General features: G+C 37.7%; 2 protein-coding genes and 1 pseudogene across 2 annotated transcripts; 1 reads left to right on the top strand and 2 right to left on the bottom strand.

The window, feature by feature from the left end:
- Nucleotides 1-123,019: 123,019 nt before the first annotated feature.
- RSPO2 (R-spondin 2) lies at nt 123,020-270,261 on the bottom strand. Its single transcript, XM_012786320.3, has 6 exons — nt 270,173-270,261; nt 269,531-269,792; nt 199,389-199,577; nt 181,275-181,418; nt 179,540-179,728; nt 123,020-127,055 (listed from the first exon to the last, which is right to left on the bottom strand). Exons 2-6 carry the CDS (start codon nt 269,622-269,624, stop codon nt 126,940-126,942), a joined length of 732 nt encoding a protein of 243 aa, XP_012641774.1. The 5' UTR covers nt 269,625-269,792; nt 270,173-270,261; the 3' UTR covers nt 123,020-126,939.
- LOC142871981 (uncharacterized) lies at nt 141,528-141,735 on the bottom strand (annotated as a pseudogene).
- Nucleotides 189,239-189,960, top strand: LOC105883272 (large ribosomal subunit protein eL19-like). Its single transcript, XM_076005077.1, has one exon. It carries the CDS (start codon nt 189,262-189,264, stop codon nt 189,850-189,852), a length of 591 nt encoding a protein of 196 aa, XP_075861192.1. The 5' UTR covers nt 189,239-189,261; the 3' UTR covers nt 189,853-189,960.
- Nucleotides 270,262-274,285: the final 4,024 nt, after the last annotated feature.

The raw sequence follows: 274,285 nt of genomic DNA, 5'->3' as shown, positions 1-274,285 counted from the left end.
TTCTGACTTATGAAAATTCCAGTATTTATAAAAATGATAATTGAATATTACACTCAATAAAAAGCAATTAATGAACAGATTCTCCTCTGAAGGTAGCAAGCAGAACTTAGCCTACTGAAAGTCTTGTCTAGCCCAAATGTTTCCCAATGCCAGCTTTCCCTGGGCTGGAAAACTCTACCCGCTATCTCCCCATCCCACACCCCACAGCCTGAGCAGCCACTGAGTTGATTAATCACCTTATGTCTCAAGAAAGCTCTGTTAAAATGCATGTGATGCTATAGTTAGGAGGTTTCTGCACCTGAGAGAAACTTTATTTAGTAACCTATATTAACTTGAATATGGTTCTAGTTTGAATTCAGTCTGAGACTTTACTCCTTTCTAGCTAGAACAAAACAAAAAATTCTGGGCAAAATTATTGTCCCCTATATGTTGCAAAATAATAGATTTTTCAATGTGCATGCTAAAGATTCAGAGCAGGAAACTGGCAGCAGTTATTTATTTGCTCAGTTTCTAGTATTTTGTTCATTCGTTGTCTTTATTTTCTCCCAATGAAGAAAAGATACTTGTAAGTTGGAATCCTCAAAAACCTAAGTAACTTATTTTTAGCAAGTTGAGATTTTCTCCTGATCGGGGACAGCAGCTTCTAGCCACTTCTTAGCCCAGGGGACTCTGGCACTGACTCTTCCAGGATCCTGAGTAAGCTCCTCACAGTAATGCACAAGTGAAGTGAATCACATTTTGCTCCTTCAGGGCCTTTTGAAGATCTTTCCCTAAAACCCTGGGGACAGGCAGGAAAATTTTTCCAAGGACCCAGAAGCACTAAGTTGATTTGGGGACAAGAACCAAGTTTGCAAGGGCACATCTATTGTAGTCCATTTAGAGGTATAAACCAGCAAGTACTTAAGAACAGCAGAGGACAAGAGAAGAAATTGAGACAACTCTTGTTATTTCTTTTTTTTCTTTCTTCCTTTCTTCCTTCCTTCTTTCTTTCTTTCTTTCTTTCTTTCTTTCTTTCTTTCTTTCTTTCTTTCTTTCTTTCTTTCTTTCTTTCTTTCCTTCCTTCCTTCCTTCCTTCCTTCCTTCCTTCCTTCCTTCCTTCCTTCCTTCCTTCCTTCCTTCCTTCCTTCCTTCCTTCCTTCCTTCCTTCCTTCCTTCCTCTCTCTCTCTCTCTCTCTCTCTCTCTCTCTCTCTCTCTCTCTCTCTCTCTCTCTCTCTCTCTCTCTTTCTTTCTATTTCAATGACTACAAACAACTCTTGTTATTTCAACTCCTGGAGTTTGTAGACTTTCCCTCTAGAACTCTGCCATTAACATGATTCAGTAACCACTTTCCCCGTTTCTATGTCTTGCTCAGTTTGAATTCTTGAAAGAGAAAACATTTTTGTGCCATCAGAGCAGGTATCCATAGCTAGACCACTCAGCTACAGCCAGGGAGCTAGGCCAGCTTCCAGGAGGCTGTGAGGATTTAGGCAGACAGCACTCTGTAAAAACTGGAGAAACACTTTAATATGAGCCCACTGCACCAACTAGCACTTCTCAGATTTCCTGTGAATGCAAATACACAGGTATCTTGTTACAGCTCAGTTTCTGATTCAGTTCATCTGGGGTAGGGCTGGAGATTCTTCATTGCTAACAAGTTTTCAGGTGATGTCAATGCTATTTGTCCACAGACCAACCACACATTCATGGAGTAGCAGGCGTTACAGTACTATGTGCTAAAAGTTTTTGCTTTAATGACAACGGTAATAACTTTCATAGAACATTTAACATATATTAGGTACCAATTGAAGTACAAGTTTATCTCATTTTAAGGTATAGAACCACCATAGAAAGCTGATACTCTGATCTCTGATTTACAAATGAGGGAACTGAGACAGAAATGTTAAGTAACCTGTCCAAGATTTGAGCAATTTATGTAAATATCTCATTACTCTGACCAAACGATTGAAGCAGCCTCTGTTGTTTCTCTCTAAACTCCAAAGACTTGTGTAGTATCTGAATATGGATCACCACGTAAGAGTTATGTCTAGCCAAATAGCATCAAAACTTTTCCACATGGGATCAGTTTAGTAATAGTACTTCACAGTTCTCAGAATCACAATGCTTACATATGTCAAGCTCAACAGTATATAGGAAAATCCAAACTGTAAAAAAAACAAACTCACTTTTCAGAATCTTCTATTCTGCTGCCCTAACACTATCTCTCACCATAAAACAAATACACTATGATTCGAATTGATTTAACTCTAGATTATTTTATTTTTTCAGCACCTTACAAATGTAACAGTGAGCAAAGGAATGTAAAATAATCATGAACTGTTTCTACCATCCATAAGCTATATGAAGTAGCAGTTCAATTTGGTTAGGACCTGATTCTAGTAAATGAATTCCTCCTTTGCTCTTAAAACTGCTTCTCATTAATATAATTTCCTACAAATGCCTCATGGAGAAAACTCCAGCTACAACTTTCACATACTCTATTCTCTCAGGTGGATGAGTAATTTTATACAAACCCTGTATACTGCTGGTTTAGGTTTCATTACTTTTTAGGGTTTCTATTATTTATTCTTCTTAAGAGTTCAATTGTAGAGTAAATTGTTGATGATCTTTTGAATTAAAATACAAATTAGCAGTACGAATTTTATGCTTCACTAATAAAGGAAGTAATTTGGGGGGATCTTTTTTGTTTGGGATGTTTTTTGGTGGTTCCATTTAATTAAACTGAATTTTTTTTCCTTCCATCTCATAATCAGTGACTTACAGAAACTAATTGTATGTACATAAGGAGCTGTCATATTGTTTTCCAGAATGGCTGTACCATTTTATATTCCCATAGGCAATGTATGAGGATCTACTTTTTCCACATCCTCATCAGGATCTAGTGTTATCACATTTTTTATTTTTTATTTTAGCTATTCTGATAGGCGTGTTTTGATATCACATTGTAGTTTCAATTTGCATTTTTTTCATGGCTAATGATGTTGAACAGTTTTTCATGTGCGTTTATATTTAGATAGATGAACTCTACAAAAAGCCCCTTAAAGATGAATTTAAATCATGGCCAGTGCCTTCAGATTGAAACTTAACTTGCATTGTCTGAAAAAAAATGTTGTTAGGCATGATCAACAAGTTCTGTGCTTATTAAATTATTGGTAAACTAGGATTTGGGGTCTGTATCAGTCACTGTGTGTAGCATGTATCAGATTCCCAACCATTTTGCAACCGAAATTTATTTACTAATTCCTTTTTTTAATCTGGCAGCAAACAACTCAAATCTGCATATTAGGAATTGCCTATATGTTTGTTTGCTCAATTCTAAGTATTATTAAAATTTATTCAATCATTCAATGAGTATGATTACTAGATAGTGATACTTTCTATTTGCTAGGACACAGGATAAAAAGCCAAGTAAGGTTAACAAAATTTTGCCCTCTAAGAGTTTATAGTCAGTAAAGATTTTAAATAGATAATGGTAATCATGTAATATGTTTCATAAGGAATATTTGCTTTCTCTGTTTACAGTTTAAGTTTAGGCTTTTCATATTAAATCTGTGATTAGCTTAAAAAATCAAATTTGGGTGCTCATGGATTTCATGACACCCCTTTTTTGACACCTTTCTAGTTTCCTTCCTTTCTCTCCACTTTTGCAGTGGACCATGGAGAGGAGAAGGTAAGACCACAGGGCTCCTGTCTTCTGCCTGCAGACTTGCCTTCCCCTTCTGACTTCTGTCCAAGCTAGCAGAGTGCAATGAGCAAGAGAGGGCTCTTTCCTAGATGGTCCCCTTCAAACCTGTCACAGAGAACTTTATTAAAGTCTAGACCTCCAAAAACTTTTGAAATTGGCAGAAGAAATGCTACTCCTGAAGAATAAGTTTTAAAAAAATAGAAATAACCAAATTATTTTATAGATTGAGTTGTCAGGAAAAGCACCTTTTCATCATAAAGAAATCTCGTTCACTATATGGTACAATGTGAAGCAAGCTACAGAATGGGTTTAGTTCTCTTTTAATCATTCAGTGAATGTGTGTGTGTGTGTGTGTGTGTGTGTCCTTCTATTTTGTTCTGCATACTGTTTAAGGGAGTAGAGACATAAAGTCAATCATACACTACCCTATTTTGCCAAGAGCTCACTCTCTAGTGGGAAGCAGAAATGTAAATGGAGGCTTCAAGTAAAATGCCCTAAGAGCTTCTGACTTGTCATGGGGACAGAGAAAGAAGAAAATAACTCTTCAGCTGGTGACAGAGTGAAAAATTGGTGAGGAGAGATTTCCATCATGCCACATTTTAAGCTATAAATATTTAGAATATGGATCAAACTTCAAGTACGGTTATTTTTCTGATACTATCCTTCATAGGCATTTTGGTGTGTGTTTGGTTGGTTGGTTGGTGTTTCAGTAAATTCCCTTCACGTTAACTCCATTTGCCTTTATCATATCCCATAAGAGACATTTGAGGTGCATATCTACATATAGGCATTCCTTATCTCTAACATTGATTCACATCTTTTAGCCAATTCTACATTTAAAGCAAACATTTCCTGAAATCCAATGTCATCTTGATTTTGTTTTGTTTTTACCAATCTTTGATGTGGTGATCTTGTCAAAAGACTTGTAAAAATCTAAATAAATTAGATACATTGATTTCTGTAGTCCAAATGTATATTTACCTCCTCAAAGAACTTTGGTTGGAAAATATTGGCAAGGGTTATGTTTCATTGCATAGTATATTCCATCACTGGTCTTTCTCCTTTCTATTCTTAGACTGAGAATGGATAAAGGTCCCAAAGCTTTTCTTGGTCCATTTGTATCTTTCCTAACAGCGCATTATTTTAATGAGATAAAATCAAAAGTATAAGTATTTTTAACATCTCAATTTTTTACAGCAAAGCGTGTAATAGAATTTTGATAATGGTCTGAAGTTACTATGTTCCTTCCAAAACATGTTAATCCAACTATACAAAAATGCCAAATCCGAGAGTACAATTAGGCATGTGTATGTAGGCTTTTACATTTGATAATCAACATGCAGATTATCTGAAGCATGCTGAAGTACTTAATTTAACATAATGTTTAACTCTAGATTTTAATCCAAAATTGTGAGCATAGATAAGTCATTTAAGAGACAATATGTTTAATTTTAAAAATAAAATTAATTTAAATAGAAATCATTTTATCATCCACATGTCAATGTTTATTTTCTTAAAAGTTTGCCTGAGAACTATAGATATAAACTATGAGATTCTGTTTCTTTTTTTCTTTAAAGCAAATTACATTCATGTTTATGAGTGACTCCTTATTTTTGTTGTACTATTTTTAATGCTGCATTTTTATTATGGTAGGAAAAAGGCATGCCTTAGGAGTTTTTTTGAGCAATATGTTTGTGATTACTTATGAAGAAAGTTTTATGTCTTGCACTTTGGCTGTATTCTGCTTTCTGAGCATAAGCAAGTTTATGAAAATATTACATGTTCAACTCTTTTGTATTTCCTTTAATGAAACATTCTTTCCTATCCATGTTCTTCAATGTTTATCTGAAGTCACATCCCATTATGTAAAACAGGGAAGTATTTGGCTTATTTTCACAGAATTGTTTGACACTTAAAGGATTAGAGAAAATTTGATTTATGATCTGTAACATGACCCCAAAGTAAAGAAACGAACAACATTCTGAGATCTAAATTCAACTACTGATATAAAGATTCAGTTGATTTCCTTTGGTTATTTGAAATTCTTCCTCATCAAAACCAATTCAAAACTATTCTTGTTTGTGTGATTTATAGCTTATGACATCAATATTTAAAAGGTAAATAATATGTGATATCATTGGACAAATATGTATCATATGCCTATTGTGTCCTATTTCCATGTTTACATTATTAGTTTCATGTTTTGCGTAGGAAAAGGGTAGTATTTCTAACATAAAGAAATTAATGAAGACCCAAAGAGTTAGAAATGCATTTTTCTTTTGAAGAAAAAAAAGCATATGGATGAAATAGATTGAATATTTTCTTTAAAATAAATATAGAAATGCCTGATGCCAAAAAACTGATAGTAAAGATTATATATCTTCTTAATTGATGCATTTATAATGATGGTATAATGATATTTGGGAATAATTCCACAACTAAATTATAAAATACTAGTTGAGAGGAGGCACTTAAATGATAGTGTTATTAGACTTTTCCTAAGAATAAGCTCTCTTATCCTCACTAAATCATGTCTGAGCACACGATGAGGCTTGCAGTTTGTCATTTACTCTAGACAATACGTTAATATGATTCTGTTAAAAAGAAGGCTAAGGAAACATCTATGTAAAATTAAAATAGCAAGATAGTAAGTATGAGTATCCATATTCCTAACACTCAACTGCCATACCCTCAGATACTCTTCTCAGCTTTCTGTAATTTTTAAGAAAGACAATTAATGAGTTTCTATTTTGCTATCTCTTGGTGATGATATGTTTACACCATTCAGGAAAAAAATATACCCCTTTATTTTCTCTTAAAAATATACTAATTCTCTCTTGAGTCAATAAAAAATTCAGTACACTAATATGTATTGCTTACTTTGTGTCAAGTTTAAACATCCCAAGATGAAATGTTAGCCTAAATGAAACCAACCCAGGCAGTCAGACTCTAGGGACAAGGTTCCAAATCCCATTATATTCACCAGAAAGATAAAGATTAACAGATTACCAGAAAAACTGTCTATTCTGTGAGGGATTCTCAGGGGAGAAAGAGAGACAGAAAGGCAAATAATTGCAACAGCCTTAGAAATGGTAGAGTAGAGGTGGTAGAAGTCTCTAGGGGAAAGAGGAAAAGGCATCTATGGTGTCTGGGAAGGTACATTTGAACAAAGTCAGATGGGTAGGAGTTTACTAAATCAGCATTATTGGAAGAGGAAGAACCAGGGGAGAAAAGGTCACTTCAGGACGAGATAAGAGCACAGCCAGAGCTAAGAAGTAAACATGACATATGCAGGGAACATGTTCTATCTGGAGTTGATGTGTGCTTGCGGGTCAGGATAGAGAGAGGTTTGCAGGGATAAACAGAGGCCTTGTGGACCTCCTTAGTAGGGCTGAACTTCTGCATTTGGAACCATTGAAGAATTAAAGAAAAAAATTAAATGGGCAGTCTTACATTTTAGGGAGAAATTCTGATGGTCGTGTACAGAGGATGGAGTGGATAGGTTGGAAGTCAAAGGGAGGTTATTGCAGCAATCAAGACAAGATAAGGGGCCAAAGTAAAACAATGAAATGATAATGGACAGAAGAGAGATTTGAAAGAGATTATGGAGGCAAAGTCAATGAAATTTATGATAAGGAAAGAAGTGATGAAGAAAAAATAATCACTAGGATAAGATCCTGCCTTAGGTGAATAGATAGATGATGGCTTCAAGAAAATACAGAAAGAGAGGAAAAGGTGCAAATTTGGGGGAGTCATTAAAAAGTCAAGGTGAGAGCATGCTGAGTTGGAAGTATCCTATCTTAAAGGAGAAAATGGACGTTCTAGAGTGTGACTTCAAGGAAATTTGACCAATCTAATTTATCCTAATTAAAAAGGAAAATCAATTTATAAAGATGAGGTCATTTGTAAGCATGAAATCAAGCAGGTTTGTGTATATGAATGACATTGTTATAGGTTGAAGTGTATCCCCTCAGAACTCATATATTGAAGTCCTAACTCTGGGTATCTCAGAATGTGGCTGTATTTAGAGACAGGGACTTTAAAAAGAGGTGTAAAATGAGGATGTTAGGGTGGGTTCTAATCCAATCTGAATAGTGCATTAGAAGGGGAAATTTGGATACACAGACACCAGGATGCACACAAAGTAAGATCACGTGAAGACACAGTGAGAGAGCAGCTGTCTGCAACCCAGCAAGACAGGCTTCAGGGGAAACCTGCTGAAACCTTGATCTTGGACTTCTAGGCTCCAGAACTGTGAAAAAATAAAGTGGTATTTTGTTAGGCAGCCCTAGCAAACTAATACAGACATTATTCTAGCCTAATGCACCACCTTTACCATATGGCTATGTTTGCCAAGAGACAAACTCATTTTTCTGGAGCATGCTGAAAACAAATGTCAACATCTCATTCTTTCAGTTTCATTTTTTCTAGCTCCTTTCTGTCCACCCTATTATTTCTACAGACAACATCAATTAAAAATTAGCTTTCCTAGTAATATTCGATTTCTTCCTGAAGACTATACTCAAGACACTTTTACTGAACTTGGGTGCTCATAAAGTGACCAACATTTCAATTTATGTTATCTAAGGATGTGTTGTTGTTCCTACACCTTACTAATTCCATTGCTATTTCCTAACTTTCTTGTCAAACGATTACCTTATCTTCACAGAATTCTATAAAATTGCCCACATTACCAACCACAGTTACATCTATAATTCCACAATGAGCTGAAAACATTTATTTCCACTCAGAAAATTCATGTAGTTGCTCATGACATCAGTAGGAAGAATTTTGGAGGCACAATTTACCAGCATTGAAATAAATCTAACCAAAATTAATCACTTTTTAATTTCTATAGATTTAAACTACATATCAGTTGATATCATCTAAACAGGAATACTATATGGATAAGCTCTTAAAAAACCTGCTACAATAGACCATATTTGTAATAGCTTATTGGCCATTTTTGAAGAGGATTCTATTCTCCTTTTAAGATGTATAATTACACATTATTAGAAAAATCATTAATTTATCTGTTCAATAAATAAATGCTAATTACCTGCTCTGTATCTGGCACTGTGCTAGGTACTGAGAATACAGGTAAACTTGAATCCTTGAGTCCTCACAGACTAACTGGGGAGAAAAGGTGTAATAGAAGATTCTCAGGAGATAACTGGCCTGATTTGCCTGAGTTCTATTTGTTACCTTAGCAAAAAATTATTCCTACTCCCAATATCATTAATCCAACTTCAAATACACACTGCAGAAAAAGTAGCTATCTGCAGGTAAAACTACTCTTACTTGCTAAGATTATGATAAAATTATGCTGGTGATTACATTTGGAAAATCTATGAGATTCGAAATGTCAGTATTGGGAAATAAACACCTCAGTGTCATCGGCTAAATTTTGTCTTTCCAATATTCCTTCATAATTTCGAGCTCTATCCCCCAGTAGCTCAGATTGCGACTGTACCTGGAGATAAGGACTTTAAAGAGGTGATTCAGTTAAATGAGCCCATTAGGGCAGGTCCTAATCCAATCTAACTGGTGTCCTTATCAGAAGAGGAAATTTGGACACACAGAGCGGAGCCAGGGGCACACAAGCACAGAGGGACAAGCATGTGAAGAGGCAGCAAGAAAGCATCCATCTGAAAGCCGGGAAGAGAGGCCTCTGGATAAACCAATGCTGCCAGCACCTTGGTCTTGGACTTCCAGCCTCCAGATCTGTGGGAAAATAAGTTTCTGCCATTCAAGTTATCCAGTCTATGGTATTTTGTTATGGCAGCCCAAGCTGACTAGGACAGCAGCTATCAGAAAACCAAGATCTGTAAGTGAAAACCCATTGGATGGCCCAGCCATTATGTACTTAACTTGAGCATTGCCATAGGTGAGATATCCAGATAATTCGAAGCAATCTGTGGGGTTTTTTTTTACACTATTAAATACAATGAGCACAGCGCACTTTCTTATAATTATGTCCTGCTGCTTAAACAAATAATAAATTGCAAAGAGTGTGAAACTGTTTTTGCTAGGTGCTTTTATTGGTACAAAATCTGTAACATTTAATGTATCAGTTCCTATCACTGTGGCCCTTCATTTCAATACTTAATAAAGGTTTATTCAGCAATCTTCCCTTCAGTCTTCTCAATGAACCATGATCATTTCTGGCATATATGGAAAACAGAGCAAACTTTTCTTGAATTAATAAAATTAAGTCTGTCAGATTTAGGCCAGCTGGGTATTAAATTCAAACTAGACCAAATACTGGCTGAACATTCTTGCAGCTTGTATAGATCAGATTTGGCATAAAATTCAGTTTGTGATGTAATGTAAATTGTCAAAGTGATACTGCTTCAAATTTCACGTGGTTTATTTTTAAAATGATATACATCATGCAGAAAAATAAAGCTTAACTTAATGTGAAAATAACTACTTATAAGAACAATAGAATGAGAATGTAAGTTGAGCATTCGTTAAGAACTGGCACATGGTTCTACATAGTAATCCAGGACTTCATTGTTTCCATTTGGATTGAACAGAAAATGAAAGAATACCCAGTAAAATGCTACTTTCATTTTTCTTTTATGTGAAAATTTAATATATATATATGTCGCACTTTAGGAATAAGCATCTTTTATTATACTGTCTTAAGTGTAAAATTTTCTTTGCATTTTTTATGAAAAAAAACCTGTTTGATATGACCACCACAACTATGACTATGTCAAAATAAACTCAATTAACTTAACATCATTAAAATGTATATGCCTTCTTGTGACACATTCAATATGAGTTTGACATATCAATTTCACATCACAACCACCATTTCAATGAATTAAGATTCTTGTCAAAGTACCTTTTTCCAAACAAAAACAACAAAATTCCAAATGTTCTATTGGATAATTTAAAAATATATATTGTAAAGGGACAACTGAATAATATATTTTTGTCATAAACCTCTAAACTAAAAAGGTATAGAGAAAATCTAGACTAACATTCAGCACAAACAACTACTTTTCTAATTGCATCAGAAAGCTAGCTATTCACATTTTTGCCATTTTTAATTAATGTGCATTTTCAAAGAATATTTATCTTCATAGTTTCATAAGGTTTCTTTAAACATGACAGCAGATAATAAAATGCATGAATTTTAGGCCTAATTAAAATAATAAAAATGCTTATGTAGTCAAACATATTAAGCTCTTTCAAATGGCCACACTGTTATTATAGTTCATTCATTCAACAAATGATTTCAGCCTGCCTATTATCAGCTGAACACAATGATTTTCACAGGCACATGGAGCTTATAGTCTAATGAAAAGCATAAACATTCAATAGTTAAACACAAATATAAAATAGATATAAATGTGTTCATTATATGTCGGAGCACTTTGCTAAGTACTTAAATATCTTTTCTCATTCAATCCTCATAATACCATGAGGTCATTATTATCTTTAGTACCATTTCACTCAAGAAGAAGCTGAGGAACAAAGAAGTTAATTAATAGCCCAAGGTCATATAGCTTATAAGTAGCAGAGCTGGAATTTGAACCCAGGCACTCTGGCTCTAGAGCTTATATTTTTTAACGACTATACTGCATCCACCTCTCAAATATATCATTATAAATTATGATGAATGATATAAGGAAAAATACCATCTATAAAAAATGTGTACACACAGCCAAATATAACATGAAGCCGTCGAGGAAAGCGTTTCAAGAGTACTGATTTTTAAGCCAAGAATTGAACAATAACTGAGGTAGGGAGAAGATGTGGGTGGAGGTGGGGTAGTAGGGTTGTGTTTCTAGCAGAATAAATAACATGTCCCAAAGTCGTGATATTAAAAAAAAAAGGTTACTTGGTTGAGCACTTTTTCCCAAACTTTGCATTACAAAGAGCCAAGATGCATTTTATATATATATATATATTTTTTTTTGAGACAGAGTCTCACTTTTGTTGCCCAGGCTAGAGTGAGTGCCATGGCGTCAGCCTAGCTCACAGCAACCTCAAACTCCTGGGCTCAAGCGATCCTCCTGCCTCAGCCTCCCAAGTAGCTGGGACTACAGGCACGCACCACCATGCCTGGCTAATTTTTTTGTATATATACTTTAGTTGGTCAATTAATTTCTTTCTATTTTTAGTAGAAACGGGGTCTCGCTCAGGCTGGTTTCGAACTCCCGACCTTGAGCAATCCGCCCGCCTCAGCCTCCCAGAGTGCTAGGATTACAGGCGTGAGCCACCACGCCCGGCCGCATTTTATATTTTGTATTTCATTCAAAAATGAATTTAAATTTTTTATGCAGAAGAAAAAAGCTGAAAAATTTTAACAAACAACAATCAAAAACTGCTTAAAGACACAGAAGATTGCAAATTTCTTTGAGGGGTACTAAGAGTGCTGGTACAATAAAAAGCTAGTGGCAAAGAATATTGTTTTCAAGGAGTGAGAGAGCCAAGATGGCCTACTAGAGACATTGCTCATTGGAACAGCCTAGCTGGAAGGTAGAATGTTGGACTGAGGAGAGTGGAGAAGAGTCACAGTACAGATGTGGTTCACAAAGAGAGACAACTGAGACAATCAGGGACCCCACAAAGAAAAACTGTGAAGCTGAGAAAGAAGGTAAATAGGAAAAGATGGTGTAGATCAAACCAGAGAGATTCAGAGTCCAGTGAAAGGATATTTAAATATCCAGGTACAGGAAGCTCAATGGAAACATGGAAGATTCATTGCAAAGAGGCAGTCACCACAACACATAATCATCAGACTGGCCAAAGTCGATAAGAAGAAGGAACACCTATGAGCTGTAAGATGAAAACATCAGGTAACTTACAAAGGAAAACCCATCAGACTAACTGCAGTCTTCTCAACTGAGACTTTACAAGCCAGAAGGGATTGGGGCCCTATTCTTAGTCTTCTCAAACAAAATCACAGCCAGCCTAGAATTTTGTATCCTGCAAAACTGAGTCTCTTCTGTGAGGAAGAAATACAGACTTTCTCAAACAAGCAAACTCTGAGGGAATTGGTCAAGACCAGACTTGCCCTACCGAAAGAGCTCAGAACTGCATTATACACGGATCAGCACAATAGACACTCAGCAGTGTAAAATCACCCCAAAACTAAAACTCATAGCCCATATATCATAATGGGTCAAGAGGTAAAACAAAGCAACAAGGTTCTACCCAACAGGTGAACTGAAATCACCCTACATATCAATTCTTTCAATAAATGTGAATGGCTTGAATTCCCCACTCAAGAGACACAGACTGGCTAAATGAGTGAAAAAATACAAGCTAAGTATTTCCTGTCTCCAAGAAACACATCTAACCCAAAAGGACACATTCACACTGAGAGTGAAGGGATGGAAAAAATATTCCATGCAAATGGAAACCAAAAGAAAGCTGATGTAGCCATTCTCATATCAGATAACATAGACTTCAAATCAACAATAGTAAAGAAAGATAACAATGGTCATTATATAATGGTAAAGGGAGAAATTCAATAAGAAGACATAATAATCATAAATATTCATGTGCCTAACACAGGTGCAACGAGATAAAGCAAACCCTGCTAGATCCAAACAAAGCGATAAACAGCAGCATCATAATATGCAGGGAATTCAACACCCCACTGACAGAACTGGATAGATCTTCAAAGCAGAAAATCAAAAAAGAAACACTGAACTTAAATGGAACTCTAGAACAAATTGACTTAACAGAAATTTGCAAAACATTCTACCCCAAAACTATTGAATATGCGTTCTTCTCATCAGCACATGGAACAATCTCTAAGGTAGATCAGATCTTAGGCCACAAAACATGTCTCAGTAAATTTAAAAAAATAGAAATTATACTATGTATCTACTCAGACCACAGTGTAATAAAATTAGAAATCAATTCTAACAGAAACACTCAACACTACACAAAGTCATGGAAATTTAACAACCTACTGCTGATTGATTATTGGGTCAATGAAGAAATTAAGGTAAAAATCAAAAGATTCCTCAAACTAAACAAAAAAGGGTATACAAGTTATCAAAATCTGTGGGATTCAACAAAAGCAATCCTAAGAGGAAACTTCATAGACTTAAATGCCTACATCAAAAACACGGAAATAACAAATCAATAATCTAATGAATCATCTCAAGGAAATTAAAAAGGAATATGAATGCTAACCTCAGAAGAAGAAAAGAAATAAATAAGATCAGAGCAGAACTAAATGAAATAGATAACAAAAGAATTTACAGAAGATTAATGAAGCAAGAAGTTGGTTCTTTGAAAAGGTAAACAAAATTGATAGAACTTTCACTAGCTTAACTAGAAACAGAAAAGAAAAGCCCTAATAAGCTCAATCAGAAATGGAAAAGGAGATATTAAAATTCATACCACAGGAATATAAAATATCATCTGTGAATACTATAAAAATCTCTATGCACATGAACATGAACATGTTGAGGAAATGGACAAATTCCTGGAAATACACAACATCTCTAGGCTAAATGAGGAAGAAACAGAACTCCTGTACAGACCGATATCGAGCAACAAAATTGAAGCAGTAATAAAAAGCCTTCCAAGCAAAAAAGTCATGAACCAGATGGTTGCACAGCCAAATTGGACCATACCTATGAAGAAGAATTGGTATCCATACTGCAGAAATGATTTCATAATATCAGGAAGGAAGGAATCCTCCCAGACTCATTCTATAAAGCCAGTATCACCTTGATACCAAAGTCAGTAAAGGACACAACAGAAAAATAAAACTATAGACCAATATTCCTAATGAATATAGATGTAAAAATTCTCAATAAAATTCTAGCAAACTTGGCCAGGAGTGGTGGCTCACACCTATAATCCTAGCACACTGGGAGGTCGAGGCAGGAAGATCACTCAAGGTCAGGAGTTCAAAACCAGCCTGAGCAAGAGTGAGACCCTGTCTCTACTAAAAATAGAAACAAATTAATTGGCTAACTAAAAATATATAGAAAAAATTAGCCTGGCAGGGTGGCACATGCTTGTAGTCCCAGCTACTGGGGAAGCTGAGGCAGGATTGCTTGAGCCCAGGAGTTTGAGGTTGCTGTGAGCTAGGCTGATGCCACAGCACTCTAGCCAGGGCAGCAGAGTGGACTCTGTCTGTAAAAAAAAAAAAAAAAAAAATTCTAGCAAACCAAATTCAGTGGCACATCAAAAAAATAAGCCATCATGACCAAGTGGGCTTCATCCCAGGGATGCAAGGATGGTTCAACAAACATATATCCATAAATGTGATTCACCACATAAACAGAAGCAAAAACAAAGACTATATGATCATCTCAATAGATGCAGAGAAAACATTCAACAAAATTCAGCACCAATTCATGATAAGAACCCTCAACAAACTATGCATAGAAGGAATATATCTCAAAAGTTCAAAAGCCATATATGACAAACCCACAGCTGACATCAGAGTGAAGGGATAAAAGTTGAAATCATTCCCACTAAGAACGGGAACAAAGTAAGGATGCCCATTGTCACCACTTCTTTCAACATAGTGCTGGTAGTCCTAGCCAGAGCAATCAGGCAAGAGAAAGAAATAAAGGTATCCAGATCAGATAAGAGGAGGTCAAACTATTGCTTTCTGCTGACCACATGATCTTGTATCTAGAAAACCCCAAAGACTCCACCAAGAGACTCTGGAATTGATAAACAAATTCAGCAAAGTCTCAGCTTACAAAATCAATGTACACATATCAGTAGCATTTCTATACACCAATAACAACCAAGCTGAGGATCAAATCAAAGACTCAATACTATTCAAAATAGCTACAAAGAAAATAAAATACCTAGGAATATACTTAACCAAGGAGGTGAAAGATCTCTACAAAGAGAACCATGAAACCCTGAGGAAAGAAATTGCATATGATACAAACCAATGGAAAAAGACATCATGCTTATAGATCAGTAGCATCAACATTGTCAAAATGTCTGTACTACCCAATGTAATTTACAGATTCAATGCAATCCCCATAAACATACCAATGTCATATTTCACAGATCTAGAAAAAATAATTCTATATTTTGGAACCAGAAAAGAGCCTGAATAGCCAAAGCAATATTAAGCAAAAAAAAAAAAAAAAAAAAAAAAAAAAATCTGGAGGCATCATGTTACCAGACTTCAAACTCTACTGCAAGACTACAGTATCCAAAACAGTATAATATTGGCTCAAAAATAGAGACACAGACCAGTGGAACAGAACAGAGAACCCAGATATTAAACCTATCTATTAATATATACTGCTAACCAATTTTTGAAAAGGCACTGATTATTTGTGTGTTTAGTGAAAACAGGTCAAGAGTTACCATTTAAAGCCATCTCTTAACCATTTCTTCTCTTCTGACTTATTGCCAATCTTTTAAGACCCTGTTATACCTCAAAATACCTGTTTATATCTGTTGTATATCTCAAAATAAATAATCAGTATCATTCTGGAAAAAACATTCCAACCATAGCCTTTTCTAAACTGAACTCCTATGTCTAAAAAATTAACTTCAGGACCCACCTAAAAGAAGTTGGAGTAGGAGGTAAAGTCAACATATGCTGTGTGCCAGGCATTGTAACAAGCATTTAATGCCCCTCATCTCACTCTACCAACATCCCTAGGATTTAGCCTTGTTTATGTCCATGGGGAAACTAACACTCAAAAAGATTGTGTGCCACACTTCCCTCTGGAAGCAGGTGGAGTGAAAGAATTTAGGCCTTGAAATGAGACACACATAGGCTTTAATCATATCACATCCTCTATCTGTACCATGTTTCCAGGAGAAGAGCTTATCTTAGTCATCTTTTTCTCTCCAGCATTTAGCAGGTCAAAGGCTTCAGAAAAGAATGTTAATCACTACTGAAAGAAAGAGGGACGCAAACTTCACAATATAGAAAACCTGAAGTCATTTCTGGGAAAAAAATTCAGTACACAATCACTTATGAATTCCACACACAATCATGAATTCATTTCTTGATTTGACCTGGGGATAACTTTAAAGAGCAACTATTATTGATTTAAATGATCCAGAAAAAGACTAAAGACAAATGAACAGTGAAGATCACCCTATACTTCTCGAATTATCAAAAAATAAAAGAGGAGAAAAAATAAAAGCGGAGAAAAAGATGGTGTGACAGAAACTGCTTGTTTTTCCTCAATGTCTGTTTTCCCATTTTTTATTCTACAATAGAAATTTCCAATTTTAGCTATATGTCTACCTGGAATAGCAATCACACTTCCCTGTTTTCCTTTCATCTAGGTGTAGACATAGGACTAAGTTCTGGTGAATGGAACACGTGAAAGAAAGTAAAGTGTGCAACTTCCAGGATATGTCCTTAAAGGGAAGGACTGTGACCCTTATCCCACTTTCTCCATCCTGCTTCCTGGAAGATAGATGTGCTGGGGCGCCATCCTAAACCATAAAGTGAGGGCAACAGCACCTGTGCTGAAGATGGTAGAGCAACAAGAGAGAAGCAGCCTAGGTCAGTGTCTGGTTCTAGACACCAGACATGAGCAGCCATACCAGCCCTGTACCATTTACCTTTATACCATTAGGTGAGAGTAAAAGCATCCAACTTACATAAGCCACAGTTATTTGGTGTCCGTGTTACATACCACTGAACTCACGAGCTCAATAACACCGACAGAACCCATGATGTTAGGGTTCTTGTGAACCAGCCTATCTTTTCTTCAAATCTCAGGATATCCTTCCTTCTAATAAAATGAAAGTCAGAAAACCATTCACTGGGAATCAGAAATCAGCTTATGTCTTTAACTGGGCAAGATGACTATTGGAAGCAATTGTAAGTTCACTGAGACATTTCCCTTCAAAAACTAGAACATACTTTTAGCCAAATGGCTTTTTTCTTCTTAGTGTGACCAAAGGAAAAAAAAAACCATCAAAATATACATCACAAAAGATTTTTTTAAAACAATGGGATCAAAAGATCTGTATGCTGCCTTTTTCTCTCTCGCTCTGTATGTGTATACATGTCTCTGTCTGTCTCTCCTTTGTTTCTGATTTTACATCTATAGAAGACTCAAGGATTTGTAAATTAAGATAGCTAATGCAAAACAAATTTTAAACCAGATTTTTTTTTTTTTTTTGAGGCAGAGTTTCACTGTGTTGCCCGGGCTAGAGTGCTCTGGCATCATCCTTGCTCACAGCAACCTTAAACTCCTGGGCTCAAGCAATCCTCCTGCTTCAGCCTCCAAAGTAGCTTGGACTACAGGCATGTGCTACCATGCCCGGCTAATTTTTTCTATATATTTTTAGTTGGCCAATTAATTTGTTTCTATTTTTAGTAGAGACGGGGTCTCGCTCTTGCTCAGGCTGGTTTCAAACTCCTGATCTTGAGCGATTCTCACGTCTCAGCCTCCCAAAATGCTAGGATTAGAGGCGTGAGCCATCACTCCCGGCACAGAAAAAAAATTTTTTAAACTAACCACTTTGCAAATGACTAGAGGGTAGGGTTCACATCCAAAGTCTCAGACCATATAAAATCGTTGTTACATATTCTTCAAATTCTACTCTGGCTTCTATTCTAGGCCTTGTGTATATTAAACTTTATAGTAAAAATAAAACTTTGATGCTTGCTGAAATTTCTCATTTTGAGCATTTTGTCTACTATTAAAGGGGTATGAATTTTGAATAGTTCAATAAAATACCCCCCAGTGCTCTTTATTATAATATTGAAGCAGCCTGTACACTGTAACCTACAAGCTATGTGACTTGAGCAAGTCACTCAACCTCACTAAACCTTGTTTTTTTCCCCCATAAAGTAGAGATAGTAACCATATTTGACTCATAGGATTGTGACATCAAGCACTGATCAAGCAAAGCACTTAGCAGAGTTCCTGATGCGTTACAGGAACTAAGTGAACTAGCTGTTATCTGCATTATGATTGTGATTACTATTTGTCAACGACGTGCAGTTTCTACACATTAAAAATTGGTCTCCTTCCTATGGGGGATGATATTCTTTGACTATTATCTGCACACTATCTACTCTAGTTATTAGTAAAAATGAGTTTATTCTCAGCAATCCATATATTCGCAAAGTGGCCACATAGTTGGAAAATTAGTTCATCTATGAAGTAGAATACACTAATGGTGTAAAGTAAACTTAATTAGATCTTTAATTTTAGCCACTTGAAAATCACATCAAATCCATGTAGGTCTTTTTGTCCAATAATAGTCAAATCAAAACTCATGGGATTGCTATTTATATGTTTTGGTCATTAACAAAGTACCTTTCATTATTAATTCAGTATAATTATTACTCCACTTACTTTGCACAATTTTAAAAGACCATACAGAGAATATTTTAAGTCCTAATGGTTTTCATAATAAAGATAGGGTAAATGTATATAAAATGTGTGTGTGTGTACCAAGTTGCAAAATAAAAATTATTAGTAAATATGAGAAGAAAAACAAGAATATTCCTCCTTTGTACCCCTGACAAGCTATGAGCCCAAAATAAAATTAAGAAAGAGATTACATAATGGTTAAATTTACTAAAACTGTACTTTTTAAAGGAGTGTGTCAAATAATTATGAGAATATAGTATAAAGCAGAAATACACATTTGTGAAATAGACATTGTTGCACAACACATTTAATAATTGCACACTCTTAAATTGACTCTGGAGTCAAGAAGCTCTCGAATATAATTCAAAGATTAGAAAATGCTTCCAAGTAGATGATAATGCTTCCTTCATCTTCATTTAGTGCAGTAAAAAATGTATATCGCATCGTATTTACTCTGCAAATGATCAACATCTCCAACTCCCTCCCACACCCTTACAGCCCTTCTACCCCACTCAAGGCAAATCAAGAAAAGAGTAAGTTCCCATAATTGGAAAAAAAATAAAACTTAACCTTATGTCCTGATTGTTTCTTTTAAAGCACTGAACTAGGGCCATTTTGCTTAATTTCTTTTCAAATCGTTTGGATTTAAGTGTGGCTAACACATGATACTTACAATATAAAAAGACTTAAAATATCAGATTTTAATAATCCTTAGGTGGCTGTATGCAAAGCAGATGTTCTATTATACTTTCCAGATGCTAGCTGTAAGCACAATTAATTAAAGACAGTGCTTACATATCATTTTAGTACATTTCAGTATATAGTTAAAACTATGTTAGAGAAAGGGAAGAAATAAGCAAAATCCAGGACCACTCAACTACAAAGAGAATTGCCAAGAAAGATTAAGTTCGCATATGCTATACCAATAATAGGCAGAACTAAAAAGCAACTATAGCCAAACTATGAAGTGCTTGCTTGGTGGATTGTGATAGCAGTAAGAATCAGTAAGAATTATAAAATACAAATTTTGCTCGCAGCTTTGTGCACGACGTGCTATTGGTGAGGTTTCAACACAGTCTTTAGGTATTCTAGAAGCTTCAGACAAACTAAGATGTCAATTAACACTTTAGGAATGCACTACCCTGATAAAACCCAAATAGAATTTTTTTATTCAATTTTCTAGAAAAGACAATTTTTACATTTCAAACAATATTAATTTTTTCTATGTTCATTTTACTTTTCCAGTATATCACATGCACTCTTTTATTAAGCGCTGCCTTGTATTTTGTGTGCTTTATAAATTATCTCTCTTTTAATACTTAGCTCAACTCAATCAGCACTGAGCACCCAGTATGTTCAAAGGTCTGTACTGGGAAAGGCAGCGACAAATCAGCCAGAGTTCCCTGCTCAGAGACAGAGTCTTCATTCAGAGACCATCAAAGCTTCATCATCAAATTCAGCACCTAATTTACTAACAACTCCAGTTGTATGACCTAAACAAACTCTAGCTTGAGTTCATTATACTGAGTTTACATTAGTTATCACAACTTCTACCACACTACGCATCATTTTCTCAAGGCTGAGAACACAAGTAAGCTGTTATTAATGCCTAAATAAAAAATAACAACTACTTGAGATCAACCAACTGTATATATGTGTAAATCACCCATTGTTTGCAAAGCACAGTGCTACTTCCTTACAAACAAAACTGAGGCAATCACAAATGAAAAAATTAATATGAAATAATTCACTAATCACCTATTCTATAAAGTTTGACCTTTGGATTTGCTAGGAATATGCTATCCTTACTTTCTAAACTGTAACTAGGAGAGAAGCCTATTCATTTTTCCTCTAAACACAACTTACAGAGATTTCCATTTATTTTTCTTTAAGGGGTCAATTTCACATGTGCCTGTCTTTACAAAAATTGAAAAACTTACCTTGGTTTATCTGATTAATTTAAATCATATAAAATTGTTAATGTTCTACATTTTTCAACTTACAAAATGAAAATTCCTTACAGGTCAACATGTAAAACTCTCTAACTTGAACATACCAATTCATGAAATTGGTAACATGGACACTTTTACATTTAATGCAGTGGGATCTGACTATTTGTACAAATGACTAAATGACTTTAAAATGACTTTTTTTAAAAAGCAAGATATGGAAAGATGGAAAATAACACATAAATAGTAAAAAGTGTACACTTTCTTCTAAAGTGAAAGTAAACCCATGTCATAAATTCAAGAAAGCAACCTTTTTCAAAGCTACAAGCTAATGTTCCTAGAGATTTGTTTGTTAACAACCTACTGACTTTCAGAACAGTTTCCTTTTTATCCTCATGCAAGGTGGGGAGGAGGGGATCCAATAGACATAAAGTGTGCTGACCTCTCACCCCTGGGGACCAAATTTTAAATGAGTCCATAGATTCATGCCCTCTTAACTCAATTACTACTGAGAAGTCACTACATAAAATCACACACAAAAAAATAGTCACTTGAAATTAACCAAAACCTCAGGACCACACTGGCAGAAGAATGAGTTCACCTTTTAAGTTCAGAAGACATCATTCTCCTGCTGAGTTCCAAAAGTGCATCCTACTAAAAGATCACATTACGCCCACCCTGGCTGTACCTGCAGCTAGAAGATTAACAGATAAACACATGAATACTTGGAAGAACAATAAAAATTCTCTTCAGAAAAGACAGGAGGGAAAAAATGAGGATATTTTTACCCAGCAAGAAGAGAGAGATGAGTATGTGGTTGAATTGGGCTTTCTAAACTGATTAGGTTTCCCTTGGAGGTGGTAGGGGCTGCTCAGCTGGTACACTTGAAGTACTGCTGTGGTCAGCACCTTCCCCCTTACAAAAACAAAAGCCAAGTCCATCTGTTAGTCACATACCATAGGGTGCTGTCCACCCTGTAAAGCACTATGCAAAAATTAATTATCATCATTATATATTCATCTGATTATAACAACCTTACTCTATTCAAGATCCTCTATAGCAGCAGTCCCCAACCTTTTTGGCACAAGAACCGGTTTCTTGGAAAACAATTATTCCACGGACGTGGAATACCCTGCACGTGCGGTGCAGGGTATGAGGCAGAATTCGGGCAGTGATGTGCGGTTCCTAACAGGCCACTACCAGTACCAGGCTGCAGGCTGGGGTGGGGTTGGGGACCACAGCCCTGCAGCAATAAGGGTGACACTTTGTTGCAAGATCAATAGTTTCTAAGTGTCAAGTTGTCCTTTAGGATCAGCAGAGTGAACCTTGAGGGTTGGTTTTAATCCCATTCTAAACTAAATCCTTTTAGCTAACCCATTAGCACTCATCACTACCAGGCTTTCTCTAGTTCCTCTGTTTATTTTACTTGTTTATTGGCTTTCTTTCTCCCCTTCTCCTAAAAGGTAAACTCCAGGATGGACCTGATTGATATGCCTCACCCATGGCTCGCTCTATCTTTAGTGCCATCTTTAGTACATCACATCAAACACTGAGGAAATCATATAGTAACTGTTGTCAGATTAATTAATTGAGTAATTAAAACTGTAGTATTACCACTAGTAATACCATCTATCCACAGGAAAACACAAAAATGAGGATGATTTCTTCTTTCTAGTAATACTTATTTTTTTGACCTTTCTCAACACTGTTTCCTCCAACCTTACAAACTTTACAGATAGGTATTTATCAAGACTTTGCAGGTGGATTATGAGGAATAAGAAAACATTCACAAAGCACTTTGAATTTCTGCCATAAACAAAATAGGACATGCATGATTGGCAAAATATGCACCTTATATTCAATCAATAGATTAAACATTTACTGGGGCTATAGTGGATGATAGATACTTTCACATAAATTATTATTATTAATCTAGATCTTGTAGGTGGAGAGTATGCTTCTGTGCTTATCAGTTTGAAACAGTTCTCATATTGGTTGAACCTGTTAAGTAGCTAGAATTTGCACTTACTCTATTCCAGTATTTTGTAATAACTTTGTTTTTTTAAAATTATTTTTACGTCCTTGCAGACTCTTCAGTGCTGTGTTATTTTCCTATCTGTACAGGGACCGTGCCTTATCAATGGGGAAGAAGGCCCCTTCACGTAAAGATCTGCTCATCAGAGGCAGTAAAGCCTGATGTTTAAGAGCTCAACGCTCTAGATGTTGACTCTTCACAACTGGCTTTGTTCCTCACAGGAAAGGTGACCTTGGGCTCAATCTGACTGTGCCTCAGTTGCCTCATCTGTAAGACAAGGGTAATAAACAGTAAATTTTAACCATTGTTAATAAAGGAGTAGACCATTGTGGTTGTTAGTAACACACTATGCTATTTCTCCTTTTCCTTGCAGGCTTTTTTTTTTTTTTTTGACAGAGTCTCACTCTGTTGCCTGCGCTAGAGTGCCGTGGCATCAGCCTAGCTCACAGCAACCTCAAACTCCTGGGCTTAAGTGATCCTCCTGCCTCAGCCTCCCAAGTAACTGGGACTACAGGCATGTGCCACCATGCCCGGCTAATTTTTTCTATATATTTTTAGTTGGCCAATTAATTTGTTTCTATTTTTAGTAGAGATGGGGTCTTGCTCTTACTCAGGCTGGTCTCCAGCTCCTGACCTTGAGCGATCCACCCACCTCACCCTCCCAGAGTGCTAGGATTACAGGTGTGAGCCACGGCGCCCGGCCTCCTTGGCAGGCTTTAAAACATGTCGCCAAGGCTTCCACTTCAAGTGAGAAATTCATTTGTGAGGAATTCCCTTTCCTGGAAATGAAATTGGGTTAGAATGTAGAGATAAAATCTGCCCAGAAATAGAGAAATATTCAGCATACTTTATGTATCTCTATGGAAAAGAGAAATCAAGGAGAAAAGATTATGAGTTTTTCATGAAGATTTTCAGGGCTTTAATTTTCTTTTCTGTTCTATAAATTTTCATAGATTATGGAGAAACCTACTAGCATCACAGTTAAAATACTGAAACTAACTCACCTCCTTTTCTGACAGCTCTGTTACGCTAGCCTGGCCTTTATCATGTGAGTTTTTTTTAATATCAACTTTGCTAAAATATATTTCATATATCCTACCACTCACTCATTTAAAATGTACAATTCAATAGTTTTTGCTAGATTCACACAGTTTATGCAACCATCATCACAATTTTAGAATATTTTTATCATCTCCCCCGCAAAACCTCATACCCGTTTTCCCTCAACCTCCCCAGCCCTAGGCAACCACTGATTTACTTTCTGTTCCTATAAGACATTTTTGAATTACAGATTCCAAGGTTAAATCAATAAACAAATTAAAAATCATATAATTAGAGTATGTCAAATCTTTGTAACTAAAATTTGAATCATTTCTTGAATGCTCATAAATAAAAAATGTTAGAGATGTATAAGAAATGTTATAATCAACACATATATATGTATCATCTACTGTGGTGCTGAGAATATAAAGGAGACTACAACACTATCTATTCACAATGGATTTGACAAAATAGGGCATGGATAATTAAGAAGCGTGTGTCGAGTGTCAAGCAAGAAGATCAGGCTACAAGTTCTGGGGCACTTGGAGGCAGGGGTCTCTGGTGACTGACGAAGACAAGAAAAAGAAATTCCAATCGGGCAGTCAAGGATGGGCAAGGCTGAGATAAGCAAAGAGAAGTGGGGCAGGAATTTTAGTTTTCAACTACAGGTAAAGCTTGTGCCTTCTTCAGAATGCAAAGTTTCCAAAAGAAGTGACCCCAAACATTTTGAGGTATCAATTCACAATGTATTTAAGTGAATACTAAATAGATTCTTCCTGTAAGTTTTGTTAAAATACTCTGAGAAATACATTTTTAAAGAAAAGGATGTATGACCAGCTTGCTTTTTCTCATTATAAAATGTCTGCTTTTGCTATATGGATCAGGTGGCTATTTCTGAGTACAAGAAAAGTAAAATTTAAAAAAAGCTGCAGAAAGAAATGAGAAAAGATAACTTTTTATATTGTAAAGAGACAGACAAGCTCTTTAGAGATGGTAGTTATGTGACGACTATGAGATTTACGCTTTTAAAACTTACTTCTATGTAAAACTATCTCCTCTGCTAGATCTTAAACTTCATTGGAGTCTTCCAAGGGGTTCACTAAACACAATCCCTCATCCCTGCTTGCATTCTGGATCAACAAAAAAATAATGCAAGGAATAGGGTTGACATAAGCCAAAATATTACTTTTATTACTGACAGAGCTAGGCTGGAAGATGTGACTTACATCTGCAGGCAAATGTTAGAATCAGAATCCCCGATGGGTGGAAAGAGCCTGTTTTTAGAGAAATAGCTGAGAAGTCGTGCTTCCTCTACAGCTCACTCAGTAGGAAGAGGAGAGCTGCTGAGCTACACATGCCCAGTTATTTCTTCAAACATATCAGGTAAATGAGTCTACCTGCCTGGGGCAAGTGACTTGGTTGTCAAACTTGAGTGCCCAACAGAATCACCTGGAGGGGCTTGTTAAAACACAAATCTATGTTTCTGACAAGTGCCCAAGTGGTCCTGATGTTGTTTGTCTGGGAGGTTGGGGTGGTGGCAGGTCACACGTTGAGAACCACAGCACAGAAAATGGCCAAGAGCATCACATTCCATCAGGACAGGGAAGAAGTATCCCTCACAACAACTTCCACAATGGCAGTTGCTTAGCTTGGTCATACTCTTTTCCCTTCGTCCATCCATAATGGGTATAGGGGCTGGTGCACGGTGGCCATAAGGTGTTTGCTGGGTTACATTGGATACTCATGCTGCTTGATTTATGTTCCAACTAGACTATGAAAACAACTTTTGAAAAAATTTTAAAATGTCACTTGACTAAATTTCATGTCATCTTCATGTGAGGTTCTCAACTCTGATACTTTACTGATTCACCACTCTCTGGGGGCAGGCTGGATATGAATTAGGAATAACAAGGCTACAGTAATGCACACATGCCTATTTCTGTACAATTTTCCTCTGAAAGTACCAGAAATTCTCCCCCAAAAGGGTATTTCCATCCCACTGTTTCTCAGGGGGATTTAGTAGTTTTGAGTAACTGGGAAATTAAAACCAAGAGTTTGACTTTTCTGATATGACTCTAAACATTAGAAGATTTACTTATCTTTACTTATCTGGCAATTCCCTCATACTGTAGGATAACTCCTTCATTGAACATTTCTAAATTATATTCAGACTTTTCACAGATACAGGGAAAATTTTTACTCTCCATTTTGCAGTGAGTTTTTTTAGAATCAATTTAGGCTACATTAAATTAAAGATGATCCAATTAATAATACTTCACAAATTTCCAATCCTGAATAATGAAAGCTAACACTTTGTAAGGGGAAATATTTTTATAACTTTAACATTAATCCATAACCTAGAAGTGATATAATAAATGCACCGGGTTTTATAGTTAGAGAAGCTTACTTGAAGGAATTCTTCAAGAAAATATGTAAATAGCTTGGATCCATTTAACTCTATCAACCACTCTTTGACTGCCCTCTACTGGCTAAATTTCAGAGTGCCAATCAAAATACGGTACTAGGTCTTAAGATTTTATCAAAAACATTTGCAGTGGGTATTTGGAAGGCTTGTGTGATCCATATCTCCTATATTGCTAAACAACCAAAGGTGATTTATTTAATCTATCTTTAACCCTCACTGATACATATCTTGATTTTTAGTTTGTACTAGTCACTTTGTCTAAGGGGTTTTCAATAATGATAATAAAAACCTTGCACTCAATAATTACCCAAAACAAGGAATTCAAAATATTGCATCTGCAGTGAGAGAGACTTCTTTACTTCTTGTAATTTAGTGAAAGACATGAGTTGATGAATGTAGGGGCTGTCACAAGGGCCGTAGAGTTGACTTTTGTAATGAATGCTTTGCATGTCATTTTATCATTTTATACTTCAGTTTATTTATACTTATTGATAGCAACCAAACACAGACAGATGTATGACAATTTTTTATTGGAAAGTGATGAGTTATTTTGTAAGGTTTCAAGGGATATCAGTGAAATGACTCCAGTCTTAAAAATTTGGAGGGCAGCTGTGGGAGTTAAGTTTAGATAACCAATATGGGTTTAGTTTTTAAATGTCTTAAGAGGAAAACTATAATCCTCGTATCTTGACTTTCTTGGCTGTGAACTGAGATTGTAAATGGGGACAGTTTAGATATAAATAACGTCTTATAAGCCAGACCCATTTGTCTCCCTTTTTCACTTGTTACAAGGACTAAAATAGAAGGACTATGCTTCAAGGGTACTCAATAGCTGGTAGGGGAACCTATTCATTCATTGGCCACCTCAAGGAAGTGAGCTCCTGTCACATAATGGAGTGCTGGAAAACATTTCCACTTTTTATTAAGAAAAGAGGTTGCTAGAACGAAGTTGCAATCCTATCCATTATAGGACAAGCTGTTTCTGTAGAATAAAACTCCAAGATTGTGCAAAAGACAAAAATTACACTAGAAATTTAAGAGTCTAAAATGTCATTTAACTTTATTTTTTCTGAATCTAAATAAATTAAGACTGAATGCCCATCACAGTGAGTTATTAAGACACTTAGTTTTAGTTATTATTATTATAGTTCTTCTCTTACCTTAGCTTCAGATGAAGATTCCAGTAATCTTGTGCAGGACAAAATATTTGGAATAGCCCCTCCAGTTATATATTCTCCCCTGATAGCCCCAGCACTATGCAACACCCAAGTCCATGTGCTCTTTCTTCCTTCAGCCTGCCACACCATGGGGAGGAGGAGACTGCAGGTACCCACTGTTCCCAGAACCTGCAACCCCCCTCCCCCTGTTCCTGGGGAATTGCCACTCTCTACACCTCCCAAATGCCCCTGTCTCCTATCTCTTCTGAGTTACCCACAATAACCTCCTTACTGAATTCAGATTTTCATTACAGCCAAAGACGAGGGATTGTCTTGAGCTTCTGCTGGAAGGCTTGCCAAAGACTTCCTTGGAGGCAGATAAGCACCAGGGCAGGAAAAGCAATGCAATGAATAAATAAAACTGGGTGTCCATGTTTTCTGATTTTTCCACGTCAGTGAAATTAAAACTTGTATTGCTACATCAAAAATTATTCTGCCATATTTTCAAAATCAAAAAGAATAGATTGAAATAAGAAAGATAGGTGGTTGAGAAACTGGAAGAAGATTTAAATAAAGGGCATTGTTTCTCCAGGTCTTTATAATTCACTATTTAGCTTATTTATTTATTTTTGCTGCCACCTGCTGGTGTGCAGGGATTACTAGTACGCTGAGTTAGTGAGAGACAAAATTCATGCTTTAATTCATTGCAGCCTGCATGCATCTATAAGATTCAAAGATGAGACCCTTCAGAAAATCATAGTCTTAAAAGATTAACAGTATAATACTGACAATGCTTTAAATATAAATTAAGTTGCAATATACCAGAGAGAGGTCTATAGAAAGAGATGAGGAATACAATACCAGAGGTCAATAGTTTGAAGCTGGAATGAGGCTAACAGTCCAGAGGTTTTAAAGATAAAGGCCTGTGGCTGCAGTGCCTCAATATTTGTAATAGGGCATTCCAGGCTCCTGTAGTTATCCATGCAGTGACAGAATATAAAATAATCACAGAGTACATTGGAACTACTAAATACATGTTCTATGGAAAGCTTGGTCATCTCTTGCCCATTTTACTGTTTATCTAAAATAGTATCATCTAGAGTTGATGGAATCTTATTTAAAAACAAAAAAAGATAGACAACAGTATGCAGTATAAAATCACTCTTAAATGTCATCAGGAGACAAATTAATACATTCCACAATTCATAAATGATGCAGACTCCATGCCACACATAATAACCTTGATGTACAAGGATTGACTTGAGGTCAATCAGTGTATATTCTGAAATTAATACGCTGAGAGGTTTGCACCCAAAATCAAAACAAACAAAGGATCCTATGCAGAAATATGTCGTATATGTTCTTGACCATATATAGAGTCAAAACCTAGGCTATAAAAAGATTTCTCAGGATCCTAGATTCAGCAAGGGCTAAAATATTTACTGACTTGTTGGCATTATGGAAGGCCAACTTCCCAAGAGCATCATTGGTCACTCCCTGGAGACTTCAATCCCACAAAAGGAATCAGCTACTGCTAAAGACATTGCTGCTTACAGGGTAGGTTTAGGCCACTGTCTCAACATTACAAATTGAGAAATTTCTCAGGTCATGATGAAGCCATGAATGTAGAGTTCATGATAAACTCATTCAACATTGCTAATGGAGCGAACTGCGTGTAGCATTTAAATAATATATCCAATGGACTATGTATTAGCAGCACTTTTATTCACAGATGATTCCCAACTTGAACTAGCTTAGAAAAATGGGAATTTTATGGTTAATAGAACTCAACTGCAGTTTACACAGCCAAGCCACAGGAAGATCAGAGATGTGATCTTTAGCTGCCCTTAGAAACTGCTAAAATAAGGTGTTGTATGCTCCCAGTGTTCATGAGCTATGCTTCTGAGTTCATAACAGCGTCATCTCTAGTGCATAACATCTTCTTTCACCAGGAGGCATTGTGCCCTCCAACTCCCCATCCGTACCGTGCCTGCCCCTTACGATCCAAGGGAAGAACACTGACTGGCTCAAGTCAGGGGTCCATGCCTGGACCAGCCATGTGTGGCCAGGGGTAACATGGAGTAACAGGTAAGAGCAGGAACTTTGAATCCTAACTTCCCCAGGTATATGTTAGTTTCCTCACCTGTTAAGGAGGGATATAAACTAGGTATTTTAGAAGTTTGTTGTGGAATTAAAAGATTATATATGTAAAGTACTTAAAACTATGCCAAATGTCCATTGATAGATAATTGATTTTTAAAATAGGGCATATACACACAACAGAATATTATTCATCCTTAAAAAAGGAAGACAATCCTACCATTTGTGGCAGCATAGATGAACCTGGAGGACCTTATGCTAAGTGAAATGAGCCAGTCAAAAAGTGACAAATAATGTATGATGGCACTTACATGAGGCACCTAAAATAGTAAAACTCATCGATCAGAAAGTAGAATGATTGTTGCCAGGGGCTGGGGGAAGAGAGAAATGGGGAATTGTTGCTCAATGGGAATAAAGTCTCAGTTATGAAAGATGAATATCTTCTAGAGTTCTACTATATATTTAACAGTATGGTATTGTGTACTTAACAATTTGTTAAGAGAGTAGATCTCATGTTAAGTGTTTTTACCACAATAAAAAGAAAAGAAAAAAAAAACCAAAGAGGAAGGAAGGAAACACAAAGGGACACAAAGAAACTTGGAGGTGAGAGATGTATTTATTATTTAATATCTTTATTGTGGTGATGGTATCAAGGGTGTATGTATATGTCCAAGCTCATCAAACTGTTTACATTGAACATGTGTGGTGTTTTTTGTGTATCAATTATACGTCAGCAAAGCTGTTAAAAACAACTATGCTTGACACAGAATCAGCACCATTTAAGTGGTTGTTAGTCCACCAGAACAGCTGTTCTCAATTTTGGTCATACATTGGAATCATTTGGGGAACTTTAAACAAAATACTTGCTGCCTTGGTCTCATCCCCAGATAACTGGCCTAGGGATGTAGCTCCAGCATCAGGATTTTCACTGTGCTTCTCACAAAATTCTAATGTGCACCCAGGATTGAGCACTACTACACTGGGTTGTATACTCCATAGATAGAGGCACTTTCTTTATGTCCACTCTTCAATCCTCCAGTACTTAAAACTATGCCTGGCATACAAAAGGTGTTCAAAAATATTTGTTGAATGAAATAATGATGCAGCCATAGGAGCTGCTATATCCAGCTAAATGAGGGCGGGGATGTATATGTGTACATGTGTGCAGAAACTGGCCAGTATTATTTATGGGGCCAGGGTAGTACTAAAAATGAAGGCCCCCATAGAATATATTATTTGTAAATATTTATTATAAATCAAGCTAATAAGTAACTAAATAAAATATCTTTTCCTACCATGAAAAAATAAATCTCTACGGCGACTTAGAGGCTCAAATGTAAATTTGTAATTTGGGGACCCGCTGAGTTCCTCTCTAGAACATAGCAGGCTGGGGAAAGCCATTTACTAGCTCCTGGCCCCTGCCCATGACTGCTCATCTTGTTTTCCAATCCAAGCTCTCTCACTGCAGGGTCCCTTGGGCACACAAATGTCTACATCCTGTTCTCACAATGAACCTCTGCCCTTACCACCCACAAATATCCAGGCTTGGTATACACACACCTTCAGTACTGCCAGCATCCAGGTGGAAAGACCAGGTGAAGAAGTGGGCTTGGGTCCATTTGGACAGGGAAATCTAGGTGATCTCTTACCTGAGAGCACCTCCAGGAAGAGTTGGGTGGGGCAATTGCATGAGATCCAGATGGATACACCCCCTTGACCCACTGCTAAGCCTAAGCGGCATGGCTGGAAGAGGGCCAAACTGCGGTCCTGTAAAGCATGGGGCCCTGGGTAGGACCCCCAGGCTTAAGGTGAGCAGTGCTCTGTGTATATGAGTGTGTGTGCATGTTTGTATGCACACCTGTGCTGCAATTAGGAATGCTAGGCCTGCTATAGATTGTAATACTCTATATAACCAAACTTTAAGGAGCATCTCTTGATCTAAATTCTGTTCAAAATATGCAGGCAGATATTTCCTGCCTCATATCATTCAAATGTGCACAGACATGCATGTGCACGCTATATGGCATGCCTTCTACTTTAAATCTGTCAGTGACTCCCAGTGTATTTAAAAAAAAGAAAAGTTACAGGAAATTCTTATTAGTCATTAGGCAGTTATTTTCTACAAAATCACCAGGTATATTGAATTAGTGAATTATGACTGAATTAGCCATTCTTCCTAGGTGAAATACAAGGTTACATTCCTGTGAGCCTCTGGTTACAACATTTTCTTCAATTGATCAATACATAACATCGTGTGTGTGTGTTTCTTTTCAAATATATGTTATTTAATACATATTGTTAATTCATTAACATTGAATTCACAGTCAACAGCTCTATAACTCATGCTTGAACACAACTTATCTAACACATGTTATTTTCTCCATGAGGCCCATCACAACTTTCTTGCACATAGGATCATTAGACAGCACTCAGCACTGCTCTTAGGCATCATTTTAAACAGAGAAATCACCAACAAAAAGCACAAAAAATATGGTTTTAAATACATCTCGAAAAGTATCCTAGTTTACAGTGTGAAGCTGAAACAAGGAAGAAGTACATTGCCTTGTTCAACCTTAGCTAGGAACATGCACATCAGGTGACTCAAATTTTTCAACATTCACGTGTCCCTAGATGATGGTGGAAGCACTGGGAGTATTGATTTTGGCGTTACAAATAAACTTCAGCTAGTGGACAAATTTGCAACTACAGAATCCATGAATAATGAAGATCAACCATATTTAACATAATAAAGTCTAAAGTCCTTCCCCTGGAATTCAAGTGTCTCCATGAGTTGGCTGCACTTTGTTTTTCCAACCTTAATCCCAATCCTCACCAATTCTCCCCTCTTCACTCTCCACTCTTGTCAGACTGAAATAACCTTTCCTCCTGCACAGCTATACAGTCTCCCCTCTCCCGTTTCTGTTGACTTAAGCCGACATTTACTGGAAAAGTGAATGTCCCCGAAGCTGCATGGGGCAGAAGAGAAAGGTTCTTCTGGGTAAGTGTGTACATTGGGATATAACATGATCCCAGACATTTTTATATCAGCTACCTGCATTTAAAGCACCCTACTGTGATGAGTTCGGTGACAACCCAATCAAACTAACAGGGTCTTCATGGGTGGAGGCAGTAGGGTGAATGTTATTACATGACAAAGTAGCTAGAGAGCATCAAATGCCATGACCAGGCCAAGTATGCTGTGAATAAATTGACCATGGCTTTGGAAAGTTCACAGTCAAATATTTCTTTACCTCCCATGAGATAAGCTCATAGCTGAGAATAACAATTTTGAATTATTCCTTTTCTCTATGAAATAAACTGTGGGCTAGAATTACATAGAAGTTGCATGATAAAATTCACTTCCAAGGACTTATTTCCAACTTTTTGAAAAAGCAAAACATAGAATCTGCTTCAAATGACAACATTATTGCCATCTGATGACTTGTTATGCTTCACGTAACTTGTCCATACACATCTGATATATATACACAAGTCTCTATCTGTGTATATATAAGTGTATATACATTATATTTATGAGATGTGTGTATATAAATATGAATAAATATACATGTAAATATATATCTTATATTTTAAGGCTAATTATAATTCCCCATTGTGTGAATCATTTTACAATTGATTGAAGAAGTTGAAGTTGAAGAAAGCCAAAGCCTAAAAATCCAAGGACCTGTAGTCCATATATGTGTGTCTTTACAGTTTTAAGAAGAAATGGGAACAAGGAATCCAGCCTTTACTTTGTTCAGCCAACTATTTGGAATATAGAAGTACATGCTTTCCTCATTTAGTCCTTATTATCTTTAGCTTCTATTTTGGTATCTGCTGCCAGGAAGTGGATTTCTAATTACCTTTGTGACCAATAAAAAAAGTTTAGAAAACCAGATGTTAAGCTAGGAATTAATTTCAGCACATAAAACATATATAGAAATGGATTTTCCAAGTTTTTCATGTAGTTTTTATTCAAATAAAATAATTCATATGTGTCTTCAATAAATGTGTACTTTACATTTTGGGTTGGTGAGAAAAATACTACATTAATTAGTCAATCCTGCTCTGAGATGACATACAAATTGCCCATATTATAAAAGTTCTTAGTTGTTCCCAAATACACATTTCATGGTCTACCTTTACCTTATGTTCTCCTTAATTTAATCTCTACCATTAGGGAATACAAAGGGGATAATATCATCAGGAAGTATGTACCAACATGTTCCTATGGTATCTAAGTCAATCTAGTTTCCTCTTCTAGGTCTCAAAGAGAGCCTAAGATCAAGAGCTCATAAGAAGCAGGAGCTTGACCTCACTCCCTCTCAGTAGGACCGAACAAAAAAGATGCCAAGACAGAGGCTGGAGGGATGTGAAGAGGCGGGGACATATCTCTGTTTTCATTCATGATTTGGATTTGGGCCACCCAACCTTACACATGAGAAATAAATTTATTCCTAAATCCTCATTAGACCAAGTACCTTGGTCCAGTAGCTGGGCTCACTGTCCAGTGAGGTAGTCTAAAAGCAATTAATTAGAAGCCTTGCTTTTCATTGGCAAAAGAATTAACTAGAGGTCAAACCAGGAGATACAGGCCCAAGCAGTGTCTGATCAGCTGCTTTCTGATAATATTTCATCTCTTCAGTCAGGTGTGCTTTGTCTATCCTGAGTACTTAAAGGAGAACAGACAGCAGATCCAGAATTATATGCCATCCTGGGTAAAAGTCTGGGAGTGGAGCAAATGCTGATGAAATAAAAGTAAAACAAAGAAATAGAAGATTAAAATTTTAAAAATTAGAAAATAGGAGACCCAACTCCTGAGCAATAAAACCAAACACTAGTTTTTTGAGGGAATTAGTAAATAAATAATGGCTTGGCAATTATGGTCAAGAAAAGAGAGAGAGAAGAGCATACAAGAACACACAAAAGAACCTTGGGAACAAGAAAGAGGCATAATTAAAAATATGAGAGAGAAATTTAATAATCATAGTTCAGTCATCAAAAAATGCTTCTTCAGCCGGGCGAGGTGGCTCACGCCTGTAATCCTAGCACTCTGGGAGGCTGAGGCGGGCGGATTGCTCGAGGTCAGGAGTTCGAAAACAGCCTGAGCAAGAGCAAGACCCCGTCTCTACTATAAATAGAAAGAAATTAATTGGCCAACTAATATATATATATAAAATTAGCTGGGCATGGTGGCGCATGCCTGTAGTCCCAGCTACTCGGGAGGCTGAGGCAGAAGGATTGCTTGAGCCCAGGAGTTTGAGGTTGCTGTGAGCTAGGCTGATGCCACGGCACTCACTCTAGCCTGGGCAACAAGTGAGACTCTGTCTCAAAAAAAAAAAAAAAAAATGCTTCTTGGACAGCTTCTTTATGCCAAGACTTATGCTATGCACTGGGGAAAGAGGAGAGAGTATGACAGAGCCCCTGCATTTGTGGGTCCTAGGTTCAAGAGAGGGGAGTCAGATGAGCCCAAAGATAATAATTAATTGCAGCTAGTGGTAAGTGTATGCAGATGATAAAATAGAGTAATGTGAGAGAGAGGGTCCTCATGGTTGCTTTAGTTAAGATGGGCAGTGAAGGCCTTTCTGAGAGGTGACACTTGAATCGAGACCAGAATAATGGGAAGAGCCACACAGACAACAACCTGTGGGAAGAGCCTTCCAAGAAGAGCAAGGACAAAGTCACCAAGCTTGCAACATGCCTGGCATGTGTAAAGGACAGAGGAGGCCAGTGTGTCTAGAGTCTGTGAACAAGGTTGTGGGATGGAAGGAGATGCCATAAGAGGGGAAAGCAGTGCCAAGTCAGACAGGGATTCTCTAGACAGCAGTAGTCTGATGTCACTAGTGGAGAACCACTGGAATTATGATTTGACTTACTCTTCTGAGGAACTGTTCTCTGGAGGTCAGCCTGGGGCGGGGCACAAGAGAGAAATCAGAAGACCTCTTAGGACTGTGGAATGGTAGTGCTTGCAAGAGAGGGTGGTAGCTACTCCAGGGTTTTATCAGTGGACCAGAAGAGAGGAATATGCACAAACTCGGAGCAATTGAAGAACTACATAAATTGGATAGTTTCATATATATATTTAAATGCATTCAGCACTTAACATGTGCCCAGTTCTATATTAGGTTCTGAGAAAGATATTTGAAAAATTAGTGGAAGGGCAAGTTCTTGCCCTCCAACTACACCGTCTTGGGATAAAACCATAAAATGTCTGCGTAACTAAGCTGATATATGAAGGTGCATAGGCAACCAGAACCACAAATAAGAAAAGAAGGATGGAAGGAGGAAAAGAGTAAAGGTTGGAAGGAAGAAAAAGTACAAAAGGAATGAAGAAAAGAGAGGAAGGAAGGAGGGGAAGAAGGAAGGGAAAGAGGGAAAGAAAAATTGAGTAATTAAATACCCCACATTGCCCAGCTACAGAAATACAGAATCTGACATTTCTCCAGAAGGAACCATCTCTAAAACCTCCATCTGCGCTTCCACTGCCACCCAGTTGATATAAAAGTGGGTTGAGAGGTGTCACTACCTGGATTCTCCAGAAGCAAATGCTCAGCTAGAACTTGAGGAATATGATGTTTCTTAGGAGAGAGCACCTGTGTTAAGATTGGGTTGGCAGCAGGCTTAGACCCAATTCAGGGAGACCTGAATTGGGAGGCAGGACAGGCAAAGCCTTGGCAGCCTAGCAGGGAGCCCTGGAGTGAGCAGAGCTCACCAGAGTTCTCCCCATGGAGCAGAAGTGGCCAGGCCCACCCTCCCATCCCTTCGTCACCCGAACAAATATCTGTTGTCCTGAGAAGGCTGTCACCCCAGAAGGGGCAGCTCTCTGCAGCTGAGGCAGTCCCTGAAGGTGCCAACTGCTAGAGCAGAAAATACCGGATCTGGGCCACATGTCCCATTTCCTCATGTCTACTATGGGGGGCCGTGAGTGGGGGTGTGGACAAGAAGTTCTGTTTTGGAGAAACAGTTTCTGAAGAGGGAATCATCCTTTCTCCTTACTTTCCCTACCTCAATATTTCCACTCTTCCTAAAGGAATGGGAGTTGCCAAGGTTGTCTTCCTTCAACTAAGTTAGGAACTGGTGATTTTCTGTTTTCTAAAAATTGCTGAGCTCTGAATTGGCCTGATGCTGCTGTGAAGAGAGATGTCAGAGCTGAGAAAGGAAATGTGGCAGGGTTCCCACTATATGTCTTTCCTACATGGGCCAAGAAGTAGGGACTTGGAATGGTGCCTGTGTCTTAAGCATTCTAGTTGGCCCATAACTGGGTGAAGGGTCTAGACAACAGAAATGGGAGGTGGCCCACTACCCCACAGAGTCATTGCTGAGGTAAGGAGAAACTTTTAGCTGGAGTGCCTGCCATGAAATGTTGTAGGACCTGTAGGGCCCTCCAAAGAACTGACAAATATGCCCACATGAGTAACACTGTGTCTTCATGAGTGCCACCATGAAGAAGTCACATTCTAGGAGTGTAGTGCCTGTGGTCTGGACAAATTCAGGAGAAGATAAGAAAGGAAGATGCATCCTCCAGTGTATAGACTATAAAATTTCAAATTATATATTTAACATGAGCAGAAAACAAATTATTTTCAATTGCCCTACATACTCTGGATAAAACTAGCATATACGGTCATCAATAACAAAGCAAAGTAACAATCTTTGAAAAAGTCATTGGAAGCCACTATTCACAGGATAATGCAGCCTCATGAATAAGGCTATGACCAGCATTAAGTAAATGGTATTAGAGAACTGCTCAGGCAAGCAGGTCAACAGTGTTTCAATATAAAGAAGTTCTAAAAAGCCAAGGCATTATGAAAAACAACAGCATTGCTACCTTTATTTCACAGTGGGAGATAGGAAATTAGCTGGGAACATTTGACAATAAAGAGCACAAAGAGATGGACCCTGGACATCAACAGAAAAGGATGGGACATGGACACTATGAAGACTCTTCAATTGCACTGATTGGAAAATAAGCAAATGTTTAATTATATCTTCTCTATCCATTATTCTAAATTGTTATGAATAAATTGCTCTAGCTTATATGGTTCCATGAATTTTACAGTACATTTTTAATTAAATTGTTTGTTAATCAGGAGCCCACAAAAATGTATTTGCTCAGGATTGTATGTACCCTAGGAGCAGCCCCTTAATGTGATTTTTTGACCAACAAATGAAAGGGGTTCCCACTTCACCCCAGCAGTCATATAAGGAAATATCATTTATTCTTGACCTTCACTCCAGTGCAACAGCAGAGGAATAAGCACACAGGTAGAAAAGGATGGCAGAGAGCAGACAGTAACAAACCAGACCTCCATATACACCCTTTAAGCCCTGGAGCTACAGAGCTAACATAAAACCAAATGACCAAGAAGTGGTAGAATTTGCCTGGGATGAAGCTAAAGGAGATTGTTACCTAAGGGGAGAAAAGTGTTCTTCCAAAACACTAGCAATTGCTGGAAAATTAAATCACATAGTTAGACCTCAACTCTAGCATCTATAATCTCAAAGGAGATTCCTTGAGACTGTAGATTCCTTTCTTTTTATTCCACAAATAAAGTACCTAAAAGAAGAGCCAATATCATTTTGGATGATTGATCCAAATGAAATATAAAGCTTATTCTGAACCTCTGAAGATAATCAACTTTAAGTCCTCACAAAAATATTAAGTAAAACAGGTGTGTAGCTAGAGAGGTGAGACACATGAGAGCTAAAAACACATGTTTGACAGACTTAAACTGTAAAGAACAACTGAAATCCTAAGGCAATTACAAAATATAATATTAATGTAATTTTTGCTAGATTTATCTTTGTATTTCTCACTTATACTTGGCATAACTAAGGAAATGCTAAGGACTATTGTACTCAATGGCTTACGAACATGAATATTTAAAAGTGTTTGATACCAATAGTCCTCAAAACTCATTACATCATTCTTTTAATGTGCAGAGTGCTGGTGATTCAGAATAAAATGGCAATTATAATAGACTTAAGTACTGCAGGTCTAGAAAATATTTTTATACAAATATTTATTCCATTCCATTAGTTCTATAAGTGCACTTATAAGAAATAATTCAGAGAAGCCACTAAAGTATAAATAGTTTTCTTCTGTAGGAAAGTGTCCAAATTTTGATTAATGATGACATGTAAACCAACCCAGTTCTAAATATGATGATTTTACTATTGAAATCAAGGACTGATAAAATGTGAGTCTAACTAAAAGCAGATATAAATGCTGAATATGAATGTCTATCTACCTATCTGTATATTTCTATTAAATATTCTTTTAAATGTTCTTTTAAACATTCTATTAAATGTTCTTATTTTTTTATAATGTAATATATGCATTCTACATTCTCTAAGAAATCTGTAAACTCTTTGATATCTAACATACTTTTAACTCTCCTTTTCCAGTGCATGCTAAGGAAATCAGCTAATTAATTTCTCCTTTCACTAAACACCCACCAACATGAGCACAGGCATGTGCTGTATTAGGCATGGTAAATAAGACAGTATCATAGAGCGGATATTCTAAGAGAAAACAGACATCAAACAAGTACTTACAAACACTTGTAAGCATTTGAGCATTTAGAATACTCACTTAGAAATCCCACTGCCATGGTCAAATTCCAGTACTCTATGAGAATTAACTCTGTCATTAAAAAAAAAAAAATGTGTGTAATAATGGTAAGTCCTAGAGTTGTTGCAGGGATTGAGTGAGCTGTACTCACAAGAGTGCCTGGTGCATGGTAAGATTCAATATATGTTGGCTGTTATTATTAACAAGCATGATAACTACCATGAAAGGAAAAACAGATGTAATTTCAACATCAACTCCCATAAAGCCTGAAAAAAATCCAATTTATAAAATAGCATTCTCTAATCAAAATTGGGTGTGTCTGTACTACTTTCATTCACCAGAACCACTGCTCAGACTTTATTCACCTATTCATTCATTCATTCATTCATTCAGCAAGTATTTATTGAAGTTCTGCCATGTGACCAACCTGCACTAGGCAGGAGAACAGAGTAAGAATGGCCCTGCATTCATGGGCCTTACAGTCTATCCTGGGGAATAATCAAAAGTGACTCACTCACCCTTGGACCCCAGTGGGCACTGGATTATACATGGTAAATCTGAGGGAAACTCAGAAACTTTATGGGAAAATAAAACTTAAGTATTTTAGGATGTATGAACTCCCATCAAATTCATGTGACACTTGGAGCTAGTCTGATGGCTTACCTGAGAATGCAACCCCTCACCTTACTTCTCCCATTTACTGGCTACTTATGAATTCACTTTTAAATTCTAGGTACCATAGTAGCACCATTAAATATTCATAAATCTTGCACAAAATATGTCATAATTAGTTTGCTTACCATCTTACAGAACTAACAACATCATTTTAGGGTGGCCAAATTCCAACCTCTTGTTCAGTAAAGGGTGTTAGTGGATAAACTATGGGAAAAAGATGCAGGCAATGTAGTGTGGTTACAACAGTCCTGGTCTAAGGGTTTTGAAGACCTGTTTCTTTCACTCATTTAAGCAAATATTTATTAGATACTTACGTGATGGATCTCCGTTATTTCGACCTATTCAAAATCTTTTCACCTTCTTGGCAAAATCACCCTCACTTTCCCTTGGGAAATGGAGATTGAGTGACCTCTTACCCCAATTTCAATGTAGTTGTGTGACTCAAGCCAGTCCAATTAGCTTATTCTATCTCACCATCCACAGTGATTGGTTTACGGACATGGTGCAAAATGTCCGAGAGCCAGCCATGATGTATTTGGGGGAGCTATTGGCAAAGAAGTACTTTTCTTTCATTTGAGTTGCCAGTGGTTGCAGCCACCACCTTCTTGGATCATGCCTGGCAGCAAAGCCAGCCTGGCCAGAAGAGAAGCATGACTACAAAGGAAAGGAGGGGGAGAGAGAAAGTCTGAGTGCCCATGATTTTTTATGGAGTGGGTACAAGCCCAGTGGGATAAAAAATGTACTCTATTTTTCATGAGTAAATGCAATTTCTGTCTTAATCTCCCTTTTCACCTGGTGACAAAACAATTAGTAAAAGACAACTCCAAGTATCAGTCAACTCAGGACCTGTTCTCCCTCCCCTTCCTTGGGGTTGATTCAAAGGAGACATTTGCTGCTCATTCTCCCTGGGCGGGTGCCCTCTGACAAGCCCGCTTCTCCACTGGGTCCCTCTTCTCTGTCTTTGTCTCCACTGTGAGGTCCCTCCAGATCCTCCAGCTTTCTCTTGACAGCCTCTAAGTCCTCAAAAAAAACTGCATTTCTGAACTGACACGTCAAATAAACATTCCCACACTACTCTTTGCACACCATGGTGTCACAGAGCACCTCTTGGGCTTTAGATGAACATCATGTCACCAGTATCCTTTCTTCTTAAGTCCATTCACTCCCAAATACAGAGTTTTGTCTAACATGTGCCCACCCCAGGACTTGCTGGGGGCAGCAGCCACCATTCTTGGGATTTCACAGCATCTAGCTTCTCTCTTCTCCTCCACAGCTGCCTCTCTGTTCCGATGCCCGCCTTGGGTTAGGATAACTAATTTTTACTCTGTGATCTATTGCTTAGCAAATGTCTTTTGAAACTAAAAAAATCTTATCTCTGGTGGGAGTTTTTTTTTTTTAATTCCAGTTTTTGATATTTCAAAATACTAAGGGGGTACAAATCTGTTTGTTATGTGGGAGTGCTTTTGTAATGCTTGAGTCTGGCGGGAATTTTAAAAGCCTCCTTTGAAGTTTGAAACCTAACAATTGACTCTATTGGTCTCTGAATCCTCTGAATGCATCTAAGGCAGTGAGTCTGGGCTCCCCATGCCTAATATCAAGGAGGAGTGAAAAAATGGCTGTTAAAAAACCAACCAACCAAACAAACAAATGCCCTGATATTTCCTTTAAATTAACCCAGCAAAGGGTGCTGGAGCAAGGGGTGTGGAGGAATATCCATGAAACAAGATTGGCCATACATTGCTCACTGCTGAAGCTCAGTGGTAGCCCACGAGGATCATCATACTATTCATTCCACTGTTTCCTCTATCTTTCCATTGTTTTAGCCCATTTATATTGCAAAGTTTTTCTTAAAATGAAATAACAAGAAAAAATATCAGTGAATATCAAAATATTACCTCATGAAATGATGTTCAGAAATTAGGTAATAGAGAATTATTAAGGGAAATTACACTAAAAAAAAACGTGACCAGATTTGTAATTTTGAAAGAGTACTACTGTAGCTCCTGTATGGTGGAGAGGGCCTTTGGGCAGAAAATCTGGAGAGGAGATTGGCCCAGATAAATCTCCAGATTTATCTCACTGGCCCAGATAAATTAAAATAAGAGGTGGCAGCGCTGAGAAGAGGGTGCCTCTTGAGCAGGGAAGGTCTTGGAGAAGGAAATATCCAGTGTTTCTTCCAGATTTTTTGCTTGGGTGACTAGGAGAATGGCAGGGCTGTTTATCAATATGGGGAGTTCGGTAGTAGAATCTGAGTTAGGAAGCAAGATATTTGGCTCAAGTCTTGACTTTGCTATGAAATTTTTGAGGGGCCTTAGGAAAGTCAGCTAATTCTATGTCTGGTTTTTGTACATGTGAAATTGTGGAGAATAATATAAAATAATGTGAAACAGTTTAAACTATAAAACATTATTAAATATAATTATTGTTCTCCAAACAATGTACAATATGTAATATGGCCCCAATAAATAATCCACTATGAAACAAAGGATATTAAACAGTCTTAGACTCTGACTCCTGTTCTTGAGAATTCCTCAAGTAAGTTTAGAAGGACAAGTATTTAAGAGAAAAATATAGTAAATACTAATTTTCCTTTACATCAACAAATTCAAGAGAAATAATATATACAGATGGAGATCATAGTAATACATTGTAATGAACATTTTTGAGAGAGAACAATTCAAAATGTAATCAGTAGAAACTCTGACTTAGATTATCAAAGAACACATATGAATTTATTTCAGCAGTGTGTCAAGTTCAAACAGCTAGAAAGAAACAAGATGAGTGCTGAAATGTGAATGGACACAGGGTTATTCATTTCAGTCTAGTACGATAGAAAGTAAAAAGCCTTCACTCAAGATATACCAGTATTCACACAGATACCAGCAAATGAAGCAAATTATTTGTCCATCTCCTTCCAAAGGAAAGGATGGAAACAAAGAAAATAATTTCCCAGCCATGAAGCATTTATTACATGATAGTGAAAGCTGAGTTTAACACCTATATATATACATACATATATATATATATGTATTTTTTTTTACTTCTACTTTAGTGTTAGATCGTAAAATCATTCCAATTCCTTCTGATAATCCTTTTAAGTATCAGACTTCAAAACTTTTCTCAAGGTAAGAGTCCTGTGGCCCAACTTGCACAAGTTTTATTATAAAATCTCCTTGTATCTTCCCTTTAGATAATGGCTATTTTTCATAAGGAAATATTGATAATTTATTCCTAGAAGGACAAAGCATTTTCCAGCACTGGAAAGAAGAAAGATTCATTTTGTTATACTGCGATGTGCTTACATTGATTTAAATTCCCAGCATTCTATTTAAGTCTGACCTCTGTCCGATGTGGCCTTTATTTCTCTCATCTAAGGGGTTCCTGCAGGGGTCTGGAATGCCACCACTGAGAGAGCGTGTCAGCAGCATTTCTTAGCAAAACACTGCCAGAAATACAGAAAATAAACATCTTTGAAAAATAGCTGAGTTGAAGTGCTTCCAGATTCAACTCGGAATAGCTGAACTCCCTTAAAGCTTGCTACATATTATAAAAAATAAGGTCATTAACTCTACTTTAGCTTGCAGATTGCAACATGACTTACAACCACTGAGAACTAAAAGGCAAGTTTTATAGCAGCACTATTGGTCCTCACCGAGAACCATCTCCTACTGACTTTGGGGGTGGGAAAAAGCTAAGAAGCTGAGAACTCAGTACAAAGAGGGGATATAATGTTGAATTTGGGCTGCTAAGAACTGATAAAGAGCTCAGCACTTAATTAAAGCTGCTTTACAAACAGCTCCCAAAGCGGAATAAACAACTCTATCTGGAATCCGTGATTGCTGTCTGGGGACTCATCATAAGCCAAAGACTAAACTTGGCCTTTTGGAAAATCTTTAGCCTAAAAGATAGTATAACCCAAAGTGATGAAAATCGCAAGTTCCATATTGGAGCCCCGGAACAAGGTCACATTTGTCTTATCGGAACAAGCATATCTTGCTCAACTATCAAGCTATAAATAAATAAAGCCTGGAAAATGCTCAAGCTCTAGGGACAAAGTAATCAGCCTTTCGCACGGTGGATAAGAGCAGCTCATCCATGAAAACATGCATCCTAAGCACTAACTATGCTCCATCAACACAGGCTCTGCTCAAAGTTCTTCCAAGGAACCTCCCCAGTGCCAACAGGGAGAATATCCCATGTCCCTCTATTGGGTGTGAATTTTCTATCACCATATGAGAATACAAGGAATGTCTCATTGCTTTACTACCTTTAAATCATATTCAGACATCCAGCTCTAAGATTTGTGTAGCCTGGATGGCAGAGAATTAATTCTCCATCCTTATTTACCATCTCACAGGTTTACCTGCCTCCATATGATACAAAAGTGAGGAATTTCTTTAGCAGAGCAAAGGATACAGAGAGGGTCGCATTGGTTACAGCTGTGATGCCCAATGGGATCCTGAAAAATCAGTGGATTCTGGGCAGCTCTCTGCAGAGGTGGGAGTCCTCTGCAGAAGCTTTCCAGGTACACACAAACCACCTCCCCGGTTGGCTTCTTCCAAGGTGTGTGTACCAGTTCCCACACCTTTTCCTGCCTGGGGTTCCCCTGCTGCCTGCGCTCCCCTCTCTCCTTGGAGACATTTAGAGTCATCTCTCAATAAGCTGAGGCTTCCAGGAAAGACTGAAGGAGAGGTTGTCTTCCAGAAACTCCAGGCTTGGGCTTCCTAAGGATAGGGAATACTGTGGCCCTTACTACTTTTTCCAAACACAGCTGAAGAAGAGGGAAAGAAAAACATGGCAAGAACAAAATACAAATCTTTCTCTCTTTCTCTCTCTCTTTCTCTCTGTCTCTCTCTCACACACACACACAATATACACTTCATTTAAAAAAATGTTAACATCGGTACTATTATTCCATTTATTAAAATAAAAAAAGCTATGATTCTAAGATGTTTAGTAACTTTCCCAGGTGACAATGGTGTGTGGCAGGTGAAGGGGCAGGACCCAGGACTACCTAAACCCAAAGCCCATGCTTTTCAGACTGCCTCTGTCAGAAGCTTAAAAACAGTCAATATTTCAGAAGGAAATTAAGATTCGATAAAAAACAAATAGGTGCTTAGGAGTGTAACGTTATCAACAGGCAGAGGCTAATGATGACAGTAAGATTAAACTTGCTGCAGAGCTTTTGTTTTTTGTCATTCTTCTTTCTCCAAAGTAGGATATAGAGCACTTTAGGCCAAGGGAGAAAGCAAGAGACTAGAATCTGTTTGTGGACTTGTGTTTTATTAATTACCTATTCCCAGGTATCAAATTATTCCCAAACTTAGTGGCTTAACACAACACATATTATGGTCTCCCCATTTCTGTGGGTCAGGAATCTGAGTGTGGTTGTGCCAGGGGCCTCTTGCTCAGCATCTCTCAGGAGGTTGCAGCCGGGCCCTCAGCCGGGGCTGCCATAGTCTCGGGACTCAACTGAGGCTGAGGGATCCACTTCCGTGTCACTCCCGGGCTGCTGGCCAGAGTCGGTTCCTCGAGGTTGTTGAACTGAAGGCCTCAGTTGCGCAGGCCTCCATTGCGCAGCTCACAACAAGGTATCTGGCTTGGTTTTGTTTTATGTTTTGTTTTGTTTAAATAAGTATAAGGAAGAAGAGAAAGAGGGAGGGAGAAAGCAGGATGGAAGGCACTGTCTTCTTGTAACATACTCTTGCAAGTAATGTCTCAATATTTTTGCTATTTTCTGTTCCTAGAAGCAAATTTTAAAGCCTATATGCCAGAGGAGGGAATTACACACAGGCATGAATAATACCAAAAGGAGGGAATCGTTGGTGGCATCTCTGAGGTTGCCTGCCACACGTGTCTATGTGATGGGGTTGACCACTGGGCTGAGCAGCCAGCATTCTTGCGTCTAAAGCTTAGCTTTCTTATTTTCTATGAGACCTCCCATAAGTTACTTAATTACCACTTTGTTTCTCAGTTCCCTCATCTGGAAAATAGTACTATTCATGGTACCTCTTGTGCTTGAAGAGTTAATGTGGATAAATTAGTAACAAGCAATAAAAAGGCCCTACATGGTAGATATTCAATGAATATTCGCTAGAATTATATTAATGATTATATCAGGTATAAAGTATCTTGTCTGACTCATAATGTACATTCAAAAGAGAAGGCTTTTATTTTTAGCTTATTAAAATAATGTGACATAAATGAAATAGTCACAATGGAAGTTAAAACCACAACCATTCTTAGAAAAAAACTGGAAAACTTTACTTATGTTGGCACTGAGCAATTTTCCCAACGTAGTAGGACTGCAAACAACTAAAACAGAATTTAAGGAAGTAGAGTACTTCGTTTCTGTATCACTCTCATAAGTCTGCCTTGTATCCTGATTTTATCCCTTACTGCCCAAAGGAGAATATCTGCTGCCCACTGAGGAACGAGGTGGACTTATTTGGCTAATGTCATTCTGTCAATTGACTCCCAGGTGTCAAGCTTCCCTCACCCTTCCTCCTTTCCAGATCTTCCCAGCCCTACACACACGGATCCACACGCAGTCAGACACACAGAGATATAGAGCAGACACACTTCTTGGATATAAATACTAGTTACAGTTCAAAACTAACTGGAATGTTATAGAAATGCATTTTTGAATAATGAGATTTTACCTAAAACTCCTCCTATAGTCCCCAGCTTAGTAAATGTTATTCATCATCTCCATCCACCCAGACACTTGAATCAAAACTGGGAAGCCACCTGCTCCTCCCTCTTCCTCACTTTTCCCACCTGATTCCTCACTCTTCTTTATCCAGCCTGCCTTGGGCACTTCATTCTTCCCCAAGTGCAGCTGCCTTAACTTAAGTTCCCGTCAATGTTTATCATCGGGGTGAGGCATTGAAACTAATTTGGGCCTTTACGAATGAGCCTACATTTGAATAATCGGTTGAGCAAAGGACTTGTGGCTGTATCTCCATTAGAAAAAAGCCTAAACCCTATGCCTCTCAATAGCAAGAAGAGGGCCTAAGTGCACCTTGTCTGTCCCTTTACTATCTCAACTCTCAATCTCTTATCAGAAACAAACATAAATAGCAAATCAACTCATGTGCACCATTGCTCCAAATTGAAACTTTCTTAAAAGCTGAAACAATGCCCTTGCATGCTACCGGTATAGAAAACACATCACAATTCTGACAGTGCCCCAAAGCCAAGCTGAATCCCTTTTGGAAATGAGGAATGCCCCTCACTCTAACAACTCATCTAACTTTATCATCTGTGCTCAATAATGCCACAGATAAAATACAACTCACTAAGTTCTTCATGAGAATCACCTGTCACCCTCATCTTGGCCAGGTCAGATCCGATCCCTGGAGCCTGGCTGGGCCAGAGTCCATGAAGCTCTCTCCATCTCTGTTTCTTCTGATCTGTCTCTCCTGAGACTAACCCAAAACTTCTTTGTCAAAAGCAGCTAATAGCTTCATGCAAAGCGATTCCTGGTTTGTAGGGTGAGAGAGGGGCCATCCATTCAAAATTTTACCATTTGTAGCTAAAATATGAATTCTAGTTCAGATTCAGCTGGAACACCTTCTGGCAAAGAGACAGCTTAAAATACAAAGGTATTAACCTGAGAAGGATAATGTATCAAAACACTTTCATCTGTCTAACACCGAGAGTATCTGGAAGAGAACAAGGCCCTCACAGACTGGGACTTGGATCCACGTTTTATAGGAGTAGAGGGTCCATAAACCCCTAATCAGGTAGCAGCGTTCAAAGAAGGCATTGAAAGATTTAGCTTCAGTAAGAGATTCTAGGTTGCCAAAGAGTAACATGAGGACTCTGGATGTTTGATTCCAATTATTTCTGGAATTATGTTGAAGAGGATAGTGTTTTCTCATTGGCCCACACAGTGGTACCTCCAAACTAGGCTGTGGGGCTGGGCCAAGTCCCACAATTCATACTCATTCTGGGCTCAGGTCATTTCCAACTATCTCTCCCCTTCTCTAATACCTGTTCTGCACTTGCCAGGAGCACATTATTTTGCCTTCATCTCAAGCTGTCAGATAGGACCAGGTCTTCCTAAGACATAGACCAGAGCAGGTGAAGACAAAGGAACAACTCTTTCTATCATAGAACATTGAGAATCAGACATATTCTTAGAAGTCATGTAATCTAACTTTTTTGCCAATTATAAAAACCTTGAACATATTTATTGAATATCATTTACAACAGGAATCTCATGTTTTTGTCTTTCGAGCATCCCTTTCTTGTCTTTTGTTAGCTACTCCCTTATTTTATTTTTGGGAACCATCCCTCCCACCATTTCATTTCATGTTGTTCTGGTGAGGCTGATTCAACTTCTGGCTGTAGTGAGAAGTGCAATTTTTTTTCACCAGTCGTAGAAGTGGCGTGATTCAGAGCATCTCATCTCCAGGCCCCAGTGATTGGCTCAGGTTAGACATGGGGCCAAAGCCAGACCAAACATAGTTAATCCTGAGACCATTGCTGGAATTTTTAGGGAATAGCAACTCTTTTTTTCTGGGGTTGCTAATCAGGCAGAATAGAATCCTGGAACTTCTGGAAGCCACATTGCTTCCTCTTGGAGACAGCCTGCCTGTGAGTGAGGCCAACACGGAGAGAAGCAGAAGCTGTGCTTGGAATAAATAATGTTCCTGCAGATATTGTTTGATTACCTGGATTTAGCCATACTGGGACTTTTCAGTTAAATAACTTTTCAGTTAAATTGCCTTCCCCTTTCGGCCGAAGGCAATTTGTGACGAGTTTCTGTCTGGTAAAACCCAAAGCGACCAATTCACCTTCTACAACATCACTGGCAGGAAGTTATTAGCCCTCACGTTAATCATTCCAGATGGACAAACCTCCATTTTCTACCAGGGCTTTGGATTTGGGGCTTTGATGCTCAGTTCTTCCTTGTATTGAGCAAAATCTGCTGTCTTAAACCTGTGCTCACTACTAATGCTTCATTTATTGTCCGTTTAGTTCCTTGCTTAGTTAGGGAACAGTAAGTGTAAGAGTCTTGAGGAGGGTTTGAATTTGGTGTGTTGAAGGAACACAAGCAAAAAGCAAAAAAATCAGTGGGGTCTAGACTCTGCATAATGATACCTGCAATGGCAGATGGGGTGAGGGCCAGGTATAGGAAAACTGGATTTTGTTGTAAGAATAATGAGAAGTCATAGGAGTGTTTTTAACACCTGGGAATGGTGTGCTTTGAGTTACAATGTTTCGAAGATCCCAAATTCTTTCCCTTGGAACACTAGATGAAGCCAAATCTCTGTGCTAATGACAGTCCTTCAGAAGATGCAAATCTCTGGTGTTTCCCATGATTTTCCTATTTTCTAGCATAAATATCTATAGCTTATTCAACCACGTTTCATGTGACAGGGTTCCTAGACTGTATACCAGTGTGGTGTCCTCTTCTGGACTCATTCTAGTTTGTCAACGTGCCCCCTAAAATACTATGCTCAGACTGAAGGCTGTAACTCCAAATATTGCCCAAGCAATGAATAATACTATGAGATCATTATCTTTTTTATTCTATCCCTCTACCCATATTGATGCTGTCACATTTTAGGCTACCACATCATCCTGTTAAGTCTTAATTAATTAAATCAATCAACACCAGTTGAGGGCATATTACTTTTAATTAAGTCAATTTCTAATTAAATGCTATTTAGTGAGAGAAATGTACAGACACTTCTTTCCTGAGTAGGTTAAAGACATCTTTACACTACAGGCAAAGGGGCACATAAAGATTTATCTCATCCAATTTTTGTATATGTAAAATGAGATAAGAAAAACAGGGATTTAGCTTGAACAAATGACCAGATTGTATCTGGAATTATCAGCCCATTAGGGGATTAGTCAGTTTGTAGCCTTGTTAAAGAGAAGCCTTTAAGGAATTCATATTTAAATCCAACTGCAACCACTTTTGAACAGTTTGTATAGATGTTGCCCTATATAAACCCTTAAAAAAAGTTTGATTTTTTAAAATTCCTGACTTTTAAAAATCAGAATGAGATTTAAGTGACATGCCGCTTATAGTTGAGCAGAAAACAGGATTCGTTTAAGCAGATCAATAGCAGTTAAAGATTTATTTGGAAAGTTACCAAATTGTCCCTGGGTATTTGCTTCCCGTAATAATGAGATCATCAGAACTATCTACTTCATTCTTCAATGAATATGTTAAACTGTTTCAGTAAAGACTATGCTAATATTTTTAGAATCATCAATAAGTGAAAATGTATGCTAATTTCTCCTATGAGAACCGTACCCACTGCATGTACCAAGATACCACAGCTCCCCTGGCAGAAGGTACCCTGACTATAGACAAAGTGGCTAGTGAGAAGCTTTTGTATAATAGCTTTGCAAATCCTTGTTTCATAATGTAACATTAAACTTCACAGCTGGTTGGTGAAAATAAAATGTTATTTTTGTAAAATCAGTAACTAGTTATTCTGATCAAAATTTCAGAGGCCTCATTTCATGGGAAATTATGTTCCCTATTCCAACAGCCACAGTCAGGGCTACCTCTAGCTAAAATGCAAGTCAGAAAAAAGACATGCTTTCTTGTTAGCAGATACAAATCCACACTAAGATTCCTAGCTTAACAGGATGATCATGGGCTGGACTTGAGCCCCTTTTCACCTTTTATCAGTTATCTATTGCCAGAATTATACTGTGCAACAAACCACTCCAAAACTTACTAGCTTAAAGTAACTATTTATTTCCCATGAATCTCTGAGTTGGCCAACCTGTTCTGTTGATACAGGCCAGTCCTGCTTCATCTCAACTGGGCTTTCCATTCATCTGCAGTCAGCTCCAAACTGGCTGAGGGCTGGCTGGTCTAGGATAATTTTAGCTGGAACAACTTATTTTTGCTCCATATGGTCTCTCAACCTTCAGCAGACCAGCCCAGGCTTGTCATGGAGAGTCTGCGAGTCCTTTTGAGGCCACTTCTGTCACACTCTATTAGCCAAAGCAAGTTACAGCCCCAAGGGATAAGGAATAGACTCCACCTCTTGATGGCGGAGTTTCAAAGTCACATTACAGGGGGGAAGGATGTGAAGTGGAGAACTGCAATCAACCGACAGCATTACCCCTTCAATCAGGCACCTGTGCAACTGTACACAGTAACCCTCACTACAGTCCACAAACATTTCCTTTGTTAGATAATCGGCTGGCAGAAATAATCTCTAATATTTTATTTTCCTTGCTTGATTCAACATATATTTTTGGAACAACTGTTCTGTGCTCTGGGATTACAATAGGGAGCAAAAATAAGATATGATCCCTGTTTTAGAGAGTCTTTAGTCCACTGCTTTCTTGTTTCCTCATTACCATATTGCTGGTATATGAATAAACATAATATTTTCAACTGAGATTTCAAAGATTGTCCATAAAATCAGTTTATCTCTTTCAAAACTATGAGCATAAAATGGCCAGAAGTTTCATGAATAGAACAGCTCACTTATCAACTCAAAGCTCTCCAAATTTGAAATAAGGTTGAAGAATAATGAAAGTTGAATCATGGTAAAAGCAATTGTGTCCATCTGAGTCCTGAATCCTTTTTAATTTGGCCACTGCTCGAAGCCTGCAGATTTCAAAAATGGGGATATCTGACTCAACTCTTTTATTAAAATCAATTTTGAAGCACTGTAAAAGGCATTTGCTCCAGAATTAGAAACATCTTTAACAAAATCATTGAATTTTAAAGTTTGAAGTATCTTTAGAAATCATCTGATCCAAAGTCTTTATTTTATAGATGAAAAAGCCAATAGCCAGAGAGGCAGGGAGATGCCCCGATCCACTTACCCAGGCAGTAATAGAACCAGAACTAGAACTGGGATCCCTTCTCTTCCAACCCAACACTCTGCCCACCATAACACAGGCCTCCTTTCTTCAGCTTTGACTGTATGCTTGAATGTTTTCATTTCCCAGTGGTCTATCAGTTCTCATGAATGGATTGGAGGAGAAGAGTAGACGTGGGAAAAGCAAACTGAAAGGTTTTTGTAGTGATCCAGGCAAGTTCAGAGTTCGGAAATGAAGGAGTGGTAGTGGAGGTAGAGAGAACTGCACATGCTCCAAATACAGCTAGGAGTTAGAGGAAAAGAGAAGAAACAAGGCTGAAAATAGGGTTTCTGACACGAACAACAAGATTAATAGTGCCATTCACAGAAGAATTGGGCTATAGTGATGGAAACCAAAGGATTAGTTTTTTACCTGCTGGTTTTGTGATTTTTTTGTGCCTGCTGATTTTTGTACAATTGGGAAACTCCTTTGTGCAGTTGTAGATACATGTCTGGAGTTCATGGTGGAGAAATGCAATGAGTGCACTTGGCTCACTCCACCAACAAGTAATTTGTGAACACCAACGTACAGAACATTGTGCTATGCACACAGACACCCAAGTGACAGGCAGGACAGGCTGGTACCTGCTGTCATGGTTTCCACTTTCGCAGGATGGTGCAATCCAATGAGCATTCCTGGATGGGTTGCACTATTCCTTGTAGATGTCAAAGATACAGACTCCATGGTATATTGTGATTGGCTCCAAATACCCCATTATTTCCTGTGGATGTCAAAGGAACAGACTCCACAGGGCTCAGTGGTTTGCTACAAATTAAGTTCGCTGGGAAATGGTAGAACAAGAGCTCTAATCGGCCTTGCAATGGCTCATTTTGTCTCAAACTCTCATCTCCTTCCCCTCATCTCCCCTCCTGCAAGGTCTGCAAAGGGCCTTCTTTATTGTTGTAAACCAGGTGGCTCTTGTTCCCATTTGAGTCCCTGCTCCAACTCAAAGTTTCACAGTATCGAAAATATATTTTGAGGATTTAAAAATAGATTCTCTTCCTTCCTTATGCACCATGCTGGCCATGGAGAATTCCCATTGGCACAGCCAAGGCCTACAGTGCTGCAGTGAATGGGGCCCATGTCTTTGGACTCTTCTCTTTTTTGAGAGTTTTTCACCTCTTGTTTGAAATGAAATGTCTTCAGCTATCATATGCTAATCATTCTTCAGGCTACAGTGCTTATTATAGAGGCTTCCCAAAGGAGAATCTCATAGTTACTTGAGAGTAAGCCAAGAATATGCATTGTAAAAGTTATTTAGGCAGAATTAGAAAGCTAGTGGTGAAACATAGATTGTCTGCCAATCATTATCGGCGATATCATCATAACAACTTCTATTTATTGAGTATTTACTATGTGCCAGACACTGTTACTAAGATGAAGCTATGCATAAATTATTTTATTAATATTTAATTATCACAATTTCCTTATAAGGCAAGTACAATTTTTGTCCCTATTTGACAGATAAAGTAACTGAAGTTAAAGATTAAAAAACTTAAGCAAGGCAACGCACCTAGTAAGTATCAGAACTAGAATACAAATCTGTCTATGCCTTGCCAAGCATGCTCTTTACCACTAAACCAAGCTAAATTTCTATGCATTCAACATTTTCTCCAAATGTGGTTTTGAAGTACACTGTGCTCTTCTCAGATTGTCACTTAAACTGTTCAACACAAGGGCATTCCCCCTGCATTCATTTGACCATCAGCATTTGCTGACTGCTAAATGTGGATTGTCAGTCACACATTTCCCACAGTACAAACCTTTTGTTAAGCAGTCCTAAAGGGACTTAATGCTGGGTAGATCAAGGAATAAAAGTTTCCCAATATTTTATTTAACCACTTCGGTATGGCGCTCACTGGCCATGAAACCTTGCCCACAGCCAACACTCACAGTCCGCACAATAGTCTGTGCTATGCATTGATGACAGATCCGTTTTGCTCTTGTGTGATGAGGAAAGAGTTAAAGCACTGAAAGCTTGTTTTACTTTACAGGCAGCTTTAATTGTAATGTAAATCAGAATGGGTAACATATACATATATGTTTTCATTATGTTATTTTTAAATGTTCACAATTTTATTTTTTTGAATGAAAAATTTAAAAAGTCATATCACGGCTGTCAGCTAAAGTTGCTATGCACGTTCATCTGTGGCTATCAACAATAGTCGACGCTGGTACCAAAGTGGTTAAATTGTAAGCTAATCAGAGTCATGTCTCACGTGAGGCAAAAATATATTGAACCATAGATTGTTTTTAATGATGCAAAAATGTCAAGTGATACTTCCTTCACAAACAAGGAATGCAAAGGGATAACAAAATCTGGATAAAGTATGGGAACAATGATCTACACCATTTGACATAATTAAATGAGAGTTGGGTTGGTTTTAGCATACCATAATAAAATAAACCAACCAGAATGACTGGATTGGAAAAACCTATTGGATTTCAGTTTCTATAAACTCTAAATGGGAAAGAAATACCAAGGAAAGGGATGTTTTAATGTTAAGAAAAATAGTGAGTAAAAACTTATTTGTAATTTTGTTTGATTTTACTCTCTCAAATTTGCCTGGCCCTGTCATAATCTGAAATTCCAACCCCAAAGCTAAGCTACCATATATTCTCTTTGGAGCAAGACAGCATGTCAAGGAAACAAATAGAATTGCCAAGTTTGCAAAGTTGAATGCCTCAGGTTTTCAACAAAGCATACAGAAATCTAAGTTTGGGGTTGAGCAGGTTTTGCTTTATACCATGATCAGCCACTAGATGGCAAACTATGACATGAAATGGAGGCTTCTGGTTGACTTACATGTGACTTGGAGCAGCAGAGAAGTTTGACTTAGTGAAAACCTATTATTCTATTATTGTCCTATATGAATAAAGAGATGCAATATAGTCATTTTTAAGCCGTATACATTTTTTCTAGAAAGCATTTACTGATTCACTCAAATCACGTCTAGATGTTCTAAGGCTAAGACCCAGTTGACTACAAGGCTTTGTTCCCGAACCCTCATTTCCTGTTACCTGACTTTTCTGTCTCTGCCAGTCTCTCCTCCAGGAACTCAGTTCCAGCCCACTGCTTAACACGGTTTCTCAGTGCCAACCTCCAGTTTGCCTGGGTCCTAATTATTACTATCTTCTGTCACCTTCTTCATCATTCTTCTATGCCACCTTTCAGTATTGCTTGCTACCTCCTCCTTGGGTAGCCATTGATGCATATTTGCTTGGCCAGAGAAGTGCTATGGTCCCTCTTTTTGGATGGAGTGCTCTGCTGGCCTCATGAGTTCATTTATCAATACTGTACCTAGTAGGAGGCTCTATTTCCAAGTCCTAGCCTGAGCCAATATGAGCCCCAAAATATAAGAGGAATGTTTCTTAGAAAACACATGTGATGGTCAATTTTATGTGTCAACTGCAGTAGATAAAGGGATACCCAGAAACTAGTAAACATTATTTCTAAGGGTGTCTGTGAGGATATTTCCAGAAGAGACTGACATTTGAATGAGTAGACTGAGCAAAGAAGATCTGCCCTCACCAGTTTGGGGAGGCATCATCCAATCCATTGAGGGCCCAGATAGGAGAAAAAGGTGGAAGAAGGACAAATTTGCTGTCTCTTTTCTTGAGGTAAGACATTCATCTTTTTCTGCCTTTGAATACTGGATCTCCTGGTTCTTGGGCCTTTGGACTCCAGGACTTACACTGGTGGCCCTCTGGTTCCCAGGCCTCCGACTGAAACTTACCCCATGGGCTCCTTTGGTTTTCAAGTCTTTGAACTTGGAAAGTATTACACAACTTGCTTTCCTAGTTCTTCAGTTTACAGACAACATAAGGTGGTACTTGTTGGTCTCCATAATCACGTGAGCTAATTACCGTAATAAGTCTCTTCTTATAGATCTGTATATGTCCTATTGATTCTGTTTCTCTGGAGAACCCTGACTCATGCAACAAGCCACATGTATGTCACAGGAGGGCTGATGGAGCAGAAGAAAGAGATGAAACTCAGACCGGTTAAGCAGCTTATTCAAAGTTTCTCATCAATAATTGTTAAAAATAGAACTAGGTACTCCTGAGATCTGATTTGGCACTCCTTGTACTCAATAGTATATTTCTTTGATCATTAAATGAAAGAACAGAGTAGCAATCTGGGGGGAAAACCTGCTAAGTGGACTTAATAATCTAACCCAAGTAAGATCAATAAAACCAGTAACAGAAAAAAAGTTTTCTGCTGGCCTCTCCACTGTTCAGGAATTGCTAATTTCTGTAATACTCTACACCCTAGAATTGAATTATGTTACTGGAATCTCTTGTTAGAGATTAGCAAAGCGAAAGTTAGACTGAACTTTCCCCAAGTAAGCAGTCTTTGTGAGAAACCTTCTATACAATGTGTACCATATTATTTTATATGCAGATATCTTATAAAATATTGATATAGCCAAGCAACATTCTCCATGAAATCTTCCCAGATGTAAATAAGTTAAACCAATCTCATTTCTTTTGTGCCTGTCTCAGATGCTCAATATTTATAGAAGGGAGGAAGGAAGAAAGGGAAAAAGGAGACAAAGAAGGAGAGAGATGAGAGAAATTTCTATTAAGAAGATATGAACAAATGCTTGTAAAATCACCAAGAAGCCTACTTTATTTGTCTAGTTGAGATGAAGAAATGTCAGCTTTCTTCTCATTATAACCTGTTTCAATCTTGGTCGTTATAAAAAATATTCCCTAACAATCCCATCTCTAGACTAAACAATCACAGCTCCTAAAACTTTCCCTCAGAATTTTCACAATTTTTTTTGTTTCTATCTATACGGACTTTGATTTCTTTTTTAAATGTTAGTTATTTGATATTATATTATATTATATTATATTAGTATATTATATTATAATAGTATATATATTATAATAGCATACTATTATAGTATATATTAGTATAGTATAATAGTATAATATATTATACTATAATATATTACATATATTATAATAGTATACTATAGTATAATATAGTATATATATTATAATAGTATATTATATTCCATTGTTTTTCATTATCCTTTTCAATGTTATACTTTATTGAGGATAGCTTTATACAGCTAAAAGAGAAACCAAATGAATTTTTTTAATCTTAAGAGAGAAAGCATATTTTGAAGCCCATAGAAAAAGTAGGCTAGAATATCTAAACAACTATTTTTTTACATACAAACCAATTTTATTAAAGATTCTCTTTTTTAAAAAGATAAAACCTTAATTATTGCATCCAAGCTTTTCAATTTCCTGCACACGCACAAACACACACACAGAGACACATTCTCTTTCTATGATGTGAAAATAGACAAATATAGTTCTTATACCTCCCATGATTATATAATATTTAATGAAATAAACTGTTAAAATATTTTATCCTAAGTTCACAAAGCATGCAAAAATATGTTATAGTTTATTAAAACTCAGAAGAAAAAATCTGTTGGCAAATAGTGTTTGAAGCACACAGGTAAACTTTCCAGGTTAAGTACTTTCCTATTTCTAAATCAAACTGTTGTCTACAAGCTACTGTCATGAGACTCAAGTTGCAGAATGACACTTCCCCAGCACTTCTCAAAAGTGATGATTCCTCTTCTCCCTCCACTCCAGCTCTACAGAATTAGAATTTCTAATTTCTGAGATCCAGAAAACTGGCATACTCTCCAGATAATTCTTATGAATACTTCAGCTTCAAGGAATGCTCATATCAAACGTTGACCTTTTAACTTCATAGAGCAGTCCTTTATCCCCCCTAGTTAGGACAGAGATTGTTTTGTAAGTTAATATTCAAATAGTGATAGTAAAAATGTGAGAAATACCCTTCTCATCCAAAAATTGAACACCCTGTATCTGTTTAGTAACCTGATTACTGTGTAGACAGAATTTAATTGTGTTGCTAGAAATCTCTAAGGGGCTTTGATCTTTCAGAGCCTAAATTTATTTTTGGATGTTGATATAATATAATGTCTTAATCCATTTTGTTTTGCTATAATAGAATGTATGACACTGAGTAATTTATAATGAACAGAATTTATTAGCTCTCAACTCTGAAGGATGGGAGGTCCAATATCAAGGTGCTGGCATCTGGTGAGGACCTTCTTGCCATGTCATCTCAGGGTTGAGGTCAGAGGAAGAGAGAAAAAGAGAAGGAGAAGAAAAGGGAGAGAGAAAGGCAGAGGGAGGGAGAACAAGAGGGAAAAACTCGTTTTTTATAAGAGCACCAATCCCACCCACAGGGTGGATCCCTCATGACCTAATCACTTCTTAGAGGTCTCACCTCTTAATACTGTTACAATGGCAAGGAAATTTCAGCATGAATTTTTAAAGGGGACAAACATCCAAACCATAGAAGATAAATCTCACAATCTATTTTTATAATTCACTTACTTGGGCAAGTACCAAGTTTGCACTTCACATTGTAATAAGTTAGATTTCTTCTTTGTAGGGAGGTCTAATGTAAGACATGGTTTCTAGAATAAGGCAATGGTAATATTTATTTTCAGTTGGCCATGAGGTCAACTGTCAGGTAGTTAAAAAGAAGGGAAAATAATGCTGTGATCGATAGTTGCTAAGAGTCAATGGTTTGAGTCCAAGAAATGGGATCCCAAGAAATAGAACTATGATCCTGATATCCTTATTCTTTCAGTTTTCACCACTTAGATCACCTCAAGTTTATTTGCTTTAAAGGTGACCTGTTGCAATTATGTGATTAGAATTTATGTGACTGCAATTATGATAATTTATAATGTTGTCCATGTTTATGCTAGAATCTATCAATAAAGGGTTCTCTAAAATAAATATGTTTCACCTCTTTTTTTGGCTTCACCACATTTTAATATGTTCTTCTTCATAAAATGAATATATTTTGAAAGGTTATTGGCAGTGACTTACTAGATGTTCCTCTATGATAATTTTCCTTTATTTTACTTTTATTTTATCTCATAAAAGGTTATTGGGACTTGGTTTCTCTATAACTACACACTTTGCCAAGAACTTTCAGATCCATTTGATTCTCATAATTACTTAAAATATGAAAAAAATTATATTTTATATAAATTCTATTTATAGAATTTAAACAAATTTCTATAAATTAAATAAAACTTAATAAATGTTATAATTATCAACATAAATTTTATCATTTGTAAAATATTAACAAGGATAGCTTGCAAATTAACTTTGGTATAAGGCTAACTTAATATGAAAAACATTTTATCTTGTGTTAAAGCAGGATTACAGAGATAATCCTGTTAATAGAATTTTTTTATAAGTTGCATGAATCATATTTTCATTCCATGTGACATAAGGACAAAAGCTCCAGGATTCCCAGGTTTATGATGTCATCTCTGTCATTAACATATCATGCTGGGTAAATTTGATTATGAGTAGGGTGTGTGTCTCAGTGCATCCAACATTGTCCCATTTTATACATGTAGATCCTGCCCTGGGTAGTAATTATATGATCATTCCAATTATGAGTTCCTGGGCCACAATTTGACCAGATATAACATAAGAGAAATTGACTATATGACTTTATGATAATCTCTAGTCTTAAGATTCCAAGGAAGAAATCTCTATGTTAATTCACCTCATTTTATTTAATCTCCACACTACTTCCCTCATAGGCCTACCACACTGAAGAAGGAGATATAGGAAGTTAGACTAAAAAGGTACAAAGGTGGCCAATTCACAGGTAGGCTGAGTGGTAGAATTCAAGTTGATGGCTTGGAAACAGGAAAATATGTTTCCTTATAAACAATGTTATGAATTATTATTAAATTCTGAAGTTAATACAAAATGTATGCAAGGTATCCACCGCCCCCAAAATGAGAAGTGGGATACAGCAAAGCAGCCTTCAGAAGAGGGAGGTAGTGATGTAGTGATGATAGCTGTGCGTTCAGGCAACTGCAAGCCAATCACAGGTGAGGGTCACAGAAAAATAGACAAGCAAAGGCAAACCCCAGCCTCTGATGCAGCCTCTGAGGCCTTTGATTTCTTGACAGGATAATGACACAGCAGGGGCTAATTTCCCTTGGGAATGATAACCAGATGCGTCTCAGAGTATTGGACCTAAACCCCTTCTGAGATATGATTGATAGTTTACTCGAAATGTCAAAGAGGATAATGAAGTGGGGGAACTTCCAGCCTTCTCCCCACTGCCTTGCCCACCTCCTCCCCAGCTTACCCAATCACAGCTCTTTTCTTTTGGGTCAGCTGTTTTTCTCCACTGGAAGATTTCAAGAAACTGAAGATAAAGAAGTGCCTTCAAAAGTACCCCCTCTTTTCTAGCTCTATAATGGGGAAGAAACTGGTATATATTTGAATCTCTTGATTTGGCCAAAAGCACCAGGAAGGGTAGCGAATGCATGGCCCCCATTGCTTCTTTTAGTAAGTGGAGGTCCCCTTCTCCTCGCCCCTTAACCATTTCATCCAATCAGAATAAAGCACAGTGACCCAGGGGAAGTTCCACCTTCTCCAAAGAACCACAATGCCTTATTTGTGTATAAGGAATATTTAGCCTGATGTTTTTAATCAAAGGATACTTGAATTATGCTAGCTCCAAAACATATCAAGAAAATTATTGTCATGATGGTGGTGGCTGTGTTGATGTATGTGTGTGTTCACTTAACAAATCTCTGCTGTCCATTTATTTTCTTGTGATTTGCCTCACTTTCAGGAAAATTAACATCTGAATGCAGCGATTCTGGTTGTATGTTTCAGATTTCTAAACTGTTTTATTTAATCAAGCCTATCCTGATCCAATTAATTGTAATTATAAATTGAGAGATGAATTTCCTGGGCTATGATTTATGTATTGTGTTGTGGATTGATGTCCCTTTTTTCTCTAACCCTGTCACCAGCACTATCCTCATGCAGGATCATGTTCTATGCATGTTGCTGAGAGGAGCACTGAGCAGATCCAAAGTTTGTCTTTTTAAATAATTCTAGTACCTAGAACAGTCTATAACATAAATAATTCAGGATTTTTTTTTTTAATAAATTCTGCTGTGGATGTTTCCTTCTGCCTAGCTGATTAAAACAACATACATGCCTAGTTGATCATGCCAGCAAAAAAATAAATAACAACAACAACAGAACAATATACAATGTCTGCCACTCATAAGATTAATTTAATTAAATAAGCAAGCAAACAAAAAATAAAATTCTCTTTAAGCTCCCTGGAAATGGGACACCATTCCTGTTTCACTTGGGAGTAATTAGTACATATGAGAATGTAAACATATCTGTCTATTATGATACCCTTATTTAAAATAACTATTTTATCAGGAATAAATTGTCTCTACTTCTAATTTGTATCAGGAATTAAAGTGAGATGATGTCACTGATCTGGTTTTTATTAGATGGATACCAGCCTTTTATTGTGATTGCCTTTGCTAATATTACCACTTGAACTTGTCACAGGCACCTCCAAATTGAATCCATTCTTTTCTTCCTGTGCACTCCCTACACCCCAAAACCTGTTCCTCCCACAGTGTTCCTTATTTAAATCAATGACATGTCCATCTGCCCTGGTGCTCAAGCAAGAAACTTTGTAGTCACTGTCAATCTCTTTGTCTTAATTAGGAAACCTTGATGAGCAGGAGAACCCTGTTTCTTATTTACCACTAAACACAAGTCATTAAGGACTAAATGTTTGCCTCTGTGATTCCCCATCTGTATGTTCTTAGGCGAGACACTAACCTTTCAAAGCTCCAGTTCCTTCACTAATAAATTCAGAGATATGCACTACAGAAATAACTCTAAAGTTCTCTATCACAGTGTTGCAACTGCAATCACACTATACTTTCTAGACAAATAGCTGAGAATCAATTTGTTACGAACATTTTTTACATGTTGTTTTCCTATGCATTGGTTTCCTATTCTACACGCTTTCCAAAGTGTTATGTGTTCGACGCTATGATAGCATTTATTGTCAACTACAACTTTCTGTATTTTATCAATTCTTCTGGTAGATGCTGAGATTCCTGCAATTTAAAATTCACACATATGTACTATGGCCTTTATCACTTTTGTCCCCCTTCTAGGATAATACCTCTCACATAGAATCTTCAAAATAGATTTGAATTTATTTTCATCTCTCCATTCATTCCCTTGTTCCCTTCTCTCCCACAGAGCAGTCAGAGTGATCTGCCTAAAACCTCCCATTGCACTTCCCACTGCATTGCAAACAAGCTCTGACGTCCTGCGGTTTCACACCTGACCACAGCCCACCTTTATAATCTTAGCTAGTGCACGCTCACCCACACTAACCTGTCCCAGACACACCCGCCTCTTTTCCCTTCTTCCTCCCCATCTCAGGACCTTTGATCGTGCCCTCCTATCTGCCTAGAATCCATGGAAATTAACCCCCAGAAAAAGATACAGGCATACTTTGCTTTCTTGCACTTTGCTTTATTGTAGTGGTCTGGAATTGAACCCATAATGCCTCCTGAGGCATTCCAGACCACCACAATAAAGTGAATATCACAATAAAGCAAGTCACATACAATTTTTGGCTTCCCAGTGCATATAAAAGTTATGTTTACACTATAGGGTAGACTACTAAGTATGCAATAGAATTATATCTAAAAAAAAGTACATTATCTTAATCAAACATACTTTATTGCTAAAATAATGCTAATGATCATCTGAGCCTTCAGCAAGTTGTAATCTTTTTGCTGGTGAAGGGTCTTGCCTTGATATCAATGGCTACTGACTGATTGGGTGTTGGTTGCTGAAAGTTGAGATGGCTGTAGCAATTTCTTAAAATAAGACAACAATGAAATTTGTTACATCAATTGACTCTTTCTCTTATGAAATATTTCTCTATAGGATGCTTTTTGCCCACAATAGAACTTCCTTCAAAATTAGAGGCAAACCTTTCAAATTTTGCTACTGCTTTACCAACTAAGTTTATGGAATATTCTAAGTGTTTGGGTTTTTTTTTGTCATTTCAACAATGTTCACAGCTTCTTCACCAGGAGTAAATTTTATCTCAAGAAAAACTTTTTGCTTCATAAGATGTAAATCTTCATCCATTAAAGTTTTATCATGAGATTGCTGCAATTCAGTCACAACTTCAGGTTCCACTTCTAATTCTAGTTTTCTTACTATTTCTACTACATCTGCAGTTACTTCCTTCACTGAATTCTTGAACCCCTCAAAGTGCTATGGCATCTCTATCAAAGTTCTGTCAAAGTTCTATATGTGACAGCTATAGTGTTATGAAATGTATCTCTTAAATAATAAGACTTGAAAGGCAAAACTACTCCTTGATCCCTGGGCTGCAGGATGGATGTTGTGTTGGTAGGTATGAAAACAACAACATTAATCTCCTTATGCAGCTCTACCAGAGCTCTTTGGTCACCAGGTGCATTGTCAATGAACAGTAATATTTAGAAAGGAATCTTTCTGATCAGTAGATGTCAAGAGTAGGCTTATAATATTCAGTGAACCACGCTGTAAACAGATGTGCTGTCAGCCAGGCTTTGTTGTTCCATTTATAAAAGCACAAGCAGAGTTGATTTCGCATAATTCTTAAGGGCCCTATGATTTTTTAAATGGTAAATGAGCATTGGCTTCAACTTCAAGTCACTACCTGCATTATCTACTAATAAGAGAGTTAGGCTGTTCTAAAGCCAGGCATTGACTTCTCCTCTCTAGCTATGAAAGTCCTAGATCGCTTCTTCCAATATATGGTTGTTTCATCTACATTGAAAATCTGTTCTTTGTGTAGCCACCTTCATCTTAGCTAGATCTTCTGGATAACTTGCTACAACTTTTATATTAGCACTTGTTGCTTCATCTTGCATTTGCATATGTGATGGAGAAGGCTTCTTTCCTTAAACTTCAAAAACCATCCTCTAATAACTTCAAACTTTTGTTCTACAGCTTCCTCACCTCTCTCTCTTCATAGAATTGAAGAGAGAGCTTTTCTCTGGATTAGGCTTTGGCTTAAGGGAATATTTTGGCTGGTTTAATCTTGTAACCAGACCTCTAAAACTTTCTCCATATCAGCAATAAGGCCATTCTGCTTTTGCATCATTTAGGTGTTCACTTAAGTAGCAATTTTAATTTCCTACAAGAACTTTCTCTTTACATTCACGACTTGGCTAACTGTTTGGCATAAGAGGCCTAGCTTTCAGCTATCTCTGCTTTAGGCATGCCTTTCTCACTATGTTTAATCATCTCTAGCTCTTGATTTAAAGTTAAAGACTTGTGACTCTTTCTTTCACCTGAGGCTGCTGTACGGTTATTAATTGGCCTAATTTCAATAGTATTGTGCCTCAGGGAATAGTGAGCCCCAAGGAGAGGGAGAGAGAGAGGAGAACTGCTAGTTTTGGGAGCAGTCAGAACACACATAACATTATTCAATTAAGTTCACTGTCTTACATGGGTGCAATTTGTGGTGGCCTAAAACAATTACAATAGTAACGCCAATGATCACTGATGATAGATCACCATAACAGATATAATAATAATGAAAACGTGTGAAATATTGTGAGAATTCCCAAAATGTGACACATAGAGCACATATTGTTGGGAAAAAAATGGCGTGAATAGACTGGCTCAATACAAGGTTGCTGCAAAAAATACAATATCTGTGGGTGTAATAAAGTGCAATAAGATGAGATATGTCTGCATTTCCAAAAAATATCACATGTCAAGGAAAAGAAACAATCACAATGACCTGGTGATTTCTAGATTTGAAGATTTCAAAACCATAAAAGAAGTCATAAAGCTTTAATAAAGGCCTCCCACTGTCAGTAAAATCATATTTTTGGTTTTGTTCATTTGCTAAGAAAACCTAGAAATAGCATATGCAGCACTGTCAGTTTATTTATACATATAATTAAGTCTTCTTTTATGAGATTTAATGCTGTCTTTTACCAAAGCATTCTTAAATTTGAGGAAAGTCATATAAGGCTGTTGGAGCCTTAGTTTCAAGTATTTGTTTCCTGAGTACTGACACCAGGGGGATGCTCTTGCAATCAGCAAATAACAGGGACTTATGTGTGCACAAAGCCACTGCCCAAACACCAATCATCTGAAGCTTCTGCAGCTGATATGCATTGTTCTAAACTCCTTAGAAACTGAAATAACAAAGACATTGACCCATGAAGTACCTGGGAAAGTGACATACTTCCTCCTGGTCTCTTCGAGCTTCTCTATGAGCTGCTGTACAAATGCAATCATGTTTACGTAAGGATTAGTTCTCCTGACAACTATCTGGGTTTTGATTTAGGAATTGAATAGGACTCCTACCACAAAGAGCCACTGGATCACAGACAGTGTGTTCTTTTAATTTACTTCCATAAACAGGCAAAAATTGAAGTCAGCTGTTAGCAAAGACCAAATTAAAGAGCTGAGTGTCAGAGCCATAGTTGAATCAAGATCAGTTTTTGAGGTGGGGATGGTTGGAGGTTGGATTTTTTTTTTTAAGTTTCCGAAGAAGATATGTTGTTAGGTACAAAGCAAAGCAAAGACTTTCACTTTAACTGTGGTTTAGATGTACTATGCATTGCTTACAATTCAAAAATTAAATTTAGACTGAAACTAATATTCCTAAAAACCTTTCCTTACTTAAATGTTATACATGATCTCAAAGTATAATACAATAAATATGCAAACCATAACCATCCCTAATATAATTATAGCAAGTAGAGCTCAGTCTGCTAAGTTTGTGGGCTGTGAACCTCCTTGTTATGGCTCATAATAAACTCCTAATGCTTCTTTTAATGATTGTAATGATTACTCTAATTCTGTCCTGGCATTTTTTGCTTCTCTTGTTATCTCACCATGACCTTGCTTCTATGCAAGTCTGCTGTGACAGAAAATTGCAGTTTGGGGAGGAAAGTAAGCAAAATCTCAAGCCTGAAATTTCTGATAATTCAATAAATAGTACACTCATTTATCATGTCTATTAAAGTAAGTGCAGCCATCTGTGGCTAGGTGCAATGCCTTAAAATTCTGTTAACATGGGCATAAATGTAATTAGGGAGCAGTATGGCATATTGGTTACAGTACATCAACTATGGAATCAAATATTTGCCAGGGCATTTCTTGTGCTGGTGAGGAGGAGGGGGTCAGACCATGTGGGAAGGGGCAGCATTTCCCAAAGTGTGTTCTGAGAAAGGGTAGTTTAGCAGAATAATAAACTGGGTTTTACACACACACAGAGAGTGTGAGTCTATTTCTTGGTTAACTGTTTGCAAAATGTTGGCCTAATCAAAGTGAAATATATGTCTTTATTGTAAGACTTCTCAAAAAGTTTCAAATGCTAACATGTTTAATAGAAATGTAACTAACTGTAGTGTTTAATTACAGTGTTTAATTAAAGCATTGCATTATGCCCTAAGTGTCACAATTCCCATCAGTGACAAAATAGGTGCACGGTTACATGCTTCTCTCTTCCCCTTGAAGGAGCTTGTGGTGAGGGAAGAAGGCTGGGACTGTAGGGAACAACAAAAGTGAATGAAGTGCACAAGTGACTCTTTGGATATGCAGAGTGAAGTCCTGATTTGAATTTGGTGGCAGGGGTTGGAGAGGGCTGGATTACACTACATTCAAAGGCACAGGGACCTTGGGGGAAAAGGGGCTTGGAGGATTGCCTCCTGAGAATGAGGAGATGGTGGGGACATGGGGATGATAAAGAAAACAGCATAGCAAAATTGTGAGAATAGGGATATCTAATACTTGTCCTTAAGTTGTTTGAGTTAAGGTGATAGACAAAATTTATCTCCCTCAAAACTTGAGTAAAATCTGTATACAAACATATACAAAAGACTTTATGTATCAGTTAGCTTTCTCAGTGAGCTTATGTATCCATCACCTGCTAGGTCAGCTGTGGCCTGCTTGGTCTAGGATGGCTTCAACTGAGATAGCTCATCTCTGCTCCATATGGTCTCTCATTCCCCAGCTGGCTAGACTAGGCTTGTTCATTCACATGGTATCGGCAAGGATCCCAAACAGAGCAGAAGCACCCAAGGTCTCTTGTGTATTAAGTTCCAACTGTCACTATCCCTACCTCGCTTTCTGTTGGCCAAAACAAGTCAAAAGTGTAGCCTAGATTCAAAGGAGAGAAAATTGGCTCTACATTTGATGGGAGTAGCTGTAGCATCACGTTGCAAAGGGGTGTAGATACAGAGAGAAAAATAGTTGGGGACATTTGTGCAATGTACCATAGCCTACATAAATAATTTTCTCATGGAAACCTAGTAAAAGGCTTTGTTTAATGCTGTGCTAAGTAAGAACATCATGCTCAGAAAGCTGAACCAACTCAGTAGAATGGGAATCTCTGAGCCAAGAGTGACCATGAGAATATAAATTATGTATGAGATCACCGAAAGGCTTGGAGCAGGCATTATACTTTCTGCAAATCATAGAATGGGGTACCAAGCCAATATTCCCTGGTTCTTAAGGGACACTCTAATACCAACTGAGAGATGCGTATTGCAAATCTTTAAATGTTAACAATAGGATGTGGTGTGTCCCTAACTGATCTGACCATGGAAAAATTCTCCCTACCCATCCCTTCCTTACCATCACTTCCCCCTGCCCTCCGCTTTTATTCTCTCCTGTATTCTCCTTTTCTTTCCTTCCTTTTTCCCCCTTCTCTTTCCCTCTCTACTCTTCTCATAGGATTAAGAAGTGGAAATAGGATAGAAAATGGCTTAGAATAAAAGGATGAAGTATTTGACCCAGACTTGTAAGCAGTGGCCTTATTTGAAAGATTTGGGGCACAGAGAGTATGATCAACTGACAGAATTGTGTTCAGTAGATCAGAAAGAAACCTCATTTTTGAGAAAGAGAAACAAATTATAACAACTTCTAAAAAAATTAAGACAGATACCAAAAAAAAATTCACCTGACTTCTAATACCCAAACACCTAAGACATTCAGCAAATGTTTGTTGAGTGACTGCTTTGGAGACATCCATGTAGACATGTTTTTTTAAAATTTGATTTATTTTTTAATTATATTATACACATAAAAATTATATGAATTTATTAAATACATAGTGATATTTTGATGAATATAATGTCTAGTGATCAAACCAGGGTAATTATCATGTCCATCATCTCAAACACTTATCATTTCTTTGTGCTGGGAACATTCAATATCCTCTCTTCTAGCTATTTGAAAATATATATTATTTTTAACTGTAGTCATCCTCTACTGCTATAGAACACTAGAACTTATTCCTATCATCTAGCTGCAATTTTGTATATTTTAAAAAATCTCTCTGTATCCCCTATCCCCCTATCCTTTCCAGCTACTAGTAACCTTTATTCTACTGTTTACTTCTATGAGATCAACTTTGTTAGCTTCTGCATATAAGCAAGAACATACAGTGTTTAACTTTCTGTGCCTAGCTTATTTTACTTAACATAAAGTCCTCCAGCCTCATCCATCTTGCTGCAAATGACAGGATTTTAGTCTTTTTATGGCTGAATAGTATTCCATTATGTGTATATATCACATTTTCTTTATCTATTCATCTGTTGTTGGACATCCAGGTTGATGCCATATCTTGGCTATTGTGAATAGTGCTGCAAAAAACATGGGAGTGCAAATATCTTTTTGATACACTGATATTATTTCCTTTGGATAAATATCTGGTACTGGGATTGCTGGGTCACATGGTAGTTCTATTTGTAATTTTTTGAGGAACCTCCAACTATTTTCCATAATGGTCATACTAGTTTAACGTTTCCAGCAATGCTGAATAAGCGTTCTTTTTTCTCTACATTCTCACCAGCATTTGTTATTTTTTTGTCTTTTTGACAATAGCTATTTTAACTTGGGTAAGATGATACTTCATTATGGTTTTGATTTGCATTTCCCTGATGGTTAGTGATGTTGAGCACTCTTTCATATATTTGTTGGCCATTTTTTTTTCCCCTCCTACTTACAGAGTGATTTTTGGCCATTTTTATGTCTTCTTTTGAGAAATGTCTGTTCAGATCATTTGCCCACTTTTTAATTGGTTGGTTTGCTTTTTTGCTGTTGAGTTGTTTGAGTTCCTTGTATATTCTAGATGTTAGTCCCCTGTCAGCTAAATTCAATTGCAAACTATTCATCTGACAGGAGACTAACATCCAGAATATTTTGCAAACTATTGTCTCTTCACTCTGTTGTTTTCTTTGCTGTGAAGAAGTTATTCGATATAGTCCCATTTGTTTAGTTTTGCTTTTGTAAGAGGCCAATAAGGCCTCTTTTTGTGAGAGTTCTTGCCCTATGTTATTTCTACACATCAGAAACATAGATATAAGCATCAATTGGGTACAACTGATTCAGGTATATTTTTTAATAATAGATTAGAGGCTCTTTTAAATCCAGACTTCATAAAGATAACAAAATAAAATAGACAAAAATTATCAAATTCTTCTATGAAATGAATTGTATACAGTTAAGTATACAGTGAAGTTAATTATATACAGTTAAGTAAACAACATAAACACACATCCAATCACTCATATATATACATACCTATATATATCATAATAAGCAGTTGAGACTACCATGTAATTCCATTACAAATTTCAATCAGCCTTTACTAAGATATTGATGGCTTTGAGAACCAGTCCTGGTCCTCTCTAAATTTCTTTGATTGGATTCTCTCTGTGTCCTTCATTTGTCCTGGTTAGCAGTGGTCTTTGCTAATTCTGTCTCTCATCAATGATTGCCCATACTGGTCCATAAAAAAAATCATTCACTTCCTTCTATGTGGGTTATACATAGGCTAGAGTACATGAAGTACTAGTCACTCTGTCTACAACTCTTCAAACAAATAGAATCTGTGTCAATTATTTTTTGCAGCAGTGGCTATTTCTGTTCCTATATTGCTATTAGACATGTGCTGAAAACTCGAGTTTCATTCATTTCAGCAAAGTATGCCTGCTGTGTCCGATGAACTGCTTGAACTGGCCTACTACATATGTCTTCACTATGACAAGAGAGGGTTTATAGAACTCACTGTTATTTAGGCTTAAAGGGTCCAAAAAAGAACTCTGTTGAGAGTGATGAATTCAAGTGTTCCCCCCTACCTCGTTTTTCCTTACCATACTACTTAGAAGACAGTTTCTTCATAGTTATTTCTTTTGTGCTCTCTAAAACACACCCTTAACCTCTCCCCAAGCAGTCATAATTTCAGGTTTAAAATGTCAATATATTGTTGCAGTTTGGGGTTTTAACCATTCCGTGTTCATTCTAGGTAGCACAATCATGCTCATAGACCCAATCAATTAAGAGCCAATTATTTATTGAGAGTCCACTGTGTGCCAGATACTATGTTAGGAGCTTTACACCTGAAGTTCGTCTTTCACTGGCTACTTAGAGTCATCTCTCAAAAGCGTAAATCTGATCAGTCAACCCACTTAAAATATTTTTCTTAGAGTAAAATCTAACTTCTTTTCCATGGCCTATCAAGTCCTCCACAGTCTTCCCTTTGCCCACCTCCCCAACCTAATGTCTCCCGTGCTCACACTGCCTTCCTTCTCTGCAACTCCTAACCTCACCCCCAACCCAATGCTTTTGCACCTGGGGCTTTCTATCATCCTTGGAACTCTCTTCCCCCAGACTTTCTCAAAAGACTGCCTCCTTTTCACTGTTTAGGTTTTAGGTCAAGGGTCCTTTCTTTAGGGAGGCCTTCCTTGGCCATCCTAGGCAAAGTGTCATGCTGTCACCCTGCTCCTCATTCACCCTTTCACTGTTTTATGTTCTTCATAGAAGGTAGCATTAGCTGAATTTATCCTCTGTATTCTTTTGTTTACATGCTTCTGTCTGTCTATCCCCACTCAAATGTCAGCCCCAGTAAAGGCAGGATTTGTATCTGTCCTGTTAGCTTGCTCCTCTATACCTAAAACAATAAATATTTTTGACTGATTGAACTACTTAGTGATGTGGGTATTGGTTTTCTCCCAAATCATAAAGGCATGTTTGTGCTCAGTATTTATACAAGGTCACACAGGTGCTAAGTTTGATCTTGGACAAGTCACTTAACCCCAGTATGAACTCAGGGCCTCCCAAGTCCAAATCTCATGCCTTTAACATCTACACTTTACCCTATATGAGGTTATAATAATTCTGTCTAAAAATCACACAAATCTACTTCACTCTCCTTTCAATAATTAATCAACCTAATAATTTAGTGTAAAAGGAAAATATTTTATTCCCATATTCTACCCTGAGTCTGAAGAGGGAAGGATCTAAATATTCTAGATTGTCATAGAACTTTAGCTTTATGAAGGAGAATCTGCCAAGGAAAGAACATGAGCTAACATTTTGGTCCCCTGCCATGTGTGAGGCATGTTGTAAGTATTATGATGATTAACACCTATTTGTTACAAACACCACTGCACAGGAGAAGAGATGGAGATTAGGAGAGTTAAAAAAATATGCTTGAGGTTGCATGACTTGGTAATAGTAGAATATGAACACTGCTCTATATAAATCCAAAGTGTATGAATTTTCCACGACGCCACTGGCTTACAGAGTGGTAGCAGTTCTTAAGAGTAAAATGTGAAGATTTTTACTGTTAACACCACCTACATTTCTTTTTTCTTCACTGACATTTGAATATTCCCAGAATAAAATATGATATTTTTATCAGAAACCTGACTTCTCTCTTGTTCAGTAAAAACAGAAAGTTATGCCAAATTAAATAAAGCCACATTACCTAAGACAAGCTCACCAGAAAGAAGCTAAAAGGCTAGACATTGCCCAGCAATAGATGCAATTTTGAATCTCCGAGGCCATTAAAGAATTTATTTTTCCCTGAGGTGATATAAAACACAAGCTGTCTTCTTTTTTTATAAAATGGATCGAGACAGATCTGTGTGGCAATTTCACTTAGAACTCAACAACTGGTCCCAAATCAGTCAAGTTTCTTTTAACTAAAGCCCATATATTTGAAGCTCCCTCTTCTTTCATGGAATACGGCCCAAGGAACTACACACATGTCAAATGACTAGCCTAGAACCATCAAAACTTGAAATTAACATGGAGGAAAATTCTACTTGAGGAAATAGCCATTTTCCTGGTTCTTCCGGATCCTCAACAGAGGTTTCCCAGAATCTAGGGATCACTGAGTGCAATTGGCCTTAGCAACAGTCCAGCTCCCCAAGGACCCAGGGCATGTGGACAGGGCCAAGGTGAAAGTTATTTGATGTCCTTCCTCAGAATTGTTACCATTACAGACAGGGCTGTATAAAAGGCATCTGCTCGCAGTTGACAACATCTCTCCCTGTCAGTAGCGTCTCATTTCCTGATGAAGCATCCATTCTCCCATCCTTACAGGAACAAAGCTCTTACTTCATCCACAGTGTCTATCTTTTGGCACGCTGCTCACCTTGGACTTAAACTCTTTTGAAATCATTTCCCTTCCTCAGATTTCCAAAAGAAACTGCTTCCCTGCAAGTGCTCTCCTGGCAGCCTTTCTCTCTTACTTTAGAAGACACATTTAGACACTCTGTTCCAGCCAGAAGTTCAACTAGGACAATAAGCAGCAAACACAACTCGGATTTGAAGGCAAGGAGGAATGATGAAACACAGCATGGTTGGCTGCTTCCCTGCCGGAGCCAGCTGTTCCCTCCATGCAGAGCTCTCTGCCTACAGCCCAGCTTCCGGTCCTCTGGCACCATGCAGCACCCATCACATTTCTGTTAATGCAGGGTTCCTGCAAGAAACAAAACGTACCCTATGCTCTTGGCTCCGTTCAATTCAGGTTTCTTCTTTCTGAGGTTTATAAACAAACAAACAAACAAAAAATGCTGTAGCTTAGCTTTTAAAAGATCATGCCTAGTAGAAGATCTCAGGGTTTTGGTTTCTGGAGAAATGATAGTGCTTTACTGGTACATCTGTAACATCATTCTTGTCATGATTTTTCTTACAAAGAGTGGCATCATTTTGATCACAACTTGAAAGAAAATTCCATGGTATTTAGCCTCTTCCTTATCAACCTTTTCTTGTTATAAACTGAAATCTATTCTCTATCTCTGGCAAGCTGAACACTATCCCTACCTCCAAACCACTTGAAAAGAACCTGGATCCTTTCTTCATGAACAAACAACCCTTTTGAATCAATACACTGCTCCCTCTGGTCTTTAATTCAAATGTACTCTCCTTCTCGCCTTCCGTAGTGTTACTAAAAGGTGTGAGCATTTCCTTGACTCATTTGCTCAAGCATTCGTTCTTCTCAAAGGCCAGCTCAGACTGCAGGTTGACTCAGGCACTATGGCCTTTGGCATGACTCATCTCCAGGCAAATTCTAGTTTTTTCTGTAGTTTTCTGAATTTAGAATCTAAAGTATGTTGGTAAACTGGACTATCCAGATCTTGGAATACTATACAGCTGTTAAAAAGAATGTTTGTCAACAGCATATTTGCTCAGGTAGAATGATGTCCAAGATATGGGTGAGTTAAAAAATGAAAGGAAGTTGTAGAATAGTCCATATTTTTAAATCAAATTTGTATTTAAATATACATTTTAAATTATAAAATATAGTACATATTCATGGAAAAACTCAAAAAGAATCATACTTCTGGAGGACCATAAATCAGAGAAAAAATTCTCTTTGTCACTTTATACTCTTTTGGTTTCCTTAAATTTGTACTGTGAGCATGCATTATTTTTAAAGGAATTACCAATAATAATAATAATAATAAATCAGTAGAATACTAATCAGATATCATAGAGGTTAGATGTAGACTAAAGAAATTTTAACTTTGTTTTTCCTAGGTCAGTAGTTGCTTCTACTCTCAAAGTGGCCTGTTGTTGATAAATGCCAACCTACGTGTCTCCTTATTGACTGTACTTTTAGATAAGCCACAAGCTTCTTTTCCTTTTCAAATTCCAGGATGCAGTATTCATCCTGCACTGAAGGTGTTGCCACATCACATTCCTTCTGACCGGTTCATGCAATTTTTTTCCTCTCTCTTTGTCATAAAAGTGGACCTTGCAAGTCACTCTCTTATCAACACCCACTAAAGATCTGTGAACCCATTCAGGGGGTGAGAAACCAGGGCCTTTTCCTCTTCTTGTCTTTCCTAAAGTGTCAGGAAGAGCACTCGGGTGCTGATGAGCAAGACCATCTGAAGCCAGGTCCCCAAAAGGCCTGAGCCATCAGGGAGAGGCTGCAGTGAGCACTGACCCCAGGAGGGGGGGAGCAGAAACTCCAGAGAGGTGGAAGCAAACACAGCAGGTTATCCGGGGACAATGGACACTATGGGCAGCAATTGACCCAAACAGGGTGAGTGGTGCCAGGAAGTGGGGATCATGGAAGATTTGCAGCGAGTGCTGTGCTTTAGCTATGGGATGCAGAGGCAGAAAAATGGGGGTCTGGACCCAGAGGAGATACCATCTTAGCTGGTTATCAAGAAAAATTAGGGGATGAGGGTGAAGTTAGCAGGAGTGGAGCTCACTGAGGCACAAACAATAGGGCTGATTCATGCTGAATTGCTTCATCAGCCAGACTCAGGCACTTTTTAATCCCTTCTAGCAAGGAAGGTTGGGTTCCCCTGCCTGAGTTCACACTGGGTCTGTGGGTCAAGTGGGCCAAACTATGGGAAAGAAGAAATGTGGAAGGCAGGTTAATTAACATATTATATCAACAAGAGTAGGGGATGAGGGCCATTTCAGGGACCTTTAGTACATGCCGTAAGTGGGGCCAAAGTCAGCCTGATCTGACATCAATTAAAAGTTTAGAACAAGATAAAATCTATTCATTCCCCCTGCCTTCTGCATACTCATTGGACATTGGAAACAAACCTAATGCCTATCTTGAAAGCCTTAAGCTGTGAAGCATAACAAACAAAATACCACTGAGTGAACAAGCAAACAAAAACACTGGAACAACATTCTGCAATCTTTGATGGGGAAAGTGATGACTTGTGTGGAGCCCACAATGAGGCCCATCCACAGCTTTTAACCCTGGATGCAATTTTCTCTTTATGTCTAGATTAGAGAAACACACCCATTTTATTTAAGTCACATTTAATTTCTTTCTTGGAAATTCTAACATGTTCCAAGAGACCAACTCCCCATTGCCAAATCTCCTCTTGGCCTGATCTCTCTCGTCTCAGGCTTTGAGGCATTGTCCACTTCGCCTTTCACACGTTACTCACTTCTTAGTCAGGTGGCCTGGATAAGTTGCAATATTTTCCTCTTCCAGGACTGAACTGTTACAGCAGGCTGATTGCTGGAAAGGATGAGAGAGTGGGATGTGGGCAAGAGGTGGTCAGACTATTACATCCTTTCCTTTAGCTGCCAATAAAAAGTGTTGAACCACAGACCCTCCAGCAGGGGCCTGTTAGAACAGTTACACTCTGGGACCACATCAAATGGAGCTCAACTGTTGGTAATGTTCACTTCCATAATACAAATTTCAGGTGGAAAAACACAAAAAGCAGTTCTGAGCAAGTTTAGCAAGCCACTTATTGAGGTATTTGTAAGTTGAATTCCCAGAGAATCCAAATACCTCCAAATCTAGCCCATTTTGAAATTTGAAATAAAACTACATTGATTTAGCAATAGCTCCTAGTACTAAAAGGCAATCTGCATTCCTGTTTAAAATCTGGCTAAATACATTTAGGTTTCTTATTCTGAAGACATGGTTGGTCCAAATGCTATTCTGACATTACCTCCTAGGATGTTGTCCTGATATATTTTCAATGCTATAGACCTGCAAGAAAAATTCCTGGGATATTTCTCCCAATCCTATTCTCAAAAGTTATTATGGTTGATAAACAGATGATGAACCCTTATCCTACTCAACGAGCTTCTGCTTTACTCCCTTTGGCTACTACCTAGGAAGCCATTGTCTTACAGTGATTTATTTATTTAAATACTCAGTCAATAAAAATACATTAACAGCTTTGCATGCATGTGCAAGCATGGTGCTTGGTGCAGTGAAGACCAAGATGAAAAAGGCAATAGTATTTCGCACAAGGTAACCACAATAAATATTTATCAAATCAACAATTGTAGGGAATGTAGTGATTACACTGGTGAAGCTAAATGAGAATGATCAGCTCTATTTGGATGAACAAAGGAAGTTTTTAAAGGCAACAAGGTGCTTGGAAGTCTTAATGGATGTGATTTGTCACTGCAATTTTGTATGGTAAATGGGATTATCCCTATTTTTTTTTACAAAGGAGGAAACTGAAGAATTGAGTGGCTTGCAGGAAGCCATGGGAGAGTTAGTCACTCCCTCCTCGTTCCTCTCAACACCATTTGTAAGAATTCTGCTATGTGCTTTCCGCATTGCTTTGGAATTTTTCCTTCATAAAGAAAAGATTCTGCCTCACTTGAAGGCAAGAACCATTTCCTATGCTTCTTTTCATCACCAGAATTCTGTGACAGGCACATAAGAACATGTGCTCAGTAAGTAATTGAGATGACTAAGTCTCTTCACTATAAAGCTCATATTTTCGCCACTAATTCTCCGAAGTAATATCATACCCTAAATAAAGGCCCCTCGCTGGGCTGCTTCCTTTTTCTGTGCACATGCTCATTCCTTCATGCCTCATCTAAACACTATTTTCTCTTACCAGTTATTCATTTCTTTATGCTTAGCAAATTTCCTAATGTTCGGGCAAATTTAGCAAGCCAGTTTTTGAGGTATTTGCCAATTGAACACCCAGTGAATCCAAATGCCTCCAAATCTAACCCATGTTGAAATTTGAAATAAAACTACATTCATTCTTAGCACAGCAAAGAACTAGAAAGTGTTTATTATAAAATTATACTCACTTTTCATTATTTAATGACTAAAGATAATCAAGCCTCAAACAGTTACATGTTCTGTACACATTTCAGGTGTGTTGCCTGTCTCCTGCCTAACACCACCACTTGGAAAAGGTCACTGGGATCCTAGATTCCAAGACAAGGTGATTTTTTTACAATTCACTGTGGTCATGCCTAGGAGAAATGTAGACTTAAACTCTCCTGGTTCTGAAATTCTACATGTGTCCCAGTGCCATAATATTGATCAAGTGCTCAAGTGCCACTTAATATTGTATCTTCTGTCCTCTTTCAATGCTCTTGATAATGCAAGTGCCTCTCCCTCTACATAATAGGAACATTTCTAAAATGTGTATACAGACCAAATCTAAAATATTTTATGCTCTAGGAAAGAGTACTTGATTTTAAACAATGATCCCAAAGATATGAGATAAAAATTGTGGGAATTAATTTTTCTTACTTATGAATTACCACTTATGAAAGTAAACATGTTATTTAGATATTAAATATATTAGATATTAAATATATAAAATAAATATATTGAGTATTAAATTAAATATATTGCATAAATTAAATATATTGAAGATTAAATTAAATATATTAAAATAAATTGAAAAAGAAGAAATCCAGCAGTTTTTAGCTTATATCTTTTGGATAAAAAGTAAAATTCTAGAAGGAAACAGGAAAATATCTTAGTTAAGAGTCTGTTTTTCCTGCGGTAAATCTTAGAAACTTTTCCAAGAAGCGATTTCTCCCTAGACTACAAAGAGAGGATAAAGAAACTCACCATACTTCTCAACAGGCTTGAAATTTAACATATAGGTGTCCAAGTGTGTAGAAAATAACTTCCTTATTTTCATTACCTATAATAATTTCATCTCACTGGTGGCAGAAATAAATTCAAACTTGCCACTTAAAGGCCACTCTCTCAGTTTAAAACAGTCTCTTTTTAGATTTAGCTCTGGTTTAGTTTTATAAGTATCTAGACAATTCCAATTTCAAACTCTTTATAGGCACTTAATTAATGTTCACAAGGCTGGAGCCAATTTTAATTATGCATAAAGGATAAAAACAACACAAAGAACATTTTGGGTCATGTAGTGCACAAGTGGCCCTCCCTGGAACTGAGACCCTCCCATGCAGGTACGATTTTCTGAGCCAAGTCTATCGGAAATAACTTCCAAGTCCTTCCAGTTCCAAGGCTCTGGGCTCTGGATTCGGACTTTCTGAATTCAAATCTTTCTGTTTCTGTTTCTTTACAAACCTTACTAATTGTGTAACCTTAAGCAAATCATTTTAATCCTAAGCCTCCTCAATTGTAAAACAGGCAACTGCTTTAGAGGAATTCTCGATGAGGATTAAATTATATAACATCCACAAGGGGCTTTGATGCCACTGCCTCTCAAACTCCCTCTGATGGAGAGCTAGTTTGGGGAGATTTTTAAATTCCCAAACAGCTGTGGATAGATGCTTTTGTAAGATGCAATAAAATGAATTATTAAATTTAATTATTAAATTAAATAACCAAAAAAGCAAAATGCATTTGTAATGGAAGCCCAAATTACTATAAAAGTGCCTAACCACTGCAATTTTTGTATCTCTCTGTCAATGGTAACAATGTGCGTGCTCTGGTACAATAGGCACACTTTGCTCGCAATACTTCACACAATGCCTAGCACTAACAAAGGCTTCCTAAACGTTAGCTATTATTACCTTTGTTGAATTCCAGTAGAAAGAATAGAGACATGGTCAAGTAGTATACATATTAACTCAAGCACAGTGCCATCAGTCTATGAATAATAAGTATTCATTAAAGATGTAATAGACATGAAAATTTCCAAAGCATGACCACATGCGTGATCTTTATCCATATATTTTTTAAAAATAAGCTGCTTTAGGAATAATTTTATTTTATAAATGAGAAAACAGAGGCAGAAAACTGTTAAGGGACTTAGTGAAATTCGTACAACTCAGTGGTTCTCAAACCTGGCTGTACATTGGAATCACCTGAGAGAGATTTTAAAAATAATTGTTGCCCAGGCACCACTCTAACTGAATCTGAGTCTCTAGTGCTGGGACATCTGGGACATGGGCACAGAGTATTTTAAAAGTTACCCATAGGATTCTAATGTGCAGAGCTTGCTTAAGATTTTCTGATAGAACCTACTACTGGACAAGGCAAGACTCTTGTCTCCTAACCTACTATCCATACCACTGAATCACAGTCATGTTGGAGGCCACACTGCAGGGGAAATATTTGTCTTCAAAGAATTTAGACAAATAAAATTAAATTTAAGATAGAGGGAGGTCTATAAAAAACATATGACTAAGGAACCTGGCCCATGATCCATACAAAGGTACCTGACTCAGTTTCTCTAAATGTGTACATGGGTGGTTAGTGAATGTTATCAATTCAGTTAGTGAATGGTTATCAATGTTAGGAAACATTGATAAGCTCAAATGGAAGGGTCAGAGGGTGTACTCTGCATAACCTTTGAGATTCAGCTTGGAATTCAAGGCACAATTTTTTTTTAAATAAAATATCCTGTTTCATCCCTATTTCCAGAATCGTAATCAGAACTCTGGCTTTTATGATGTATTATTTTTCTTATTTGGTTTCCCTTGGAAGAGAATGGAAACTCTGAGTCTTGGCCACTCTTCCATCACATTCTGATTTCCCCATTTAGTGGGCCAGAGTGCTTCATGTACTTTCTTTAATGTCAATGGCATTGAAATGCATTCTGTGGAAAATGTACAATGGAGATTTATAGACTTCAAAACATCATAAAAAGTAAGCTAAATGTTGAATTTTTCTTAAAGGTAGAGGTGGTATATTTGATGTGCTTGCCAATGTTTACTTTGGGGAAACAGCATTTCAACTTTCCAAGGCTTCTTTTATTTTGTTTGTATTCAAAATATTGGTTCCTAGACCTCCCCTGCATAGAACTCACCCTGAGCTAGTTGGGAAGGTCCTAGACCATACAATAATGAGTGGGACAAATTTGATCACATCATAAGCAAAACTGTGTAATCTATAAGAGCAGAAGATTATGAGGAAGAAATATTTTCTGCAAAATTCTGCTCCTCATTTCCTGCTTAGCCCTCCAATTTCTCATTCAGCCTCACCATAAACACCACTGTCTAGGCTGGTTTGGATCTCTGTGTTGTGCTAGCTGTTTTAAAAGAAACCTATTCTCCTGCATGGTGATCATCACAACTATATTTTCTTGATGCATTTTCTCTTATGGTTTGTAAGCCCTATGTCTATCTTGTTCTATTTCCAGCACCACCACCGTGCCTAACACAGTTTCCAGCATATAGTATGGTTGCATGAATGAATATGCCTCTTACCACCATTATCACTCACGCATGCATTGTTTTAGTGTACTCATCTTAAAACCTTTGTGAAGTCTTTAAGTTCTGCTTTATAAAACCCACAAACAACTCAAACTTTATGTCATCATTATAAAATAAAAAACCACTTTTTAAGATGGTTATAGATGGGCTGAAACCTTAAACTTGGAATCACTTGGGCTCAAGTCTTGAGTCTGGCACTTGCTAGCGATTTGCCTAATTGCACAAAGCCTCAGTTTGCACATACATAAAATGTCCCGCAGTAATAACAATCATGAATAACATACCACAGACCGTGGTTGTAAGGATGGAACAAGAGAATATATAATTTAAAAGCTAGCAGTTTCTAGCCTAGGGTAGGTCCTCAGTGAATGCTTGTTGAATCTGAATCTGAATTTGAAAGAAAAAAAAAATAATGATTTTGGATGGAAGATTTCCCAGGTCAAACTGAACGTCTCAAGGTGGAGAAGGCTCAGCTATTTGTTCATTGTGACTCTGCTCCCTGGAAGCCCTGAGCCATAGCTCCTGCAGTTGTAACTTTTGCTCTACCTGTGGTTTCTGGAGTCACATCAGAGGTTTGGCATAATTTGAATTAACAGTCCCTCTTTAACAATGTCAGATCAGCTGAAACTTCCACTGCTCTTACTTTTGCCCTGATTACTTTCTAAAAATCCAACACAAAATGATTCTAGAAACTATAGTAGAAAATAACCTATTGATCTATTATGCTATTTATAAAATTAATTCTAGAAAGTTTACCTAATATCACATTCAGGAACTCACAAACTTTGTTTCACTTTGATCTCCCTGATTTATTTTGAAGGGTACTTTGTTACCTACTTTTTTTTATGTAAGTCTTCCCTTCATCCAAAATCAACAGTGTTTTGAGCTGTTAACAACTTATAAAGTTTATGACTTTAAGGGAAATCACTTAACCTCTTTGTGCCTTAGTTTCCTTAACTATTACATGGGAATAATAAGAGTACTTATCGTGTGAGGTTGCTTGAGCATTAAATATTAATAAGTTAATGCATGTGAGACACATTGAAAGTCTCTGGTGTCTCATAAGAATTTAATAAATATTTGCAATTTTAATAGTGCTGAGTGGATGGTTCTCACACACACCCACACACATACACATCACACACACACAAAAAAACTCTGTAAGCAAAGTACCAGTAATTACTGCTTATGGTGACTTTCTCAGGAAATATTACTATGGAACTTCATTATGCTCAGAGTACTTAACGGATATTTTCAAACTTCCATGTAATTGAGGACCAGTGCAGACTAAGTCCTTAAAAATCTTGTTAATGTACAGAAATATCCCTGAGTACTCTATAAAATAGAGTTTTTCTAGTTGTAGTGCACTAACCACCTAAATCAAAGTACCGCTTGGGCTATTAAAAATGCTTATGGCTGGGCCCTACTTGGTCCTATTGAATGAGAATTTAAGGGCAAGGAACCAGGAAATATGCATTTTAAATAATTTCTATACATGCTAAAATTTGAAAATAGTTTCAATAGATTGAATTAATTTTGTATCATTGTAACTTATTTACGAAGATATCATAATACCTTACTAAAGTAGCTAAAACAGAAAAATGCAATGTTAGCCCAATTCACCGAAATTGAGGTCGATAAAGAATTATCAAGTGCCTCCGTGTGCCAAGCAGTAAGTACTGAATATTTCATGATACATAAAGCCTGATTTCTTCCCTAGTAGAGCTCACACTCTAGTAAAGTTGCTATGGTCTGAGATTCATATTGTAATAATTATTAATCAAATCTAATAATTCCATTATATAGGAATGAAATTTTATAATAAACACACAAGCAGAGACAAAAAACTCTATTAACCAACAAACGTATATAATATGTTTGACAGAGCACATAACAGTGTGTTGATAAACTTTAAGGCAAGAAGAAAAAATATCCCTGAAGTGGAACTGAGATTAACAATGCCAGATAAGCCATGGGTACAATACATCAGAACTGTGACCTGCAGAGATCCAAGCACATAGCTCTAGAAGAAGCCACGTAGATACACTCAGTATTCGCTGCAGATAGGGATGTTCCTGGGTGAGAGTTGTGAAATTTGTAAATATAACATTATTCAACACTTCCTGCAATCTCTTATAGTAACAGCATAGCTAGCAGGCAACAGTGAGTTGAGGGGAACTCAGCCTTAAAGGATATATTTCTCTTTTGTGGTCATAAAGCTTATGTTCTTCTGGAACCTGGGAGAATACCACTGGAGGCCATGTGTACCCTGGTTCCCCACCAACTGATCTCTCCCAAAGTTCAACAAATCCCTGAGTCAGTCTATCAGAGGCCAAGAATAGTGTGCGAGAGGAGATGTAAAAGAAAGCTATAACTAAGAGAATAAAGAAACAGTAATTTTCCCTGCTAAGTTATCCTAGGCAGTCATAAAATTTTAACTGAGTGAAATACGAACATTTGTATAACATGAACATTGGACAGTTTTCCTCATAGAATATAATCTCTGCTATTTTACTCTTTCTTCTACCCCTCATGAAAAGATTTCCTTTTTACATTAAAAGTATTTGTTCTTATCTGACTTGTCTGTAATCAGTTTAGGTATTCAGATGGACAAGCAAAAGGATGAAAAACAATGCACACATTGAGCTTTCTTTAGCTCCCGAAGTTTTCCTATATTTGAGTTAGAAAAAAAAATAGGCACATTTGCATTTGCATTTTTCACCCCTAATTGAAGAACCAGTTTCTAATGGAAGAACATGCAGCTGAAAAGGTGCCAATGAAATAGCTGGGTTTCATAAGCCATGGACGGCTTTCTCAGTACAAACAGCATTTGTGGTTTCAAACAGGGAGTCTCTGTGGCTGGGTTAAGTGAACAGCAACTCAAAGTAAACTTCATGTAGCTGTTCTGACAAGCAGGAAATGTGTAAATGGTTCTAAAATCACCAGAGACTGTCAAGTCAGGGGACCTCCATGCTCCTATTTCACTGAAGTGACTCTGCGCTCCATTCCTTACTCACCTGGTCAGTTTCTTCGATTCAGAATGTGGCCATTATTCAGCCTAGAACCAACCTTAATTTGACATCTTATGCAAAATATAGTAAATCGCACACACAGCCTCCTCCCTAATTGCAGTAATTGTTTTGTCTTTGAGCTATGGGCTCACTGAAAAGTCCTTTAGAAAAAGAAGTAAAAAACGAAATGAAGAAAGCAAGGAAGGAAAACAGGAAGGAAGGAAGGAAGGAAGGAAGGAAGGAAGGAAGGAAGGAAGGAAGGAAGGAAGGAAGGAAGGAAGGAAGGAAGGAAGGAAGAAAGGAAGGAAGGAAGGAGGAAAGGGAGGGAAATAGGAAGGATGGAAGGAAGGGAGAGAAAGGAGAGAGGGAGGGAGGAAAAAAGATAAGAAAAATGAGATCTTTAATGGAACAGTAAAGATAATTTAGGGTACCCTATAGAATGACCCCTCTAAGTGCCCTAGGGTACCCTTTGTATTAAAGGCAGACTAATTCAGTGTGACTGAGACAAAACCAAAACTCGGATTCTCAAGTCTCAGCTTTGGACTCTTCCTGCTCCCAGCCAACTCCCACTAGGCCATATAGATGAGGGAAAGTGTTTATTTATTGCTCTATTATGGCCTAAACCAGTATTATTTGGCACATGCTCTCCAAAAAGTTTAATGTCAAAACTTCAATTTCATGAAACAACAGGTTTGGTCAAGGCCAAAATGCTCTGAGACTAACTTTTATTCTCATACTATTTCCATGGCTGGTGCTAGCCAAAACCCAAACTACATACCCAGATGAAAATAAACATAAATCAAAAAACCTCAGAAACTGTCTGAGCTTAGTGTAAGGAGTGAATGAATGATGGCTTGGGTTAGCTTCTATTTTATCTGAACTATATCCTTGATTTTTATACAAATAAAATTGTTCTTGTACTGGTAAAATGTAATACACCCCCCTCAACAAGAGATATCGAGAAATGCAGCCTACTCCTTTAAATTTTAGGCAAATTCCAATGTTGGATAACACATTCCAGTTATTTCCTCCATTGTTCCTGGTGAGGGGTACAACAAGGAATTGAGCTTTATTTATAAAATATAACAAGAGAAAACCTTGGGTCTCTAGCTCTTAAAATCACTCCTGCTTGGAGAAAAAATGACAGCAGCTTTTGGGAATGGTATCTTAGTGTCAGAAGAAACTGAGTGAGAAATCCTCTGGGTTATTAACATTTATTTATTTATTTTTTTGTGGGCTTAATGACCCCCTTTTTTTTCTAATATGGACAGGATGAGGCACATAAAAGCATTTATTAAAGGACATAATTTTGCCTGAAAACAAGCCCTGCTTCTGCCCCCACAGGATGTTGGTACTCTCCACAGACCTTGTGTTGATTACCCTCTGTGGGAAGTAGCGGTCAACTCTAATTAACTAATTTACTTTCAACAAGTGTTTAATTAGGGCCTTTGCCCATATGTTGTGCTCTTTTGAAGATTCTGCCCAGTGTAGGAACGTTATTAAAATACAAAGAATCAATCTGGTTCTCTAACATAGGCCTTTGACCGTGTAGAAAATAATCTGAACTGGTTGACAAGTATTCAATTCAATAAATATATATTGGACAAATTAGAAAGGGCATTAGGCCAGCCACCGTGGGGATAAAATACAGTGCCTCCAAAGACTGGAACTGCATTTGAGCGCCTGAAAACCAAAGTGAATATGCAAAAGAAGCAACATTGTGATCATCCGTGGTAGACTGAGAATAATAGTCAACATTTTTTGTCTAATAATCGTGTGCCAGATAGTTTTTGTGCTCTACCTCATTCAATGTTCACAAGAACTCCAGAATCTAAATGAATCCCATTTTGGAGGTGAGGGAACTGAGAGAGAGGTCAAGTAACTGGCCAGCATTACAGCTGACAGGTTGCAAACGTGGGATTCAAACCTGGAAAGTCTTAGGGAATCTCTGAGTTACCTTAAAAAGATGATTCCCAAACTTTAGTGTCCATCAGAACACGGGGGGTTCTGGTTAAACTGCAGATTCCAATTCAGTGGGTCGTGGGGAGAGTCGGAGATTTTGCATTTCTAATAAGCTCCAGGAGATGTTCATGTTGCTCACCCTCTGACCACACTTTGAATAGCAAGGACTTAAATGTACAGTGAGGATTTCAACAAACTAGAATGTGGCTGAGAAAATAAAGGCTACTGAGGAACAGAGGGGGTCAGCAAGTGAGTCAATGACACAGAGCTAATAAAATTGTGGAGTCAGTTCTCAAGTCTAGGGCCTTGGTTTCCTCACCTGTAAAGGGTGTTTCGTTAACTGGATAATTTCGAGCATTCCGCCTAGAGTAAGAACCTGTGATTCTAAGATGGGATGGAAAGGATAGGAGGGATATGAGACTGGAATAAGAATTGCTTGCAGAGCTTGTTAATAAGGCTGTCAGACCCCACGCCCTACCAAATCAGTTGATTTCAGAAAAGAAATCTGCATTTTTACCTAGAAATCTGCATTTTTAACAAGCACTTTAAATGACTGTGAGGTACAGGGTCCCCACCCTTTGAGAAATACTGTCCTAGGTAATAGAGAAAAGCCAGTCTAGAACTTAGCAGTTTTTACAAATAAAACATATACGTGATCCAGCTATGGATAAATTAAAAATAATATTCAAGGATAATGGTAACTCATATTTACTAAGTGCATACTCTATGCTACACATGCAATGTTAGATATTTTATATGTATGTGTATAAAATATCTAGTCTTCACAAAACCCCTGCAGATGTTTTCGAGCTGTACTTCAAGTTATGTGAGCCTATTAATTTTCTTTTTATTTAAGCCATATTGAGTTGGGGTATCGGTTCCTTACAGCCAAAAATACCCTAACTAATTTGCATGGTTTAGGCCAGGCATTGTAGTTTTAAAATGAGTTTTCCCCAAAAGCTTAGTGACTCATGGTAGGGGGAAAGGGTGTCAGACAAGTAAAGTTGTGATAAATTTCAAAACAAGGATTTATTCAAAATGCTATGGCAACACAGGAAAGGGAGGGCAAACCTTTAGGAATGGAAAGCCCGACCTACTTATTGAAGAATGAGCAAACAAAATGGGTGGGAAGGGTGGTCCAGGCTAAGGGACTAACTTAGCCAAACGCACAGATATGTGAGAGAGCATGATGTATGGAACTCTGCGTGAAGCCAGGATAAGGAGTAGAGATTATCAGCATGTCTCTTTGGGCAACAAAGAATGATTTTGTCTACTCTGGGTCCCAGGTGGAAGAAGTATATGGATGGATACTACTTTGAGTCTGACAGACCTGGGTTCAAATCTCAACTTTGCTCCTTATAAGCCATTTCATCCTGAGTAAGATTCTTAACCCCTGGAGTTTTCCAGTTGCTTGTCTGAAAAGAGTTGATGATGCCTAATTTGAAAGTAGTTTACAATTGAAAGATGAGTGTGAAGTTCTTGGCACTTTATTATTACTTCAATTATGATTACTGTCTGTATGCTAACAATAACAAACAGGAAGAAACATTGTCCCTGCTCTTGAGAAACTCAGCATCTAGTTGGCAAATAAAACATTCAAAAAATCAGTTTGCTAAGAATGGTAGATGTGCAGGGTAATATGAGAAGCATGGCTTTTTAAACTTAATTTGGTAATAATATAAGTTATTAATTTATTGAAAGATATTACAAGTAGGTGATCAAGGTTGTGACAACAGCTTCCATAGCTGTGTGGAGAATTAATTGACAGACCCAGAGGCGGCAGATTGGGTAAAAGATTGTTACAGCAGAAGGTAATGAGAAGGTGAGCCAATAAGTAACAGTAAGTTGAGGGTAACTAGTCAGATTTGAGAGACATTTAGGAGTAGAATTGCCTGGATTTCATGCCTGAACTAAGAGTCTAAGATGATGCTCAGGTTTTTAGTTTAGGAATGTTTAATATCGATATCATTCTCCAGGATATAGAATACAGAAGGTAGAGCTAGAATCATCATAGTTTTTCCATTTTCATTTTCCTCACCAACACTTGGCCAATAATTAATTATTCCTTTCTCTGCAATCTGTGTCATCAATATGCAACTTTCAGCAGGCTGCATTATATCCTACTACACATGTCTAAACTTTTCTCTATTTGGGGGGTTCTCAAAGTACAGTCCTTAAACTAGCAACATCAGCATTATATGAGAACTTGTTAGAAATGCAAATTCTTGGAGCTCATTCCAGACCTACCCAATCAGAAACTCTGAGGCTGGGCCAGTAGCCTGTGCTCAAACCAGCCCCGCAGGTGATTCTGATGTAGGCTCAGGTTTGCAGAATCACAAGTCTACAATGACCTTCACTAGGTGTTTTATGATAACCTGGCTTTTACGTGAGGAAACAGCTCCTGCAAGGTTCTGTCAGACGCCGGGGAGAAAAACTATGGCTTCCCACGGAGAGCAATGGGGACCTGAGGATGGAACAGCTCAATGGCCCTGACCACAAATACAGGTAGGATCCAACTGGGAGAATTACAATGGGTTTGGACAGCTCGGTAACTGATTTAGCATAAACTGGTGTCTTCCCAAGGCAAATCAGACCACTCAGAGTGGCCGCAGTACACATGGCAAAACTACCTCAAGATTAGCCCAGAATAAAAGGCCCCCAACTCCACTAGGAGAATAACTGGGGACCACTGGAATATGTGAGAGGTAATCAAAAGGAAAAATGTTCCTCAAACATGCTCCTCCTGCATACCAGGCCAATCCACTATTCTTATAGACAGGGCCACTCAAACTCCAAGAGACAAATATAATAGCCCATCATGCCAGGTCAATGGGTAGAATTTCAAGGGTCAACAAGCCATGGTCTTAAAGGCTCCAATTACAAACTAGACCACCAGACAGATGCTCAATTGTCTACCGGCCTCTGTGGCACAACTCCATGCTTTTTGGAAAAACGGGGGGGGGGTGGCGTGTTCCTTGGCTCTCAGGGAAAGATGATTAATCCTATCATGACCCCTGGGTCTCAGCTCCCAACTGCCCATTAAATGTCCGACTAAATGGCATCCCTGGGTGGGCTGCAATTGCTATGAAATCCCTTCCCGTCAGTTTTCAGAATAGAATCATACATACAGAAGCATTTTCTTATTATTTATTTGCTCATACGTTGAGCTCTTTTGTTGAAATATAGTTGAAAATATTTGACTGAAACTGTCTTATCTCTGACAATACCAAAACTACGGTTCCAAAATCTCCTTTTTCTAATGACAGGAGGCTGTGTTGCACTATCTGGCTTAAATATCTCCAGCTGCTGACCATCAGCACTGCTTAGTTTCTTACAGTTCATCTCCTCCCTGACCCTCTAAGCTAATTATACTCGCAGGCCTGCTCAGAGTGAGACATCCATGGGAAGGATCTAGACATGTAGGACTACCCAGAGGTCAAATGGAAGACCTTTCATCTGTTTGTTTTTTCCCACTCTTAATAGGGATTGTTTAATGCAAGTAGCCAGACAGAAAGGGACCCACAACCTCCGCTCATTCTGACCTAGGCCTTTGGGACAAGCACTATACATAACTGCCTCTACTCCACCACAGCCTCCGATGCAGCACTTTTACCACCGGCATCCTTGGAGTCTCAGAATATACTGAGTTCTGAGTGACCCTGGGCACGTTTCCAAATTTATGTAATCTTGACTTTCCTTATCTGCAAAACGGAGCTACAAAAGCTACATTAAAGAATGCACATAAAGTCAGTAAAGTCAGTGTCGTATCTAGCACATGGTGCTGAATAAATGTTAGCACTGAGATGATGATGATGATGATGATGATGATGATCATATGACCGTAGTGGACAATGTTGATGCTCCTCCCAGACCCCCAAACATTACTTTTTTGCCATTTGTGCTTTCCTCAAAAGGCAATTAACTAATGACTGTTGGGTGTGACAATAGGAAAGCTCCGGGATCTGTTAAGATGTTCTGGAACCAAAAACAAAAAATGTCACAAAAATGAGCAAAAGAGATCCTCCTTGTTTTAACAAAATGGCTTTGGCACAGTTTCATGTGTGTTTGTTTGTTTTAAGAAAAGAGATTTATTTTTTACAGTTCTGAAGGCTGGGGAGGCCCAGGTAGCTTAAATGTGATGAGGGCCTTTGTGCTTTGTCAACCCATGGTGTAAGGTGGGGGTGGAGATGGGAAGAGGGAGAAAGGAAAGGGGAAGAGGAAGAGGCCAAACTGGTTCTTTTATCAGGAACCAACTCCGGAGATAACTAACCCACTCCTGAAGTAATGGCTTTAATCCATTCATGAGGCTCTATTTAATCACCTGTTCAATGTCTCACCTCTCAATAGTGTTGCATTGGGGATTAAGTTTCAGACACATGCGGTGTAGGGAACACCTCATACCATGGTAAGCTCTAGTCACCACATTTCTATTTCTTGTTGATTCAGATTTGGTATTTTGTGTCTTCCTTGGAATTCATCCATTTCATCTAAGTTATCTAATTTGTTGGCATTCAATTGTTCACAGTATTTCTTTTTCATGTTTTTTATTTCTGTAAGGTTGGTAGTAAAACTCCCTCTTTTTATTCTAGTAATTTCTTTTTTCTTGTCAGTTTAGCTAAAGGTTTGTCATATTGTTGACCTTGTCAAAGAACCAGATTTTGGTTTTATTGATTTTTTTTTATTGCTTTTCTATTCTCTATTTATTTATGCTCTAGGCTTTATTTCCTTCTTTCTGCTTTCTTTGGACTTAGTTATTAATGATCTCACATTATGATCATGTATTTGTCTAGTTTCTCCAAGAATTTTGTTAATTTCTGTTTCATATATTTTGGGTATATGTATTAAATTTATACAAGTTCAGAATTATATCTTTAAGGAGGTTTCTTTTGTTGTAACTTATTTCTAACAAAGTGTTTTGCCTTAAAGTTTAGTTTGATATTAATAAAACTATGCCAGCTTGTTTCCTGTTTTAAAAAAAGGTATTGATTTAAGACATTTTTTATTGTTTTAATTTAATTTTCTTTTTAGGGATGGAGTCTCCCCCTCTTCCTCAGCTAAAGTGCAGTGGTATGATCATAGCTCACTGCAGCCTCAAACTCTTGGGCTCAAGTGATCTTCCCACCTCAGCCTCCCACGTAGCTGGGATTACAGGCATGAGTCACTAACGGCTCAGCCTCATTCTCTACTACGTTTGAAGAACATACTTTGTATGATTTCAATCATTTTAAATTTGTTATTTTTGTTCAGAGACAGTGAAAGAAAAGGAAAATTAAAAATAAATAAAAATAGTTATTATTTTATGACCTCAAATGCCTTTTATTGAAAACATTTTCTATGTCATTTTTTAAGTTTTAAAGTTTTCTCCACAGAGATCTTAATATTCTTTGTTAATTCCTAGACACTTTAAATTTTTTATTGAGAGGTACTTATTTTAATATGTTTCTTTATTACTGGTATTGAGAAATGCTATTAATTTTGTAGGTTGATTGTGCACCTGGAAAATGTGCTAAAATGTCATTCTAAAACTTTGATTTTGTTAGTTTTCTTAGATTAATATCCCATCTTTAAAAAATCTGTTTTTTCCTTTCCTATGCCAGTTTTTATACCCTCTTTCTATGTCTGGACTGTTGAACTATGTTAAGACTAATGATGATGATGATTTCTTCTCAAATTTGGACTGAAAATCCCTTTTTACAACTCCCCAACCTAAAGATTGGAAGTAAAATGTAAGTTTATAACCTTCTATCATTAAAAGGGGATGACTCCAAAAGCCATTGTCCTTTTTTTAAAAAGACCAAGATAGCTTTGGAAAGAGGGAATTTTGGAGTCTTTTTGGCTAAAGGACTAGGAAGCCTTCTCCTCAGGGAGTATTGGTGGGTCTGATTGTGTAGTGCTGAGTTATATGTGGAAAACTCTAGTTTTTAAAACATTTCCAGGGAAACCAGAGTAATGAGGACCCAGATATTTGGGTTAACAATCAGACAAAGGAAAGGAAAGAAAAAGGTCATGTATAAGAGGCAAGAAGATCTCTTTTCTAACGGGTATGGTATGTATTCGTACTTTGATCAGAGAAAAACCAAGTCTACTATTTGGAGGTATTCTGTAATTCCAGTCTGTCTCTTAGACTCTGGGCTTCACATTCTTGGCTTGTTACACTGGACCAGGTTTGCTCAGGAGATAGACATAGGTCCTACACCTAGAACAGCAAAAGTGCTGACAGAGGAACCCTGTCCTCCTCTCTGGGACCTTGTGGGTGAGAGAGACTGATATAGACAGTGGAAGGAAGAGGTGGATCTCATCCTCAACAGGAAAACTGTACATTTCTACAATTTGGCCTATATGGATCTCATCCTCATCAGGAAAATTATACATTTCTATAATTTGGCCTATGTCATAAGCATCAGAGTACAAAGCATGGAATGAGGCCACCATCCTTTCCAACTGAGGATCCTGCATTTGGAAAACACTTGTGGGATTCTCAGTGATGGTGGAGTCCATTTGGAAGGATCAAAGGGCTGAGGTGGAAGGGAGCTGTAGAAATCTGACACCACAGGAAAAAAGAATAAGGATTGGTAGATATTCTGCGTGAAGTGGGCATATTCTTCTTGGCTGGAAGAATCTGGTTTGTTTGCATTGATGACTGCTGTTGCTGCTTCAATTTGAATTGCTTGTTCCTGGACAAAACCTTCACTGTTGACTCTAGTTGGTTGAGTTTCAAAGCTAGTTCTTTCTGGAGATTTTTATCTGGGAATGCGGTCTGGCCAAATAGAACCTCCAGCTCTTCATACTGTTTATAGGTGAATTAGGAGCATTCTTAATGCTTTATCCAAATTGTGGGACTAGCTGGATCTTGTGATAATATCAAGTTCATGCTGGAATCATTGATGGTGATAAAAGGGTCTGGCGGGGAAATCTCTAGGACTATTCTGTTCATCAGCATTTCTCGAAATCTGTCAAGAATCTCCTTGGAGTGCCCTTTTTCAATCCTGCTTGGTGTGTTTCTCTGGAAATGCAATTTCTTTAGTTCATTTTATGTTGATCTTAACCTATGGTCATTAGCAGTGGCAGTGCTCACACCAAAGGTGCCAATGTCAGTGTTAGTGCCAGCTTATTCTGATGGTGGAAGCTGTTACCTCAAGGGCGGGCCAGTGGCTTCAGGGTCTTGGTAGGGGCAATGGTTGTAGCAAATCGCTAGCAGGCAAAAGTAGCAGTGTGGACAGTTGGAAGAAGCTCAGAGGACTTTATTTGTAACTAGGGAGTCTTTAAGATGAACTAAAAGTCTATTTCTCTGGAGAATCCCAACTAACACAGCATCCTACAGGATATCCCATTGACCATCCCACATTTATGGTGCTGTTTTGATAGGATCTAGAAGACAGAAAGTAGCAGATATTATTGACATTTTCATAGGATAAAGGTATGAAGTAAATACCACAAAAATACAAGGATTTGTTACTTTGGTTAAGTTTCTGGGGCTCCAGTAGTCTGGAATATATGGAGATCTTCTTTCCAAAGTAAAAGACAGGTTGCTGTACCTCGCACTCTATGTGACATCATTTGTTAAACTTCTTTGGAGTTCTGAAACCACATATAATATACTTGAATATACTATTCTGACCAATTTATTGTGTGACCCAAAAGGCTTCTAGTTTTGAGTTAAAACTGAAGCCAGAGAAGTCTCTCTGGCTTTTCCAGATGATAGATCAATGGAACCCAGTGGAACCAATTATGATTAAAGCATTTATAGAAGATCAGGAAATTGTTTGAAATACCTGGTAAGTCCCAATCAGAGAATCACAGTAGAGATTTTGGGGGATAAAAACATACTTTTTCACAACTAATTATTCCCCTTTTATAGAAACAGCTCTTGGCTCCCATTTTGGACAGATGACCAAGAAGGAAAAAAATTGAGCCTATTTTAAGGATTGTCCTGCTTAGTATGCTCACATCAGCTTAAAATAAATAGGAATAGCTTGGATGAAATTTGGGAATGAATGTCCTCCTGGTGGGCAGAATCTTCCTAATATGTCTCTGTTTGCATAACAGTTTGGGACTGCAAAAATGACCATGCAAGCTGTAATTTTGCAAAGCAATCTTAATAATCAATGAAAAAACCTATAATTCTGTGAGAATTAAATTCTGTGAGCTTTAAATTTTAATGTCCAACATTTAAAAATCTTATTGTTGACTATAAGTGTATAGGGAAATAATAAAATAGTAAAACTATAGTAATATTTAGTACACTGTAATTTAAAACATGGGAAACATTCAAAATCAATGTTTCTTTGTGTTAAAAAAAAGTATTAAGAGAAATTTGAACAGTTGTCTCTTGTTATATAATTTACAATGTGCACAGAACACCTTTTCTACACCTTGGTGAGTTATCATAGTCCTTTCTAAGCTGGAATCAGTTTTCAAAATTTTATCTCTTAATTTCAACATCATGATATATCTTTGAGAGTTCCTTTAATGTGATTTTTTAAAATCAGTATCACTCTGGAATATCTTTACCTATCATCACTACCACTTTCCTCATTTATTTCGATAAGTTTTCCTTCATTAAGTTCCTCTGGCTACAAATGTAGAGTCAAAAATGTTAACATTCCTAAAGTCAGCTATTTTTTCTGTAATTCCCTTTATATTTGATTTGAATTTCACTTTTGGCATTATCACTTTTTGGTTTTTTATTGCACTTCTATCTTTGTGGCCAATTGATTTGTACAATTATCAACTTTTGTAAAGGTCACATGGATTAACACTGGGAGACAAGCAACAAAACAACATTTCTGTGTGTGAAATGAAAAACAGGTGTACAATAACCAATCACTGACAGGCTTTGAAAGAAGTGACACAATTAGTCACTGATCGTTATGTGCACTTATTGCTTACAGAGTTATCTGTGGACTGAACAGGTTGCAGTGAAGTTTGTGCTTCATGCAATCTCTCATAGTTAATATAGCATGGTTACTAAAATTTGAACTGATATTATCTAAACCATGGGATAACTAAAATCCATGCATATCAGCACCACACCAAGTAGATTGGCTGTCCACTTTGCCTTGGAGGACAGATGGTTTAAGGTATGGGTCTATACTGATCCTTAGGCATGTTTTGGACATACAATCAGAGACTCAGAAGGAAGGATTTTTGCAGATTAGTGACCAGGAGATTTGGGGAAGGGTCATGTGGATGGCCCCCTCAGGACAAGTCCAGAGTGTGAGAATAATTATATCAATGTGAATGTTTGTCAAAGGTGCCCCCTGTGGAAGAAGCTGTCGATAATGACATGAACAAGATGATATACCCTGTGTATACCCAGGAGACCCCATTCTCAGTCCCATAATGTTTGATCAGTGGACTCATGAACAATGTGGTCATGATGGCAAAGATGTATTTTATGCAAGATCAACAGCATAGACTTGTTCTGTTTGGTTTTTATTTATTGTTCTAGCCACTGAGCTAGGCACTCTAGATACTTTATTTCATCCTTATAAGAACCTTATAAATTAAATATTCTCACTTTAGATGAAAAATGAGCACACACCAGAGAGGTTAAGTAATTTAGTACTGCTCACACAACTAGTAAGCAAGAAAAGCCAGAATTTAGACACACATTTTTGACTCCCAAATGTATATCCTTAGTCACTGTTGTATATTAGTGATTAGTAACGGGGAAACAAAAACAATAAGCCATGGTTGTTTGTCCACCCCCTCTCCCAAGACAGGAGATAATTCTGAGTAGCAGAAACTACTCAAGAAAGAGAAATAGTTTTCCTGTGGCCATTCCAAAATGAGGGTTGAGAATTCTAGTGATCAAACATCTTCCCACTTGTAGAAACCTAATCCCAGGCATATTTCAAGTGATAGTTCCTCACCAGAGATGCAGTTCCTGGCTTTACCCAGGATAGTGATACCTTCATGGCTGGCACAACCTACTGACAGACTGAAACAATAAGTGGGACTGTGGCATGAAGAAATCTGAGGAAGGAGAGCTCTCATGGTCTAACTCTCCAGTGCTATATCCTACACTCTCTCTCTACATTGTCTGCTTAACTGGGTAATATTCCTTATCCACCCCTTCTCCATGATTCCCATGATAACAGAATTTTTATGGATAAAAAGTTCCACTGAAAACCCATGATATGTACAATTTGGTTGATGCCCCACAATCTTTTGCTGGTTCTGAAATACCTTTTCTCCATAGATAGTATGCCAAGCCTTCGGTGTGTTCAAATATTTTCATGCAAAACAAATAATTCTACCTAGTATTGAAAAAGGAGCCATGTGACATATTTTTCCATTTATCCTCTTCAAAATATCTTTGAGTGTCCTATTAGAATTTGCTTTGTATCTCTAGAATATTTTATAAAACAAAAAGACATGATAGACAATTATAATGATTTAAGTTACTTTGGTTTATATAGCTAAAAATTTATGTAACTCTTCAGCCATCTGGCTCACACATGGAAGAGAGTAGACTAACTGAATTGGCTGAGAACACAAGAAGAACCATCTGGTCATCTAACAACAGTGCCTGAGTGCCTACTCTGTGCCAGGAACTGAAACCAAGGTTGAAGATAATGGTTTGGTCATATCAGGCTCAGTACAAGAAAAGCTTTTTCCAGTTGTTTGAATTCTTGGCCAGTGGAATAGGCTATCTTGAAAACCTATAAATTCTCCATTTGTTAACCACATACCTAATGACCACATCAGATATAAAGTTTTATTTGTTTCTGATTACAAAAAAAGATTGAAATAATTTAGTTACTTTAAATTCCATGTTTCTATAGAATGACAATCCTGGATCCTTTTCCCAGTATTTATTTTCTACTCAGCACTCTTCCCACATTCCTTTAAAAATATAACTACTTGAAGATTCATCTTTTTGCTGATGACTCATAAGTATGACTCTAAGCCAGTCATATTTAGCCAGTCGTACTTAGCTGTGCCTATTGTACGTTTCCATTTGGATGTCCTGCTGTCTGCCCCAAATGAAAATACTTAATGAAATTTCTCTTTAATTAAAAACTAAGTACTCTTCCTTAAATCTACATTTCTCTCAATAGCATCATTTTATTCTCTCAGTAATTTTGGCATAAAATTTTATAGTCATCATTAATGTAATATGTCTCTCAAACATTTAGAATTGATCAATAATCAAATCATACTGGCTCAACATTTCTAATGCTCTCTAATACATGTTTTAAAAAAAATTGTTGACCCACCCATTATGGCTCATGCCTTTATTCCTTAGACTGAAGAAGGAGTAGGATACAAAATCCCCAAATATCTGTTGCCTTTTCCATTTCTTCAAATAAGCACATGTGCTCTTTATATTTTAAGGTTTTGTTGCCCACTAATTCAAGTCTTTATCAGAATGTAAATGGATTTGGCCCATATTTCTCTATGGCTACTGTGAGTAAAACGCATTCATTTCTTTTGATTTCAGGTAACAAAAAATACTCAATAGATAATTTATAGGATGGAAAAATGAAAATGCACAACCAAAATGTATAAGCCATTTACAATTCAAAAAACCACACATAGGTGTATCCTATTTCATTGTTTCTTGTGCTTACACATGACAAATCAAATCTGATCAATGTCTACAATATTATTCCACTGGTGGGACTCCTTTGGGATCTCTGGATCTTCAAAGGATGGATCACAGCCTTGCTTGGTTGTATAATCCCCACTCCAGGATCTATAGTACATTTACATGTACTGTCATTTCCCTGCATTAATCAAAGATAGCTCCTTATTTTCCTAAACTGTAAGCTCCCTGAAGGCAGGGACTTGTTTTCAAGTAAGCATCTGAATTCTAGCAAAGAGTATTACATTTAGTAAATTTGCTCAATAAAGAAACCCTGATCTTTGAAGACATTGCTTAAAGAGTGAAAAGACAAGCCACAGACAGGGAGTAAAGAGTGGCAAATGACAGATCTCACTAAGCAATTAGAAAGAATATCAAAGAACTCTTGCAACTTAATAAGAAAATAATTCAATTTTTTAAGATGGGCAAAATATTTGAACAGATACTTCAGCAAAGAAGATATAATAGCAAATAAGCAGATGAAAATTTGCTAACAGCACACAAATTAAAACATAATATACCACAACACACCTATTAGATCTCTAATATTAAAAAGACTGACCACATCAAATGTTAGGATGTGGATCAACTGGAACTCTCATATATTTCTGGTTGGAATGTAAAATGGTACAATCACTTGGAAAAAAGCTCATCAGTTTTTTTTAAACCTTAAACATACACCTACTATATAACCCACTCCTAGGAGTCTAAACAAGGGAAAAGAAAACATAATCTTCACAAAGACTATACAGAAATGTTAATAAATAGCTTTTAGATAATAGCTCAATTCTAGAAATGACCTAAATGGCCTATAATTGGTGAATAGATAAACAAATTGTGGCATGTTCATATGTGGAGTACTACTCAGCAATAAAAGGTATGAACTAATGATACAGCAATACAGATGAGTCCTAAAATAATTATGCTGAGTGAAATAAGCCAGATACAAAGAGTACAAACTGTATGGTTCTATTATATAGAATTCTAGAAAATTTAAACTAGTTTACAGTGACAGCAGATGAGTGTTCACCTAAGGACAGAGAGGAATAAAAAGAGAAATTGCAAAGGGCGACAAGAAAGCTTTTGGAGGCAATGAATACGTCCAATATCTTGATTATAGATGATTTTATGGGTGTTTTTACATATGTCAAAATTTATAAAATTATAAACTTTAAATGTATGCTGTTCTAAGCCTGTCAATTATACCTCAATATAGCTGTTTTTAAAATATCAAGAAAGAGAAAGGAAGAAATATATAAAGAAGAAACTCCTGCTATTCCCTATATTTGAAGACATCGCTCATGTGGATAAATACAGTTTCAGAGGAAGGGTTGCATATTTTAAATTAAAAGTCTGGCAAAGGATTTATGCTACAAACAGAAGATGGACTTGAATATTCACTCAACAAACATTTACTTAGGGCTTATCTTCTAGGCACTATTTCCAGCACCAATAATATGTCTGTGAACAATGAGGTGAAGTGCCCACCTCTCAGAGATTAAATTTTATGGAGTGGGGAAGGCATGCTCACCGCAGAGACTAAGTCTATGTCATTGTCAGGAAGAGTAAAGCAGAAGAAGATAGTCAGAAATGAGGGAGAGGAGTTGCTATTTTAGTTGAACAAATATTTTTATGTTGAGTTTATGGTCAGGGAAGATCCTGGCAGGTGACATTTCAGCAGAAAAGCCCTTTTATAATATTAATGTTTTTATTTCATATATTTTCATAATTTCATTTTTTAAAAGATGGTTTTGAATAACAAAATAATGTTCTGGAGAGTAACTGGTAATTCTTTGGCCTTTTATGTAACTCGCTGCCTGGATCTTAAGAAAGAATTTGGGGGGTTTGTTAGTGGTAGGAGTGAGCTATGGAGAGTTAAGCAAAATATATATAAATTAAAGGCTTGTGAGATTTCTAAAAGCCAAACATCAGTTAGGAAACCAGTTTCAAATTAGAATCATCTCCCATAATTACCACTTTGAAGGGAATTACCTTGCCCCCACAATAGAACATGTAATTCCCTTTCATTTTGCAGCTGGGCCTAAGTATTCTGTTTTTGAATTACCTTTTCTTTTCTGTACTGATTTTTACATGTTGAAAATCAGTATATTCATAATAGTGAATGATGAGATCATCTCTACATTATGATATTGGCCCATCCAACATGTACTAATCACTCACCATGTACTGAGCAGACTGCAGGCAGCATGAGGCTGTGACAATGAATCAGTCAAAGACCTTGAACTTGAATACCTGAATAGCTTATTGTCTGCTAGGAGTAGACAACGTGTATACAAATGAGAATGAAAATTGTAAGAGGTGTTGACTTGTAAAGCAGAAGGAAGAAAGCTCATCAGGGCTTCTATTATGAGATATCCTCAGTAATCTTTCTGTAAGCTGGAACTTTTTCTCCCCTCCTTTAAATGTCCTACATCAAGTTCTTTGGAGCCAACTAGACTTGGCCAAGTTCCTGTTATATCCTATACTTCACAGTCTTGAAGAAAATATTATGAAATATGCCAGATACAAAAAGTGTAAATAATAAAATGACAATAAACTCAGCTTCAGAAATAAAGCATTATCAATAGAGTTGACATCTCCTATACCTGACTCTCTCATCTTCCCCCCTCCCAGCCATTTCCCCTTCCAAAAGAAGCAACTTCCATCCTGAATTTGGTTTCCATCAACCCCATGCATTTCTTTATATTTTCACTATATATGTATACATATATACTACATATGTATTCCATGTTGCTTGAGTGTTTTAAAACTTTATATAAATGACATAATACTCTATGTATTCTGGAAACCAGATTTCTTGCAAGTGTATAGATTCACCCTTGTTGATATGTTTAAAGCTAGTTTAGTCCTTTGTTTATGTTCTTCTATTGTATGACCATTCTATAACTTATTTCTGCTGTGGTTGGTAGATTTTTAACAATGCTGCTTCAGCAGTGCCATCATAAACATTCTTATACAACATGCCATGTGCACATGTGTGAGAGGTTCTCAGAAATATCCTCAGAAATGGAATTGTTAGATCATCAACTATGCAAAACTTCCATTTTATAGATATAATCAAATAGCCCCCCAAAATGTTTATAGCAATGTAAATTCTCACAGCAGCATACGGATTCCTGTTTTCCACATTCTCACTAATTCCTGGCATAGTCATATATAAAAATATTTTCAAATGAAAGGGTGTGAAACAGTACTTCTATATGGTTTGAATTTATCTTTTCCTTATTTACCAGTGGACTTGAGCATCTCTTCACATGTTAAGTGGTCATTTGGATTTCCTCTTCTATGAATAATTTGTGCCCATCTCCTTAACATTTCATGTAAGAATAACTCACTTTTTATCTTCTCCAATTTTAAATTTATTAAAGTTTGGATAGAATCTACTCAAAGCTTTTGAAATCTTAAAATTCTCTTTACTACCTTTGTCTCCACTCAGTTTCCCTCTTTCTAATTTTTTCTTCAAATTAGAAAACTGAAAGCAGTGCATAGAGAGTATTGTTTCTTTAACTCAAGCTGTGCATTGAGGAGACGGTATATAGTAGGTAGAGTAAAATTTAGGGTCTTGTGGCACTTTTTGAAGGACTGGAATCAATCAAGAAGTTTTTATTACTCCTAAGCAGAGAGACCAAGACAGCTGTTGCTTGCAGGTCACAGAGAAAATTGAGAATAGAAAGTCATGTACCATAGGAGGGCTCAGGCTAGGACTGTTCTTCAGTACAGCTGTCCCAAGAGCCACTGGCTAATGGGCCAAACCTGCCTGTCCTCATATAGGATAATAAACACTTAAACTGTATAGCGATGAGGGAGTCAGCTCACCAAAAGTTTTTTATGAAGTCTGTTCAGTTATGCATAATATTGGACATGGTTTTAAGGTTCTCTGCCATTATAATGAATAACATAGTGTATTTATTAAGTATTTATTTACTTGTATTAAGTGTTAGCTATGTGGGGAATACTTTATTCATTAGCTCACTAGATTTCTCAACATGCCCAACAGGTTGTTAAACCACTTCACAGATGAAGAACCTGAGGTTCACGCTGAGAATATCTTACCCATAGTCATAATCTTCAGTGTTGTCATCCTCAACCATCTTCCTCTGGATATTGGTAGGAAGAGAAACTTACTTTGAAGTAGCAATCCTCTGGGTTTATCATGGAAATTATAAAGTCCAAGATTTAGGTAATTTGTGAGCAAGCAATTTTTATTTCTGCAAGGGGGGAAAAAAAAGACCTAGGTCTAGGGTTGCAGCCTTTCATATGCTAGACAAAGTGAGTGTCTCTAGGATTTTCTTCTAGAACTCCTTAAAATATTTCCAGCTCTCCCAAGTTCTCCACCCTCAGAGACCACGAGTAGTAGTCTGATGTGACCTCAAATGGTTTACTGCCAGTGCTTGAAGGTGAATTGCCCCTTGAAGAAGTTTCTCAGATGAAAAAACTCAATGTCTGGGGGGCGGAGCAAGATGGCGGACGAATAACACCGCCAGACAGAGGGTCTCTGCAGAAAAGACCGATTCTAGCAGAAACTAGAGAAAAGAAGCAAGAAGACGAGCATACAGCGGACAAGGGCCGGAAGGAGGGGTACCTGAGACCCCGGGAGACTCCACGGGAGGAGGCTGCGGAGGAGAACTGGAGGCTGAGACCACCGGAGCAGCCCGGAGACCAGCGGCAAGGGTAGGTGGATTTGCTATTTCCCCTCCCCTGCATTCGGGACTGCTGGTGGGCTCCCCAGCGGGTGGAGAGACCTGCGGACATCAGCCCAGAGACTGCCGCCGCCTGCCAACGGTGAGCCTGTAACAGACGTGGCACCAGGTTCCCAACTTCCTCCGGGCACCTCCGTGTGCACGGAGAGCCGCGCGGCAGGCGTCATATTGCCTCCTCCCCCCCTCCGCCGACCCTACCCGCGGCTGCCCAGAGAGACAATACAGCCACCAGCCGGAGGCACCTCCAGGGAACGGGACCTTCCCCTTTGGGACCCCGCCCGCCCTCCCAGGTGCTGCTGGCACCTTGTTCCCAGGAAAACGGTGCCGACTCAGAGGCTGAGAGACATAGACCCAGCTTGGGCTCCCTGTGGGTGAATTAGGACCGGAAACCCTCTCCCTGGTGGGAATACAGTTTGAACTCTGGGACCCAGAGGTCGGACCTGCAGACCAGATCCCCTGCACCGAGGGCTAGCATTGCCCGGGGCACAGAAGGATTATACGTGAACAGCCTACTGAGGTCTGTGTGCCTCCAGGGGCGGATCGGCGTCCTAGAGGTCTGTGTGCCTCCAGGGGCGGATCGGGCGGAACGTCCCAGGAGGAGGCCGTGCGCCCAACCCAGGTGGCGTTCCTGTGCAGGGAACCTCCCCGCCGGCATCACAGTCCGGGGAGGCCTGGTGGCTTGTGGTCTGGCCTGCTGGCAGAGGCTCAGGAGTAGCTGCGGAGTTGGGGAGGGTGGAAAGAAGCGAGGCCTGCTGCAGACTGTGGGTCTCAGACAGCCCCACCCCCACACCCAGACTTTCTGGCTGAGCGGGACCATCCCAGCCCCGCCCTGACAGCAGAGAACAGAACTTTGACCCCTGCTAACGGCCTGAGGGCAGGCTTACCCAACCCAGCTCCGCCCAGAACGAGAGCTGATAACAGGACTCAAAATCAACACCATAGCCTGTTCCTCCAAGCAAACGCCACCTACTGACAGGGACAGCATCTTGCACAGCCTTTCCACGGCACCCACTGACTCAATATACAGGGAGTGGTCCAATTTCACCCACAGGCACCACCTAACGCCTCAGAAACTAAACAAGGTGTGTGAATACCCAAACAATAACCTAAGGAAAGAAACAACAACTGATCGACATGGGAAGAAATCAGCGAAAGAACTCAGGAAATATGAAGAACCAAACGGAAAACACACCCCCAAGGAGGAGCACCAGCCCCCTAGAAACGGACACCGACCAAAATCAGGCAACCAATATGACAGAAAAGGAATTTCGTATGTGGATCATAAGAACACTCACCCAGCTGCAACAACAACTCAATAACCAACACCAAGAAAACACAAAAAACCTCCAAGAAATGGAACAAAGGTTCAACAAAGAGATTGACACAGTGAAGAAAACTTTAACCGAAGTCCTGGAGATGAAGAATCAACTCAGAGAACTACAAAATACTGTGGAAAGTCTCAAGAACAGGGTGGATCAAGCAGAAGAAAGAATCTCAGAGCTTGAAGATAACACCTTCCAATTAAATAAATCAGTCACAGAAATACAGCAGAGAAACAAGAGAAAAGATCAAAGTCTACAAGAGCTGTGGGATTATGTGAAAAAACCTAACGTGAGGGTCATAGGTTTAGCCGAAGGGGAGGAAGACAGCACTCAAGGGCTGGACAAGCTTTTTGAAGATATAATAGAGGAAAATTTCCCAGGTCTTGCTCAAAATCTCGATATACAAGTTCAAGAAGCCCAGAGGACCCCTGGGAGATTCAATGCAAACAGGAAGACGTCACGTCATGCAGTCATCAGACTGACCAAAGTATCAACTAAAGAGGCCCTTCTAAGAGCTGTAAGACAAAAGAAGCAAGTGACATACAAGGGAAAGCCAATTCGAATAACATCAGACTTCTCTAATGAGACTTTACAAGCAAGGAGAGACTGGGGCCCCATTCTCACTCTTTTGAAACAAAACAATGCCCAGCCTAGAATATTATTCCCTGCAAAACTAAGCTTCATATATGAAGGAGAAATAAAAACATTCGCAGACAAGCAAAGGCTCAGAGAATTCACCAAGACAAGACCAGCCCTACAAGAAGTACTTAAAACAGCGTTATGCACGGAACATCATAATAATAATCCACGGATATAAAAACAACCAAAACCCAAAGATATTAAAGGCCAGATATTACAATGGCTCAAGACACAAATCATAGCAACAACATCCAACCCAACAGAATGATCAGTAATCTACCTTACCTATCAGTTCTCTGAATAAATGTGAATGGCTTAAACTCTCCACTCAAGAGACATAGGCTGGCTGAATGGATAAGAAAATACAGGCCAAGTATATGCTGTCTTCAGGAAACACATTTAACCTGCAAGGATGCACATAGACTAAAAATAAAAGGGTGGAGATCAATATTCCAAGCAAACAGAAGCCAAAAGAAGGCTGGTGTGGCAGTTCTAATTTCAGACGATTTAGTTTTTAAACCAACAAAAGTAGTAAAAGACAAAGAGGGTCATTATATAATGGTGAAGGGCACAGTCCAACAAGAAGAGATAACAATTTTAAATATATATGCACCCAACTTAGGTGCACCCAGATTCATAAAGCAAACCTTACTGGAGCTAAGCAAATGGATTAATAGCAACTCCATAATCGCCGGGGATTTCAACACCCCACTGACGGCACGAGACAGATCCTCCAAACAGAAAATTAATAAAGAAATAATGGACTTAAACAAAACTCTAGAACAATTGGGTCTGACAGACATCTACAGAACATTCTACCCAAAATCCACTGAATATACGTTCTTCTCATCAGCTCACGGGACATTCTCTAAGATTGACCATATCCTAGGACACAAAGAAAATCTCAAGAAATTTAAAAAAATAGAAATCATACCATGTACCTTCTCAGATCACAGTGGAATAAAACTAGAAATCAACCCTAACAGAAACTCACATTTCTACACAAAAACGTGGAAATTAAACAACCTCCTACTAAATGATTACTTCGTAAATGAAGAAATCAAGACGGAAATAAAAAACTTCTATGAAGAAAACGACAATGGAGAGACAAGTTATCAACTCCTCTGGGACACAGCTAAAGCAGTTCTGAGAGGAAAGTTTATCTCCATAAATGCCTATAACCAAAAGGCAAGAAGATCACAAATAGACAATCTAATGAAACGACTCAAAGAGCTGGAAAAAGAAGAACAGACCAACCCCAAACCCAGCAGAAGAAGTGAAATCAACAAGATCAAATCAGAACTAAACGAAATTGAAAACAGGAAAGCTATTCAGGAGATTAATAAAACAAAAAGTTGGTTCTTTGAAAAAATAAACAAGATTGACACGCCGTTGGCTAAGCTAACGAAAAGCAGAAAAGAGAAATCTCTAATAAGCTCCATCAGGAATAAAAAAGGAGATATCACAACTGATCCCAAAGAGATACAAGATACAATTTATGAATACTACAAAAATCTTTATGCACACAAACTGGAAAATGTGGAGGAAATGGACAAATTTCTAGAAACACACAGCCTCCCTAGGCTCAACCAGGAAGAAATAGATTCCCTGAACAGACCAATCTCAACAGCTGAAATAGAAACAGCAATTAAAAATCTCCCTAAAAAGAAAAGTCCCGGTCCAGATGGCTTCACACCTGAATTTTACCATACTTACAAAGAAGAACTAGTACCTATCTTGCAGAAACTATTCCACAACATCGAGAAGAACGGAAACCTCCCCGACACCTTTTATGAAGCGAATATTACCCTGATACCAAAACCAGGAAAGGATGCAACAAAAAAAGAAAACTACAGACCAATATCCCTAATGAATATAGATGCAAAAATTTTCAACAAAATCTTAGCTAACCGAATACAGACACTTATCAAAAAAATAATCCACCACGACCAAGTGGGCTTCATCCCAGGGATGCAGGGATGGTTCAACATACGTAAATCTATAAATGCAATTCACCACATAAACAGAAGCAAAAACAAAGATCACATGATCCTTTCAATAGATGCAGAAAAAGCTTTTGACAAAATTCAACACCCTTTCATGATACGAACACTTAAGAAAATAGGCATAGAAGGGACATACCTAAAAATGATACAAGCCATCTATGACAGACCCATAGCCAACATCATACTGAATGGGGAAAGATTGAAATCATTCCCACTTAGAACTGGAACCAGACAAGGCTGCCCACTATCTCCACTTCTGTTCAACATAGTGCTGGAAGTCTTGGCTACAGCAATCAGACAAGAAAATGGAATCAAAGGTATCCAAATAGGGGCAGAAGAGATCAAACTTTCACTGTTTGCTGATGATATGATATTGTATCTAGAAAACCCCAAGGATTCAACCAAGAAACTCCTGGAACTGATCAATGAATTTAGTAAAGTCTCAGGATACAAAATTAATACACAGAAATCAGAGGCATTCATATACGCCAACAACAATCTAATTGAGAACCAAATCAAAGACTCAATTCCCTTCACAATAGCAACAAAGAAATTAAAGTACCTAGGAATATATTTAACCAAAGAGGTAAAAGACCTCTACAGGGAGAACTATGAAACACTGAGGAAGGAAATAGCAGAGGATGTAAACAGATGGAAATCCATACCATGCTCGTGGATCGGCAGACTCAATATCATCAAAATGTCTATACTACCCAAACTGATCTACAGATTCAATGCAATACCTATTAAAATCCCATCAGCATTCTTCACAGATATAGAAAAAATAATTTTACGCTTCGTATGGAACCAAAGAAGACCCCGAATATCAAGAGCAATTCTAGGCAACAAAAACAAAATGGGAGGCATTAATATGCCAGATATCAAACTATACTACAAAGCTGTAGTAATTAAAACAATATGGTATTGGCACAAAAACAGGAATATTGACCAGTGGAACAGATGTGAGAATCCTGATATAAAACCATCCTCATATAGCCATCTCATCTTTGACAAAGCAGACAAAAACATACGCTGGGGAAAAGAATCCCTCTTCAATAAATGGTGCTGGGAAAACTGGATAGCCACCTATAGAAGGCTAAAACAGGACCCACACCTTTCACCTCTCACAAAAACCAACTCACGCTGGATAACAGACTTAAACCTAAGATATGAAACTATTAGAACTCTAGAGGAAAAAGTTGGAAACACTCTCCTAGACATCGGCCTGGGCAAAGAGTTTATGAAGAAGTCCCCAAAGGCAATCACAGCAGCAACAAAAATAAATAAATGGGACATGATCAAACTACAAAGCTTCTGCACAGCCAAAGAAATAGTCATGAAAGTAAACAGACAGCCTACAGAATGGGAGAAAATTTTTGCATCCTATGCATCCGATAAGGGACTGATAACTAGAATATACTTAGAACTCACGAAAATTAGGAAGAAAAAATCAAATAACCCCATTAAAAAGTGGGCAAAGGACTTGAACAGAAACTTTTCTAAAGAAGACAGAAGAATGGCCAACAAACATATGAAAAAATGCTCAACATCTCTAATCATCAGGGAAATGCAAATCAAAACCACAATGAGATATCACTTAACCCCAGTGAGAATGGCCTTTATCAAAAAATCTCCAAACAATAAATGCTGGCGTGGTTGCGGAGAGAGAGGAACACTCCTACACTGCTGGTGGGACTGCAAACTAGTTCAACCTCTGTGGAAAGCAATATGGAGATACCTTAAAGCAATACAAGTGAATCTACCATTTGATCCAGCAATCCCATTGCTGGGCATCTACCCAAATGATCCAGTGACACTCTACAAAAAAGACACCTGCACTCGAATGTTTATAGCAGCACAATTCATAATTGCAAGGCTGTGGAAACAGCCCAAGTGCCCATCAATCAAAGAATGGATTAATAAAATGTGGTATATGTCCACCATGGAGTACTATTCAGCTCTAAGAAACAATGGTGATATAGCACACCTTATATTTTCCTGGTTAGAGCTGGAACCCATACTACTAAGTGAAGTATCCCAAGAATGGAAAAACAAGCACCAGATATATTCTCCAGCAAACTGGTATTAACTGAGTAGCACCTAAGTAGACACATAAGTGCTACAGTAATAGGGTATTGGGCAGGTGGGAGGGGGGAGGGGGGCGGGTATATACATACATAGTGAGTGAGATGTGCACCATCTGGGGGATGGTCATGATGGAGACTCAGACTTTTGGGGGGAGGGGGGGAATGGGCATTTATTGAAACCTTAAAATCTGTACCCCCATAATATGCCAAAATAAAAAAAAAAAAAAAAAAAAAAACAAAAAACAACAACAAACATTTTCCAAAAAACATCTAGCAAAGCTTCTCATGTTGTAAAACAGTCATAGGTAGAGTTAAGTAAAATAAAGTATCTCTATTTTGAAAAAAAAAAAAAAAAAAAAAAAAAAAAAAAAAAAAAAACTCAATGTCTTTTAGAAAGAAATTAATCATTGAGTTTTAAAAGGTGGTACGTTCCCCCTGAAACTCTTTGTGCTTTCAACAAAATGAGTCCCAGCCAATTTTTTTTTTATTCCAGTCAAGGATTTTCTTCAACTTTAAAACTCCTACGGCCACTAATCCACAGAAGCTCTTTACTCCTTTGAAGTTTCCTTTCACTCTGAACTGACCAGGTTTTGGCCAAGTTTGCCTTCAGGAGATCTTCAGAGATTGTTCTCTGCCCAGGTTGCATCCTCTCTGTGTGGCTGAGTCCTCAGCTTAAATTTCATGGAGATGACTGAGTTAAGTCCAAGGTGGAGTGGATAAATGTTTCCAGCACAGGGAGAGGTTTGTGAGAGGAGTGAGTGTGTGTGCGCCTGTGTGTGTGTGTGTTGGTTGGGTTTGCTGAAATGAGCCCCTCTGATATATATAGAAAAAGTTAAATTGTACTTAGTGTGTTCTAAACATTTATATTTATCATATCTAGAAATAACTTTGTTTCAAAACAATAATGACTACACAATGATTATTCTCCATCATTATTTTCCCACATGATTATTAGCTAACTTGAGATAATGATGAAAAAAATCTTAGTAAATGGTCTAATAGAAAAATAGTGTCTGCCAAATTGACTATGAGCAGCAATGAAGAAGTAGCACATGAAAGTGGTTAAGGGTATTACCCAAAGTTCCCATTACTGTATTCAGCCATCTCGCCTTACGATGCACTAATATTTCTCTTAAATAGGGTCATGGACCATTAATTTCCTGGCCTTGAAATCTCTTATTATTAAAAGTGTTACTTAGCAACTTTTAGACATTGAAGTTAATCCAAGTAAGGAAAGCCAAAAGCCAAAAGGTCTGTTGGTCTGTTCGCTCTTATTGTAAAAAAAACGATTGATGTCCTGTGCTGGAATATTTTTCATTTGCTTTCTTAGAATTATATTGTCTTGACTGAGTTAGGGAAAAAAAGAGTACAATGTGAGTTTCCTTGGCTCCCATAGATCAGGGAACAAAATCACAAACATATTTGGTGTTCATCCCATATGTCTGCCTCACTATTCTTCATATATGAAAATGACTCTCCTCTCTCCTCCAAATGTTGGATTTAGTCTTTGAAACAATGCATGCTCTCTAATATCTGGTTAGTGGATGCAGAAGGCCTAAAGAAGTCTATTTCTTTTTTTGCAGGTATGACTCATTGTCTGCAATTTTTTACTAAAAGCAGTCAGGCTTTTCTTGATTGGTACACGCTAATTGGTTAGAACTGCTAGAACTGTCAAGATGCAAGTACCACTTCCATCGTGTTCTTTTTATACTTTAAGACACACTTCCATTGAGGCACTTACCCTCCTGTACTGACTTACATCTACGGTTTTGCTTACATTCAGGACCAGCTTCCTGGGCATGTGAGTTGTGCAGTTGCACAGAGCCCATGCTTAGCAGGGCCCCACTCTTGGCTGTAATGCTGTGTGATAGCTCTCTTGAAGTTCCTAATTTTTGAAAAAGGCGCTCCCTTTGCATTTTTATTTTGTACTGGGCTCCCCAAATTTTGTAGCTGATCTTGCTTACATGTTTATGTTCTCTATACTGGAGTTGGGGTATTTGAGGAAAGGGAATGTACTTTCAGGTCCAGTTTGGTGCACAGATTAAGCTTCATGGAGCTTAATGGTAAAAACATTGAAATCGGTTTATGTGTAATGAATAAATGATTTATTTAAAAATACTTATTACATACATTATTTTAATAAATGATATAATATGTTTTTAAAATAATTATAAAACCATATTTAAATAAGGTATGATTTTATTGATTGATAGATAGATAGATAGACAGGGTCTCTCTCTGTTGCCTGGGGTCGAGTTCAGAGGCATTGTCATAGCTCACTGCAGCTGCAAACTCCTGGGCTCAAGCAGTCCTCCCTCCCAGCCTCCCAAAGTCCTAGGATTATAGGTGTCAGCCACTGTGCCTGGCCTCAATTTTATTTTTTAATGTATAAGATGTATTAAAAAGTGGAAATAAACACACCAAAATGCTAAAAGTGATATCCTTTTAAAGAAGGGAGTATAAACAATTTTTATTATTTTTTTGAATTTCTGTGTTTTAAAATAATAATTTTAAAATGTTTTTGATAATTTTAAGAATAGCTCTATCTTTATTAATTAACCTCAAATTGCATGAATATATATCAAAGATTATATTTAGACTATATTTAGATTATATTTAGAATATAAAAATGCTTTAGTTGTATTTGAAATTCCCAGGAAAAGATGTAATGAGACATGAATCCTTAAAAATGATGATGTTGAACATAGGATGTGCTTCTACCAGTAACTACCAGTCTTTCAAAAAACATAACTTGAGAATCAGTATTGTGGGCAAACCCATCCATCTAACTCTGCAAATCACAGCGCACCACCTTGGTATACAGTGAAACACATCTTCCCTGGAGGGAGGGCTTTAGAGTAACAAATTCCAAAGAAAATACGTAAGCCTGTAATTATTGAATCGGTAAAACTGGTCTCATTGGGAATGGTAGTAGAACATTTCTGCACTTTGGCAGAATATTTTTTCATAGCTCTGTTTTAGTACTTTGTATTCCAAGTGCCCAAGTATGTCTTTGCAGCTCTGTTTTCATTACAAAATTTCATGTCGATTGAGGGCATGGACTATGAATTATTTCTATGTCTTCCCTACCAATGCATGTGTAGGATCTGGCATATAGTAAGACACCATAAATGTTTGGGGAATGAATAAGGAATGTGTGAAGTCAGGTCGTCTTTGCTTTAATCTGGGTCATAAGGCTGACATTCAATGTGAAACACACTTTATAAATACTTTTGATAAAATTATTTAAATTAAGAAGAACCACATTTTGGTGTCACAATGTTGAAAAAGATAATAAAAACATGCCTTCAATTTAGTTGTGATAGCAATTTATTAGTGTTAGACTTTTTCATAAACCACTTGGCCACCAACTTCAGATTCAGTTATTATTCAACAAATACTAATGGAAAGCCTGGTATAAAGAAACTGTAGAACTTGGATAAATTCACTCACTCAATTGCAATTTCCTGTTGTATAAAATGGGAATACCACTATTTGCTTGTTGTACCTCACAATTTGTACAGAGGCCAAATTAATATGTGTGTGTGTGTGTGTGTATACACACATATATAAAAAGCTGTAGAAATATTAGTTATTACATGAAAAGCAATATGCTAAGTGATATGGGAAAACAGTGATTTAAACCCAAGCGTCCTGTCTTCAGAGAATCTATAATCCAATGACAAGCATAAATTCTTCCATCTAGTAAAAGGAGTAACCAGTGGTTTTTTGAATCACAGAGCAGAAGCCCCACCATAACAAATCCAGCCAGGCCCCCATTCCTGTTGTAGACTTTATGTAGATTGTGCACTTTCAGATGCTCAGATGTTCAGGACAGTTTAGAACCTTAATTTTGGTAATTTTGTACATTCGCTACAGGATAAGCAGCAAGGATTCTTATTGTCCTTTTTGAGTTTGTTTCGCCTTGAATAACATATCATGTCTAATGCAAATCATGGAATGTTCCTCTCCCTAAATTGTATTTCTCAAGTTGGAACAAGCGTGGGAAAATAAAGGGGGTGGGGGAGCAGAGGAAGAGGGAACTGGGAAGAAAAGAGAATAGAACCAGTACGCTGTGAGAATTCTCCCTTTAGCAACTCATTGTCCTCCGTTTGCGTAGGCTCCTGAGTATTTGATACTCCATATATTTTCTGGATGAAGACATTTGTTAAAGATTTCAGTGTCTTTGCACAAAAAGGGGGAAAAAGTTATAATAAATTCTCCCCAAATCATCATTATCATCATCATCATCAATACCACACCAAAAAGAAACAGTGAGACTATATTTTAAAAAGTCCGTACAGTAGTATAGAATTGGTACTGCTAAGAAATCCTGCCACTTTGGCTAGACTCTGGCATGTCCAAGATATGTATTTAATCTGCCTTGAACTTGGACAATTTGAGTTTTGCCTGGGAGAACACAGAAGAAATTGCTTGGGTAATAATGGCCTAAGATTTTTGCAGGGCAGATGTGGGATGTGAAGTGGAGAGTACATCATTTCTACTCTTCTCTTGTCTGGGCTGGATTTCCTACAACCCCATTGTCTGAGAAGTCCAGAACAAATTGTGGACTCACTATAAACTTTACCCAACTTCAGCTACACTCATTTTTAGGTAGTTCCATATTAAATCATCCCAGGCCCTTACAGAATCATAGGGTGAGTTTGTGGTAGCTTTTCCCCCAAATTATTCTGGGATGTGTTTGGATTGGCATTGGAGCACCAGTTTTATTTGTTACTGAGTGTAAATCAAAGAAACAATCATTTCTGGATAGATTCAGACCCAAATATGCCCCGTATAATACAAGTATATATACAGCCAGTAGAATGTTATCTATTTTAGCTCATTTTGATAAAATATGGTTTGTTTAAACACCAAGAAAATATTTCAAAACAAATCATTTCGGCACTAAATGCAATCAGTATTGTGGAGCAAAAAAAAAAAAAAATCATATAATCTGAGAAAATATATTTAATAATTGGTGCCAATATTTAGATGGTGGTCTTTTGAATTTTCTAAATTTCCTAATTAGGGTGTAGCAAATTTAATGACAAAGAACTACACACAAGTACCTAATTACAGTGGAGCACCACTGATATTGAGGAGCTAAAGAAAGGGTAACTAACATACCATCCATTTTGTCTGTTGCTATTCCACAAAACACATCAGAGTTCAAAACTATAAGATGAAACACATTCAGCCAGCCTATTTTCAAAAGCTCAACAGTCTGTGTTTTTTGAAATGCACTAATTTAAATTTAAAGACACATATTTAATGTTTCCCCTTTGTAGGTTTTCAGCAGCGTACACACATGGAGCCACCATCTGTTTTCAGCCTGGTTCATTACCAATTCTTCCTCCTGCTCTGTATTATCAGATCAAGAGGGTGGACATAAATTTGGCCACCTGGGCACTGGTGTCATTAACGTGCACCCCAGCCACACGCTCATAAAGTGGTTTTGCTTGGAGCTGTAACGTGGCGGTTCTTCCTTTTTCCATTTGATCAATGTTGAGACTTGCTCAGTAGGCTCTTAATAATGTAATTTCAGAACAAACTAGAGAACACTGAGAACTTTCAGGAATATTCTTCCTACAAATCTAGGAAGCAATGATTTGTGTTTTCAGGGACAGATAACAGACTGACAGAACCAAAGGGGCAGAGTTAGAGTCAGAGAAGGGAAAAGAGAAAGGCAGAAAGAGATACAAAAAGACACATGAACAGAGACATAACACACATAGGATCCTTTGTTATGTTGATGAATGTATGTAAGAAAGAGCTCAGAACGTTTCAACATAATTCTGAGTATGGCTCACGATTGAAAATGGGTAAAGGGAACCTGTAGCTATTCATTTCAAGTCACTTAGTTCATCACAAAATTAAAGTGTCATTTAAAACAGATGTTTTACTTCCCTAATTAAAATTTTAACCGTGTATCACTTTGCAAACTAGATAGAATTGAGAATTCATCTGACAAATTATGAAGTCAATTAAAACAGATAAATTGTCCTGATTCCTTTTTACTGCCCCTTTTAAACATTGAGCAAAATCACAGGAGCACAATTATCTTAGAAAAATACTAAGAAGTAATACATAGTGTAACAATCACATCTTTTAGAGAAATTAAATACTGTTTTTTGTTTGTTTGTTTTTTGAGACAGAGTCTCACTCTGTTGCCCAGGCTAGAGTGCCATGACGTCAGCCTAGCTCACAGCAACCTCAAACTCCTGGGCTCAGGCAATCCTTCTACCTCAGCCTCCCGAGTAGCTGGGACTATAGGGATGTGCCACTATGCCCAGCTAATTTCTTTCTATTTTTCTAGTAGAGACAGGATCTCGCTCTTGCTCAGGCTGGTCTCAAACTCCTGAGCTCACATGATCCGCCTGCCTCAGCCTCCCAGAGTGGTAGAATTGCAGGCATGAGCTACCGCGCACCCAGCCGAGAAATTAAATATTGTAATTGAAAAATCTTACAGATATAAAAATTATCTTCCCTGACTCTCACAAAAACCTTCTGGGAATTTTAGGCTGCTTCAGATTTCAGTAATCTTAATAATGAGGAAGGTCTATAGCCATGCTACCCTGAATGTACCCAATTTCAACTGATCTTGGAAGCCAGGCAGGGTCAGGCCTAGTTAATACTTGGATGGGAGACTGTCTGAGACTACTGAGTACTGTATGGATAAAAAAGTAAAAATAAATTTTAAAAGATTTTAAATAAGGAAGAAAATTTTGGACCATTAACATGCTTTTAATTAACCACACATTGACTTGAATAGCTACTATATATGCAATTTTGAGGAATAAAAAGATAGAATGTGGAGCATGAAGCTCTCACTTCAAGGGATTTACAGTCCAGTTGGTGAAATAAGAAAAAGTTATTGTTGAAAAAAGTTAAAAGCATTTTATTTAAAAGTTGTATTAAGTATCAAATTGCACTATAGAATTTCAAAGGAGGGTATCAGTGGTAAGTCAGGGCAGTGAGGCCACATGAAGGACATGATGGCCCAAGGGAGACTTGAGAAGGATGATGCATTAGTTTGCTAGGGCTACCACAACAGAAGACCATACACACTAGGTGGCTTGAATGACAGGAATTTATTTCTCACAGTTATGAATGTGCAAGTTCAAGATCAAGGTGTCAGCAAGTTTAGTTTCTCCAGACGCCTTTCTGCTTGATTTGCAGATGGCCATCTTCTCACCGTGTCCTCACAAGGCCTTCTTTCTGTATACCGTCTCTCCTGATGTCTCTTTCCCTTCTTATAGGGACACCATTCCTATTGGATTAGGGCCCCATCCTTATGACATAATTTAACCTTAATTACTTCCTTAAAGGTCCTATCTCCAAATACAATCACATTGGGATTAGAGCTTCAACAATGGGTTGTTTTTTGTTTGTTTGGTTTTTTTGAGGGGTGGAGGCACAAATTAGTCCATAACAGGTGGGATTTGAATGGGGCTATGTTTTGTAGGGAAGATTGTCAATGACATGAGAGAACACACTCAAGGATCAGCCTCATTAACAGAGAATAAGCCATCACTAACCATTTTATAGGTAGTCTACACTTGTTGCATGGAGTAGGCACATGGAGATAACTTATGGCAATCATGTGCTTCCTTGGCTATCTATGATACTGTATGGATCTTTGAAGAAGTTTGACAAAAGAAATTACTGTATCACCATTATCAGAATATTTGTTCATCTCTTTCATCAAGATGAGATACTTGATTGTTCAGATTCTAAATTTATGCATGCTGATTGTTCTGGTCAAATATCCTTTTTACTTTTCTGTTTTTCTATAGCTACTGATTAGATTTCAACTAATGAGTAATACAGTTTCTTGATCCCAAGAAAAAGGAAACTAAAAATACTGCATTGCAGAGAATGCCAGGCTATACGCCAAGGGTAACTGATAACCCTAGAATCTCAATGGCCTAAATCAATAAACATTTCTTTTTTTCTCAAAGTCTGATTTAGCTTGGGCTAAACCATTCAAGGCAACTTCTCTCCATGCAGTGACTCGGAGATCCAGGCTACTTTCACCTTGTGGTTCTGTCTTTGTGCTCACAGCCAAAGGAGAAAAGATATTGTGCCAAATGTACCCCTGCTCTTAATTATGTGCCCCACATAATTCTCAGCCAAGTCCCATTGATTAAAATTAGTCACAAGGGCCCAGTTAACTGCAAAATGATTGAGAACTGGGATGCTCCTCAGTGGTCAGAGAGGAGAGAACTAGATGTGAATAAGTATTAAAAGTCTCTACTGCATTTAGTTTTTCTGGATAGTATATGTAGGAGAGAGTAAACTCAGGTGAAGCACATGTAATGGGGAAAAAGATTAGGAATATATTTAATTTTAAAAAGAAATGCAAATACTTAAAGCTTTAGTTGTCCTATTTTACACAGCAATCACTGAAAAAGTATTATCTTATTTTCCAGTTAAATACCATGATTGTGAATATATATAATACTAACTGTTCAAACATGTATGCTTTCACATCAGAGAGTTGCTACCAAAGTACCTCAATAATTAAAAGTTTAAAAAAATCCTTGTTGAAAATTATTAATGCAAACTCAAGGACTCATAATTCACAGAATGCTTATTTTGTTGTTCACTTTATGTATTTTACAAATTTGAAAGAAATTTAAAAAATGTAGGGGCATTGAGATAATTTTTTCATCAGAAATGTAGATGAAATTGGTAGGTGATATGGTAACCTAAAATTAAGTATCATTGACACATTGATACCACGAGTTTTTCCTAAAGTTTTAAAGCATTGACTTATTTTATGTTCTTTCTACATTGAAACCATTTTCAAAATTATAAACTATGGGTAAGTTTCATTCTTGAAGTCTACAATGGGGAAATGAATTGGAGAAGACCTAAACCATCAATTCTTACAATTTTCCTAAGTGTGTTTCACTTCTTTATTTTTATTCTAATTCAAGGGAAAAGAGAACTATGTAAGCCTTGAACCCGAGCTCTTGATCACTCCTGGTGACTACCACCTCCTGATTTTCCTCCCTGGACACTTTTCACAATCTCTTTGCTGGTGCCTCATCCCCTGGCTGATGTCTAAGGTTTGAGTGTCCTTAAGTCTATTCTCTCTACTTAGAATGTTCTCTCCCTGGGTCATCCCATAAGGTTCTGTGGTTCTAAGTGCCATCTGTCCACTGATATATCCCCAAATTATATCTCTAACCCTAACCCTAAACTCTAGATTTAAATCCAGCTTCCTCCTTGCCATCTCCACATAGATATCTAACAGGAACCTCAAACTTAGCATGTGAAACGTAGATTCACTTCTTCTCCAGACTTCTTTGTGGCCCCTATATTACTGTTGCTTGGGACAAGAAACGTAGGAGATTTCTTTAGTTCCTTTTCTTCCTTTACCACACCTCCAACTCATCAGTAAGTCTTGTGGGCTCTTCTGCCAAACTATGTCCTGAATCCAACCACTTCACTCCTCCTTTACCATCCTCCACCAGCCCATGTCACATTAATTTTCATCTGATTATTATAATAACCAATTTGTCTCTCCAATTTCACTCTAAAAGTCTACTGTCCATACCACAGCCTAAGTGAATATGGCACAGGAATCGGAACACACCACTCCCCTGCCTAGAATCCTCCAATGATTTTCTAAGGATTTAGACTAAGATATAAGCTTTGACTATAGTTTTCATGGCCCTTCATGACCTTGCCTTTGATTGCTCCTGACCTCATGTTGGTTCCGTGGTCCTCTTGCCTATACTCTAACAATTCTTCTTTTTTGACTGTACTTTGATCTTGGTGACCCTGTTCGCACCTCAGGGCATTTGCACTGGTTGTTTCCAGTATCTAGGCCATTCTTTCTCAGATTTTTACATGTCCATCATTCAGGCTTCATGCAAAAGGACACCTCCCCAGAGATACCTTCCTTGACATTTTCACCATTATCACCTAACCTGTTTTTCTGTCTCCATAGTAGGAGGTCTCTAGATGATACAAAAATTGTCCTAAAATTAGCCTACCAGTTGAAAGAACAAGTCAGAGAACACTTCTATCATTGTCCACAAGGTTTTACTCCTAAAAGGCATTCAGTAAATATTCCATTTCTACAGGCTAAGACAGGAAATGGGGGCCAGACACTAATAAGGAAAGGTTATAAGATAATGGGGGACACAATTGAGAAATTATGGATTCCAGGAGCACAGTAAAGAAGCCAGGAAGAGTACTCAAATAATTATTTTAAAAGTTTTCTTGGTTGTATATAAAATAAGTCCATAGCACTAATTCACATAGATTGAGGCCATAAGAAGAAGGGAAGAGTGGGCCACTGACAGTCATTACAAATAGAACGGAGAGGTCCTGATTGTTGAAGAGATAGAAGATAAAGTTTAGTATTCTTTTATTAGAATACAGGGGCTAGTGTATGCTAGAAGTTAGTGATACTATATCAATTTTTAATTTTGCAGGTTAGGTTTGGGCCCAAAATAAATATAATATCCTATGGCCAATAAGTGTTAAAACTAGAATTGGAGGGAGATTTCAAGAATGGCAATATAGATAGGTACTAGTTCTTCTTTGTAGGTGTGGTAAAAATCAGGTGTGAAACCATCTGGACCAGGACTTTTCTTTTTAGGGAGATTTTTAATTGCTGTTTCTATTTCAGCTCTTGAGATTGGTCTGTTCAGGAAATCTATTTCTTCCTGGTTGAGTCTAGGGAGGCTGTGTGTTTCTAGAAATTTGTCCATTTCCTCCACATTTTCCAGTTTGTACACATAAAGATTTTTGTAGTATTCATAAATTATATCATGTATTTCCTTGGGATCGGTTGTGATATCACCTTTTTTGTTCCTGATGGAGCTTATTAGAGATTCTTCTTTTCTGCTTTTTGTTAACCTAGCCAATGGTGTGTCAATTTTATTTTTTTAAAGAACCAACTTTTTGTTTTATTAATCTCCTGAATAGCTTCCCTGTTATCAATTTTGTTTAGTTCTGATTTGATCTTGTTGATTTCACTTCTTCTGCTGGGTTTGAGGTTGGTCTGTTATTTTTCCAGCTCTTTGAGTTATTTCATTAGATTGTCTATTTGTGATCTTTTTGACTTTTGGTTATAGGCATTTATGGAAATAAACTTTCCTCTCAGAACTGCTTTAGCTGTGTCCCAGAGGATTTGATAACTTGTCTCTCCATTGTCATTTTCTTCATAGAATTTTTTTATTTCCATCTTGATTTCTTCATTTATGAAGAAATTTTCTTAAATTTTTAAAATTTTTTTAAAATTTCTTGATGTTTACTTTGTGTCCTAGGATATGGTCAATCTTAGAGAATGTCCCATGAGCTGATGAGAAAAATGTATATGCAGTGGATTTTGAGTAGAATGTCCTATAAATGTCAGTCAGACCCAATTGTTCTAGAGTTTAATACCTATCTTGCAGAAACTATTCTACAATATCAAGAAGAATGGAAACTTCCCCGACACCTTTTATGAAGCGAATATTACTCTGATACCAAAACCAGGAAAGGATGCAACAAAAAAAGAAAACTACAGACCAATTTCCCTAATGAACATAGATGCAAAAATTTTCAACAAAATCCTAGCTAACCAAATCTAGACGCTTATCAAAAAATAATCCATCATGACCAAGTGGGCTTCATCCCAGGGATGCAGGGATGGTTCAACATACGTAAATCTATAAATGCAATTCACCACATAAACACAAGCAAAAACAAAGACCACATGATTCTTTCAATAGATGCAGAAAAAGCTTTTGACAAAATTCAACACCCCTTGATGATATGAACACTTAATAAAATAGGCATAGAAGGAATATATCTAAAAATTATTCAAGCCATATATGACAGACCCATAGCCAACATCATATTGAATGGGGAAAAATTGAAAGCATTTCCACTTAGAACTGGAACCAGACAAGGCTGCCCACTATCTCCACTTCTATTCAACATAGTGCTGGAAGTCCTGGCTACAGCAATCAGACAGGAAAGTGGAATTAAAGGTATCCAAATAGGGGCAGAAGAGATCAAACTTTCACTGTTTGCTGATGATATTATATCTAGAAAATCCCAAAGATTCAACCAAGAAACTCCTGGAACTGATAAATGAATTTAGTAAACTCTCAGGATACAAAATCAATACACAGAAATCAGAGGCATTCATATACGCCAACAGCAATCTAATTGAGAACCAAATCAAAGACTCAATTCCCTTCACAGTAGCAACAAAGAAATTAAAGTACCTAGGAAAATATTTAACCAAGGAGGTAAAAGACCTCTACAGGGAGAACTATGAAACACTGAAGAAGGAAATAGCAGAGGATGTAAACAGATGGAAATCCATACCATGCTCGTGGATTGGCAGACTCAACATCATTAAAATGTCTATACTACCCAAACTGATATACAGATTCAATGCAATACCTATTAAAATCCCACCAGCATTCTTCACAGATATAGAAAAAATAATTTTACACTTCGTATGGAATCAGAGAAGACCCCGAATATCAAAAGCAATTCTAGGCAACAAAAACAAAATGGGAGGTATCAATATGCCAGATATCAAACTATACTACAAAGTTGCAGTAATTAAAATAATCTGGTATTGGCACAAAAATAGGAATATTGACCCGTGGAACAGAATCTGAGAATCCTGATATAAAACCATCCTCATATAGCCATCTAATCTTTGACAAAGCAGACAAAAACATACGCTGGGGAAAAGAATCCCTTTTCAATAAATGGTGCTGGGAAAACTGGATAGCCACTTGTAGAAGGCTGAAGCAGGACCCACACCTTTCACCTCTCACAAAAACCAACTCACGCTGGATAACAGACTTAAACCTAAGGTATGAAACTATTAGAATTCTAGAGGAAAAAGTTGGAAACACTCTCCTAGACATCCGCCTAGGCAAAGAGTTTAGGAAGAAGTCCCCAAAGGCAATCAAAGCAGCAACAAAAATAAATAAGTGGGACATGATCAAACTGAAAAGCTTCTGCACAGCCAAAGAAACAGTCATGAAAGTAAACAGACAACCTACAGAATTGGAGAAAATTTTTTCATCCTACGCATCTGATAAAGGGCTGATAACTAGAAGTTAGAACTCACGAAAATCAGCAAGAAAAAATCAACCCTATTAAAAAGTGGGCAAAGGACTTGAACAGAAACTTTTCTAAAGAAGACAGAAGAATGGCCAACAAACATATGAAAAAATGCTCAACATCTCTAATCATCAGGGAAATGCAAATCAAAACCACAATGAGATATCACTTAACTCCAGTGAGAATGGCCTTTATCAAAAAGTCTCCAAACAATAAATGCTGGCATGGATGTGGAGAGAGAGGAACACTCCTACACTGCTGGTGGGACTGCAAACTAGTCCAACCTCTGTGGAAAGCAATATGGAGATACCTTAAAGCAATACAAGTGAATCTACCATTTGATCCAGCAATCCCATTACTGGACATCTACCCAAAGACCCAATGACACTCTACAAAAAAGTCACCTGCACCCGAATGTTTGTAGCAGCGCAATTCATAATTGCAAGGCTGTAGAAACAGCCCAAGTGCCCATCAATCCAAGAATGGATTAATAAAATGTAGTATATGTATACCATGGAGTACTATTCAGCTCTAAGAAACAATGGTGATATAGCACATCTTATATTTTCCTGGTTAGAGCTGGAACCCATACTACTAAGTGAAGTATCCCAAGAATGGGATAACAATGGAAAGACAAACTCCACATATACTCACCAGCAAACTGGTATTAACTGAGCAGCACCTAAGTGGACACATAGGAACTACAGTAATTGGGTATTGAGCAGGTGGGAGGGGTGAGGGGGGCGGGTATATACATACATAATGAGTGAGATGTGCACCATCTGGAGGATGGTCACGCTGGAAACTCAGACTTGTGGGGGGGAGGGCATTTTTTGAAACCTTAAAATTTGTACCCCCATAATATGCCGGAAAAAAAAAGAATGGCAATATAAAGTTGGGATTTATCCCCATACATAGAGTGGTTAAAATAGCATATATATTCAATACACTTATTGGACTCCTACCAGAAGCAGTGTGTGTATAGCTGAGACAGAGGTAGCCTCTCACAAAGTTTGCAAGGAAAGTGTGTTAACCAACACTATCTTCTATATCAAGGGTCAAGAAATCCAGACTGCCACATATTTTTGTGTGGCTGGTGAGCTAACAATTTTATGTTTTTTAAATGGTTGGAAAAAAATCAGAAGAATGTATCATAGCACATGAAAACTATGAAATTCACACTTAATTGCCTGTAAATAAAGTTTTATTACAACATAGTCATGCCCTGAATATGGCTGCTTTTGTGTTACAAAAGCAAATGGGGGTCTTGATGCATTGTGTAGTTGTGACTGAGACCATGCTGCCCACAAAGCCTAAAATATTTACTCTCTGGCCTCTGACAGAAAAGTTTGCTGACCTCTCTTCTCAAAAACAGATGTAGAGAAGAAGGTCTGTGGCTGAGTCATAACTACACCAGCAAGAAGAAAGGGAGCAATAGAAGAGAATCAAGTTAAAGTTGAATGTGTACCTGGAGAGCATGCCACCGAAGCTAACGCTATGAAACCAAGGAGGAGTTAGCTGGCACAGCCATTAGCAAACACTACTGTTGAGCTTCTGAAATAGAGACATGCATTTTTCCAGGGATAAGTGACTAAGTGCCAAGGAGTGTGTGCAAGTCAGGACCAAATAAACATAGAACATCTTCCTGAATGTGCTTTTACTCCTTTTTTGGGGGGGGGGTGTGGGAGACTAGGGGGCATAATTTTGCATTTAAAAATAAACAGCTATGTGGCTATCCAGTTATCCCAACACCTTTTATTCAATAGGAATTATTTTCCCCAGTGTATGTTTTTGTCTGCTTTGTTCCAAGATTAGATAGCTATATGAGGATGGTTTTATATCTGGATTCTCAGTTCTGTTGCATTGGTATATGTCTCTGTTCTTGTGTGAGTAATATGCTGTTTTGGTTACTATAGCCTTGTAGTGTAGCTTGAAGTCTGGTAAATTGATGCCTCCCAGTTTGTTGTTTTTGCTTAAGATTGCTCTTGCTATATGGGGTCTTCTCTGGTTCCATATGAAACAGAATTATTTTTTCTATATCTGTGAAAATTATGTTGATATTTTAATAGGGATTGCATTGAATCTGTAGATCACTTTGGGTAGTATAGACATTTTAACAATGTTGATTCTGCTGACCCATGAGCATGGTGTGGTTTTCCACCTGTTTATGTCCTCTGCTATTTCCTTACTCAGTTCTCCCTGAGGTCTTTTACTTCCTTAAATATATTCCTAGGTATTTTATTTTCTTTGTTGCTATTGTGAAGGGTATTGAGTCTTTGATTTGGTTCTCAGTTTGACTGTTGTTGGCATATAGGAATGCTACTGATTTCTGTATGTTGATTTTGTAACCTTAGATTTTGCTGAATTTATCAATTCCAGTAGTCTCATGGCATCTGCACTCGAATGTTTATAGCAGCACAATTCACAATTGCAAAGATGTGGAAACAACCCAAGTGTCCATCAATACATGAGTCAATTAATTAATTGATTAATTAAAATTAATTAATTTTAAAATTAATAAAACGTGGTATATGTATACCATGGAGTTCTATTCAGACACAAAAAACAATGGTGATCTAGCACCTCTTGTATTATCCTGGATAAACCTGGAGCCCATTCTACTAAGTGAAGTATTTCAAGAATTGAAAAACAAGCACCACATGTACTCACTATCAAATTGGTATTAACTGACTAACACTTAAGTGCACATAGAGTAGTAACATCCACTGGGTGTCTGGCAGGTGGGAAGGGAGTGGAGGGGATGGGTATATACACACCTAATGGGTGCAGTACCCACCATCTGAGGGATGGACATGCTTGAAGCTCTGACTCAGGTGGGGCAAAGGCAGTATATATAACCTAAACATTTGCCCATAATATGCTGAAATAAAAATTAAAAAACAGCCATTTTACTGAATAGAATGCAAAAATTGCATGAATTTTTAGATTAAGATCAGGATTAAAATATTTCTGCTTCAGGTTATAATTCCAGAGTTATACATTCACTTTCCTCTGCCTTTAAGGGTACTTTAGTGGAAAGCTTTGAAAAATATTGCATGGAATGCTCCAAAGAGTGTTTCTGGGTAAAGATAACTGTCACTGTAGTGCATTAATTTGTACCTGGTAAATTAAAAGTTCTAACTCCCCTGTCAACTTCAGAGACCGAGAGTGTGATTAACAATATCGGCTAGAACTGGAGGAGGTAGCACATGGCAATTTGCTGTAATGATTCATCATAGATTTATGTTGGAATCTGTCTAAGCCTTGATTCTTCACACATTTTTGAGACTGTCCAACCTCTCAAATTTAATATGTGCACCTTCTACTTTGAAAGCCATATTTGCCCTTACAATTTCTATCTTCATGATTCAAGAGGCGACAACTGATAGAGCATGTCCAAGTTTACCATAAAGGAACCCTTGAAGATTTTACAACAATCATCTCAGCCCATTTAGTCTTTTGTTGATCCCCATAAGATACATGGGTGAAGAGGACATTAAGAGGGCACTGTATTCTATGTGAACATTTTTAAGATTTTATTCCATAAGAAAGTATTTAAACAAGCGGAAGCAGTAAAATATAATAGAAAAATGGTAGAAATATAAAGAAATAATTGGAGGGAATGAATCGGGGGGCAAGAATGATATTTAGGAAAAATGGAACAGTCCAAGAGGACAAGGTCTTGGACAAAGACAGTGAAGAGGTAGGGAGAGATTCAAGAGGGATTTCCAAGGTAAACTGATTAGACATAGGGAACAATGGGAGTAAATGATAAATACAAGAGTCTTCATGTAACCAACTAGGTAAAGATATTAACTAAAATTGGAAAGGCAGGAAGGGGTATAGGTTGAGGCAGGTATTGGTGGTTATTCTGATTACTTGTTTATTCTTAGATCTACTCTCTGCCCTTCCCTTGCTGTTCGTCTGCATCTCAGAGCTACGGTACCCAGACTTCCTTGCCCAGTGGCAGGCACTGGTGGAAGATTGAGGCTGGGAGATTGAGTGAAGCCAGGGTATTTCTTCTTCCCTCACTTTGCCTAAGGCAACACTTCTCACAGTGACCAGATCCTTTCCAAGCTTTCTGTCCTTGGTTCCAGCTCCCTCTGTGGTTACAGCTCTAGCCTCAGCTATTGTTCTAACACTGGGTTGTCCTTGACTTCTGAATTCTGGAAACCTCGTGTCTTATTAACCCATTTTGACTTCTTGTCTCCTTTATTGCCTGTGTAACCAATTCCCAGTGTTAAATTTCCTGTTTGAAATACCTTGACTGCACCCTAATTGTGATATAGTAATGAAGTCAGTTTTGTATGTGTCTATGTTACTTATAACAAAAAGACTCATAAGCCAAGTAAATGAAAATCAATTCCCTTCCCATAAGAATAAAGGTTTTGGCAAATAATGTCCAGGCAGCAAGCAATAGATTGAAGGGTACTGGTACTTTCATAAATATCCTCTGTTTGAAAGAATGTAAATATCCAACGAAAGAGGTAACAACTTATGTAGTACTTAGCATATACCATGCTATACTGACTGTACTTTATACATTTTTCCTAATTTTTAAAACATAACCCTATGTATGTTTTATGTAATCTTCAAAACACAGGCAGATGCTACTGTGATCTCCATTTCACAGATAAGGAAATTGAGACTTGGAATAGCCTGGGACAAATTAGTCTCTCCAAGTTGAAAATCAGGCAGTTTGGCTCTAAAATCCCCATTCTTAACCACTACACTATTATAGTTTAATTTATAGAGTAACTACTTAGTGTCTTAGATGTAGTTATGACCATAGGCTTTTAAAATATTTTTAAGGACCATTATTTGGGGGTACTGTTGTTAAAGTACTACATTTTTTCCTAAGATGTTTCTATAAAGTGAAAAAATCTCCACAAATAATTTTAAAGTTTTTAATGCACAAAAAGAACATCCCAGAAACAGAACAGGTACTGACTTATTAATGATAAAGCACTATATAAAGGAGACCCCTCCCCACTTGGGAATATAGTGTACATAGGCATGAAAGGAGGTGAACACTTCAGGATTAAAATGAGAACCCTAAAGTTGTATACAACATTCATATATGGCTTATCTCATAGGAATAGTATTTTCATAATGATGTATATGACATTTATCCTTATTGGTAAGATGCTTTTTTTTTTTGACTCAAACAAGAACACTGAAGAGGTAGTTTTGCCAATGCAAGGTAAGAAGAATACAGTTTTAACCTTGCTTGCTGGTTTCCTCAGAAATCTGCAAGCATTTCTTTTTTGTTCTAATTTTCTCCTGGATCAGCCAGGAAGATAATGATGCTTTTAGAAAAAGCCAATTCACAACCCTCTAAAAACTGGTTCCCCCAAGTGGACAATGATGGATATGAAATAGATTCTGGCTCAATGAAGACCTGTTAAGATCTGACCAGCAGTTGTAGGAATTCACCCTGTTGTCTTGTCGTTGTATGCAGAGACTCGTGATGGCAACTTCTTCAGTGACCCAAATATATTATTAGGTGCCCTGTCATTAAAAGTCAGGAATTGCTTCAAATTTTTAAAAAATTAAAGTCAGAACTAAGTTTGAAAAATTCTGTAGCTGGCCTGTGAAATTGCATGATGAATACTGCAAGCAACTGCATGTAATTTCTCATGGTTTGGGTTGTGTTTCTTAAAGTCATCACATCTTAGACTCATAGGGAGTTTTGCCAGATACTGTTTTATCTGTGTGTGGGACACATGGAGTGGGGAAGGGCTGTTGATATTCAAATTCTTTGACGCTGGTCATTTGACTCTATATACAAAAACTAGTTTATCCTATTCTTACAATGAGAAATAAGCCGACCAAAAAAAAAAAAAAAATCTTTCAAGAAGCAACAAAACATTTGTTAATTTTGTCAATTCGCAAAACTAGAACAGTCATTTACCAGACAATGGTTAGGACCCACTAAAGTGACATCATGTTAATCAGGTATGACTTCTTACACACAAGAAAGCATAAATATACAGTAAATAAGAGCTTGATACGCAGAGCCCCAGCAGAATATGTACATATTAGGGCCGCTGTGAAACTGGGCAGCAGTTTCCGGCGCATGTCCCCAGCTAGAAGCAGTTTCATCACACAACAGTATGGAGGTAACAGATGCTGAGAACACCATGTGGTAACACTAAGCAGATATCCACAAACACGTAGCCTTGAAAATGCACACGGTGAGAAACAAAGGTCACAAGTGAATAGCACTTTGCCTGCTGAGAGCACTGTCTTTCACATCAGTAGGCACAGGTCCGGGCGCCAGGGGTGGTCTGCAGCCTCACACTTCTCGCGTGCCCAGGGGTGCAGTCTGGGCACACGCCGAGCCAAGTTGCAGGCTGTGCACTGACTCCTGCCGCCTTCACGATCTCCAGGTTCAAATCAAAGCACAAATAGCACAGAGGCCACGCTTGGGGCGCTTCCTTTCACCATGTTACTGGGAACAGAGAATGGTCAGAGCAGCACGAACGCTGCACACCAGTGTGCAGGAGTGGAGAGTAGCTTTGTGCACTTTCGCAAAAACAAAAACCCCCCAAATTCCACCATGTGTGTCTTGTATTTTACTGGTTAGCTCTGTCTGTGGCGAGGAAGACACTGTGTTGCTCCTGGGCTCTTTCTATCAGCTTCCTCTTCTTTTTCTTGTTCTTCTTCTCCTTGGCCTTGGGTGTTCTCTTCCCTGCAATGGGGGAAGAGAGAGAAAGAAAAGATGTCAGAAAAGGCTCCTTCTCTAGGAAAGAAAACACAAAACATTGAGAGTTTTGCACAAAGCCCATCTGGAAAACATCACCTATGGAAAAAGCAGCCTCAAAGAGAAAATTGTTCACATTAATTTTGACGGAATAATAATAATTTACTAAATTGGATATGCTGTCTAAAACAGAGACTGATCTTCCTGTTACAGGGAACTGGCATACTTAAAAACCTCCCAGTGGCCTGATCAGTCTTTCAAATATCATCCTGCCACAAAAATGCTATTTATCCCCTCGTACTTTGAACAATGCTACCCTTTACTAGACATCTTTACATCTTTCTACTGCTCCACATGTCAGTGGGTCAAAAGAAAATAAGCATCTATCTACAGTAAATATACCAGAAGTTTCAAACTCCCTTCTTCTTAGCCCATGGGGAAATAGAGCCTTGCTTTTAATGTTATTCCCTTCATGTTCTCAAATGCCAATATATGAAATGATATATGTGCGCTCCTTTTTTATTTTCTATAAAAATTCATGAGGACATCATTCATTATGTGCCTTATGGCTTCTTATCCAAAGCCCCTGGACAACTTGTTCTTATTTTTAATGGAAAGCAAGAAGAATTCTCGTTTGTTCTGATGAACTGGTGGTATGTGTCTTACTACCAGAAAAATCACACCAAGTTATCCTATTTCTCCTCTTTGCCTTAGCCACTAGGAAGCCCACACCACAAGCTAAATAGTTGAGGTTTTCCTCCATCAGGAACTTGTGGAAGCAGTTTCTTCTTTGCCTCTGCTATATTTTACTTCTTCCATCTTGTAGTAATGGTTTATAGTCTTACTTTGTAAAAACTCAACATTTCTTTGCAAGTATATATGTGCATATATGTGTGTGTATTTAAAGATTTTAAAAGAAAAAAGAATCATGGGATTTTTTAGGGGTTTTCTACATTTTACAGAAAGAAGGTCCCCCCTGCCATACACCTTTAGCACAGGAAGATTTTTCAGAAACAAAGAATCCTATCAGCTATTCTTTATCTCCTACCTGCCCTACTTCCCATTTTTTACTGTAAGGATGTACCTATCCAACTTTTCAAATCCAGACAATGTAGGTGGCAGCTGATAAAAAATGAAAAAAGAAACAGACCAAAGATTAAGGAGGTACATGCCTTAGGAAGCCAGAGTCATACAACATTAAGGAAGACCATGAGAGTTCTTAAGGGAGGTGTTTCTCATTTCTATTCTTTCTGATCAAAAAGGCTGTTTTGAGGATAGAAAACATTCTCACTCTTCAAGACCCCAGCACAGTGGTGATTGGCACTTACTTGATAGGCAATAAATGTTTGCTGAGCAAAAATTTAAATCACAAAAATAAGTTCTTTTTTTGCTCTGTTCTCTTAATAGGACACTACATTAAAACAATGAGAACATAGTCATGTACCCATATTAAATTATAAAGGTCCTTGAAGTTAACTTCTGGTTTTCATTAAATTCTGGCATTAATGTAATAATGGCATTTTGCCATCTTTAAACGTAGTTAATCCTACCCAATGAAACCCTAGTCTAAGCCATCGTTAATCAAAGCAGCTGTAAAGTTACAACTATTTAGTAACATTATCTCTAATGATGAGACACACCTAATGAGGGCAGAGAGATGACATACTTAAAATAGCATATTTTAAAAGCTTCAATTATAAAGTTTTATGAAGTTTTTCTTCATTGTATATTTTCTCTAAACAAAAATCCTTAAAAAAAACATTGCTGACTACACTTTAAAAATTCATTTGGTTTAGGCTTAATTTATATAAGAAATTTCTTTTAAAAGCAAATTGAAATTAAATGAATGGAAAAATAAAGCTAAAATTACTAGATGTTTAAACGTGTCATGCTAAAATAAAAATATACTGAGTATGTTATCCAAAGATAGCTTTTCACATTCACAATTTTAGTCCTTCATATAAATTATGTTGTTGAAAGTTCAATGTGTACTACTTTCACTAACAGCAAATCTATGCAAAATGACTGGAAACCCATTTTAAGATGGCCAATATTGTGTCATTTACCCAATAATGTTATTCTGATGTAATCGTCAATATCTAATGATTTTTGGGTTTGCTGGCTGATATGATATTGTGTAATAGGGAAGTTACTCAATACTTGCATAAAACAGTTGGTATCCTGGCCAAAAATTCAGAAATGCTTCTGAAAACTTATTTATATATTTAAAATTTTCAAACTGTATGATTATTCCTTTGGCACTAAGTATGTGGTACCATTTCCAACTAGCAATGTTTTGGGGGCCCTAATTACTTTTACTCAGAAGTTTCTTTTGAATGACACCTCTTTACTATTGTTTGGTTGGTTGGTTCTGTTTTTGGCAAGTCAATTTCTCACATAGGATATATTGCAGATACCAAGGAATTAAGATGGTTAGCCAAGATTTGACCACAGACAGGCCTAAATTAACTGAAAATATGTTGTGGTCCATAGTAGGCTGTTCTGACTTTAAGCCCAGCTCAAAGTAATGAAAGAATATTAAAACACAACATAAGGTATAGAAAGGGCCTTGCATAGCATTTCTTTTCCATGTTCTAAGGTTACTTTTTTATTTCAGGGGTATAAACATTTTGGTTGCATGACTTGCTTTTGTATTATTTGAGTCAAAGTTATAAGTGTGCCCATCACCAAGATAGTGTGTATTGTACCCGTTAGGTGTGAATTTACTCATCCCCTACCTCCCCCGCTTGGTTTCTGCTGAGTTTTACTATCACATGTACCTCACTATTAAAATGTTCTAAGATGTTTAAACTGAGAAAAAAATAAGTAAGGTTAGTTATATTGGACATTGTAAGCACATTAGACTTGGAGAATGACTTGTAGACTTCATATTGTTTCACTTTCCCAAGCACATTTACACTGTACATGAAGCATTTAAAGGCGAGTATGATAGCAGTCACCCAAAAGGCAAATCAACTCATGAATTTCTTACTTTTTAGTTCACAAGACTTAGAATATTTATGTCTGAAGATCAGAAGAAAAGGTTTGAGTTTCATGAGGAGATTGTTAGCCTCAGCATGTCCAACTCTGACAAATTTTGAAAAATCTGTATCCTGAGTGTTTTGAGAATGCAGTGGCCTTGGCAGATCATAACTGAGAGAATCTCTTTAGGTGGGTCTACAGGGGAGTGCTTTTCAGCACTGTTATGTGGATGTGAGAAGAAGAAATGTCCAGATATTACTGTTTCTAAGGAAGATGATATGGTTTAGAGAAAAGCTACCTCTGGGATGAAAACCTGGTAGCTAGGCATAGTTTTGTAACTGAGATGTCTGGTAAGGCACATTTGTGACTCTTAGTTTCTATATTTATAGAACAAAAATGCTATATCCATCTTTCACTAGAAAGTTATGAGACACCATGTGTACAAGTTTATTCCTAGGATTAATGGAAGATTATCCTCAAAATGAATAAAGTTAGAAAGATGCTATCAAAGCCACACTCTAACCAATGTAATTACACTGGCTTGCACACATGTGGAAATGGTCCAGGATAACCTATCAGCTCCTTTACAGAGAAAGATGAACAGTTCCTTATGGGAATACTGCTACCACTCAGCTGTGGATGACTGCTATTAGAATCAGATTATTTTGAACCAAGATATCAGACAGACTCACAAATTACATGAAGCTGTGAAAATACTGGCTCCACAGCCAGGCAGACACTGATTTCATTCTTTCATAAGTTCCCAAATGCAAGGAAGGTCTTCAAAAAAAATTTTTTTTCTTGCTAGTTTTAGGTGAGAGTCTTTGCATCACGGGAACAACAGTTCTTGTACATCCATCAAGAAGGTACAGAGACTTTCTAGAGTTTCCACAATGATTACTATGCATTTGTTTTGAGAAAGACTTTCTAAGGGTAAATATAATGGAAGAAAAAATTCAGTAGCTCTATTAAAAAGATAAAAGCTCGCTCTCTCTCTCTCTCTCTATATATATATATATATATATACACACACACACACAGAGAGAGAGAGAGTTGTGGCTTGCTTTTCCCAAGTTACGACAAATGCCAAACTTACTTCTTTTTTTTTTTTTGAGACAGAGTCTCACTCTGTTGCCCAGGCTAGAGTGAGTGCCGTGGCATCAGCCTAGCTCACAGCAACCTCAAACTCCTGGGTTCAAGCGATCCTCTTGCCTCAGCCTCCCGAGTAGCTGGGACTACAGGCATGCGCCACCATGCCCGGCTAATTTTTTCTATATATATTAGTTAGCCAATTAATTTCTTTCTATTTATAGTAGAGACAGGGTCTCACTCTTGCTCAGGCTGGTTTCGAACTCCTGACTTTGAGCAATCTGCTCACCTCGGCCTCCCAGAGTGCTAGGATTACAGGTGTGAGCCACCGCTCCTGGCCAAACTGACTTTTACTAAATTTGTGATGTTCTGACTTGAAACCTGGGCTTCACTGCATTATGCGATTCACCATCAAGACTTGGAAATCACCTCAAAGAGATTCAGTCATTTTCAAAGCCACTAAAACTTGGGGACAGGAAGCCTATGTAACCACCAACCCAGCAAGTATTGTCATACTTCAGAGAATGTTCTTGAGGCAGAGCATAAAATGTTGTTTCCATATCAAAAATCCCAAGGACTGAGTTGTAGACAAAGAATAGCATTTGGGCCATTTCTTTTTCTCATATGGGCAACTTGAGTTTGCCCAAGAATGAGTAGTAACAGATCTATTTGTTTAAGAGTAATGAATGATTCTCTGGAAAAATGCCAAGTGGTTCCTAAAATATTTTAAGAGCTCATATAAAAATAAACAAAAAACCTAAATACACTTCATAAAGGAAATAAAAATGGCTAATATATTTAAACAAATCTCACAATTAAAACTTCTAAATAAAATAATATGCCACCACAAAGATCCTTAAAAGTAAAAAAATACCTAAAGCTTATGGGGTAATGTGCTGAGACAGACATCAGAATGTATTGAGACAATAAAATCGATACAGCCTTTCTGAAAAGCCGTCTGGTGATACGTACAAAAGTATTAAAAATATTCATAACCTTTGACTCAGATCTAAGAATGCATCCTAGGAAAATAATCTAAATTTGGACAAAGATTTATGCATGGATTTATTATTTACTATAATAGTAAAAAAAGTTGTGAAGTACCTAAATATCCTACATTTTCATGACTTCTTTTTGATTACTGAAGCCATCAAGTCTGTTTTCAACTATCAAATTTACATCACTAAAACTTATCATAAATGGGTATAACAGCAAGGCTGTAGTACAAAAGTATTCCGACTATGGTGGTAAGCAGATTCTTTTGTGGAGTGATCACTTGTAATTAGATCTAAGATATAAAAGCTTAGGACCTACTGACCTAAACACTTCAGACGTTAAGAATGGATGTTTATGAATTTTTTTTAATCTAGAAAGACATTCAAATAGGCAAATATGATGAGCAGGACTGGGATCTACCATAGTATATTCTATATAGCCTAAGACAAAAATCTTCCCACTGTCCATAACAGTTCGGAATAATACATTTATTTCAATTGAGAGAAATTGTATATAGTCATAGCATACATTTTGATGTTATGATGTATACAACATGAAATGATTACTCAACCTAATTAACACATGCATCACCTCATATGCTTATTTTTTGTGTATGAGAACCTTTTAAATCTTCTTGAAATTTAAGTATATGAGTTATTTATATCAGCTGGGAAGTTGGGCATGAGGGTAATGTGGAAAGAGTAAAGGAAATGAATTGTGGTTCCTTCCTGATAGCACAAAGTTCCTTAAGGGGCATTTTTTAGTAACATCCATCTGGTTTTCTAGAAATACACTTCGTCTTTTCACTAAAAACATTTTACAAATAGCTGTCATTTGAAGGGGCTACCAGGCAGTATATCTAAGCCTTCAATGGTGGTTTGCTTTGAGAAAAAAATCAAAAGTGTTGAAAGATAACTTGAAACAATTTCCAAAGAGTCACTTAGTCATTTCATCTTCACAAAAGACAATGTGCTTTAAAAACCTATATACAATCTGGAAATAACTTAGAGGTAGTTGTTGTTCTTACAAGGCTTTTGGTAGACAGTGACAACCATCTGAAATAAAAAATAAATTACAAAATCAACCTCTCTGAACATACGGATATTACAATCACTCAAATATCATAATTTGGAATACTATCTACACAGATTCATACTAATTTGTAAAGCCTAATTCAATAAGCCAAGTTGACTGAATGGGAAGCCTTTGACTGCATGTTACTGTTCTACCTGTAAAAATGTGCCATATTTTTATTCTTGAGAGAACAGTATTAAATGGCTTCTTTTATGACTTCTCAATTCTTCTTATAAAAGACAGGTTAGTAATGCATAAGATCTGTTACCCATATTGTTGACAGGAAGTCCCATTTGGTTTTAAAATCTTGTTTTCATGTTCAAAATGATGAAAATGGAAGAAAGACTAACACCTGAACCTTAATGAATTAATTATATTGCCACTAAGGTTTCCTGCACATGGTATTTCAAAAGTTCCTCTTTCTATATAGCTGTGAAGAAGCCATTGTTCCTTCACGATGTATGACATGACTTTTAAAGGGGCAATATGATATTACCAAACCCCTACAAACTTACTTGAAGCAATAAAAACAAGAAATAAAGTAATCTGAATGAGATTTTGGTTTCTTCTATATAATGTTGCTGACTCTAGTTGATTTAAGTTAAGGTCTTAAATGTCTAGTACCTGAAACAGAAAAACAAAACAAAATATTAATAGTTCAAAGAAAGGATTCTATGGCATGTAAGATCGTTTCAAAACCACCTCTTCTTGTTTATGCTGAGCTATCAAATTCTTTTTATAAATACTTTAGATTAATTGTTAAGGACCAAGTTTCAGGTAGTGGAAACTAAAACACTATACTTGGTTTGAGTGAAAAAATGCATAATTCTACCACAAGGGGGCAATAATTCACTTTACTTTTATTGTAAGAGCATTGGTTAAGAGTTATTTTTTTAAAAAAGTGGAAAAGGGAGCTTTGGGGCTCTAACTTCTTAAATAATTTCTTGTAACTCCAATGGAAGGCCTTTTTTTCTTTCTAGCTATAGGTAAAAGCTCCTTAGTGGGCTATAAATTGTACCAAGACCCAGGTGCTGCACAAGGAGAAATACAATTGCATTGCTGCTGATAAAAGATGTTTGAGGGTAAAGGAGGGCTAATGATAGAAAAGAAAATTAATAAGATGAATCTGCGATTCGGGGAAAAAGTATTATTCACAAATTCAGGTTGCCATTTTCTTATGGGAACTTTAATGTAAATTATCTACAAAGAACAGATCCTGTCCTTGAGTCTCTTATCCATAATAGAGATATAAAATGTAAAATATAAAAGGTGACTGTTTGGTTCCTGACAACAATCAGTTGTCTGCATTGAGAGGAGTGGAGAGACAGGGTGTATCCCAGACATCTATGATGCCCTGCTCTAGTCCACTCTGCAAAATGGTTTAGAGATGAAGCAAGTGAAATACAGAAAGTCTAGAGTAACTGGCCCAAGCTCCTACAGCTATTAGTAGCAGAGCCTGGCTTTGAGCACAGGTTTCAATTTCTCTTTTTTGTTTTTTGAGACAGTTTTACTCTATCACCCGGGCTACAGTACAGTGGCACAATCATGGCTCACTATAGCCTCCGACTCTTAGGCTCCAGTGATCCTTCTGCCTCAGTCTCCTGAGTAGCTAGAACTACAGTTACAGGCCACGATGTCCGGCTAATTTTATCTATTTTTAGTAGAGACAGGGTCTTGCTCCTCTTGCTCAGGCTGATCTCAAACTCCTGGCCTGAAGCAATGTTCCCGCCTTGGCCTCCCAGAGTACTAGGATTACAGGCATGAGCCACCACACCCAGCCCAATTTCTCTTTCTTATAGAGTCATTTTTCAAGAGAAGCACTGGAAGACAACTAATGTTACCCTGACCAGGTTCTATGAGAGAAGTCATTGACCTCATCATAACCATCGAAACTCTTTATGAGTTGTTAAGTACTGCATAAATAACTTATCTGTAACTTAGACTTTCTGTAAATTTATACTACATTGATTCATTGCTTAGTCTTTTTTCTTAGCTTTTAGCAAGATGCAATCTATAAAGTTTCTTAGTGAGATGAACATTTATACATCATAAGTGCTTTAAACCACATTCTCATTTAACTGAATATTGTGAAAAAATGTAAGTACTCAAACTGTAATGCTAGAATGTTGTGCAGCTACCTGCCCTAAATTTACTCAAGTAAAATTTGCAGAAAACTATCAGGCTCAGTTGGCACACCTAAATTAAGTCAGAAAAAGTATCAGGTTTTGCAGAGAAAACGAGACAACTGTTTTCATTAGATTCAAAGCTATGGGATAACCAGCAAAGGATTTCAACTTCCTCCATAGCTTACTTAATATTATAAGGAATGGCAACTTTTAAGATAATTCCATCAGAACCAGAGGATATGGTATTAAATCAATAGCCATTGACTAAATGGGAAAAAAAAGTCATCCAAGAAATGACATATAGGACTATTATCATATGGCAAACATTAATTTTGATTCAACACAATTTGTATGGAACTTGGAGACACAAGTGAAAAGTAAAGGTTTCTATGTGGCAGCTACAGAAGAGCATGGGTTATCAGTCCAAGCCTACAGCTCACTTCAGTGGCAGGTCTTACATGAAGTCAGTCAATGCAGAATAACAAGAGGGGATGCATGTGCCATGAAGGATCATAAACGCATTCCCTCCTCTGTGCCCTAGAAGCACTTTGAACCTTCCTCATTGTAAAATTTCCCACCTTCTACTGCAATTTTGTTTGGCTGCATATCATGGCTACTAGTTCATAAAGAATGAAAAATAGCTTCAATTTAATGGCAATTTAGTGTGCCATAGAGTCCTGGTTACCTAGAGTCTTCCCAAAAATCAAGTTAAAGATATCCAAACTTACCTCAACTAAGAGAGCAAAGATATATGGACTAGATCTAAACGATGAATGTGGTCAGGAACCACAGCCATACGGTCTTTGTCCTCCATCGTAAAATGAACTCTCCTCCTGCTCTTCCTGGGCTCCCACTTTTGCCCTCAACTTCAACTTTATACATGGTCTACGTAGGCTGCCCTAGCCCTAAATAAACCCTGTGGACTCTTTGGCTTACCTTCCTCTTACTAATAGCCTCACTCCTGTTTTGTGTCAATTACATATTCCCCAAGAGAGAAATTCAACATGCCTTGGCCACCCTATTCAGTTAAATCACAGACTCGTGGATGCCTGGTCAGCTCTTGGGGGGATCACTCCCAGGTCCAGCCTGGAGGAGTAAGGAGGTATAACATGATAGTAGACAGGGAAGGCATCTAAAAGACAAAGCTAAGAACATGGGTTTAGAGGCCAGATGGTCCTAGATTCAGAGCAGAGTTATGCCACTGAGAAGCTAGTAATCTTGGACTAGTTTTTCTAAACCTTAGTCTTCTCATTTCTACACTAGTAGTAGCAATAGTGCCTGTCTCAGCATTGCTGTGAACAGTAAAAAGAGAATATGTATAAAATTCCAAATATTATCCCTGGCATACAAATGCTAAATAAACTAACAGCACTATAGAAGGTGCCTTACGTGTATTATTTCTAATCCTTACAACAACTTGCAAGGTAAGCATTATTTTCCATTTTGCCAATGAAGAAATAGGTTCAGAAAAGTTAAGTAAATAGCTCAAAATTACATAGCTCAGCAGTGATTCAAACCAACATCTGGCAGATTCTAAAAACTATACTCTTTTTCACCATATTCTGCATCCCTTGTGCCCAGCAAAATGCCTTTGATCTCATAATCATTTAAATGTCTGCTGAACAAACAAATTAATAAGTAAATACTAGGCTGGAGAAAGGCATCAAAACCGCCCTGCTCAATTCCACACAATATCAGGGTTCCCTTGGGCCCCATTAGCTCCCCAATGGTCCTGGCCTACAACCCATATTTCTCACATCACTTATTTCCTGGGCTACAACATTCAAAGCCTCAGTTTCCCGGGGTCAACAGCACATTTTAGCAACAGCAACTCAGTATCGAGTGTGCCCGTGGCAAAACCCAAGGTAAAAATAAAACGCAGGATGCTTATTTTTCAGCTGGGAATTGGAAAAGGTTTACACCTGTAGTTCCAAAAGCCAGTTTATAGGCCAGAGGTAGTAGAATCCCCCAGGGACCTTTTTTTTTTTTTCTTAAAAATAGGTTTGCTAGCCATGCACCAGGTCCTGAAAGGGAAGAATTGTTTTTCTGTTTTTTTTTTTTTTTTTTAAGCTTCAGAGGTAACTCAATGCAAAGTTAAAATTAGATACAAGTATAGAACATAAAGCATTGCTGAAAGGCTGTGGACAGGAGAGAAATGGGGGTTTAAAAGCGATAAGTAGGGCTAAGGGGACTCCAAAATAAATGGGAACCTCTTCCAAATTGGGTTGAGAATCAACCTTCCAAAACAGGAAAGGAAGCAAACTGCTTTCTGCCTGGACTCCCTTCCCCGAGTTCTGTTTGTGGGTGATGCCCCAAGAAGAAAGCTACAGTGGAGATCAAGTTTCCCATGGCGAGAGGCACGTGCACACCCAGGGAAAGAGCCCTTATCTTCGTGCTCCATTTGAGGTGTCATAGGTCATTCATGCTACAGCAGATTCATTTCTTCTGTGTTCATATTCCAGAAACTTGAGTTCATCTATAGAATATCTCAATTTATTCAACAAACAGGCTTTGTTTTGAAAAGCAACCTAGTCAGCTTGCAAAAAAAAAAAAAAATTGCAATTGAAACAATTAAAACAATACTCATGTTTGGGGCTTCTGCCTAACTAGGATGCAGAGTTGACACTTCAAAAATTGGAAAGATAAAATTAACTCTCAGTCCAGTTTACACAAATACCAGCGGTATCAAGATGTTATTAGTTGGATTACAGAAAGAAGGAAGCCCTTTTTCTTTCAGAAAGATGCTATTTCCGTCTCCTCCAAATTATTAAATCATCATTGCCATCATCACACAGAAGTAAGCTGTGTGCCAGGCACTGAATGCTTTACATATGTTAATTCATCTCATATTGAAAATGTGCATGTAAAATAAATACTATATTATGCCCATTTTTTCCTTAAAATATTTTTACTGATACACAAAGCTGTACATATTTTCACAGTACATGTGATAATTTGATACCTTCATATAATCAAATCAGGGTAATTGGGATATCACCTTAAATGTTTATCCCCATTTTTCAGAAGAGGAAACTGAGGAGGAACAGAGAGGTTAAGTAACCTAAGATGCCACGGGCAGTGAGTGGTAGAGTTGGGATTTAAACTCAATCAGTCTGATCCCAGAGCTTACCCTGTATGCTATACTTTCTCTCGCCACCTTTGTGATATAGTCAGTATAATCTCCTGAGGGGGAGGGCTGGAAGTCAGTGTCACTCTCTTCCTTCTGGTCATAAACTCTCTAAGCCCCATAAACTGGTCATTCAGTTAAATGGCTGAACCATTAAATTCATAAAATGAAGCCTGGGGCCATTATTGGCTTGATGCAAGACCAGGATGATCGAGGGTATATTTTCTTTGTTATTCTTACAGGACAAGGAATGTAAACAGACATTTGCCAAAATAGTCTGTATCCACAAGGATACATCAGACAAATGTTTCGGTCACTGTAGAATCTTTGTTAACTACCCAAGTAGCAGCAGTGGATTTCAATTAGGGGGGAAATACTTGACAAGGAACTCTAAATAACACGTTCAGCATGCCTTATGATTACTAGAGGCATCATATTTCTAAGGTTTCTAAATATCTACAACATTGCTGGGCTATCTTGAATCCTAACTGGTTGTCTGTGACTATCAGATATTAAAACAGTAGAACATGGCTAATTATCTCTTTCAAACAACTTAATATTTAATAAAATGGATTTCATCTCGACTGAAAATGGTATTTCATTCTCCAGAAAAAGTTCAGACTATTAAACATATAAACCAAAATCAAAGGAAGTTACTACACATGTGTACATACCTATGTACTGGTATTTAATATCTATAACCAGTTTCCTAAGCATTGCTTGTCATGCTTGTATCAGTATGTTCTTATCCATTTCATTTAACTTCAGTATTAAAGGAAAGCATGAGAAACCAAAAGTTTACAAATATGAAAAAATTTAAAATGTATTCATAAATAATTTAAAATGAATCACAACTGAATTAAAGGTATCAAAGAGGAGATTCATATTCCAAGCTACCATAATTTTAATAAAAGACATTACCTAGAGTTTGACAAGAAAAGCTATATAAAGATGATCAGGGAACTATTATGTAATACAAAACAAACTTTTGATGATCTTAGCAGGGCAGGCTCAAGGACCTGTACTGAATCTTGAGCTAAACAGATCAGTGCAGTAGAGTTAAAAGTCTATGCCTGTAACACTGAACAGCTGAGGACACTGAAGCAAAAATAAAATGGGCACTGCACATTTACTATGCTTGAATACTGCATCCTATTTGGCTTTTAATTATTTAAGCCAGGAAATCCAAATAAGGGTACCAAAAATCAAAAAATGATAGGGACTTTGAGGAAAGACTACAGAGAATGGTTTGCCAAGAAACATAAAAAGATGCCAATGGTCATGAATTATGTAAAAAATTTATTTTTAAGAGGTAAAGTGTTTTCTACCTTTTAGTGTCACTAATCAAAAGCAGAATTATAGCTACACAGCTCTAATATAGTCATAAAAGCCTTTATCTATTAGGGAAGTTAGAGACTAAGTTACTGAGAACAGATGTGAAAAAGGCTTTCTCCTTTACCATTTTCAAAAATTAGGTAACTATTTTTCTGATAGTAGCTTAGAAATCAGAAACCAAGCAATGAATTAACAAACTTCTGGAAGTTGCTTACAGTCAGTTTTATTCTACTATAAAACAGACAAAATTTGTGGGTGATAGAAGATTAATACTTAAAATATATTTAACTGCCTTTATGTGTTTTCCAAATCTTCCTATGGAACAACTTAAAATTCCATCAATATAATGTCTAGGGTTCATCATCTAAATGTTTTATTAAGGCCGGGCGCTGTGGCTCACGCCTGTAATCCTAGCTCTTGGGAGGCCGAGGCGGGCGGATTGCTCAAGGTCAGGAGTTCAACACTAGCCTGAGCAAGAGCGAGACCCCGTCTCTACTATAAATAGAAAGAAATTAATTGGCCAACTGATATATATATAAAAAATTAGCCGGGCATGGTGGCGCATGCCTGTAGTCCCAGCTACCCGGGAGGCTGAGGCAGAAGGATCACTCGAGCCCAGGAGTTTGAGGTTGCTGTGAGCTAGGCTGACGCCACGGCACTCACTCTAGCCTGGGCAACAAAGCGAGACACTGTCTCAAAATAAATAAATAAATAAATAAATAAATAAATAAATAAATAAATAAATAAATAAATAAATAAATAAATGTTTTATTAAAAGTTAAGTTGGTTCTAACATAAAGCAAATCTTTCTTTGAAAGACAACTATAGCTGTGTTTTAATGATCCTTCATTTTATATTAAATTCTGGGTCACTGACAGTTTCAGCAGCAATGGAATAGGCCACCTTAAAAATTATGGAGACTACGCACAATTTCTCCGAGGTGTATATGTGTATGCATGTGTGTATGCGTACCTAAAATATATTCCTCCATAGAATACATCTGGGCATACTGATGAGAGGGCAGTTTACTTTCACCTAAATGTATATGTGTTTATCTTGTAACATAGAATTATGTTTTTCTTACTATTGCAACCAATAAATTGCAAGTTTCTTTAAAAATAAGCCTAAAAATTATAAACTTGAAAAGAGTTGCAAAATTGCTACGGTCCCAAGCCTATGGCTTGGACTCAGAACTAATCAAGACGCTACTTTTCTGGTTATGACAAAGAACATTTTGCACTGAACAGCAAGCTTCAAGGGTCCAGTTTTTTATGCCATAAAATAAGGTGAAATAATTCCTATTAACTGAGGGCAGAGCATGACTTAACATCTCTCTCCCAGATCCTGTATTTATAAGCAAAACATGGACACAACCAAAAATCTGGATAAGGCAGGCGGTGTGTTGAAAAGGAGAGAGGGAGGGAGGAAAGAAGGAAGAAAGATGCCTACCAGATGTAAACAGTTGGTTCTCCTTCTCAATAAGGATGGGACTTCGAAAAGGTGTAAACCTTAGAAATTATAATTATGGCTACTACGCAAACACACATTGGCTTAGGGAACCATTTTTCTTATTATTCTATAAAACACTTTAAAATATCTAAGAGCATATCAGACTGCTTTAAGTAAAAGAGATGATAAAGGTAACATGTCAGTGAAAGACAAGAAGTTGAATAAAGAAAATCTAAGGCATAATAAACAAACCTATTTTTGGAAACACCAGCGTCTCTGCAGGAAGGGTACAGCCTTCCTGGAAGTACTACAATACCAGGTCGATGTGTGGCGTGGTTGGAGCCTCTGTTCCATCTCCTATCTCCAATATTGTGTCCTCTGATAGAGGACATAGTGTCTTAATATTGTGTCCTCTGATAGAGGACATAGCAGATATTAAGCTGGTAAGAACAGACACTACTTGATCTTAGCCAAAAGGCCAAGAAGAGATAGGGGACCATTTTATAAATACCTTCTCATCTAGAAATCATTCACTGTGGTTACCAACATGGTAGGTTAACATTTTATTTGTGATAAGATGTGATTTTTGAAAGTACTCATTAGAGCTTATAAACTGGTGTAAGGATTGCTTTGTCATAGATCTTATCCAAAGGGTTTCCATAAAAGAAACCCCAAAAAGACTAAATCATAAGGAGGTACTATGGAACTGGAATGCTCCTAAACACAAATAAATGCTTGAGGTGATGAATACCCCAATTACCCTGATTTCATTTGATCGTTACACATCATGTTCCCCATAAATATACACAACTATTATGTAGCCATAATTAAAAATAAAAATTGAAAAAACCCCTTTAACTCCACATGCATAGCTTTTAAGTGCAGTCAATATAATAAATAGGAGACAGAGACCCTTTGTCTACTATAAAATTTTTACTATTTCAATGTCTAAAAACAGAACCATGTAATAATTCATATTACAAGGAAACCAAAAACATATTTCTTACCATACAAAATAAACAGTTGAAATAATAGATATAAATAAAAATATGATCCTCTAGGGAAGTCTGCAATGGAGATGTTAAACACAACAGCAATGTTTGAATCATATGTCATTTTATTCTAGTGTTAATGTTAAGGTAAAAAGATTGAGCATAAATCCTCTCCCACATTTATTCCACATAACTCCATAAATGGTGCATTTCACAATTTGAATATGTTCACTGATTGAAATACTGTGTTTTTTCCATTGAAATAATGAGTGTTTCTCAGTGCCAGCAAGATTTTATTTTAGAGGTAGAAATTAGATCCGTCTCCAGTAAGGGTTCTATGAATGCATAATGTCATGCAGGTAAAGATGTCTTGCCCCAAATGCTGCTCTGTGGTAATTTTATATACAATCAACTACTATTAGTATACGGAATATGCATACATTCAAAATAAATGCAAAAAATTAATACAAAGACTAAAACAATTATTCAAATATACATCTGGTTTAAGTGCTACAACCCTTCTGAAATGTAATAGACAGCTGTATCAAGCTTTTCGAAAAGTGTGTACCCCCTTGACTTCCCCACAATGCAATATATATCAATGTAGCAAAACTGCTCTTATACCCCATGAATACATACAAATAAAAAATGGGGGAATAAGTGTGTATCCTTGGATTCATTTACTGAAATTAGGGGACTTGAACCTGAGAAAAATATTTAAAATGAAGAAAAGGATTTTAGCACAAGTAGTCACTGCAAATTTATTTATGTTAAGTAAAGATGGACTCAACCTGGAAGTTTAACAATGGAGAAACTGGCAAATACCTTATGCTCAAAATTAGATTATATAGCCTTTGAATAAAAACAAGGTAAGGAAGCTTTGACCACCAGATTTTAAAATTTTATTCTTACAAATGTAGAGCAAATAAGATAGTGTGTTATTAATGAAGGGATTGATGAACAGGCCAATTTAATAGAACAAAGACCATACACATTCGTATATAGAACCCTGATATGCCAAAGCAGTGGAAAAAGGATGGGCTATTAAAGAAATCATGCAAAAAATGGGCAAAGGACTTGAACAGAAACTTTTTTAAAGAAGACAGAAGAATGGCCAACAAACATATGAAAAAATGCTCAACATCTCTAATCATCAGGGAAATGCAAATCAAAACCACAGTGAGGTATCACTTAACTCCAGGGAGAATGGCCTTTATCAAAAAGTCTCCAAACAAATGCTGGCGTGGATGCGGAGAGAGGGGAACACTCCTACACTGCTGGTCGGACTGCAAACTAGTCCAACCTCTGTGGAAAGCAATATGGAGATACCTTAAAGCGATACAAGTGAATCTACCATTTGATCCAGCAATCCCATTGCTGGGCATCTACCCAAAAGATCCAATGACACTCTACAAAAAAGACACCTGCACTCGAATGTTTATAGCAGCACAACTCATAATTGCAAGGCTGTGGCAACAGCCCAAGTGCCCATCAATCCAAGAATGGATTAATAAAATGTGGTATATGTATACCATGGAGTACTATTCAGCTCTAAGAAACAATGGTGATATAGCACATCTCATATTTTCCTGGTTAGAGCTGGAATCCATACTACTAAGTGAAGTATCCCAAGAATGGAAAAACAAGCACCACATATACTCACCAGCAAACTGGTATTAACTGAGTAGCACCTAAGTGGACACATAGGTACTACAGTAATAGGGTATAGGGAAGGGGGTGGGTATATACATACATAATGAGTGAGATGCGCACCATCTGGGGGATGGTCATGCTGGAAACTCAGACTTGGGGGAGGGAGGAAAGGGCATTTATTGAAACCTTAAAATCTGTACCCCCATAATATGCCAAAATAAAAAAAAATAGTTAATTTAAATAAAAAAAAGGAAATTGATGATTGATTATCCAAAAAGGGAAGAAAATTGTATTCCTAGCTTGTACCTAAAACAAAAAATCATTTCTCAGGTGGATTTAAAGTTTAAATGTGAATGCAAAAATAAATTTTAAAAATTCAAGACTTAGCACAAAATATTGGAGAATATAGAAGTAGTATTCTTTAAAGCTCCATAAAAGGTCCATATCTACAACATAATGAAATTAATATCCAATTTTAAAAGATAACTAAAAAGTGGTAAAAAGATACAAACTATGAGAAGGTATTTGAAACATACATTTTGTATACAAAGCCTTTGTTTTGTTTTATTCAAAACCCGGTATCACTCCATTTCTATATAACTGAAAATATATACAAAACTAAATATATTATTTATGCATATATAAATGTCTAAATAACTATAAATAAATGAAAGGAAATTACTGACAGAAAGATTAGGACAGTGCTTATAAGGTGTCCTCACCATACTCATCATACTATGAGGAAACCTAAGCTAATCACAAGAGAGACTATGTGGACAGAAGTACCCAGCCAACACCAACTCAGAAGCCAAACATGAGACCAAGAAGGCTTCATTCAGGTATTTATCTTCATCAGTCAGCTAACACAACAGGATGAGTGCCCCTAAGTGAGAGCCTCCCACCTGTAGTTCGTCAATTCTCAGATCCATGCAAAATGGTAATAAAACTGATTTTAAACTATTAAGTTTCAGGATATTTGCCTTGCAGCACCAGATGACCAGAATAGATATTACCTATTGGGAAGACTGCTAAGGTAAGACTGAAATGCACTGCACATTCTCTTTATTGGACTCACACTCTATTTAAATGTCATTGCTAGAAAGTGCATGTGTACCCATTATGGAAGGATTTGATTCATTAATTCAAGCTAAATTTTTTTTGCAAGTTATTATAGCAAATATTTCAATAGCAACAATTCGGGAAGACTGGAACACCAGTGAAGATAACTTAGCTGGGTACAAGATTACAGAGTTACATCTTCATCTTTCAAATCTTAGATGGTTCTCCACTACCTACTTGGGATAAGGAAACTAGAAATCTGAGGATAGCTCGATTTTGATTTTTCTTCTTTGTAGATAAAGTACTTTCCTTATGGATGCTTGCAGCATTTTCTGTTTATCCTTTGCTTTCAAATGACTTTCTGCCACATTGTATTTGTATGTTGATCCCTCTATCATCACATATTGAGTTCTTTGGCTCTATAAACCCAGGACATTTTTCACCTCAAGTTTTTTGTTGTTAATATCTTTCCTTTTTTTAATCATTATTTTTATGACTATGTCTTTATCTTCTAAAATTCTATGGGAGCTGCCCAAGTTTTTCCTCCATATCATTGTTCTATTTTTCAAATGATCAAGTCTTACTTGATACTCTCTAAATTTTAATTTGGTTACACTACATTTAAGTCCCCTTCAATTCTTTACCTCACCTGACTTCTAACTTGATCATGTTGTCTCCTTTATCTCTATTTTATGAATAATGTCTTCTCTGCATTCTACTGGGGACAAACTTTTCCCTAATTTTTTTATTCAGTTCTTACATATATGAGGCATGTGACAATATCAGAAGTCTGAGCTGTGCTAAATTCTAGAATATGTTCCCTCTTATTCTATAATAACTATAAAGTTTATTTTTCTCCTCTTCAACAAAGAAAAGTTCTATTCATATCCAACAGATGAATTATAGGGACTTCCCCCTCTCTTTGGCTCATCTGGGTGTTGATTAAATTCCATTTTGATCCCAAGCACTTGATTTGCTCATCCTCCAACCTAATCTCATGTTTAGGTAACTTTTCTCTTAGCTAGTACCTGGATCTCTAACACACTGAAGGGAAATAAATTATAATCCTTAACATGCACACCACTTCCATCAGGGTTCTTTCCATCATCTCCCTGACTTACGTTACTCAGGGGAACTACAATTTCCAGGATACAATGTGCCACTGCCACCTATGTCAGAGTTTGTTTTCTAGGGGCTGGTAAATGTTTGTACGAAGAGCAATACCAGTAGGCTTTAGAGAGAAAGAAGTAATAAAGAGGAAACTGGCTTCATAGACAGTTTATCCTTGTCATTAGGAGCACTGGCTCTGAAGCCAGACTCTGTGGATTCAAATCCTGGCTCCATTTCCTAAACTGTCTCAAACCACACAGCTAATATTCATCATTCTTACACTCCTATTTGCTCACATGGAAATCAGAAATAATAATAGCACCCACCCTATACAATTATTATTGCAGTAATTGAATGAGTCAATATACATAATACAATGTCTGGAATATTATAAATATTCACTATTAGTTATAATTATCATTCTGTTGTTATAAAGCAGAGGCCATGTAACAAAAGGATGCCTGTCCAGTTTCCTAATTGTTTCAGAGTTTTTATTTGTAACCCAGGGGCCAGCTGGATGAGAGTGAGGGGAAACCATTTTCTAGCTTTCATGTGGGCACTGTCATCAGCAGTATAGCATAAATAACCCTCCACTTACGTTTTTCAAATCAGTTTTTTCAGAATTTAGTTGTTGGACCTCCCCCTTCTGTATTCTGACAACAGACTGACTGTTGGTTTTAGATTGCAATGTTACCCATTCCATCCTTATTTTAGGGAGAAGTCAGGAAGGGTGGTGGCAAGGGAAAATCCACCCAGATACCATTCTAAATCACAAGCCAATCATCCTTAATCCTTTGTTCAAATACTTTGTATTATAAATGTGCAACTGAAGTTTAATGGTGTAGAATGTCACAAGTCCAATTCTGTTTTGTTTACACCAATGGCAAATTCTAAAAATCTTGACTAATCAGAAATATTAAATATGGATTTTCCCAAAAAGTCAGTGTAGTTCAGGACCTTGAGGGTTCATCTACTCTATATATCTGCCTTAAAATGTGTGTACATCCATACATCCTGGAAAAAGCATTTTAGAGACCCAGGGGAATACTTAAGTATTCTTAATAACCTTAAGTACCAAGGAGCTCCTGACTATTTGAACTTCAACCCCCTTCTGTGGTTAAAGTACAGTTTCTCAGAGAAAGAAAAATAGTTGGTCACCAGGTTCCTTGTAATCTTTATGTTCTTTAAACCTTTTGAGATTATCCTTTACCCTTTTTAAAAGTATATAGTTAACAGATGTACTGCTTAGCTGACAAAGTTTGCATAAATAATTAGCTCTATATAAACACATACTGCCTATTCTTCTTTTGAAATGTCATATTTATTTTAAACAAGATACCAAAAATCTAGTCTTGCCAAAAGTATTCCAAATTACACTGTAAAGATTTCTCCAGCAGTGTGCTTCTAGCCCAACCTTTTGATCCACTTCACTAAAGATACTTGGATTGTATTAAAGCAATGAAACTGCAAAAATGCCATTCCAAATGTTTATGTATGGAACATTTAAAAGTGGTGAGTTCCTAAAGTGAATGCTGTGCAACAATCAGCTTAGTTTGGGACAGCAATACAGCACAGAGGTTAAGAACCTGCTCTTTGGAGTCTAAGCTTTGGTTTCAGCCTCAGCTCTGCCACTATGACTTATCCAAAGCCTCACAGCTGGTATCTTCCTTAAGCCTCAGTTCCTTATCTACAAAATGTGAGAAATAGGAGTTCCTGCCAGATGGAGTTGATGTTATGATTAAACAAGACAATTCAGTTGAGCCCAGTTCACAGCACACAGTGTGACTATTCAACACATTAGTAGTGGCAGTGATGGTGGCAGGGATAATAATGACAGCAACAAAGAATGTCGATGAAACTGAGAGTCCAAGAATAGATCTTCTTAGCCTTCCTGAAACCAACCGCATGAAACAATCTAACTCAGAGCCAAACCACAAAAAAAGGTTGGACCACATGCCTTGACACTGTTGCAAGTCCAACACCAGGGCTCTGCTGCCCAGCTCAGGCACGGCATGGACTATTAGCTGTCCGACTGGCATTAGAAGTCGCTCTTCCTATCTCTGATGGATGGTAAGCGCTGGTTTGGCTGGGGTTCATTTTACATCTTCTGACTTAAACAGCTTTGCAAAAGTAATTTTTCATTGTTTTGAGAGGATAAGTAACACTGCAGAAGTACTCATGTCCAACAAAGTGAGGATCATGCAACAAAAGGAAAACACCCAAAGGAAAACAAATGGGTAGAAGAGATAAATTCCCTTCAGGATGGATGTTTACCAAAAAGAAATTACATCCACAGTTCTCTCAGTTGGGGACCAATGGCAAGTTACAGGCCCCCCGTTTAGCAGCTGAAAGCCAGCCAGACCCGTGGCTTGGCTCCCTCACAAGCTTTAAATACACGAACTCACAGAACAGCACCCAAGCAAGCAAATAATGTGCACATTACTCTCAGCTAAGAAGTGAGAGAGAGGACAGAGAACTTTTCCAATAACTACAAGCTTGAAGAGCTTATCCAGATAAATAGGTTCAGTTTTTGCTAAGGGAGAAAACATGCAATTAAGTCTTCAAAGGATACTTTAAAACAGTGCCAGTGTCTGTTTCTGTCTCTGTTTCTCTCTCACCTTAAAACTATCTAAGGTTGTAGGAAACTTAAAACGGATAAATTTCATCTTCTCAATAGCTGCTTTTCTTTTTTTTTTTTTATACCTACCAAAATAAGTTTTCCACTATGAAGAGAAATGCAAGGCAATTCTGTACTATTAACTCTGATTTTTAAAGAAGTTACCGTATAAGGCAAAACATCTGCTGGAGAGGCAAACTGTTGCCAGATGGGATTACCTGACCCAAATTCAGCTCTCGTATTCATAGAAAGAATCTATGTAGCTATTTGTCTATTTTAAGCCTTCCAGGTGATTCCGATGTTATCTTTGGTTCGGGAGCCACTTCTCTAGATCAGTGCCATTGAGATCATTTTGCCAATATTCTTTAAGTGGACTGACAATATCGACATCATTGCTAGTTAATATTAATATATGCTCAGGCACTATACAATGTATTTCACATATTTATTACAATTTTTGAGGTAGGTTTTATTTTAGAAATAGGACGCTAAGGCTTGCTGAAGTTACGTGACTGCAAAGGTCAGAAAGCTACTCATAAAGGAGCCAGGATAGGAACTGCAGAGTTTTCACTCTAACAATATGTCATATTGCCTCGTTACATAAGAGCTTAAAAGGTTAGAAATAAAGTAGGAGTGGAGTAAACTAGGTTTGCAAGAAGGATAAAGAAGAATTAAATTTTACAGGCTTTATTAGCCAGACTTCTGTCACTCTAATGCCAGTCCTCTTCCACCGACCCCCAGTTCTGAAGCAACGAGACTCCCTCAATGCTAGGTGATGATTGATGAACGTTGTAGTCCACTCATTCATCTGACCATTGCACCGTGTTGCACTAGAATTTTTCATGACATGCAGATGCATTCTGAACCACAAAGTTGAATAACACACACCAGTGCACTAAAATTATATAGTCTTGGTTTTGTAATGATTTCAAAGTATGTTGTCTCATCCCTAAACAAGTCATCTAACTCAAGATTGGTACTCAATAAAGCCTTATTAAATATACAACTATTATCTCATACTTGGAGAAACTGAATTATTGTCAAAAGGGTACACGATGCCACCCCCCAGATCAACAGCAGAGCCAGGCATTGAGGTTGGCCCTATTACCAGACATGTGGCTTGACATCATGTGTTGTTTTTCATCCCATGACTATATGGTATGGTTCAAATCCTTACTTAACTAATTGACATGCTAAACTATCAGAGTAGGGTTTTGTAATCCAATTTATTTCTCATCATTTAGGTGGCTATTTTAAGCAAACTGTGCTAATTTGTTTTGGGGCATATGTAAAATCCAGCATTTCTCTACCCAGGCTGAAAAAATACTATACATTGCTATTGCTAGTGAATCAAAGTTTAGACTACTCCCATAAAAACCTGTGATATGAAATTAAGCTAATTATATAAAACACAAAATTTGAGGTTAAAACTATGTAATAATTTTTATTAATCTTACACTAAAAATTGATACAAAAAATGGACAAGAGTTATTTTGTATAAACTTGCTCTCCTCGAATTAATGCTATTTCCTTTATACTTAAAAGACATATTAACATAAAGTGTGTCTTTATTTTCCATGTATCCTCCAGTTCACAGCTTTGCAGTATTTCTAGCTTTAAGATAACCAAAGTCCAGTAAAGCCCTTGGTAATTTGAGAGCTACAGTATACATTTCACAACCTCCTTTATTTTCCTTTTACATATCATCAAAATACATGAATGTTATGCTGTATTACTTTATTTTTTAGATTCTTGGTGCTCACAAAGTTAACTGAATAATATGTTTGGTATCAACTGACAGGCACAAATATTGTACTAAAAATAGAAAAAAAAATCAAGTAGGGTAAGCAAGTTGGAAGATGGTAGATGAAAAAATGGTCAGCCAGAGTGTCTCTGCAAGGAAGACACATTTTATTTATTTATTTTTATTTTAGCGTATTATGGGGGTACAAGTGTTAAGGTTATAGGGAGGGTGCCTGAAACTACAGGGGACTTCACAGGAAGAAGTTGCAGAGGAGAACTGGAAGAAGAAAGGCATCTACAGGGTCTAAACCCCTAGAGGCCTAGAGACCAGCAACGAGAGTAGGTGGAGCGATTAAATTTCCCCTCCCTTGCATTTTAGACTGCTAGTGGGCTCCCGAGCTGCTGGAGAGACCTGCCAGCAAGAGACCAGAGACAGCTGCTGCCACTGAGTGGTGAGCCTTTTGCAGACAGGACACCAGGCTCCCAGGTCCCTCAGGGAACCCTTTGCCCCACAGACCCAAGCTAATCGTGGCAGGCATCATATTGTTTCATTTTCCCCTTCCCATCCTCTACTTGTGGCTGCTGAGAGGGACAGTTTAGCCACCAACCAGAGGCATCTGCAGGAAATGGGCCCTTTCACTTTTGGGCCCTAGAGCATACTGTGGGGGTACTGGAACTGTGAGCTTCCTACCTGCCGACCCTCCCAGGTGCTGCTTGCCTGGTGACTCCAGCAGAGTGTGGTAAATCCCGAGATAGACATTGATCTAGCTTGGGTGCCCTATGGGTGACTTGTGACCAGCACTCCTCTTCTGGCAGGATCATGGATTAATCTCCAGGGCCTGGGGGACAGGCCTGCAGGCCAGATCCCATACACCCAGGTCTTGATTGCATTGCCTGGGGACACAGAAGGGATATTTGTGAACTAGTCTACTGAGCTGTGTGTGCCTTCAGGGGCAGATCAGTGGGTCTAGCTGCAGCACAAGGGGCAACTCTCCTCTCATGGGAGGGCCACACTTCTAAGCTCAGGCTGAGATCCTGGGCAGGGAACCTCCTAGCTCGCATCACAGTCACGGGAGATCTCCTGGCTTGAGGTCCCACCTGCCGGCAGAGGCCCTGGAGAAACCATGGTATAGGGGAGGGTGGAAAGGAGCGAAGCCTGCTCCAGACTGCAGGTCTCAGATAGCCCCACCACCATATGCAGACTTTTTGGCTGAGTGGGGCCATTTTAGCCACTCCCTGGCAGCCTTGCCCAGAAGCAGAGAACAGATCCTTGATCCCTGGTTATAGCAGTTGTGGAGCTTGAGTGCAGTCTCACACAACCCAGTCCTGCCCCACCACACTCCCCCACCTTGCTCCCACTGAGGTGGAGAATAAGGACACACCTGGAAGTCCCAGGGTCCAACCCACCACCCACCACCTGAAGCACTAGAGTGCCTCTCCAGAGGAACAAGAACTGATTATAGGATCCTAAAACAACACTGCAGCCTGCTCCTCCCAGCAAGCTCTACCTACTGACAGGGAGGGTCAATTTGCACACTCTTTTACTGACTCATCATATAGGGTATGGTTGAATTTTACCCACAAACACCACCTGCTGGCTCAGAGACTAAACTGGGCCTGTCATTATCTAAAGGAAAATCTAAAGGTAAGATGCAATAACTGTTTCACATTGGAAAGAATCCGCAAAAGAACTCAGGAAGTATGAAGAATCAAATGGAAAGCACACCCCCAAAGGGTAACACCAGCTCTCTGAGAAATGGACATCAACCAAATTCAGAACACTAAAATAACAGAAGAAAAATTTTGAACATGGATTGTAAGAAAACTCAAAGATATGCAAGAGGAAATAGATATCCAACACAAAGAAACACACACACACACACACAAATCCAGGACTTGGAGGAAAATTTCACTAAAACTGAAATATTAAAGAAAAATCAAACATAATGCCTGGAAATGAAGAATTTATTCAAGGAATTTAAAAAGTAGAAAGCCCCAAGGATAGGGTAGATCAAACAGAAGAAAGAATCTCAGGGATTGAAGATAACACCTTTCAAATAAGTCAGTTGCAGAGAAATAAGAGAAAAGAGCAAAGCCTACAAGAAATGTGAGATTATGTGTAGAGGGCTAACATGATAATTATAGGCATCCTGAGAGTGAAAAAAGAAAATGCACAAGGGTTGGATAAGCTATTTGAGGATACAATGGAGAAAAATTTCCCTGGCCTTGTTAAAAATCTAGATATCCAGGTACAAGAAGCTCAAAGGACTCCTGGGAGATTCATTGCAAATGGGAAGACACCACAACACATAGTCATCAGACTGGCCAAAAATAAACACAAAAGAGGCACTCCTATGAGCTGTAAGGCAAAAGAAGCAGGTAATCTACAAAGAAAAACCCATCAGAATAATGGCAGACTTCTCAACTGAGACCCTACAAGCCAGAAGAGCTTGATGCCTCATTCTCACCCTTCTCAAACAGAAATAATGCCCAGCTTAGAATACTGTACCCTGCAAAACTAAGTTTCTTATATGAAGGAGAAATAAAGACCTCAGACAAGCAAAGACTAAGGAAATTCATTAAGACAAGACTTGCCATCCAGGAAGTACTCACAACAATGTTACATAGAGATCAACGCAATGAACACTCACCAGTGTAAAAGTCATCCAAAAGCTAAACATCAAAGAACAGATATGCCAACAGCTCAAGAGAAAAAACAATAGCAACAAAGTTCAATTTAACAGGATGAGTAGAAATCTGCCCCGCTTATCAATTCTTTTGACAAATGTGAATGGCTTGAACTGCCCACTAAAGAGACATAGCCTGGCCATATGGATAAATATACACAAGCCAAGTATCTGCTGTCTTCAGAAAACACATATAACCCACAAGGATGCATTCAGACTCAAGGTGAAGGGATGAAAAATATTATTTCATGTAAACAGAAGTCAAATGGAAGCTGGCATAGCAGTTCTGATTTCAGATACCTTATTCTTCAAATCAACAACTAATAAAAGACAAAGATGCTCACTATATAATGGTGAAGGGTACAATTCAACAAGAATACATAACAATTCTAAATATTTATGCACTTAACTCAGGTTCAGTCAGATTCATAAAGCATCTCCTACTTGATCTAAAAATGATAAACAGCAACACCGTAATAGCCAGGGACATCAATATCCCTCTGACAGAACAGGACAGAGCCTCCAAACAGAAAAGAAACAGTGGACTTAAACAGAACTCTAGAATAAATGGGCCTGACAGTTACAGAACATTCTACCCCAAAACCACTGAATATACGTTTTTCTTATTAGATCATGGGACATTCTCTAAGATTGACCATATCCTAGGCCACAAAGCATGTCTCAAGAAATTTTAAAAAATAGGAAATATACCATGGATCTTCTCAGACCACAATGAAATAAAATTAGAAATCAACTCCAACAGAAACTCTCATCTCTACACAAAGTCATTGAAACTGAACAACTTTCTGCTGGATGATTATTGTGTTAAGGAGGAAATTAAGATGGAAATAAAAAGATTCTTTGAACTAAATGCTAAAGGGACACAGCTAAAGTAGTCCTGAGAGGAAAATTTATATCCATAAATGCCTATATCCAAAGAACAGAAAGATCATAAATCAACAATCTAATGAATCATCTGAGAAAACTGGAAAAGGATGAGCATGATACTGCCACAAGAACAGAGACATAGATCAATGCAACAGAACTGAGAACCCAGATATAAATCCATCCTCATATAGCCTTTGACAAAACAGACAAAAACATACACTGGGGGAAAGAATCCCTATTCAATAGAAGGTATTGGGAAAATTGGACAGCTACATGTAGAAGATTGAAACAGGATCTGCAGCTCTCACAGAAATCAACTCATATGGATAACAGACTTAAACCTAAGCTGTGAAACTATAAGAATTCTAGAAGAAAATGTGGTAAAAACTCTTATAGACATTGGCCTAGGCAAGAAATTTAAGACAATGACCCCTAAAGCAATCACAGCAACAACAAAAATAAATAAATGTGACCTGATCAACTTAAAAACTTCTGCACAGCCAAAGAAACTATCATGAGAGCAAACAGACAACCTACAGAATGGGAGAAAATATTCACATGCCACACATCCAATAAAGGGCTGATAACTAGAATCTATATAGAACTCAGGAAAATCAGCAAGAAAAAAAATCAAACAACCCTACCAAAAAGTGGGCAAAGGACATGAACAGAAACTTTCCAAAGAAGATAGACTAATGTCCAACAAACATAAAAAAATGCTCAACATTTCTAATTATCAGGGAAATGCTAATCAAAACCACAAAGAGATATCACTTATCTCCAATGAGAATGGAGTCCCCAAACAAATGTTGGCATGGATGTTGAGAGATAGGATACTGATAACACTGCTAGTGGGACTGCAAATTAGTACAACCTCTGTGGAAAGTAATATGGAGATATCTCAAAGAGCTATAAGCAGAACTACCATTTGATCTGGCAATCCCATGACTGGGCATCTACCCAAAGGAAAAAAAGACACTATAAAAAAGCCATCTATCTGCACTAGAATGTTTATAAGCAGCACAATTCATAATTGCAAAGATGTGGAAACAATGCAAGTGCCCATCAATACATGAGTGGAATAAAATGTGGTATGTGTGCACCCTGGAGTTCTACTCAGCCACAGAAAAAAAATGGTGATCTAGCACCTCTTGTATTATTCTGGATAAAGCTGGAGCCCATTCTACTAAGTGAAGTATCACAAGAATGGAAAAAAAAGCATCACATGTACTCACCATCAAATTGGTACCAACTGATAAACACTTAGGTGCACATATAAGTAGAAACATTCATTGAGTGTCAGACAGGTGGGATGCGAGAGGAAGGGATGGGTATATTCACAACCGTGCACCGTGCACCATTTGGGGGATGCATACACTTGAGGTCTGACTGGGTTGGGGAAAAGGCAATATAGATACCCTAAACATTTGTACCCCTGGTAATAAGCTGAAATGAAAAAAAAAAATTCCAAAACTAAAAGAAAAAAAATCAAATCAAATAGAGTAAAATATGCTGAAATCCAGTTACATAAAGCTAAGAACTAACCATCAACATGAAACAAGCAATGGAAGTAAATTTCAGTGTTTTCCATGGCACTCACTCCATAATAGTTTTGTACTACAGAGCAGGAAATATCTTAGGAAAAAGTTGTTAAGTAACATGTATTTACCTGTATTTCTTTTTATCATCCCAGCAGAAAAATGTCCATATGGCTAAATATTAAATCTGAAATCCAATTCTGACATTCCTAAGTATCAAAAAGAGGATGATAAATACACAAACATATTGTATTCCTTGTCTGTGTGTGTGTAGGGGGGTGCTTCATGGAGAGGGGATTGGGGATAGCATGACCCCACATTATACATCAGCATCTGCATCTATCACCACTTTGGCTTACTTCATAGCAAAATATTTAACAGTTGGCTGAAAATTTAAAGTGAAGCAACCACACTAATAGAATGTACTATGTGTTTTTTAAAAGTCTGTATCACTAACAAATGGTCAATGTCTACAAATTTTGGTAACATTAAATATAGGTATGTATTTGGTTTTTTTCAAGGTAATATCCAGATGAAATACAAGATTATAGTCTTACACAATATGTACTCTTTGAGAGTTGGTCTCACAAAGAAAAAAGTAGTCAATGCACGCAAAGAGAAGAAAGAGTAGAACTGGGTAAAGTAAAGGAGCAGGCAGTAGATTTTTAAGGTGATAGAATCAAGTGGAATCAGTGACCAAATGAGTATGAAAAATCAGGTAATAGAGGAGTTTGGGATGACTTTTAGGTTGTAGCTAAAGTAAGTAGGGAAGTGATACCACCTTCTAAAATAGGTCAAAGAGCCCTTTTGAAAGAAGAATTAGAAGTCATTTTAGATATTCTGAATTTGAAGTACATGTGGGATAAAGCAGGTGGAAATGAGAACGTCAGGCCCTGGGGAAATGAAGGCCCTGAGAAAGAGCCAGTAGAGAAAAGGAGGAAAGAGAAGGCCACAACAGATAAAGAAGGGCCAAGTCCTAAAAATACCTGGTGTAGCCTTGAAAGAAAAAAAGTGTGTCTCTTCCACAAGAAGATACAAGTAGATGCAATATTTGGGTATATGCAGGTAAGAAAAAAGGTAAGGAAGTTTACTTCAACTGTCTGCCACAAAGAGAAGACAGCATTATCTTCCGAGAAGAAACAGTGAATGTTAGGCGTGACTCCCATGCTGAGTGGGAAGGAGCACTCAGAGCTACCTAGGTGGCAGGAGGGTCAAGCTGGCCCAAGGGATCAGCTAAGATTGTGAGGACATCTGTCCTCATTCTGGGATTTCTTCAACCTTAGGCTGAATCTGGGTTGGGAGACTTTGAAGTACTATAAATGATGAGCTGGAAAACTTGCAAGAATAATTAGTAAACATTCTTCACGTGGCTCAAGGAATAGGTCCTAGAAGCCATCTCTCTCTCTCTCCAGAACGCCAAAGTTCTATCTAGCCTATGTTGTTCAACCTTAGAAAGAATAACAGACATAAATGCAAGCTTCTCCTGAACACCGCCCAATGGAGTCTTCAATTATACACACACAAACACACCTCTCTGGATCTGGTGCTGAGTTTAAACCAACCATGCCACCATTGGTATAAAAAATCAGATGGCATCATTTTTCCAGTATTACAACCTAGTCCATGCATATGTTGAGCCTGTTATAAACAAAAGATCACATAAAATAATCAACTTTTAAAAATAAATTGGCCATGTATCCCAAGAATGGAAAAACAAGCACCAGATATATTTTCCAGCAAACTGGTATTAACTGAGTAGCACCTAAGTGGACACATAGGTACTACAGTAATAGGGTATTGGGCAGGTGGGAGGGGGAAAGGGGGTGGGTATATACATACATAATGAGTGAGATGTGCACCATCTGGGGGATGGTCATGATGGAGACTCAGACTTTTGGGGGGAGGGGGGGAATGGGCATTTATTGAAACCTTAAAATCTGTACCCCCATAATATGCCGAAATAAAAAAATATATATATTTTAATAGCAAAAAAAAATAATAAAAAATTGGCCAAAGACATTGCATACATATTCATAAGAATCATACACATTTATGTATTTAAATTATGTATTCTTTTATTTACTTCTATGCTCATAAAAATGCTGGTCTTGAATTTATCAGCCATTTAATATATATATATTTATATATTTATTTATCTAAAAATGTTTTCAGTATCCCCATATTAACTGCAAAAAATGACAAAACTCATTAACAGATTTCTGGGGTAGTATATAACCCAAGTTCTAACCTCTGAGGAATATTTTAAAATTCATTTTCATAAAGCAATTTTTCAAGAAGTTGACATGCTTTAATTCTATTTGCATTAGCTGTAGTCACTCAAGACTTAGAAAGCTTAGAAGACAGGAAAAGAAGCTAAAACTATCATCATACAATACAACAGGTTATAAATTCAGCGTTCTGGGTACAATTTTGGACTCATTTCAATCCATATAAAAATTAAAGACCTTATACTTGGACTTGATAATCTAGTCTTAAATATCCAACTGTCAAAGTTCAAAGCTCTTTGCCACTGTGGAGTCTTGGACCCTCATCTTAAAAATTAAATTGCCACATTTTTATATTTCTTTTTTCCTAAGCTTTCTAAGGACCGCATATGCTCTTTGCCCATGATGGGCAAAGGTTACAAGGACAATTCACAATGAAGGAAGTGCAACTGGTAAACAAAGATGGAAGGTGGAAGACAGATGCCCCTTGTTGATAAAGAAATAAATATAACTGAAAACAGATGAAGTATTGTTTTAAAGACATAATAAAGTTATGTTTTAAAATGCAAAACAGTCTTGGAAAGTGTGGTAAGGCTGGCACTTGCACTTTGCTAGTAGCACAATGACAAATACAAGTCCTTTGGAAAGCCACTAGGCAATATGACTATACTGGCAAAATATATTTATATCATTTTATATGGTATTTCTACTACTCAATCTATTGTAAGAAAATAATCAAAATTATAGAATGTACTAAAATCTTTAAAATTTAGGTATGGTTAAAAAAATAATAGGCTTATTACATGCAAAGCATCTTATTTCTATAAAATGATTATACTTTAATGTATGTTTTGTACAACATACAGACTCAAATATATGTATGTCTGTAAAAATGCACACAATACTGTACTAGTGTAAATATTTATGCTAATAATTTTAAAACTCCTTTCAGAAAATATATATTAATAACTCAAAAAAGTTATTCATTATGAAATAAGGCTCAAAATGGATGTAATCTAAATATTTACCTTAGAATTTTGCGATCTGATGGCTTCCTACTGGGTAAGAAATCTTTATCCTCCTGGGAGAATTGTCAAGATTGGGGGAAACCACAACCAGGTCTCCAGATACAGAAGTTAGAGACAACTGCCCATGCAGGTGGAAGGAATCAGCTTGGGACTGATGCACCAGGGCCACAAAACAACTCTCTACTGAATGATAAAACGGTGCTCTTTGTACTTCATGAAAAAGGACCTAGGTTTACCTCTCTAACAAAGGAGCTGGGAATCTGGACCACTACTTCATGGAATCTAAAGAGCTCTAGCATCTTAGCAAGCCTTCCAGGGACAGCTGAAGGAGTTGCCACATTCACACTAATTAAATGGCCATAAGCACCCAGCCAATGTTAGCCACATGCAGATCCTTTTTCAGGATACAGAATATTTTATTTATGGGGTACATGTATTTGTTACATGCATAGAATGTATAATGATCAATACATATGTATTTGGGGTATCCATCACCTTGAGTATTTGTCATTTCTATGTGTTGCTATTTCAAGTCCTGTCTTCTAGCTACTTTGAAATATACATTATTGCTAACTGTAGTCACCCTACTCTGCTATTAAATATTGGACCTTGTTTCTTCTAACTATGTTTGTACCCACCAACCTCTTTATATATGCCCCCCCAACCCCACTCCCATGCACACACACTTTCCACTCTCTGCTATCTATTATTCTATTTCTGTGAGATCAACTCTTTTAGCTCTCAGGAGTGAGAACATGTGGCATCTGTCTTTCTGTGCCTACCTTATTACATTTAATATGACCTCCAGTTCCATCCGTGTTGCTACAAATGATTTTATTCTTTTTATGGCTGAATGGTATTCTGTTATGTATAAATACCACATTTTCTTTATTTACAAATCGATGGACAGTCAGGTTGACTGCGTATATTTGCTATTGTGAATAGTGCTGCAATAAACATGAGGGTGCAGGTATATCCCCCCTTTCATATATTGATTTCTTTTCCTTTTGATAAATATCCAGTAGTGGGATCAGTGAATCAACTAGTTCTATTTTTAGTTTTTTAAGAAATCTCCATACTGTTCTCCATGATGGTTGTACCATTAAATACATTCCCACTAATAGTGTACAAGTGTTCCTTTTTTTCTGCATCTTCAGATGTTTGTCTTTTTAATAATGGCCATTCTAAGCAAGGTGATAATGGTATTTCAATGTGGTTTTGATTTGCATTTTTCTGATAATTAATGATGTTGAATATTTTTCCCATAGATCTGTTGGCCATTTGTATATCTTCTTTTGAGAAATATCTATTCATGTCCTCTGCACACTTTTTAATAGGATTATTTGTTTTATTGTTGAGTTGTCCGAGTTCCTTATATATTCTAGATATTAGTCCCTTTTCAGATGAATACCTTGCAAATATTTTTTCCCATCCAACAGGTTGTCTATTCACTCTGTTGATTGTTTTCTTCGCTGTACAGAAGTTTTTAGATTAATGTGATCCTATTTTTGTCTATTTTTGTTACAGTTGTCTTCATTTTTGAGATCTTAGCCATGAATACTTTAACCTAGACCAATGTCTTGAAGTGTTTTCCTTATGTTTTTTGCTAGTAGTTGTGTAAGTTTCTGATCTTACACTTAGTCTTTAATCCAACCTGAGTTGATCTTGGTATAGGGTGAAAGAGAGGTCCAATTTCATTCTTCTGCATATGGATGTCCAATTTTTCCAGCATCATTTACTGAAGAGCGTGTACTTCCCGCTGTATATTTTCTTGGCACCTTTATTGAAAATCAGTTAGTTGTAAATACACAAATTATTTCTGGACTATTTATGTTCCATTGGTCTATGTGTCTGTTTTTATACCAATACCATGTTGTTTTGGTTACTATAGATTTGTAATGTATTTTGAAGTCAGGTAGTATTAAATTTCACAGTTCTGCAGCATAGATTCCATAATCTGCCCCTACTATATCAGAAATGTGTCCAATGCAACACAGTTATAACAAGCAGCAGCCCTGGAGAGACAATCTCAGAACTTTTGCTCTCTATACTGCTTTGCCCTTGCTCTTTTTATTCTTTTGCTATTTTGTCCCACCATCATTTGAGGGCAGAAAAGATGGAAACAGAAGGAGCAGATGGCCAGCAGCAGAGCCCAAGATGTAGTGATGTCAAAGGTGAAATAGGTTGGCATCAACTAGAGATGTCAGGTCATCCAGGAAATGGTAGGTAATTCACAGGAGAGACATCAAAATACCTCTAAATGTCTAAATTTGCAATTCTATATTATGATTTTTCTGTAAAAGTTACTCTCACCAAGACTTTTAGTAACAGGATGGTTCACCGAATAGATTTGATTCATATTACAGAGTTCCCCCTCAGTATTTTCAGCAGACCAGTTATGAAAATATACATTTTGCTCATACATGTACATGCAAAGGGAATATGAATAAGGTTTATAAAGATACTTCTTTTATGTCTGCTTAAAAATCCTGAACCTTTCCACAATAGGATCCTTCAAATGAAATTGCAGTATAGTAGTGCTGTGTCAAACAGTCTTATAAAAATTCAGTGTCCTCAGAGTTTCAATTTCAAGGTAGGATAAAACATTTAATAAAATTAGGAGTTTTATTGCCACACTAAAAAGCTAAACATTAAAAAACTAAAAATTTTAGTTTTGCTACATTTCTTGGCACGTTTGTTAAATCAATTATTTTGCCTCTGTTTAGCATATAGTCTTTGTGATCAGATTTTGAAAATATTAATTAAAAGTAATCCAGAAATGGTCAATTTCAGCCGTGTGATAATTTCTAACTACCCACCCTTTTCGTAGGCAAATGTTCCAGTCTCCCTCCTTAAAATACATTATCTTAAATCTTTCATTTACGAATGCCTGCAGAATTACTTAACATATTAAAATAAAAGGCTTTCTTGTCAAAATACTCATTCTCTCTGCCCACAACACTATCAGCACAAAAGGGCATTAAAGCTACAATATCCCACCCACTTAGTGAAAATAAATACAATAAAACAGACCGTAATTCCCTAGCCCATCAAGTGAATCGATTAAAAATTGGTGGCTCACACCTGACAGTGGCTATGGAAAGTGTGTGTGAAGTATTTGGAAGCTAAACACAAAGCATAGGTTCAGTAAAAAAGAGCCCCTCCCAAGAGGCATATAACCTCCAAGGAGACAGGTGACAGATGTGCCCATGGACCAAAATAAAATAAAGATCTGGCCAGCCACACTGGGAAGGAATTTAAACACAACAAAAGCTTATGTTAGCACATGTTGGTGCCAAATGTATTCTGCAATCATTAAAAGTGAAGCACTTTGATGAACTGAAGCAGGAAGTCCTGGAATTGAAATGAAAACCTTCTAAACATCTACCTTGGACAGCCTGCTGCAAATTCTACCCACATTTTGCCACAGCACAGGCTAACATTGTATTATGGCAACAGAATTAAGATTTTTCTGTAATTTTTTGTTTTTAATGAATGATAGGAATGGACACTAAGTCTTCTTGCATCAGCACAAAATATGTTTTGAACATCTCCCCAAGAGTGAAACCAGGTGTCAGGAGAACCTAAAGTAAAAGATGAGGAAAGGAATCATGAAGAAACAAACCATGTTTGTGAGGAGAAATAAAATAAAGATAATTTTGCTTATTATTAACTCTGGCCAAGTCTAAACATTTTTTTCCTCTCTTCCAGTTATTATTGAGTCATATGGCCACCGGCAGGAACTGTTATCACTTCATTTTCTGCGGAATGTTTCAGAAACTTGAAACTTCCCACACTTTCCCCATGTGAATACTCTGGATTTTTAAACAACCATGAAGTGTTTGCTTCTAAAACTGAATACATTTGATGGCCTGGTGGTACAGCTGATCCATCACATACTGTTTAGTGGGCAGATTGGAGGAAAAATACCAAAAAGTTACTAAACCAAAGAGCTCAATGATGAAAAGCTATTATGGAACAGTTGCATAGAACAATAATTTTAAATAATTGAAATTATCATTTACATTAAGGCTGCCTATAGCATGCTTTCTATTTTGCCATTTATTTTGTCAGTAACTCAAAATTAGGAATATTTGGAAAAGCAAAACCAGAATTGCTAAAGTAACATTTCAAAAATTTGTTGCAGTCTTCTTTGTATTAGTGACTCACATTAAGCACCTTCTCAACCTGTACAGCAACGGGAGGTAGAAGAGGCTAAGTTAACTGCCAAGCATTTCACCCACATTCTACCAACATACCAAGAAAAAAATATCTAGAATCTCAAAGTCTAGTGTGTGCTGCTACCTTGGTAATAAAACGAATCCTTGATTTTTCTAGGGCTGTTTTACAAATAAAATGCCTATTTTAGATATGTGATTTGTTTTAAACAGAATCTCTCCTAGGGCCAGGCGTGGTGGCTCACGCCTGTAATCCTAGTACTCTGGGAGGCCAAGGTGGGAGGATCGCTCAAGGTCAGGAGTTCAAAACCAGAATCTCCTAAAAATTATAATTGCTAAATATCATCTTTGAAACAGAGATAGCTTTAAGGAAATCTCTAATCCTAATAGATCCATACCAACGCCCCATGAGTCAAGGCACAGCTTCCTCAAAGCTATACGTTGTAGCCACCCTAGAACCTTTGTATTTTGCTATTATAACATAATCTTCAATTTCACCTACCAAGAACTTGAAGGGAATTCTGCCTTTTGCAACTAAACCGGCTAAAGAAAGAGCTTTGTCCCAACTGGATTTCCTCTCAAACTAGTTTATTTCTTTCTGTGCTAAGGGCTAGTTCTTAAATGTTCTCAGAGGTGGTCATTTCTGCTTAACAGATAAAGTGTTGGATTTTGCCTAAAAGGAACTCAGAATGTAAAACACCAGGTTTCACAACTCCAGCCAAGTTAAGTACGTGTGTTTTATAACAGACACTAGCCAGAAATGCAAATTATTTCTACAAAGTTCTAATCCTGTTATCAATCCCTTGAGACATACCCCCTTTACCCTTGATCCCTCCCCTGGCTATGGTTCTACATTTTTATTGCATGTTTTAAAAAAGAAAAACACTAGTAAAGCTACCCTAGATTCTGGTTTAGGAGTCCCAAGAGATGACACTGAGGTGTGGACTTGAGCGGTTTTCTAATTAAAAAGTCAGATGGTCTGTTTCTCTTAGAAAAGCTTCAACTCTCAGTGAATGCTTTGCTCATAGCTTCTTGGCCAAAGGCCATTTAGCATCTGCCTCAACAAAGCCCTTCCTGAAGTAGGGTCTAGCAAGCCATGGAGATTCCAGATAGCAAAGAAGAATGAAGTTGGAAATCTGAAGAACCCCTCCATGCATGATTCTGGAAGAAAATTTTACATAAAAAAAACTACCTGAAAAATTTTAACCAATAAATGAAAGGAAAAATCAAATGCACTGAACTCTTTTAGCCATTGATGAAAATACCAACCACAGTTCCTTTCTGATAAAGTTTTTTGAATAAAGTCTTAATATTAACATATCTCCTTTGTGAAGTCTTCAAACAATTGGCATCATCAGTGTTCTATGATGTCTGTGTTCCCTGCTGTCAGCCTTTGGTTCTTGCTTTATTTCAGTTGTAGCAATTTATGTACCTTTTCAAATCTTGAATCATTTCATCATTGCATGGTTTTTAAAATATTTGTTGTAATGAAAAACCATGCATCTTACCAGAAAAACGCATATTTCACCATTTTTCTATGGTACAAATGCCTATGGATCAGGGAACTCTTATACTAATTATATATCCAGACTCTGGAATAACTATTTCTGGGGCTGTGACATAGATCACAGACAGAATCCAAAAAAGAGGATCAGGACAGAGCTACTAGAAGTCACTTTCCTACATTCTTCATCTAGAAAATTATCTTTTGTGGTGATCTTACTCTAAATCAGGGGTCCTCAAACTTTTTAAACAGGGGGCCAGTTCACTGACCCTGAGACCGTTGGACAGAGCGCACTGTGGGCCTGGGATGAGTCGGCTGCTAAGCAGGACAGGCAGTGGCAGCACCCAGAGGCCCGGATAAATGTGCCAGGCAGCCGGCATGTGGCCCGCAGGCCGTAGTTTGAGGACGCCTGCTCTAAATCAAACTCTGTGAAAGTCTAGGAACTTAGATGTTACAATGTCCTCATCAGATGCATAGTCTAGATTATAACAAACAACTCTACTGAGTATAAAAAAAAAAAAATCGATTATAACAAGGAGTAGCTTTTTTTTTTTTTGAGACAGTCTCACTCTGTTGCCTGGACTAGAATACATCAGCCTAGCTCACAGCAACCTCAAACTCCTGGGCTCAAGCAATCCTTCTGGCTCAGCCTCCTGAGTAGCTGGGACTACAGGCATGTACCACCATACCCAGCTAATTTTTTCTATATATTTTTAGTTGGCCAATTAATGTGTTCCTATTTTTAGTAGAGACGGAGTCTTGCTCTTGCTCAGGCTGGTTTTGAACTTCTGACCTCAAGCTATCCGCCCACCTCGGCCTCCCAGAGTGCTAGGATTACAGGCGTGAGACACTGCGCTTGGCCAGGAGTATATTCTTAAGTCATTTATATAAAGGTAAGTAACTTCTACACTCTGTACCTAATAAATGTAGACCACTTTTTGTGTTTTGGGGCTTCATCTGTAAAATCCATTAAGATAGACCTTGCCAGACATTTCCTTAAATATGAATAAAAACTATCATGGATTACATAAAATATAAAATGAAATTTGTATCACCATAATTTGCCACTCTGATAAATGTTTATTTCCATTGGATATGGGCATCAATCAGACGTTAAGAAAATCTAACCAGTGAAGAGTCAGCATTTTGCTGATTTCATTCTTTTCACACACAGAAAGCTGCTTAGTTTCACAGTTAGCAGAACTCAGTAATGGCTCAATTCTGAAGTGATCCTTGATTAAAAACTCTAAACAAGGTAGTAAAATTAAGTAGTAAATTCTTTATAGTTAGTAATTAGTAAATCAGCTATGCCCACTGAAAACTGGCCAAGGATAAACCATGAAAAGGGAAAGGTATTTGAATTAGGTTAGACAGAGGTACATGATTTTGAAGAAATGTAACACATATAACCTTTTCCCAGGGCCGCAAACTTCAATTATCTGCCTTCAATTAAACCGCCACTATCCGTAAGAGTTTCTTTCAGAGTGGGGATGTTCTGTGCCAACCTTTGGGAGTCAAAGTTCTATAGTAACTTTAGAGAATCCACACAAACCAGAAAAATGAGATAAGCAGAGAATCATCTAAATGCCCAGAGAACGGCCTGGTCTCCCCATGAACCTTCAAGGGTGTCTGAACTGTCCCTGGTTACTCTAAAAGCAAGATCTCTCTTCCAATCCCAGACCCAGGATGAATTTGACTTAGAAGCCCTGGGGGGAGTGGAAAGTTGATGCCCTCTAAGTTAGGAGGGGGAAAATGTACCGGCTGAACACCTCAAATGTCTTGCTTCAACCTATGTGAACATTCTGAAACTATTAATATTCGCAGTACTATGATCTAACACCCAAAACTCTTGAAATTTCAGCATCATAATGATCTCCTAAGAGATATAACAGTGTCATCACATGATTACATACAATTTCAGTAAGCTTAATTTCTTCTACATCATAAGTACCAGAAATTGAAATCTAAATTTAGGATACTGGAATCCCTTATAAGTACTGGCTTTGTAGCCTGAAATAGCACCAGGAAATAAAAATTTTAATTTTTTTGCTTTGTTGATAAAATGAAACATACTTAAAATACTAAAATCTTTTTTGCCCCTATTAAGAAAGTTCACATAATAGGACACCAAAGTTTATTTTTCTGGTCAACAGGAACTATATATATGCTTTTTCTAGTTCATGGGTAAGAGTAGTTTTGGCTAATAACTAATTCTGATTTTGTTGTCTTTAGAAGGAACAGATGCTAAAACATTAAAAAAAGTTTGAATGCATAGACAAGCTAATTTTGAAACAAAGATATAAAATGAACTTAAATTGTGGGTTTTTTTTTTTAATTTGAGCTATCTTTGTTTCTTACCGGGCTTCCATCTCCAGTAGCGGACAAATGCACTAATTTTCTCAATATGGAAAATGCCAGCATTAAAGCCAAATAAAGTTGGGTTTAAGATAATTACACTAGATTTTCATCAAAGCAACTTGGTACTCATCAAAATTCAATCCCAGTTAGCTGATGAGATTTCATCAGGCTGCTTAAGAAGCAGGAAAATAAACAAAAGTGGAGAGACAATGAAAACAATGTGACAACTGTCAAACAAAATGCCGAGCACAACACTGAACATTTCCCTAAAGGCAGCGCTGAAAATACCAATTCCTTCTCTCTCCTTCCTCCCTCCTCCACACATGCGCACAAATGCACAATAAATGATCACGTATTTTGAATTTTTTGTCATCTTTAATTATGCATTCATCGCATAAAACTGATTGTGGAAAATTTTGTTTCTAAGTACTGAAAGTTACATGAAATATCAGCCATTCGAGGACTGTATGGTTGAAGAGAAAACTTTTGAAATATGGGTGCTTAAGAGGTCACCACCCTTGTTTGAACTCCTTTAAGCAAGTTCTTAATAAATGTAAGCTATTATAAAAGGAATGGTTCGCATTAGGCTACTACCGATGTTACAGTTTTGCAACTAGATATGCTCACGTGTCGTCCGCCTGGTGGAAAGATTTCACGTAGTAGTTCTTAGTATATACAGGTCTTATGTTTCTGATAAAGCAGAAGCAAACTAGTAACGGCAATACAGAGTGCACCGCTTCAAACAGTGCTACAGAAGCTCGCCAAATAACTCTTAATTCAAAGCATATTTGATGACTGTATTAAGTCAATCTGTGTGCTTAGAGTTGACAATTATACCAAATAGAGGAAGATCTGAAATGCAACAGACACTTGACATTGGAGGCAGAAATTACTTTAAATGACTCAAGTTAGCAATACCAATCTCGACATGTAAAGTACAAGAATACAACAAGAAATCTTTGCACAGATGCAAGGCAGAAGCATGTGGCTTTCTTCCACAGGTTTTAACATAAGATGAAAAGAAAGGGAGAGGGCCATGGGAGCCTACACTATATACATCTTACCTGTATCACTACTCAAGTGCTTTTACTATTTCACCAAAGGTTCATTTCCTTTAGAACTTTTAAGAAAGAGGTACAAGCACTCAGTACTTTAGAAAATACTCTTCAAATCAGCCAAAATCTGTTGTACATTTTCTAAGTCCAATAAGTAAAGATTTATTACTAATATAAGCCTTGACCTTTACTATTAAACATTATCTGGGACTGGACATTCTAATAACTAAATTAAGATGTATCAATGACTAAAAGTGATCATAGGATTATATCACCAAAAAAGTAAGCAGAAGAGACATAAAACCTATAAGGATTTTCTCTAGGGACAAGAGCAGTTAGTACGAATAAATAATAAAATGTTGAATGCTGAATAAAATGTTGAAGAGGCAGTACGTGATAAAATAAAGTTTTGTTTGGGGACTATCATGTGCTTGTCTACCTTATACCATATTTAACTAAATATAATTTGTATACCCAAATGAAAGATTGTAAACTGGTTAAAGGAAGGTTTTTATCACAGAATCTTGCAGTGTCCAAATAGGAGATATGTTATTGAATCCATGTGAAATTTCTGACCACTATTTTGAGAGGAAACACTGCAAAAATAAAAGCCTGATCATCATAGAGGTTATACAAAATGACATCAAAAATCCTAATTGCATTACCTCTGAGGAATTCCTAGTGATTACTATGGGTTGAAAGACAAAAAGGCTGTTTGGGAGAAAAAGCTCTAAGTTTGATGTCTAAGCAGGAACTAAGCTTTGTCTTTACCACCTACCATCATCACAGGGACTTCACTTAGCCTCTTGGCACCCTACCTCCAACATAGAAAGGAAGGAATGAAGTTAGTGCATCTTAGAGTTTTATTTTATAGGAAGACATGCTCTTTTTTACAAAGGAAAACTCATGGATACAGAATCCCCAGAATGTAAAAGAGAAAAAAAAAATAAAGCTGCCTTGTTCAACCCATGCTGAGGGTCCAGATCCCTACGTGCTCAGCCTCTCCCCAAGCTCTGAGAAAAACCCATACAGGATACCCTGCACAGAATCTAGTCTTATCAGTCCTGAATCTAGATCTCGAATTTCCTTCCCTTCTGTGAGTCTCACCCTCTCCTTAAGATTTAATTACTGATATGCAATGAGTTTAAGGAACTAAATTTCCAAAGCAAAAACATCTTCGAATATAGACAGAAAGGCAACGCATATCACCAAATTCGTTATACCTCTGTACCTACATTCCTAATTTTAGGCTTGTGACATTCCTATGACTTGGGTAGCTAGTTTACTTGTTATACACAATATATCACGTCCTACCCATGCTTTAACTTCTTATTGAATATTCACATACCCAGGCTTGAGGTTTGTAAATGAATCACCACAAAAAGACAGAGACTTCCTCTTCCCTATGATAATTCTTTATCAACTCAAATTCTTCTGGCAATGCCCAATCCAAGAGACTCAATTTGGTAGCCTACTCTTACAGATTTTGAATTACCTCCTGAGTTCATTCCTTGCCCTTATTTCTACTCCTTTTGCCCAAGTGTTTTGCCTTTTTGTTCCCTGACACATGCATTATTTCAGTAGACTATCCATATTTACCTAAGTATCCAGGGGTCCTTAAACTATGGCCCATGGGCCACATGCAGCCCACCAAAGACATTTAACCGGCCCGCCGGGTGTTTTTTGCCACCGCTGCCTGTCCTGCTTAGCAGCCGACTTGTCCCGGGCCCACAGTGCCCATGTGGAATGTGTGCCACACTCTCCAGTGGCCCTCCAACAGTCTGAGGGACAGTGAATTGGCCCCGTTTAAAAAGTTTGAGGACCCCCGTTAGACTATACACATCCCATTTTTTCATACTTTTGCTCAGCCATCTTCCACTCTTTGTTTCTTACCCCTTTTCACTTGCCCCTATACTAATCAGGACACTCAATGGCTGTTCCCACCAATTTTAGAATTTAGCGTTGTTTTAATTTTGCCACCTAGATTACACTACAAGTGAGATGAAACAAATTTGGCTCTGTACATAAGGACACACGTGTTAGCTGGAATGCAAATTAACTTTTACTCCCTCTGCCCAACAGAAGTCACAGGAGTATTCTGGGTAAAAGGAATAAAAAGGCTTCAAGTAGAGTAAGGACGATAGAAAATAAGGTGAATAGACAGCTGAGGCACAGGACTGTATGGGCAATTATTTAAAAAAATACACTTGCTGATGCCTCGCTCTGTGCACGGCAAGGTATAAATGTTATTTAATCCTTGCAACAACCCTATGAAGCAGGCATCTGTTACTATCCCCGTAACATAGACGCTGACACTGAAGCTTAGATTAAGTAAGCTTCTCTAGTTTGCACATTTTCAGATGGCCAAGCAAAGATCTGGGTCCTGATCTGAATGTGGGGAAAAGATTCAAAGACAGGGCTGAGGGCCTGTATAACAGAAGGCTAGTGATGACTTTGGAAGGCTGGCCATCCCAGGAAAATGAGGTTGTAGGAAGAGTTTAGCTATGCTTAGTTGTGCATGCTGGCAGGCTATCTAGGGAGAGGTGTCCACCAGTGGGTGAATCTGCGGGACTGAACCTAAGAAGGAAGATTCTCATCTGAATGATAGTTGAAGGCATGAGGTAGGCTGAAATCAACACAGAGTGAAGAGGTCAGAGTAAGCCGGCTCTGGGAAGGATGGAAAATGCTGCATAAGTAACAAAAGAATTGCAATGAACTGTAGCAGAATAATAAGAACTCATCCATTTGTACCCATGCTTCTTTACTAATCCCAACAATCCTGTTCTGTATCACTCCCCTTTCACATATAGCTAAGCTTTGGGAACTTAAGTAACTTAATGCCATTCAGCCAGTAAGTGGCTAGGACCAGCATATTCCAAATTTAAATCTTTATTTACATTTCCATTCTGTTTTTTCCAACATATATTCACCTTCACTGAAGGTGTAAGATAGAAGCTAGATGACTATCAGAGATGTCCGAGGTAGCATGAAGAGTCATGACCAGAATGAGTTAAAGGAGAATTAGGAGTAAATACATGATACATTGCTTCCCATCCTGTGCTGCATATTAACTACACAGTTTTCTCCTGAAACCAGCACGAAAACTCAGAATCCTTCTCAAACCAAGGTTCCAGGAAGCTGCTAGTACCCAACATGCTAGATAAAACCTGTCTTAGATTTTACAATTGAAATTGGGCCTTGCAGAAACATTTTCATCCTTGTTCTGAATAATATTTTATTTGTATACTTTAAATTTTCAAAGTTCTGCAAACTGGTAAGGGAAGCCCATTAGAAGGTTAACAAGGCAAGCTAGAAAATAGGGACTAATACATCCAAGGATCTTGGTAAATGGCAAATAAAAGTAGTTAGAAACAAATATAGTTCACTTAGGGTGAAAGCAGAATGTGCCTAGATTTTTTCTTAAAAAGAAAAAACTGCACAAATACAAACTAGAGAATGGCCTGGCTTAGAAAATTGGCAGAAAGAGATAAAAGGGTCACAGTGGCTTGTAAGCCAAGGCAAAATCCTGCACTCTTTAGAAAAGCAAGCATAACAGAAAAATGCATAAACATCAGAACCCATAAGTGTTTTCTGGTAATTCTCCCATTCAACTCGGGCTGCTCAACACTCTGCCCCAAATCTGGGATGCAGAGCTGAGCCTCTTACACCTGATTCAGCCAATTCCATCTTCAATCAGCTTTCTACTAAAATACCTCCACACTCAGAAGTCACCTGTGTTCTCCAGATGTACGAGGAGAAATTCAAACCTTTTTCTCTCCATGGACACGCTTCACAGTCAGGCTGCAACTTACACCATTTGCTGTGAGCTTCTGCAACTGCCATTCAAAACTCCAAGCGTTAGCCAGGCTCATTTGCTCCCCCCCCCCCTCACATGCATCAGGCACATTTTGGTGTCTACACCTCTCCTCAAAATATCCTGTCTAAAATGATCTCCCTTTTGCAATATGCTTTCTACCGACCCCTCCTAATATAACTTAAGTTTTGCTCTTTAAGGAAACATTCCCTGACCACTACAGTTAAAAATGATACATGTTCCCCCATAACATCAGAGTTTATTACAATACTTACTTGATGTTTAAAAATTGAACTTTGCTTCTCTTGTTATTTTGTGATGTGTATTTTCTTCTTCCCTGACTGTAAAGTCTTGTTTGTACCACTCCCCCTCCCAATTTTCACATTTCTTTATCATACTAAGTAATGTATGTTTCAACAACTGAGTTGATGAACCTACAAACATTGCAATAAAAACATCACAGATTGCTTGGAATGCCAGCTCCAACGATGGATTATCTTGGGGAAGCAGGTTTAAAAGAGAAGTGAGAAGACACCTTGTAACATATTTCAATAAAGTCAATTCAACTCAGTAAGCATTTACTTAAAATCTTGGCTCTCTCATAACAAATAGTTTTGACACAGATTAAGATGGTCAAAAGCCAGTCTTGAAGAAACAGAATCAGAAAGGGTTTCTAAAATTAGTGCAGAGACTGAAATAATCATCAAAAATAACTCTGTATCTACGTATGTAACTTCTAATGGATATCTTACCATCTAGAAATCGTGTTTATTGACAAGTTTGAAGGGTAACTACCCCCCCTGACAGTAAATCTGTATGCTTCATTAGATTCGCTAGATACTATGAAGTTCCAAATGTATTTGTTATTCACTTGAAGAACCTACTGGATGATTCCAGTCAAAACTAACTGGTATGTTAAAAAGTCCTGATTTTGTATTCCTCATGCCTCTATTGAGTCACATTCAATTCATAATTATACCTTCCACTTTCATTCAGGCATAAACACCAAGCTGCCTTCTGGAAACTTGGATGGGGCATGGATATTGTTGAAGACATTTTTCACCATCCCACCCATTCCCCTGGATGTGACTCCTCATTTGAGAAATCTGTTTAATTCTACAGAAATCTGTTTAGTGTTTATCTCCCTGTGGAGCTAGAATGTTTTCTTTTCTGTGAGAATTATCCATTTCCTCAATTCTATGATTGACATAAGTCCTAGCACCCCCCATACACACATGCACGATTTGTCTAAAATTGGAATGAGTGTGTGTATATACAGTATGTGTATATGCATATACGTATTGTATATGTACACATACATGTGATTTTTCCTTCCAAGAGCTATTATCAATATATTTTATAATCATTTATTTTAAACTAATATTGAAAGAACCACATCTACTTTTCACCTTTACCTGGTAGCAAACCTAAAGGCAAATTTTTGGCTCACTTTTTCAACCAACATGGATTCATATGACTTATTTTATCAGTCCTGAGCTCTCATTCTAATTTAAATGTTTCCTAGTTTTGATCTTTTACAAGTTTTGGTTTTGTGTTACCATGTTAGCATATACCATTTTATGCTGTCACCAATTCCTTTGAGTACTGGTCAGGATTTAGGGGTATAGCATCAATTATTAAATGTCTCTTGACAAATTCAAATATTTTACACCTAGTTTCTAAGGTCCTGATGTACAAAAAATATTAATGCAGAGAAATGGGTCTAAGTGTCACATAAACAGCAGAGTTGTAAAGCCAGAACAACCACTTTTACATTTTTAGGTTAAATTAATTATAAAAATGTTTGCCACCTCTCTGTTACACAAAGTAATTTTTATCATCTTAACCACTTCTGCGTGATGACAGCATGAATCATGCTGAGATTTTTGTGAAACTCTGTCATTCTTTCCAATGTGCCTTCTGCCTTCCCATCCTGGAGGGTATCCACGAGTACAGCTCTAGGTCAATCCAGTAGCTGCAGAAGTATTACAGGAAATCTAAATGAGCAAACCGCCTGCTCTCTTTTTATCAACACCATTTAAAGATCCCCGAGAGGTGTCTGATGAGGAGACTAAGTTGTTCTAAGGAATGTCAGGGGATTTACTTAAGACTTTCTTATAAGGGGAAAAAAGTAGGGGTTGAGGGGGAGGAAAATCTACCACTGACACCATGTGTGTCCTATTAAAGTTGTTTTTATTTTGGAGTGTTGTAAAAATTGTTTTATATATTTTAAGATCAGAGTAGCTTACTGCCATGTAAAATTCATAAAAGAGAGACCCCTTTGGAATTATCTTGTTTTTGTTTTGTTACACATAGAACTTTAGCCCTTCAGTAGCATGTGCAGTTGAGAAATTCTTTTTACAAGTACCCATAAAAGAGACTAGTACATGCTGCTCCAGACAATAATGAAGTGGGGCCAGTAGAGATTCCAGACGGAAGGCTGTAGAGAAAGGCACAAAGGTGTGGCTTGTGTCACAAGCTCACTCACTCCCTGTGCCCTCTAGCAAGCAAGGATGGCACCAGGACAGGCTGAAAATGGAATTGGAAAAAGAAGTTGTCTTATATCCAACTCCTTCAGAGCCCGTTAGCCTCTGCGTCCTGAGCGCTGTGTTTCACCTTAGATGTTTATGTCTGTATGCCTGTGTCTGTGCCTAAGACTGCCCTTGGTTTGGAGCCCACTCTTCTGCTCCCCCACTTCCTCAGACCTTTACCCCCTCCCCATATGTGGGAATTAGTAAATTAGAAAGCCATCGTTGCTTGAGAAAAAAAAAACTACCATCACCACTAACAGGTGCCAATGGTTATCCTTTGCCCACTTCCCAGGAAAGTAGTAAAAAAAAAAAAATTAACAAGTTGGGGTGGGGTTGGGGGTGGCGGCAAGGGAGCGTATACTTTCCATGATATTGTAAAGACCCTTAAAGCAGGAATGTCAGACGCTTTGTCTATGAAGAGAAATGTTTGGAGGCAGAGGGAGCTTTGTTAAACTTTATGTAATAATTATACATTCACATTTAAAAAGTAACTACTTATGGGTAACCCTCCCAGGTTATAGTCACTAAAGAGATAAACATTATAATCAGCTTTCATGAATCCAGAGCACCTGGAAAATAGCATTATTTGCTTAATTTAAAATGGCTAACTCCAATTATGAATTTTACAAAGAAATATAATAAAACTTTCAGGATGGCAAACTGAAGAGCAACAAGAATTTCCCTTTAGATGCTCTCATCTTCATATAAAAATTTTAATATCAACATTCCTGACAAACTTCATGAAAAAAAAAAGATTCTCTTATCCTCTCTCTTCCAAACTACACTTGAGGTTGGCATGTATAAAAGCAGACCATATAAATTGCAACTCATATGTAAACAAAATGTAGAAAAACAAAGAACATATGTCCAAAGCATATATTCTTGACCCTATCTCCTACTGAAAATGTGCCTATTTCCTGCTCTCTGTGTAATGCATCACAACCTACAACCATCCTTAGTTGTATTATCTAATACCTAGTCCACATGTTGCTGTAAGTTTATGTACAGAAAACATAGATTAGAGAGGTGTTATTACTATTACTTTTTAAAAAGTCATGTTTACAGAGATTAAGGTTCTAAGTTGCTAATTAATATTTTCTATTATTTCCTACCAAGTTAAAAGCTACTTTTGAGGAGGAAAAAAAAAAAGATATTGATCAGGTAACATCTCATAAACAAATGTGTTCAAATTGAAATCACATACAGTAGCAGGTTTCTCATTTTAGCACAGGACTAAGAAAATTTGACTAAAGAGCTTCAAGAACCACTCTAGGGTTACTAACAACCACACTATGGCAAGGTGAGGCAGCCCCGAGCAAGAGGCAAAAAAGCTATTCCAGCGTATGTCAAAACATCACCTAAATTACTTTTAAGAGTCTGACTGCTGAAATGTGCCAGAAAGAAAACCATGCTGGGCACAGAGCCTTCAGATGTGGGGTGGGGTTCAGATTACCCAGGGCTTCCGTGTAGGCTGAGGAACCATCAGCCAGAGATGAGGAACGCTGGGTGTGGCTCAGCACAAGGCAGCCCTCTCTAGACGGCCAACTCTGAAAGACTAAGGATGGAAAGAACAACCCTGAATTTACCCCCTACTAACTAAGGACAGATGACTCTAAAGGAGAAGAGGGCCTTAATACATGCAGCTGAATCAAAGCCAAGCCTGTAGGTCAACCCTCTGCACCACGCAATGACCTTTGGGCTACATTTCACTCGCTATTCCAAATTGGAAGATGTCAGGAGGTGGTGGTGATGGAAGGATAGTATACATTTAAGTATTTGTAGAGCAAAAGTAAAATGGTATTTCTGCATGGAAGGAGAAATAGTTAAAAGTTTGGGTATTTTGATGTTGGACAACCATGGCTTTATCTTTGATCTTGATCATAAGGAACAAAGGAAAAGGCACACGAAATCTTAGGTTTCCTGGGCAGTAAGACGGTTCTACTCTTGGCTCTCCCACTAGTAACTTGTTATGTATCACCTTGGACCAGTCAGAGCCGCCCTAGAGCTCAGTTCCTTCTTTTTCCCTAAAATATGGGGGAGAATCAAGGATATTCACACACACACACACACACAAATTCCCTCAGATCTTCAAAATGTCTGTCCTTCAGATCTCTGCTAAAATGTTACTTCCTCCATTTTCCTGAGCACCCTACATAGTAGTACACCCCCAAACCATCCACTAGCTCCCTATCCTTCGATTTTTTCACAGCCCTTGTCTCATGAAATTGTTCACACTCATTTACTTATTTTTGCAGTTTTGCACAGTGCAGCTACAGGGAAAGCATTCAGATCTTTGGTTGTGAAACTACGCTCTTGGGCTTCCAAATCTCTTCCTCACTCTTCACATGACAACCATAGAACTTGCCCACATCTTTTGGCAATTAATCCTGGAATTATCGGATTTTAGAACTAGACTGGACCTCAGAGATCACCTGCCCCAATACCCTCAATTTTACAAATGAGGAAATGGAGCCAACAGAGGTTAAGTGACTTGCCAGGGTCACCAAATTAATGAGTTGACAGGACACACAGACCCAGACATCAGATCACCAGATCAGCCCCTGAAAAATAAGTGTTGGAAAAGTCCAAGAAACCTGACAGGTTATGTCATCAAAAATGAAAGAAAAGACACTTGATCTATAGAAGAAAATTTGGGGAATGGACACTGAGCACTTCAAATGTAAACCAATGTACTATGTAAGATATTTCCAGATACTCTTTGGTTTTTTTTTTTAAAGCAAATAAGCATATGACAGTTAAGGAAAAAGTAGGCTAAAGCATTACACTGGTTGTTTTTTTGTTTTTGTTTTTTTTTTAACTCTTACAGCCATTTATTTTTTAACATTTAATAGTTTTCAGTGTAGTACCTTACACACTTGTGACTATTCCATTACCCTGACCTCTAACTTATGCCTCTCGGTAATCGAAAGCAGCTGATTTCAATGTGCGGCTGCCTTGGTGTGAGGGCGGCTGAGGCTGCGTCTGTGCGCAATCAGGCTAAGATGGGCTCCAACAGGAGAAAAATCCATACATATGTTGAAAAGATCTAAAAAATGCCTGTATTCCCAACCTGATTACGACTTACATTTTTGCATGGTTTGTCAAACCAGATCACTGAAATCAAATCAAGATGTAAGAAGGGATAAAGTGGTTTTCTTCTCCATTCTTCCATTAATCACCGTGACCTACTGAAGAAAGGAGCTTTTCCCTCTCTCACCTAAGGCAAGGTGGAACACTCTACCGGAAGTTATGCCAATTTTTATCAACTGATGCTCAAGTTACAAAACTAATTTTCTAGTTTTCATCTCTTTGTAAACAGAAGTTATTTTAGTGCAGAATAATTTAGCATTTCTATCAACATTGTATTTTAACTCCTTTTGAACAGAACATTTCAATGTAACTTTGAAAACCTGCTGTATTTAGAGGCTATATAAAAACTGATTTTATTAAACTGAATATGTAGATATAAGGATTAGCGCTGTAGCTATTCTTTCCTAACAAACCAACCTTGGTAAAACCTAAATACAAATTAAATCAGAGTCTATTGCTGGTTTACTTGTCAAAAAGAAAATATTAGCAGATTATACATAAGCATTTGCTTTGGCATCATTTAAATTGCTGACAGTGTTGGGTTATATTCCATTAAGACAGTGTACTCTTGTTGGTAGCGTAAAAAACACAAATGCAATAAACATTATGGTTTAACAATCTAGCTGTTATCTGGAAAATTCTCAAGCAAGACTGGGGCTAGGTCAAAATAAAGAGTATTGGAGGGGAGGGAAATGTGTTGGCTCTTGTTACACATGAGCATGTTTGTTACAGGAGCATTTTTAGTTTAATTTTTGCTATTAACGTAAACCACAATTGGGAGACCATGTTGCTGGAAGAGGAATGGGGGAGGGGCTAGTTATATAAACAATATACAACAAAGAAAGTCTTTATTTCCAATACCTGAATACATCAGGTTTGTTTTTAGGCAGAAGGTTGCAGGTTAAATGCTCTCAGCTATCCAAGAAGTGGCTTATTAGTTTTGTAAGAAAATATTTTCTTATATTTTGACTGAAAAATACCCAGTTTAAGTGAACAAAACCATCCTTGTTAGTGAAAAGCAGACCCAAAAAAACTTTGTTTCAAAGACCTAGTAAGGAAAAGCAAAACTAATTCAAGAGGAAAAGCTGCTTTCCTAATAGTAGCTTCTGAATCTGGATCTAATAGTTCTCAAAGGCCGACTGGAGTCTTCAAAAGTCTTAAAGTTTTGTCTTTCTCCATGGATCGTAGACATTCTCTATGAGGCAGCATAATACGAGCATAAACCCATTTTAAGCAGAAATACATTCTCTTTCTAGGCTATCGTCATTAAGCTGAAAAGCTATACCCTGACAGAAAAAATGAAGGCAAAAAAAAAAAGTTATGATTATTTTATAAGGGCTGTTTTCCAAACATAACTTTCTTCTTTGCATTTTGTATTTTGTGCACTAGAATAATCCCAACGTCATCACTAGCAACGTAGAATCTGCTAGTGATACAATAAATGGTAATGACTGATTACTGCTTTAAGTGACACGGTGAGAGTGCTAAGAATTGCATTTCAAAGTACTAATTCAGCTTCAGGCAGCACCTTAGTTATGTACCCTTCTTCTAATCCTGTTATTACAGAATAATTACTGCAAATCAACACAATTACTACAAAGATTTGAATAAACACACACATACCAGTAGCTGTTTTCTGCAAATTATTATCAAAACAAAGAGAAACGGCTAATTGTGGTAACATTAGGACAACGTTTATTCCTACCAATGTTTGGGCAAGTTTATTTTAAGTTGTCATCTTCAATTAGTAAGGATGCAGATGATTTCACAGATTCCATAAACCTTTCTAATCTAAACTCTTCTCAACTGAAAGTTGGCTGCTCCCCCGACAGTACCATCTGCAAAGGCCTGATTTCATAAGAACCCGCTTTTATGATACATTTGCAAAAAAAAAAAAAAAAAAAAAAAAAAACACACACACAAAACAAAACAAAAAAAACAAGAAAACCCCACACACTTTTAGAAATGTCATTTTAGAAAGCTCATTTCTAAATTATTTTTATGTTATCATGAAAGTAAATGCGATATTCACTTTATAATCTGTACAACTTAAGCATTTGTTTCTAAATAAGTACAACAATGTTTTTCCCCTCAACAATGTTATCAGGTTTTCTTCATAGACAAATACTTTCTATTGGGCGGGAGGATGGTGAGGGAGGGGAAGAAATCAGAAAGCGCACATGCGCGCACACACACACAAGATAGTGATTATATTCAATCCTACCTCCTGGACAGTGCCGCATGGTCATCTTACATCTCCGAGATTCAGCAATGGTTGGACATGGTATTGTGTCTTTTGCTGGCTTTTTAACAATTTGCCGTGTTCTGGTTTCCAGACCCCATTTAAATCCACATGTGCGATTATTTCTGCTACATGTTCCCCATTCGCTCCAATGACCAACTTCACATCCTTCTAATCAATATTAAAAACAAAACAAAACACAAAACACAGATAACAATTTGGTATCCATTTGCTCCCCTGTCATCAGATTCATATAGCAGTGCTTCTCTACTCCCCCTACTTTTAAATATGGAAAAGTGGTACAGCCCACAAAGATCTATACTTGTCTTCAGGGAACTTTAATTCTTTGAACCATAGAATACTTGCATCTACAAATGTCTCATAAGGAGACAAAAGTTTCAAAAAAAATTCAAAAGCTGTTACTTTCCATTTGTCTTAGTTCATTTTTTTTTTTTTGAAGGATGCTACTGGCAATTCTAATGACACTGAAATGTATAAAAGATTCAAAAGGTAAAAACCTAAATTAGACACTATATTTCATACTATGACAGAAGACAAAAATTTTAATTAATTCTGAATGTCCCCCTAATCAAAATAAACAAAAATGTTTTATTTTGGAAATGCTTGGTGAAAAAGATGGGGAACTTGTTTTGTATTTTCTGATACCACATTGGTTAACTGCTCTATGCTTTCAACAGGTATCTGGAAACCACAGTATTTCCACTGAACATTTGTAATGGGTGTGAGTCTTGTCTCTCAAAAGAAAATTCTGCATTCTGAATATGCTCTTGTAGTGACGTCATTTTAATAGAATGTCACCTATATGGATGTACTAACACACAAATGGGAACATAAGTACTATTTCATCAATATTTCAATAGAAAAAAGGTCAACTTTTAAGCATCTGTTTCAAGGGAGGAAAGGTCTAATTTATAACAGAGCTCTGTTGTACATCATAGCAAATATATAATATCAAATAAAATTCAAGGCAGGGGAAGGGGAACATGTCATTACACCTATGAATTAGATTCAGGCATTCATCAAAAATGTGCCCACTGACAGATCCTTATCTTTTAATCCGGGGTATAAAAATGCCAAAGTATTTTACAAACACACAGAAGAACATTTATAAAATGTATATTTCTAATAATTTTTTTCACAAATAGCACATGTGTGTATACTATGCATTCTAGGTATCCAAATTTAGTAAAATTGTTTTAATGTGCTTTGCAACATGCAGTCAATCATCAACAAAAGATACTTGGTACAAAACATTTTTCAATTGATTTTTTGTTTTACATGAATGGCCAAGAAAGAAGCTCCAAATTCATATAAATAGCAAAAGCAATAAAGTAGGTAACCAACATGGTTCTGCTTGAAAAATTTCTTTCTAAACAAAGTGTTTTTCTCTAAGACTTACTAATTTATTGCGTAAGAAATGGAAGTACTACACAGATGATAAAAACCTTCATCAGCAAGTAAATAGGTTAACCTAGCAATTGGCACAACTAACAGATTTTGTATCAAGATATGCTATATGAGACCATTCATGGTCATGATGCCCAAAGAATTCAGAAAAATCAGCAAAGAACTTAATTTTCAGTTCTAACTAACAAGAGAAGCAATTTGTTTTTAGGTTAAATATATTCAGCATGCAGAGTTTCAAGAAACAGGTGTTATAAGTTACAGTTTGAGAGTTCCATTAAAAAGTACTCACCCACACATTCCATGGTTTCATCTAATGGTGCAAAACCATCTGGACATTCGTCAAAGCAACGGCCTCTATGCAAATAAAAGCCGACTTTGCACTTGGTACAAAAGTCCTTGCTAAAGCAAGAATCACAGTTTTCTATTCTGCATCCTAAAACAATTTAAAAGAGAAAAAGAGAAAGTTTCGGTCAAAGAAATTTACCCGTTTTGCAAATAAAACTGTCACAAATTCACTGGTTAGCCCAGTTGAAATGCTCACGGTCAGAGAAATACTGTTCAACTCATTTGCTTCCTAATGCCATTTCATTCTAAATCATCCCTACCTCTTCCAACAGCTCACCACATCAATAAGTTAAGAAAGAATGCCAGCACGGGGCCCCCGGCAGCATATAAGACCCTTTAGAAATGTTTGCAACTCCACATGGATTAAAACAAAATAATTAAAAAGAAAAACAAAACACCCCCAACTACAAATTACATTGCTGCCAGGAATGAAATCTGTTCTGTCCTTCAGAAGACCTACAATGGAAAACACAATGGGAACACTGCAATCAGTGTTTGGGGATACGAAATTAGTTAGAAATTTTAATTTTGAAAACATTTTTAAATACATGGTCTATCAGGCATCCTCAAACTACAGCCCACGGGTCATATGCGGGCTGCCTAGCACATTTATCTGGCTCTCCGGGTGTTTTGCCATGGCTGCCTGTCCTGCTTAGCAGCCTACTCGTCCCAGGCTCACAGTGTACGCTCTTCCAGTGGTCTGAGGGACAATGAACTTGCCCCCTGTTTTAAAAGTTTGAGGACCCCTGAGGTGGTCCCGAACCCTTTTGGCACCAGGGACCAGTTTCATGGAAGACAATTTTCCCACAGAGGGTGTATGGGTGGGAGGCTGGTGGCAGAGCTCAGGTGGTGATGCACAGCTGGACTCCTAAACAGGAGTCCACATACCAGTAGCAGGCCACAGCCAGCGGGGGTTGGGGACCTCGCAGATCTAGGGCACTGGTCATGGCTGGCATCTGCTTTCATCAGAAGGTGATTTGACTTGAATGGGAAAGGGTAAGTTTAGGTCATTTTAATGAAAATCTTTAATGCGTCAAAGGCTTTATATACATTTCCATTGAATCTTCACAACAATCCTAACAAGGTGGGTAGTAGAATCTCTATTTTGCAACTAAGCTGAGACTAAGAGAAAGTCACACAGCTAGTAGTGGTTGAGTTGGATCTGAAAGCCCCTAAAACCATTTTCTTTTTTTTTTTTTAAATTTATTTTATTTCAGATGATGGGGGTACAAATGTTTGGGTCACATGGATTGCTTTTGTACTGCTTGAGACAAAGTTATAAGAGTGCCTATCACCCAGATAGCATACATTGTACCTGTTAGGTATGATTTCACCTATCCCCTTTCATCTGTCTTTTAGATCCATTCTCTATAACTCACTGATGTCTGCTAGGAGCAGTTTGTCAAACAGATGTGCTTTCAGGTCTACTCGATCTGTGTTTGAATACCAGCTCTGTGACTTTGGACAACTGCATGCCTCTCTGAGCTTCTATTTCTTCGTGTATACAACAGCAGTATCACTTACTTTACAAGACTATGGTAGGGATTTGTAATATATTTAACTTGACTGGCTCATAATAGGGTCTGCAGATAAAAGCAACAGTGAATTAGAAACATGTATCTTTCCACTAAACCACATATATTACAACATGGGATAAAAAGAAGCCATAATATAGGCTTGTATTCTAGGCCAGATTCCTTGGTAGGCCAGTAACATTTGGGCCAGAGGTCGTTGGCATGCACAGGTGAAAATAAATACACTCTAAACTACTCCACAAGGAGAGGAAAGCAAAGAGGGTTGGAGGATTGGTAAATTGAAAGGTTGGGTTTTCAACAGATTATAGTACATTATTACTTGTAACAGTTTTAACTGATGGCAATTAACAGCATGTAAAGTGCTGTGAACTCCATGACATATTTCTTCATTTAACAAGACTGGAAAACTGTATTGGGTGCTTTAAGGATTCAGAAGAACTTTAAAATATATAGTTCTTGTAAGCAAAGAGATAATAATGGGGTAAAAAAATGCAACCAAATTTTGAGTGTAAACAGGTTTTTATGTATTAAATTACCACCATGAAGTAGATAACTCAACTTCTAAAATGTTACCAAATTTACCAATGAAACAACTCTGTGTGGGTTAAAGTCCACAGAGAAATTACAACATTGCTCCTGTGGGAGGGAGGAAAAAATGGTAGGCACAGAAGAACAGTTTATCACTCCATAGAAGGTTCATTTGTAGTCTTCAATGCTGTAACCTATATTTTAATAAAACAGTGGTCTATAGCTGGTCAGTAGCCTCTTAATCATGGTCAAAATACATGACCATTATGTCCACAAATTATTAGTTTTCTTGCTATATTTAAAAAAAAAAAAACAAGTGGCCCTTTCTGCTATAGAGTTATTTTCTAAGAAAAATAATAAGCTTTGCAAACGATAAAACAGAACTAAAGGGTGAAGAGAAAAAGCATTTATATTTTTTAAAAAAAGAACTGTATACTTCATAAATCAGCTGTTATCTATATAAGGTGTGATTTCTCTTTAAAATATGACCTGCACCAATAAGCTTTTCAGCCAAAAAGTTACAGAAATAAGCATTTGGAATTAATTTTAGAAGGTCCTCTGCAGATCTTTATTGTTACTTGTAGCTCTTTTTCCTCCTTTCATTCCATGTTCCTAATACCAGTTTACAGAATGTGAATTTCTGAAATACCTATCATTCTCTGTAAAGTCCCTCAGGATTTCAGGCAAAAATCTGCTAGAAGAAAGCTTAATTATTTGTTCTCAAATTTAAGTAGAAGATGAATATGATACCTTCAAATTGTAGAATTCTAAAGCCACTTAAAAGCAAAAGGTGAATTATAAGAAATGACTCAGAAAACGCTCTAAAGCCTATTGTTAAGTTTAAAAAAAAAAAAAAGGCAAGTTGCAAGATATATATGATACAATAAAGCCATACATGCATGTATGTGTTCATGGGTATGAAGTAGTTTAGAGAAGTTAATGTGGGGAGGTAATGGTAGATTTTTGAAATGTTAAATATTTCTGAATCATATAAATCTTTCATAATTATAAAATGTTTATGTAATAGAAGTGTAACAGAAAAGGTTATTACAATATACATTCGTGACCTACTTACGTTGACCCGAAAAGGCCACTGTATTATCATGAAATAAGCCTTTTTGATTTTAACAGGCAAGAATAAATAAAAGATATATTATCCCACCCCAAAGTTTTTCAGATCTGAGTTGATGAAAATATACACCTTACTTAATAATGATGAACCTGCTGTAACTTTCAAAATACACATTCATTTAACCATCTCTTGTCAGTAGCCTTTGTTTTCTTATGTTCAATGGTGTTTTCCTTTCACTCAAATCTAAGGGAAAAAAACTAAAAGTATTGTCTGTGCGATAAAGCATTTTTTTAAAAATGCTTTGCTTAGTGCCAAGTCCTAACACCTGAAGAAGCTCTGCTGGCCTTTCCTCAACTCAGTCCTCCTTTGCCACAACATAAAACCAATGCAGGTGGCCCATGCATTCAGGGGCCTGCACTGACAACTCATCTAATCACGAATGCCTTACTAACCCAAGGCTTTTTAGAGCCAGCAACTGCACAAGCCACCTACCCTGGGAAGTCTCCTTGATGTGCTTCAGCACCCAAAAACCTTTTCTCACCAGCTCCAGATCCAGCCGCAGCCCCCTCACTCTACTCAGCCATTTCTCCAGGAAGTAACTCTTCCGCTTTGGAAAAAATACTCCTTTCAGGGTCTCATGATCCTATACTTTCTCCCCTAGCCTGTAATCACTTCCCAAAAACTGATTAAGCTTGTCATCCTAATTGGGATTCATATCAATGCTATTCATTCAATTTTTTATATAAAAGCAAAACATTCTCATTACAAACAAAAATTTCAAGCAATACAGAAGGTTTAAAGAAAAACAGAGAAATTTTGTATGACCTGAATGGCATGATCAGGCCTCCTCCCCAGAAATAACCACAGTATTAACAGTTTCATTCACATATTAATACCTTACAAAATCTCTATGTAAATCTTATAAATAAATGAGTGGAACACCATTAAAACACCAGTGGGATCATATAATAGATAGTTAAAATTAGAAAACTTTATGCTGCATAAGAAAATAGGCATATCAAAAATTATTAAACAGACCTTTTCCATGAAAATGTGAGCTTTAACTCCTTGTTCAGAATAAAAGACTCTGGGTTAGCCAACTTACATGCTTCTAAATTACAGTGCCTCCTCAAAAATGTAATCCACCAAGTGAGGACTGCCAATATTGGTTTAAGTAAAATTACTGTCCAAGTGAAATAGTGTCCAAATGCAGTCTGACAGGACTGTAATTTGGCAAAAAAAAGGACTTACCCTGGCCAAGAAATGGAAAAATAGACTGGGTACCCTCTCTCCTACTCTCTCCTCCAGCCCTCCATACAGGCTCCAATATAAAATTTCTCAAATGATACCATAATCCAGCTCAACAGCTCATTCCAAACATTCCCCAAGAACCTAGTATGTGCCAGGGAGTGTGCCAGACCCTCAGAACCTAAACCTTTAATATTCATTCCCTATCCTAGAGGTGCTAAGCCAAAAAGGGAGGCCACAAGGAACCAACAGAACATCACAATATAACAGATATCAGAGGCATGTGCTGGGTACATTAGAGACAGAAAAGAGGGACCCATTTCTGGTCTTCCATTAAAGTTTTTTGGTTTTTGTTTTTGTTTTTTTTTTCAATCTGTGAATTCCCCACTCCTAACAGCACTGGGAATGTAGTGCAGTTTTAATGTTTACCAAGTTGAACAAACATGAATGCCATTTAAAAACTTGATTTCTTTAATATTTGAATGCTTAGTATGAGATTGGCTGCACATGCATTGTAAGTATTTCTAACATTTAAAAAGCCATACTGTAGAGAACTGCAAATCATACTGGAAGAAGCAACAGTTAAACACCTGAAAATAATTATTCTAGAGAATGTAAATATCAAAGGCAGGCAGGTGATATCTGCAATGGAAGTTGGAACCTCAGATGAGCAAATTTGAGCGAGGCAGGAGAAGCAGAGTCCTGGCAATAGTGGCTACGGTCATATGGCGATGGAGAAAACTCCCAGGATGTGCAATGGGCCCAATGGAGAGTGGCTTCGAGGGGGAGCTGGTGGAGATAGTTACCCTGGGCTTAGAAATTATGGGTGGAATTTATAAATTATTTGTACTTTGTATGATTTAAGTGTTTAACAATTAAAATGAATGGAAATGAAGCTAGGTTCAAGATTATAGGCTTGTTCTGACAAGCAGTGAGTGGTCCCCGTAGATCCCTGAGCATGAGAGTAGCATGACCAAAATGATCCCTCGTTTCCTCATTTAGACTGGCAAGAAAGTTCCTAGGAGCCAGGCGTCCTGGTGGATAAATACCTAGAAGCACAGATGAAAGAGCAGAGTTCCCATAACCTCTCAGGATCATCATCTACTGCAGGGGAAAATCCACAGGCAGGCAATTAGGTAATAATCACCTAGTCTAAACTAGAAAGTATGAGTGAGCTAAGGAGTGGATATTTACAGAAAGTTAACCCTCCTGAAAGCAAGGAGAGACAAGTTGAGAAAGCCATTGAGAAGCTCAACAATGAATCAGCAGCATGAACAAACTGAGTGGAGGGGGAGAAGACAAGAAACTGAGAGAAGCCAAAGATCACACAATATTCCCCTCTTCCTTTGGTCCCACAGCACTCTTGGGGCACTTGACATTCTGAGAACGTTTGTTTTGTTTACCTTCCCAGCTAAATCTAGGTGACAAGAACCATCTCTCTATTGATTATCCCAGCATGGCCAATCATATAAACTAGAAAAATTAAAAGACAGAGGGAAAAAAATTAACCTTTGTTAAATCCAACTGTGAAAATGGAATTCTATGTATCACAAATAATTATTAAAGAAAGGGAAGGAATCATTGAGGCAGTTAGGTTTTAGGACTAAATGTTTCATAGTTACAATCAAACTATTTGAGTGATGATGCAGAACCAGCATTACCATGGACTCAAACACACACCGAGGAATCTTTTTTTTTTTTTTTTTGAGACAGAGTCTCACTTTGTTGCCCAGGCTAGAGTGAGTGCCGTGGCGTCAGCCTAGCTCACAGCAACCTCAAACTCCTGGGCTCAAGCAATCCTGCTGCCTCAGCCTCCCGAGTAGCTGGGGCTACAGGCATGTGCCACCATGCCTGGCTAATTTTTTCTCTATATATTAGTTGGCCAATTAATTTCTTTCTATTTATTGTAGAGATGGGGGTCTTGCTCTTGCTCAGGCTGGTTTTGAACTCCTGACCTCGAGCAATCTGCCCACATCGGCCTCCCAGAGTGCTAGGATTACAGGCTTGAGCCACCGCGCCCGGCCGTATTTTCTTTTATAATGTTTCTCGATATCATCTGTGGGCTTTGACTGCCTTAGCATACCGTGACAATCTGACTGTGTACTGATCTTCAGCTGCTCTTTATTTCATACCAGCATCTCTGTTCAGAAGGTGGCACTCACTGACATCTGGGCGTCAGGTTGTAGTTGCAAGGATCAAAGGGCATCAAGCCAACCCCTGAACACCCTTAGAGGATTCTCTTCTACTTGTATGCTAAAATTTGAACAGAATTAAAGGGACAGGTTGTTTAAAAAAAACATTCAAAATTAGACTTTTAGTAATTTTACCCATGGAAATTACTAGACTGTGAAACTGAACATGAGGTTTTAAAAAATTGTTTAAGTATTTTTAGGCTTCTCTAACAACTTCGAATACTACTATTTAACATTCCATCTCAAAACTTCCAATGGTTTATAAATATCCATAAATAAGTTTTTAAGCTTTATGTTACCAAAATCATGCATTCTAACGTGTACCATGGCAGCAATCTCATGAGAGCCAGGATTGGTGAAAACTATGAACTAAGAGCTAAAATTACACTTTTGTGTAATATTGTCCAGTAACACAGCTCATTGGAATCTTCATTATATTTTAACCTAAAGAAAATAAAGAATACATCCAGAGGTTTCAGGATTCAATGTTTCATATTTACAATTAAACTATTTGAGTGATAATACAGAAAAACTAGCATTAGTAAGTTTAGAGAAGACCCAGGATGGAAGTGTGTGTAAAACCCAGTGGAATGGGTTTAAGACAAGCTTGGCTGTATTAGTTGGAATAGTTGGCATAGAATGACATGTCAAATAAAGAAGTCAAATAAAGAGGATACAGAACAAGAGCCAGAGGCAGGAAATAAGAACTATGTTGAGAATATAGTGGCCAGATCGTACAGTGGTCAGCAGATCCGAGGTTAGAATCTTGTCTTTATTACTATCGTGTGACCATGGCCAAGTCAGTAAAGCTCTCCTTGCCTTAATGACCTCATGCATTTTAAAAAGAAAAAGTAACATCAGTCTCTATCTCATAGGATGGTTGAGAGATTCAGAGGCTTAACTAATGCAAAGATCTCAGAGCTCAGTATCTGCTAAGTAATTAGTTATCAAAATACGTGAGCGATTATGAGTATAAAAATTTACTACCATATAATCCACTGCTGCGTTATACATCCAAAAGAAAATCAGTATGTTCACTGGGGAAAAGAATCTCTTTTCAATAAACGGTGCTGGGAAAACTGGATAGCCACTTGTAGAAGGCTAAAGCAGGACCCACACCTTTCACCTCTCACAAAAATCAACTCACACTGGATAACAGACTTAAACCTAAGGTATGAAACGATTAGAATTCTAGAGGAAAATGTTGGAAACACTCTCCTAGACATCAGCCTAGGCAAAGAGTTTATGAAGAAGTCCCCAAAGGCAATCAAAGCAGCAACAAAAATAAATAAATGGGACATGATCAAACTACAAAGCTTCTGCACACTCTTTCCTTTCGCTAGTGCGGCCGCAGCCATGAGTATGCTCAGGCTTCAGAAGAGGCTTGCCTCTAGTGTCCTCCGCTGTGGCAAAAAGAAGGTCTGGTTGGACCCCAATGAGACTAATGAAATTGCCAACGCCAACTCCCGTCAGCAGATCCGGAAGCTGATCAAAGATGGGCTGATCATCCGCAAGCCTCTGACTGTCCATTCTCCAGCTCGATGCCGGAAAATCACCTTGGCTCGCCGGAAGGGCAGGCACATGGGCATAGGTAAGCGAAAGGGTACAGCCAATGCTCGAATGCCTGAGAAGGTAACCTGGATGCGGAGGATGAGGATTCTGCGCCGGCTACTGAGGAGATCCCGTGAATCTAAGAAGATTGACCGCCACATGTATCACAGCCTGTACCTGAAGGTGAAGGGGAATGTGTTCAAAAACAAGCGGATTCTCATGGAACACATCCACAAACTGAAGGCAGACAAGGCCCGCAAGAAGCTCCTGGCTGACCAGGCTGAGGCCCGCAGATCTAAGACCAAGGAAGCACCCAAGCACCGAGAAGAGCGCCTCCAGGCCAAGGAGGAGGAGATCATCAAGACTCTGTCCAAAGAGGAAGAGACCAAGAAGTAAAACTCTCCCCTCTTGTCTGTACATAGTGGCCTGGGTCATAACAAACAGGTGAATCATTTGAATAAAACAAGCCTTTGTCTGCTTAAAAAAAAAAAAAAAAAAAAAAAAGCTTCTGCACAGCCAAAGAAACAGTCATGAAAGTAAACAACCTACAGAATGGGAGAACATTTTTGCATCCTATGTATCCGATAAAGGGCTGATAACTAGAATATACTTAGAACTCACGAAAATCAGCAAGAAAAAAATCAAATAACCCTATTACAAAGTGGGCAAAGGACGAACAGAAACTTTTCTAAAGAAGACAGAAGAATGGCCAACAAACATATGAAAAAATGCTCAACATCTCTAATCATCAGGGAAATGCAAATCAAAACTACAATGAGATATCACTTAACTCCAGTGAGAATGGCCTTTATCAAAAAGTCTCCAAAAAACAAGTGCTGGCGTGGATGCGGAGAGAGAGGAACACTCCTACACTGCTGGTGGGACTGCAAACTAGTCCAACCTCTGTGGAAAGCAATATGGAGATACCTTAAAGCGATACAAGTGAATCTACCATTTGATCCAGCAATCCCATTGCTGGGCATCTACCCAAAAGATCCAATGACACTCTACAAAAAGGACACCTGCACTCGAATGTTTATAGCAGCACAATTCATAATTGCAAGGCTGTGGAAACAGCCCAAGTGCCCATCAATCCAAGAATGGATTAATAAAATGTGGTATATGTATACCATGGAGTACTCTTCAGCTCTAAGAAACAATGGTGACATAGCACATCTTATATTTTCCTGGTTAGAGCTGGAACCCATACTACTAAGTGAAGTATCCCAAGAATGGAAAAACAAGCACCACATATACTCACCAGCAAACTGGTATTAACTGAGTAGCACCTAAGTGGACACATAGGTACTACAGTAATAGGGTATTGGGAGGGGGGAGGGGGGCAGGTATATATACATAATGAGTGAGATGTGCACCATCTGGGGGATGGTCATGCTGGAAACTCAGAATTGTGGGGGGAGGGGAGGAAAGGGCATTTATTGAAACCTTAAAATCTGTACCCCCATAATATGCCAAAATAAAAAAAAAAGGAAAGTATTAAAACAATTATACTACTGTTAAATGAAAAAAAAAAGAAAATCCGTATTTTGAAGAGATATCTGCACTCCCATATTTATTTTAACACTATTCACAATAGCTGAGGTATGGATCAACCCAAGTGTCCCCCGACAGATGAATGGATAAAGATAACATGTTATATATACCTGAAGGAATAATATTCAGCCATAAAATAATGAAACACTGTCATTTACAGCAACATGGATAGAACTAGAGGTCATTATCTTAAATGAAATAAGCCACGCATGGAAAGACAAATATTGCATATTCTCACTCATATGTGGGAGCGTAAAAAGTGTATTTCACGGAGGTGAAGAGTAGACTGGTGGCTACCAGAGCGTGGGAAAGGAACAGGGAAAAGGGAAAAGCAGCTGGTTAAGGGGAACAAAAATACAGTTAGAGAGAAGGAATAAGTTCTAGTATTCAATAGTACGGTAGGGAAATTATGATAACAATTTATTGTGTATTTCAAAATAGCTAGAAAAGAATTATAATGTTCCCAACACAATGTTGAGGTGATCGATATTCCAATAACCCTGATTTTGATCATTTCACATTGTATATAAGTATCAAAATATCACATGTACCCTTAAATATCATTTATCAATAACATTTTTAAAATTTAGCAACTAAAACAAAGATGGCAGTCCAAGATAGTGGATGGAAGGAAGCTCAAATAGGATACTCCACATGGAAAAAATATAATTTCAATAAATTTCATACATATGCACTACTCACATGAAAAGCATTATCCAAAGCCCACAATCTATAGTAAATAGTGGTTTTACCCTTGTTTAAATCATGCAGCTTAAGAAACTGGTTATAATCATTTGTTGAGCATCTATATGGAAAGGAATTTGCTCTGAACATTAGGAATTGGGGGTTAGAAAAGTGAGATTTAAAGGCAATTTTGACCTTGGGGAGAGTAGGGCAGAAATCACATTCTATCTGTGCTCTATTCCCTTCACTACCACCTAGGAGTGGGAAATGTTTGCCTTACCTATTTCAGACAGTAAAGTCCTGGCCTTGGCAGTGATTTGAACCCTCCAGTTGCAATTAGGTAGGATGAATGGACTCTATCCAGAAATTTACACATTGTTTTTCAAATAACTATAGAGAGCTCTACCTTACATGCCATAGGACCCTTTATTTCAACTTCTAAGGATATATATGCTGTCAAAATTCTTTTTTTCTCCCAACTCATTTTAACTTAAAATGTTGCAACAGTTCATTTAAAAAAAAAAAAACATAAAAACTCAAACTTGAGAAATATGTTGCTGGTAGCTTCACTGTAGTATTTCAATGTTTGAATGTTATATCTTGCCCACCCACACAAAAAAGTATGAAGAAATATTGAAGCTTGTGTAAAATCATGTGGTCAAGTAATGAAGTAATAATGAAGTCAACATATTAATTAAAATGTTGGCTTTATTTCTCATATATTCATGTGATGCATATTTGAAATCATCCTCAAAACAAATGAAATCAGAACTTGGAAGACATTTGCTGGGAATACAATGCTAGGTGTTTAAAGGGCTTTTCTTTTCCATTTAGGGAGGGGAGAGAAGAGAAAGACAACTACCTCAAAATAAAATAGGAAAGGAACGTAATAGCAATGAAAAGTTTTAGAAGTTATAAATCAAATTAATATCTCATATCAGATTTTAAATTTCTGCCAGTAGCAGATCTCTCATCCTGGTTACTCCTTGTGCTTTTCCCTTTTTTGGTAACTTGTCACCCTTTTATATTCAGGTGGGACCAAAGCCGTTTAACAAACTTCAGACCTGAGTCTTAGTTGAATTTTTCCAAATGTTGGAAAATGTAGAACTCTCCACCCAACTAAATGGAAAATCATATGTAAGCTAATATATATGTCTTGCCCTCCACTCAACCCCCATCCAAGGAAAATGAGAAGAATCTCTTAATCCCTTTACACTCCACATAAGCTAAAAGAGCAGGGTCGGCAAACTTTTCCTGTAAAGAGCCAGATAGTAAATATTTTAGGCTTTGCAGACCATACGATCTCTGCCTAAACTGTGTTACTCATCGCTGTCGTAACACAAAAGCAGCCATAGACGGTATGTAAATAATTAAGCATTTATCAACTCTGAAATTTAAAGCTAATATTTTCAAGCATCACAAAATAGTTTTGATTTTTCCCCCAGCCACATAAAAATCTAAAAGTTATTTCTTAGACTAGATAACAGGGCCCTCCAAAATAGAAAATAGGCAAGATTTTGCTCTCAAGTCATAGTGTGCTGACCCCCAAGGCTAGAGAATTACTGAAATCCATGGGACACATTGAAGGAAAAAGGAACAAAGTCTCATTTTGAAAACACCAACTGGTAATATTTAAGCTTGGGGAGGCACAGTGATGTCTTACATCCATAACCTGGCTGTGTGCATAAGACAAACATCAGTGAGTATGAAGATGCTGAAATGTATCATCCTGACATGGAAACACTTTTATTTTGATACTTTTTACACTTGATAAATCAAGAAAGATGACTCCTAATCACTTGCCAATATGTCAAAATTCCATCCTATATTAATAAGCTTCTAATTTCTTGCTTGTTGTGGTACTGACTTGTGAGTGAAAAAGCTGGTTGGAAAAAAAAGGAAGAAAATAATTTTACAAAACAATGTGTTTTGGCTGAAACTGGCATGACATTTATACCTAGTCCTATGGTTTGATATCTTTTTTTGGGGGTAGTGGTGGTTAAAAGAGCACAGATTTATTTTCTGGAGGTCAGAAGTCCCAAGGGTTATATTTGGCTAACGTTGATTTGTTGGCAGGACTACACTTCTCATAGCTCTAAGGGGAGATCTGTTTCCTTGCCTTTTCCAGCTTCTAGAGGCACCTGCTTTCCTTGGCTTGCGGCCTGCCCTCGAGTCCTCCAACCTCTGTTCTGTCATCACATCTGTCACCCTCTCATCTCCCTTTTATGATGAACTTTGGCCCACCCAGTTAATCTAGAATAATCTCTCCATCTCAAAATTCTTAACTTAATCACATTTGCAAATGGGCCCTAATGTGCTGACCACTTCAATGCTACCAGCCCCTGCGCTCCGACCTGGTTAAATTTCACTGCCTGCTCTTCTCCTAGTCATACCCACAAGAGCTGAATATGGCTGGACAATGAAATCCCACAACCTTGCCGACTGGTCTTTTTTTATCTTTAGTGAGCAACAGTTGTGTTAAGGATGTTGTCAAAGTTCCCCACTAGCTTCTGGCCAAGACTTGAATTTTAGATAAATTGGCCAAGGTGAGTCTGAGGAACCAGTTGTTCTTATTTTTTTAAACCTAGATTGCTGATCTTTCTCCTTCAGTGTTGATTCCCCTCTAACTCATCTTTCATGCTGCCAAAAATCAAAAAGATTCCTGAAATCCACAACCCTACAGTAACCTGGTCATTCCCTTATTTGAAATCCTTCTCTGACTACTTATGGCTTTCAGGAAGATGTTTAAACTTCCTAAATTTATCACATAAGGCTTGTCATAATCTAGTCCCCACCAAAATAACTAGTATCATTTCTGCTTATATAGTGAAATTAATTATGCTCAACCACCTCCATTTTATTTAACAATGGATGATGTTTCGTGACTCCAGGTTTTTAAACATTTTTTACCTATAATAATGTTTTTTACCTATAATAATTCCAAATACACCCACAGTGTTCATAAATGTCTTCTTCATTGCTGCAATCCACCCCAGCTTTAAAAAGTATCTTTTTACCCAGTTTGGTTAACTTTGTCCAGGAAATAGAAATATACATCTCCTTTGCACACTTGTTTGAGGAAAAAAAGAGAAAAAGGTACATCTAACAGCACAGTTGACACAAAACAGAAGCTAAATAATTAGCAGCCTGTACAACATACAGTACTGAATTGATTATCTGTCTTTTCCACTAGTCTAAAGTTTCTCAGCCTTGACACTACCAACACATTAAGCTGGATAATTCTTTATGGCAAGAGGCTATCCTGTGCACTGCAGAATGTTTAGCAGTATCTGTGGCCTCTACCCACCAGAAACCAATAGCACTGCTGTTGTAATAACCAAAAATGTTTCTCAACATTACCAAATATTCCCTCAGGGGCAAACCCTACCCCAGTTGAGCATCACTGCCCTAGATCATAAGCAATTCAAGAGCAGAAACTAATTATTACTCATTATTGTATCTCCAGGTACCTAGTACTAAAGCCAGCACTTAGTAGGTGTTCAATAAATCACGTCAGTAAGAACCAAAATTCTGCCATCTAGCACTACAGATTTGTTTTGCCCATTTTTGAAACATATGTAAATGTATATATTATTTTTATGGCTTCTTTCATTTAACACTATGTTGTGAGATTCATCCATATCACTGCACATTGCTGCAGTTAATTTGTACTTGAAGTATTTCTACTTCTGTATACAGGTATTTCTTTTTATTAATATACTATATCTTCTTAGATATTCTATTATTTGGACATTGGGCTGTTTCCAATTTGTAGCTAGTATGAATACCATTGCCATGAATAATATTTCATATGTGTTTTGGTTACAAGTCAGGATAGTAGTTAGCCAGAGGAGGAGAGAACAGTGGGTGAGTAGTACTAACATTCTTTCTTGACTTCAGTGGGGTTACATGTGTATATCCATTTTGTGATAGTTCATTAAACTCTCCATTTATTATTTGTGAACTTAGAATTTTGCATACTTCATTTAAAGCTTTTTGATTACTAAGAACATGACAGATATGCAAATAAAAAAAGGGGGTGGGGATCCTGGTAAACATCCAACAACGCAAATATTCATGTGAAAACTACATGGCCAAATTCATTTGTATCAAAGCATATTAAAACAAATGTATTTTTATACTTTTAATCTTTAATAGCCAGTGAGATGCAAGGGAAAATATCTGCTGTTAGTGAAAATGTGAACTGATACAACTTTTCTAGAAGGCCATTTGACAATATACACTAAAGCCTTTAAAATATATGATTAAAAGTTCATCTTACAAAAATAAATCAAGCAAATGTGTGAAAATATGTGAGAAAAAACAAGAATTTATATTAATATATGAGGATATTTTTCATGGAACTGCTAATAGTAAAAGACTAAAAGCAAATATTCATTAGTCAATTAGTTAAATACATTATGGTATGTCCATTCAATAGAATACATGCAGCCACATTTAATGACATGAAACAATGTTTATAATTCATTAAAACAATTTACAAAATTACACATTTATAAGGGAGAAAGACAAATATGCCTAGAAACAAAATGTCAAGGACAAAAGCGAAAATCTTAACTTTTGTTATCTTTGAGAAGTGTTTTTTTTTAATTTTTGCTTTTTATTAAGGCCTATATACCTTCTAAGCTTTCTGTAAGGAATATGTAAACAATATAAAAATATAGTTTTATGTAAATAAGTGTATCAACAAAAGAAAAAGAAAATAGAGAAATATCACCTAACAGTATTGGGGACAATGGCAGCTTCTAGTATATGTTAGTACATATACTTGTGGCATTCCTCAAAGGGTTATTGAATTGACTTTTATAAGCATGGTTGAATCTTATGTGCTTTATACTGTGTGTACGAAGAAGCCAACCTCAGATAACATTTCAGAGAGCAAGACTTCCTTCAGAAGGAGGATATTGCTTTATATTTGGAATCTTAGAATAAGATTAGGAAATGGACGAGCTAGTTGCATTTATAGGATTTTTAATATACTATTGCTTAAAGTATAATTTTCTTCTCTACCATCCAGCAAGATTGCTTAACAAAAAGTGAATATGATTTCAAATTTTAAATCTATGATGGCTTTTCCATGATGGGTTAAATCTTTCTCCTCCTCTAAATGGAATACAAATATCAATGCAATATATGCAATATATGCAAAGCAGCCACACACACACACAAAAAGCCAATTGTTGGTATGGAAGAACCATGATCATTGAAAGCCATCTATTAAGAATTAAGAAAATTTTTCATTTTTGTTTTGCTTCACAGGAGTCTTGCTAATAAGCACTTCAGGCTTGTACCAGATAAGTAATGATTTCCTCTAAGTCAGTAAACTCCAACATTGATTGCATTCACTTATAGTAAATATAACTATAGCAAACCCATTCTCAAATGTAGATTCTCTTTCCAAGGCTGATTTATAGTCACTGTTGTTTCCATTTCTGAGAAAAAGAATCAACTTAGCCAAAATGTGCTTTTTAACTCCTGCCTAGGAGTATGTCTCCAAGGCAGACTCCATCCATACACTATGAAGTATTGCTGAGGGGACCATCACACCAGCTTGCACAGGACAGTCCTGGTTTACACCTAATGTCTCTGTGCGGTTATTAATGGCAGCCCCTTTCACCTGCGATGTGCCAGGTAGAGTAATACATCATATGGCCAGTCTATTGTTCATACATAGTACATGTAATGCTAGCTCTAGAACTTGGAATAAATCCCTTGATCCACCTCTTGCCTTATCGTCCTTGTGCACTGATAGTCTGCAATAAAAAAAAGTCTACAGGATAGTCATGGACACAAATCATATCCCCCCACCCCAGTCTTAAAGCAATCTGAACAGGAATCCATTTCAAGGTGGACCCTATCCCTCCCTCTAGAAGTTCATAAATTATGAGAAACAAATCACTAGGTAGCTCAAATCATATACCTTAAGGACAAAATACATATTTGTAAAAATCAGCTATCTACTTTTGCTGGGAGTTGTATCCCTCCTAGTTATTAATACAAACAATTCCATGAAATGAAGGCAGATCCCAATTTCCTCTAAGCCTAAATATTTCTATCTCTGCTAATAGCAAAACTATTCACCTAGTCATCTTAGCTAGAAACCTTAGGATCAATTTTGATTCTCCTTCTCCCTGTGCAGTTAAGTACCAAACTTCATTGGCTCTCTTTTGAAAGCCTCTGGAACTCATTGCCCACAAATCTTTCGCCAGAACAAGATTTCTAATCTACAATTGCTATAGCAGCCTTCCTCTAGTTTTTCTTCCTCTCCAATTCATCTCCCTCACTTCTGCTAGAATTATCTTAAATAAAGTAATCTCTTTAGTCCACTGCCTGCTCAGTACCCTCAGATAATACACAGACTTCTCAGCCTGGCATTCCACACCCTTATCATTATACTCAAGCCTCCCTTTCCACCCTCAATTCCAACCACACCTCCCACGAGGCACATGATGTCCAACGGCTCTCGTCCAGCAATGGTATTGCTCTCCTAGGTCTTTAGAAATGTTTGGGGACATGTTTGCTTGTCACAGTATTGTGAGGACACAAAGGACATTTAATGGGCAGGGACCAAAAACACCAGGTGTCCAGCAATGTAGGACAGGTCCCATGAAATAGACTTGCCTTGCCAAAATGCCAAACAGCACCCCAGGTGAGACTTCTTGTTCCTCAAACATTTTTTTTTCTTTTTACATACATGGTTCCTTCTTTCCAGAATTTATTTAATAAATAACCCTCCACTAGAGTTCTGCCTGCTTCCAAAATAATATCATCCTTGGATGACACAACTCAAAATTTCCTTCTTATCTAACGACCATCTCAGCAAAATAGTCACATTCACAGTGTGTTAATGGGAGATCATTAAATCACTCTATTTGAGAGTGATTTAATGCCTACTGATATAGCACTTAATGTATTAAGTTATGATTAAACTGCTTATCCAACTGTCATTTTACACCGTGGTCCCCTTTTTTTTAATCCCCTTCTACTTCCTAAAAATTTGAGCTCTTAAAGAAAGGAATCTTCTTTTGGTGTCTTTTTTTAAACCCCAATTTCTACAGTTGACCTAGAAGATGAGACTCATCCTGTAAGTGATTTTTTGGATTAAAAGATGAGAAGTTGTACCCTCATTCCTATGTACAAAATGTTATTCCTTAACCACTTTTACAGTTGTTTAACTTAAACTCAGAAAGTTACATCTTTATCAGTAATGATGCTTAAAGAAACCTAAAATGCATATATTTAACTGCAGATTAGACTAAAGCAGTATTACAAACTCAGGTAAAAATAGAAACTGTGGTAAACCAGAGAGATTGTTCCCAGTATAAAGTATTTAAATTTGATTTATTTTTTGTTTTTGTAAGCACTGCATAAGTACTCCTTACAAATGATCTGCCTAACAAGTCTGTTTGAGATCCTTGTCATAAAAATATACTCACCAAAATATTTTCTTAAAAAATAAAGAAAATGTGCGCAACAGTGTGATATACTTCCATACAAAATATTAAGTAAAATTGCTCCTGTTCGACCCCACTAATTTGTGCAAGTTTGAGCTTAAACTATTTCTACAGCCTATTACAAATATATCCTTTGTTTTTCCAGACAAAATTTCCAACTTGGTTCATCCCCCAAGTTGCATATTCAGTAGAACAGGATAGACAAAGCCAAATGCTCACTTGCACATCTGTTCATGTCTGGGGCTCGGTGTCCGTAGTACCCCGATGGGCAGGAGTGTAGGCACTCTCCATACTGGCGCATCCCTTCTCTTCGAAGAAAGAAGAACAACTTCTGCTGGCATCGGCTACAGCCATTGTCCTTTGAACAAGACAAACAACCCTTGCAAATGGGATTTGATACATAACTAGCTGTAAAAGAAAAAGAAACAAGTATTTAAATATGAATATCATCAAACTTCTGGTCAATACACCATGCTGAAAGGACAAAATGTTTCTTGTCTTTCTGTTCTACTCACATAGAAGTACTAGACAAAATGTCCCGCCCCCTCCTACTCCCCCCAACTCCCACTAAGAAAGAGTTAATACACAAACTTAGAAGAAAAGAGGAAACTCAGAGGCAGAAGTGAGGCTAGACGTTGAAACTGAATGAAGTTTCAGACCAGACAGAGGTAGAACTGACACTTAGCTCCCTCTACGTTGACAGGAGTAGAGAGGGCTGTTGGCACGTAAGTACTACGATCCCCCTGCCCCAACTGGCCAGAGCAGAGGATTCCAACCCTGGATTGGGGGCACCAAGGGGGTAAGCACAGGACAGAGAAAACATACCATAAGACATAAGAACCCCAAGCCTGCATGAGATCCAGGTGTGGGATCCAAACTCAAATTATTGTTATAGCATAGTATGGGGTCCCTAAGTCAAGAAGTTAACACAAACTTATCCAGATCCAGGAAAACCCAGAAAGAAAGATATATATAAAACTATCCTCTAGAAATTTCCTATAGTCCTGAGACTTTCATGGAAAATGAGAATTGTATAAGCAGAAGGTTCTCTGTCCCATAGTCATCACAAACTAAAGTTGAAGCTGTACTTACTCTCAGTTCAAAAGTTAACCAAGAGCTCTTTATCACCATAAACCACAATCCCTAGTAAGAAGTATGGAGGAAAGAGAATTATAGAACCAAGAGAATCAACATGAATTAAAGGCCTTTTCTTTTGTTTTCATTATGAGAGGTCAACTTTCATCTTGACCACAAAGATTGCAGAGTCAACAAATTGTGCCCTGTATTTTTTTTTTAAAAGTATTCTTAAAAGCATTAAAAGCACTGCTTTATTTACGTGAACCTCGACAGACTTAAACAATGAGAATGAATTAGGGAATACTTACCCCAGTCCAATATTTTAGGTATCTGTCTAACCCTACACAGGAGGAATTCTCTTAAAGTAAAAGTGAGGGGAACCACACCCAACGTAAGTGCTCTCTCCCCCCTTCCTCCTATCATCTTCAGCCATAACACTGATTGATGCTGAAGAAAAAGACCCCATGTGTTTTTTTTTTAATGTAATTTGAAGCTTTTTGCCCAAACCTAGAATAGACTTTTCAGTTTAACCACTGTATAGTGTCAACTATTCTAGTGGCCTTCTCTGTGTTGCAAATCAACAGCATAGTAATTCACAAGACCTTCTCCATCCATTATATGGTAACTACATCAACCTCTGTGTCTAAATACAGGCACAAATAGACATTTAAACATGACTAAAGTAATTTACTTTTGTCAGGATCTTAATAAGTCAAGTGGCTCTGTCCATTGCTATGAGATTTAATTCAAATGTGCAGGTGAATAAACAGATCTTAATTCTCAGCTTTGATGACCATGTTTATTTGCTCTCTCTGTAAGCTTCAACTTTTCCAACCCTGAAGCCCGCTGAGATCCAGAGCCTGGTCATTCCAACCAAAACACTTTTCTGCAGCTAGCTCCACCCAAATTCTAAAGATGAAATGTTTCACCCAAAACATTAAAAATCCTGAAAAGAGTGACAGTGATTCTAGCTCAAACTCACAAATATGTAGATTTAGAAAACAAGAAAAACCATGACTCAGAAACAAGGTTAACAATACCCATATCACGAGCAATCATAACAAGAGAAACAACAGCGTTAAGAAGAACTTTTTACTTCTAATTCTAATAGTCGATTTGTGTTCCTTCTAAATTTCAAAGTTTGGCCTTTTTATGAATCCTGATATTTTAAGTTTGATCCTTTGTTAAATCAAATCCAGTTATTCACATTTTATCTCATAGCATTTTGTGTAGGTGTTGAATGCCCATCTGTTTCCAATATACTCTTGACGTTTTTAAGAAGTGTTCCCCTGTTTTTGGAGTTAGCCCTTGCCAAGCAAGAAGAAATCTAAATTCCTTCTAGGTGAAGGCATCCATTCCTGACAAAGGTACAGATTTCTAATTCTGAAAGTAATGGAACTAAACAATGGGCTGTTGGCATCTTAGCCTCATTCCATATTTGCTGGTTAAATAATGTTGCAATTTCAACAGATTTTAAAATGAACAATTAATATTAAGTTCAATCAAGCTTATCATTAAATTGCTAATATGTATCTCTGCCTAACCCCAAGTTCAAGACATGTATTTAAAAAAGAAAACCTACTTCTGGCACCAATAACAGGGAATTTGCATGTGGGATCCTACATAAATCAAGTTGGACACAGATGCTCCCCACTGGAGCTTGGCAACCCTGGAATAAAAATACTGTAACCATCTATACTATCAAGTTCAAACTCAGTTAAGCAATCAAGGTCATGAATTAATGTGCCATTTGACCAAAATGAGAAATGCCTGTCTTAGGATACTTTGCTCAGTTTCATATAAAATTGTAAATATTTACATGAAATATCTTCGTAGAACATGTAATCTCATTGTTAATGTAAAGACAACAAATTTTAATGCTAGACGTTCACCATTATAATTATTGTGCACTAGATAGAAAATACTAAAATTAAAAATGCTAATAAAGCTTAGAGATGAATTTCTAAATTTTCTTTAAAGTTCTAGAGGGGCTATATTAACATGAATTTAATCCAGAACAAAATTTACACATAGTAACCAAGAGCAAAACTTATGCCAAAATTTCCAAACCTTTAGAACTTCTAGAACTATATTTTGAGGTACAAGGCTTGCAAAGCTTTAATTTCCCAAGAAGTGGTAGCTTTCAGAAATTCGTATTAATTGGTTACCTATTATTTGGAAATTAATAATACCATTTATACATCTAAATTATGTCAATTAGAAATAAAAGATTAGATACTTATATCAAGAAATATTCCTTAAAATAATATTTCTAAAAACGTATAAGCTCCTCAAAATATGGAAAGCATCTCTAGAAATAAATGTTTTTAGTAATATCAGGGTTAAAGGTCTTTAATCTTATCATTTTGTTTCTCCTAGCAAAATATGTATTTACCTTACAAAAACTCCAAACAAGGAGAAACCAGATTTTATAATACAGAGGAAGAGAGAATCACAGATCTGTTTTAATACATGAAATGCTAGTATCTTCCAAAAAAATGGAGAAAATTACCATATACTATAAGGCCCTAATTACTCCACTGTGCCAGGACCATTTGAGCTGTAATCCTCAAACACTGACACCTCAGAAGTACATTTACAACCATGAGTAACTATAGCCATAGTGTGGTTCACTGACCAGGATATATTTAACACAGCACAGGGAAGCAGAAAGTCTCTATGAGGCGTGTGTCATGCATGCTTCAAGTCTAATTTAAATAAAGATGTCACAGAGAAGCTCAGAATACTTAGTAACTGCAGGTCAAGGAAAGACAAGGAACCAAGATATGACTACGAAATAAATGTGGGAAGAGTCTCACATGGTTCTGTTTGAAGGCACAACCGATCTGTCCAGAACATGATTCTCCTTTTAACTTAACAGCTTACAGACATTACTAAAATTCAAAGCAATCTGCCCACTGGAGAAGATTGAAAAGATACACCAAAAACAAACCTAAAAGAAAAATAACTCTGGATCAACACATTTTACCTTGAAACACAGGTAAAACATGTCTCGTCAACATGTTTTGCCCAAAACATAAGCAGCTGAAGCAAATGTGGGGTGCAATTCTGGTGGTAGGAGACAGATATTCCAAAGTAGCTTCTGAATGCATATTGATGGCAATGCAAGGTGTTTTGTTTTTTTTTTTTATCAGCACCTACCAGGTCCTGATCCTCAAGGCTCAGCACCACAGAGAGGGGACTCAAGGAAAACTAAAATAAGCACAGAGTCAGTCATATTCTAGCCTATGCCAAAGTGAGAAGCTCAAGTAGAACAGAAGAATTCAAATGAAGTAAGTGGGATTTGGAAATTCTCCAGAAACATTTCCAAAACCAGTCATTAATACCTAAAGAAAAAGAAAGTCACTATGTATAGACTGCAATACAAAGTTAAAATCATGGGCTCTCAATTTAGCACATGCAAGTCTCCAAATGATGAAGCACTTTCCACAATGAACACTGACTTTGAGAAGCCAAGCCCTGTAAGAATTACTTCTCTTTGCCCCCACAAACTCTTTTACACACAGTTTTCAAGCATATCCCTAACACTAGTGTTAATTTACAGGCAGTGAAAGAAATGTACAATTAAGGATAGGAACACACATCACAATTAAACTATTAAAAAGTGGGCAAAACATGCCACCAGAGTCACGGAGCTCTTCAGCTTGTACAACCGCTAACGCTAATGACATTCATTAGATGATAAAATCAAAAACATAGATAGGATGGTTGAGTACTGCTCATTTTTCCATAAAGTGATGATGTTTTTGAAACAAGGGTAGAACCATATGGTAGGTTCTGTAAAATAAGCCACCTGCTTGAATCCATGAGAGAAAAGAATTTACTCCATAAAACTCTTTTACTGACAAAAGAAAAGCAAGCTTGCAGTTAGAATGTGTGTGATCCAATAAGCCTTGGCTAGAAACTGCTGTGTAGTCCAGATTACTCATGCCAAGTGTTGGCTTGAGCTTTCACAACTCACTTAAAAGTTCCTGTGGAAATGTTGACAGACCATTGGTGCTAATGGTAACCCCAACATGAGCAGATCTAAAGATATACATTTGTGAAGATTGTGAAACCACCACTCTCAGGTGGTTCCATGTTTACATAGGGAGATAATCCAATTATTCAAATAGAGAAACACTGCTCAGAGCCAGATTTTTGTTCCCTGTAGTACTTAAATACTTCTTATATTAACGCTATTTAAAAACAGTTTTGCATACTTTCAAAGTACTGTAACTGAAGTGCCACAGTGTCTGACCTATCCAACTGCCTGTAGGGAAAATCTTCCCCTCCTGCCTATTCAAATATTAAATTGTTTCTTAAAAAGAGAAAGAAGGGTAGGATGGAGTCTATTCCATGTATTTTCCATCATGTTTAAGATATTCAACTGTGCCTCATATGCCACCTGCTTCCTAGAATAGAAACTGGTTGCTAACTCCTGCTTACATCACTGTCTGCATTTTAAAACAATAAATGAAAAGCAAACTAGATAGTTTATTTGGTGTCATAAACACAGCCCTCAAGAAGAGTCAGTGTCATAACTTACCAGATTAAAGACTCCATGTGTTTTAGATGTGGAAACTTCCATGGTTCTTACCACTGTGTTTTAAAATTGAGAATGACCACTCTTGCTGGCTACACTGTTCTAAAGAAAGTTTTCTTTAAACAAAGATAATTTTTTTTTACAGTTGCCTTAATGAAAACCAGACTAACAAACCCTTAAAGCTTGACAAACATTAGTACGCAATTATTCAGGAATACACTATGATGCAAAAAATTTAAAAAGTGAAAGTTTTATTATCTGCAATAACACCTGTTCACAAAAATTAGAATGATTCACCAGTAAATCTCCAGACTTACACGGGATTTAGTTCTTAATTTTTGAAACTCATGGTCTGCATTTAGCATTTATAAACAGTTTTGCTTTCATATAACTTTGTTGATTTGCTAACTTCACAGCAATCTGTACGTAAATCCAGTCTGAAGTCTAACTGCTTTAATTATTCTTCCTCTAAGAAGGTCCTGTTTATCAGGAACAAGAAGAAATGAAAAACAGAAAAGTCAGAATGGGGTGGGGGGAAGAAAATGAACATTGGGGAATATGCTATGGAACAGATTGCAGGTTCCATGCTTTTATACTTTTTGAAAGCAATGCTTATTACACGTAATTTCCATTTATCAAAGTGAACAAACAGATCAGAGTGTGAGAAACCTTTCCAAGATCATACAGTGTGTTAGTGACAAATTTGAATCCAGCTCTGACCTTTGACTTCAAAAGCTTGTTTTATTTCCCCATTAAGCAATATATGTATGGCACCCGGGGTTGGCCCAGGGGTGGGGGGAGGGAATTATATCATGACTAAAATTGTGAGAACTTTCTTTCAAATTAGGCCATAACTTTGTATTGTAATGTGCTCGCTGTCCGTTTCCCTCTGTTTTTAGCTACAGCAAAATAATCAGAGTTCTTTTTGATGATTAGTCACTGGGAGTCCTATGCTAATTTTTCCTAACCAGAAGTCCCATAAACCAACAAAATTAAGGTGTCACCCACAAAAACACTTCAGGATAAAACTGCTGATACATCAGAAAGGCTAACAGGGCATTGGGGGGCACACTAAGTTACAAGGTAACTATGGCAGACTTAACGAGAAATCTTCAGAATTATAAATGGGAAGTCTTTTACTATTTGGACATACACCAAAAGGCCAGCACTTTTTAAAGAGGGATCTCCATTTGACAAGTTCAAAGAAAACAAAAATCGCCCCCCAAACCATGCAATTTCCTGCAAATGGGCCACTCTCCTGTCTTTGAAGACAGATCCTGTCCTGGCTGAAGGGCCTTTGAAGTAACACAGCAAGTATACCTATGTAATTAGAAAGCTTCAGTGAGCCAAATGATCAAAACGAGACTTTATAGATGCTCTAAAGCGGGAGGAATGGACTGAACAGGTTTGGAGAGGAATTTGCCACTGCTTACTAACCATGATTCTCCTCTACTCCCTCCAATCCTTGGAAGCCAAAAGCAATCTGCATATACCTTAATTGTGAAAACTGTTAACAGTATTTGAATGCTCTCAAAAAGTGGCAAAGCTTTGTGTATGCAGATATATAACTAGACATACAGATATATACACATATATGTGTATAGAAATATTTACATATACTATTTTTCTGCATCATTTGAAGATTTGCAGACATTTTGCCCTGTTATCTCTAAGTTTTTTAGTGTTCAGTATGTATTTCCAAAAACAGACAATGCCTCACATAGACTATATTTGATACAAGTTTCTAATCCACCGTCCATAATTATTCCCACAATGTACTTTATGAAATTCTTTTTTTTAACCCTAACAATATTTGTATATGAAATTCTTTATATCTATTTTTTCCCTACATTGGAATCCTATCCAAGATTATATGTTGCATTAGGCTTTCATGTTTAAGTCTATAATCTGGAACCGTTAGTTCCTCTTTCATGATCTTAATAGTTTTAATAGAACAGGTCAGTTATTTACAACATGTTTGTTTGGGTCTGTCTGATGTGCCCTCGTGATTGTCATGTATATTGGGGATGACATAAAATGATGTTACATCCTTTCTGTGCATCATGTAAAGTGGCACACGGTGAATCTGTTTGCATTACTGGTGATGCTAACTTAGGTCACTTGCTTATGGTGGTATCTGCTAGGTTTCTATACTATAAAGTCACTATTTTACTTCTGTAATTAATAAGTATTTTGAAAGGTGATACTGTAAACTGCATAAATACCTTGCTCTTCAAACTGTCAGACACTAGTTTTAGCATCCATTAATGATTCCTGCCTAAATGAATTATTATTGTGACGGCTGTCAAGGTGATTTTTTAACTTCATCATTGCTTTTCTATGTATTAATGAGCATTCTAGTGTTAGAAATAGCTTTCCCTCCTTCTCCATTTGTCTTATTTGTTCGTATCACAGGGACTTCATGAACTTTACTCAATGGACTATATGTTACTGTCTTTATTTAACGTTCAAATTCTGTATTTGTTCAGCAAGATTTGTTTTTAAGTTGTATTTTATGTGCATACTACCAAATGCTTTGGGGTAGAGAAGGAGGTGATTTAACTTATTCTTGAAGAGCTAAGAAAAAAGAGGTAATGAGAATTGGGTCTTGAAGAGAAAAGCAAGAGGTTGCCAGTTGGAGCAGAACTCCTAAATTGAGGGAATAGCATGTACATAAATGTACAGATGTGTACACAGAATTAAGGGATGCAAAGATTAAAAGTTTGGTATGTCTGATAAATCTTGGCCAATCGTATGTGGCCATTTATCTTTTGTATAAACAGCCAAAACAAAAGGAGCCACTCAATACTTCACTTAAATACAAGGAAGAATTGTTGATAATGTGGAAATTAAATGTTACCTTGGGCTTTTTTCTGAGTTGAATATAGAATCCGTGACCCTAGAAGTATAACCCCAGATTTTTAGAATAATCTTAAAAGATTAGAAGAAAACAGGTTTGGGTTTGTAGCCAAAGTTTCTAAATTAGAACAGGAATTATAAGAATATTTGCAAGATAGGAATCTATTTACATAATCCCAAAGGGGAAAAACCTGAGCGATGCTCTCTAGGGAATTCAATGTGGTTGCATATAAAGTTTTCAGATGAATTCAAACATTTTAAACAACATATACAAAAGAACACATTCGGAGAAAAAAATGGAATAATCTCAAAAGAAACATGAAGGATAAAGTTTCCTTAGTTTTATGGGAAATTAGTTTTAGAGCAAATTTAACAAAAAGCTAAGCCCACCTATTAATATGCAATGTAGTATTAGATGTAAGATGAAAAATTGTTATTTTTTGCTTTCATTTTTATATCTATTAAAAAGGATCTTCTGGCTGGGTGGGGTGGCTCACGCCTGTAATCCTAGCACTCTGAGTGGTTGAGCCAGATGGATTGTTTGAGCTCAGGAATTTGAGACCAGCCTGAGCAAGAGACAGATCCCGTCTCTACTGAAAAAAAACGAAAGAAATTAGCCAGACAATTTAAAATACAGAAAAAATTATCCAGGCATAGTGACACACGCCTGCAATCCCAGCTACTTGGGAAGCTGAGGCTGGAGGATCGCCTGAGCCCAGGAGTTAGAGGTTGCTGTGAGCTAGGCTAAAGCCACGAAACTCTAGCCCAGGCAATAGAGCAAGACTTTGACTCAAAAAAAATAAAATAAAATAAATAAAAAGGATCTTATTTCCTACAGATCATATAGAGAAAAAAATAAGACTTTCAAAATGAAAAGGGAAAAATCAAGCATAACTTTAAAAACAATTAGAACATAAGACAGAAGGCCCTAATGATCTACATTTCTATAGATTTTTTTTCAAATACTGAGAAACTGATTCCTGAAAAAAAATGAAAGAAGAATTCAAAGTAAATATTTGATATTTTGTATATTAGGAAAAGTGAAATTCAAATTCCCAGTTCTAGAAGAGACTGTAGGATACCAGGATTGCAAACATTTATAATTTTAAAATAATTATTGTAAACATCTAACCTGGTATTTGTAAGTCACTAATAAAGTCATGTCAAAACCAACCTCATTATTTAAAAAAATAACTCTCCCTGCATTGTCTCCCTCTATATGTCAACAGCTATATATGTCTATATATACACGTATCTAGAGAAAAATAAAGATTTATGAAATACAAACACAGTTTTGGTAAACTATTTGAAAGTAAATTGCAGACATCAAATACTTTACCTCTAGATTCCTTCAGCATGTACATTCTGAAAATAAGGACACTCTTTTACTTAACCATGATATCATTGTCAGACCTCAGAAATTGAACACAAAAATATTACTATCATTTTGTCCATATTCCTATTTCCTCATTTGTCCCCAAAATGTTGTGTTTTTCCACCTCTCCAGACACCAATCAAGGACCATTCATTCCATTTGGGTTTTTTTCATCTTATTTAATTTACAACAGCTCATCCACTTTTTTTTGTCTTGACATTGAGATTTTTACAATACAGGCCAGTTGTCTGATAGACTATACTACAATCTGCATTTGAATGACTGTGGCCACATAATTAGATCCACTATTTTGCTATCATTAACATAATAACCTAATTCAGGAAGGGAATTAACATCCTAACACCACTGGGTGAAAAAAGATATCACTCAAGAGATTATTCATTCCAAGGGGGGAAAGTTGTCATTATAATGCAGAGATTTGGCCAAACTCACATGAACCAAGTTATAAAACTTATCACCCAAAATGGATCAAACTGTGTGACATGATGTGGTGCAATAGGGAGCACACACCTGCATAAAAGTCTTGTCGATAGACATTCTTGCAATTACTTCATAATCACTAAATCTCCAATTTTAATTTTCAGGGATCTAGAACTTGGTATTACAGAAACCTATTTCTTCTTCTTTATTTTTTTCATTTTTATGCCCAGTACTCTAAAAACAATGTATCTCAAAAAGGAGGGTAGCAAAAGGGGAAAACAAAGAGCTAGTGAATAAAGATCACAAGGAGTGTGGCTTCTTGCTCAGTGGAAGAGCTAACCTCTAGGCTCATATACACAGGCACTCATGTATGCACATACATCTACACGCACACGCTTAAACCCAAGACAGGAATTATTAATAGCTACTCTCAAGACAAATCAGTTTATCATGATGTAGAAGCATGTCTAGGCTCACCACATACAGTTAATGCACTACACGGCTCAATTTTGTTTTACCTGCACCATGTTTTTCCCTCTAGAAAATTTTTTAATGTGAAAGTTCAGATTTCTTGCTTTTTCCCAAATAATCAGATGCCATGGCCCACTTTCCTGCTTGATAACCAAGGACCAGAACCAAGGCGCAGCTGCCTCCATTAATTAGAGTCCATCTAGTTAATGTAGAGTTCATCACTGTCTGTTGTGGACCCGTGGCCTTCCTGACTCCCAGCAGCAACTGACTGCCTGGCCTCTGAGGATCCCCTAAAAGACAAGGCAGCGGAGGTTCACGCTGTCACAGACAACCTTTTATTAACACCCAACTCACTCACAGAGAGGGAGGCTTGAGTCATCTTACAAACCATTGCAAACTTTCTCACTGATTTATTAATCATGAACTAAGGGCTTTTTAACTGTAGCCTAGGAGAGTTGGCATAAAAAGAAATAGATGTTGTCATATAAGTGGTATTAATTTAAAATGTTTATTTACGTATTAAACTATTATAAACATTTTAAATGTACCCGAATTTCACAGCTACATCATACAAATACACTTTATACAATGGTTTGCCCATTTGAAAGTCTATGTTCATAGAGTAATTAAAAAGAGGCTCCTGAAAGGCAATGTGACAAAGTCACAAGCTACAAAAAGAAAAAAGTTTGAATAAAACCACAAACTTCTTTGTGGCAAAGCACATAACAAGCAGAAACAAACTGGAAAAGGCGATTGCAACATACAAGGGTAAATTTTTTGTATAAAGAATACTTGCAAATCAATATGAAGAAAGGCCCATCTAGAAAGAGAAAGTAAAAATACATAAGCAAGCTACTGAAAAGAAATTAATCAAAGATATGAAAAGTTGTATAACAAAATATATTCAACCTCACTACTGACCAAATGCAAATCAAAATTAAGAGTCACTCCCCACCTTATATTATGGCTTAAGAGATTAATGATTTTAAAAATTGGTAAGCATTTAGGAAATGTGCATCTCATATTGCTGCTGGTGGTAATGTAAATTGGTACAAATCTTCTAGAATATAATTTGGCAATACTGAACTTTTCCTTTGACCTAGTAATATCACTTCTAGGAATTTAGCTGGACAAATTAATTGGATAAGTGTACAAATACATAAAATTTACATCACAGCATTTGTTTTAATGATGGAAAGACAGTAAATAGCCTAGATGCCCATCAACAAAATACTGAATAACTTATACTAGGTATAAAATATTGACCACAAAGAGCCATTGATTATGTATAGCAGTGTTAGGTATAAAAGGCTCTTGCTGGCCGGGCGTGGTGGCTCACGCCTGTAATCCTAGCACTCTGGGAGGCCGAGGCAGGCGGATTGCTCAAGGTCAGGAGTTCGAAACCAGCCTGAGCGAGACCCCGTCTCTACCAAAAAATAGAAATAAATTAATTGACCAACTAAAAATATATATAAAAAAAATTAGCCGGGCATGGTGGCACATGCCTGTAGTCCCAGCTACTCGGGAGGCTGAGGCAGTAGGATCGCTGAGCCCCGGAGATTGAGGTTGCTGTGAGCCAGGCTGACGCCACGGCACTCACTCTAGCCTGGGCAACAAAGTGAGACTCTGTCTCAAAAAAAAAAAAAAAAAAAAAAAAAAGGCTCTTGCTATATAGAATGGAGGACAGATTATAAAAACAGTGTAATATCCTGTTTTTATCTTTAACAAATTATACACATTGTGTGTGATGGAATAATATTTGAGTGTTAAGTCAAATTTTTTTAAAATTCATTTTTATCCCTTAGCTTTTTCTTTATTCAGATACACAAGTGAAATTCACTGGCCCAGGGGAGGGTTTTTTTAAAAAAAAAAAAAAAAGAAAGAAAGAAAAAGAAAACTACAGATTTTGAGTTTCCAAACAGAATTTTAAAACTCTGGGAAGAGACAAAAAAACTTTCCCTGTCCTTTAATTGTATTGCATAAGACAACATTGAGTTATTAGTATCAGAAACCAGAGCCAAGAAGAACTCAGAGCAAAAGAGTGTCTGTCCTAAATAAGCACGAAGGCTATGTAATCTATCAGAGCCAATCACCCACTTAGACAAGATAAAGACCCCAGGAGTAGGAGAGGTAGGGGTAGGAGGCAAAAGAACACTGGGGTTGAGCGGGTCTCTACAAGAGGACATGTACTTGGGGGAATGGTAGAATAAAAAAGATTATCTGTATCCTGCCCTAGTAAGTTTGGGAACCTGAGACCAGATGGCATCTGCAAAGCCCAAGTCAGTAGTGGCATCCAGGTGTGCTCTTCCATGCCAGACACTCACACCAGCAGAAGGGGAGACACAGCAGTGACATATTTAGCACAGAGACGGCCTGAAATGTCCTCTTGAACCCAATGTAATTTGGAGTCTATCCAACATTTCTTACCTGATGAGAAGAGTTCAGAAGAAACAGAAGGAACAAAGAGGAGAGATGTCGTCACAGTCAGGACGTAGATGCAGAGAGCCTAGACAGATGAACAGAGCCCTGCTGAATGTGTGATATGGCAGGGGATGACCTGGGGCTTGAAGATCAGCAGACACATCACATGGTGGAAGACGGCATCATCGAGATGACACAGGATCCCCATCATGTCCCTACCCTGACAAATTTGATGCAATCCTTAGTCAGAAGGCAGGGAAGGAGAGAAGGGAGGGGTAGAGCTCACCCAGGGATGAGAATGGAAAAAACACTTAATTGACAGAATACATAAATTTACTCAAATTAATTTTCCACTACTAAGATGAACAAGACTAAGATATAAACTAAATTCAAGTGTAGAAAATAAAGTGACTTTGTTGCACCTTTGGGTATGTGTCTTGGGAAATTTCTTACCTTTTCCTACACATGGAACACTATATCTTGGAAAAATAAACACAAAAATGTTAACAGTGGTTACTACAAGGAGGTAGAATGAATCAGCTTTTTTTCTTCATAGTATTTCACGCTCCATAAACAACTTGCAATGAACTCATTAGTTTAATAGAAAACAAAGCTATTTTGTAATTAAGAGGTAAATTATAATTATCCTCCCTTAAAATCTTACAGAGATTAAAATATAATTTGGTTTTTAAAATAATTTTGGTACCAAAGTACATGGGCAATTTTTTTCCATTTCTTAGCTTTGGCTTTAAGTTTTCCAGAGTTTCACATATGACAAATAAGAAAAAAATAATTCTCAACTTAAACCTGTGCTTCATCTGAGAGAACACGGGACGTGTGCTATTTGAACAACATGCACCGAATGCACATGCCCATCAATACAGAGGAAATAATTGGGCAGGGAAGAGTTACTGTCTCTTTAAAAAACACATAAAATCCTAATTTGCTTAAAATACACACAGGAACCCAAAGGCCTTAATAACCTTAATTACAATTTCCTCCAAGTAGAACATTCATAAGCCTTAAATCCTTTTTCCGAGTTTTATTGCCAGTAATTAGGCAAAGTACACAGAGCTGAAAGAGTGTGTGTTTAAATTTAATAGAATCAAGAAACATTTGTGTCATTTAGACCTTCATTTTTCAATACAGAATGGAAATACTTAAGAAAAAGGAAGAGATGGGAAAAATTCAGAATAGGTGGAAAGAAAATCTCTAGGTTAGATCAATATCCAAATATAATATTTAGATTCTATTTATATAAATAATTTGTTTTCATCATTCCATTAACTATCCAAAAACCAAGATTTTATTTATTTATTTATTTTTTACTACAGTGCCAAATTAGCAAGCAATACTTTAAAGACTTCCTGTGCAAAATGTGGTCCTCAGATCTGTAGCATCAGCATCACTCAGAAGCTGAATCTCAGACATCATCCCAGACCAGCTGAATTCAAGTCTGCATTTAAACAAGATGCTTTAAGGCATCCAGATCAAAGTTTTGAATTTAGCCACACTCTCCTCGAAAAGTATAAAGAAAACAAATCTCTGTAACTGAAAAACCTAAAAATTACCTTTTTGCTTCCCTTACTTATAGATGAAAATCAATTCAAAGGGCAATTACAAATATCTATGAGAAAAACCAAAATTCATAACTGAAGTAGACACTTCTATTTTATAATCTCAAACTTTAAATTGAAAATGGAGTGATGTGCAAGAGAAATTCCAAGGGTGGAGACTCTATTTCCCAAGGTAACTATTTGACCCTATTCAACCTACCATATGGGAAACTATGTGGTATATGTATACCATGGAGTACTATTCAGCTCTAAGAAACAATGGTGATATAGCACATCTTATATTTTCCTGGTTAGAGCTGGAACCCATACTACTAAGTGAAGTATCCCAAGAATGGAAAAACAAGCACCACATATATTCTCCAGCAAACTGGTATTAACTGAGTAGCACCTAAGTGGACACATAGGTACTATAATAATAGGGTATTGGGCAGGGGGGAGGGGGGCGGGTATATACATACATAATGAGTGAGATGTGCACCATCTGGGGGATGGTCATGATGGAGACTCAGACTTTTGGGGGGAGGGGGGGAAATGGCATTTATTGAAACCTTAAAATCTGTACCCCCATAATATGCCGAAATGAAAAAAAAAAAGTGTCATCGTATTCACATACAGGCTACATGATAGAGACCTTTCAAGAAAACTGAGAATTGAGCTTTAAGAGTACACTACATAAAGGTGAATTAACAAATATTAGGAAATACAAAAATTTTGAGTTTTAATTCATTGAAATTTGTAATCCTCACATTGGAATTTACCCTACATTTATAACCCACACAAACCTGGCACAGGTCAGAGTCTAATGGGTCCTGACACATTGGATCCGACTCACAATCCTTCCTGTCCAAGATTCTGATGAAGGCACCAAGGGACATGCTGTGGGAAGAATGGCTGTTCTTTGATGTCAACCTCAAAAGTTAGGAGTGTGCCCAGAACATCCTAGTTCCCTGTAATAACCAATTATGAATCTATCATCCACAAATTTAGTTAAATCATGTTTGAGGTCATTTATATTTTCCACTCCTACTTCCTCGTAATCAGTTCCATAAGTTTATGACTTGTCAGGTAATGTAATATTTTCTAGTCCCCTGTTCACCAAACCTTAGAATAAGGCGGTGTTCTTACTGTCAATACTGCTCATGTTGCCCATGACGTCAAAAAAAAAAAAAAAAAAAAAAAAAAAAAAAGCGGCCGCCTTTCCTCAAGCACGTTTCTAGATCCCTATTGTTTTTTTTTTTCCCTCATCATGGGCAAGTACCTTCTCTCTTGACCCTTTTAGATGCCTTCTTATATCTTTCTCCAATTCCATTATATGTCTTTTTGGAGTAATTAACTGTCTATTACAATGAGTGGATTTACGATTAATTTGTTCAAAGATAAGAGAGTGTTCTCTTGCTTGATTTCAAAATTCATTTCCTAATGATTCAAGACTTATCCTATGATCCTGTAACCGCTCATCAATACTAGTAATTTAAACATAAACTAGTAACTTAAACACAAACTAGAAATTTAACTTTCCATATTTACAGTTTGCTTTTTCTATTTTTGGTTGGTTTTTGCTTTCATCCTTATACTTGTCTACCATCATCAACATAAATCCATCTACCTGCTTCTACACACTCAAGCCTGCTCCCATGCTTGCCCTATCATTTCTGCCCATTAGATTGCACTTCTACTACTTGGTAGAGATCAGTAGCCAAAGGCAGAACCTGTGTACTCTTTCAAAATAGTAAATTGACTTAAGATTACATTGATCATCAATCTTTAAGATGCCCAACTTGCTACATATTTCCTTTGTAGGAAGATATGCCACTTTACACCTGTGATTTCTAAATTAGTTTGTTAATCGTAACAGAAGCAGCATAAGTATACTTTCCAATTCTATGGTGAAAAAGTGTTTTTAAAGCCACACAGTTATATATATATATATATCACTTTCTTATAACATACAAATGTATTTAGATTAAATTCTTTAATGTGGCTAATAGCTGGGCATAACAAGCTTTAGGAAAAACAACTCGTTCTCTTCTGCAGGTTATTTAAATGTCCATAGTACTAGTCCTTTATGTCACAGTCTAATGATATGTCACACATGCACAAATATGAATGGCACTACTATGAGAAGTGTTAGAAGGACTATCTTAAGAATTTTTACCCTGTAACACCTGACACCATGTGGCACAGTCACAAGAACTGGAGCCAGGACAAAGATTCTCTGCTTGACCAGACTCTTCTTACCTAGGCCTCAACATGTGTCCCTACCTTAATCAGATTCTTGCTAGGTAGGTCCAACAAAGTCAGGTTACAGAGAATCCCTCACCCCTGGGTACCTGATCAACCCTTGATATCTGATCAAATTCCTTTCTCTACCCTCGATATCTGATCACCCTGCTCCACTTTCAGCAAGATCCCCTTATGTTGGTTTAGCAAGAATCCCCCTGCTTTTGATGTTTCCTCTTTGCAATTTTCCATCCACCAACACACCACCCCCCTTGTCTAAAAATCCCCACTTTTCATGGTTGTATTCATAATTGATCCCACTTCTGTACTGACGTCTCTGTTCTCCTATGGCAATAATTCCTGAATAAAATCTGTTTTTACCACTTTATTATCTGGCTCTGGTACTCTTTGACAACCAGGAAAAATAAGATGGACAATGGAGACTCGGGGTTGAGAGGTAGATGAATGGAGGTTGCATGATGGGTACAATGTGTGTTGCTTCAGTGATGTATACACTGAAGGCCCTGAATTCACCACAAATGCAATGTATTAGTGTAGCAAAATTACACTTGTACCCCATGAATATATACAATATTTCCCCAATGCATGGGGGAAAAAAAGAAAAATAAGATACCAACTACAGTCATGCACTGCATAACAATGTTTCAGTCAATAGGAATGGCATATACAATGGTGGGTGGTCCCATAAGATTATAAGGGAGCTGAAAAATTCCTATCACCTAGTGATGTCATAGCCATCATAATGTTGTAAATTTAGTACATCTTAAGTGTATACAGTTTACAAAGTAGTATAAATCCTAGGCCTTCATATTTACTTGCCACTTACTCACTGACTCACCCAGAGCAACTTCCAGTCCTGCAAGCTCCATTCACGTTAAGTGCCCTATATAGGTGTACCATTTTTTAATCTTTTATACAGTATTTTTACTATACCTTTTCTATGCTTAGACACATAAATCTTTACCATTGTTACAACTGCCTACAGTATTCAGTGCAGTAATATGCTATACAGGTTTGTAGCCCAAGAGCAGTAGACTTTACCATATAGCCTAGGTGTGCAGTAGGCTATTCCCTCTCAGTTGGTGTAAGTACACTCTACAACGTTCCTACAATGAAGAAATTGCCAAGAATGCATTTCTCAGAACATACACTGTCATTAAGTGACGCATGACTGTATCAGCACCTATGGTAACTTTTAAAGGGGAGGGCAAAAGAACTGAGAGAAAGGAAAGATATTAATTGCAGGGGCACTCAATCTCCTAACTAATCCACCCACTTGGGTGCTGGAGAAGAACTAGAGAGGAAATTAAATGCAGTGAATGCTACAGGAGGGCTCCTCCTGAGGTTGAACACTGGGAGAAGATGGCTATGGAAAATCTCCAGTAAGAACTGAGAACCATCCAAAACAGACATGAAGCAGAATAAAGACATTTTCTGACATGTAGGCTCTCGAAAATATGTATCTATCCCATGCACACTTTCTCAGTAAGCTGTTGAAGGATGTGCTCCACAAAATCAGGGGAGTAAACCAAAAAAAAGTGAAAGATGGAATCTAGGCAACAGGGCATCCAACACAAGTTAGAGGCAGAAGGAATACCCAAGATATGCTGAAGGGAAGGCCCCAAATGACACCTGTGAAACAGGCTGTAAAGCAATCAGCCTAGACTGTCGTACAGCGGAGACTCTGCTAGGTGTGTGTTAAAAAGGATCAAATAATAAGACAGTTAATATATTCTAACATACTAGGAAGAGCTTTAGGCAAACTGAAGACAGTTTAGAGTTGAATTAGAAATGCATATATAGAAGAAAATATCTTCAGAGAAAACAATTATACAGGATAGGAAATATAGCAAATGTATCTTGGATATGTTTTGGATATATCTTGGATAATGTTTGCATGGTTATAAGGAGATAAACACCAGCTACTCATCCCTCCAATATCATAATATAACTCTACTTGGAGGACAGGGAAGAGAAATGTGCTTTTGTGTCATGGGGAAGCAAAATAGTGAAATAAGCTAAGTCCTTATCTTCCATAGCAGAAATTCTGTAGATAATTTCCCAAATTAAAATGTAGAGGAGTAATAAACACACATTATCAAGAGTTATAAACAAATACCCAAAGGTTCTGAAAGAGTTGAAAGGAGAGGGAGTGACAGGAAGGCGCTTGGACAGGACAGTTTTTATTATAATCATGCTAGAGCTATCTGACTCAACTATATGTGTTTATAACTTTGATTAAAAAACAAAATTTTAATCAAAGGGTGTCCTGACTTCTTTGTAATTTTAGTAATGAACAATTTATCTATGCTTAGGAAATTTTCAATTTTATGAGATTAAAGAAATTCCAAACTAAAGATTCAATTACATGGAACCTGCAAAGTCAAAGGAAAATATACAGCTGAATGTTAATGTTCTATATGCTGTCAGCAGTTAATATCACTGTCTTTAAATTTCTACATTTTTTTCTAATTGCTAACAAAAAGCCTTCCTAAAATCTGAAGTCTTGTTCTACAGTGTCGTGCATCATTCAGTAATTAAATGAAACTTAATTTGTCTGATGTAGACAAAAACAAAACATTATTTGAGATAATATTTTTATTTACTTAGTTGTAGATAAATTTATAAATTTAATTCATATTTATATTTCCTTGCTAAAAGGGGATTTCACTTAAATCTGGCAGAGAGCAAGAATCAGAGTTCCAAGATATTCAAGTGACTCACCTCACTCTAAGGTGAGCCCTTTTGGAGGGTCTATTATTTTACCCAGGAAAAATAAGGGAATTAATCCAAGCTATCATGATACATTATTATATAAAGTATTGAGTTCACAAGGGAGGAATGCCTATAAGTAATGATACATGGCATTTGTAATAAATCCTTCTTACACTGTGGTATATTAACCATTATTTCCCAAACCTCCCTTAGGTCAACACAAGAGACCTCAAGTGGCCAACCAGCTTAACTGAGACCACATCAAGTAAAACCTGGCCACACACAAGGACTTTCATACATAAGAGACAAAATACATGTTTGATTTCAATAGTTTCTTAAGTTGCTCCAGTGTTGGCTAAAATGTACATCTTTCCAGACTTAGCAAAAATATAGACATTATCCAGGCCTGAGGAGTTTCATATTCAGTAAGAATTCAATCTTTCTTTCTCTTTGCCAAATGTCTTAAATAGGAATGGAAAAGAAGTTGGGACATGATAGAAAATCCAGATAAAGCATTAAAAATAAATGCATGTATTACCAAATGCTAAGATTTTTTTCTGTAAAACACTCAGCATCTAAAACTGCCAGTACTCTGAATTTCATATATTTTTTCATGAATTTGGCTTTTATATTGAATGATTCATATTTTAAGAAAATAAACTCCACACCAGCCTAAGAATTACATATATGTCATCACATATATGCTTTATATAGTTTTAAAACCAGACTTGTAAGCATTATATGTATAGCCAATATAAATTATTCTAGATATAAATACCAAAGAGATGTATATAGAAACAAACTTGATAGAATATTTATTATTTTATTTCTTGCTCCGAGAAAGCAATATATCGAAGCCTCCAATATATCCAAGTTGAGCAAAATAAACTCAATTCAAAACTGAGCAAATTACTTGACACTGACTTTGGTCATTATGAAAAATTACAGCCCATACAACCCTTTCCCATCTATATCTTTATCGTCTGCAAAGCTGACACATACTCCAGGGTAGGCTTTCTGCTTTGTGGCCTTTCCTCAGCCTTCTAATCTGAGCCAACTATCAGTCACATGTTTACCTTGCTGCTTTTAAACTTTCCTTTGATGGTTTTTGTTTTTTTCACTTTTCACTCAAGCCGGGTGAGAAAGACCACAATTGCCTTTCTTTTGTTTTTGGGGTTTTTTTTTTGTTGTTGTTAACCTACATGACAAGAACAGTATTCAGTCTTACAAAGTGCCAAAGTACAGCTGATTGAGCCCATATTAGAGACAGCAAGTTTTCTTGCAAATATAGTAGCCCCTCATTGGTATATGATGTATTTCTCCAAATTCTCTTAAGAATAAGCTTTGTGTTCTTAGTCTTACTACCACTAGTACTAAACAAACAGGCAACTTACCGTGTCAGACATTCCTAGTTGCCCATTCTCCATTCAGAACCCCAATTCGCTTTAGGACAGCAACATGCTTGACTGAAATACTGTCTTCCTAGACCCTGTGGCAGTCAGGAGGCATTTGTTGCACAGCACTCTAGGCAGGGCGATGGTACATGCCAGTTGGGTCTCTCTCTCTTTTTTTTAAATAACCACCATCCAGAGCTTTTCCAGAAATCCTCTCCAGGAGACTTATGCTTACATCTCAATGACCAAAAATCCATCCTGGACTCTCACCGGCTCTTACCAATCAGCATTGTCCAAATCATCCTTCACTGTATTCACTCTTTGCATTTCCATTGTCTGCTGCACCAGCCTACACACTTTCATGCTCCCAACTTTCACATTCATTAAATCCATTCCCCACTAAACTATCAGAGAATTTATTTAAAAATTAAATAAAATCTTATCACTTCTGTTTAAAAATCTGCTATGGTCTCTACTACCCAAAGTCCCATCTTGTCTCTGAGCTATGTCTGATCCCTGCACAAAACACCAGCCCCAAACTCTTCAGTTTCTGCTCCTGCTCCCCAACAGGTATCCTAGAATAGCTTTACTCTCAATGCTCCTATTTTTTTTTTTTTAGTTATTTTCCAATCATAACTCAAGACTCATATCAGTGTCTATCTCATACATTTATTTAACCTTTATGATTACTATATCCTACACACTAGGAACACGATAATACAGAAAAATAATATACAATTTCCTGACTTAAAAAGGAACATGCAATCTCCTCCAAGAAGCCTTCTGATAATGTAACCACTTGTAAGGGCTAAGGACCACTACAGTGTCCCTCTGAGTCATGTTGGACTGTCTTCTATCACTACTCTTGTCACATTATGATGAAACCCCCCAGCTGTCTGTATGTCCTCCCCAGTAGAAAGCAAGCTCCCCTAAGGCAGGTTTCACCTCCTGTACATTTTGATGGGTCTAGAGTCCACCTCAGTGCTTGGCATCCAAGTATAGGCATTTGCTACAGTGCAAGATTATACTGCTACAATGAAGTACCTTTCAATGAACACATCTTAGTGCATACTTTTAACTTAGCACCTTGGAAACTAAGGTTCCTGGTCTCCAGGAACATGTAGTTTAATTTAACAAGATATGTATGCATGATATTGTCAAATTTAGTGCAACATTAATGTTTCCTAAGCCTTGGTCTCAATCATTTTGGACACTCTCATGTTGTATAGATTATTGATCTGCAAGGCACGTCAGTTGTAATTCTCTGCCAAACAAACCATTAATTAGTTTACTGAGACAGGCCAGGCACAGTAACTCATGCCTAGCAGTCTGGGAGGCCAAGGCGGGAGGATTGCTTGAGCTCAGGAATTCAAAACCAACCTGAACAAGAGAGCAAGACCCCATCTCTACTGAAAATAGAAAAATTAGCTGGGCATGGTGGCACATGCCTATAGTCCCACCTATTCAGGAGGGAGGCTAAGGCCAGAGGATCACTTGAGCTCAGGAATTGAAGGTTGCAGTGAGCTATAATGATGCCACTGTGCTCTACCCAGGGTGACAGAGTAAGACTGTATCTCAAAAAATATAATTTACTGAGATAATTTGACCAGAGATATGTAAATAAATGGGTATTTTTGCTCAAAACCTTCTCCCATCTTTTGTTTCCCTCTTTTGAGCCTTCCACTTTACACATGGGTATCAGCTTCCTACCCTAGGCAGAGTGAGCAGATTCCATAAACTAGAGTAGAAATTTACTGTAAATAGTTCTTCTTGCAGATTTAAGGCCTGTTCCTTTTCAGTTTAAAACTTCAATTTAACTGAATGTAAAGCTTCACCTCTCCTCCAGGCAACACAGGTAGGAAATATCTAATTCCCATCAGCTTAAAGTACAGGGGGTTTTGAGGACATGCTAACTCTCCCAGTGTGCGACAGGGGGAAAATGGGATATGTCTTCCCCGTAAATGATGGGGTTTGAGCCCTCTTTGGGGTTGATCTTAATGGCTTCATTGCTAATGGGCTCACAAAGTGAAAGTGATGGCTTCGTTACCTTCATCCTCAAAAGGAGCCCTTTCGGAAGGGAAGCACCACATAAGACCATTTCCCTAGGCTTCGACAGTCCATCGACAAAAATCTCACCACATCTTCCAGCTAACACTCAGCTGGCAACATTCACATTATCTCTGATTCATGGTCTAGCTGGTCACCTCCCTACCATGCTACAAAGGTCTTGTCAAGACCATAATCCCCAACCTCATCCACCCTGTAGCCAAACACACAGCCTCCCTCTTTAGTGCTTTTAGAGGCAGGCCACATCTCAAAGTATTCTTTCTCTTCTTCAAATAGCACAGAGAGAGAGAGCGGTAGTTACACTGTCTGAGCAGATCTCCAGCAATGGAAGGAAAGGCTATTCTCCAACAGTAACACCAACATTTAGGAGTGATTTTCTTGAAGTCTCCACCCTTGGCTTTGGAAGGATAAATACAGTTCCCATTTATCCCAAGTCCCTAGACACATATAAGAGTGTGTGTGTGTGTGTGTGTATTTTGTGTGTGAAGAGGTGTTTCTATGTATAAACACATAAAAAATGCCAAAAATTTATGTTAGGTGCTATTAATATATACACACATAACTATAGAAAGTGATCAATATATAAATTTGAGTAATCATTTGATATGCATATTAAAACATGCTGTATACCTTAAATATATACCATGTTTCCCTGAAAATAAGACAGGGTCTTATTTTTCCTCCAGAAGACACCCCAGGGCTTATTTTCAGGGGATGTGTTATTTTCCCCTCAAAGCCTTAGCTTACAGCATGCACAGGATGGCCAGGACCTGACAGGGGGAGCTGACCTTGTTGGTGGGACTCCCTGCACCTTTCTGGTCACCTCTAGGATAGTAGCTGTCACAATGGGGCAGATGAGAAGGGCTGCTCATCTTCTTTACCGCTGTGATGAAATGCATGGGTTGTGCAGATAGGCTGCATAGCCACGCCCATTACTAGGTCTTATTTTTGGGGTAGGGCTTATATTGTGCAAATGCTTAGAAATCCTGTTAGGGCTTATTTTATGGGTAGGTCTTATTTTCGGGGAAACACTATATATGATAAAAATAAATTTAAGAAAATAACAGTAGCTGCATCTGGAGAAAGGCCATAAAAGAGGGCAAGGGAGACATGCTTTTTTTTTTCTACCTCTACACAATGAGGATATATTTATGTGTTACAAATTTAACTAAAATGATAAGAGAGGGAGAAACAAGGGAAGGAGGGAAGTTGGCTGATTCCTTATAATAAAACGACTCAACTTTTTAAATTAAACATTTAGTATTTGTACTCTTATTAGTCTTCAGAAATAGTGAACAATCCCTCTTCATGGTTAATGCAAGGGAATAAAATTGTATCACTTTAATCAAATACAGGAAATTCAGGATGGAGAAAAATGTCATACTATTTAAGCACCCCTGAGAAGCGTGCCACGGTGCCCCCAGAGCCCATTCAAAGCACCAGCTTCTGGTTAAAGCCAATCAGTCCAGAAACAACAGAGTCTTTGTCGAGGAAACCTGAGTTCAAGTGCATGAGGATCAGATAAAACACAACACATGGCATCAGAACTAAAATGATATGCTTTGATTTCAGATTAAAAGTTAAGAAACCAGCAGAATGTGAGCACAAGAGAAAGGATGTACAAATAAAATTAAGACTGGCTTCCTATTAGGTGGTGACAGCTGAATAGAAAAGTCATAATACTGAAGGTATTACACAGCAGCTCTTTAAGTATCTTTATTTGTAAATACACAATATATGGTACTATTTAATAGGACAATCTTTTATGGTCACAGGTAATAGATATTAGACAAACAAGTGTTTAGAAAATAAGTTGTCTCTAAGACTACCATAATAAAAGAATGACTATTAATTTGGAAAGTACATGGCAATGCTTGTGGTCTTGAAGGCCTGTATCCTGTACAGGGAGGAGGAAGTGGTGGATGGAAGGAGTTATACAGAGTTGTGTCTCAATTACGGCTATAAAACCGGTTACCCAAATTCTTTTAGAACCTCTCGTTAGAAGCTACTCAGATTACCTAAGATAATAAAAGGCCAGGAAGCATAGGGGCTCTTTTGACCACACATTAAACATGAATTAGATTACTAAAATTTCATGGTGTGTAGTCCCAATATGGTATGTTTCTGTATTTAAAAGTAGGAGAAGTTAACAGTTTTATACACTGAGGATACTTTCAAAGAAATACAAAAACACGTTAGCACATACATAACTCCAAAATTCTCTCCATCAAAGACAACTTGAAAAAAAGTTGGACTGAGTTGCTTCAATGAAGTAAAAATTGTGTTAATCTCAAAATACGTGTGGTACAAGGTTATCCTTTGCAGCCAAATTCTTTGCAGTCTATGAATAGTGCTGCAATAAACATAGCAGTGCAGATATCTTTTCAATATACTGAATTCCCCTCCTTTGCCTGCAATCTACTGGAAGCAATCTAAATGCCCACACACAGGAGAGTAACTGGATAAATTATGGACGTCCATAATTTGTGTGTATTCTGTAATTAAAACAAAGTACAATACAGCCAAAGCCACTAATAAAAAAAATGTTGAGGAAGATCTATAAATTGATGTGAAGTTATTTTCAAGATACACTGGTAAGCAAAGAAAGTAAAGTGCAAATGAGTATCTAATGCATGTTACCTTTGATATAAGAACAAAAGGGAAATATGAAAATATAAATATCTGTTAACTTATGCAAAAAGATACATAAGATGAATAAACCAGAAACTAGTAAGATTGATTACCTACAGTATACAGGTAGAAATAGAGTGGAAGAGATAAGGAAATGTGAACAGATTATAAGGGATGAGTGATAGCAACTACACACCCCTCTTTTTGTATTATTTTGACTTTCAGAGTTTTTTCATTTATTATGTCAAATATTAACAAGGATAGGAACTCAAAATGGAATAGAAACAAATCTATGTATATGTGTAAATGCATGTATATACACACACATGCATACTTCCTAGATTTGTTTGCTGAGAAGTCATCGAAGTAATGCTTGCCCAAGAGCAATGAGCATATCTAGCATCCAGATTTTGTTTGCTAAATACCATTCTCAGTGAAAAGGAGCTCCTTGGAGAAATGCTGATTCAAAGACTGGGTCAGGGAAAGTACAAATCCACTTAAGACATGTTGTGCCAAATAGCAGGTAAACGTTCAAAGAATGATGAGAGCATGTCAAAAAGACGTAAGTTTAAACGAGTTCCCAGAGTCCCATGTCCAATATGGGACAATTTGAGAAACAGAATAAATAATGACAGTACGAAATTAGAATCCACTGAAGAAAAAAATAAACCATGAATCTATACTTGTATAAATAAATGAGAAAGAAGGGAAAGCTCTTCCTTGCAGAATTCCAATTAATGAAAACAGGATAAATGAGGAATTAGAAGATTGCCACTTGGAAATCACCATAGTAATATTATTTTGGGCACTATCAAAAACCATTGAGTAAATATACAATGAGAAAATTTTACATAGTATTGAAATATCTCCCACAAGATACTTATTTCAAAAGGGAAATCTAGTAACTTTACAGACAAGAAACCTGAACATATTGATCAAAATTATCATCAAAAATGGAATAAGGCAGAATCATGTACTTTCTGCTGTCATGCACTGAAAAAGACATAATGTCACTCTGTCTATGCATCTTCCTCGTTGGCACAGTGGTGAGTATCCCTGCCTGTCCCTTCTGTATATCCCTGGCAAAAATGCAGAACTTCAATCTAATCATGAGGAAACATTAGACAAACCCAAACTGAGGAATACTGTAAGGAATAGCTGGTTACAAAAAAGAAAAATCAAGGAGGGCAAACTAAAAGCAGCCCACTGCTCTCAAGGAAAGAAGTGAAAGGTGCAGGCAGCTGCCTACATATAGGTGGCTCTTCTCTAAAGCAGCACTGTGAAATCATGGAGAAGCAATGTGAGACACTCAGTGTGGTGGAAAAAAGGTGACGAGGCGATACATATGACAAGATCAGAGAACATAATGGGAAAAATAAGAGAATAGAGCATGAGAGCATGGCACTTGCTCTGCTGGCCAAATAGGAACTGAACTGCAAGATGGCTCATACCACCCCACAGACTTTTACCTAGTCTTACCATGGAACAGCCTGGAATCTGTGCAGAGTCATTGTACCAGACAACAGACACAATGGGGATCAGGCAACAGCTAAGGCCATTCTGAACTCTAGGATACACCATGCCAGGTCTGCGTCGGGCTGGGGAGGAAGTGGATGGACTGGTGACTTCCCTAAACTATACCCTGGAACTTAAAGCACAATGGAATCTGAGCATGGGAACTGACCAGAGCACAGCAGGCTATGACCTGAGAGGCTTTGGGTGAAAGCTTCAGTGGGTCCTGGATGGAACATGGAGAGCTCCACAGTCCTTGGGTGGCCGGAGCCAACCACTGCCCACCTGACCTGGCATCCTTCGGGCCCCTGTGCCTGCAAAGCAGCCTGTCGCTTGCTCATCCCAATTCTGCCCCCTCAGGCCCCCCCTGTCTGCCTGCTTGGCCCTGATCCCGTCCTACAGATCAGATCGGCCCCACCATCTACACGGCCCTGCTTCTGGCTCAGAGGTCCTGCTCAGAAGCTCTGCTTCTGGCTCCTCCCCAGCCCCAGCTCGGAGGTTCCACCTTTGTGCCTCCAGAACTCCTGCTGGGCCAAGACACCATTCCAGCTCTGAACCTGGACTCCAAGACTCCACCCCAGAGCCTCTACTCCCCACCACTGGACCAAGGCTGGACTTTGGACTGCTCCGAAGTCCAAAGCCCTGCCAGGGATCCCTCAGCCTCAAGCTGCCAGCACACTGCTACCTGCTCTGAGCAAACATCTGCAACCCAGGAACCCATGACAACCTTATTCAGCTGCTGTGGTTACCTCTCTGTGGTGAGACCATGGGTGGAGCAATCCCCACAACACCAGCCTCAGTATAGAGGGTCTTGCCCAGCTCCTAAGTCGAACATCCTACAACTATCTGGAGAGTTCCCAGCAAGGAATAGGAATCCTGCAAATATCCCTGAATTGAGAAAAGAGGTCACAGATGGGAAGAAGCCAGCAAAAGAACCCTGGCAACATGAAAAATCAAAACACCTACAGGGATCACAATGGAGCTACAGCAGTGAACTCTAATTACAAGGAAATTGTTGAAATGGCAGAAACAGAATTCAGAATCTGGATGGCAAACGAGATGAATGGGATAAGGAGAAAATTGAAAAACAATAAAAAGCCCAAAAACATTTCAGGAAATTAATGAAAAAGTCACTGAAGAAGTTGACACGATTGGGAAGGATATAATAGAACTTAAAGAAATAAGAGTCATTCGGGGATTTTCAAAATGCAGCAGAAAGTTTCAGCAACAGGTTAAACCAAGAAGAAGATAAATCTCAGAGCTTGAAGACAAGGCTCTTGAGCCAATGCAATTGTTTAAAGAGGCAGAGAAGAGAACAACAAAAGCAGAGCAATCACTTAGAGATGCAGTGAGCAAATGTATGACTTACAGGTATCCTTGTGGGAGAACAAAGTGCTAAAAGCATGGAAAATCTATTTGAGGTAATTATTGTGGAAAATTTCCCTAGTATCACCAGAGATCCAGACATCCAGATACAAGATGGTCATCAAACTCTGGAAAGATTCGTAGCAAATAGGACATCTCCAATATAACACAATATTCAACCTGGCCAAAGTCCAAGTGAAATAACTGGTCAATATTCTTCAAATGTCAAGGTCATGAAAGAAAAAGGATGGCTGAAGAATTGGTCTAGAATAAAGGAAAATAAATCATGACAACTAAATGCAATGTACAATCCTAGATTAGATCTAAAACAATTTTTTCTTTTATTACAAAAAATAGTGGTACGACTGACAATATAATCAATCCAAGTTTAAGAGAATTGCCAAAGTATTCCAAAATAATTAAGATAATTTCTATAAGAATCTATAGCAATTAACATGAAGTATAATAGTTGTGTAAAATGGTTCTTGGTGTTTCCACATATCACTTCTGTTGTTCTTAGAACTTCTGAGTAAATCCTAAGATCAACCTCTGATATTTTTTAGATAATACGGCTCATTATTTAAAACACACACACAGGGTCAAACATATCATGTTTTCCCTCTCAGGGATCTCAATAGATATATTTATCCAACTGATTAACTCATTAACAAAAAGTCATTGACTAAAAGACACTTACAATGCTTAAACACATAGCATCTTTATCTGGATCATCCTGTTTATTAGTTCAGTGCCAACAACAAGCCACCATACAATCTCTACCCACTAGACTTCACCAAATGAATTATCAATCTGGTTGAATTACCACATGCAGGCAGAACATTCAATATGGCCATGATAATGAAAAAAATTCTTAAATAACTTAAAGGGACTTATTGTAAATGCATCCCTCATTACAAAGACATTTTTATTTGGGAAAACATAAGATTAGAGTGCTGACACTGAAAAAGGAAAAAAACAAACATGAGTTCATTTAGAAAAATTCATTCCAAGTCAATATTCTCCATTAGAATGGACACATCAGGATAGTTTTGAGGATTGCATTCTGAGTAACTCTTTTCAGAGGCTGATAGGAATAAAAAAAGGGATCAATCATTGCTTTTAGATTTTCATCCTCCTCAAAAACAGAATTCTTGATGCTTTATTTCTCCCCCTAATATGCTTTCATCTGGTTTTATATTCAGTCAGCAACCTCCTTTCTCCATGTTTACATACTCTAAGATTCAGTGTCTTCACACCACCCCCCCCAAAATCTTCAATAGTTCCCAATGTCTATTGATAGACTTTGGCCTTTCATTTCCAGTCTGACGGCTCACACCTCAGGAAATAACTACACCAAAAAATCCCATGTGTGGTGACTTTGCCCTGCCATACACATACCATTCAATATATCCTACAACCCAATAAATGCAATTCCAAGTTCCTAGCCTGACACTCCAGAGACCAACCATCCATCCAGTTTGTCCAAGATTAAGGGGTTGCTCAGATGTGAGATTTTCAGCACTAAAACCCAGGGCAGCTCAGGCAAATCAAGCCATGTGGTCACCCTAGCTCTGTGACCCAGCAACAGGCCTCCTCAACCTTCTCCCTGCCCCAAACTGCTCTTTGCTTCTGACATTCACCTTCCCTGGCTTATCCTGGCCTCTCATCTCACATATCCAAGGGAAAATTGTTCAAAAACATGTCCCAGTGCCACCTTCTCTGTTAAATGTTTCCTTTTCTCCAATCCTGGAAGTAATGTTTCTTTCACTGCAAATCCCAAATAAGGTCATTATTTTCCCCCTCATGCCACTCACTCTATGTTGGGCAGGAAAGGGGAGGAGGACACTTCCTCCTCACTCCAGATCTTCCCTTCCTCACGGGAGACACATCTGCTCAATTATTCTTTTCAATTCAATTATTCTTCACATTTTCCTTCCTTTCACTACTTCTCCCCCCAAGAAAGAGGAGGATAGTTCTCTGTAAGGGAAATATGGGACGAGGAACTGTGCATCACTGCAGACCAGCACCCTCCTCCACCCTTTCTTCTCCGGAACTTGCCTGCCATTCCTCAAGTGTGACAGAAGCGGCCTCGGTGTGGAGTCCTGTGGTCATCTACATTGTCTGCACCTGGCTGGACCAGCCTGTCTCCACCCAAGCTATGAAATTAGGAAGCTCAGTTTTGAAGCGTGTTCTCTATTATCAGCTTTACCAGTAACAAAAAAATGTTAATTTATCATCTGAAAATCCTGATGCCTTGTCATCCTTCGTAACTTTGGCAGGTAGGAGGAATGCTCTTCATTGACTGTAACTCATCCTCTAAACCACAAGAAGCTATGACTGGCCCTGCATCACTTCTGTAGCACATTGTACAGTGCCTTGCAGGTAGGAGACTCTCATAGCTGAGAAAATACAAATATCTTACTACCCACTTGTTTTGTTTGAATCATGACATAGCGGAGTCAGTTCAAATCCTAGTGCTGGTATTTACTAGGGCAAGGTGATCTTGGGTAAGTCTCTTAACATGAATCCCAGTTTTCTCACCTAAAATAGAGAGCCTCTGCAACAAGGGATAGCAAATTACAGCTAACTAGCCAAATCTGGCCCTCTACATGTTGTTTTAAATAAAATGTTATCAGAATACAACCATGCACATCCCTTTACAACACAGTATTGTCTGTGGCTGCTTTTGCACTATAATGGCCGAACTGAGGAGTTGCTACAGAGATCCTATGACCTACAAAGGCTGAAATATTTACTCTTTCTGGCCATATAAAATTACCCAACCCTTCCTCTAAGCATTATTGCAAGGATTACAAATAAGATGCTATTTATTGCTAGCACCTAGCATATAAGTGGCTTTTATCAATTTAAATACCATGGCAATATTCAAAGTAATATTTTTAAAAGAAGATATTTGTTGTGGGAATATAAAATTAGCAGCTAAGACACTCCATACTCATATTTGATACCTAAAATAGTGGAACAAAAGAGCCTACGACAATCATTTTTCATTTGCCACAAATTTGGAGGCTCAGGAAGCATTAGCTACCACAAAACTCTTACACTGCAAAGCATCTGCAAGACAACATGTGTCACAGTGTTCCCAAAAAGAACAATGATGACTCAAGGGAAATAAAACATATACTAAAAACACTTTTTCCACTAAAAGGAATCCTGAAATAGAACTTGAGCATCAAGAATAAGTCTATTTACATATTTAATATTCTTTAATGGATGAGAAGCAGAGGGTACTGATGGGAGTTATTCCAGCTTGAAATGAGCTGTGAAACTATTAAGTCTAACCTAGATCCTGCCATAATTCTTCCTCCAATTAGTTCTGACTCTTTTAAACATTGTGTTAAGTGCCAGGGATCAAAGATAAAGATAGTCCCTGTCCTTGTAGAATTCAGAATATGGTGAGGAACACAAGCATGAATTTAACAAGGACATCTGAATTCTACTAGCTGGAGTGTAAACATTGCTTTAGCAGAAATGACCCCGCTCCCCTTTTCTCAGCTCCATGTCAGTTTGTTTGGTAACCAGGGATGAAGGGAGAAGTTTTGCAATATAGAGTCCTGGAATAGGTTAACACACACACACACACACACACACACACACACACACACACACACAACTAGGCATATTTTATTGGCCAGCCTTGCTGGTTTTCAGATCCTGAAAGGGGAGGAATAATAGCTGGATGAGCTGGTTTTGAGGACACACTGTTGGAGAAATCCAAGCAGTACTCATTCACATAACCAAACTACAGCATAAAGTTTAAGAGGATGTCAGTGTCTCTACGTCTACATGGAAGCTAGCATGACTCTCATATTAGCAACTTGAAAAGCTTTAGAAGCTAGAGTCCTTGGTCCTGCCTACCTGGGACCTGTACTGTCATAAGTAATGGCCTTGGTGAGGCTCCCCCAAATGACTTCATGAGCCACAGACATTGACTAGTGCGTGTCCAAGCAAGGGAGGAAAGCCATGATGGGTGCTGTGTGATAACTACATGTGATGTCCAGAAATTAATGGGGAAACTGGGTGTGGAACCCATAGCCCTTTAATCACTCATCTGCTGACTTAAATATGCCCTATTTGTTTAGCATTCATATGAAAATAAAACCAGTACAATATGGTAAATGCTATGACAAAGGCATAGACAAGCTCCTCTGGGAATCCAGAGAAGAGGCTCTTAATCCAGCCAGCTAAAGCATGTTGGAAGGAACTCTGAGAAAGCCGATTATCACTCATAACAAGGAAAGCCATTCCTTGTTATTAAATGGTTCTCTTTCTTAAATTTCTGTCACCTATTCAGTTTGCTTCCTTCTGAAGTTATAGCATTACAATAGGATACATTTTATCATGTATCTAACATTCATTGAAATCACTGCATGGTATCCAAGGTACCTGAAAAACTGGCAAGTATTTTTCTACTGATAAATAATATTAACACAGGATTATAATCAAGGCTCAAGATGACCATTTATACCATGTGAGAGAGAGAAATAGTGTCTCCCATTGATCGATTTCTTTCAAGCTAGACCAATTCCATTGTCAAATTATTCTTGTATTTCACAGGATATGCATCTAAGTTACATTTCCAAACTGTAACAAGCATAACTTGAACCAGTCATGGTGTTATAGGCTTGAACCTACCACCAGATTAATCTTCTTTCAAATAGTGGCTATAAAGACGGTACTTAAAAGATCCCAAAGATCCTGCATCACTAATGGATCACCATTACATGGTGCAGAAAACTTGACTCAGGAAGTTTTAAGAGTAAACAGATGGAGTCCATTATGAGCTTTCCTTTCTTGCGGTGTAACTAAATGGCCTTATTATGCTACCAACTTAAAAAAAATAAATTGTAATGTTTATTGCTGATCATTAAAACACTGTGCATCCCATGCACTTTGAGAAATTCACAAAGTAGATTATCAATCCAATTTTTTAAAAAAAAGACTAAACCTTTATGTTAGCAAAGGCTCTTTCAGGATAAAAGCAACATAGGTATTAAGTGTCACCTGGATAAGAATAATAAATGACATAAGAATCAAGGAACAATAAAAGACCATAACTTCATACATTGAAATTTTAAGATCATTCATGAAAACGTAAAAATATTTACTGACACTGGGAATGTTAAAGACTGACGTTTAGTTAGTGGACTTTGTTTCTGCTTTTTGTTCATCTCTGTAAGTGGAGGAGGGGGAAAACGTGACCTTGAATCAGGAGATACATCAATCTGCTGACATTATTGGCACATTTTTTTAGACTAGCTTCCTCCATTTCTGGCACAAGTCGAAAAGAGGAGGAAAAGAAAGGTGATGGAATTGGTGCCCCATACCTTGCTTGTAATACAACTGGCCCAGCAGCTGCATTGGTGGCTTAGATTGGCAGAAAACAGTGACAGAAAGGGGGAGAAGGGAAGGTTTTCACCCCATACACCAACATACAGCATATAAGGGTTGTAGCCTCAGCCCAGGAACTATGCCTGGACCACAAGCATATAGATCAAATACAATTGAGATTTTAAGAAAAAAAGAAAACAACAGGAAAGGAAAGCAAAGGAGAAGTTGTTACAGAGTATACCAAATTTAGTCCTTACTATACATAATCACATACATTCAATAACATACATAGTACCCACATGGTCTAGGTATCCTCTGAGAACCCACTGATTAATCTTTGTTCTCACTAAATGATGAAGAACTCCTTGAGGGTAGACACTCTAAATTTTTTTCACTATCACACCTTAATACAGTTTCTGGTACATGAGGGTTAATGTATTTCATATAGATGAATAAATGGATTTATCTTCCAAATCAATAACTCCTATTCTGTCTTGTGTCCTAGCCATATACCCTAAATATTCATTGAATATTTTCCCCTTGGTGGTCTATAATTTCAAAATTGAGATATTGAAATAAAAATCAACTTCTCTCTACCCATCTTCTTACCCTCTTTTCAGGAGCATAATATGTGTCTTTTATTGTGTCCTGTAGCACAAATTCTTGATCACTTCCTCCTTCTTTCATCTCTCTAATCCAGTATGTCATCAAGTCACAAAGGTATTTCTAAACCTTTCTAGCATCTCTTCTTGGCACCTAATGACACAACCCTAGTCTAGCTGCTAATTGATTTGTGCCTGAATCACTGCAAGAACATCTAGGTGAGCTCCTTGATTTCACCTTCCTCCCACATCTCCAAACCACTCATCTTCCCCATGCCCTGCTCTCATCCCCCCTCCAAAGACAGGTATACCTCAAAGGCCATGTCTTTATTTGACTCAGAGTGTCCTTTTACATATCTGTAGTAAAAATAGTCAATCAGCCCAGAGATTGGGTACTGCATGGGCATCAATTTATGGTCAAAAGTAGACCTCTTTGGAGTTACTGGATTATTTTAAGAGAAAGAACAGCCTTACAAATCTGATCACAAGGAAACCAATAGCTTACTTCTTATTAAGAACCTCTTGCTATGGAGTTTTACAATTTACCTGTACACTGTGCTTCCCAGACTCCTATCACTGTCTAAAGATAAAATGAAGAACAGGGAGCAGGGTGTGCTTGGGGCTGGTGGTGGCACATGGAAAGAAAGCCATGGGGAGCAGAAAAATGCAAGTCCAACTTGAACATTCTTTATGCAATTCCATCATATCTGGAAAGCTAAAAACTACAACCCACTGGCAACACCCTTCGCTGAGTCACTGTATTCTTTGTGTGCATTTTTCTAAGAGCAATCAAAACAGTAATTGCAGGACTAACTTTAGAATATGAAATCATTGCATCTGCATTGACATGGAATGCAATGTGAAAAGTAATCTCTCATTAAACCAGAAACTGTGGTTTACATTGTTTAAAAAGTGCATTGGATGGCTCATTCTCAGGGGATAGATCATAGTGCTCCTTAAGGACAAAAAAATTGAGAGAAAGTATTAGTTCCTTCCACAATATACTTAAGAAATCCCATGAGGTTTGTTTTTTTCTCTTCACTTGTTCTAATCACATCAGGAATAAGTGTTCTTTTTTTAAGCGTATTATGGGGGTACAAGTGTTAAGGTTACTTATATTGCCCATGCCCCTCTCCCTCTTGAGTAAGAGCTTCAAGCATGACCATACCTCAAACGCTGCACATCTTACTCATTGTGGTTGTATATACCCCTCCCCTCCTCACACCTCTCACCCTCCCGACACCCGATAAATGTTACTCCTATACGTCCACTTAGATGTTGATCTGTTAATACCAATTTGCTGGTGAGTACATGTGGTGCTGGTTTTTCCATTCTTGAGATACTTCACTTAGTACAATGGGTTCCAGCTCTATCCAGAAATATACAAGAGGTGCTATATCACCATTGTTTCTTTAAAGTGTTCTTTAAAATGTCCTTTCCCCCAACTATGATCCCAATTCAAATGAACAAACTACTTTAAAAAAAAAAAAAAACACATTTCTGCAACAATCTGAGAGATTGGTTTTAGTGGGTATTCAGTAATGCTAAGGAATTACTGTTAATTTTGATAAGTGTGGTAATGGCTTCGTGGTTTAAAAGAACATTTTATAGATAAACAAGGAAAACAATTAAGGTACATAACACATCAGAGATCTGCTTAAAAATGCTTTACCAGAGACCAAAAAGAAAAGACAGATGAAGCATATATAGAATAACCTTTAAAAATGTTGAATCTGAGGGATGGGTGTAGGAGGTATCCTCTATTTGTGGTTTGATTGAAATTTTTCATAATAAAATTGTTCATGTCTTTTTTTCCCCTTTTATTTAGGACTCAGAACAATTACAGAGGCTCAGTTAAAGAGGTATGAGGCCACAATAGCATCAAAGTAGAGGAAGGTTTTTCTGTGCCCAGGTTGTGGTCAAAGCTACATGACAATGAAATCCTGAAATGGCCAGTCTGTGAAGTGTGCTAAACCTCAAGTCAAGAAAAGATGGATGTGTGTGCTCAGAACATACAATCTTGTGATAACCTCACATGACCAACCAGAGTCCTACACAGAAGCTGAATATTTTCTTCATATTTTGACTGAAGTTACCAACTTTTTCCCCCTAAGTGTTGTTTTGCTTTCTACTCCATCGTAACACAAATGTTTGACATTAAATAATTGAAATCTATTGAAGGCTCTCTCCAGGGAAACACCTCTTCCAAGTTTTTACCTTTGCTCATTAATAGGAAGATTTAAAAAAAAAAAAACTGAGAAGAGATTGGATCCTTTTCCAAGAATATAATGGAGACAAAAGATCAAATGATTACCTGAGTATTGAAGCAGTAGCAACAGACCTTTAGAAATCTAAACATCTTTTCTGAATTATACTATTATCTTCAAATTACTGCCTCCTATAGCTCCTTAGTATTATAAAAAGATGCCATCTAAGACTTTCATAGCTAGAGAGGAGAAATCAATGGCTAACTTCAAAGCTTTGAAAGACAGGCTGACTCTCTCATGTTAGGGGCTAATGCAACTCGTGACTTTAACTTGAGGCCAATGCTTATTTACCATTCTAAAAATACTAGGGCCTTTGAGAACTATGCTACATCTACTCTGCCTGTGTTCTATAAATGGAACAACAAAGACTGATGATAGCACATCTGTTTACAGCATGGTTTACTGAATATTTTAAGCCTACTATTGACCCCTACTGCTCAGAAAGGTTCCTTTCAAAACATTACTGCTCATTGACAATGCACTTCATCACCCAAGAGCTCTTATGGAGATGTACAAGGAGATTAATGTTGTTTTCATACCTACTGACACAATATCCATTCTGCAGCCCATGGATCAAGGGGTAATTTCAACTTTCAAGTGTTATTATTTAAGAAATACATTTCATAGGCTGTAGTTACCATAGATAGTGATTTCTCTGAAGGACCTGGGCAAAGTAAATTTAAAATCTTCTAGAAAGCATTCACTATTCTAGATGCCATTAAGAACATTTGTGATTCACAGGAAGAGGTCAAAATATCAACAAGTTTGGAAGAAGTTGATTCCAGCCCTCATGGATGACTTGGAAGGGTTCAAGACTTCAGTGGAGGAAGTAGAAATCATGTGACTCACTTTATTGCAGTGGTCTGGAACCAAACCCATATCTCTGAGATATGCTCATATTTATCTTCATATTACCATCGCCTAGGAATTTTGGTAAATGTTTTGCTCAGTGTCTACTAGGTATCACGTAAATTATTACCCATATTCTTGAATGGCTTAAATAATTAAATCTGTTGATCAGTCCCCTGGTGTATATGACAAAAAAATTATAAGGCTAGATTCCATAATTTCCCCTGACATTTCCATTCTCTTTTACTATGGTCCATATTTTAAGAGTTCCTAGAGCTCAGGGATTCTTAGCATCATGTATTAAAACTATAGTACTTTAGTAATCTGACAAGGAAATTAGAAACTCCAAATTCTACTACCTCCCCCTTATTAAGCAGTAAGAAATTGCCACAAGTATATCAGTAATATTAGTTGCCAGTATTGAGAATGCACTGTATGCTATCCTGTTTAATATTCATAAAAACTGTATGAGGAAGTGGAGGGAGTGATGAATAGAGAGAAAAATCAGTCAAGAGACTTTGGGAATAACGACTATACTATTCATCTGGGCTAGAATGTTGGTAAGGGGAAATTTGGCAAAGGGTGGATTTGATTCATCATAAACTCAAAACTGACAAATGTCTGTAATACAATTAAGTGTGGGGATCTGAAATGGAGAGACTATTTGAAGATGTAGTAAAAAATTCCAATCTGGAGAAGAAAATTGAGGTGTTGCTAAAAATCAACAGCAAAGTCAATGTTAAGCAAGACCGTAGTTGGGAGTTGTGTGTTTTCATACTTGTTTGGTTTGGGCTGGATGTACAGAGAAGAAAATATTTTAGGACAAGTTGGCCAAGTAAGTGGAGCTTTCTAGCATGCAAAGGGAAATGCAAGGCTTATCTGCAGAGAGACTTGAAAGTTAGCAAACAATTTAAGAAGAGAGCCCGAGAACATGAACTAAAATCAAGTTTATTCTCCTTAACAATATTTTAGAAGGAGTTTAAAGAATAAATGAGTACAAGAAGAGTCCTATGGAGATTGCAAACAATTTTTTCCCTCCAGAAGTGGGACAAAAAAGGAATGGCAAAAGCAAAACTAGTACATTTTAAAAGTTGCAAAGTCAAAGGATAATTTTATTTTCTATGCAATATTGAGAATACTTACAAAGGTTTGGAAGTAAAAGCAGATGGTGATGGGGAATGAGAGACGGGAGAAACAAATGAAAGCAATCATATCCAAGCAAGGTCCAGAACAAGAGATGGGACCAACACTACAAGTAGAAGCAATAGGCCCCTCCCTCATCTGAAATATGAGGAAAAAATTTAAAAATGGGCTGCCTGACAAAGATGACAAAAGGAATAAATAAAAGAATGGGTGAATAAATAAAGAAGCTTTTAAGAAGAGAGTAGGGATACGGTAACAGGAAAGTACAAGTGTGCTGGGAATGAGAGAAAAGTCAGTGAGCTCTCAGTGGATAGCTTTGCTCTTCCCAGTACATTAAACAGCGAGGTTGTTATCTGAGCGATGAGACATCACAGACCAAAGATCAAGATGGCAGAACATTCGCAAGAGTCACCGTGTGAGAAAGGCAGTGAGAAAGAGTCCAAAACCAATGATGAAAAGGATCCCTAAGGAGTAGTAAATCCTACTGGAGGCCAAAAAGCACATCAGACATCTCTTGGCAGCATGGGGTTGGCACCACAAAAGGACAAACAGGAAAGGATTAGGGTAATAAAGATGGCAGCCTGGAAGATGACCACAGGTCCAGGCAGAATCCTGGGTCTGCCAATATGCTGCTAGTTTTAAAAATAATAACCAGAATGAGATTTAGGGACCTGTGGTTACACGGGCAAAGGACAAGTCCCATTAAGTGACAGTAAGGAGGAGCTGAACAGTATAAATTGTACCTAAGAGGAGATACAAATTTGAGAACTGGGAATTAGAAGTGTCTCGGAATGCAGTAGCCTTGTCAGATAATTGATAAGAAAGTGAGATCAAGGGCAGGCTCTCCTGGGTCACCTGCATAGTACCTACAGGTGCGGAGTTTAGAGAAACCCTATGAGCCATGTGTGGGGACCGGGAAGGAAGGTTCTGAAAGTCTGTGGATTGGTGACACAGGGAGAGTAGCAATGCAGCACACTACCAAAGGAGACTACTAAATAATGATGGTGCGGAAAATGGCTAGGGAGGAACACGGGGTAATGAGAAGCATTCCTTTTCCAAGGGAATCTAGAGATATGAATGGAGAGGTCTCCATAGGAAGAGATTCCAGGAAAGAGTCATTCTTGCCTACAATCCAGATCTCATTATAGGTCAGTGCTGGTGCTCATTAAATGCTGAGTTAATGCTTGGCAAGAAGATGGACGAAGTCATTGTAGAAGAGTTGGAGCAACTTTGTGATTAACATAGCTCTCCCCTCATGCCTAGGGAACTTAAGTGACAAAGTGGGGAGCTTGGGGAAGGAAGGAGCTGAGCTCTCAAGGATGATCACTAGCAGATAGGTGCAGGACAGCTTTTGGGGGCATCATTTTTGTCTGGGGCAACAACGATGATAACAGATGAAGGAAGTGTGAAGCTGGCGGGCAATCGGGCAGCACAAAACCAGGGAACGTGAAATTTGGGATTTTGAGACAAGAAGGTCTTCCATTTTTCTTCCTTTGCCAGAAAAGCAAACTCTTTCCTTCCCCCTCAAACTGCTTGTCCTCGTTCTTTGGCCTTGTGGACAAGTGCCAAGTTTTTGGTAACAGATTATGGCACACTTGGGTGGGCCCATTGGCTTCCCGGGAGAAGGCACCCTACAAAAGCAGCATGGACCAGCTCTGGAAAAGGCCATGAGTTCAGGGCCTCACCTCTTTGGGCAAGAAAGAAATGGATTTCCAGCAGCTGCCGGGGCTCGACTTCACCTAGAAAATCCCATCTCTTTCTTTCCAGATGGATGAAGCTCTGACCCACCTTAGGATTTGGAGAGGAAGAAAAATCTGGGAAACATCACAACAGCCATGGCCATTTGTAAGTAAAGCCGCCCAGGATGCTGAGACCGTTCCCACTCATTTGTCGGGGTGGGGGGCTTTTCAGACCTCCCCATTGGTTTAGAAGCACTGTTTGTGAGTCGAAATGTAGTGGTTTAGTGGGGCTGGGGACTCAGTTTGAATTTGGAGCCCTTTTGCGGTTTCAGTCCCCAGGGAATGGGGAGACTAAGGCCACCATTTAGGGAAGGATGGGGGGGGAATCAGACCACCCACTTGGGGAGCATTTTTGAACCTTCCAGTTGGGATGGCTCTTCTCCCTCTTTGGATTCCCATTTCCAAACCTTCAGCCCCATGGCAGGGCATTTGGGCCACTGCTGAGGTGCAGTTTGGGGTGGCAATTGTTCCCTTTGGTTTTCCCATTTGTCTGATAGGCGTGGCATTTTGTGTTGAGAATTATCTGTGTTGTCTGTGTTGGTTTGTAAAGTTTTGTTGCAACCCTGGAAAGTTCCATCTAAAAGTCCCTTGGGAAAAATTTTGGCCAGATGGTAAACTCACAGCTGTGAACCTATGTCTAAGGAGAATGGTTTTATCCTAATCCAATGTATGTGCTGAAATATAAAGTGGCTGTTAAATGAAACTTTAGATTATACTGTTACTGAAATTATTTTGTCAAAGGTCAGTTAAATAGAACAAGATCCTATATATGTTGGAAAATAAATAATAAACCAACCAACTACAGCCAAGGAATAGGGCGATTTGTTTGGGGTCAAGCCCAGCTTTAGATCCCGGTCCTCTCATGTGACAGATATAAGAGCTTCTGGCCTCTCCTCTTTGCTCCCTTAAGCCGCTTGCCTATGAGCTTCAAAATCCATCCCAACTACAGATGGCTGTTCCAAGGAGCAAATGAAATAATAAATACCTGTCAAGCACAATGGCTGAAATACACTAAGTACACAAAAACAACAACAAAAATAAATGGCAGCCATTATTACTAGAGGGAAAGCAGCATTAAATAGTCTCAGAGGCTGTGAACTGAGAAAACAGCCTCAGGCAGCCTATGAGTAAGGAAGAGAAGAAGATAAGAGCAATTATGTAACAGCAAGTGCCTTGATAAACGGGCTTTTAAACCTTAAGGGTAAGTGTACTCAATTTGTAATGAAGTTTGTTTTGATTAAAATGCTTGCTCTATTTACATGTAATGTTAATGGTTTGTCACTTTCAAACCCTGAATTTTTTTTGGGGGGGGGAGTATAAACCCCAGAGATAAAAGCAGCAGCGGCAGAGTAGAAAGTACTAGAAAGTCTACCCAGATAGAGACCTCCATTGTGGTCTCTCTGGCTCTGGCAAGGTAAGGATTACATTTCCTCTGCTTTGTTTCTCTAACAGCACCAAAGAAGAAGTACTATTGAGTTCATGCTAAAGAAAAAAAAGAAAAATTATTTCTAAAGTTGTATCTAAAATTCTTTTTGCTAAATTGCTACAGAATGGTTAATTTGGTCTACTTTTTACTCTTGTACTTTGGGGGTGGGGGGAAAGTATCTTGGAAAAAAAACCAAAAGACAGTCTTAGCACCTCTCTTCCTGAAGCATGCCAACATTCTCTCATTCCACATTTAATTTGAGAGAAAATTAAAGAGATACACATGACAACTTGGCTGAACTTTACCACTGTGATAGCCAGGCAAGAAGTGAAGGAATGTGAAAGTTCTGCAGCCTGGTTATGGCTGCCGGAGCAGGGATGAGGAAAGGAAGACATCTGAGAGGCAAGAACACTCCAGAGAAAAGTGAAATGAAAGAGCCACCTGTACAAAACATTGTTTTAATGACCAGGAATTTTAAGGAACAGTCATGGTTAGAGCTGCATTTGAATTATCATCAAAATCAACTTTAGAAAAAAAATAATCAGTTTCCACTAAAAAATTTTTAAAAAATGTAAATGCACTGTTTTCACTGGTTCCTAAGTAATCTTTCTAGCACATTGCCTAACACCAAGTAGAAGCTCACCCAATCTTTGCTCCATGAATCCACATCCCATGAAAAGCTGATACGTCCCGATGACTCAATCCTAAAGTAGTTTTATGAACAGTTATAAAATACCACTGATTCTAAAGTCTGGAAAGCAAGCTATGCATATTTATTTAGGAAGTGATCAAGAAGAAAGAAATTCTCTAATTTTAGAGGTCAAGAAATAACACTAATATTTTGATTACAAAGCCCATGTATTAGACACCTCAGTTCAAAATCCAGACATTCTGAGAATATTAATTCCTCTCTCGCTTTATAATAGGATACATTAGAGATTATAAAGATGTATGTTTCATTCACTATCCAAAAAACACCAAAATTCACAAGTACTACGTTTTTGGGGGAGGGAACAGCAATGTCTGAGCCACATGTAGCTGCAACACAAGGTTACCTGAATTGTGTTCATGTTTTCTAGACCTTAAAAGATAGCCATCTTGTCTGTATATGTTACACTGATATGTACATCGTAAGCAGTAAAAGATGTTCCTACATCTATGTAAGTGTGTTGCAGGGAAAAACATGTGAACAATTTGCTAACTGCTTACTGCATTCAGACTGCCATAGAGTCAGCACTCCAGGATATATGTGTATATATATATTCAACCATGTAGATATGGTTGGAATTAAACTGTGTAATATAAAACACATATTTTAAATCCCTCCCTTCCTACTTTACCATCTTTATTCACTTTATTCAAGTAGAGCATTTCTGCTTCTCATGCTCACGTAAGTAAATATTCAATAAAACATGAAACACCTCTTATCTTGAAGCAGCAAAAAGGCAAGACAGGTATGGATAGATGCTTAATGACCCACTCCCATTCCAGACAATGCAAATGATGGTGGCGGCTGCCTGCATAAGGCTCGCCCACACACGTTTCACAGAGTATGGAAACCATTTGCTAATGAGCAGCTATAATTTAGGCCTAGGGCCCTATGAAAAGAAAACGTTTATACATTTGCAGAACAGTGTAATAAGATTTCACAAATGCAAAGATAAAATGTGCTATCATTTATCTTGGCTTATAATATCTGGGGTTTGATTGCCTTGAAATGTCCAAATCAAGAACAATTATAGATTTTTGCTCACACCACATACACCATGAAACATTTAACAAGTACTTCTTTAGACTATTCAAAGGATTAGAAAGGAAGAAAATTGTCTATTCAGTGGTAGACAAAACCATTAAAACGTGAATATGATATGATGTAATGGGAGAAAATAAAGAGAACTAAGACTAGCAAATGAAAATGGTCACTGATCATTTTTTTAAACCATTTGTCTGGGGAAAGAACGATCTTATATCATAACCAGCTATGTGGACTTTTCTCTTGGATTGAAATGGGCATCTCAAGACAAAAGCATCATTTGAAAAAATACAACAAAAAGCAAAAACAAACACCTGCTCTATTAACTGCACAGGCACACCAGTGGTTTGAAACAGTGCCTGCTTCAAGTCCGTAATTCAAGTCTCACCCAGAGTATGGATGCAATTCTGCCAAATTACACATAAAACTGACAGGAATTTAAATATTCATCCTATGAATTCCCTCTCCTAACAGAACTATTAAGGGCAATCCACATTATAGGCCTTCTGTAAATAAACCATTCAGTTGTACAGACAAAATACTCAATTGTTACCTAGTCAGCAGATAATATTGAACAAACTCCTCAATCATTGCCAAGGACAATAGTTGATTGCCAGTATTTGGAGAAATAAAAGACAATAAAGGTTGAAAAAGAGAAAAAGAAAAAGGAGAGAACGGCGAAGATGAGACTAGAAGCTGCCAATGAGAAGCGGCAAGTTGCACCTAGAGACACGAGTGTTCAGCGGGGCCCAGCGGCCAGCAGGCCACTTCCTTACCAGCGATCACCACGTACAAGCAAGACCAGCAGCTGGTAATATTTTTATCGCCTTATTGCTCTTCAATATTACTGAATATAATTTATGGGCATTATCCAGAATATGAAGTATTAATGAAATTTAATCACATAGGAGAAAGCATTATTCAAGGCTTTCAATCTTGCTATAAATATTTAAATTGCGATTTTTAAATCCTACACACGTCAAAGTCTGTGCCAAGTATATTAAGAGGAACTCTGGGAAATTTGTGACCTCATGCCTTGTCAGCAGAAGTGCTATCTTCCGCTAATGATGAAGACTTGGCATGCTTTACCACAGTGCTCTTCAAAATACCTCCAGAAAATATTTAATAAAAAATAAATTAAAATTGCATATAAATATGCTTAGGAGAATTGTTGAAAGGTTGCTAGGCAGTGCTTCTACTCCAAGAAAACTTGGTAAAGAAAGAAGGTGGCTGCCTTTTAAAAAGCCTGTGTCTGTTGTGTTTTCACATTCATTCAAGATAATGGGACAAGTTCAAGGATTAACACAATAGTTTTCTTTATTCTTTAGAGAACAAATATCTATGCGTGAGGGACCTGCATCTGTCTTTTCGTTAAATAATTTTGTAGAAAATGACAGTTAAAACTTTTTTGTTTTTATTATGTTTTAAGTACCCTGTTAGGTACTTTAAGTACTTTTTAGGTATTGCTGTCTAATCCTTACAGTTACTCTAAGGAGATAGGTACTGGTAACAACCAGGTAACAGGCAGAATAACTAAGACAGAGAGCTAGAGCAACGTGCTGAAGATACACAACTTAGACCGAGGGTGCTATCCACTGAGCATCTTGCCTTTCATTATATGCTTCATGTCAATTTGTAAGGAAGAAAACCATGAGAGACTTTAAGAAAACAAACTCCAGGGACATGGAGAAAGAGGGAGTGGAGCTAACCTGCCAACATCAATCTGCCTTTACATCTCTCACTAGGTTGCACAATAGCATGATGGTTGCAATCAGAGATAACAAAATCACAAAGTAACAGTGAAATTATAGGAAATCTATTGGAGTCAGGAAAATGTTTAAAAACTTATATTTGTTTATTGAAGTTTCAACACTTAAAATATTCATGTTCATCTACCTAGACTCTTATCTTTCCAAAACAAAACATTCTCTAGAGTTACAAATAGCTTAGAACTTACTGTACCTTTAAAACCCTTACATTTAGAAAGAACACAAGGTCTTTCCTTTCCATTCCCCACCCAAACTGGGAATTACAATACTTAAATTTTTTCATGTACATAATTTCATAATCTCAAGGTGAAAAAATACTAGATCTCTCATTGTGCCACTTTTTCCATTTAGTTAATATTGGGAAATCTTCCTGATCCTTCAAACCTTTTGTGTTTTCCAGGACACATTTTATATCTATTGCATTTTCCTTTAATTTTTTTTTTTTTCTTTTTAAGAGACAAGATCTCACTCTGTTGCCCCAGGCTGGAACACAGTGGCCCAATCAGCAGCTCACTGCTATCTCAGATTCCTGGGCTCAAGCAATCTTCCCACCTCAGCCTCCAGAATAGCTGAGACTACAGGCACATATAACCACACTCAGATAACCTCTTTTTCGTATAGAGAAGGTCTCATTGTTGCTTAGGCTGGTCTCAAACTTCTGGACTCAAGCAGTCCTCCTACCTCAGCCTCCCAAAATGCTGGATTACAGATATAAAATACTGCATCTGGCCTATTGCATTTTCAAATAGAATTTCCACAGCCCTATAGAAAAGCCTTCCAATGAAAGTAAGTTGCCTCTAACTCATAAGTATTTAATTGCTGGAATATTAGTTTTCATAAGATTTTGAACTAGAGATAGAGATTAAGCAATATTGTAATTAACTCATTTTAAAATGTTTATGCAAGAGTAAAATCCATCCTCTTGAGTAATTCACTGTTTTTTTCATAGGACCATACTAAATATCTATAGTTTACCTGTTAAAAATAAACAAAGGCATGTACATATAGATTGATGAAGAAAACAAGATATTAATTTTTTATTCTGTATTGTATAGATGTTTATTTTTCTATGTTCCTGGTTATTTCATTTAATCAAAATTAAAAGTGAAAATGGTTTAAAGTAAACAACAACAAAAAAAGGCAAGGTGGCATTAATAAAATCACATTTGGAATGAATAAAGCAAAGATGTTCCAAGTGTAAATAAATGAAAGAGTCTTCAGGGAAAGCTGCTGCTGCTACTACACCTGGTAAATGTTGAACAGGACCCGAAATCTGGCTGGACTCAACAGTCTTCCCCCATCTCACCACCCTCTGCACTGGCGGTGGCGTGGGGCTATGAAAGGAGATCAGGGAGGAAATGTTATCTCCATCCCCAAGGACCAAAGAATTCTGGGGTGGGGGAAGTGGGGAGGGGGAATGTTGCTCAGCCGCTTGTTTCTGGATTCCCTTTACCTGACTTGAACCTTCAGATTTCTTCCTGGGAGATTAATTACAGTGATGGCTACAGCAACACATCACAAACGAATCAAGAAGTGAAGAACCCTCTTCTTACACACCATAAAAAATCAAAACCACGTGTACAGTGTGTGCTAAAGCTGAGTAACGCTGCAGGGCATTACCCAAGCAGCAAAGTCTGCCCTAACCCCATTGTACTCTTAACTCCACCAAGCATGCATTTGGTGTGAGAAAAGAAACACTAATTGAAATTTTAAGGGAAAGAAAAAAAAAAAAAAAAAAAAAAACCTATTAGGTCATTAAATATGAAATGTCCGATTTCAAATCAAAAGTGTAGTTTATTATATCTCAAACAAGAAGCACTGCAATTAATCAAAGTATGCTCCTAAAATATTAACAGTTTTGCCATCTTAATGATAGCTTGCTTATGCCAGCAATAAAGAAGCCTGGAAAGCGAGTGGGCATGAAATTGTGAAAGATGTTTTCCACAGCTTGTTGAGAATTGAATATTTTTCCTTGTAAGAGTGGTCCAAAGCCTGGAAGAAGTGGTAGTCAGTTGGTACAAGGTCTGGTGAATATGGTTGATGACAGAAAGTTTCAAAGTCCAGCTGCTATAGTTGGAGCACCACTGTTTTTTGCAAAATGTGGTCTTGCAAGAGGATTGGTCTGTCTCTATTGACCAATCTCTGCTGCTTCATCACAAGCATCCTCATCATTTTGTCTGATTGCAGCAGATATCCACTGTAATCCACTGACCAGATTTCATGAAAATATAGTGGATAATACCAGTGCTGGATCACCAAACAGACACCATTAAGCTTTTTTTGATGAATATTTGGTTTTGGACTGTTTTGGCATTTCATCTATATCAAACCATTATGCCAGATGCTTGCTATTGTCAAAAAGAATCCATTTTTCATCACATTTAACAACATGGTGTAGAAATAGTTCACCTTTTATGTCATGACAGCAAATAAAAGCAAGCTTTGAGATGATTTCTCTTCTCCCATCCAAGTACTAACCAGGCCGGACCCTGCTTAGCTTCTGAGATCAGATGCATTCAGGGTGGTATGGCCGTAGACTATTTTCTTTTCTGATGCTTGCTTAATTCATGCAGTATCCATCTATCCAGCTTCTTTAACTCGACAATTTGTTTCAAATGGTCCAACATTGTTGGAATAGTAACATCAAACTTTGCTGATTCTGGCATAGGTTGAAATGGATTCACTTCTACTACAGCTTTCAGCTCATCATTGTCCACGTGGCTCAAGTTGCCCATGTGGCTCATTTTCAAGATTAAAATCACCAAAACAGAACTTCTCAAACCATCAATGTGCTGTGCATTCATTAGCCACATCCCTCCCAAACACTTCGGTGATATTTCTAGCTATCTGCACTGCACTGGTTCCATGATGGAACTCATATTTGAAAATGACACGAAATTTTGACTTACCCATGGTCTCACAAAAATTGCTCTAAAACTTTTTTGAAAGATAATCACAAGCCAAAACTGCATTTGCAAGACTGAGGATGTACCCTCATAATAAAAATAAAACAAGTGTCAAAGTGAAATGTCAGAGATATCAACTGTCACACCCAGTACTTAAGGAAATCAGGTATTTCATACTTAATAACCTAGGTTTTCTAAAAGCACATCTAACAGGTAAACTATAGCTATTTAGTTAAAATAGGATGCTTATTACTATAAAATAATCAGATAGTGTGCCACTGGTAGTTAGCAAACTGACTAAGAGCAAGGCAGAGGCAGGTGGATGGTAGGGATAAGGAGCTGAAATTAAGAAGACTTCAAACTTGGCATAGTGAAGATTTCAGGTTGTACAGCTCCATCATCAGGGGCAAAAAAGCTGCAAAGAATTTAAGTTTTTCTTTTTACTGGCTACATCTTGAAGTATACAGAAGATGTAGGTCATAAAAGATGTCGAGTGACTTAAAAGAAAGGCTAAAAACACCACCTATTTTCTAAAAGCCTCATCAATAAAAATAGCAATGGGTAGAGAAATATGCATGAATGCTTTGAGAGCAAGGCAAAAGACTCAGTCTTACCAGACCTGCAATATAAGATATTTTGAAAGGACAAGTGGAACATCTAAACCAAGTAGCTTCAAATACCATCCCAGAAAATGGAAAGACAGTGAGCATTGCAAAACAGAAGGGGAAGTATAACAATTACGTACTAAAATTTGTTCTTTTAACAGGAGGCCCAGGGAGAGTCAAAGACTACTGTCACTGTGGGAGAGCTGACATTCATATGGGACTCCAACCAAAGTCTCCTGCCACTTAAATCTGCATATTCTACTAAACTCTTAAATAACTCAAATTACATGTACAACCAGGGTTAAGTAAATTTAAGTTTATTTCTTCAAGTGTTTTCTTTGGGCCTTTCCAACCTAGTTTGTTCATAACATATACCAAACTAAGCAATGTACATGTTATGTTGGTTTGTATGTGTATTTTTTTAAAGCAAAAATGCTAGGATAATATTAAGAGAAAAAAACTTAGCTTTTTCAGCCTGTGGAGTACTTCTAATGTGATTCATTCTAAGAGCGAAATAAACCTATTTATATAAAGCTGGATCATATAAGAAAACCAGGAAATTGAACATTTGCAGGTGGGTATGGTAGACAAATATGAGCAAGAAAACATCCAGAGTAAGCAAGTGGGAAATTTATTTAGCAGCAGCTAATGGTCACTGCACAGTTGCTCTGTGCTAGGCCCTGTTCCAAAGGTTTGGCATATACCATCTATTTAATTATCATGACAAAATTATAAGCTAGGTAACTAGCTACTCTTACTCCCATCTCACAAATAGAAAAACTGAGGCACAGAGATATGAAATAATCTGTTCAACATTACGTGGTAATTAAGAGATGGAAAAATTTTAGTCATGTAAACATTTGGACTCAATGAAAACTAGAAATATGAATTTTGTTGTTAGGAGTCTTGGGACCATTTAGTCCAAGTTTTTTAATAGGCAGCATATCTGGTCAAAAAGGTGAATTTAATTTCTCTTTTACACAGTTAGTTGGTGGCAGAGCTAGTGAAGAGTTGCTTGTTAGGACAACTTAGGTAGGGCATCACTTTAGCAGTGACTTTAGGATACAAATAGGAATGAAGGACTCAGATTTTATGCACTGTCATCTTACCCAGGGTACTGAGCCCTTATATCCTGATCTTCTAATAGATGGTAAAGCCTAAGCCACCTGTGTGCCACCTCACATCCTGTCCCCACGTGGCTTTGCAGGGGGCACTTCCTGGTGAAAAGGCACCCACAGGTAGAAGGGGCACGTTCCCCACCCCACCACAGCCCAACCCAAAACTTGAAGTCATCACTCTCCTCGGACCCATCCTGCACGCCCAGAACCTCCAAGCCTTCCAAGAAATTAAAAATAGGTTCTCTTCTTAAAAATTTGGAAATCCTTACTCTTGACCAAAAATTCTTCCCATCATCAACCATTCAATGCCAAAAAAATGCCCTCTCCTTAGAGCCCACAGACATTCCCACAATGAATGCCACCAGATCCTAACCACAAACTAACATTCCCATCACTAGGCAAGCAAAACAATGTCCTGAACTTTGAACATCAGTGAATTACACCATTAATAAAAGCAGACATTACTTCTGTTGTATCAACTATTCAATCCTTACAAAGTTCAAACATATTGGAAATAATCAGTAAGAAATACTAGGAAGAAATATTTTCTAGTTATAGGCTTGTAGCTACAGAAATGATTTGATATATTTTGAAATGAAATATTAAATGATTTAAATATTTTTAAATGATTAGATTTAGCCTAATATATGAGCTGCTGTTGAAAATTCTGTACTTTTGGTGTGAAATCACTGGTGCTGTACCTTTGAAATATATTTTCAAAACATTTGTACCTAACAAACGTAAGGATCACTTTATAAACAGTGAATCCCTTATGCTTAAGGGGTAGTTCAAGTCCCTGTTTTCATGAAATCTCTTCTTAGAGTTATTCCACAGTGCTCCTTTCCCCTCAGAAGCCAGAAGACACATCCTATCTGTACTATTCTTTTGACATTCTCTCAAATTGTTTCCATATTGGCATTTATATGCTGCATTTATTTGTTAAAAAAAATATATTTCTTGGATATCTGCAACAGGCTAAACAGTGTCCTGTGCACAAGTGATCTAACGTAAACAATGCTCTACCCCCTTGGGAGCTAATGTTCCAAAAGCTGCGGTGGGGCTAAGACTATCTGTATTGGTTAGGTCAAGCGATGCTAGCTTCTGAGACAAACAAACCTCAGTGGTTTAAAAAAAAAAAAAAAAAAAAAAAAAGTAGTCTGTTTCTTGCTCAAGTAAGGTCCAGTCCAGATACACAGCAGGAGACTTCCAACAGAGTCATTCAGAGACCTCAATTTTTTTCACCAAGTGGTCTTGTCATCCAACAGGGGCTCAGAGAAAACGCTAGGTCCTCTGCACCAGGGTGGCAGACACAAAGACAGTGAGAGACTCTTCTCAGAGGAGGTTCCTTGGGGCCAGGCCTGGAAGTAGCAAAGAAATCGCTTCTACCCACATTCTGCTAGTCAAAACTCAGGCCCACGGCCACTCAACTCCAAGGAAAGGTAGGAAACACTGACTAGCTACACGCCCAAGAAGCAAAAGAAAGGGATTTTGATGGACACTCAGCGTTTTCTGCCCCAGGAACAAAGAAAAATAGAGAAAATTCTAGAGTGTTTAAGAAATAAGTAGTTAGACATAACAGAGCAGAGCTGGGAGTAGGGTGGGACAGGTGAGGCTCTGGGAGAGAACCCAGGAGGTGCTCACGCTCAGGCACGGACATACACGCCTCCCATTGGGGCCCTAAGTAACCCCCTCTTGCCTCACACCCATCCTGGACCTGATGGTTTACTACAGGAAATGGAAAGGAAGAAAAATGTGCTGCTTTAGACACAGTTATTGAGAAAGGGTCTAGTCGTGAAAAGGATGGGGAGAGAGCTTTCTAGACAGAGTAAACAGCAAGTACAAAGGTCCTGAGACAGGAAGAAGTCTAGAGTGTTTGAGAAACAGAAAGAGAGCCACCAGGACTGAGATGACAAAGGAGAGCTGGAGAAGCAGGCAGGTCCCAGAGTCTCGCAGGCTGGGCCAGGAGTCTGGGTTTTATGTGGGGTGTAATGGAAGTCTACTGAAACATTCAAATGAGAGAATCAAATGCTTCGGCTGCCCTGTGGAGAAAGATCAGTGGAAAGGCTGATGATGTGGTTCAGAAGGGAGACAGTGACAGGCTGGCCTACAAAATGGTAACAGACTTAGAGGGAAGGAACTCGAAACATAATGAAGAGGGGGATGTAATAAACATTGATGGGAAAAATAAGGAATATCTAAATAACCAAGTAGATATTAATGTTATTTGAAGCCAGGAAAAAAAAAAAAGAGAGAGAGAGAGAATGTCTTTGTTTCCCTATTTAAATAGTGAATTTCTTAGGGAAAAGGGAGATGCTTCCTTTTATCCTCAACAGGAACAGTCCAACAAGATGTTAAAGAAAAGAAGAATTTGGCCGGGCGCTGTGGCTCACGCCTGTAATCCTAGCTCTTGGGAGGCCGAGGCGGGCGGATTGCTCAAGGTCAGGAGTTCAAAACCAGCCTGAGCAAGAGCGAGACCCCGTCTCTACTATAAATAGAAAGAAATTAATTGGCCAACTGATATATATATAAAAAAAAAAAAAAAATTAGCCGGGCATGGTGGCGCATGCCTGTAGTCCCAGCTACTCGGGAGGCTGAGGCAGAAGGATCACTCGAGCCCAGGAGTTTGAGGTTGCTGTGAGCTAGGCTGACGCCACGGCACTCACTCTAGCCTGGACAACAAAGCGAGACTCTGTCTCAAAAAAAAAAAAAAAAAAGAAAAGAAAAGAAGAATTAACAGCTTGAGGCAATATGCCCACCATCTTCTTAGGATCAGTACACTATCCTAGAGAACTGGCAATGCGATCAAGAGCCTCATATTTCCATCTCGGTTAAGAGCATGGCTGAGTCAGAATGCCTGGATGGGAATTCTAGCTCTCCCACATACTAGCTCTGTGACCTTGGGCAAATTATTTACCCTGTGGTGCTTCAGATTCTTCATCTGTAAGATGGGAGAAAAATAGGTGTACTTCACAGGTCATCTGCAGATTAAATAAGATAATACGTAGCAGTAAGAACTGGATTCAGAGTCCAGAGTGCTCACCATCATACAATGGGACCTGTACCCGTAAGAACTGGGAGGCACATGGCCTGGGTGGCCTCAGACTGCCTGCTCAGGCCTTGGCCTCTGCGTGTAAATGATTTTTCATGTAAAAAAATGAAAAGTTAAAAAATTAAAAAAAGAACTATGCTTGGCACATAGTAAGTGCTCAATAAATGTAAGGATTATAGTATATTGTTATACCTAATTCTGCAAATGATTTCTAAGGAAAAAAGAGGTTTAAGAATGTTCATAGCAGCATTAATATAAAGACTTTTTAATACCAAGATGTTTAACTGTCCAACAATAAGGAAATTTTAAAGTTTTATGTTGAATATCTTATGATGCAGACATTCTAAATAATGTCATTAAAATAGATAATACATGCTTCTGATATATTGAGTTTTAAATTTAATAGTTATGTAGAAGGGACAAAACATCTAGAAGGATAAAAACTAAAATGTTAACAGTGTTCATCACTGAGTGAAAAGATTATTTTTATTTTCTTCACAGTGATATTTTCTTTTTCAAATTTCTAACAATGAATATATTATGGGTTTATATTCTTTAAAAATTTGTAGTACATGGCTTTTTAAAAAAAATAAACTACTTATGCAAAGACAGTATGGTCTTTACCATTTGCTTCCAAGACAAAACAGCTAAATATGTCAATGCAGGGGGTCTATTGCCAAAATAACTAAATTACAACTAAATTTTAAAAATTTAAAAAGAGAGAAGGCATATAAAGGACAAACTATTGGTCCTGAGTAATGGCTATAGCTCATTTGCTTTCTTACTTTAAAACTTTACGCAGGGCAGGCATGGTGACTCACACCTGTAATCCTAGCACTTTGGGAGGCCAAGGCAGGAGGATCACATGAGCCCGGGAGTTCGAGACCAGCTTGAGCAACATAGCAAGTCCCCATTTCTAAAATGTTATAAACACACACACACACACACACACACACACACACACGCCAGGCATGGTGGCACGTGCTTATGGTCCCAGCTTTTCCAAAAGCTAAGGCAGGAGGATCGCTTAAGCCCAGGAATTTGAGGTTACAGTGCACTAAGACGACACCACTGCACTCTCCTGGGCAACAGAGCGAGACCTGTCTCAAAAATAAGAAAACCAACCAAACAAAAAGCACTATGCAGGTTGAAGAGAAAAATTTCATTTAAGAATCTTTTCATTCTATATGCAGTCCTAGTTCTATTTCCTGGCTTGCCATATAAACAAACAGTTTCTTCAGTTTGCAATACTTCTTGCTCTCTTAAAAATATCATGGTAGCACTTTACTAGTAAGAAAAACACACCCTTACAGTGTTGTATTACTCCAACCACAGGTTTGTTTTATGAGCCACATATTCAATGTCGTATATTCATAATGCTTATGTTCAAAACTTATAACAAGCTATTTTAGTCCTTTCAATAAGCATTTGTGTGAATTAAATTTGACTTCACTAGATAGTAAAATTAAGTGTACATATTATAGGCATCATTCAATGGGTCATATAAAAACTATACCAATGGTAACTTGATGAGTAACAATGAGCTAAGGTTTTAAATGAAAGATTTCTGTAATTAGACACAGCAGCAGCTAATGATCAGGAAGAATGGTAATTTTAAAAAAAACACACTTTACATGTCTTCTATGGTTAAGTGGCAGTAATCTGTAGGCCCTTTCTTTATGTGTATGTTAAAGACTGCACAGCAAAAGACAAGCCATTGATGGGCCAGGAGAGCCAGTTGTAAGTGGCTAGCTGCCATTTAGGTCAAGCTTTGTGAAAACTTTAATCCTTCTCAGGTGACGTTCCTTGTATTCTACAACATCCAGTTGATCTCCTCAAATATTTTCCTTCCTCTCCTCTCTAAGCCTTCCAGAGGGTGTTTAAGTAGCACAAAGTACTGTTTTTCTACCCAATGAGCCTCAGATTACACCACGCTGAAGCTGCTGTATGTTCACTGAGTAGCTTCTCTGAAAGCTGTTAACAGAAAACATTATCAGAAGATGTCTAATAGAATTCAGGTTTGCCAGAAGGTTTGCATTTCATTCCCTTTAGCAAAAGCCAAAACGTTTTTTTTTTATGTCATCCTACCACTACTCTTTCGGTAAGTGGAAACTGTTGGAAGACTTCACGTCCTCCCTCTGACAGGCAATGGCTCAACACAAATCAAAGCATTTTATTCACTTGTAGTAAAGTCGACCCACTGCCCCAGCAAACATGTATCAACTCCTTTCTTTGAAAAATCAGCAATTAAAGGGGAAGAATTAAGTTTATTGCTTGCTTTTCCTATAAGAACTGTGTTTCATAGTAACAAATACTGTTGGGGGAAAAAAAAAGTTGTTTTTTTTTTTAAGAGGAGGATTTCAGCTAATAAATGTGGAAGAAATAAAAAAAAAGTCACTATTTTGCAACCCCTAATGAAACTGATGATTCAGACAGACATCAGTGGGAGAAACCATTAGATGAAAGGCTAATGGGAACCTTAAAATAGAGGGATCAGTCTGGTACTACATGAACCCCATGGTTCATCTTAGGATCACTAAGAACAGCATAACGGGACATTGTGTGCTTCCTGGTGTGATGTAATATGACACACACAGCATCACCTGCGAGGTGTTCTAGCCTGAAGAGTTGAACCTGAATGTAATTAAATCTTCAAGGAGAACTTCCAGTTAACAGAAAATATGGAAGATAAAGGAGCAAGTGACCCCAACAGGGAGCAAATAGAAAAATGTTAGACATTCTACAGAAAATTGGCCTTCCTCCCCCCCCCAATAAGTCAATATTATGGAAAAATGGGTGAGAACGAAGTATTGCTCTAGAATCAAAGGAACTTGAGGGACATACCAACCAAGTGCAATGAGTGGGTGTTATTTGAATGCTGATTCATACAGACCAGCTATAAAAAAAGACATTTGAGTCAACTGGGGAAATCCATTATATACTAATTATTAAGAAGCGTTACTAAAGAATAACTAATTTTGTTAGGTATGTTAATGACATTGTGGTTTGGTGAGAAAACCTGTATTTGTAAAAACTGCATTCAGAAATATGCAGGAAAGGCCGGGCGTGGTGGCTCACGCCTGTAATCCTAGCACTCTGGGAGGCCGAGGCGGGTGGATTGCTCAAGGTCAGGAGTTCAAAATTACCCTGAGCAAGAGTGAGACCCCGTCTCTACTATAAAAATAGAAACAAATTAATTGGCCAACTAATATATATAGAAAAAAAATTAGCTGGACATGGTGGCGCATGCCTGTAGTCCCAGCTACTCGGGAGGATGAGGCAGGAGGATTGCTTAAGCCCAGGAGTTTGAGGTTGCTGTGAGCTAGGCTGATGCCATGGCACTCACTCTAGCCTGGGCAACAAAGCAAGACTCTGTCTCAAAAAAAAAAAAAAAAAGAAAAGAAATATGCAGGAGGCAGGTACAATGGCTTATGCCTATAATCCCAGCGTTTGGGGAGGCCAAGGTAGGAGAATTGCTTGAGGCTAAGAGTCTGAGACCCTGCCTCTACCAAAAAAAAAAAAAAAGTTAGGTGGGCATGGTAGCACATGCCTGAAGTCCCTAGCTACTCAGGAGGCTGAGGCAGAAGGATCACTTGAGGCAAGGATTCCAAGGTTACAATGAGCTGTGATCGTAACAGCTCTTGAGACAGAATAAGACCTTATCTCTTAAAAAAAAAAAAGAAAGAAAGTAGGGTGAGATGTCATAATGTCTGGGATTTTCTTTACATTTCAACCAATGAGAAGTAAAACAAAATAAAGAATGGATAAAGTGAGTGTGGCAAAAATCTCAATAGCTGTTCGATCTGGGTAATGGGTATATAGGAAATCATTATGTTACTCTACTTTTTTGTATGTTTAAAAAATTTCACAATATCTTTAAAAGAAATGTTCTTACTAGCACTGTATACATAGTACACAAGTATGAGCAGACCAAGCCCCTTGGCAAGGCTAATATTTGAGATCACTTAAAATCAGGGGACTAGTTTAAGACACCTCTAACACTGGAAGCCAGGTATAGTAGACAATATTGAGATTGCAGTAATGCGCCAAAAAGGGTGCTAACAGCTCTTAGAGGACAGTTAATAGAAATGATTTGTAGCTGATTCAATAGAAAACAGCCAAACTAAATGTTTGGTTTCAGCTTAAAGAGATGAATAGCAAGAAGCCAATATGCAATATATATTTATTTGAAGAAGAAACAAACATGTTCAGGTGACTCTGAATTCACGTAGTTTCATAGAACTTCAGAAATGGAAAGGAACTTGAGTTCCTTCCCTATACTCCTTTCTCCTATACTCCTATAGTCCTTTTCTATATTCCAAATACTATACACTTATAAACTATGTCTAAAGCATCCTCACTCCCAGGGCCACCATGTGCACAAGTCCAGGGAAGTGCAATTAATATCATTCTTCCTTTATGCGCAGTACACAGTCTGTGTAGCTATGCGTAGTGGTCCTACCTCTATTAATCATTCTACTTCTACTGCCATTATTGCTTTACTACTAATAATAATTATGATATTATAACAATATTTATTTCACAGGGTCACTGTAAAAATAAAATGAAGATTTAAAGGACTACAGGGTCTGAAGAAAACAGTATTTTTATGAGTTGCATTGTGTACTCCAGAAAGATGTGTTAAAGTCCTAATAACCTAATACCTGTGAACGTGACCTTATTTGGAAATAGGATTTTTGCAGATGTAACCAAGTTACCATTAGGTTATTAAGGTGGGCCCTAACCTAATACAACTGGTGTTCTTAGAAATAAAACCAGAGAAGACAGCCATGTGAAGATGGAGACAGAGACTATGGTTACGCTGCCACGAGTCATGGAACACCTGAGGCTACTAGAAGCTGTAAGAGACAAGAAGCCTTCTCCTCTAGAGTCTTGGGAGCATGAACTTGCTGACATCTTGATTTTGGACTTCTAGCCTCCAGAACTGTAATAAATTTCTGTTGTTTTCAGCCATCCAGTTTGCGACACTTCGTTACAGTGGCCCTAGGAAACTAATGCATTATCACAACATGTGGTGCCAATACACTTCTGAACATAAGACATCTAGAATGGAACATAAATGAGTGTGGGCTGGGGCCCTCCAGGGGCTTTGTTCTTCAATCTAGGTAAATATTTCTCTTAATGCAGCCAATTCTTTTTGCAACTACATCACATCATAACCTTAGAATGAGTCAAAGAAGAAAGAAATCAATGAAAACTCCCTGTCTCCAAGATCCTATTCTTCCATAGTTGGTTCTTTGATCTTAAAGAGTAAACTCTACATTTTTCTGGTTAAGATTTCGTTTGTAAATTCATTCTGTCGTTCCCAAGCATTGAGATCTTTCTTAACCAGTTAGCCAACATTTTAAACGTCCTGTTCAATTTCATGTTGTGCAAAAGTGTGGTTGGCATACCATCTGTTTTCAGCCAAATCATTAAGAAAATATTGTTCCAAACAAGGCTGAAGACAGGGTCTTTTACTATACCTGACGATTCTCTCAGAGTGAGCATCAATCCATTATTTGCCACCCTCTGCCAAATATAATTCAAGTAAACAATATCAATGATATACATCCATTTCTCTACCTTGTACAAAAAGATGTTTAAGCCTCTTATGCTTTCAAACATTCAAGATATTAAGTTTTTGTCAAATACTTCTTTATCTTCCAGTCTAGTAACCCATTAAAGAAAGCAAATTGTCTGTGTGGCATAATCCATTTGGTTAAAGTTGTATTGAAATCTCCGAGTTTCTCATAATGAAACATTCCACAAATTGACATCATGTGAGAACTGAGATACATGCCCAAATTTAATAGTATTATCACCAAAGTTTAGAATGATGATGCAGAATCTAAAGTAGCCATTTTGTTTAGTGTCCTCTGTTTAGGAAGGCAAACGTCTTGTAATTTGAGTTCAAATAGCTGTCAACAAGAATTTTTATTAAAGTACCTATTAGACACCACATGCATTACAGATGTTCACATAATGGCTCTTACAGTGCAAATGGTGCTTAGAGTCCTCTACAGTCAATGCAGCCACCTGATTTACAACACACTCAAGAGATGCTCTCTGCTATTAGAAAACAGCAATTTTCAAAGTCAAAGATTCCAAAGAAGGGTCTCTTCCATTAGTGAACAGTGTTCTAAATATAAACCTCAATCTTTATGAAATATCTTCATTTTGCCTTAACTCCAAAAGGTGGAATAACTCACATCCTTTCTCCACATAACAGGCCTCAAGTGTCTGAAGAAGTGATCTTGTTCTTGCTCTTTCTTCTTTTCCCTAAGTCAAGGCTCTACCATTTCTTCAAACCTTTCTCTCTCAATTCAACTAAAAGATGACTGCTGGATGTGGAGAAGCTTGCCAAGGCCTTAAGAATGGTTATTATTCACTTGAATCACTTTCAAATCAAAGTGATTCAAGCTGCAAAAGAACTAATTATCTTTCCTTCTGCATAGGGAACAGTTAAGTTACACTAAACTCATGATTTTGTACAATCATTCTTCAAGAGTTAGTTTTGAAGCTCTACATCAATTTTCAGGATAACATTTAAAATAGGGGACAAAGAAGAACTTTCATAATTGACAGGATTCCGTCAAGAATTGCATCAGCCACTGCCATGACGTATTGACCACCAGGAGTGGTGCAAATGGCTTCTCTAACTCCACACAAACTAACCTCAACCCACTAATGGTACTTCTGGGAACCACAGCTGTCCACTTATCAGACACCAGTGGTTTTCAAAATACTTAGTCTCCTGACCCTAACAAGCTTTCTCTACTAGAGAAAGCAGGAAGGAGGGTGGCCACAAGATATCTTTCATTGGTGGAAGGAATGCTATGGGTAGGACAACTTTGATTTTTCTTAAAGTAGCTAGATATCAAAGATCCTTGGATAAATAAAAATGTTTAAACCAATTTACTCATTCCATTTACTCAACTCATAGCTGTACTTATTGTTTCCTCATATCTACTTAGAAAAGCCCAGAACTAATACATGAGTCCCTCGAAATTCCCTATAAATCTGACCCTTAAACATATAGACACCATACAACTCATTGAGCTGTCCAAAAAAAAAAAAAAAAACATATAGACACCCCCTAAAGAAAGTAAACCTCTAAAACATCAAGAAGCAAGTGTCAAAATGAGCATTAATTTTAATGAAGTATTCTTCCACCTACAAGAACTACCCAAAGGACATGACAAGTCAAAGATCACTTGTGCCTTAATTTCATGCCTATTCAGATACGGTAACCTAGGAGCCTCAGGAGCAATTCTTCCCCATCCACTGAGATATGAAAGGTCTCTGATTCAGGGCAATTTTCAAAGACCTTCTGTGACAGTGGAAGAGCTGAGGACAACAAATACTGCAGTTAACCCAAAGGGTTATATTTTGGGGAGTGGGCAGAGAATATGTCATTTGGTCATAGGCTATTAATCCCACTATGATTCAACCACACTTCATGAAGAGAGCAGAGCAGGTTTGCCAGCTGAACCAATGGGACAAAGCAAACTCTTGGGGACAAAAATGATTAAATGTGCAGGTCAATAATGACATAGCACAAATCCCTCAAAGTTAAAAAAGCCTGCTTTTGACTATAAGAAAGAGCCATTAGAACACAGCATGTGAGGTGAATCATGAGGTGCCAGAGAATTTTTAAACCCTAAGACTTTATTATACAAGGAAGAAAGAACTTTTTTAAGTTAAACTTTGGATTTTCAAAATAAGATCAATTTTCACCATTTGCAAAAGGTGAAATTTCCAATTTTCACCATTTGAAAAAAATGGGTCTCTCCAGAAAGAATAAAGAATCTGGAAAACAATTGGGAAGGATTAATTTAGAGTCATCTGGGCAACTCTAAACTTTACCAGTTGCTTAAATTTTTAGGCATGCACTTTATGGAAAACACTTAAATTTTTAAAAACCTAATGCTTTCCAAAGTGGCTGTAGAAGCTGGAATCTACTTGCAGGTTAACGAATACAACTTCTAGCTTTAATATCTGTCTCACCAATATTAAAACTGTGAGGTTGGTTAAGTTTGCCTTTTGGTGAGGTCTTGTCAAAAGGAGATTAGGGACCCAAACCAGAAATGCTTGGTAAGACTGAAAGCTCTTTTTATTTGTTCCTTTTTTCTCTCTGTGATGACTTCAAGATGATCACAGCATCAAAGGAGAGAACAGAGCAGGTTTGCCACCTGAACCAATGGGACAAAGCAAAGCAAGCATGAATCCTACAGAACTAGAGAACAAAGCACAAGGAAAAGAATGCAAAGTGTGCCCTCTATCGGTCTGTGCGTTTTAATTGCTGAGGTGGTTGGTTGGCAACTTGTATCCAGCAACAGGTGAGAGACTAAATCCATCACGGTACAAAAATTGTAAAATGTGCTGTCATAGAAGCAAGGATCTAGCAGAAGCCCACTTGGCCAGAACTGAAGAGTGCTAAGCTCAGTTCTGACCATTCTGTGAACTGGCAGCATAATACATTCAAGTCACATCAATGCCAGCACTAGATGTCACCAGCTGGAAAATTACAACAGCTATTTCTAAAACTACATATTCACTGTTTTGTTAATGAGATAAAAATTAGACCATATGAGAAGTTTTAACAAAACCCCTATGCTGTGAATTTATTTTGTACTTTTATAAATTCTTTCGGGGGATGGAGAGGAGAATTTAACAATTATCGTCTTTGAGTAGGGATTACTTGCCAAGTAATTATTTACTGAAATAAATCTTGAGATGGTGCTTCCAACGTGACCACATATTGTTAAGCACACACATGACAAATGGCTAGACAATCCAAAGAAAATAAATTTTTAGAAAACATATCTAATATCAATGTGAGGCAGCTAGTTGGCATCATGGTAATTAAGAAAGTCTACCTCCTATTCTTTAACCAATGCTTCTTAGCCTATTGAAAGAGATGAACCTTGGACCACTTTGAGGCTGTAGTGGAAGCTTTAGATCTTCAAACCAAAAAGAAATAGAAAAACATTTTCTCCGCATTTCAGAAGACTTACAAAAACCCTAGCCCCACCTTTGGACTACAAGAAACCCTGCCCCAAAAAGTGCTAAACAGGATAAACCTCTGTTTTACCAGTTCTCTTACTATACGTCAGCAGGAGATAAAAATTAAAGATGTTTTAAGTAAAATATAAAGGTTTTCCCCAAACAACTAGATAAGGGGAAAGGCTTATCTATAATTAGTTTCTCCTTAGAGTAAAAATAAGAATATTTAATAGCTTTGCTCTAACCTTTATTGGTTATTCTGACATCATGAGATATGTGTAAACATAAAGTGCATATATAGACATACCTACAAACACATCTATAGATATGAACACAAGTACAAGTGCGTACACACATTTGTTCTGGCTACTGCAGTATCAAAAATAAGATTTCTATAACTCAAATACAAGAATAACCAAAAAACTTTAGCAAGGCAAGTATGTCAATTTTTACTACAACACACTTATGGTCTACCCCTCAATTACCACACCCCCTCAGCCTCCAGTTACTTAGTATCAGTTACTTTATTAGCATTAAAAGTTGTAGGAGTTCCAGGACTCAATAAAAGTCTCTGCTCTGAGACTTTTGAATGGGTTCAAAGGTAATTTCTTTTTTTTGTTGTTTGTTAGATCGTTTATGTTGAAAACCTACTGCGTACAGGAAAAGCCAGTGAATTCAGGAGAGTTGGATTCTAGCTCTCATCCACTTAACTGTTACTTTTTAAAACCACACATCATTTCCATAGCAGCTCACCTTCCTTGTAAGTCAAACAGGCCCCGCCTCCTTCAAAGGGCAGTGAAATGTCAGTGTTCTCCTAGAAAGCGCTACGCAGAAAGAACGAACGATGTGGTCTCTTCATACCTACAGAACTTGTTCTAAAACACACACACACACACACGCACACGCACGCACAAAAACTTGAGTCTCTCGTGGATATGTTCACATAGCTATATTATACTAACATTGTAAGTATAAGTCAGATTTTTTCTTGTACTATCTTATTAATATGAACATATTTTTAGAAAGTAAAAATCACCTTTTCTTTTCCTCTAGAATTTTTCATATGGGCAACATATTTGGGAATGAGAAGTCCTTATTTCCCCTTTCTCTAGAAGTGTTTTTAAAAAATATAGGTTACCCCCCCTCCCCTACCCAAAATTCACCTAAAGATATTTCCGAACTCAGGTCCCTAAGGTTCACCCTACCCCAAAAAATCACCTGCCACTTGGGATATTCAATCATTCAAATAACAAGTATATGGATACACACAAACAGTCACTAGTATACTCTGAAATTATCAGAAGAAACTTCAGAGTGAGTACTGGGTGGGGATGCTTTTAGTCATTCGTTCAAATTTCAACTAGGTGTAAAGAACTTCAAATTAAAAAAAAAACTCATTAAGACACCAAAATAATTGTAAGAGCAAACAAACTCTCATATGCAATGACTTTGTGTTACACTACAACTTGTGGAGGAAGCATAGTTTGAGGGATACAAAGATGAAGATGTCATAATTCCATCCAACAGAAAGGTAAGAATATGATGAAACAACTGAAAAAATAACCAGAGTAAAGGGAGAAATAAATGTCCTTTAGGAGTAGTGCAAAAGGCTTAGAAAATATCAGGGAATGATTGCCTTTGGCTTTAGAAAGGCAGGCACAAAATTCCAGGAAGGCTTCAGAGAGGCAGCAGCCTTTTAGAAGCTGGGCACCACCATGTGCTCAACAGCACAAAAGCATGGAAACCTGCCATAAGCCTGAAAAAAAAAAAAAAAGTAATCTGGGATAGCTTAAGCATATACTGCTTTCAGGGTGGTGGAAGGTTGGAAACAGGCTTCGGTCAGATGGTGGGGCCCCTGACTGCCACCTGAAAGAGGCTGGCATTTATTCTGCAGTCAACATGGAGGCCTGGGAGGTGTGGGGTTTGTCAGCAGGAAAGTAACGTGATATCCATGGTGGAGAAAAATTAGATGTGGCAACATCCTAAAGGATGGAGTGAGCAAGAAGTAGATGCTGGAGGATGAGTCATCTATGAGGGCCTGAGTTAGGAAATACCTTTGGAAATGGAAAGGACGGGATGGATATAAAATAAACTCCCTAACCTGGTATGGCCTGGGCAATAATGACCTGATACAACAGGCAACAGAAAAGTCAAAGTGGATAGTGAGGTTTCCAACCTTGGCACATAGAAACTCTGTGACTAGAAATAAGGAACACAAGCCAGAGGAACACATTTGGGAGAGGGCATAGGAGATAAATTGTCAAGTTGAATGTACATGAAATATTTGTCCATATAGCAGTAGCTGGGAAATCAGAGTGTAATATGATCTGAAGCTCAAGAAAAAAAAGTTGAGGCTAGAGTTGATGGACTGTGTGTGCAAATAATGGCTGAAGAAACAGGGATGGGTAAAATCCCCCAAGGAAAAGAATAAAGGTGAAGAAATACTAGTCTACGCCCATGCTGAATGAGAAAAATCAGAATGGGCAGAAAGTAGGAGGCGAAACTCAAGTGCAGTGCAGTAGCCAAAGGAAGGGACTTTCTCTGGACACGTGCAGAAGAACGAGTAATGGGGAACTGCGATGAGTTGGCAGTGAGGCGAGTGTGGAACATGGATGACCATTAAGAAACCCCTTTCAGAAATCTCTGCACCTTCAGCTCGATTTTTGTTATGAATCTGAAAAACTAAAGCCTAATTTAAAAAGAAAAAACTTTTAAAGAAAAGAAAATCCTTTTAATAAAAGGGTGGAGGTAGAAGCCAGACTGTTATATGTTGAAGAGTGAATGACACGGGATTTTCAAATGCAAGATAAGGGAAGAGTAGAAGTGAATAAAAGGGGAAGAGACCAGAAAGCAATATGAGGTGGGAGGAAATTAAGAATTTGAGGATTAGAGGAATAGCAGCATGCTTGAATAAAGGTAGCTGATAGAAAAAAGGTCCTAGACGAGAGAACAACAAGTAGAAGGCGAGCCTTGAAAAGAGTAAAAAAATGCTATCCTTATTCATTGTTTTCCCCCTCCCCCATCTTTTCATCCAAAGAAAATGATTAAAAGGGAGAGACCAGAAAAAATGAGTGAAAATAGTTTTTCATCCTGAATATCCAATCCTCCATAATCGTACTATCTATCCTCTTGCCATACTCTCTACATGCACACACATACATGTGTGTGTATATATCTTACCTATTATACGTTATATATGCACTTTAGTGTTAGTACCTTCCCTATTTATTCCAGCTGAAAATAGGAAAATTTACAAATACAGACATGCTACACTGTCTTCATCTAGTGATCAACCCTTGATTGCTGCCGTTAATGGGGAAAAAAATAAACCTCATGTCATCCTGAAAAATACAGAAAATTTTAAACTATTGTCATCCCAAAGCTTACCACCTCCTTTAAGAAGGGTAGTTATCAAGCATTGTATCAAAAGATCTGTCTGTCATCTATTTCCTGGATTTGGGATGGGTAAGAGGACTTTTTTCCAGGGAAGAAAAAAAAAATGGTTTAAAGGCAGTCCCGTTGGAAGGAAAGAGGCAGAAGTACCCTGGATAATCCATAAACTGGCCAGTTGGTCTCTAAATAAATCAAGAAGTGGTTTTACATTAAGGAATTAGAAGTGTCATTTCCAACCTGTGGTTTCTGCAAATACCGGATTCTATCCAAGTTGCATTTTAAAAGCAGATAAAGAAAGCCTAAGTGACTTAAGGGAATGTCACTTATTCTGAATCACTTCCAAATTTCAGTGGCAAAATACAATGTTGATTTGGGCACAGCAACTTTCTGACCTTCCTGCACTGGTAAGACACTGACCAGAAAAGTTTGTACAATTATGCTAGGAAAAAAGCAGCCAATTAAAGAAAAAGAAAATAAAGAACATGTTTATGTTGCAAAGTTAAACATCACATCAGCTTTTCTGAAATACTTTGGAACTTAAAGGAAGCAAGCATACAAAATGTATTTTGTAACATTTTCATTTAAGTGTAGGTTAATATGTTCCATGTGCCATTTTGTATTTTTAAATATCACAAGAATTACTTAAAAGTGCTTGTAAAAAAAAAAAATCTCCAAATCTCTTCATTAAATTTTTTTTAAATGCAAACACTAATTTAGCTCTATAAGGCTTAAGAGAAAATGTTTATGTTTCTTCCAACCTCAGTTACCAGAAACACACCACACTACTTGTGATCAACACTTCATGTTCATGGAAGAAGCCAAATCTAATTTTGTGAAAATGAGATATTATGGAGGAAGGAGAAGCCAGGGCTTCAGTATAGAAAAGATTATAGCAGGAAACACTTGTCACAGCACGCCCCCTACCATCGGACCACCAGAAACACCAATTATATGTTTGGAAGTCTTGCTGCTTTTAGAGAGTTCTATCAAGAAGTTTTTTACAAATCCCTTGTTAAAATATGACTAGGCATATAAACAGAATAGAGATACAAGTTATTACATACCAAGCTCAAATTCCAGGAAACCATAATAAAGTTATGATTTGTCTAGCCACTTTTCAGTCATTCAGCCTGAAATGGGGCTTACAACCATTCCAAAAAACAAAAGTAATCAACTCATTTGCCATATAAATAAATCACAAGAGATCTTGAGAGACATAACAGTAGGGGTTAACAGTAGCTAATAAGGACTATATTCTGAAGCAGGATCGGGGGACCAGCAAACCTTAATACCGTTACATACAGACAAAACATGAGCTGTCAATCAGCTTTTCAAAATGTTGGCAGGTGTCTTCCCCTCTAAAAAGATATTTTCGTTCTCAGGGCTGTATTGTCTTTGTGCCTAATTGAAAAACTTATTGCAGCCGGTCCCCATTAGTGATTATCAAATGCATTTTTATGTTATGGTTTTGTTTTCAAAATAAGGGGAAGAAAAACTGGTAGGTGACAGTAGTGGTGTTTATGATGGTCTCCCCCATGCCAAGAGTTTTGTCCAAAAGCAGAGAAGGTCAACATTCTCTTTTCTCAATCCTCTGCCTATATTTCAAAATAAAATATAGAGTTAAATGATATATTTGCTCTCTATTCCAGACTGGATGCAATTGATTTTAACTGACTAAATTATCTGATCTCTGCCAAGAATTTTATTTCATTAAGAAAATGATATTATGGAGCATCTGAGATCATAGAGCAGACTAAATATAATGCCAAAGGAGTTCTGAGAATGCTCCACAGTGAAGGTTTGATTATTTGCAGATGGAATATGAGGGGGAAAAAAAAAGTAAAAGAAAGAGTCAGGTCCCAGGGGTAAGCCTAACCAGTCCTGGTACCACTGCCGCCTACGTGGTAGCACAAAGCCAAAAAAATAATCTTTTAAGCTACAACACCTTTTTTTTAAAGTACTAATCACTCTTCTTCCTAGAAAATATTTAACTGCCACTATCCAAAACAAAGGGGAAAAGGGAAAAATGTTGGTACCACAATAGGCTCCAGCATGTCAACTGTCACTGCTGACATGATTTGGCTAGTAGTCAAGCATTCACCAAGGAACTAATTTAAATCAATCTTTTTGGGGAAAGCCAATTGTTTGGTATGCACAACAATTGGTGCAGGATCAATCAGTGAACATGAGATCAATTAAAACCAGCTTAAGTTTGTGAAGAGGGACAATTCACACAACTTGAGTTAGATCTCTATTCATTTCAGTACTCTCACAATGCGATCCTTAAGCTTCCTTGCAAAGTAGAAAAGCTACTATCACCCTACACTGTCTCGCCAGGCCTTTAAGTAGTTCCACTTTTAATTAAAAACACAGTACACCCATTGTTAACACAGATAGTGTGGTCACTTTTAAGGACCACAGTTATTTTATAGCCAGAAACTTGGGATTTGGGAAGGGACATCTGTTAAGAAAAAGAAAAAAAAAAAAAAAAAACTTTGATAGATTTTTTTTTTAACGCTCTTACCAATTTACATGTACTTGAAAGCATTTGAATTTTATTAAATCGAAAGGTTGGGCTTGGCAAAAGTTTCCAGAGTTTAGAGTTGAGTTTCTAAATTTCACCGCTTGTGGATGTGGATCGTAATTATTACAAGAGATTTTGCTAAAAGCAAGCTTTGAAATAAGTATGTTCTGCCTCAGATGCCTAAGAAGGCACAGGCAGAACCCTACGGGATGGCACTGCGGAGAAACGCGTGCAGTATCCCTTCTGGCCGCAGGAGTGCTGTAACGTCATTCTCCAACAGCATCTCCGCATTAAGTTCCACTAAAACAATACGCTCGATTCTTCTCCACTCGACCACAGTGGAACAGGCAGTGTGGATCAGAAAGCGATCACTGAATTACTAAGCCACCCAATAAACAAGAATTTGGCAGCGGGTTTTAGATATTTCCGCATTTTGCAAACTTTGAGCACTTTAGTTTTTTCAACTAAATAGACAGCAATTCTGCTTATAAGAGGAAGAGCCTCTCCAAACACTTCTGACCACAGTGTAATCAAAAATTGCCTGCTCTCCCGAATAATACCTCGAAAGAAAATAATGGGGTGGGAAAAGGAGGCAGGGCGGAGGGGGATAGGGAGGCGGAGAAAAGATGAAAAGAGACTTTTTCAAGACAAGTACCAATACGAGTTCTCTGGGAAGAAATTTCTCCCTAATGTTTTTTGGTTTTTTGGAATAATTTCTGAAAATAAGATGCATTTTCCAAATGTCAGAAATGAGAGGGGCAGGCAGAGGTGGGGGAATCCTTACAAACCGCACGCACATACACAGCTACAGCCGGAGAGCGGAGAATACGCAAGTCTCACGCCATCAGTTATCTGGAGCTCGGCCCTCGGGTGGGCCAACCTCTAGCTCTACCTCTAGGAGAGGACAGCATAAGGACGTCCTAAAAAGCCATTAAAAAAAAAAACAAGACTGGAAAAGCCCTCTTCAAAATCTGGATGCAGGACCGACCGGAGATTACATAAAATGAATTGTAAACAAATCACATCACAGGTCGAGTGAGACGTTTATTGGGGGCAGGGGCGGAAATCAAGATGTATGAACCTTGCAACAAATTCTAACTGCGCCAAAGTCTTAACTGGTGGACGAAGACAGCTCTCACCAAGTACCTGCAAAGGGCTGCTGCGCACCTTCCCTGCGCCGGAAATTCAATGTGCGCGTGGTTTATGTTTAAATCCCCCAGCAGACGCAACTGTGCCCAGAAGCCCTTCCCCTAAAGTGCAGTTGGATCAGCTGCAGCCTCAGCAGGACTCAGAGGCAGAAGTGCGCACACACCAAATCTGCAGGAAACCAGTTCTCTGCAACCTTTCTGGAGGCTTCCACTCGCCTGCCCCGCTGCGCACAAAGTGATGGAGAGGGAGGGAGCAGTCAAAAAGCCGCAAGTGAATTTCATTGAGAACAATGCTTTCTCCAAAATAGCCGCTTTTGAGGGAAGCAAATGGAGGAAGCAAAGTGGGGCCTGTTTTAAAAACATCACTCTGCAGGCGAGCACACCCCAGAAAACCGGCGCATGAGTTGACACTCAATTCACAAAGTTCCCGTCTCCTCTCAGGTTCCAGAAAAAGAGATCCATGTTGCTCTTTTTCCTAGAAGGGTAGATCCTCCCCCTCCACTTAATACACCTTCGCTTAATACAGCTCGCTCACACACGCGCGCGCACACACACACACACACACACACACACACACGATACTAGGCCGGGATTTGGGGCGCACGTGGGTGGAGAAGGTAAAGATATCACCTCTAGGGAAGATAGTCAAGAGGACATAAAGAGAGAGAACAAGAAAAATGAATGCCAGATAAATGCAGCGAAAGAGAAGAGCCGAGGAGAGGCGGCGGGGAGGCGGGCGCGGGCGCGGACCGCGCGACTTAGCCGGGAGCGCCCGCCAGACGCCCGACTCTCAGGGCTCCGGGCGCGTCCCGCTCCCGCTCCCCGCGCCGACAGGGGACAGAAAAGACTGAGCATTCTGCAAAGCTCCCGGCCCTAACAGTAAGGAGCGGTGGCCCTCGAGAGCTGGGGTGGAGAGCATGTCCTGCCCACCTGAGCACCGGAGCCAGGGCGCGAGTGAGCACCGCGACAGCCCACCCGCCCCCGGACCCCACGCACCTTCCGCAGAGAGTGACCCACCTCGCTTACTGCGTCTCCATCGGTTGCCTTGGCAGTGGCTGTAATCCATACAGTTCAGAATGATGAGGGCAAAGGAGAAAAGGCGAAACTGCATCTGGACGGTCGGGCGGGCGAGAGGCGCCTCTCAAAGTCGGGGAACTGGAGGGCTCATCCAAGGAGCCGGCGCCGGCCGCGCTGCTGGGGAGGACTCGGGGGGAGAGTCGCCGCTAGCCCCGGGCCGCACCGGTCAGTTCAGCGCGATCAGCATCTCTCCGCCGCGAACCTGAGAGATGAGGGGCGAGAAACAGGGTGGGTGGGGATTGGAGAGAGCCCGGGAGAGGCAGCTGCTCCTTCGCGCGTCCCGATTTAAAGAGAGGAGGGAAGGGGGAAGCGAGCTACTGCCTGGCACGAGCCGCGGAAGAGCTTAATCCAGAGCGCGCAGCTGCGGACGACTTGGAGGGGAAGGTGATTACAATCAGTGAATTAGCAACCGCTGCCGCGCTCTAGGCTCCCACCCGGGGGCTGGACGTCGTGTGGGCGCTCGGGGAAAGGAAAGAGTTCCAAAGGCGCAGAGAGCGCGGGGTTAAAAGAGCGCTCTTGACCCTTGGGTCCCCACGGTGGGGTGCCCGAGCGCCGCGGCTTGTCGCGGTGTGGGTCGCCTACCGTGCGCACGTAGATCGCGGGCGGCGAGGCGTGCCTAGGTGCGGCGCTCCATCGCGGGCTCGGGAAGCGAGCCGCTTGGTTAGCACGTGGGCTGGGGGAAAGTTTGTGGAGACCCGCCGGGAGCTCCTGCTAGCTCTGGGATTCCGGCGGCCGCCGCGGAGTCGGCGTGCGCTGAGGGTCCTTCGGGCCGGCGGCGGCAGGCAGGGCGCGGAGGAGCGAGCGCGTCTGCAGCCACTGGGATGCTCCGTCCGCGCCAGCGAGCGCGATCCCCGGGCGAGGGGTGCGCCCGCTCGCACTCTCCGCGCCCTGTGCAATTGTGCCGCTTCTCGAGCTCTCTGCACGTTCCCTCCACAGCTAAGGTTTCTCCCGTTTCCAAACTGTAGGAGACGGAACCCTACTGCGAGGCCGAAGGGATGTGGCGAGCACACTTTCCGATGGAGATGCAGACCGGCAGAGGCTCGGGATGCTTCTATAAGTAGGTGGTGCTGTAGTCCAAGACATCTAAATCTAGGCTGCCTGGGAGTTCCTGGGTCCTAAAGCCAGAAACGCCTGGGTTTCCCTGAGGTCCTAAAGAACGTTGACGGCCTACAGAGAGCCTAACTCCAGACAGATCCCCGCCGGGCTTTCCAAGAGAGGGGGGCTAAACTGAAGAGCAGCTGGGGTCAGGGGCGCCCCCTGACCTTGCTGAGTTCCCGGAACCCCGCAGTTCACCCGGAGGCGTCCTCTCTGGAGCTCAAGGGTCTATTCCAACCTTGACTCCAACCTTCCTGCAGGGGGATCTGACTGAAGGACTGACGCCTTTTCCTAAACCTTCCCCAGCTGAGACGGCTGTTTCTGACAAGCAGTTTAAACGGGAGCAATACGCCACACCTCTGCCACTTTTAATTTACATCTTGGCTTTGTTTTACAGGAAGAGACATTATCGCAGCTGAAATTAAAACGCACCATCAGTTTGAGGGGATGAGTATTTCCAACAGCTTTTGCTTATCCTCCCTCTAGGACTGTTATTTCTTGACTTTGTTTCTCCTCCAGGAAAACTTGCAAAAACCTGCGCGACCCCTTGCTTGCAGGACTCAAGAAATTAGGAACGTGATTCTTTAAAGGAAAGTTCACTTTCCGATAAAGTAACTCCTCCCTCCTTTTCCCAGTTACAAGGTCTTCTGAGTTAAAAATTTTAGGTGCCTTGGGTTTCGACAAATACTCCGTTTAACAAAGTGTTACACTGAATACACATGGGGCTACCTGACTTCATTCTGGTCCAATCTTATGTCCTGCATTTGGAACTGTGGGAAACAATGTATTTACTCTTAGGTAAAAGAGAAAAATGTATGCTCTAACCACGGCAGTTTGGATGACTGTAGACATCCTCACAGGTACCATGTTATTATGAAAGCATTTCCTAGTATTTAAATTCCCTTTTCTATTTCTATTTTCAGTTTCAGAAAATGTTCAGAAATTTGGCAACTTAAGACGATCATATAGAAACAATAAGAATATTAACATAGCCATGTCTATTAACCATTCCATATTGCCTATCCATAACTATTTGACAGATGTCAGTATTACATACCAATACTTACGTGCCAAGAATTTCAGTGTTATTCCTTTTATGCATGCCTCAGAATGCTCAAGTAAATCTGACTTGAGGTCGCTGTCCCCATTTCATATATAAGAAAATCCAGCCCCGAGACTGGCCCACAGGGCACAAATAGAGTTGACAAACCGCATTGCAGAAACCGTGGATCTGTTTCTCAGCTTTCTACATTCTTGATTTTTAAGGATCAATTTGGAAGCACAGAATTTGGAAGCAATTGGAAACATTTCAGCCTAGGGAGTGGCCCAGTATTTGGCATAATAACTTGATATTCTTTAAGCATCTTGATATGATGCCAAACATCTCTCCAGCATCATAAATACTAATGTCTCTCAAATATAAGCTGCACACAACAAATGTATTGCACTTATGAAGGAGTTAAATCCATGGGGGAAAAAAACTTATCTAAATAAGCCCCCTGCCTTCCCGTATAGCTTTGAGATCTATTCAAGATCAATGGTTATCAGTGTCCTTTAAAATATTTAAAGGCAAAAATAAACACAAGACCAAGCAGATCTAGCTTTACCATTAATCACTTGGGTCGCATTGGGCAATTTTCTGGATCTCAGTTTATTTAGCAATATGTTCTGAAAATTAGACCAAGGTCTCTTTCACCTCTATCATGTTCTGGTTTACAATCAATTTTCTATTTTATTGGGAAGTTTGTTGTAGAGTATAACCCGTGTGAGGACAAACTCATCAGTCATGGATTTTCCATGTAGAAAGAATAGTTAGCCACTGTCATCCTTAGCTAAATTTACAGACCACTTTCAACCTTATCCCTTCAAAGATAACTTTCCAGAATTTTACTCCTTTGGGTTGCACACTTGGCATTTTTTTAACCAGACTTGCTTTTCAGTTTAGTGAACCCCAAGTTTCAGTTCCTGAAAAAGAATTTTAAAAGCACCACTTCTGTGGAAAATTGGTTAATGTGTTTAGTAAGTCAAAAATAGGCTCTGTGAGGAAAGGAGATTCCTAATTCTTTCTTCATGTGTTCCCTCCTATCTGCTCTGCCTTTTAGAGGACACCACTGAACCTCAAAACTCTGTCACACTTAGTTCTCACGCTTAATTGCTTTGGGGATGATTTGTTGATAATGCAGACATTTTTTTCTACATTCACTGAATATTTCTCCTGATTTCAGGATCCCAGGAATGTTCTTGCTACTAAAAAATACAACGCTAGCGGATCCTAAACTATGATTAACTTTAATCCCATATCTCTGCTTCCTTTCATTTCTAAACTCTAAATATGGTGTTGAGGGTCACAGCTTACAGTTTTTCCATCTTGAAGACTCAATGGACATTTTCTGCAAACTGAGTTTATATAGTAGTTTCAGTAAACTGGCTTTGCAAATAGATTTGTGCTTGGTGTCTGTCTACAGAGGAGCATGCTGAGGAGGTTGACCCCATACCACTCATTGGTGATAGGGAAGGTCTGGGGGGAGGATGATGTTATGTAGCTGGGAAGCAAAATTTATATTTTACTTTTTTAACTTTCAGTTCAGTCATTTAGCTCTAAATTCAATCCTTGCAAAAGGATATACAGGGAAAAGGCTCTTCCATCTCTCTCCCCAAGGCAGCCAGTTCCCCTTCTTAGAGACAATCAGTTATTCTTGTATAACTTTCCAGGTCTTGAGTATACTTCTAAGATATTTTGTGCTTATAAAGCAAGTAACTGGATAAGGTTTATCCAGTTAACATCCTCAGTCTTTCAAATGCACATTTTGGCTTGTGATTATCTTTCACCTTTTTTTTAAAGCAATTTTTGTGGAACCCTGGATAAGTAAAAAATTCAGTGCTTTTTGTTTTTTTTTTTTGTTTTTTTTTTTTTTTTTGAATATGAGTTCCCATGGAACCAATACAGCACAACTCAAAATATCAATGAAGTGTTTGGGAAGGATGTGGCTAATGAACGCACAGTAAGTTCCAGTGATTTTAATCTTGAAAATGAGCTATGTGGGCCACCTGAGACCAAGGTGGATAATGATGACCTGAAAGCTGTAGTGGAAGGGAATCTGTCTCAACCTACACATAAATTAGCAGCAAGATTTGACATTACTATTTCAACAGCATTGGACCATTTACAACAAATGGCAAGGTGAAGAAGCTCAATAGATGAATACTGCAAGAATTAAATGAGTGTCAGAAGAGATAATGTCTCAAAGCTTGCCTTTCTTTGCTATCATGACATAAAGGAGAACCATTTCTATATCGTATTGTTACATATGATGAAAAATGGATTCTTTTTAACAATCATAGGCATTTGGCACAATGGTTGGATAAAGATGAAGTGCCAAAACAGTCCAAAACTGAATATTTATAAAAAAAAAAACAAAAAAAACTAATGGTGTCTGGTGGTACAGTGCTGGTATTATCCACAACAGCTTAATGAAAACTGGTCAATTGATTACAATAGATGTCTACTGCAACCAATTGGATGACATGATGAGGATGCTTGCAACTAAGCAGCCGAGATTGGTCAATAGAGAGAGGCCAATCCTCTTGCAAGACAACACT

This window comes from Microcebus murinus, chromosome 7 (genome assembly GCF_040939455.1).
Source record: "Microcebus murinus isolate Inina chromosome 7, M.murinus_Inina_mat1.0, whole genome shotgun sequence".
NCBI lineage: Eukaryota > Metazoa > Chordata > Mammalia > Primates > Cheirogaleidae > Microcebus > Microcebus murinus.
This window is presented reverse-complemented; position numbering and strand designations above follow the sequence as displayed.

Coding starts and splice junctions, on each gene's coding strand:
- LOC105883272 (XM_076005077.1), top strand. CDS start 189,262: ATGAGTATGCTCAGGCTTCAGAAGAGGCTTGCCTCTAGTGTCCTCCGC.
- RSPO2 (XM_012786320.3), bottom strand. CDS start 269,624: ATGCAGTTTCGCCTTTTCTCCTTTGCCCTCATCATTCTGAACTGTATG. Junction 199,578..269,530: donor ATGGAGACGCAGTAAGCGAG/GTGGGTCACTCT, acceptor TTTCTTTTACAG/CTAGTTATGTATCAAATCCC. Junction 127,056..179,539: donor CATGCGGCACTGTCCAGGAG/GTAGGATTGAAT, acceptor CCCCCATTGCAG/GGAAGAGAACACCCAAGGCC.